The 286,713-nt window shown below is 45.2% G+C and overlaps 6 protein-coding genes and 2 long non-coding RNA genes across 23 annotated transcripts; 5 read left to right on the top strand and 3 right to left on the bottom strand.

Annotated features, from left to right (window-relative positions):
- Positions 1-762: 762 nt before the first annotated feature.
- On the bottom strand, positions 763-25,284 carry GTF2E2 (general transcription factor IIE subunit 2). Of its 5 annotated transcripts, none has more exons than XM_069855082.1 (8): positions 25,210-25,284; positions 24,164-24,330; positions 13,594-13,685; positions 12,949-13,056; positions 11,076-11,258; positions 10,503-10,596; positions 2,656-2,771; positions 763-1,712 (listed from the first exon to the last, which is right to left on the bottom strand). In XM_069855082.1, the coding sequence occupies exons 2-8, from the start codon at positions 24,324-24,326 to the stop codon at positions 1,593-1,595; spliced, it is 876 nt and encodes a 291-aa protein (XP_069711183.1). In that variant the 5' UTR covers positions 24,327-24,330; positions 25,210-25,284; the 3' UTR covers positions 763-1,592. The 5 variants fall into 5 exon arrangements, with proteins under 5 accessions (XP_069711183.1, XP_069711182.1, XP_069711186.1 ...); XM_069855081.1 differs by having other exon boundaries at positions 24,164-24,333; positions 25,210-25,243; XM_069855085.1 differs by having other exon boundaries at positions 1,577-1,712; positions 10,503-10,589; positions 24,164-24,333; positions 25,210-25,243.
- Positions 25,285-27,312: 2,028 nt separating this feature from the next.
- Positions 27,313-69,256, bottom strand: WRN (WRN RecQ like helicase). Of its 3 annotated transcripts, XM_069855075.1 has the most exons (37): positions 69,166-69,256; positions 67,422-67,652; positions 66,704-66,818; positions 64,702-64,817; positions 63,600-63,745; positions 60,665-60,813; positions 58,292-58,441; positions 56,295-56,367; positions 55,232-55,343; positions 54,248-54,656; positions 53,523-53,603; positions 52,190-52,334; positions 50,950-51,025; positions 49,884-49,951; positions 49,413-49,521; positions 47,675-47,743; positions 47,058-47,140; positions 45,934-46,040; positions 45,072-45,259; positions 43,763-43,940; positions 42,996-43,177; positions 41,636-41,737; positions 41,196-41,288; positions 39,725-39,866; positions 39,086-39,256; positions 38,912-39,006; positions 37,402-37,477; positions 37,166-37,239; positions 35,658-35,736; positions 35,302-35,414; positions 34,337-34,451; positions 33,328-33,453; positions 31,497-31,659; positions 30,349-30,563; positions 29,042-29,113; positions 28,318-28,446; positions 27,313-27,597 (listed from the first exon to the last, which is right to left on the bottom strand). In XM_069855075.1, the coding sequence occupies exons 3-37, from the start codon at positions 66,797-66,799 to the stop codon at positions 27,475-27,477; spliced, it is 4,425 nt and encodes a 1,474-aa protein (XP_069711176.1). In that variant the 5' UTR covers positions 66,800-66,818; positions 67,422-67,652; positions 69,166-69,256; the 3' UTR covers positions 27,313-27,474. The 3 variants fall into 3 exon arrangements, with proteins under 3 accessions (XP_069711176.1, XP_069711178.1, XP_069711179.1); XM_069855077.1 differs by lacking the exons at positions 60,665-60,813; positions 64,702-64,817; positions 66,704-66,818; positions 67,422-67,652; positions 69,166-69,256 and having other exon boundaries at positions 28,318-28,484; positions 29,044-29,113; positions 63,600-63,743; XM_069855078.1 differs by lacking the exons at positions 58,292-58,441; positions 60,665-60,813; positions 63,600-63,745; ... (2 more) ...; positions 67,422-67,652; positions 69,166-69,256 and adding an exon at positions 58,130-58,192 and having other exon boundaries at positions 28,318-28,484; positions 29,044-29,113.
- A 358-nt stretch (positions 69,257-69,614) lies between these two features.
- On the top strand, positions 69,615-97,028 carry PURG (purine rich element binding protein G). 4 transcript variants are annotated; one of them, XR_011337284.1, is made up of 4 exons: positions 69,615-69,685; positions 71,710-72,531; positions 96,155-96,260; positions 96,880-97,028. XR_011337284.1 is itself a non-coding variant. In XM_069855080.1 (3 exons), exons 2-3 carry the CDS (start codon positions 71,723-71,725, stop codon positions 96,183-96,185), a joined length of 840 nt encoding a protein of 279 aa, XP_069711181.1. In that variant the 5' UTR covers positions 69,615-69,685; positions 71,710-71,722; the 3' UTR covers positions 96,186-96,800. The 4 variants fall into 4 exon arrangements, 2 of the variants coding, with proteins under 2 accessions (XP_069711181.1, XP_069711180.1); XR_011337283.1 differs by lacking the exon at positions 96,880-97,028 and adding an exon at positions 96,388-96,800; XM_069855080.1 differs by lacking the exon at positions 96,880-97,028 and having other exon boundaries at positions 96,155-96,800.
- A 296-nt stretch (positions 97,029-97,324) lies between these two features.
- LOC138719533 (uncharacterized) lies at positions 97,325-99,632 on the top strand. Its single transcript, XR_011337225.1, has 3 exons — positions 97,325-97,387; positions 98,579-98,644; positions 99,538-99,632. It is a non-coding gene; the product is annotated as an uncharacterized lncRNA (long non-coding RNA).
- A 1,671-nt stretch (positions 99,633-101,303) lies between these two features.
- Positions 101,304-115,451, top strand: PPP2CB (protein phosphatase 2 catalytic subunit beta). The gene is made up of 7 exons (XM_069855074.1): positions 101,304-101,532; positions 110,273-110,482; positions 110,729-110,902; positions 111,440-111,529; positions 113,013-113,174; positions 114,011-114,129; positions 114,729-115,451. The coding sequence occupies exons 1-7, from the start codon at positions 101,431-101,433 to the stop codon at positions 114,799-114,801; spliced, it is 930 nt and encodes a 309-aa protein (XP_069711175.1). The 5' UTR covers positions 101,304-101,430; the 3' UTR covers positions 114,802-115,451.
- Positions 115,452-115,666: 215 nt separating this feature from the next.
- Positions 115,667-120,634, top strand: GSR (glutathione-disulfide reductase). 2 transcript variants are annotated; one of them, XM_069855072.1, is made up of 13 exons: positions 115,667-115,813; positions 116,328-116,354; positions 116,617-116,705; positions 117,092-117,161; positions 117,335-117,482; positions 117,598-117,652; positions 117,726-117,825; positions 118,321-118,407; positions 118,555-118,716; positions 119,499-119,610; positions 119,691-119,822; positions 120,011-120,144; positions 120,341-120,634. In XM_069855072.1, the coding sequence occupies exons 1-13, from the start codon at positions 115,688-115,690 to the stop codon at positions 120,488-120,490; spliced, it is 1,392 nt and encodes a 463-aa protein (XP_069711173.1). In that variant the 5' UTR covers positions 115,667-115,687; the 3' UTR covers positions 120,491-120,634. The 2 variants fall into 2 exon arrangements, with proteins under 2 accessions (XP_069711173.1, XP_069711174.1); XM_069855073.1 differs by lacking the exon at positions 119,691-119,822.
- Positions 120,635-121,495: 861 nt separating this feature from the next.
- On the top strand, positions 121,496-130,277 carry LOC138719730 (uncharacterized). 6 transcript variants are annotated; one of them, XR_011337282.1, is made up of 8 exons: positions 121,496-121,558; positions 122,056-122,556; positions 123,277-123,634; positions 124,044-124,301; positions 125,215-125,737; positions 125,864-126,026; positions 127,007-127,125; positions 130,123-130,277. It is a non-coding gene; the product is annotated as an uncharacterized lncRNA (long non-coding RNA). The 6 variants fall into 6 exon arrangements; XR_011337280.1 differs by lacking the exon at positions 130,123-130,277 and having other exon boundaries at positions 123,277-123,630; positions 127,007-128,319; XR_011337281.1 differs by lacking the exon at positions 130,123-130,277 and having other exon boundaries at positions 125,215-125,300; positions 127,007-128,319.
- FRAS1 (Fraser extracellular matrix complex subunit 1) lies at positions 123,199-273,816 on the bottom strand. Its single transcript, XM_069855071.1, has 73 exons — positions 273,729-273,816; positions 269,906-269,937; positions 226,009-226,116; positions 223,281-223,373; positions 221,379-221,538; positions 220,727-220,860; positions 218,013-218,096; positions 216,885-216,986; positions 216,595-216,786; positions 212,313-212,402; positions 210,427-210,574; positions 208,040-208,183; positions 207,217-207,351; positions 198,781-198,924; positions 196,851-196,991; positions 196,310-196,450; positions 195,197-195,370; positions 193,728-193,868; positions 192,198-192,341; positions 184,911-185,063; positions 182,391-182,537; positions 178,507-178,653; positions 176,896-177,036; positions 176,530-176,670; positions 175,771-175,914; positions 175,135-175,405; positions 173,875-173,959; positions 170,620-170,946; positions 167,464-167,617; positions 163,565-163,743; positions 160,912-161,028; positions 157,468-157,582; positions 156,850-156,987; positions 156,084-156,116; positions 155,554-155,685; positions 154,729-154,854; positions 153,684-153,931; positions 152,085-152,233; positions 151,494-151,656; positions 150,634-150,769; positions 149,746-149,942; positions 149,216-149,369; positions 148,502-148,765; positions 148,200-148,388; positions 147,703-147,822; positions 147,098-147,277; positions 144,960-145,084; positions 144,159-144,299; positions 143,056-143,283; positions 142,666-142,779; positions 141,323-141,473; positions 140,449-140,608; positions 139,842-140,004; positions 139,158-139,404; positions 137,932-138,276; positions 137,451-137,611; positions 136,913-137,060; positions 135,886-136,091; positions 135,175-135,331; positions 134,318-134,518; positions 133,019-133,206; positions 132,567-132,842; positions 131,516-131,748; positions 131,275-131,435; positions 130,271-130,485; positions 128,873-129,023; positions 128,626-128,733; positions 128,299-128,458; positions 127,327-127,443; positions 126,720-126,886; positions 126,202-126,407; positions 125,309-125,455; positions 123,199-124,394 (listed from the first exon to the last, which is right to left on the bottom strand). Exons 1-73 carry the CDS (start codon positions 273,781-273,783, stop codon positions 123,810-123,812), a joined length of 11,973 nt encoding a protein of 3,990 aa, XP_069711172.1. The 5' UTR covers positions 273,784-273,816; the 3' UTR covers positions 123,199-123,809.
- Positions 273,817-286,713: the final 12,897 nt, after the last annotated feature.

Genomic DNA, 286,713 nt, shown 5'->3' with positions numbered 1-286,713 from the left:
AAGCATGCCGCGGGTGCTTTAGAGTAAAGCTGTAATGAAAAACTAAAAAGCTCCAAGAGGAATTGCTTGTGCTGACCTTGATGATATAGGAAGGAAAAACAGCTTCAAAACCAGCTGGAGCAGCATGATTTTATGTGTGTGTATATATATAAAAACAAAATAAAATAATAGAATAAACCTCCTACCTGCATTAGCAACTCTTTAAAAAGGGCTGACATGCAATGCTCGAAGTGTTGCCTGTTTCTCAAAAGAGCAGCCTCTAAAATCAGGAGGATAAATGCTACACTTACAGAAGGATATTTCTCTTCCTGTGCTTCCTCAAGCAGATTTAACTTGTTCAGTGTGGCAGCAACAAAGCCTTATTCTTCATTTGTTCATGTGTCCAGATCCAACAGCCTCTGCTTCAACCCCGGATACATAAAGCAAGACAACAGCTCACATGCACACAGCAGCAATCTGCTGGGGGTGGGATACCACAGCCACCCTATATTATCTTTGATCTTAATCCTAGAAGAGCAGAGAACCAGCTCCTCTCCCGCAGTGCCATGAAAACAATATCAGCATCGATTTGCTCTGATTCAGTACATAAAAATAAGCTATCAAGAGGACATAATTTGGTAACAATCCACAGTAGTCTGCATTGCACGGAACATCAGGCATCTACAGGGAGCTTTCACTTAAAGTGATTCCTACCCCTCTCCCCAACCACGAGTGATAAAGAAAATGAGTGTTAGCCCAGAACAATAAGTCATTGAGAAGATAAAAATACACCGAAGATTCCTTTACCTCCTTGAAAAGGAAAATGCAACAAGCACAAAAGATATCGATTCTCTCGTTCTTGAAGGAAGCAACACTGGAAACCAGCATTGTAAGTTTATTACTTTTAAAAAAAGTTGCTTCACTATTACACTGTCATTTCATTTCCCTCCTGTCCATAGAGTAGAACTGTGCAACACACGTGCATCCGCTACAGTGAGGAGAAATCGCCAAGGGCAATTTCTGTCGAGCATTAGGAAGCTACAGCTGCATTGCCATCCTGCAGCCTGCTGGGAGTTCGGGAGAAAGTCTTTTCTGAGTTTGAGCCTCAGATATCACCAACATTCGGTAAAGCTCAGTCCCACAGCAAGGAAGGAGCATACAAACCGTGGGTGTGTTTGACTGTGAAAGAAACTTGCCTGCAGTGATTTTGGGTTCAGGAAAAGGTTTTCCTGAAACAGGCAAAACAAATGCTGTATTCATTTCTGCCAGAAAGCCCCTTGTAAGTAATTCCAGGTAAATATCCATTAAACAATGTAGAAGCAGAGTTATGTACCAAACGGGAACTCTTGCATTACATACTGAGCACCATTTATCACTCTATGCCAAGAGGCAACTGGTGAGAACTTCTTGCTTAAAGATGCATTTCCCATTAGCTAATTAAATTAAACTCTAAATATAGTAGTTCATACTTAACCTGTTTCATCTCAGCAGTTGCTGGGATGGGGGAAACACATCACATTCCTATATACAATCAGTCTTTCTGTGAGCAGACACTGAACCCAAGTGGCAAAAAGCCTTTATAAAAATGTGTGTTTGCTCCAGAACTCAACCAGTCACTGTTTGCCAGGAACGACATCAGAGTAATCTTTTAACACTCCAGCCAAGTGATCATTGTGAGTCTTAAACCGACGTTTCCTCTGAGAAGTGGGTTTCTTCCTCTTCTGAATAGGAACCTGCAAGAAGAAATGAAGAGCAGTCAACAGATCTGCTCTCACTTCTGCCATCACTTCTACAAGAGCCCTGCTTGAACCAGGAGTGGGCAGGCAGGGGAGGTGCTTGCTTGCTTGTTTTTGCAAGCAGCAACAGCATTCGATTTCAATCCAGGCAGGGAGAGGACCCTGCGGACAGAGCAGAGTCTCCATATCCCATGCACAGTAGTAAAGCTGGTGCTTGTAAGTGAAGTTTCTGAACACTTCCATGTAGCTAGAGAAGCAGGTACATGCCCCATAATTCTACACATTTAGCATACAAGGAATCCATGAGGAGTGCCTACACGGAGACAAGCATTAAAGCATCTAGAGCAGAAACCAGGAACAAGTCCTGAGTGGAAGGGCTCTCATGAAAGGATAGTCTGAAGCCAATGCCTAAGAGTAAAGACATGTTATATCACATACAAATAAATGTTAAGACAATTGTTTGAAGTCAGGAAGAAAGCATCTTTGGAGAGCTTGCAGCCATTCCAGCTTCCCAGTAAAACAGGAGCATATTGCACCCAGGCTGGAGAACTGTGTGTGCTCGGAGGCACGTTATATGGTTCCCATCAGGACTGGAAGCTATTTAGCAGGAAATAAAAAGCTTTAAAAGCCTCCACCTTTCTCCCAAAAAAGTAACTATTCTTTGACTCCTAATGCACAGCTTCGAGCAGAAGCTTACACATTAGAGCTCCCAGGGATTTCTGGCATTTGCCCTCTTCCTGACGCTGCTTGGCTCAAGCAAGAGATAAAAATACTGACTGCTGGCTATTGCATTGGTTTTTGCTGCTTCTTAACATTGGTCACACTTCCCCAAGCCACAGAAAAACAGCTATGCATAGGCTTACCACCTTGTTTTGGAATTAACCCTGCGGGGTCAGGAAGGGAGAATCTCCTAGAAAGATCTGTAATTTACATCACTTACTATTTTCTTTGGTCCAGTTTCTTGCATGGAAGAAATACCCTGTCGTTTCAGGTACTCTTCAATTTTCTCCTCATCCATGGAATCCACGGGAATGCTCCTCCACAGCTTCTGAAATTCTGAAACACAGAACAAACACTTGATTTATATCCCAATGAGCAAACCCCGGGCAAAGAAATGAAGGAAAAGAAATAGACTTGATTTCAAACGCTGAAGTATTTGGCATGTCAGTCTGTGACTGTACGGATGCAGCAGTGATCGCCAGCAGGCATCCAATTAGCACAGCCTTTACCCCACTCCAAATGCCGGATCCACTTCCAAAAAAACTGAACAAGTCCAAAAAAACCCACAAAACCCAAGCAACAAAACAACACCACCACAACACTTAATGGAAAAAGATAAGCCGATCCTCATATGTGCTAACCACACTCCAGCATCAGGAGCAGCCCCAGGCAACACGTGCTTTTAATGTTAATTTGCTACGAAATCTCTCTTTTCACCTAGCATCACTGTAGCTGCACAGAGGTGTTTTATAAGCCTCAGTTCTAAAGATTTCAGTGAAGAGTAATAACTAACCATAAATGGCAACTTCCTTTACACATCTTCAGCTGCCATTGTCTTGGGAAACTTGTCATCTTGTAGCCTAATTTACTTTAGATTCAAGACATTTACTTCAGCAGGTCGAAGCTCATTTATCACTGTAATCTAATACATACCGTGCTCTAGAGATAATAAATTACTAAAATTCCTCTGGTGTTAAAAAGAAGAGAGATACCTTAAAAGCCACAGCAGCAAGAAAAGAGACAGAGGCTGTAAGTCTTAATTAGAGCAGCTGCCATCTGCCTGCACACTTTCAGCCTCATGTAAAGTTTCACAGAGCCTCTGGAATGCCTTCTCCAGGCAGGGGCTGGTACAATCCTACCTCCCTTCATTCCCCAGGCAGCAAGTTAGATATAGCCTGTCAGCAGGTTTGGCTAACAAACTATAAATAAAACACGAGGCACACACAGCAACGCAAGACTACATTTTTCCCTTTATTTCCAGATAAATTTAGTATACAGTTGTCAAAACAACCACAACTTCTGCATGCTTAAGAAGCTGTCCTACGCAGCAGGCGAGGGAACGCTCCAGTGACGGTCTGCCACAGATATACCGGCTCTAGACAGGCTGCAACTAAACAGCACTGGACAAAAGGCGTACGTCACAGACTTGGTTCCTGCACTTGGACCAGTTCCCTTCCTAATGCATCCTGTTTTTCTATGAAAGTACATGCTTTAAGTCTCAGGTCTTTCATCTCTTCCCATTGCCAACTGTAAGAGACCGTTCAAGCTTTCCAGGAAACAAAAGCAAGGAATTTTGCTAGTGAAAAACAACAATGTTCATTTTTGGTAATGCAGTGAAGAGAACGAAATCCTGTCAAAACATCACTTTTGGTTACATGGAGATAGCGCTCAGCTTGTTTCTCATATGGACTACACAGCACAGTGGGATCACTGAGACTGCAGCTTTCAGATAACTTAATGCGAGGACTGACACCATAGTCAAGACATTCTCTATCTGCTCATGCATTTTGAGCACGATTCTGGGTTTTTGGCAGAGCTTGCTATCACAGATCGTCTCTCACCTAATCCTGTTGTGGCAGGTGGAGAAGGTTGTGCTCTGATCAAAGCTGAACGTGCCAGAGAGATTCCTCAATGATGAGCACTCAGATTAAGTCTTAACAGCAGAATTGCACACAAGGGTTCTATTGTGTCCTCGGACTGAGCAGAACGTGCTCTTTCAAGCTATTCTTTTTCTGTTCACGCTCCCTCCCTGTTCTGAATACCCAAGCTGGACTCAGCTGGACACCACAACCTAGTGATGCTTGGAAGGATGAATCGCAAGATAGGTGTGCAAACGCAGTATCACACTTTGCAAGTAACCGCATTTAAAATCATGTGTTTTTGCAGTTCACCCCAGAAGTGACAAGGCTGCACATAACTCTGAACGTGGATGTAACAGTGTCCTTTTAAAGTTCTGCTAGAAAGAGATGATGCGTGTCCTTGTTAGAGTTCATGATATATGAATAAATATGCCCCAGTGCAAAAAAGAAAAAAAGGCTGAGGATAGGCGCTCAAGGTTAAACTGGTCCACATTCTTCTAGGGAACAGAAGTGAAAAATTAAACACTAGAAAATAAATAGTCAGCTCTTCAACAATCAACATGCACAGAAGTGCAGATCATGGTTAATATCCAACCACAGCGTTTTGCATTTCTTGTAATGCAGCTGTTAGACCGTCATTACAGCTCCACGTTCACCTTTTAAACTTGGCCAAGAAATATGAATGTAGTAGTCATCAAGAATCAAAACCGCAAAGCTAAAATGGACTTTACACACAGATAATTTAATCCGCTAATTGGCCCCACCAGAGTCACTATACAGCATTTTGCAACTCCATTTAAAAATTCCTTCATAAATCAGGCTGCTTTCAGCGCTCTTGCTTTGATTGTAGCAACTGCAAAAGAACCTTCTTCTCATGCTGAATGCAGGGCATTAAAATACCTTATTGCCTAGGAAAGGGGGGAGCCACAACAACATGGCAATACTCTGTGTTGAAGGACTGGTTCAGAACTAAAAGCACAGGATAAAGGTGGAGGAGGATACAGAGATGTCACTCTCCAGAGTGCTGTGCACACTAGCTGTTTGCATTTAGGGTGCCATCTAAAGGGAAAAGGAGATACATCTATCATCTCATCACAAAACCAATTCAGTGCGATGCCAGACACTGAGCTAAATGCAAGAATCGAAGAAAGGGAGCAGCTGGTGGGCTGGCACTGAACCATGCCTGCATTACTTGTCAGATTTATTCAGAAGTCTCCAAGGACTATGCCCCTATCAGCTAGTGAAAGTCTAGACCTTGGGAATAACGCTATCTAAATTATTGTGACATCCTCTCTGAAATACGAGAACCTATGGGAAAAACTGGCAATAACTACAGCTCTCAAACAACCCCCCATGTTTGTAGCGGTGGTACTTCTGCACCTCAAAATTCACACCCTTGACACAAGCGAGAAAGAGATTTCTCCAACCTCTTTGAGGAGAATCTGAAATACTGTCACCCCAGCTTTTGCTGTGGCTCCAAGCAACAAAGGGGGTCACCACCTGTAAAAAGCAGCTCATGAGAGGGGCCGGGGAGTAGGAGATGGCATGTAGTGACCCGATTACTGTCCCCTGCCACCTCTGGAGCAGTGTCCACGCTTACGGTTGGCCAGGCAGAAGGACACAGCAGGCTGGCCCGTCTCTGGGGAGGGGAGAAGACAGAAAGAAACATGCTGTCATGAGCTGATGTGTCTGAAGAGCAGACAACAGTGACAGAAGGCAGCTCCTAAAGACGGTTTCAATATACTGGCTTTATTTTTTGCAATGCCTTTCTTTTCTCTGTGGGCAGGGCACAGGGAGCTCGGTCTTCATGCGAGGAGCCGGAAGGGGATTGTCAGAGCAGAAAGCTCACCACATGCTGGCCTGCTTCAACCAGGCATGGAGAACAGGTTCGGATGCACGCATTCCTGTGGCGCACGTAACCATGACGATTACAGAGCACATTCAATTTTCCTTCCACATGTCTTGTCAACCACAAGATGATCTTTACAACACCAGAGCACAGCGAAGGTGAGAGGCTCTTCTATCCGAGCAACTAAACTATTCGACAGATCATCCAGAACAAGCCTATAATAGCTACAGAAGGAAAAAATCTGTCCAGCAATGGAGACAGTAAGGCTTCACCTGGCTGCATGCAGACAAGCTGACAATTTCTCCTACTGCTTAGGCTGCTATGACAAGATAGAGCCCAGAAAAAGTCCCCTGGGGAGAAGTTTCCAGAGTTTCTGGCCAAAGTAATGCAGGTGCTGTGAACCCTCAGGAGACACATTTTTTTCAGCAGAGGTTTTAAGTCCTGCTGCCAAAGCAGCTCTTCCCCAGAAGAGGCAGAAAGTTACGATCCCGGTACCCGAGTCAGATGTCTGCCTTATATAAACTATGAACAAATTCTATATGCAATATCTTAACTCAGAAGCTTGACAGAATCAGTGCTACTCACAGGCTGCTCCTTTACTCCTCCAGACAGCCAATTTCTGGTCTTTCTAGTAATGAGAGGAGGGAACGAGTTCACAAGCCAGTTCAGATGTCTGCTAACACCTCTAGCATTGTCATGTCTGTATGCAGAGACTTAAAATAATCAATTTTGAGCAGTAGTAACCAATACACAGCAAAGCAGAGGACAGCGTAACAAAGATTTTGCAAATGTCACCTCTCTCTGAAATACCCAAGGGGCAAGGATACAGGGTAACCTCAACTTTACTGCATCACAGGGTGCCTCATATACGAATACAATTTGCACCAACATTCCCTGAGTGATTATACTCTAACATGCTCTTGTTGTATAAACGCTTACATTCAGGGAACAAAGTCATGGGTAAATGGCTGCACGGTGACTTCTGCACAGCTTATCCTGCACTTCTCACTGCCTCACCTGCTCTTGCAAAAAGGTTGAGATGGCTTCTGGAGATAAAATGCTACATCACGCTGGTAATAAAATCTGCCAGAGATTAAAAACAGCTTAAAAATCTTCACTGAGCCGAGCCAAAATCTGAGCGCAGGACAAGAACAGACAATAACAGGGCAGAAGGGAAGAAACAATTTAGTAGTGGAGAAGATGGAGTCCTGCTTCTAAACAGTCCCAGAGAGCGTAATACTAGATTTATACCTTGATATTAAGTCTGTGCTGCCCCTGGATCATCTTGTAATTCAAAGACAGACCTGCATGTCCTCACTGACAAGCAATTTTTATACTGTTAAATTTAAGAGGCTTTGGCCATCCTTTAAACTTCTTCAAAGGTGCTTAGGAAGAGTATTAAAACCAGGTATAATTAAATATCAAATTCTTAGGCATTAAAACACTTCCTATATTGTGTTCAGATATGAAAGATACCATCTGTAGCAGTTAAGCAGTCAGACTGGACTATCAGCATTCAGCCTGCACAGGGGTGAAAGCTTGGTTCACATGCAAAGTGCTTAGCCCCAGCAGAAAAAGGCAGTGCTTTACTTGGCTGAAGCACCTGAAAACTAGCCCAGCTTTTATAAACGCTTTCAGCTATTCGCTACTGACAGAAGATTAATTAGTCAGGAAGTCAAGAAGGAACACATGCAATTTGAACCTTCCTTGGCTAATCACATAAAAGGAAGAACAAAAGCCGTTCCTTACTTCTGCAGTACCCTTGAGATCATGATATATCGGTACCGCACCACTGCTGCAGTACATGGGGATTTATTTTCAAAAAGTGAGAAAGAAAAGCTTGTTCAGCCATCAAAACAGCTGTAGAAAGGGCAGAGGCAGGCACTGCGGGGAAGCGGTTCCTCCCCTACTTCAGGCAGTGATCTCCACATTGCCCCAGCAGCTCCTCTTTCTTGCTGCCTGGTGATGGAGCTCAGACTGTGATGGGAGAAGACGTCTAACTTTTAGAGGATATTAATCCCAGCCAACATGTGTTCGAAACCAGAGACTGTCATATGGCAGAATCATGCACTGAAGAGCACAGGGGCCTTATTGCTAAGGATAAACATTAAACTAGAAACATATTTTGAACTGTCATCAGCTGCTAGATCAAAGAGTCTGACAACACTCCAAGGCTTATTTCGCAGTCTTCCAAAAAGTTCATCTTAGTGTTGCTAGAGATAATGAGTTAAAATAGCACAGCTAATGTAGAAACGTGTCATAACTCATCCTGTACAGAGACAATCCTGCCTATGACTCCCTGTGAGATGCTTCTGGTGCTCTGGAAAGTATCTTAAAGCAAAACTGCTCAGGAAGGATGGATTTTCCTCATCACAGGATAACATGGATGGAAAAAGGACCTGTTATAGCTGCCATAAGTAAGTTAACCCACTCAGGGAGGTTTTAAGAGTTATGGCACATGCAAGCCGATCACAAAATTCACGAAAGAGCAAGTACTCTCGTCCTGTCTCAGAACAAAGCATCAGCATACCCACAAAAAAAAAAAAAAAAGAAAAACAAAAACAACAGATCTGATCAGATGGGAACACGCTGCCACCTGCGGATGAAAGAAAGCAAAGCCACCTTGAACTACGAACGCTGCACACTAGTAATCCCTTCATTAGAGACTCTGCGTTCTTAAAGGCCTGCCTTCATAAGGAGATTGAGCCCAACAGCTTCAACATTGCTTGTTCCTAAACAAAGATCAGTGCTGTGTGTGCTAAAATATAATGTACTGTATAGGCCCAGCCTGGGATTCGTACTGGCTCCCTGATGAAGAGCTTGCAAATGTCTCTTGCTGCATCTTAATAAGATGGGTTCTTTTATTAAAATTCAAAATTATCCTAGAGTTATTACAAGGAGGAACAAGGTAGCGATCTCCCTCTGCCAACTCTTTTAGTATGGTTGGGTGCCAGAAAAAAATGCACAAGAAAGAATTATCAGCAATTGTGACTGTGATATAACCAGTTGCTACTAAAATCTTAAAAGCTTTGTCTTAACAGTTACTGCAATAGCATTGATGTCTAAATGTTTTGGCCATGTTTGGATCCCTAAAAGCTGTGGGCCGACAGACTGAAGAGGCACTGTCTGAGCAGGATGACATTGTTAATGGTAAACTCACAGGCGTTGGAAGTTACAAATTCCTCAGTGAATGCAGGCTAAAAGCTTATAATTCTGTATCTAGTTCCGACCACCACTACCAAGAAGTGACAGAAATTACTGTTTAAAAAGAGATTCACTTCAATATTTTGAAACAATTTTTATATTTTTAAATGCTGTAGGTGTCACATCTGCTTAATTATCTTTGTGGAAGAAAGCTATTATTACTAAGAGTACAAGTGCAGTAATAACAAATAAGTTAATCATATGAGTTTCCAGCTGCTTAATTCTATTAAAAATAGTAATCTCCCTGAGCTACTCAAGAAAAAAAAAAAGAGGTCTATGCTTTGTTCTACGGTCCTGTAAGTAGCACAGTTCAAGTTTCTACTTTCCTTTTTTTTACCATACTGTGACATTAGAAGATAAGATGGCTTTATGTGCTACGTTACAAGAACAGAAAGTATTCAGTGTTGTTGAGTCATTTTGTAATCAGATCTTTTGACACAGAGTGCCTTCTGCTTTCTGTACTCGCTGGCAATAGATGCTGGCATAATGTCGTTATTGGAACATACCCTGATTGGTGCAATTAATTTCCCTGCTTAAACAGGCACACCGCATCAGAGGATTTTACCACATTTTGTTAGATAGGAAATACATGCTGAGCTTCTGAAGCCCCAAATCCACTCCAGCTCTAGGCAGCAGCACTATCCCAACATCTGTGCTATCCTCCCAGTTGTAATCTACTACTTCTCAGGTCTTTTGCTCACATCTCCCTGTTTGCTTCCTCCTCTTGTTTCATTTGTGGCTTCTCGCTGTGTTCACTAATAAAAGGCACAGGATTAATAAACTGGGAAAAAACCAACAGTCTTGAAACCAGAAGCCATTTTGTTGAGGTTTTTGGCTGCCCCTTACACAGCAAAATGTTAGATGCCATTTTAGTCAGTCAGGTGATTTTTAATCTCTTCTGTACTGCTACACTTGAAAAGAACTGTTGGATTCCTGGTACCACCTTCCAGTGTATCCATTATAAAGCAGAGGATGATACCCCCAAAACTCATTTGCTATTGTCACCCTCTTGTTAATATAAGCCATTCTCCTGACATCTGGATATACCTAGTACACTACCTAGTCATTGCCACCTTAAAAGATTGTTTATACATCTAGGTGCTTAAGATGAACTCAAACCAACTACCATGGAAACATATGTAAACAATCACCTACCTTCATCCACAGTAAACTGACAGCTCTTGTCATTGTAGAAAAGAATTTTCTTCTTATCGGGGCGATTAACAAAGATGATCTGGTCCCCTAAAGCCTCAAAAACAAATGCAAAAGAACAACTCAAAATCACTTTGTTTCCAAGAATAAGGATTCCAATTTGAACAACAGACCGAGACGTTGCGCTACAAAAAGCCCAACAAACCAAAGAGGCAGTAAAGAAACTGGCAAAGAAAAAAAGCATCCAAAGCAGATGCTGACAGTAAGTATGTTAATAAATCAAAGGTGAGATATGAAGGGACTGGGATAAAGGTATAAAAAGCAGAACTAAATGCCTGCATTTGGAATGTGGGAGATCAAAAGTCTTTTATGAAACAGAGCTTTGACAGCTGTGCTGAGAAATCAGGCCAAATCTTAAAATAAAGGATGAAATACAGAAAAAGCTAAAATATTGGGTCTAAAAGAGCATTTGAGTTACCAAAACAGAAGACACAATCCATAAGAAAATTGTCTCTTAGCTTCTGCTTCCCTTTTAAGAGGGTAACTGGAATGGATTTGCAGACACATGCTACTCACCTTTATAGCTTTCTGGGCATTGGGGAGCCCTTCCTCAATATCTTCCAAAAGGATTCCTCCCAGTCCTCGCTGGTCATGCTTGTCCAAGAGCCTGAGCAGAGCCTTTTTGTCTTTCAAGTTGTACTTGGGTTTGAAAGCGTACTTTCCGTCTACAACCTCTATTTTTGGATTGTTGACTAGAGCCTGTAACAGGGACATAAATTTAAACCTTGAAAAAGAGCACACCCTAGTACTTTTTTTTCAAGTGTGCTTTTGAACAGCTAGAGCGCATCAGCCACAGCTGCCAGCTCGGAGTCTGAAATGGATTTTAAATCTTTGGATCCTAGATCCATCAGCCAAGGCATAATTTGCCACAACATAAAGCACAAAGCACTAAAGGAGGCTTAACATCATTCACTTAAATCCTTTGGTCTCAAAGTTCCATGAAGCCACGCTTTCCTTTTTAAGAAGGGAATGAAAATAAAAAGAAAAGGGAATGCAAAAATGTGTGCTCCGGCTGAATATAAAGCGCCAACGCATACATCAAGCTTGGGTGAAGGGCATTAACCAGGGATGAACAAAATGGAAGTCAGTCTTTCCCAACTGCTGTCAGTTGGCACCAGCAGCTGTAGAAGGAACTGAGAAGAGGAGCCCTCCTGCACAGCAGGATTCTACTTATGACACCAGCTTCTGAGTTAAGCCGACCAGAAGTTCAAGAAAAACTTAAATTATTCAGGATATGCTTGAAATCAGTTTTGTTGTGTAGCCAGTACCACGATGGAAGTTCAACTGTAACAGAGGGCAACTCTGCTTAGTTTCTTCTGCAGATGCCAGCCTAACCCTGAAAGGAGAGAAGAGACACAGAAAGAAGAAAGGAGGAAGAAAACACCTGTAACAGAGAAGGTAACTAACTATGGCAATGCAAGGTATTTGTTCACCTTTTCTCATCCAGTAACAATCCAGTGATAAATTTATACACATTTCTTGGGAGGAGGTTTTTCATTCCATCTTCATATTCTGGTTCATTGTGGAAACAACCTGGAGCTGCCTTTTGAAAGACTTCAGCAAAGTCAACCTGCCATCACAGCCAACACTGCCAGACTGGAGGTTTCGTACCCCAGAATAGTAGCACTGGTAGCAAAAGAATGCTACAAGCTATGTTAGTTAAAACCCTCCTAGTTTTTTCTTCTTCGCATGTCTCAGCAGCCCTAACTACTCTGTTGTGAAGATTTTTCAGTATAATCTGAACAAAACCAGGCACATCAATCCAGCAGAAAAACTGAATACGATATTTTGCTGACTTACTAATCTTGAAATTCCATGAAGACATTCAGATCAATCAAGCAGGAGGAAGAACATGGTCTCAAGTTACAGTGAATCTCTAAGAATGAAACCTAGCATCAAGAGTGAGGTTAATAAACTCCAGCAGTGGAATTTGCAGACCTAGTACCCTACAGTTTCAGACGTAATTTCACACCAGAATTCTTCATTTCACTAAGTAACAAAGAAATGTAAGCCTATGTCTTTTGTGCCATACTCTCCTTTCGTTTAGTTAATTTAACATCCTCAATACTGGAAGAGCTCTCTGCTTGAAATTTTTTTTTAAAAAAAAATTTTAAGAATTGTTCATATAAATTACTAATGAATAAACTCACTTGACATAAAATATACTTTGTGTAACAATTCTAACAGGTCCTTAAAAATGTCAGAATAGCTTTCATTTCACTGTTACCTCAACAGTAGGAGCTACAAGACAGGCAGAGACATGAATCAATGCATTTTCGTAAAAGGGGGATTATATATTTACAGAGCTTGTAATTAAACAAACACGCATAATTCAGGTTTATCTTAAATCTTTACCTCTAATTAAAATCTAAACAAATGTTTTCTTTACCTCACTCATTAACCATTGTTTCTGTTTGAGTCCAATATCTAAATGTTGTGTTTCATCCAAAATCTCGTCTAAGGTCAACGGATGTGTGTCGCCACGCTGGTGTCGAGTCTGGAACAGTAAACAGGATCTATTAGACTTCTGTGCTTATTTTATTCAGTGACTCAGTTATGATAAAGTAACTAAAATTGGTGATGACAAAATAACTTTTGCAAAACCAGGAGAGAGACAGTACACATAGCACATGAGTTTTAATCTAGGGGTTTTGAGAATAAGGGAAAAAATTAGTACCAGCTGAGATTGATGACGAAGTCATCTGTCAAGCATCAAATTACACATTATTTGGATAAACAGCTCATGAATCCTAAAAGCTGACAGCATCTTGCAATTCCTATTTCTACTGCAAATAAAGCCCATTATCCTGGTTTTAAAGTGAGCTGGAATAATTACAATTTCAGTAATGGAACGATATGCTGACCGCTTTGTTTGCTGACAGCACTTTGAATTTAACAAGCAGTTTGTTAAAACTCTCACTATTGAAATAAAAGAAGTTTACAGTTTGAAATATTCAGCATCTTTCAGCTACTAGAGGAGAATTAATAACCAAAGTATTTCAAAACATTATAATTTTACATCAAAACACTGTACCTTCATATAATTCACTATTTTAGCAAGGACTCCAAACTTGTAGCCAGAGCCTCCTGAAAGGGCTTTCAAGTTAAATGATCCATTGCTGTGATCTACAAAAGGAGAAAACAATTAATTGATGCTTTCAACACCACTCTGTTGGCTCTGCACTCCATCTCTATCTCACTCTACTTCCAGAAGCTTTCAGAATCACAACTATAAACAGAAAAGTGTGTTGCAGGAGCGGACACCTTCAGAGAATTCCAGGCCCAGTTACCTGTCAACAGGCACGGCACTGGAATACCTCTGAGCAGAGCTCCATAAATATAAAAGTTATTTGGACCTGGCTTCGAGGAAAACAATGAGCAACTACAGCATAACTACCGTAGGAGCACACATTTAATTTTTAACATATCACAGTGATTTACGCTACATTAATTCATGCTGAAGTAATCTATTTGTACCCAATGACTAACTCTACAGATAGCTTTGTGCTGCTGAGATAGAAGCAGAAAGTTTTGCTTTATTCCTAAAAGGTATTCAGCATTGGTACACCGAGTCAAAGAAGGCTGTGCTTGTTTTCTTGCAAGGTTGTTAACAACTATTTTATTAACTGTAGCTATTAGCACAGCACATTAAACAGAAATACCCACAAACCGCTATCAAAAGTCACAGGCGTGCTGCCAGCATAACTCAGACTTAATGGTAACAGTTTTTCAGCACTTCAGCTACTCCAGGAAAAGAAAATTCCCTCTCCATTGGCACAGGCATTTTTAATTTTTTTAATTCACTGGAGATTTCTAATCAAAACTGACAAGACAGTAGGTATCTCGGAGATACTGAGCTCCTATTATTTCTGTGACAAAAACCAGTCAAGAAAAGAACAATGAAATTTAGTGCATTAACTGGCAGAGAGGTCTTGCTGCATCTCAACCTACCGCTAAGTTGATCTATAAGTCACTATAAAAGGCAACGACAAAGTGGGAACTTTGGATGTAGTCAAATTTCAAACAGATCCACTTTTGATAAACATTGGTAACGCTTCATGGAAACTGGTGCTAAAATAGTAAAATACAGAATGCCTAAGCAACAAATGCAAAAACGGCAACTGGTAACTGTGAAGCTATTAAATGACTTTGTATTAGAGGCTTTATGTAGCACAATTCCAAAATTAACGGAGAAGAATCAGTGTAACTCCAGCTACAGAAGAACATTTTACTCTGGTAACTAAATTAAGGTGGAAAAAGGGAGAGAAACAAAAGCAGTCTTCCCCTGAAAATACAACCCCACAGCATTCCCTTTTATCATTAACAATTAATGTCCCCGCAGGACATTTTATAAATAAAAAATCATACATGAAACGAGAGGTCTGAAGTGACAAAAATAAATTCAGAGGTAGAGTAAATAGCTAAGATGACTTAAGGTGTATTTGTTCTGTCAAGTGAATCAAGGAGATCATCTCGTTTAATCTGCCTGGCTACAGCCTGCTGCTGCTCACAACAAGTCAATCCAACCATACAGTTGGGAAGCTGGCAATCTGCAGATATTAACACTTCAAACGTCACGGTTTGTCCTGCTGCTTTGCAGCCAGCACAAAGGAAAGCGGGGTCACATCCACCACTGCACTTCCAGGGTGATTTTCCCCTCACAAGCTCATCACGCACAAAAAGCATCCCCAAAAATGAGCACGGAAGGGGTTTGTTGCTTACGCAAGACAGTAAAAATCAAATTCATGAATGATTTACTCCTGAGGTTTGGGGCTTGATGCAAATGAGCGTAAAGGAAGTTGTCAGCAGCATCACACTCTGGCCAATGGTAGAAAAGCTCCATCTTGGCTCTGCCATAGGCTGCATTAAAAAAAAAAAAAAAGGACCAGAACAGCGCTCTTTCAGCATCCTTTCAGAAAAGAGGTAGGTGCGCATCATTTTATAACATTGTCTTAGGTTTGTCTTGATTAGTGAAAGAAAATATGCCTGTAAGTTACAATCCTGTTAAAAGCTTCTTAGAATCAGAATGATTTTTCTCTAGGTTTAGTAGGATTTTATTCTGCTGAACGCAGAGAAGCTTGTTTTGCGCTGTCAGACAAGCACTTTCACCATCTGCGCGCTAATGGAAAATTGATGACCACTCCATCTTACAGGAAAGCTAATATAGCAAGCCAAGATCCAGTAAACAAAATGGACTTCATGTTTACAGGGGAGGCAGCTTGTTTCCTGCAGCCTCACGTTCATTCTAATTGATTCTGTATGTTTTTAGAGAAACGATAGTGAAGGGATTTTCCTTAAAACAAAGACAGCTAAACCTGAAATTTAAGAAATGCACCTCCCAGTGGGTATTCTATGAACCGTATCAATTACGATGCCTAAGAGACATCTATGTTTGTGGATGTGCTAAAAACCCGCTCTAGAAATCTGGTACGTTAGGGTAGGAAGAAAATCCTGTTCCATATTATTATTATTATTGTAAATATTGGAGCAGTGATCAGTACAGTACAAACGGGTCAGAATCCGAGACTTGTAAATGCTATTACACTAAGATGTCTCTTAAGTGGTTTCTTAAACAGAACTTCCTCTGTACTGCATTGAAATGATTTTTTGCCAGTCATTTCCCTCTGCTCCATGGATATGATTTCAAAAAAAGCTGCTCCTCTGCAGCATCTAAAGATTATGTTATTTTTAAATTGAAACCTAATACAGATATTACAGAAGGCAATTCATTAAATATTTCACACACTGCATTTTGGATACGTACAATAGCTGACTGTATTCAAAAGAAACTGTGAATTTAAATTGTGCCATTAGGAAATAAGTAAAACTGCATGAAATCTGATCATTTTTGACAGCTTTCCAAGGCGCTAACCTTATTAATGCTGTGTTAATTCTGAAGGCTCAGCAACAGCCACTTCAGCCTTGTATTTTAATAATTACAGCAATGAGTAGCTCATATTTATCTGCCCTGCCTCATTCAAATCTAAGCAGATCATTATCATCCTCGAGGGGTACAAACCACCTCTAGCACGGGCACGAAATTCCAATTCCTTGCATAAAGAGAAGCTTCTTTTTTCTGTGCCAGGCACTGCCCAAATGGTGACTGTGGCTGAAGGGGCCAGGAGCCAAGCAGCAAGGAAGTCTGCCCAGGGAGCCATGGTTTGCTAAGGATGCTTCCCTCCTCTTGGGAACAGAGCTACCACCTTGGCCAAAAGCTGTGCTGGCAAAGAGTTCCAGCTACCCAGTGGGAAAAGGCCCAGTGTCTCCAGCAGCCTTAGACCTTGATCATATTTATCACTGAAATACCAAATTTCACATCAGCAGAAAGAGATAATTTTTGTGCCTGGTGTTTACAGAGTGAGCAAACTTATGCATAACAGATTCCAACAAAATCCTCAGTCTTTGAAATCTGTTTAAAGAGTTCCAAACAAAACTCCTCTCCTTTCTTTCCCAAGGATATTCTCTTACCATTTAAAACACACGTTTAAATCCTCCTTGTTTTAATTACCCTCAAAGGGGACTTCAAATCCTTTTATCCAGCTCTCTTCCCCCCTCCCCCCCGATTTTCAAATAAGTCTTCAGATCACCCCTTCAAAACTCTCCTGTCTGTTCAGATGAGTTTCCTCCTTAGACCGTGACCAAACCAAGCCTCCTAACTCAGCCCAGGAGTATTTTTAGCTTGGATTTGCTCTGTAAATTTTTGTTTAAGGGAAGTAAAAAAATCCAAACCAGTTTAATTAATCCCATCCATCTCAGTCATGTTTCGTGTATTCAATTACAACCTCGTGTATTCAGTTATAGATTTAAGAGAGGAAAACAGTATTATTCCAACCACTCCAATAAATGCTTGTATCAAATACTAATGCCAGGTATCTGCCCAACAACAAAGATGTTCCATTTCTATTTAAAACCATTAAAAGCAGGAGAATAAAGAAAAATGTGTTTAATATTTGGAAAATAAGAATAAGACATGAATAGCAAGCTGGTTTGGCTGCATCATCCTGGTGTTCACAATATCCTTTTTTTCTAATAATGATACAAAAATGATGATGACACAGGTGCTTAGACTGCTTTAAGTAATCTGTTTCAGTAAACACCACTGCATTTTGCCTTCATCGCTTCCCATGTAATCAGGCATTTTGTATTTTTCACTGCCTAAACAGGTTGATTGCAGTATTATTTCTGGGATATGCAAGGTTCATTAAAGCATTACCTGTGAGCACAGTTTAACGAACAAAACATCAGCATCACCCCGTCATTCTGTAGTTTCAATTACTTAAATTCAACTAAAGGTAGGTAGCCAGGAGCATTTTGTAATGAACGTGGATAGATAGGTTTTCACTTTTAGCTTTACGTTCATAGCTGAAAACCTTTCACTGAGAGAAATAAGACCCCAGGTTTCTACAAAGTCTTGTCTCTGCCTACCCTCTTCTATAACCCCACGTTTTCTGGAGTACCCTAGCAGACAAAAGAGTGTTTTGTGAGTTGTTCTTTAGCTGGCACACACTCACTGATGGGCTTCCACAAAGGGCACAGGCTGGCCCCTCAACTGCTGCTCGTCACTGTGTTTATCCAAAGAATTCCTTGCTATTTCTCCAAGGGAATTTGACTCTGTGGTCCTACAATACACTATGACAGGCAACCAAAGTTGCTGTAGCTGTCTGGACATTTTTTTTATTATGTTAGACTTGATACGTAAAGTACCGTAAGTTCCCTCAGTCTTGGGAGGCAAAACACAGGAAAAAAAAGGAAAGAGAGGGACAGAGAGATGCTTAACTTAAGATGTTACTGCCAAATATCTCATCTGCTGACTTATCTCTAACTCACACAGAAACTGAGACAGTCAAACGTGCATTTTTGCTCTAGATACACCTCAGGAATTCCTGAGGCACAGCCTAATTTCACTCTTACAAGCAAGTGCCCTTCCAAAGCAGCACATCTCGACAGCAATACCCCTCATGCCAAGGGCAGATCTGCCAAAGCCAACTTGTTTTCCCTCTCCCACGCCACAAAGCAGTCTTTTCTTCTGCTGGGTACAAGACAGAATCAGACAGCAGGCAACATTCCTTTCCTAGCAGTTAAGCAGAGAATGCAGCTGAAAATAAGAAACCCGATCTCCTCAGAAAGGGTTGGGTTTCCCTTGTTATCTATCCCAGTGACCATGGCACCACAAACGGGCTGGGATGTCCAAATGCGCTTAGTGCCATTGGGACAGCTGAAGGATTTCTCAAGCACGAACTTCTAATCAACAGCAGGGAATGAACATGTGGGGAAACGTGGGCTTCTGAAGTCAAAAGAGTTTTGTAGGGTTAACAACTCTGCATCAATAGGCGATTCTAAAATAATGACTTTTAAGGAACCAGGATTGTTGTTTCATACTAGGAGAACAACCAAAAGTTCAGTTCCATTCTTTGGAAACATCCTCCATCATAGTTACAGGTTTTTTTAGAGCGTTTTTTTAGATACATTTTTTTAAAGAGTGTTTTCTTTCTTTGTCACAAATAGGAGGGAAAAAAAAAATCCCCAAACAAACTCTGACAACATTAACACGCAGAAAGTTCTAATCCCTCAGGTATAGGCGTGTGGTACATGGATCTCCTGTTTTTCTAAGGACACTGAGGACTTTCACTCCATGCAAGAACCAGCCTCAAGACTAACGGTGAAACCACTGCATTTCTCAAAAATTATCTTTGTAATCTTCTTGTTATTGCACGTACTTGAAATAAAGAAGCAAAGTGCTCTCATTCCATAATAACTTACGCTACATGATGCACACACAGAGCAGTCATTACTGAAATAAACATTTCAGATGTATCATGAAGCTGTTCTTTGGGAGTTTGAGACTTTTGTGAGCCAAAATAAGTGTGCAACAATCCATTTCTGTAGGAGGTGTGAGCACCTGGTCCGCAGCCTGAGATAAAAATCACAGCATGTTCTTGATCAATAGAATTCTTAACAGCTTTGTTTTTCTGTTTCAGCCCCCAGATCCCCAACAGTGAGCACACTCTTCAACCCTTCAAGAATGGCAACCCTCAACATCACTCACTGGAACGAGACTACGTCTGTTTCCCAGTATCTGGGCTTTCAAGTGCAAAAAATTTACCCTTTCCATGACAACTGGAACACTGCCTGCTTTGTTATTCTGATCATATTCATCTTTACCGTAGTTTCTCTGGTGGTGTTGGCTTTCCTCTACGAACTGCTAGACTGCTGCTGCTGTGTGAAAAATAAAACTGTGAAAGACTTGGAGAATGAACCCAATCCCGTGAGAGCAATGATCAACAGCTTCAGGAAACGTGAAACAGAGGTGGTGTAGTGAGCACCAGCACCTGAAGAATGTTTAACGCCTTGAACGAAGCCTGTTGTACCTTACCAACAAGCACGTCACATGCTTTTTTCTTGTGGACTTATAATATTATAACAACAGTGATCTCTATTTCTGGATGTGAACTTAAATAATTAGGAAAGGCTTTCTGAACACTTAGCAGAAGGATGATCTGTTGCAATGTTATGAAAGAAGACTTATGTTTTCAAACAAACTTTTGTTGTTTATATTGAGTTAATAGCATAGTTGTTTGTCTACCTAGAAGAACAAATGTTGCCTAACGTACATAAAACTATGTTGCTTAACTGGAGAAAATGTTTATAAAATGCTGAACAATCTGATCCTACATGGCACAAAGTCACAGCAGTGTCCTCCTGCTGAGGTCAGCCACACAGACAGCAAAGACATACAAGGGGTGAGAAAAAAAAGAGATAGAAGGGCTGAACAGTGAGAGATCCCCTGAGACAGGAGAGCCTTGTGTGAATCCTTGCCTTCGGCAGCTCTTTTGATTACAGACTTCTTGCTTTTAGAAGGATGGGTGCCAGAGGAAAAGTAAGCCAACAGGAAATGTATCCCTAAAATGGTCTTTTTCAACCTCCTGTGGTACAATCTGACTGTTGCTCCCTCCTCTTCTCTGGTTCCAGAGAAGCACTCTCCCCGTGCTTCACATTCAACCTGTTTATCAACTGCTGGGTGCCAAGATGTGACTAATGCCCTACCTTAAGAACATCCAACTATTTCCACAAACACGTACTGCTGTTGTATTTCAGTCTAGAAGAAAAAGAAACCTATTTCTGCCCCAAGGCTGTTGCCTCCGTGGTAACCACAACGTTGCAGGGAATCAAGACATTCTGGATGCATCACCCCTATCTTAACTTCTCAAAGCTGAACTGGGACTGACAGAGTTCTCACTGAGAAATACACACAGATGGGTCACAGACCCCCATACCAATGAGAGCAATTAAGCCCAGCCTGCAGGCAGCTTTTGGGTGTTGATGTGCTTCACAAAAGAGGCCATACCACGACAAGCCTTGCACTAGAGCCGGCAGGATGGATGCACAATGAGAAGTGACTTCATTTTTGCACAAGAGAATCTCCACTTGCTTCATCAGCCTGCCGATACTTCCCAGAGAGTTCACACTCGCACCCTTCTCACACATTGACCGTGGAAGGCTTGGACCTCTAGCTCACCGGATGATTTTTCTTCTGTAGTTGCAATGCATCTATAGTTTTTAAAACCATAAAAGTCTTGTAGATACAAATTAGAGCTAACAACAGCATCCAACAGCGTGCCCATTGGTAATGCCCAGTCAGTCTTTCACGCTCCTGAACCCATAGGGAAACAGGCCAGCAAGAAACATCCCAGACCACAGCTACATGTGGGACACAATATTTAGCTACATGAAACCCAAATAAGTTCCTGTCTTCAGGGAAACAAAGTCCACCTAATGGCCAAATAGACAAGCAAGCTACAATACGGATCTTGCAGTCTATCCACATCAGAAATACCTTTGTGCTATGGCCAGCACCTATAAATACCTTTCTTTTTAATATATAAATTCCCTCTATCAAGTTCAGCATATCTAAGCTCCAGAAGACCTGGACACACTGAGAGACTGCCTAATTTGACTCCTGCTCTTCCTGGTTGGTGAGACAGAGTAACAAGATACCCAAGGCCACTACTAACCAGCACAGCCAGTCCAGTGATCCACTTGGAGAAGCACCCTCTGTTCAGCAATCATTAAAGGACACAACCACTCATTTTGGATAGACTTGTTATGGTAAAGTTTCACCAGTATCAGCCCCACATGCAGGGAATGCTTGTAGCTAAAAATCAACCCATAAGCACAATTAACACCTCATTACCTTCAGCTGCGTTTGACAGCATCAACCCCAAAAGACCCGTGTCCTGCTCAAGAGAGACAAGAGTAGTCATTGGGATGTGCCAAAATAATGAATATGCCTCTTTCCTGAAAGCAAACGCTCCAAATGGACTGATTCCACTTGCAATTCCTACAAAATGCTCATCATGGCTGCACACAAGAAGGCAGTGTGCAAGAGGTAACAAAGCGAGCCCTTCCTACACTGGGTTCATGTTCTTATGCCTTCCTGAGAAGCACACACAAGGGAAAACCTTGGGACTCCTTCCAGATACTTATTCACAGAAGTACAAAGGGGGCTGGGTGTCTGCCCAAGGAACAAAAGACAAAGATCTCCCCTTGCACAGCCCTAGAACCTCAGGACGATTCTTTCCCACACAGAGACTACGTCATGAATCAGCTCCTGGAGACTTCAGCTCTCAGTTACTGTTGGCCAAGATCACTAAAAGTCTTAAGGTTGAGATCTTAGCCACAGGTTACTACTGATCAATAAAAAGAAATAAACCAATATAATCCATTTCCTTTACTTTCCAGTTATTATTCTGAACTGAGTACACAAGGCAGTTTTGATTTCTTTCAAATAGCTTGCTTGATCAATGATTTCAAATAACCATGTTTGCTGCGCTGGAAAGCTGACAATGAATCTTCCCATACAGGTGATACTTAGCTGCATGTTCATTTAAAGATGAGCATAATCTCAATGCCTCTTCTTCCCAGAAAACCGACCAGGGCAGGTTCTCCAAGTCATAGACAGATTGACAGAGAACTTGCAGGCACCACATACACCCAGGGACTATCAATGCAAACACGTAATCACAGTGACATTATCCATCATCTTTGTGGTCAATACACAACAAAACTTGGACTTAATTTTAATTTCTTAATTTTAATTTCACCTTAATTTTAATTTCTGCAGGGAGATGAGACAGTGATTCTTGAATGTCATTTTTTTATGCCACCCTCCCTAGACCCACTTCTGACACAGACACATTCTGACTTGCACTTAACAACCGGGTAATTCAAACCCAAAAAGTGGGTTTTAAGGCAAAGGGCTTTGACTCTGCAGCGTGTGCTGCTTGCAGCTGCTTAACCTGTTCAGTTGCTAGCCAGCCTGAACACTTGATATAAACCAGTTCCTAAGAGCAAGAGGGAGAAAGGTGGTCTGTTCACTCTCCATTCATTTCCTTCCACCTTTACTGCTTTTGCAGTAGTGAGTAAACACTCTCCAAAGGAAAACTAAAGGAGGCTGAACTTGTGCATTAAAAAAAAGTTACAGAAACCCTGAAACCTTTCTGATATCATCTGGAATGAAGCCAGCAGCATAAAAGATAAAGTGTATTTCCTGGCAGCCACACGTTCCGATTTGTGTAAGCTAATCATTTCACAGCTGCAAAAGCACTTAAAGAAATACCCAGACCAAAAAAATCAGAGGTAAGAAATTACTTTATCTGCTCTGCCCCTCAAATCCTCCAGATCAGACACCCATTTGAACTCTCCACCCTGTTGCTGCCTCCCCATCCCTCTTTCCCAGCAAAATGCTCTCACTCAGGATACGCGGTTCAGGATATTACACGTGTAATTTTATTTTATTTGGAGAAGAGAGTGCAGCAAAGAGATTGATGGAAACCTGGTATCCCATCAGAGAATGGTTGCTTTCAGAGAAATGAAAAGGCCCCAAAGTTATGAGCCTAGTACAGTGAAAGTGAACACAGAGCATGTTGCTGCGTGAACACACATCCTCTCTCTACTGTTCCAGGTATTGCGCTCTTCATTTGCTCACACGGCGCAGCTTTATCAACTGCTTATTTGATACCAAGAGATGCGTTATCAGTGCCAACAACCCAGGGAAATGACAAAATCCTGAGTAAGGCAGACAGAAACCTACAGAAGCCCAGGTGTTGCTGAACAAGGGTTAGCTCACAGGTAAAACAAGAGTGACAGCCAATCACATCACATTAGCCAGACAAGGTGAAAGTTACAAAATACATCTCACAGATGGATAGCTGATGACTTACAGTTAATAAAATTCAATTTCAGGCACTTTCTTGACAGAAAACCAGAGAAAATAAGAATAACACCGCTACTGCTGATTGTACTGTGGGTCCAGCAAGCACCGAAACCCACAAATCAAAGCGCAGCTTCATATGAAATAATGTTTTGGCAGTGGCAGTTCCTCTGAGCAACAGCAAACAACTCACAGGATGATTCCTGACACACATACATGGTACCAAAAGCGTTGTTCCCATTATACAAGTGAACTTCTGAACAAAAAGCCACGATAATTTACAAGAATGACAACAGCCACCAGTAACACTCACAGAAAGACCGATTCACGCCAACAAACAACAGCTCAGAGTGGACAATACCGAGCAGCTTTCGAGCAGGAGACTTTTACCAACCTGTACTCTGTTTTGAGCTTGAGGAGCCGCTTTGCTCTACCTTCACTTTCTTCTTTTTCGAAGCGGAAGAGTCAGAAGACGGCGCTGGGCGCTTTTCGACGGCCGGTGTGGAGAGGGCACGCTTTTTGAACAACTCGCGCTCCCTCAATAAGCTTGGATCCATGATTCTGTTCCGAGGAGCAGGAGAAGAAGGCCGAGGTTAGAATCATAGAATCACCAGGTTGGAAGAGACCCACCGGATCATCGAGTCCAACCATTCCTGTCAAACACTAAACCATGTCCCTTAGCACCTCGTCCACCCGTGCCTTAAACACCTCCAGGGAAGGTGACTCAACCCCCTCCCTGGGCAGCCTCTGCCAGTGCCCAATAACCCTTTCTGTGAAGAATTTTTTCCTAACGTCCAGCCTGAATCTCCCCTGGCGGAGCTTGAGGCCATTCCCTCTCGTCCTGTCCCCTGTCACTTGGGAGAAGAGGCCAGCACCCTCCTCTCCACAACGTCCTTTCAGGTAGTTGTAGAGAGCAATGAGGTCTCCCCTCAGCCTCCTCTTCTCCAGGCTAAACACCCCCAGCTCTCTCAGCCGCTCCTCATAAGGCCTGTTCTCCAGCCCCCTCACCAGCTTTGTTGCTCTTCTCTGGACTCGCTCCAGAGCCTTAGAGGTTAGAATCAGTTAAGATTTTCAAGTGCAGAGATGTCCCCGCGGCACGGGGGTTGGAGCTGGCGATCTCCGAGGTCCCTTCCAACCCAAACCATTCCACGACTCGCGCTTTAAACTACCAACCGGCACCACCAGGGGGTCCGAACGCCACCAAGGAAGGGCCAGCAGGGAGGGAAAACGGGGCAAGCGCCGGGAAGCCCCTCAGAACCCCGTTAACCGGGAACTCGGGGATGGGGAACTTTATCACCCAAGCGACGCCGCCGCCCGGGCTGCTGCTCCCAGAGGAGCCTCCCCAGGGCTGGAGGAGTGGGGGGAAGCCCCGCAAGGCTCCGTATCCCGGCGCGATCGCCCCCACGACCCGAGAGAAGCTCCCGGTGCCTCCGCGCTCACCGCAGGCCCCGCCGCCGCTCGGGCCCCGCCGCCTTCCCGGCAGCCCCCGCGGCGCCGCGCGCGCGCTCCGAGAAGGTGGGGGGGAAAGGGCGGGCTTTGAGGGGAGGCGTGAGGGGAGGGCGGGCGAGAGGGAGGGGTGAAGCGGCTTCTATCACAGAGAGGGGAATATTCTTGACTTAGAGGGGAATATTCTTGACTTAAGCTGAAGTAGAGCAGAGTTCTCTAAGGAACGGCGTTTTTTTTTAAAGTTAGACGGGACATCCCTCTTGGACTCGATGATCCGGTGGGTCTCTTCCAACCTGCTTATTCTATGAAAGCACGGATAACACTCTTCTGTTTCTCCGCTTTTTCATGACCCAAGTACTAACTGTTAGAGTGGAATAGTTTTGATTTAAGCTCGAGTTCTCATCTAAGGAACTGTATTTGCGTGGTTTAGTGTTTGATAGGAATGGTTGGACTCCATGATGGGTCTTTTCCAACCTGGTAATTTCTGTGTGTGATTTTTTTAAAGTTAGAATGTCCCTCTGACAGCATGGATGACACGTTTCTGCTTCTCTACTCCTTTCATAGAATCATAGAATCAGCAGATTGGAAGAGACCCACCGGATCATCGAGTCCAACCATTCCTATCAAACACTAACCCATGCCCCTTAGCACCTCATCCACCCGTGCCTTAAACCCCTCCAGGGAAGGGGACTCAACCCCCTCCCTGGGCAGCCTCTGCCAGTGACCAATGACCCTTTCCATGAAAAATTTTTTCCTACTGTTCAGCCTAAACCTCCCCTGGCGGAGCTTGAGGCCATTCCCTCTCATCCTGTCCCCTGTCACTTGGGAGAAGAGGCCAGCACCCAAATTGGAATATCTTTAAGCTGAAGTAGAGTTCTCACCTAAGGAAAGGTATTGTTTGAAGGTTAGAACATCCCTCTGACAGCGTTAGTAACCTCCTGCTTCTCCACTTTTCTGTGGTACAAGGAGTAGTTACTGTTACACGAAGTAGAATATTTTTGATGTGAACTAAAGTAGAGTTCTCATCCAAGGAACCGTATTTTTGAAAGTTAGGCAGAATGTCCCTCTGACAGCATGTTGTCTTTCAGGCAGTTTTTCCAGACACTTCATTCTTTGGGTGAGAACTCTAGCTTAAATAAACATTCCACTTTTTGTAACAGTACCTACTTCTGCTATTGCTGTGAGGGGGAAAAGGCAGGTGCTGTGAGGGGAAGGCAGGTGTGATACAAGAAGTAGCTACTACTGCAAAAACTGGAATACTGTGAATTAAGCTGAAGTAGAACTACGTTTCATCTAAGCAACTGTATTTTTGAAAGTGACAGAATGTCCCTCTGACAGCACAGTTTCTTCCAAGCCATGTTTTTCCAGACACTGCTCATTCTTTGGAGATGATAACGCTTGGTGTTCAGTGTCTCTTCTGTAATTACCTCTGTTCCTAATAACATTTAAAAATTGGAAAGTAATAGCATATATATAAGATTTCTGGGAAAGTTTATACACATGCACATAAGTGGGAAATCTGTCCTGCCCCAGCTCTTGCCTCACTGCACACAATCAATAGACCTCACTCCTTGTGTTGCTCAGCCCTGGTAAAGCGTGCTGGCTTTCTAAATCTCCAAAATGAGTCTTAGGGAGTTTATTTGCCAGCATTTTTGCTATCTGGTGCTGCAAGGGAAAAGGCAGGCAAAACTGACTCTGAACATTTTAATGTTATTATGAACAACAGTCAAATCTCTTGCTAATTTGAAGCCAGCTCTGTCTTACCTTGCATTTGAGAGGGGGAAAGACTCCAAGCAGAGGCGATTACAGAAGATGACATTTGTTCAGCACAGACCATACTGAACATGAGATGTTATCATCTCCAAAGAATATAAGTGTCTGGAAAAACGCTGCTTGAAAGACAACATGCTATCAGAGGGACGTTTTGTCTAACTTTCAAAACAATACAGTTACTAAGATGAAACTTATCTCAACTTTAGCTCAAATCAAAATTATTCCACTTTTTATAATAGTAACTACTCCTTGTATCACTGCAAGGGAAAGGCGGGTCCTGTGAAAGGAAAAAGGCAGGTGTTTCTCCAACCTGTACGCACCACAGAGCTGCCACAATGTCTTTATTATTTAGTAATAACATTTCACACAGTGAAAAGTATAAGCAGCATCCCTCTTGCCTCACCTGCAGGCACAGAGTAGTGCCCTGCAAAGAAGTGCTCCTGGTAGGGGGAGGGAAGGTAAAAAAATAAATGTTCATATCTATATTCAATTAAAAATGCCTTTTCTGGTCTCTGGTTTAGGTTTCTTGGTCTGGGCTGCAGGCAGAACTGGCACTGCTGAGGTTCCAAACCATGCCGGCACCTTCCTCTTACATGGTGGATGCAAGCTCTGGAAGAAGAAAACAAACATCTGGAGAAAGGCAAGTATGTGCAGTGTGACTAAACTATATAGTTCTATCCTCAAAAGTCATGCTCTAAACTGTCTACAGTTGTAGTGGAAGGTTTGTGTCTGCCCTAAATGAAGACCTTGTTCAAGTAATTGAGGGATAAAACAATCAAGCTATACCTACCTAACGCTGACCAGACCAGGAATCATTATTTGTCTGCACCATTTTTTGTACTTGCATCAATATCCAGCTTCAACCTGAAGCAGGCTGTACTGCAAGTAGTGCTGGTCAGAGTCACGTGAGTTCTCTTTAGAAAAAACACAGTTTGTATGCTCAAACAACTTGTGCTTATATAAACAAAAACAGTCTCACACAACCCTGTACATGAAAGAAGAAAGGGAGCCAAACATCCTCTCTTAAGGCACTGAAAGCTATTTGCCACTAGATGGCTTACAAGTTTACGGGGGAAAAATATTCGTAGCAGGTCAATGTTGTCAAAGTAGTATACTAGTGATATATTTGAGCATAGCATGAACAATAAAAGCAACACGCTGTCACTGCATCGAGGATATTAACAAGAGAAGCTGGCCAGCAATACAGGTCAAGGTTTGAGGCATAATAAAAAACACAGATAGAAGCTGGGATTTTGGTTTGTTAAAGATCAACACCCAAATCTTCAGCTCTGGGCTCTGTTTCCAGCACAGAGCTATAGACAGTCTCACCTTCGGTTGAGAGTCAGCAAACAGTTCCTCCTCATCGCGATTGAGGGCAGGCTGATTCCAGGAGGCCAGCGCACTGGGCTTCAGGCGGTCTGCTGCTCCTCTGCTACCTGTCTGTTTGTCTCCCACGTTCTGTACGGCAGTCCCATGTGACAGTAAGGAAGCAGACAGTTAGATACATCACAGCATTAAAGCTTAACTCTGCACAAACCAAACTCAATGCAAAGGCTGTGTATTGGAGGTTGTTTTGTTTTTGTTGTTTGTTTTTTTTTTTTAAATAAAACCAGACTTAAATTATAAGCAGAGTTCCAACACCTCTGCTTAACAGGATCACTAGCCATTTCTTACCCACTTCACCACATTAAAATCTGAGCAAGTGAAGCGCATCCATTTCAAACACAAGGAAACTGGAACTTGTACTAGGGTGTTTTGGTTTTGTAGTGGAGAAGAATACTTCCTCCATCCTAGTGGCTCCGAGTCCTTGAAATCCTTGCTTCTGACTCACATGTGCTGTGTTTTCAAATGTGTTTTTACAGCAGAGGCGTCAGTTAAAACGGCACAGTAGGCACTGGGGTACTAATTCCTAATTTCTATAAAATGCCCGTTGGTCACAGGTTGAAACAGCAGAGCTGAGATTTTTGGATCAACTACACAACTTGGTGTTACTGAGAGCATTGCTAATGGCAGGTCTACTGTGTGACTTATTACAGTAAGAACACCTGTTTACCGAAGCCGAAGGCACCACTTGCAGATGGCTTTTCTCTGCTCCTTCCTTCAGTGTCGGATTGATCAAATTACCCTGTAAAAGCAGCAGTAATACAAGGTTGTTACAATGCAAGAAGATTCATTAGCAGATTTAAAAGCTGTTTGCTACAGGGATTATTGGAACCAGGATATCTTCTGAAGGAGAAGTAAGTGAAGACCATTTGGATTAGCTTTTGGATTTGCAGCCTACTCACTTGTATAATATTAATTTGATTCCTAGTAGCGTATCATTCCTGTTGTTAGCTCCAGCAGCTAGCAGTAGCAGAAAAAAAGTGTAATTAGAGCTCACACAATCAGACAGCCAGATCAGGTTCAGGAAAAAAAGCTCAGACACATACTGTAGAAACAAAACAGCACTCAGGGATGCAAGCAGCAATTTGGCAAAACAGCAAGGCTTGAAACATTGCTTGAGCTAGAGTTCTAGAAACCAACACCAAACCTTGTAAGGAACAGACAAAAGCCTAGTGCGGGCAGCAGAGGGATGTAGAGTTCGGAGTTTCTTTTTACTATTCCCACCAGAAGCCACTCAGTGCAGTTCCTTTTGTACAAGGAACTGAACTGGGACTTGGGAGACATTGAGAGGCCAGCCGAGAGCTCAGACTGACCTTTCTCAAATAGCAACAAAGAGCTCCTTATTTCCGAAATTTCTCCCCAGTGAGTCAGACTTACAGCATGACACTTCTCTTATCACAGCTACACCCAGAAGTTTCAAGCAATAGAGGAATCCATGAAAGACTGAGACATTTCTGGCAGGCATTGCCTCCGGCTTTTTCAGGCTCTCAGCTTTTCTGCTGTCTTAGAGCTTTCTGCTCAGTATGAGAATCGTTTTTCCCACATCAGGTTGGTGATCAGGTACCAATGCACAGTAGCAAGGCAAGGACAGAATATGGACTTTGTGGCTGTGAATGATCCACCTGAACAGGGGTTTTCATACTGAAAAAGTCTGAATTTCAGTTCTGTGCGCCCAGAATGACAGAGGTGGGCTGACAGTCCCACATGGGAAGAGATCAACTCACGTGGGATATTTGCCAGCTGGGCTGCAGAGGGGCAGCCCTTTTCCTAGGTCAATATTTTCCAAGGGGAACCCACTGGTTCTGCTCAGAGCATCGTCTTTGGAGAGGGAGGCAGTCCTACTCAAATGTGGGGGGATTGGGAAGATGAGACACTAAGCACTACTGTAAACAGCAACAGCATAAAAGGGCTTTTAGTCTGCTCATACAAAGAGGAAACATTCTTTTCACAAAACCAGTTGTATGTCCTTTTACTAACCTTTGGTCTACTCCACAAGGCATTTTCCCTGCTTGCTTGATCTGTTCTTGTTCTTTCCTGCTGCCCATCTGACCACACCAACATCCTTTTGACACCTGAGCCATCCTGAGCCTTATTTCTATCCTCTTTCTCCAATAGTGCAATAGTCATCCTGATGAGATACAGTTCAATATTCGCAGGAACAAGTTTTCTAATTACTTGAATTTTGGTGGTGTCTTGAAAAAAATATAAATACAATATTAATTGTTTTTTCAATGCTCTTGCCCCTCTTTCAGTTTTGTTCCATGTTAAAACACATCAGTTGTCCCTCATTAGAGCATAGGATAAATTTCGTGAGAAAACAAATAATGAGCTCATGGGGTAAATCCCCATCTCATTTGTGCTCATACAAACTTATTGTCCTCAAATTTAATCCAAAAAGTCAGAATCTCCTCCCTTTAACTTGCGTGTCCTACCAACCATTTTCTCTTGAGAGGGATCAAGAGTCTGGTTGAGCCTGTAACTGCTGCTGGAGAGATGTGTTAATCAGCAACAAGACAAGGACAATGAAGCCAGCAAGGCAAACTCCACAAGCCTAAGAAATTAAACTACTAGGGCAGGGCTGGACTTCAAGTCACTCTGTCTCAGAACCACAAGTTGTCTTTAGCCTCTGAACTAGCCCACGGCACCAGACGAAAGAGTTAAGAGAAAGAACCACTTCTCCTACACTTCTCATCCTCCTCACTATAAAACAAATATCTTGCAGAGAAGTCACACTGTAGTTCTACAGCTACTAATCAGTGTATTTTCTTCGTGTAAGTACTGGCATCTACAGACTTTGTGAGGCTGACGTTTTTTCCAAACATGCTGGAGCAAACAGAGGTTTGAGAATGATGCCTGAATATTCTCAACAGCCATATAATCAGGTGAAGGGATTTGTAAAGGGCTGCCCTCTGCTGCTCTCTAATGAGCCACAATTGCCTTATTTTACAAGTTAACCTTGAAAGGAGAGCAGTGATGCTGGCATTGCCATGCTGTGCCTTGCCACAGCCCTTCCAGAAGTGATGGGTTCTACCCAAAGCATTAGTAGAGCTGTCAGTTCTTCACACCCTTCCTAGGTATGCCACCCACTGTCCCAAGAAGCTTCAGATAAAGGCTGTGATGCTCACCCGAGTCAACAGGAGGATTACGGATAACATCAGAAATGATCTGCCGAACTTCAGGAGTCAAACCTGCTCGCTCCAGGTTGACAGGGTAACCAGCTTTGATCGCCTGGATCAGGTGAGCACCAACTTCAGGAAGAGGGAGCGATCTACTCTCACTTATAGTCCTCTAGGGAAACAAAGGCAGAAGGAATTGAGATGGCGGAGTGTCTAAAATACAACTGAAAGCTCAAAAGCTGGCAGTCTCCCATTCCCAAAAAGCAACTCGGGGATACCAGCGCCTAGCAGTGCAACAAGGCTCCCCAAAACACAAATTACTTCTGCTACTTGTCTCATTTATTTTTCTGCTTGTAAAGAACTTCTTTTTCTTGAGGTTACTACTTCGCAGCTGGAGAGCAACATCTTAGCTTGAACTTAGCTCAGATGAAGAGAGGTTCTTCGCAGGAAGGGTGCTGTGTGGCCACCTCAAAGGCTCACCGCAGCCTGCTTATAACTCACACCCTTGTGTTGCAACACTTACTGCCATCCCCTTTCCACCATATGGCAGCTGAATCCCAGCAATTTCTGCCACAAAGGAAAGGGACATTCTCATCTCACGGTCACATCAGAGTATCCGCCCAGCTCCTACTTCATGAGATTTCTGTGTCAAGGCTTCAGTCTCCTGCTAGGTAGCTGTAATGCACCTGACCTTCCAGTGGCCCATTTGATTTGTAACATCTATGCAGAATATGGATAACAGCACCAAAACAAATTCCCCCTCATTTTCACATCTGTTAGATTAATTCTTCTAAGAAATTTGCCTTGAAGAACAGCATCTCAAACTTTATCTACCTAAACTTGTAAGTTTCAAGGAGAGACTTAAAACCAGTTACTTGTCTTCCTCCAGACAATACACACACTGTGCATTGTTACCCATTCATAACTGCACACTGTTTCTCATTAATTAGTCCTTAGGTACACTTCTAAGTCAGGGACTATCTGACAAAGTTTACCAGTACTCTTGGGAGGACAATGCAAAACTCGAAGCAACTTCAGTTTCCTACTGCAGAATTAAAAAGCAATAATTAAACTATACCAACGCGGCTCATTGGGCTCATCTTCAGAGAGCACTCGGCATAATGCCAGTTTATCCATATGCTCTGTAGCACTTCAACAATTTGGATGTGAAAGGTAACATGTTTTCAGTTTCTGTTTGTAACAGGAAACACAGCTTTCCAAAATTTGAACTATAAAGCCACGATAATACATGGCACCTTGATTTTAGTTTTGCGTTGAATCCTCATGAGCTTCGTTTCTTGACATTCAAGCCCTACACACGGACATGGCATAGGCAAAGGAATAGGGATTTGCAAACCAAACCAAGGACAGACTTAGTGATATTTATCCCAGTGGTTATAAACCTTAAGGATATGCCTATATACATCCCCATGCTCCGTGTCCTTTCCAGCAGGCTAAGTTTTTCCTATATGTCCTTACTGCTGTGAGAAGAGAAAAATACAGGGACAGGCAGAACTAACACCTGCAATATGCCAGTGAAGTAGAGCAACAGTTCTGCCCAATGCCCTGCCAGCCTATGTGCATGCTGTAACGAGCAGGGAGTTGTATCTATTCTCTATAGACTAGTAAAAGTATGAAAAACTGGGCTCAGTGTGAGGTAGGATACAGTGAGATAACTTAGATGAGCTACTATTTGCCAGGAAAGAAGCTGCCTCAGTGTTTTAAGTCAACTCTAACCAGGCAGAGGATTTAAGAGACCTTGCACATCCCCCTCCTCTAGACAAAGTACCCATGCCGTTAGTTTTCAAAAAGGAAGGGACTTCCATAGGGAACAGCTTACCACAGAGAGATTTTTCTCTTGGAACAGGACATATGTGACATGCTCTGAGGGAGAGAGGGCTCTAGCAGTCTTCCGGGGAGATGCTTCTTTCTGATCTTTAGATTCAGATGTGGGGAATGTGTCTGTCTAAGTGAGATAAAGAGGATTTAGAAGCGTTATATCCCCATGACAATCAGTGGATCACCCTCCCATTCTCTGAAGTTATCTGAAAGACTAACAGAAATGGAGTTGTTCATCTCTATGGAGATTGGCTTTGACCCCAAGTCCACATTCCATAAAAAAACTCACAAAGCAAAGAAGGGATCCAGATGGACACCCACATACACCCATCTTAATAAAAAAAGCATGGGATTGTCCAAGAGACTTGCGAAAAAAACAACCAAACAAACCACAAAACAACAAACCAGAAAAGTAGAGTCCAGATCAGCGCAACTTATTAGTCATTACTCATTACACATACAACTATTCCATCCAAACAAACTGTGGTATTCAGTGTGCTGCTTAGTACTGGAAACCCCTCAATTTTGCGTAACACTGACTTCTTGAGAAAAGAATAGGAATACTTTTGGTTTCCGTTCCCAGACTGTAACAGCTTTCTGGGAAGCAGAAACAAGACTCCACAGAGATTTCTCAAGTATTACAGAGCAGTAGTATTGCTGCTCTACCTGCTTTCTAGACTAGATAAACCCCTTAATTTCTATGTAATTCTACAGTTAAAAATCCCCAAAGCAAAACTGCTTCATAGTCTCTCTAATCCTCTGCTCCATGGCCCCTTCCTAGTAGTGTCTCTTGCCATAGTGACTGATGAGGAACCATTCTACAGGAGATCTGGAACAGAAGAAAATGAGCTGTGAAAAGAGACCTATTTGAACACAAGACAAAAAGTTTCACTAGCATGCTCAGATGGAAGAGCTGTGATGAGGAGAGACTCTGAAGGAGAAATCCGAGAGCTGCAGACCAAATTGTCTTTAAGGCTTTTCTAAGTAACAGACACTTGAGGAAGTCATACCTGCAAACCATTTGCTTCACAGAAGTCCTTAATTTCACCCAGGAGAGGGAACAACAGGGTAGATTTTGCTTCAGATACACCATCAATTCTCTTCACATTCTCAACAGTCGTAGGTCTGGTTCACAATGAAGAATAAAAGCCATGGAAATGTCATAAGCCAATGCTTTGAAGCACAGAGCCTGTGAGTGACAGGCACTTAGACTACAGATCTATCAGTTGTTACTTGGAAGTGTTACTGCAGAGGTGATGAAGGTACAATAACTAATTACATTCACCATTTGCACTTCTCTATGATGAAGCTTAGCCACAGCAAAAACTTTGACTTTGCTTCTTAATACTGTGGAGGATCACTTAAACACATCCATCTTTATTTGCTTCTACCTCCTAAGACATATTCTATGGAATAACAACATACACATTTCAACAGTCGTAATAGCTAATGCCTTGTAGTAGCTGGGGAAGGCACTTCAGGTGCATTACAAACTGAGCTGCCCCACAATACTCCCTCACACAACAAGAAAAAGAAAGGAAGAATTTTCTCCCCTCTTTTCAGTAGTTGAGAGCAACACTAAATTGTGCTTGTTCTTTTAGATTACAGAGACACCTACTGCAAAGTAAAGCACAGCTCCTGACCCATACTGACCCTTACCAGGATAAGGACATACTGAAATGATGAAAGCACATTGGAGAGAAGCAGTTAGAAAGGTAAGGATTTTAGAAAACACACACCTTCCCCTTCTGGCTGGTCAACCTGACAGGAGCTTTAGATACAAAGACAGTCAAAACTGGGGGAGTTTTAATAGTAACTAAAATGAAGAAGCAAGTCTGATGTCAATAAGTAATTTACAACAGCATTAGAGCAAACCAGGATGCTCTACCATACTCTCCCAACAAAAGCAGAATGGGGATTTGTGACTTGGCTTGCAAACACAGCAGTTTGTACAAAGTGTACATGCTGGCTTTACCTGATTCGGGCCATCTCCACCAGGATCTTGTTGGTTGCCAGGACAGCTGGAGGAATTACCTTCTCATTAGCCACCTTCTGTCTAGCCATCAGCAACTTGCCATATAGAGTAGTCTGTGAAGGAGAGAGCCAAATTCTCATGAAGCAGCTCTAGATCACTCACGTAGGTAAAATAAAATAACTTTCCTCATCTTTCCACTCACATACAAAACCTGCAATCCATTAATACATCTTAAGATACTTAAATCCCCTTCTAGGACTTCTATTCAAAACACATTTGTAATACTAAGAGCTGCCCAAGCCAGCAGCAGGTTGACTGCAGTCCACAGGTATCCTCCCCCTCTTCCACAAACTTACCTCTAGTTCTTTTTCTTGTGAAGAAACAACAGGTTCTGAGGGCTTCAGAGGAGATTTCAGCAGGGAGTGCTCTGCAACACTAACAAAATAAATAATAAAAAAAAAGTGTGAAACAAGCCCTGGGGTAGATCTATCTGCTCTTGTAACTTAAGAATAGCCTCTTAATGTACAAAGCTCAAGCAGATGAAATTGCAGGTTTGTGAAAAACCCAAACACCCCAATATCCTTGTTAACAGCTGGATTCCCATTTTGTTATCAAAACCATGTTCTTAGAAGCACTTGTCCACCCATGATGTTATGTTATTCTGACACCATCCCACAAGAAGCATCTTATATTTCCTCATCCCAGCTGGTAACATTAATCCTGGCCAAAAAAAGCTAATAAGTTCAACAGCATCAGTGACAAGGACACAGCTGCTGTGCTGTAAGCAGAATTGGCTGATGTCACCACCAGGCATGCCCGCCTGGAGAGCAGCAGTACAGCTACCCGTCCAAGGGCTCACGTAATTAGGGACATGAACCCCTAATTAGGCTGCTATGATTACACTGCAGTATCTGTTAGGAGGCCAGCTGGAGTAAGAGCGTTTTTTCCCAAGCAAAGTGTGAAATAATGCTTGTTTCTGATTGTAGCTGTCCCTGAAATTATTTTTCTTCACATGGCTATAGTGGTAATTATTCAACTTAAGGGACATATCCCATTTTCCTGCTGTCTGCCAGCATCAGGCTGCTTGCCTGAAGGAGAAATCAAACCACTCAGAAATGTAAGGCAGGTTTAATCTGAAGCACCATATAAGCCAGGTAAACAAATTACTTTGTCAGCTTTTTGCAAGCGCTTCTTTCATTACTTTTGACCTCAGGGAGCCTCAACTTCATCTCTGTCTTCTCTAGACTAGTGCAGAGTGGCAGAAACCTAGAGGCTTACTTACAGTCCTTGCCCAAGGCATATGTTCAATTCTGCCAGCTTTAAGAGCTTTGTCACTTATTTGCCTGCCTCATAATTGCAAACTGTTCAAAACCAGCTATTCTCCATTTCTTCTTCTAAATCATCACAAGTTAAAATCCATTACAGTTTCGACCTTCACACAGAAGACAGTGAAAAACATGGGCCTGGTAAAAGTTTCTGATAGAAATCTGCTGTTGCTTCACTTTGTCACTGTTTGCTATTTTTCTTGCTATTGAATGTGCAGCAATACCAATGAGAAAGTTTGCACTTCAGCAATTAATAAAACTTGCTTTGCCTGCAACACTCTACAAATATATTGAAATTCAACACAGCTTCCCAAATTCCAAAAATTCTGTTAAATGTTGCAATAATGCAATGTTTTGAGACATAATGCAGCATACAGCAACTTCAAAGTGCTTGTCTTTTTCTTCCTTAAATGCACCAATCAAACATTTGTATGGTCACCTCACAAAGCAGAATGCTGGTTTTAAGGATCATCCTACAAATAGTATCCCTGTTAACACATCAAAGTTTGTTAAGTCTGTTTTAATTTAGAACATTGTACCTGTTAAGTATGTTATTGCTTCTTGGAGGAGTTTTAGTTTTTCTCTCATGTGAAAACATTTCATACAGAGACATCTATAAAAAAGAACAAATAAATGCTTATTTACCCGTCTTCCCACTGAAGTTGCTATTAGCAGCAAAATACTTATTTGTGACACCATCATATGATCTCAAGATTTTTTTTAATACGAGCAAGGACAGACCACAGAGTGGAAGAGGGTTTGCACTGATACAGACCTGCTTGACTGGTGACCGCGTTGTTCCTTTTGTGTCTGGGGAGCGCTGTGCCGAGAGCACCGGTAAAGGTCTACTGCTGTAATAAAATGCATTACATCTTAACCAAAACAGACCAACTAGTTTGTATAGTGACACTGCCACTTAAAAAAAAATGAATATTTTGCTGAGCAAATTGATTTGAACTTGATACAGGGATACCTTTGGGAAGTCAAAATTTAATCACCATTCTTTGAAAAAAACCAAGGACCTCAAAGCCTGCTAACACTAAAACTAACAAGGAATGAGAATCTTTTCGTGTGGATGAAAAAGATTTTGGTTACAAAAATGGAATGTGTGACAATATTTTAAAATATTGAAGATCCCTTTAGTGGAAAAAACAAGTACCAACTTCTTGGTTTGCACTAAGGATACAGCTTTTGCTGTTGCTACTGTTCAATAATAAGCAATTATTTTTCTTCTAAGACCTGCAGACAGCAGCTGAAAGAGCCACAGCAGTAAAGCATTAGAAGGCAAAAGAAAATTGATGCTTTATCATTACCCAATTTATTTTTCAGCAACACTAAAACAAACCAGATACCAGAACAGGCTCCTAAGGCTGGCACTGAAGAGCTTTTTTCTAATATTCTTTCTTGTCACAGCAAAGCCCCTGCAACCTCTAATTCATTGTGTTTCACTCTTAAGAGGGCTGGTCTATATTAATATTTATTAACTATCAACACTATTTATTAACTATAACCAGAAGCAAAAGATTACAAGCAAAGCTTCACATCCTATTGGAGCTATACAATCTGATGGCAAATAGTTGACCACTCACTGAAAAAACAGCCCACATTCGCAGACATACTCAACAAGACATTAAATACTTAAAATCTCACAAAAAGTAATACACAACAACAAGCAATTACACATTGGTGACACTGGTGTTGAATCAATTCCTTTTAGAATAAAGGCTTTTGTGTTTCATTCTTGGCTTACATGTTATGAAAAAGTAGGTCAAGTGCATAATTGGGAAAACAAGTTGTGAGCTGCTCTATTTAAAATCTCATCTTAACTAATCATTAGAAAGAACGTAAATCTTGATAGATTTTCCTCTACCGCTTCCTGTCTTTAGCTGATTACTTTTCTTTGTGAGGATGAGTTCCCACAACATGCTTCCAGGCTGCCCATAATCACTGATGAGGACACATACTTACTGACTAGTTTTGGTAGCTTCTCTGGACCATGTTTCCCCACTAATAATCCCAGTTACACAACTATTTGGTTAGCTCAACTGAAGACCTCAGTGATGAGGCACTGTCAGATTGAAGCCGAGGGCCACATGCTCCCAGAAGGACCAGACCACACATGACCTTTCGTGCCAGCAGTCAAGAGGCGTCTATCCAGACACTCCCACAGCCTTTTTTTTATTACAATACTGCCTAAGGGAAAGCTTTGGCTAGAAAAGTGCAGATGTCTCCTACCTGATAAGAAAATTATAAAATGCCTCAAGAAGCTCACGTAGTATAATTACCTTTTAGGAGGTTTCTGCAGATTAAGGTCTTCGCTAGACTGTAACAGAAGACTTGGATTCGGGGTGGACCCAGCTTTTAAAAGCCAATTTCTACCCTGTAAGAAATAAACCATATGGCTTAGCTACAGAGTACTTGGAGAAGCCTTTGGTGGGTAGTTTCACACCAAGCATTACCTTCTGGGTAAGCATGCATGTGGTTGCAAACTTGTTATGTCCAGTGGCTTCTTTGAGGAATCCTTCCATTATCAACTGTTGGCAGAGTGATTTCCACCAGTTCTCTGGCCAGTCTTTTCCACTGCCAAAGAGATGGTGTCCTCGGTATCTCTCCGGCAAGCGTTGAGAACTCTGAAATGATTGGAAGAATTGGTCAGATTTCTCCAGTCCTTGCGAAGAAAAGTTTCAATATAACCTGTAAACCAAAACCCCAAGTTACGAGGAGTGTGTCATCAAGAACAACTCCGTGTAAGTTCTTCTGTGGAGAAAACTTTTATTTAAGTTTACATAACATCCGTTACAACAACCACACCTACAGCAACTTAATGATGAGAGCATAAACCACACCTACTGCCTCATTCATGAGCAGTTTCACTTCCACTGACCTAATCCATTCCTGCACTTTCTGCCAAAGCTGTTACGAGATCATGGTTTTCTTCTGTAGGATGACCCCAGAAAAACCTATGCTTAGATCTGTTACAACGTCTCCCTCCGTATATCAATTTATATCAATGTATTATTTGGTATATCAATAAAGAAGGACACTGTAACAGTCCATCCACTCTCAGAACATACACAAGGATTTTTAGCATCACTTACAGACCCTCGGAGAAACAGAATGGGAATTCTAGTTCCAAACTTCTCTTCCAGGGCGGTCACTGCAGCCAGCATCTGATATGCTTGCTTCCCAAAGTCCTGTAAGCCACCTTCAGAGTCACTGGAGACTGCAAAACAAGAGGCTCTGAAATGCACAAAGAAAACCACGTTCAGCACACAGGCAATATTTGAAAGAAGAAGGGACTTGATTTTGTCTATCGAGTGATAAGTAAATAAAGTTCAAACTTCCAGTTACTTTGACATAAGCAATCAAACATGTTTAAGCATAAAGAACTAGGACTGAAAATGTGAGAACAAGCAAAACATCAAATCACTTGTGATTACGACAGCTGCCCAACCCAACAACAGTTTTTCATGATACTTGCTGTGACAGAACAACATCGTCTCAGCAATCTTCAGCATTTAGTATTTGGCTATTTAGACTGTTTTAGGCATACAAGATATTTCTGTAACTGCACCCAGTAGCAAAGATGGTTTTATCCATTTTTAATTTTTTTTTTTAATAATACAAAGGGCTAAAAACCAGAAGGAAAGAGCAACACCATTTAAGGTTTTCTATTGTTTATTAATGTATTTATGACTGACTGGAAGAACTGATCAAAAAGTTATTGGGACAAATCACCTTTAAGGAAAAAAAGGACAATGATCTATTTCAAGTGATTTCAGTTCTGCAACACAAATTCACCATGCAGCTCTTTGGTGGCACAGCAACATGACTTCAAAAATCGAAATCATCATCTTTCACATTCTCCTCTTGGTTAATTTTAGCAGAGGCCAGACAAGGTTTACTTAATCCTTGAGCATACAAGAAATGTAGCCAAATTGATAACATTTTTTCCAGAAAGCAACACAGCAAAACACCTTATCTCTGATCAGGAAGCATCATGCTACCAGCAAGAACAAGGAATCCTGGAATCCTTTATTATAACTTCGGAAAAAGCATGCATATGCACACAGGAGAGACCAAGGAAGGAGTCTCTGCTCATACCTGTGTGACTACTGACCTCCTGGCTTCCCTTCAGTGCATCTGTGAGATTATTAGCAATGCTAGAAAGAACATATGTCAGCACATGCTGTAATAGGAGATCAGCTCCCTAAACGCTCAGGCAATTTAACCTTAGACATGATATCATGCTCACTTGCAAGTATTTTCTTTTGGGATTAATTACCTAACAGGACTTAGAAGTGTATTTCACAGCCTTATAGTGTTGCTCTAAAGCCTTTGAGGAACTGCAACTTTACTTTGTTTACAGGCTTTCCCGCAGCCTAAACTGCCTCACAGTTTGCTCAGCTATTTAGGAGAAGGTTAAAGACAGTTGTTCCAAAATAAACCTCAGGCTGAACATCTGCAAAAGCAGACGCATAAAAAGTAAATTCTTCTAGATAATTTGCCTTGTAAGTCAGCCCAAGAGAACACAACCTCTTGTATCAGTCTTCAGGGGAGAAAGCTTACCTGGACCTGCAATTATCACAGCATTCGTCTGTGCCCATGATGCCAGAGGAAACCTTTCGGAGTTGTTTGTCTTCAAAATGAGACAGGATGATTCTACCCAAGGGAATGAAGGGAATCAAATAAAAGATCAAGAATTTACACGTTAAATTTATTGCAGAAAACAAAGTTGAAATCAGCATCATTAATTAATTCACTGGGGAGCCAATTATTTGGCCTCGATTCCTCTAAAGAAAAGTTTATTTTTTCTGAAAAGTAAATAGGGAAACACTTGATGTATGTGTACAAATATGCTGAAGGCTGCATCTTTTGATACTGCTTTTTAATATATAAAACATCTGCAGAACACTGAGTATAAGATACCTGCAGTTGTGATCGAGTTGCTACAGCTCTTACCAAAGCTGGATAAAATAATGAAGCATTAAACAGATGCCAGTACTCACTTTCTCCTGCAGCTGTTGGACACAAGGTACTTCTCTATTTTTGCCAACATCTTCAGTTTGTAGAGCCGAAACTTTTCATTGCATATCTCACTTAGAAGATGTCTGCCAGTTGAAAGGAAAAATGAGAAGCCTTGAATACTGACCACTACTCCCCGTCCCACATCAAAAATGAAATATACCAGACTACTGCCTCAGTCAAATTCACCAGAAACAGCTAGAAAATGTATCCCATTAAAACCAGACCCAAATCCTGCCTTTTTCTCCACATTGCTTGCCTATTTCTCCACAATCTCGATCCTCATAGGACAGTGCGTACTCAGAAGAGGCCCTTATTCAGATTCTGCTAAATATGATGATTATTCTAAACAGATCAGAAGGAGAGAGTGAGCTTCGTCCAACTCCACAGACTATGAGGCTTCAGAAATCCATGCAAAACAGCACAGACAATGGAGGAAAGGGCAGAGGGCATTGAAAAAGGGTTATTTTTCTCACTGCTTTTCTACATGCTGGCAAGTTCTCATCAATGCCACTGCCAGGTTACAAAATACACCGGGATATAATCACTCTTCTTTCGAGACACTCAGAGGTGGCATGTGAGGACACATCTACCTTTTGCCTTACTTAATATCCTCTACAGTACTCACTGGAAGCATCCAGCTGAGATACTAACACAGGAGTACAGAACACTCATTCTGCCCATGCTCTGGGCTCTTGCATGAGTCAAACCTGAGCTACCATCTGCACCACATGGCACGGAAAACAAGCCAATACTGCAGGTGCTAGGCACAACCTTAACACAGCTGCATGATTCCAGCCTAAAGCTGAACAAAGCAAGTTTCCACCTGCCTGGAAAACAAAAGCAGGGAAGTACATGGTTTCACAGACTCTGGCAGTCTCAAGCGACTGAGTTCAGACATTTCTGTAGTCCAATACTAGCTATGGACAAAGCTAACAAGAGATCTCTACAACCAGGACTCAGAAGAAATCTGTATTTCTCCATTTAGACACCTAGAGAGCAGAGACAAAAAAGCAGCTCTATAACATCAGCACTTTTAAGAGTTCTAAACCCAGGTCAGACAGGTCTAAAAACAAGTCAGGTGATTTACAGGACAAGCAATCAGGTTTTATCACTGCCTGCCTTGCAAAGCCTCTTCAGAAAGCAGAACTGGAACAAGCACAAACTCCTAAAAATAGTGTAGTCAGGATTACCTTCTAGAAAATGTATAGCATACTGTGTGTATGCAGGAAAGGACTTGGAAGCATTCTGAAAAATAAATCACATTTCCAATCAAACCCATCCTGATCCTCTTTCTCTTGGAATGTTCAGGATATCCATGCCAAAGCAGTTGTCTTCATTTACCTGTTAAAAGTCAAGTCTGTCGCAGTCCACAGGACGTGACAAGAAGCAGGAAGCCCATCACGACCAGCCCTCCCGATTTCTTGATAATAGGATTCCATTTCCTTGGGGGCGCCGTAATGAATAACCATCCGGATATCTGCTTTATTGATGCCCATTCCAAATGCCACCGTAGCCACAACACACTACAAAACAGAGGCCATATGCTGAATGTTTCAAAACTAAGATCAAGAGTATCCCTGGATTAATGCTCGCACATTGGTGACAACTTTTTGCCTCAGACTGAGAATTCAGCCCAAATTACAATGGCTTCAAACTTGCACTCAGCTTCCACAGTGCTTTTGCTAAGCCTGGTTTTGGTCAGAGCATGAGCAAAGAATTATAAACATGAGTGGTGATGTGTTGTGGCAAATGCTAGACTGTTTTCAAGCAGTTATTCTCAGACAAAAGGCAGAAAATCTCTGGTGAAGGGGAACACAGGAAGTCCTTGGATAACTCTTTGCAGGCTTTGCTACCCAGGAAGAAAGCAGCTCACAGAACTTGTGATAATATTGTTCCAGCTACTGCTATTTTCTTCAGATGCTATGTGTTTAAGAGACTTACTAAATGAATTTGAAACATAAACCAGGCATCATGTTAGTGTCAGCGCAGACTAGCAACTTCTTTGCCCAGAATTTGAAAAGCAAGTAAGATGGGGATCACATGATATTCCCAAATTCTTTCCTCTGCAATTATAAACAGGCCAAAGTGGAGTTAAGTTTCCTACATACCTGAATTTCATCCCGCAAGAACTGGTGATGGGTCTCCCTCCTTTGTTTTATTCCCATACCAGCATGGTATGCACGACAGGCCACGTTGAGTTTATGCAGCTGGGACACAACCTGTTCAGTGGCCTTTTTTGAAGGGCAGTAGATGATAGTGGGGCCTTCAAACTCATACGCAGAACTGCTATAAATAATAGCAACATGTAAAGACACAGAACAGAAGAAATCACCCTTCTGCAACAAGTCTGACTGGACCTAGTTGAAAGGCAACATGTTTTTTCCAGCAGTTCACCTTCCCAGGGATGTAGAAAATGAAACACATTTTAACTAGTCCCCTCAAAAAGAAATTGTCTGTCCTTTGGAAAAATGGACTTGGAGGTTATTTTGTGCCCTTAAGTTTATTTTGCAAAACACAAGGTTTTGGTCACTGTAGAAGCAGCAGGACAAGGCCTCTCAACTTTCTTAAAGTCATAGAACCACAGAATCATTTGGTTGTAAAAGATCTTTCAGATCATCAAGTCCAACCACACCTGTTCACTACTAAACCAAATCCCTGAGCACCTCATCTACACATCTTTTAAAGATCTCCAAGCATGGTGACTCCATCAATGCCCTGGGCAGCCTCTTCCAGTGCCTGACAACCCTTTTGGTTAAGAAATCTTTCCTGATACCTAATCTGAACCTCCCTGGCACAACTTGAGGCCATTTCCTCTCATCCTATCGCTTATTTCTTGGGAGAAGAGACCAACGCTCATCAAGAAAGATGCTTTTACAGCTGTCAGTTTTGAAAGTTCTATACTTCCATAACAAGGTACAAATGAGCAATGAGAAATTAATTTAAAGGCTTGCAACAAGAGGAGAGGAACAGGGCCAGAATGGGTACATCACCGAGCCTGCTAACAGAAAGGGACTGCACTGTTTACACTCAGATCAGCAGATCTTGCCACAGACTTATAAAAAGACTCACACATTCTACAAAACTGTTCAGAGCGCTACCCACCAGCCAGTCCATCATAATCACTCCAATTGCTACAGTGTCAGCAGGCCCTCTGAGGATCAAATAATCCTGAAGATCCTTAAAGTTAGCAACACACAAACAGTGAGCCTGTTTTTAAATTGGGACTGGAGGTGGGCACAGAAGCAAGGGATACGACACAAGTGACTAGCATGATATCCAAGGCAAGCTATGGAAAAGGCCAGGCTCTTCCTCACCAAATCAGTTTAAGACTGCTACCAGGTCTTCATATGCATTACTAAAACTCCAAGACACTAAATTATATCTGAGGGATCAATGAAAACAGGATTAAATCCTTACCTTCCTTTCCTAGAAAGGAACTGCTTCAAATCCCTAAGGATATCTCCACTTCGTTTTCCAACTTCTAAGTACAGGTTAGGCCTGTCAAAACTGGTACATGTGACCTGGGGATTCTTCAGGTTCAGACATCTCACTATGTCATCTCTAATTGATGGACTTGCAGTTGCAGTTAAAGCAACAATGGGAACCTGCAAAGAGAAGAAAAAGTCCAAGACCTCTCATTGATTTTCCTTAAGCAAAAAAAATCACAAATAAAACTGAAACAGTATGCAAACAGGCACTTTAATCTGTTGATGATCACTGGATCAACTCAGCTATTTAAAAAATCTAGTTAATATTCAGCATCCCAGAGCTTTGGTCTACACTGTTTAGGAAAGAAAAGAGGGACAAAACACCATTGAAACACAGGGTTTTATTCTGAATGCGTGTTGTCTTTAGTTACATCTTCAAGTAGCCTACAGTAATTTTCTGATGTGATCAGCTAAATTCAGGGAACGTAGGACAAAACTTCCAAGAAGAGCATGTAAAGTTCAGGTCTACATTTTTGAGCTTGAGAAGTGTCTAGAATAATCACAGCTGTATGCTCTTACAAGCCACTCAGCCAGTTTAAAAAAATAAGTCCCTCGATATTAAACCAGAAGCTCAGGAACGTGATCTACCACAGCACAGGGATCCACAACAGTAATGTAATTTTCAGAAGCTTCTGGTAGTCCTGGTTCAGAATATCCTTCGTTTAAGCGTTTGGAATAGCACTGTAAGTACACCCATGGAGTAACAGCAGAAGCCTGATATTTCAAACTCTCATATAAAAAGAGATGGTATCCCTCTCTTATGATAGAAATCAAAGATATCAAAACCTCACCGATGGCAGAGCCTTCTTTATTGAACCTAAACTTCTAAAGGCATTTCTGAAGTCATGGCCCCACTCAGAAATGCAATGAGCTTCATCGACAGCTATGAGGGTGATACCTGGTGGGCACAGAACCACAGCACGGAGACATTAACAAGACAAACCAACCAACACGGGAAGTTACAAAACACTAACACCCCATTCTGCTAAGAGTTTTTACAGAGTCCCCTACCACCATGCCTGCTTCCCTCTCCATGCTGCTCCACATCTCCAACATCTCTCACAATGGATCAAAATCTTGAGCTATCTCTGACAGGACTTTTCCCACCCTCAGCTTCCTATACTTTCTTAATAACAGACCCAAATGCTGATTACAGATATAATTTGTTTTATTATCTGGATTGCAGAACAAAACCTGAGTGTTTCAGGTCTGCACTAAAGGGGTAAGTGAGAGTCCAGAAAAATACAAGGGGGCAGGGGTTAAAGATGTCCCTGGAAAATAACCTTACATTTTCTGAATTGGAAAATTCTCTCAGCTTGAGTTCATATATCCCATTTCAATCAACATGTTCAAAGCATGCTGGTGTCAGAGAAACCAAGCATAAAGCTTCTCAGGACTCCAGAAATTCAGATGTCTCATCTTCTCCCTAGGTAGTCCTCACTGCCTACAGCACTAGAAACTCAGTTCCTTAATAAAAAAAGTAAAATCTTGGGAGTTTATGTGGCTTGAGCTTACCCTACTATAACATATCCATTAGCTGCATCCTCTTGGATTAAAAGAGAATTTTTTAAGATGCACTATAATGTTTAAAAACACAATTTCATTGTTACGTAGTGGGAAAGATGAGAATGCTTAACAGCTTAAAATATTCAGTGATATGCACTTTACTTCTGGTGATTTAAAGATCAGTGTTTCAGCACCTCTGTTCCTAGTAACTTGTCTGACATTCCCATCCCAAGACCATCATTAATGGTGGAATTTTCTGACACCATTTACTGGCAGTCGCTACACTACCCTCTGAGCTCACAATCAGCATGAAACTGGGGAAAAAAATGTTCAAGCGTTAAAAAAAATTAAACATAATTATGAATTTAAGCTGCTTGCCAACTCATCCACAACCTTAACCAGAACTTACCAATGGTTTGGTTAAGATCCTGAAGTAACTCCAAGTTCCCCGAACAAAACTCTGGAGTCATATATATGACTCTGTATTGACCCCTGAAACATCAAGAGAATACACTGTTACAGACTGAAAAACCCAACACAACTCAATCAAATTAAAGAAAACCATGACTATGTTGAAGATAAATGAGAACAAGTACAGACTTATGGATAGGGAGCAAGAGGAAGGAAATGAAGACCACAGAAAGCGTTCCAGAACAGCAGGAAAGCAAGGCAGTACACAGCATCACAGGAAAAGAAAGAAGAGCAGAGAGACTCACTAGCCTTTAGGACAGGAAGGCATTGTTGTGACGGTGACAAATACAGGTCTAAGATCTCTGCAAAATCATGTATAAGCCACAAGATACAATTGAGTCAACAATTGAGTCTCCTCAGCCAGCAGGCACAAGCGGGCAGCTATCGCATCCCACGTGCTTAGCCTGGATAAACGCGAGCAGTATCACCAACTGCCAGGTTCCAGGTCTGAGCCAGAATCAAGAGTGTCAGCAGTGGTAGATCAGGGAGACACCCTACCTCTCAAATACACCTACGTCAGAACCTGCAGTCCCAGAAAGCTTATTCAAGACTTACGCTTTGATGTCGTCTTTGATATTTTTCGACTGAGCTGAACCAAGAAAGCAAGCTGGTATCTCTGACATTCTGCAGAAATAAAAAGCACAGTCACGAACAGATTTACTCACAGTGCTTGCTGCCTTAGCTTTCAGCCTATGCCAGCATTCTGTAAAGGAAGTTCAAGCTGTGAGGTCAGAGACTACTTTCTTCCAAGGATCTTTGTGAGAAAATCTTTTGAAAAAGAAAGAGTAGTCAGGTGCTATTCCTGCCACCCAAATGCTCTTCCACTTCCCCCAAACCACACACCCTGATGAGTGCAATAAGGACTTGGAGAAATAAAGACCATATTCCTCATGCAAGAGCCAAGTTTACTAATAAAACATCCAAAAGAAGAAAATAAGGTAAGTATATTTTCTTTAGCTATTATCTTATGAGGTTCATCATATTCAGATGTAAGCCTTATTAGCTTGCAACTTTTTGCCTCTGCTTTCAATCTTCTGTGACCTACTGGTGCTGCCACTGCTAATTTCCAATCAAGTGGCTACGTTTTAATAACAGATTAAAAAATTATGCTGACCAGCTCAGCCACCTCATATCTGACCTCTTTCAGGACCCCACAATACTTGTCCTCTTAGTTTAGTGATTTACTGCACGTGATTACACGCAGCTTTGTTTTGCGAGCTTCTCCCCCCAATTCTTCTGTGTTTCAGTCCTTGGCAGAGCTGCACCCAGACTGACAGACAAATTACTGAACTGCATTAGGTTACAGAAATTCAGTCTCCTCAGCCTTCACAATGAATGACCTACTGCGAAGGCAGTGAATAAACCCTTTCCACTGAGGAAAACTGTATAAAAGCCAAAAAAGAAGCTGAATATATATAGACACCCTGCTGATAAATACGCAGTCTAGAAGCTGGCTATAGATCCAGCTTAGGCTGTCCAGCCATTCACCTGCACACAGTCGTGATATCCAGCACAAAATACTACACACAATTGAAGTTCCTTACTTCAAAAAACTTTCACATCCCCTCTCTCACAAAAGTCCTGTTCTTTCCAAGTTGGACAAGGCAGGAATGAACTAGATAACTCAGCATGATTCCCACAGCCTGAATGAGAAAATGTCAGAAGTGAATAGCTTTTCTTATAGAAAGCAAGCTCACGTTGAGAAAAGCATTATTGGGTATTAAAATCAAAAAGGTTTATCTTGAGGACACCTGTAACTGCTCACATAAGAGTGATTCAGTGTCACCCAGTAGTCTATCCCCATCAGACCTTTTAAGAAGTGAAGGGGCTACATGTTAGGCGACCAACTACACTGTCCGCCTTCAAAGCCTGTGCTGTAACTTTGACCTGAATGGCCTACAGCTTCCAGCTGTACGCAGTTCAGAAGTTACTTCTCAGAAGCAAAGGAAGCCCTACCAAATTTTGACATAACTCTCACAGGCTGAAGCTCCTCCATCAGTTTGGTCTGTGAATCCTGAAATACTTGAGAATGATCCACCTTCAGGAGCCACCCACCAGCACAGATCCTTTGCAAAGTCAGCCTACAGTTCACGTCATTGGCAAACCCAGTGATCTTCGACTATTGACACAGTTTGCATGTGTTTCTTGAGAAACATACGCTTTACAGCCGACACACAAACAGCTTGCTCTACAAAGCTGCAACCTTAAACACCAAGGAATGACACAAGCAGAATCCGTGGGTTTCCAACAGGCAATAAATACGGCAGCAGCTTGCTACTACCGTGTTACTTACGTCAGCTGCAGCACCTGGTCCTCCATCAAGGAGATAAGAGGACAGATGACAATTCCGGTATATCCAGTGTAAACAGGAGGAAACTGGTAGCACAAGCTTTTCCCATAGCCTTAAAGAAAACGGGCATAAATGAAACATCATGCTTTCTATATAGCTATAACATATGGCTACATAAGACAATCCTAACACCTTTTGAGTCCTAAAAAAAGGATGATGTTTGTTCTCCTAAGCGGAACAAAGATGTGTGATAAATACGGTCAACATCCATGTGATACCCCTTTCTACACCAAGGTCAGTTACAAAGACTAGGACAGAGAAAAAAGAGGCCAGCATAGCTGGCTTAGACTTGCACAGACTCAATCAGAGCACCCTGCACATTTGAGCCACATGGACAGTCTCCAAGTTTGAGTCCTACTCTCCCCAAATAGGGAATGATTTTTTGCTGCTTCTTTGGATGTAAAGGTAACTTACCAGTTGCCATGACAACAAGATTATCTCTTCTGTCTTCTAAAACAGAATTGATCACTTTCCACTGGACCCTTTAAATTAAACAAAGGGGAATATTTTATTTCTGCTACCACACACAACACAAATTTTGTGAAGCTGCGTATTCAGTTGAATTTCAGGTTAAAGAAACACTGCTGGCTGCCTTAAAAAGAGTTGTCTTTACATGCTGCAACCACTGAAAACACTCCAGCTAATTCAGGCAGTCCCACCAGTATTACAGTGGGGATTTCTATCAGAATTAAGGCAAGCAACATTTGATGCAGTCATTCACGGACCACAAAACAAACCGTGTCTCCAGCACATTAATAACTGATCCACAAACACTGTGAAAACAACAGTTATCTTCAGTGCAAGAGATTCTAAATAGCACCTTGATTTTGCCAAAGAACTTTCATCCTTTTGTGGTCTCACAAGTGTACATAACTGTGGTCAATTAAAAAAATCCCCCAACCCCTGTTTCCAAAAGTTTACTAAGTATTAGCAAAACAGCTTCTCCCCCAGTGTCCCTCTTGGGCTGCGTCTTGCACAAAAAAAATTCCACTACTGCTCATCCAAGTAGATTTCATCCTGTTCCCATTGAGCTATTACAGTTCTTAAGTTCAAGTACATAAGCACCGACTGCATTATGATTACACTACAGTACAGAAAATTCTCCCTGCTTAGAGGCACATAAAGAATAACCACACTAAGGAAGTTTCTCATACAGAGAATAACAACCGTGCAGTTTGTTGCTTGCTGCCTAATAAAACACCTGAACTAGACCTGCTACAATAAAGCTTCAATCAGAGGAGGTATTCCATCAGAGGAGTGAAGAAACTCACCTGCTACTGTAAGAGCAGAGTATTATAATTAACACTCCTCAAGATCTATTTTGACACCTTGTTGTGGCAAAGGCTACTTTTCTTTTCCTAGGGATTGTGCATGTGTCCTAGCTTGTTAGTGGTTTTTAAAGTAAAAAAAAATCATCCAAGTTGAAAGAATGGAAAGGAAATGAACCTTGCGAGTTCATTTTAACAGAAAATGCACTTACGGTTTAAACGAAGAATGCCCAAAATAAGTCTTCAGACACATGATGTGGCTTTCACTAGGTACTGGCAGCGATGGATCTTTCATGGGAGAGAGGAGAAAAAACCTCACCTGTCATTCAGTTTTTAAAAGTCAGCACTGTTGGTGAACAGCAGTCTGCTCACTCTTAGTGATGCCCAGAGCCTAGGATTTGAGCAACTCCACCAAAACCAGACAAACTCTAAAGATATTTGCAGGCTAGAATAAAGGATTAAAAAAAGGAAACAGGATCCTCAGAGACCTCGCATGAGGAGGAGAACATATGGATTGATTAATGAGATAATAAAGCAATAGGCATTGTAATGCATAGTTGCATTATATGGGCTCTGTTCAGATGAGGTACTAGAGATATTTCACCAGGCATGACACTAAAGACCCTGCTGAAGTTACACCAATCAATACCAGACACTGCTAGCTCCTAACAAAGTCTTGGTCCAGAAGTGACATGCAAGGGGATCCTGAGCTTGCTATGAACACTGAAGAAACAATTTCAAGACATTGGTTTATAATTAACATTCAGCAGCAGAAAGCATGACATTTACACCTAGTTTTTGTATGCTGGGCAAGCACATACTCCCTGTAACAGCCTGTCTGGCTGTTGTTTAAAGAGAAGAACTGAATCTGTCCCCATTTAGCTTGGAAGCAGCAAGGAGCTTTTCTCCTGGCCAATGCTATTACTCTTCAGTGACAAGGCCCACAGCCTTGCTTACACAGCCAGGGAAGGAAGCTTTCATGCAGTGACCATCCAAAAAAGCCAAGGGACGTTGCACCTCACACTTCAGCCTCTTTTCCCCACTTGATTTGTCTGCATAGGGCCAGCTCCAAAGCATTAAGCCAAAATCACCCCCAAACCAGAACTTCCCAAGAATTCTACCACAAAGCGGCAGTGGTAGAATTGCTGCAGAACCTTCCCCTCTGCTGTGTTCTGAGTAAGTTCCCTCAATTCTGCTTCACCTTCACATCCCCAGGTCAGTTTTACTCCCATCAAGCATAAACTCTACCCATCATGATGGAAGTCAACTACGTTTTGCCAAGGACACTTTAAATTTTCACCTCGACACACAGACAGGTACTCCTTTTGAAATCCAGAGGAGCTTTAACTTTCTGCTCTAAGAAACCAAGCACAAAATGTCACTGTGCTTCCACATCTGCTTGGTAGACAGTGGATATTTTTATTTAATCATACACTACGATTTCAAACATACCAAAACATTCTTCCTCTTCTTCCTCAATGCCTTCATCTTCATCACCATCTGGTGCAACATTCAATTCTGCGTCAGGAGTCTTCCTGGCTTTATTGGACTCTCTTTCTGTTAAAATTCCTTTGGAAGCATCTACGTTTTCTAAAGACTGGAAATCAGGAGGAAAAATTATTTTGGAGAAGGAAAGGATAGATGCAATGCACGTCTGTGGCAATGTGCCATGGGGACACACGGGTTTTAATCTACCTGTTGCATAACTTAGATCTATTGGCACACAGCACAAAGAAAAGCTCAGTACTCGAACTACTTTGTTAGTAGCATTCAAATTCCAAGAGCCACTTCCTGGGTACCATTACAATGGCTTTTGTTTCTTCTTTGCAAAAAGGTCTTTGAAATTTTGCAGATATTAAAATCTGTTACCTTATAAAACCAAAGGTTGGATTGCAGGGTTTTTTTCTGAATTTCAACTAGACAAAGGCACAGGTTTCACAGAGAAGTGACTTAGGAAGTTGGTCCCAGAAAACAGAAAAGGAAAGGACGGATCATGTTACACTTGTTTCCAAAACACAGTAGTCTGAGGAACACTAAACTAAACCCCTTCCACTCAAGTTAGCTTTTTTAACCAAAATTGCATTTATAGAGGATGGACGTGCAGCACTGAGAACAACTCAGAAGAGACCTGGTCCTTCCCTAGAAGAAAACTCAACTTTTTTTAACCAGACTTTTAAGTGCTGCTACCTACTTAGCTGCAAGCAACACATTTAACCTTCTCACATGTACAAGAACACAAACCCTTGTAACTGCTCTGGTAGAAACATTCAGTTGCTTGACTGAAAATATATAGGGCACGCTGGGGAATCAGGAAAAAAGGGTAAAGAAAAATAGACTCAACATCTGAATCTTCTTTTCAGGAAAGAAAATTTGTACCAGTAGGAACACTTCACAAGAGGCCTGGAAATCACAGCTGCCAAGCAATTTGACCTACAGTCCAGGTTAACAGCACCTGCAGTGCACAAATCACCTTGGACAAAGAGTTGAATGCCAGATACTTGGAGCAGATTGGTTAACCAGCAAGTATCTACACAACTGCAGCAAGCAGAGGGATCAAGTCTGAGCTGGTAGGGTAACGATGCAGTAGGATGCAAGTGATATTGAAGCCTAACAGCAGTAAACTGAATTCTTTAGGTATACACACATTCATCTGTCTTCTACCCACCTTCCATAAGCAACAGCGTTTTGCTTCATCTTCCCTCCCTTCAGCTACGCTATGCTCCACTGTGACCCAAGAGCACTATTACCAAAAAAAACCTAAGAATAAAACCCCTGAGGTACTCACTTTAAGCATCTCCATTTCCAGTTCTTCATCACTTTCAATGACACTGGAAATATTTTGTTCATTGTCTGTGGAGCACACCTCCTAAGAAAGAATATATTTTCTTCTTATCAGCAGTTATTTCTATTTTATTCACAATCTTTTCATTTTCAGTACATATTATAAACTCTATACTTTTATTTTTTACCAAAAATAACTAAGCTCAACATGCAGCTTTGGTGCCTGCTCATTATAAAAAATATCAGAAAGAAATACAAGAACATAAGAAGGCCCTGTAGTAAGAGACCACCAGATGCGTGAAGCACTTGGGGCATAAGGAAATTATAATCTGATTTAAGAGGCATCAATCCACATTCAGCAGTCACTAGAAAGACTGTTATTTACAGATCCCTTAGAAAAAGATCTGGTTTTAATTCATGACTAAGTTGGAGATGCTTGGCTGCAAAATTTGTCTCCGTACTGCAAGAAATTTTGGTAACATATTAGCAACTGAAAGAAGAAAACAATCAGACTACCTACAGCTTCTGTATTCACCACTAATCCTTCCAACCACATGACCAAAGAGCGGCATGACTACCTCTACAAATATTTTCCAGACTCTGAGCCCTTTTTCCAGACTGCCTTAATGTTCTCTCAGGAACAGAACATTTTAAAATCATGGGGAAAATTAACGGTGAGACCGCTTCCTCTGTGGAGTGTCCATGATTAACAAGGGCTTTTCTCATTACCTCAGGTGCAGCTTCATCAAGCAATTCCATTGCAGCCTGATGTTCCAAGACCTGAAGTTCTTGCTCAGTGATGTCTAGTGACATGAAGTCATCTGCTTTGTCTTTAGAGCTGGCTGCTGCAGTCCCATCTTCTACAACATCGTCACCTCTCTTTGCCTCCTCTTCATTTCCGTCTCCCTCCCAGAGGCCAGCTAGCGTAGCATCAGAGCAGATGTTGAAGTCACCTTGAAGTTGTTTAGCAAATTCAGACATTTCAACAACTTCTGCTCCCACATTTGCTGACTCTGCTTCAAGATTTGTTGGAGTTGCACCACGGCTCCTCTCCAGTACAGGAGGGGAACCTGAACCAAAGAGCACATTTCTTAAGGCATTTACATTCTCTGATATATCAGCCAGTATTTCTGCAGCTCTAGAAGGTAAAACAAGAAAGTTACACCAAAAAGATAAAGTTACTACATATATCCTAGCCACAAGCAGATCGCAAGATTCTAAAGCAGTCTTTCTCCAGACAGAGTTTGTCCAAAACTTCACATATAAAGACTCATCAGTCCTATGCAACTGGCATTTCACTTCTGTGAGAAGAAAATTAAACTACTTTACACTGAAGAAAACCTATCAAGACTCCAAAAACACTGTTTGTGGTGTTGTCCCCACACTTGTATTAATATCAAGTCTCCAGACTTCTAGTAGTTACTCATGCAAGGGTCCTGAGTATTTATGAGAGAGGGTCTTGCTGTGCATTTCAGAAGAAATAGATTCAGCAAAGCTCAGTGCCAAACCCATTGCACTTAGACCAGTGAAAACCTATTTTGCTACATATAAAGACAATATTTTCCCACTGAGTGTACTGTGATTTCTTTTCCTGGAAAAGGATGCACAGATAACAGAGGTGCTATCAACACAAATGTATTTTGTTGCTTCAGAGATCAATTATAACATGCTGATCTTACAGGCAAAGCAGAGACAGGCTGACAAAAATCTAACCTCTCAATATTTTCAAGTTGTCCAGAAGAGTCAGGGATGCGAGATGCCAGGTCTGTTATCTCTTCAGCTAGTGAAGTCAAGCGCTCTTTCACACCCTCTGACAACACATCATCTGTAAAAAGCGAGAGTTATTTCACAAGAATTAAGACCTACCATCTAGATGCAAATAAATCCCATTCAAGTAACTGCATTTCTACAAGATCTACAGCTGCTCAGACAGACTTCTCCAGTGCTTAAAACTTAAGTACATCAAATAAGGCCAAGCTTCCATCTGCTTCAGCATTGCACCTCTTACAGTGGTCTGTTACGTGCGCTCAGGGAAAAAGGATACAGACCTGGACCATCACAAAGTGATCCTTCTCCAATATACCCTCTAGCTCTCAGGAAACAGCTGCTAACACGGATATGCTGACCAAATCAAAGCCAAAAGTTGCAGCTCATATTAAGAGGATAGCATTGCCATTTCTGTCTTTGATAGAAAAGTAAAATTCAGCCAGTGTAAACAGGAAGAGAACATCCCCCCACCTCTTTTTCAATCATAAGGTACAAAGAATACTTGATTTTCCTTATGAAGCATCAAACTGAACAAAAACTAAGATTTTAGAATCACTTTTCTAACCAAGTAAATATTGCTAACCTGTACTAAAAATGTTGGGTCCTATTTATATGCCTCAGGTAAAGCATTACTTCATAATGTGTATTTTTTGTGATCTTATTTCTTCCTCAACTAGATTTTTGTCCATGCATCAGCAGAGTTGAAATTAACTCACTGAAATGTTGCCATAACAAAATGGAATGACAGCAGGAATTCTTACCATCTCTGTACACAGCAGAAACAAACAACATACCAAGACTGCACTCTTACATCACTGTGGAAAACAGCTACACACTGTGGTAACCTAGGTCATCTAAGAACCTTTAGTATGCGCTCTCTGGAGGTGACCTCTAATCACCCAGAAGCCAGACAATCCTGACACAAAGATCCTATGGAAAAAAACTGTTGGGAAATAGAATATTCAATTATATATTGAATAAATTCCTTATGCTTGAATGTATAATTTACCTCTTCTTACAAAAAATAATCTTCGGTCACTGTTATTCATATTTTTCAGTTTTTGATAAATGATGAAGCCAGCCTGCAAAAGAAAGGAAACAAAATCAGTACTCGGCGCTCTGCAGAAAAGCAACATCTTGGAGACTAAATAAAAAACCCCAAGGATTAATTCAGCAAACCATGGCACGAATACATTGTGAACATCAAAACAAGTCTCTGGCCCACGCCCACAAGTGACCTAGTCAATGGTCTGCATTGCTCATCACAACCAGGTTACATTTTACAGGATGCTTTGCAAAAGGTAGACTCTTGACTTGGGGTTCACATTATAGTGGATATTCTTATCTAGATCCCATCATGGTTATCTTATAAAGCCATCTGCAAATGGGGAGCTACAAGCACTCTGCTCCCAGCCTCACCATCTGCTCCACTTCATTCAGATTTTATGTAGCGCTCCAAGAGAATAGCTGTGAACCTACCAAGATAGGCGCTGTGTGCTTAGTATTTCCCTTGATATGAATAATAAGTTCTAATAGGAAAACGTAGCCTAAAGCCAGGAATGTGCTAATTAGGCTACACATGTTAACCAAAGCACCTTAAAAAGGAAAGAGAAAGAAACAAGTCACTCCCTCATGGTCCTGTGAGGCTCAAAAAGGCAGAATAGAGCACACAGAGAAAGATGCATTGCCTGGAAAAAGCTGGCTACAGCAGCCACGCCAGGCAGCAAAACCAGAGCTCCTTTCCTTACTGGTTTGCGTCTTAACAGGTGCTAAACCCTCCACAGCTCAACATTTAACAAAAAACTAGAAAATACATAAAGTTTCCTGAGCCAGCAAAGGAAAACAAACCGCTGCCCCACTTCCCATCCTCCACTGAACCTAATCACAAAAATAAAAGCCTGGGAGGATTTTATTTGGTGCCATAAAGGACAATTTACTCCCAGGAAGCGTGCAGCACCCAGCAGCATATTGGTAAATCCCTTCATAGAGCAGCAGGAAAACTACACTCTTTTCAAAGTGGTGAAAAGCAGAGAGTTTACAGAGTGACTAAAATTCACATCCAACTTAACTACTCTTCCTGGTGCTCCATGCTGTGGTTCTGCTCTATCAGCCACTGGAGAAGGCTGTAGCTCTTCAAAGTTGCTTATTAATTTTATCGCATGTATTATATTTAGCAGGATTTTGGTTTGTAAACAGCTCAAGAATCATAAGCAAAATCCCCAACAGAAAATATATCCAAAAGTGCAAGCAAGCTATAGTGAATATCTGCAGACAAGGGAACCAAAAATAATTAAGCACTCTACACTTCTGTAAGCAATTATTGTATTTCAATACACATCAGCCATGTTACACCTAGGTGGGATAATCACACTGCACGAATTCAGGTTTACTCCATACAGACAGATATAAAGTTCACCTGATTGCTCCATCAAAACTCACTTCCCTGAGGAGACATCTTGGAGAGGGGAAAAGACACTCCTCAGGGATACTTTTTGGTGCCCATGTTACTTGGCACACCCTAGAGCGCAGCAGAACTTCCAGGAGCTCCGCTTCATGAATAGACCTCACTAAAATGACAAACTTGCAACATAAAGAAACATTAAAAAGGCAGGGACCTCACGGGAGGTTCAAGGCTGTTGTGGAATGGGGTTTTTTTCTTCTATCTACATTCAATTTTCTCCATGAAGTGTTCACCACAACATCATCTTCAAGTGTCTCAGCAACAAGACAGGTTACCGAGCCAGGACAAGCAGTATAATCTTCACAGAGAAGAACTTCGGAAGCTCCGGGTGAACACCGAAGTTTAAACACTTAAGACAGACAAAGAATTAGATGGCAACCTACTTGGTGGCATTTCCACCTCTAAGCATCCCACATCCACAGTGGACCTCAGTCTTCCTACGTTCATTACATTCTGTAGCAGAAAGGCATTAAAACCAGCAGCTAACAGCACATTAGAGAGAATTTATTGATTTGAATGGAACTGTGATCTCCTCTTGTACATACATAGGCATCTGTGGCTGCATACAATTTCTGCTCCTTGTTGAGTGGAAACTCTTCCCAGTTACTACAGCGGACAGATTTATCCTTCAAAAGCTGCTTGCCAAAAAGGTGCTTTACCAGACCATTTAGACTCCATATCTCCTTACATTTCAGCTGGGGAAAGAAAAAAGAACACAGAACTTTTTTAAAGGGGAAAGCTATTGGACCTGGTAGAATACATTCCTAGAAGCAGCAAAGTATACTTAAGCCCCATTAGATGCAAAGAGCTCTGGGTTAGTCAGAAGGGAATAATTTCTCAAAGCAGTGAGCCTTCTCCAAGCCTTATTCTGCCCTTATAAGAAGGCAGTTTGGCCATTTGAAAGCTTTGCTTCCCTGTCCTGAAACCATATTGTCAGAGGTCATACCTACACTGGAATGCTGGAAACTGGCATTGGGGCCAGATGAGTCCATGCAGTGCCAGGTGCTATTGTCACACTACCAAAAATAGGAAATACCTGTACAATGTAGGCTTCAGATCAATAAAATAAAAGCCACAGACTTAAAGAGCAACCCTCTCTCCTCTAGGATGTTTCTACTATTTGCCTTTCTAATTAGAGAAACTCAGCACCAAACACCAGGGACTTATTTAATATAAGCACAGGAATATTAAAATCTGCCAGTTTTGTTCTTTTTCAAGTCCAAACCCAAGAGCGAGCTAAAGAGTGCAGTTACAGACCACACTAACCACTATTCAGTGTGCTGGGAAGCAGTTATTTCATCAGAATTTTCTAGAAGTCATCCCACCAGGCTGCTGTTTTCAATTGCTTTTGAAATCCTACTTGTCAAATTTGCTACATGCTATTGTCTCAACAGCCAATTGGGGAACTTCCCTTCAGACCTCAAGGATCCAGGGCTCACAGGCACAGCCTTTGGCTATTCCAGCTTGCAAAACATGCAGACACATTGAATTTAGCAGCACTGCAGCATTATCAGCGCATCCCCATTGTAAAAAAAAAGCCGCCAACGGTTCATTTTAGGCTCCCCTAGCCCTCCCCTTGGCATTGTGCCCTTATACCTAATCCTATTCTTTTTTCTCACAGTCTTCGCTTTCAAGTTTATTTTTGGTTAGTTTTCTCTTTAGCAGAAGACCTTAAAGTTGCTATTGGAGATCACATCACTCATCTTCATTACAAATCATTCTGGAGTTGGATGCTGGCATTAAAAAAAAAAAGCAGGGGATGTGAACTGAGGAAAATCCAAGTCTGAAAAGAAACAGCCCCTTCTATTGTTTGAGCAAAACTGTTTAATTTGTACAACTTCCGACACATTAGGAAACAAAACTTCAAGATGGCTCATAAGGAAAGCACTGCCCCAACTGCTGATGATGCATTGTGCTCCCCTCTCCCCAGCTGTGAGCTAATTACACAGGGTACATAAGGCACAGAACAGAGAAAAGCATCAGTAGTGTTATTTTTGGGCATAAATCTCTGTTCTCCACCAGGAAGCTAGAATTGCTGCTATTATTCCACTAAACCAAAAAACAGGAGCACAGAAGGAAAGAGAAGTGCAGGTAAGGAGAAGCCCTGAATATACAAAAAGATAGAAAAGCTTTAAGGGACACGCTAGAAATAAGAATTGCAGGGTGATTTGCAAGGTATTAAACCTTTTGCTCTCTTCCCTAATAAGACAGCGCGGATCTCCTGACATTAATTGGTATCTAACCAAAATCCAACTGAACTGAAATTCAGGGTGCGCCAGATGCAACGCTGCTGCTGAACAATGGGTCACCCGGTGCTGGAAACTGCATCACACGGGAGCAGAGGCCACACCAGCTTCAGAGGGATGGAAACGCTATTTCTATGGCTTCAGACTGTGTGGCAAACACCTCTGTAGGGAGGATTTGAAGGAAGATCTTGACGCTTCCTTCCAGCACCAAGCAAGTCATGGCAGGAGGGCTGCCTCCCTTCAAACAGGCACCAGTCCTTCACTGCCTCCCACAGCATTTCTTGTATCTTGTTTTAGAGGTCCAGCTGTTGTTGGTATGAATACACCATCGCCAGCAGAACCCTGGTTTGACACAATCTGGCAATTTCTATCACTCAGGAGGACAGAAAACGCATCTGCAGCTGAATTAAAAAGCCATAGCTTGTGACTGCAAAAGGTGCACAGACTGAAAGGGGCAAATGTTCATTATTAACTTGCTCACTGAGACAGACTTACCTATTTCTAGAGTTGTTTTTAAACTTATTTTTTAAAATAAATTACAACACATCTCTGCTTTACGCTACAGAATACAATTGCTATCAGAACTGAACTCCCATGGAGATATGGAAGCCTCATTTTGCATAGCACAAAGAACAAGATTCCCTCCCAGAACAAAAAGGTTTTAAGTTTTACTTTCTCATTAGCCACGTCAGCCAGCTCCACAAAGCTCTTCAGTCTGATTTCAAAGTCACTCATCAGCTTCCATTGATCTCCCACAATTCCTACGCCAACCTTTTTAATTGTTTCATCTTCGAGCAGCCTTTTGAGTCCCTTGGGAAAACCTAAAATAGATTAAGCCCAAACATGAGAAACTAAATACTGGAAGATGCCAGAAAGTCTAATGGAAATGACAAAATCCTAGTACAAAGGCTATCACAAAACCCTGTGCTTTAAGAGAAAAGCCCCAGAACTGCTCTGTTTATGTGACTGGCTGCTCTCTGGAATGACTGGAAACATCAATTTATTGTAAAATAGCATCTGCAGATAAGCAGGAGTGAAATACCCAAAATACGCAATTTTTTTTCTGCACCTGAGAAATGAATCAAGTAAAATTAAAAAAGCTTATTTATTCTTACTGAACATTAAATCACATAAAAAGGCAACCACTAACTGGAAAAGATACTTTAATTCTCAGGACTGGAGGCTCATGATTATTATTATTATTATAGGCAATATTATATTACTATTTTCCACATCATTCCTTCCCTGATTTTACTATTTCACATTCCTGGGAAACAGTTTAAACCATAAGCATAGAGAATCACTAGGAAAATAGATTCTGTGGAGGCACACTCAGTGCTAACGCTGGGCTGGTTCAATGATAGCATTTGGGAAACAGAATTCACCAACCAGATCTTCCATCAAGCCCCGAAAAGTCAGACTTGTAAGAAAAAAATATTCAAGGATGCACAGAAATGCCAAGTATTATATTTTGATTTATCCCAAACTGATGGCACAGCAATCCTGGATCAAACGGTACTTTCAAGTTTACAGCACTGAATGAAAGTGTGCAGCTTTCCTATCTGGTTTTCTACGTGAGGGAACAGCCACAGACAGATAATACTTGAACGAACACAGCCTTTCTTCCCTCTATGCTTGCTTCCATTTAAAATTCAGAGCAGCTTTTTTAAATAAATGCCTTCAGCAACCCACAGCAAGATATCCTGAATTAGTCTCAGGTGTAACTCTAGTACCTACAAACATGCAGTATTGCATAAACACATAGGACTTTGTTTCTGACTTGGTTATGAGCTCAAATTTCACCTTTTCACTACTGTAATACGTATTTAAATACTTCAAAAGCAGTGATGTAGAGTGTTATTTTACACACCAAACTCAACACATTTACAGCTACCGCTGACACAGAGTACAGACACACTTGCAGCTGTAGCCAGTCAGCTGTGTGGTGGACTGTGAAGTTGCAGGTCCAATTCAGAGCATTAGAAAATTCACCTTAAATCCCACAAAACTGTAGTATTGTGGTACAATAAGATGCAGACAAAGTACAACATTGCCAAGGCACCTCAGCCATAATGCAATACAGGAAATTCTCTGTAGAGGAGATAAACACAGCTGAGCTTAATAAAAACCTACAACATACGCAGATGACTTACTGAACAAGGGATTTTCACCTATGAACATCATCACTAAAACCTTCAAGGATGGGAGCTTCCCAGTAGAGGACTCATGCTCCATTTTCCACTGCCTTATTTCTAGAAAACTAGCTATGAGCTAAAGAGGTCTAAGTTCAAGACTATAGAGAGGCTAAAATCTGAGAGAAGGGCCATGTTCTTAGACATATGCAGGGAGAGAAAAAAGATTAAGAAATTGAAAATTATTAAGAATCTTCCTAATAAATAAATGTCACTTTCATCCTTTACACACAGTGCAAGAACTCTCCGTTCTGTCCCTCATGCAGAAGGAAGCAGTATTTTTATTGCAACAAAAAAAAAAAAAGTCTTATCCATCCGGGTAATTCTGCCAACATCTACAGTTCTGTAGATCAAATGTCTTCTGCATAATAATCAGAAATTGGCTGTGGTTCCTGCAAAAAGGTTGACATCTCACTCTGTTCAAAGTGCAGCTCCTGTTGGTACAAACAGAAAATGACTGAGGAGGAAACCCCATCTTCTGTTGTGACACACAGCAGCGACATGGAATCGTGCTCAGCGCCAACACACAAACATCTTCACTTGTAGAATTGAAAGCATTTCAGCTCTTTTATGCTTAGCTTCTTCCCTTCACTTCCTTTCCTCAAATCTTTTTCTTTTGTGCATTTGTACCTTTCTGCCTCCCAGATTGAATAGCCTCCGGCAATTAAATTTTCCACCCCATTTGCTATAAATGACAAAGGCTTGAACACTGACATTAAAATTATCGCTATTATACCTCAGCATGCACACCCCAGGGAAATCAGAGACATCTCACAGGCACAGTTTCAATCTAACACTCCAACCAAAGGTTATGAAATTGCAGCCTCCTTCCCTCATTCCCATTTTCCCTATTTGGAAGCTTTTTTCACATCTGTAATGAATTCAGACTACTGCGCGCATGCCCTTCTCTCCCCACAGCTGCATCACGCCAGGTACCCAGCATTTTTTTCCTGAAAACCAGTGTTACAAAACGCAGGTATTGGGAACAAACAGCGTGACGGCCACCATTTTTGAGGGGCTTTGTTATTGAAGCCAACTAAAAAAGAAACACAGCCTACTAAATTTAGGTTCGCTGTTTATTTTGGCACTAAACAGAAAGCTCATTATGTGAGCAGGGAATTAAATTTTTAGAACCGAATTAGAATATTCTTTCCCAGAGAGAAAAATAATCCATAAGCTTGATTCTCTTGCCCTGTTCAGAACCTAAAAGTCTGTGTGCGAGCACACAGGCCAAGACTTGGGCTATGATCCCCTCGAGGCAAAACTTGAAAGTATGAATCCTTTTACTGTAGGCAGGAAAGGGTAGAAGGATGTGTGAAGAATCAGCTGTTGCTCAAGGCTTACGTTCAAACTTAATCACAAGAAACATAGGACAACGCATGCCCACACTAAAAAGAAGAAAGGAAGTACAGTACCTGACATTGAAGACACATGAAACAAATAACACTTCGCCTCCGTTACACATATCTGGATTACAGCTACTTTTGCCATTTTTCCTTTAGTATAGGATGGTGGCCATTCAATATCAAATCCAACAGCAGCCCCATCTGACAAACTCTGCCTGAAAAGAAATGGATTTTCTTCACATTTAGCTGTTCTCCTACCAATATTGAAAAGACCAGGCTTAAGCCATCTTACATCAAGATGATTATGAGAAATCACAGCCAGTACATCTTTCCTTTCACACAGAGAAGGCCCAGAAACCATTTTAAAATCAAAACCATAAGGAGGTGAAATTCCTGCTGTCCCCACGAGCTACAAGAAACCCTTCAAACTTTAGCAGACCCTAGTGCATGCAAACATCAGTATAGCAAGCTTCAGGAAATAGCCAGACACAAAAGCAGATGGAATAGTTTATATTCCCTTGACAGTTTGTTCTTTATCTATCCCACTGCACTCAAAGTTTTGTATAGTACCTTTTTTCCTCTGTAATACGAGTTGTGCTATGCAAAAAGGGGAGGAATTAATTATGATCTACTTGCACCATGAATTTACTACCTTTTCTTCAAACATACAGCCCCAGTTATGAATTAACACATAGGCTCCATTTCTTGTAGCTCATACTTCCCTGTGAAGTCTCTGAAGTTCATGGAATTATCCACACTGCAAAAGGCAAAGAACCTGCATTATAGCCTTTACTGCTTCTGCCTAAAGGGCCTGCAGGGTTCAGCAATGGCACCTCCCATAAAAAGACCAAATGGGAAACCATGACTGCATAGCATAACGGAGAGGTATTTATAAATCACCACATGCTGTACACAAACCAGGGATCTCTCTCGCAGAGATAATTCACCATCATGAGAAACACGTTTGGTTTGCACTTGCAAGCAGTAAGACAAGTTTGCTATGTGTAACAAGACAGTCGACAGGACTGGATATTTTCTCTGGCCAAACTGTTGAGCTCTGGTCACACCAAACACACAATCAGCCAGGAGACGGAGATCAAGAGAAGAGTCGAGTCCTTTTCAGGAAGATAAAAAGAACTTAAAGAAAACAAACAAATGTAAGAGCTATTACCTGATATCTTCTGAGAGAAGGGAGCAGTCACTGGCCTCATAGCTGTAAATGATGGAGCCACAGAACTCCAGGAATGGCAGCCCATCTTCCAAAACGCTCCTCTGAACAACAGGCTTCTGTCAGACAACATTTGGAAGAGGCTGGGTTACTGACCACACCAAACCGCGCCAAGGATGTATCAACACTGCCAGTGCCACACGTGGCTTTAATGCTGCATCCCAGCAAGGTTGTCACCCACAGCTATGGAGACCATGCAGCAGAACTATTGCTGTCAACTAACAACAGGGTGACACCTCCTCTTATGGAAAGATTTGGGTTCATGCCCCGATTTCTGTCCTTAACTCTGAGCACCCTGACTGGAAACGTGCAGGCTGAGGTTGGATTTTTCCCATCAAAGAGATTCTGTAGCTTTCCAAGAACAAGATTAGGGAAAATATCGATTTGGAACCCCTCAACACTACTTCACATGCACAACTCAAACTTGAGGAAACAGATACTAGAAAAGAATAATAATTTAAGTAATTTTCAAGTCACTCAAATTCAGTCAGGCCGAGATCCTTTACTGCACCTCTATTTCAGTAAAGCTGTGTGCACCAGCTCAGTTTCCCCACTTCCTCGCTCCCATATTTCAGCCAGCCCTCTTCACTCAACCCTGCCAGATACGTGTGAGGAACTTCACGAAGATATAAATACACTCCATGGACTTAAAACTACGTGCAATATTTAAAAGGACTGATGTCCCCATCAACTAATGAACACTGGTTTACAAACCGAAGCTTTAAACACACTAGGTGAGGTGAAAAAGAACATCCCAGCTGGCTTTTTTTTTTTCCCCCCTCTTTCAGCAGCGTATTTACTAGAAGTTACTGATTAATAAACTTATTTAAACTGCAAAACTTGTGATAACATTGACCTGCCTGAAAAGCCTTCAGGTTGGTTAAAACATGCAGGCAAACTATCATGCCAGTAACAGCAAATATGGTTAAGCATCACAGAACAACACTTGAAGAAGAAATCCTGTCAGCCGAAAGAGGCCACAAGACACAAACCAGCTTTTAATGCATTTTCAGAAACACTAAGTTGCCTGGAGATTCTGAAACAAGTAAAGAAGCTGCTGACTCTCTGCTTGCATAACAAAACCCTTCCTCCAGTTAATGAAGGGTGAAAGTTTAATCAAAACCCTTCATCAAAGAGCTTGCCACAGCACACAGCCTGCACCACAGCAAACAGAAGCCACATAGGCTTTGACCAACACCTTAATATCCAGGCTACTGATTTTTTACTCCTGCATTATAGAAGGGAAACTGATGAACTGAGCCTGCTGCTTTTGTTTCATTAAAGAATTGTCTAATTTTTAAAGTGGTTTCAGATGTTATGGAGGGGTCCTTTCTAGTGGGAAATGTTATACTGAAGACAGAAAAAAAAGAACATCCAAGGACACATGAACATTCTTGGAACACCAGAAATAGCATAATTAACTGATCATCAAGATGTCAGATACCTCTGAGCTGCAAAACCTTCTGAAATACCAAACGTATGCAAACACAGAAAGCTGGAGAGCCCTACCAGCCCTATAAACCCCCCCAACAGGCTCCAGCTTGAGGCAATTGTGCTTTGAGCTCTCAAATTAGACAGATGAAAAATCCCCACTCCTTGCTGCTGCACAGACCACAATACTGGGTTGAGCAATGCACCAAAAGCTGTTAGACCAGGTAAAATTCAAAAGTGCTAGAAGGAAATTTCTAGAGAGATAATAGCACAGTGGATGCAGAATATTTGTTGGATACAGAATATTTTAATTTTTTTAAAAATGGAGATTTTAACAAGCTAATTCAGTCCATAATAACCCAAGAGCACCTAAATTTAATCACAATTCACAGGACAAACCAGCTGTAAACATTCCCAGATCGCAGCGCCACAGGTCTAACTAAAAGCACATGGTCCAACGTTGTTTTATTATGCAGCCAGTAACCGATTACACTTTCACCCCACGATGACATACCTTTTTATCACCCAAAACTCCCTCTTGGTTCTGCGTAAGCATCCACTGTGGATATTTATTCAGCACACTAGTAGGTGGCAAATCCATTTTATTCATTTTTTCCTCATTTCTGTTACTTTTACAGAAAAAAAGAACAAAAAAAAACGGACAGTCAATAACTTGTAAAGAAATGAGCTGTTACCGTCATCAGGCAGAACAATGTTAGGGAACATCACTACCTTGAACTTAAAATGTTTTGTGCACAAGAATGGGCATTTACACAGATGTCTACATTAACAGGCAGAAGACCTTTAGGCATTATAGTCAGTAAGGGAAACAAGAAAAAAAAAACAGGAAAACTGCTTAAAATCCTTCTGGGAAGGAAAGTTCAGACTGGTTGTATGGAGAGGAGTGACTCAGGATAGAAGAGTATATCTACAGCCACTCTGGTAAACACAGCCCTCATTAATTAGACAAATTGAGTTGGTGTTTTAGATAACAGCATAGGAACCACCACCTGCCTTAAAAACAGTCCAAAAAAAGCCAACTTCAAACCAAGAACTATCACAAACATCGCCCCAAGGGCTGCGTTTCCTGCACAGGATCTCACTACCAGGATAAGGAAAACTGTGCAGAATGCCTGTGGCAAATGATGGTCAAATAAGGCAGGTGCAGCCTGGACAATAGCTGAGGTCACTTAGGAATTTCACAGCCCTGGATTCAAACCAAATGAGCTCACCAAGCAGAGGCAGCCAGGCATCAGGAAGCTGGGCTCATCCCCTGGGAGGGGAAGGCACTCCACAGAGGTGTCAGAAGAGATTTAATTGAAGACGACACACTGTCTGAAACAGCAGGAGATCTTTAGCCCTGAGGACTAGTGTTTTCTTCCTAGTTGTGAGCAAATTACGACTGGATCAGAGCTGTTCCAGCTTCTCCCCAGACTGCTTTGTAGTGTGGTTTAGGAATCCTCCTGGAAGTGGAGCAAAACGGGTCACAAAGAAGACATTTCTCAACCTGCTTCTTCCCACCAGTCCCCAGGTGCTCAATACAAGTTACCAACAAAACTGGACCAGTACTTTCCAGCCATGCTTCCTCACCAACAAGAAAGCACAAATCCGAGGTAAATTATGCTGTTCCAGCTCTCCAGTAGTCAAAAATTCCTGTTAATTTTGTAAGGGATTATCTAGGCTTGGCAAAACTTTCCCCATGGTTGCCTATCCACTTCTGCAGTAACAGAATCAACCACCACCTCCAAGACAACATCAGAAAATATTTTAATACTAAAACTGCCAGAAAAGAGCCACTAGCAAGATGCCTTAATCAGAGCCACTCTTTACCTGTGAGCTGCAGCTGCTGGAAAGGAGAGGAAGCAGCAGAGAGACAGGAAACAAGCAAAGGATGGACACCTTGCAGCACCCACATCTCCAGGACTCACCCCGTGTTCCCAGTGCCCACTGTGTGATACCCAGCACTCACCCCAGCGTCCTCCTCATGCCTCCAGCACCTACCCCACACTCACAACCAGCCCATGCTCCCTCCAGGGTTCCTCAGCAGCCACCCCACACCTACAGTGCCCTCCTCGTCTCCACCCCACAGTCCCTGGCACCCACTCCATGCCTCCACCTCAAACCCCCAGCACACACCCCACACTCCTAGCACCCTCCTCACATCCCCAGCATCCTCTCTGCACCCACCCCAAGGTCCAAGCACCTTCTCTGCATCTCCCAGCACCCTTCCCGTGCCCCCAGCACCTTCTTTGTGTTTCCTTGCACCCACTCCAAGGTCCAAGCACCTTCTCTGCACCTCCCTGCACCCTCCCCACACCCCCAGCACCTTCTCTGCATCCCCCAGCACCCTCCCCACCCCCTCAGCACCTTCTCTGTGTCTCCCAGCACCCTCCCCACGTCCCCAGCACCTTCTCTGCCTCTCCCAGCACCCTCCCCACGTCCCCAGCACCTTCTCTGCCTCTCCCAGCACCCTCCCCACGTCCCCAGCACCTTCTCTGCCTCTCCCAGCACCCTCCCCACGTCCCCAGCACCTTCTCTGCCTCTCCCAGCACCCTCCCCACGTCCCCAGCACCTTCTCTGCCTCTCCCAGCACCCTCCCCACGTCCCCAGCACCTTCTCTGCCTCTCCCAGCACCCTCCCCACGTCCCCAGCACCTTCTCTACACCTCCCTGCACCCACCCCACGCCCCCAGCACCTTCTCTACACCTCCCTGCACCCACCCCACGCCCCCAGCACCTTCTCTACACCTCCCTGCACCCACCCCACGCCCCCAGCACCTTCTCTGCATCTCCCAGCACCTTCCCCACACCCCCAGCACCTTCTCTGCGTTTCCTTGCACCCACCCCACACCCCCAGCACCTTCTCTGCATCTCCCAGCACCTTCTCTGCATCTCCCAGCACCTCCCCGCAGCCCCCACCTCGCGCTCCCAACACGCACCCCGTCCCATACCCCAAACCCAGCACAGGGGGAGGCACCTTCGCTCCCTGCTTGGGGCAGCACGAGGCCCTCGGGGCGGGGTGGGGGGGACCGGCAGCAGTCGGACTGGAACCCAAACGCTTTATTCCCGCACGGCGCAGGGAACCGCCCGGCGGCGGCGGCGCACGCGTTTTGGCGTCACGGCGCGTCGCGCGGCTGTGACGTCACGCCGGCAGACAGCTCCTCCCCCTCCCTTTCCCCGCGGGGCGAGGGGGGTTACCCGAGGTGACGCGCGTGCGCGGCGGCGCGGCGGCGCGCGGGGCACTGTGGGAGTTGTAGTCCCGAGGCGGAGAGACGGGGGTTGTGGTGGTCGAGGGTTTGGGGGGCGGGGGGAGCGAGCAACCTCGGTGGAGCCGCCGCCGCCGCCGCCGTCCTCGCCGCCCTCCGCCGGGCGGGGCCGGGCCGGCGGGGCGGGGCGGGGCGGGGCGGGGGCGAGGCTGCCCGTGGCTGCTGCGCGGCGGGGCCGCCGGCTGCGGGCGGCGGCGGCTGAAGGGCAGCGGCGGCGATGGGCGCTGAGGGGTGAGTGGCCCGGCGAGGGGGGGGGTGGGGGGGGCAGCGCTGAGGGTACCGGGGGGCCGTGCTGAGGCAGGGGGGGCAGCACTGAGGTGAGGGGGCAGTACTAAGGGTACGGGGCGCAGTACTGGGGTGGGGGGACAGTGCTGAAGGTACCGGGGGGCAGTGCTGAGGCGAGGGGGCAGTGCTGAGGGTACCGGGGGGCAGTACCGGGGCACAGGGGGATGGTACTGAAGGTACTGGGGGGCAGTGCTGAGGCAATATTGAGTTGGGGGGCAGTACTGAAGGTACCAGGGGCAGTACAGGGACAGAGGGGGCAATACTGAGGAAGGGGGGGCAATACTGAGGGTACTAGGGGGCAGTACTGGGGTAAGGGGGGCAGTACTGGGACAGAGAGGGCAATACTGAGGAAGGGGGGGGCAGTACTGAGGGTACTAGGGGGCAGTACCAGGGTAAGGGGGGCAGTACTGGGACAGAGGGGGCAATACTGAGGAAGGGGGGGCAGTACCAGGGCAGGGGGGGCAGTACTGGGACAGAGGGGGCAATACTGAGGAAGGGGGGGCAGTACTGAGGGTACTAGGGGGCAATACTGAGGAAAGGGGGGCAGTACTGAGGGTACTAGGGGGCAGTACCAGGGGAGCAGTACTGGGTCAGAGGAAGCAGTACTGGGTTGGGGAGGGTAGTGCTTGAGGTACTGATGGGGCAGTACTGGGGCAGGGGGGCAGTACTAGGGTAAGGGGATATGGGGAGGGGGCTATAAAGGGGCAGGGGGGCAGTACCAGGGCTGAGGGGGCAGTACTGAGGGTACTGGGGGGCAATACTGGGTCAGAGGGGGCAGTACTGAGGGAGCAGGGGGAGCAGTATCGGGGTAGCAGGCTACTGGGGAGACAGTACTGGGTCAGAGGGGGCAGTACTGGGTTGGGGGGGGGCAGTACTGGGGGTGCACGGGGTGGGACACAATACTGGGCAAGGGTGGCAGTACCAGGGGGAATACTGGGGCAGGGGAGGTACTGGAGGGGTATTACCAAGGCAGGGCTGCAATACTGGGGCACTGGGAGGGCAGGGGATAATACTGGCATGGAGGGGGGGGCAGTTGGGCATTGGGGGTACAATGCTGAGGCACTAGGGGTTCTGGGGGGGCAATACTGAGGCGCTGGGGCCACTCGAAGCAACACTGGGGCCTCTAGGGGACCACTAATGGGGACACTGGTGGGCAATACCAGGCATTGGAAGCACTGAGGGGCAGTACTGGGAGCACTGCGGGGGCAGGAGATAGAGTGCGGGGGGCACTGGGGTAGGGGATACCATGACGGTGGCACTGGAGGAACAATGCTGGGGTGCTGGGGAGTGTGCTGGGGGCACTGGAAGGGCAGTACTGGGGCGGCTGGGGGCAGGTGAATACTACAGGGGGGTGGAGGGGCGGTACAGAGGGCACTGGTGGGCAGGAGGTGAAGCTCTGAGGTCACTGGGTCAGGAGATACGGTGCTAGGGGGCACTGGGGACAGAGATTGTAGCTCTGGGAGGCAGTGAAGGAAGGAGGGGCAAAGCTTGGGAGAACCGTAGTGCCCCCCTAGTGCTGTAGGGTGGAAGGGCAGAGGTGGATGAGGACCCTACAGCAGGGAGTGGGAGCTCTGGGGAGGGTGGGCTGGGGGCTCCTGCTGCAGGGTGGCAAGCAGTGGGTCAGCTGGAAGGGTCAGTAATGCCAAGGGATGGGGATGGGGGACACGGGGAGGTCTGCAAGGGCAGGGAGGCTGCCGGGATAGGAGATGACACAGACCGTGAGGGCACTGGGGCCACTGGAAGGAGGGCTCCCTTGTCTGGGAGAAGATCAGCTGGCTGGCGGGAGGCAGAGCAGGGGAGGGGAAGAGCACCCGGGATCCTTTCGCTGCGATGCTGCGTGCCGTGGCAGCGGAGAGGGATGCAGGCGTCTTTGTAGGGAGAGCAGCGCCGAACAGAGACGCTGCCGAGAAGCTGAGCGGGGCCCCGATGCTGATGTTGTCATCTGTGTCTCTGTTATGTGTTATTTCCAGCTGATTGGTAAAGATGGAAAGAGGGAGAGGAGGAGGAGGAAGGAACCTGGGAGGCTCTGGCCTGCACAGGAGCATTTATTCCCAGTCCCAGCAGCCGTACCATTACCCAGCCTCCTCCCAGGAGGGCTGCATGGAGATCCAGGAGCTGGCCTCCAAGAGGGTGGACATCCAGAAAAAGCGGTTTTATCTGGATGTGAAACAGAGCTCCCGAGGCCGCTTCCTGAAGATCGCCGAGGTCTGGATAGGAAGAGGCAGGCAGGACAATATCAGGAAGAGCAAGCTGACCCTCTCCTTGTCGGTGGCCGCTGAGCTGAAGGACTGTTTGGGGGACTTCATCGAGCACTACGCCCACCTGGGCCTGAAAGGCGGCCACGGTCACCGGCACGAGCACAGCAATGACAAAGAGCATCATCCCCGGAGGCGACAGCAGCACCCGCCACCCTCGCCTCCGGTGTCTGTCGGCTCCGAAGAGCACCCTCACAGCGTCCTCAAAACGGAGTACATTGAGAGGGACAACAGGAAGTATTACCTGGACCTGAAGGAGAATCAGCGAGGGCGCTTCTTGCGGATTAGACAAACCATGAGTAGAGGACCTGGCATGATGGGTTATTTTGGCCACAGCTTGGGACAGGAGCAGACGATCGTCCTTCCAGCGCAAGGGATGATTGAGTTCAGGGATGCTTTGGTCCAGCTTATCGAAGAATATGGCGAGGGGGACATAGAGGATCGCCGGGGGGCAGGCGACGAGCCCCCAGAGCTCCCTGAGGGCACCTCCTTCCGAGTGGACAACAAGCGCTTCTATTTCGACGTGGGATCCAACAGGTATGGCATTTTCCTGAAGGTAAGTGAGGTGAGGCCGCCCTACCGTAACACCATCACAGTTCCCTACAAAGCGTGGACACGGTTTGGGGAAAATTTTATCAAGTACGAAGAAGAGATGAGGAGAATTTACAACAGCCATAAAGAAAAAAGAATGGATGCCAGAGGGGACAGTGGTGAAGAGCAAGAGGGTCTTGAATAGAGTGCATTGGACTGGCCGTGTGGCAAAATAAACAAAACAAGCAGAAATTGGTGAGAGGGACTGACCTATAGTAATTTCAAAACACCCCATTTTTTCGTAAAGTCCTGTTCCCGGTATTTCTCGCTAACTCCAGTCCGTAATGTTACAGAGTCTGGTTATCATCTTAAATTATCACAACAGCCCCAAATGTCTCCATATGTCTTACGAAAGTACCGACCTCCCAAGTCCATATGAGTCAGCTGCTTCGAGTGTTGAAGACTATGGAAGTACACGTATCAGCACAAAAAAAATCCAGCACTCTGACCTTTAAATAGTCTAGGTAAGGCTTGTATTGCACTTCAGTGTGATACAACAAGAAAACCAACCTAAACCTCATGCCAAAATGTATCGGTTTCTGCTTATGATGGGTTTTCCAGGACTGAATTCTGCCTGCGCTCGGTCAAAAGGCTGAGCAGCACAGCCGTAGGGCATTTCCAACAAAAATTGCCTTCATGTGAATTGCTGGTATGTGTATGAGGAGAGGTAGAGGTTTTAACATTGGCATCGGCTGGTTATTGAGTTTGAAACGATATTATGCGTGTGTAAAAGATCGACAACTGGTCAGACCTTTATATCGTGCTGGTGAAGAGTGGAAAATTTGTTATTCACTTTATATTTTTGTGCTGACCGAATAACCCGAGTGTCCCAGGATAGCGTAGCTCTACTCAGGCGCTAAGCCTTCTGAATGAATGGCAATGAGTAATAACCCACTCCTCATCTACATGTTCCGCCCATGCGAGGCTGGTGATTGTTTTTCATTTTTAATGCATTTATCCAAAATTTCGAAAGATATTTTTGTATTAGGGGTGTTATGGGTTCCAGCAGGCAGCTGTGGAGCAGGTATTGGGAGTGACCAAGGCTCCTGGTTTCTCTCCCAGTTGTGAGATTAATGCAGTTGTGATATTAACCATGTGAGGAAAACACACAGGTGTTTTTCTCCTCCCACTGCAAGGAAGACCTTTGCAGGGTTTGGTGCACCATTAGGTTTGTCTAAAAAAGCATCTGTCTCGTACTTGCCCATAGCGTGTTTCGGAAGCTGTGGTTAACGCTGCGTCGGGTTCTCTGTCATATGATTTTCCAGGTGGTGGTGTAGGAGATATCTGTGCTCTGCCATCACCCCCTTCCCACCTGCTCAAGCCGTTCGAGTCCTGATCTCCCACCACTGGCTTCAGTGTCGTCCTGCTGAAGTCTCTGTAACCTAAATTTTACATCTTGCAATAGAAACTCTCTGCCTGGAGAGAAAATGTGTGCAATTGCCTGGTTAGGAAGTTGGTGAAAGGCTTTGAAAAGTCTTTGTCGTTCCTAAGAACGTGAATACTTAGACCATAAGGGGGTTTGCCAGCCCTTGGGCAACCATCTCTTTCCCCTCTGAAACCAGCAGGAGTTTGATTGAACTCCAGGGACTTCCAATAATGCATTGCCCACCTTTGCAATTATTTTTAAGTAGGCATTACTGTGTCTAATCAGGTATTTATAATCAGTTGAATCGTTTTTTTTGCGGAGTGGCCTAGTGTGCACGTGGTCCTGCTGTTTTACCACTACATGTTTCTTTATTTAATCTTCTGAGAAACGTATCTATCTCCAACCAGACCATTCATCGTTCTTTGTCTGGACCCACCTGCACGGTCACACTCAAGCTGAATGCTGTCATTAACCAGGAGGATGAAAGTTGAGGAGGCAAGGGTGGGAACCAAGAGGATAATCTGGACTTGAGTTTGGGTTCTAAAAGTGCTCGATCTGTTTTAACTTTAAGAAAAAAAACAAAAAAGAAAAAAAGAAAAAAAAAAAAAAGCTTGCACCAAAGTCACCAAAGAACCTTTAGGAAAATGTCACAGTTGTGACAAGAAGTAAAAAAAGTTAATTTCACTGTTTTAGGTGATTTCCCCCTTTAAGTAAAACCACACACATAGAAGTTACAGCAACCAAGCCTTCGGCTTAGTGTCAAACACTCCTATCTGTTTCTGCTTAGAGCGCTCTTTCAGGTACTTTTTCAACTCTCGCAGAGATGTTTTCACTCCACCACTCCAACTGCTCGCGGACTGTGATGAATCAGCTGGAGGTTAGACGAGGTACTGGTTCATCGTTGCTCTTAGGGCTTCGGTCCCAATGGTTTTAACAAGTCAATTAAAAAAAACCAACCAAACCCAAACCAACATTAAAATGACGCTACATCCTATTATTGGTGTGAAACCAGAATTTAGTGAATGAGTCCTTGATGCATATGTTAGCGTATCGCTGACTGCTGCTGCTCGTCACAGTGCCTGGAGTCAAAAATTAACTTCTGTTCCAACAAACTGGAGCTATGAATGTAGAAACTTTTTACGCTCCCTTTCCCCTTCGCGTTTCTATGTGGCATTCCTCCCCCACGAGCCTGACATCTCCCCGTCCCAGCCTTCCTTTGCCTCAAGGGATTGTAAAAGCTCCTACGTTGGAATTATCCTGAGTGACCATGTGTGTTGTAAGTGATCATCCCTTCCCTGTGTTCCTGTAGAGTTGGTGAGGAAAATAGTTTCAAAGTGATTGGAAAGGGATATTTTCTTCACCATTTTGAAAGAACAAAGATGCAAAATGGCTTTCTTTATTGCTGCCCAATTTTTTAAACCCCTCTTTTATCTTTTGTTAATGAATTGGCCTTCCAGTGACGTTAGTTTATTGTAAATATCACCTAGGAATTCAGCATCTGCTGGCTGCTGGGTCAGGCTTGGTTCTGACACACAGGTATCCCATAGGATCCCCGAATGCATTTACTCCCCCAGCACGGGATGCACCTTAGTATCCAAAACTCGATGGGGATCTACACGTTCATAGCTGATCACCCCTGGGTAGACCGCCAGCCATGGGGTTTCCACCACAGTGGAAAGCACCGATGCTTGGAATCTTGTCATCGGAGGGTAGTGCAGACTCACGCGAAACGTAGCAACGCAAGACTTTAATGGTGAGATTGGCAAATGGGTTCCTTATTATTTTTGGCAGCGTGACATCAGCTTCTGAGAGCAGCGATAATGCAGGCTGCTCACGTGCAGAAGGGCCCATCAAGATGCTTGGGAACACTGACTCCCTAATGCGTTTTAAATGTTCGTTCCTGATGCCCTGAAACTGCCACGTCCCTTAAACTTGAGAAAACACAAGCTTATTTGCACTAGAAAGAACGGCCAAAAACAATCCTTAGGAGGACAGGGTGAAGAGCACCGGTCTGAACCTCTTTTTCTCATGAGAGAATTTCCTATTCAAGCCCTCACCTCTGTTTCAAAATTGTATGGTCCCGGCAGAAAGTCTGTGAGTTCAATAGTTAAATTGTAATGCACTTTATATTGTGTAAATAATGCTAGGAGCACATTTCTGCTCCCGCTCTTGCAAGGGGATGCTTCGGTAGTGAAGGATAATGCTGAAAGAAGCTGTCTTCTGCATGCATGTGTCTGTTAGAGACCTATCATCCTTGCTTGGTCTGGCTCCGCTCGTATGTTAGAGGAGGGTAGGCACTATATTGAGGATTCTCTCCAACCACCAAGAGTGGGATGATGATTTTTTTTTTTTTTTTTAAGTTGTGATTTGCAGAGTTTCTGGGCCTACTCAGCTCTGCTGTTGCTGCGGCTCCGAGCTCCTTCTGCAAATGAGGCCCCTGATGTTGCTGCCGAGGCTTAAGCCCAAGCTTTTCATGTATAGTCTCAGCAAAGCCGAGTCCAGCAGCTCCCTCCTACTTGGCTTTCCCCACTGTTCCCATGGGGGCAGTCCCTAAAAACCTTATCTCCGGAGGAAGGGGCTACAGGGACCTTGGAGCCGGTGGGGGTTGTGTTGAGTTCAGCCCGTGGAGTTGGCTTTCTCGGTGAAGTGCAGAGGCAGAGACATGCTAACGAAGGGTCAGGAAGCATTTTGCATGTGCTGTGCTGAGGGTGACCCACCAGGTGCTCCAGAGGGGCTGGCAGAAGTTGCCATCGCAGGTTTGTTGCATCAAGTCTGGATGATGGACTTCACCCAACAAGAAGCTGCAGTGGTTATTGGTAATCTTGTCGTTGTTAAGTGTTTCTTATCTGTATCCGATATATACAAATTCATATCCACATATAGGCATTACTATATTTATGTGAGTATATTGTAGCCTGTAGTAGCTCGTAACGAAATAATCTTATTTATCTGAAGTACACAGTCTTAAGAGGGGATGGTTTTCTCCTACTACTGGCCTGGATAAACGTGTTATTTCACCGAGAGCTGGTGGCGTGTGGTTTTTTGTGGCCCTTGTAAGGTTTCTTCTCTCATCCCTTAGGTTTTCAGCAAGGCTGCAAGGGAAAACGTATTCAAAAGAAGGCAAAACTCCTCCTTGGAGTTGTTGTTGAGGTGAGGTGAGAGCTGTAAGGAAAAGGCAGCTGTAGGTACTGCTGGCCACATCACGTTTCAATGCCATTTTACAAACCCTGGCTCTGCAAATCTGTACTACCACGCTCATAAAATCCCAAGCAGAAGTATTAAAATCCCATCCTTTATACAAAAGAAAAAAAAAAAGCAAGCAGTTACCAAAATCAATGTCAGCAGACTTATTTTCTACTAAAGATGTCGTGGTCTAATGATTGCATCATTTATTTTTCCCTGTGGCCCATTGAAGAGACTGGAACTCACAGGGAAGGGAGTTGGTGGTGGTTAGGAATCCTGCTGCTGGCTTGACTTGCAGCCCTTTTCTCCAAGCGTAGTAATTTTTATAGCAGAAAAAAGGTTTATTATTATGTATTTTTATTAGGCAGATTTTGCACCAGGTCGAAAATTAATTAATAAGCAGTTTTAGTTCTATGGCATTCCTACTTTTGCTATACGTACAGTATATATATACGCTTTATAAAGTAAATCTTATAGAAAATTATACTTTCCTTTAATTTTCTATGCCGCTTCCTCCAAAATTAAAACGCCCTTTATTTGTAATTACTTAATGTGTTGTGATGTCTAAAACTCACCTTTCCCCTCCCACCCCTCCACTCTTTTCAAGTAAAGGTTGTATTTGAAATAAAGAGTTTATCCAAGTAAGAATGGAAATAATGGCTACACTTAACGTATCATAAGCCACTTCCATAAACCCCAGCCAGGCTGAACATTTGCACTGGGGAGCAAAGCTTGTCTGGCATACTTGAGGTTTCCTGGGAGAGCATGATACATCCCCACAGACACCACATAGTACGGTGATGTCGTTTGTCCTTTCACTTTCATAGAATCACAGAATGGTTTGGATTGAAAGGGACCTCAAAGCCCATCCAGTTCCAACTCCCTGCCGTGGGCAGGGACACCTCCCACTGGATCGGCTTCTCAGAGCCCCATCCAACCTGGCTTTCACCACTTCCAGGGATGGGACATTCATTTGGACTCATTAAAATCTCATTGCGTAGACGCAGGGGAAAAAAGCAAATTTGAGCATCTGGAGAAACAGGATTCACCCATGACGCTTTTTTTTCTGGGTACACGTGAGACCCATGCAGGACTGTGGCTTTGTGAAAGGTCTTGGTTGCCCTCTGCATCCTACACACTGTGGTTCATTATCGCTTAGCCCATCAGTGCTGCAAAATCACAGGTGTGGACATTTGGAATGATCTGGTCTTGCCTAAAAATTCTGTCATGACCAAAGGAGAAAAGCCCCAGCGCAGGACTTGGTGCTTCTGGATTCGGGTGTTTCTTTGTCTGCCCTGATTCTCCAAAATCTACATTTTTATGGGCTGACACTGATCTTTCTTCCTAATATTTTGTCATGCCCATGTTCAGTTCCCCACCTGTACCTCAGGCAACAGTATTTTAAAGCATCGAGGTGAAATAAAATATGAAAAATGCCTGATAGATGACAGGGATTAAAAACTGATTTTCCAGAAATGTCAAAGCATAAATCGAAGTTTTAGAAGGCAGACGTTGTTTTGGCATTTCTGTGATGGATGTAATTAGATCGTTCCTTCCACATGCTGAGGCGTCATCCAAAACGTGAACCTTCAGCCTCGGGGCTCTCTTTTGTTCATCAGCTTCTCGAAAGGTGCATGCTGGGCGTACCCTCTGGCCTTCTCATGCTCGTCGGACGTGTTTTGTGTTTGTGCTGTTACCAGAGCTACTGGCCTAGCCTCGAGGTGCTGGGTTGCCACCCCAATAAAACCATCATTAACAATTTGTTAATTCATCTTCCTAATTGACAGGCTACCTCGAAACACTTGGAGTGGCACATGGAAATTGCTAGCTTTGTACAGAGTAGCTGCCCAGAATAAAAAGACATACTCTGTCTTTTAAGTGTTTCAGGCTCATCCTATGTTCACGGGAAGGAGAACGGCTCCTGTCTTGAAGTTGTTGGCTGAAAAAGCAGCCGATCAGAGGCATTTCTTAAATGCAATGGGGGAGATACATCCCACAGGCAGAAGTTTGCATCTGCCTGTTTCTTCATCTTGATCATTTGCCACGCAGAGGTTGATTTGGGGGAAAGGATTGCCCTTCGTGTCGGTTGCTGGAAGACAGCTAAAGGTCTCTGCCCAGCCCCACTAAGCACAGCGTTGATGTAACATCTGTGAATTTATGTAACACACAAATTAACATATAAAATTAACATAGAAGAGAGAGAAATATTATATATATATATATGCATATTAAAAGTAGTCTTTTTTTCCCATTTCCAATAGGTCCTTCCCTTTCGAGACATTAAAATGTTAGCTGTCGTCTTTCCTGTTTTCCACATCATAGATGTTCAATGTGCAATACGAGCAGGGAGATAGATTTCCCAAGCAATATCAATGTACTATACTATTAACATTGCATCTTTACACTACAAATTGAGTGCAATAGAATCTGCATTTCAAAACAGCAGAGAGTCTGTAGGATAAAAGACACGGGTTAACCTCAGGCTTTTACAAGTATTCCCATCTGGTCGTTGTTCCGAGCACATGTTGTTGGCACGATGCGGAGGGAGAGGGGGAGTAAGAGCAGAGATAAGCGCTTCCCACCAAGGCGGAGGAACGAAAAGGCAGGAGGGGGCGGAGGGAAACGAGGACAAGATTCGTGCTCCAGGGAATCGCAGTGCATGACGATGGTTTTATCTGTGGTAGGAAGAATGGGTGGCATGGTCAGTGCAGGAGTCCTGCAGAGCTGGGGAAGGAGGCAAAAAGCCTGGATCTATCACTTCCCTCGGGGATCAGGGTAGGTCTCTTTGGCTGGGTCTCCTTCCTTTTCAGGGCACATCTGTCTGGCAGTAACATTCTCTGCAAGTGTCGAGTCTTGCCGACAAACCCATCAGGTCCAACAGATTGAGTTGTTGCTTTTGCAGCTTACTTTTTCAGACTCAAGTGGCTTGGCTCTTACTGTGCTGGGAGGCTTCCCCAGGTATACGTGCAGAAGCTTAGGGGAGCATACAAGTGCTGGTGGCCTGTAGGGTTTGCTCATGCCATCCCAATTTATGGATGCTTGCAGGTGATTTTCACTGGAGCCTTACTTCTCGTGCTGCTCAGCCTGCCTCCTGCTCCAATAACTGTGTGACAGAGGGTTCTGTTATCGATGGGGAACTGCTCTTTTCTGTTGTTAAAAAGAAGTGTCATTGAAGGCTAGAGAGAATCAGAGGGAAAGAAATCAGCTTTCAAGAAACAAACTCTGTGCCTGTCCTTGTAAAGGGGTTTGGGTCATTTTTTTAACAAGACGCTTCGCAGATGAACACCACTTGTATCGCCTTTGTTTTCCTGAGCACTGACATTGGTGCTCTGGGGTCTGGTGTACACAAGCGGTCAGTGTTAACAGCTGTTGAAAGCTGTGCTTTGAGCGAGTGAAGAGCTGTAATAATTGCAAGAACTCTGGAAAAGCTGTCAGCACCTCAAGCTGGGCCTCCTGATAATGGTGACTGGATCAGTTGGGCTTTATTCTACCTGTGCCTATGTTCCCCACTGAAAAATGGGGTGACTGATACCTCCCTACCTCAAAGGGTTGTAATAAAGACGAGTTCATTCTAATGGCGTTAAGAGTTTTTGTGATAATCCGATACTGATGATCTCCAAAAGCAAAGCAAGAATAAATGCAGTGTAAAACGTGCTGAGTTTGATATGCCGTGTTTGGAAGGTATGTGTAGGTAAGGCTTGGATTGCCTACAGAACAAAGAATGGGCTAGAGGAGGAGGGAAAGTTGTAGGAGATTGCATAATTAAGCTCTCTATGCATGTGTCCAAAGCAGCTGGAATTAGGATTGCTCAGATGATCCTTAGTTCTGGCACCTCCTGACCTGTGATTGCACGGTTTTCCAACTTCTTTTCCCTCCTCTGTTTTGTATGAATCTTTCAGGTTAGAAAAGACTTTTAAGATCATCAAGTCTAACTGTAAACCTAGTACTGTCAACTCCAACACTAAACCGTGTCTCTCAGCACCACATCTCTACATCTTTTAAATCCTTCCAGGGATGGGGACTCCACCGCTTCCCTGAGCAGCCCATTCCAGTGCTTGACAACCCCTTCCATGAAGCTTTATTGGTGTACTGTTGAATAACAGCGGGTTGTTCAACAGACTTGGGTTTTCAACCCTGAATGGAGCAAATATGAATCCCTCCACCAAGGGTAATCTTTAGCGCTTGCTGTGTTCTTGTTGCTTTCTGATGAGTCTATCCTTTTCTTGAATCCAGAATTACAGAGTCTAAAATCAGGAACACCTCTAGGGATGGGGCAGCCACGACTTCTTTGGGCATCCTGTGCCACTACCTCCCCAGCCTTGTAGGAAAACATTTCTTCCTAAGATCTAACCTAAATCTCCCCTCTTTCAGTTTAAAACCATTACTCCTCATCCTATCCTACCATCTCCTACCACTTCCTCTCCTACCATCATAATTCATGCTTACGCTTCGTCTTTCGCATCTAACATTGATGGGCTTTCTGATTTCCTGCAGCATTAGTGGCTCTGTCTTCCCCAGGGATGTCTTTCCTTTCTCCAGATAAGTTTTAAGCCCCTTTATCGATTTTCTGGGTGGGTAGCCACGCATTATGCCACTCAGAAAGCCTTTCAGCTACCTTGTCTTAACGTGGTTGTGTTGCCATCTCCTTCCCAGCTGTGCTGCAAGCAGCACCCTCCCAGCCGTGCCAGATAACTGCCCGAAGAACCTGGGTTTTTGGGTTTTTTTCCAACTCCCAGAAGCTTCGGCTGCACTGAAAGTTAATTAGATTTTCCTTAGTAACATTTTTATTGTGAGGAGATGTGACAGTTTTGTGTAGGTATAACTATAGAGAAGTTCCTCCCATTCCATGCAGGTTCTCCCACTGCTCTCTAATCACTCGACATGTAGAGCCGAGCTCCTTCCAGAATCGCTGTGTATGACTAACATCTGTTGAGCAGCAGTTGCTCCTTCCTCCCTCCTCTTCCTAGGGAAAAAGCTGAATGTGCCAATGCAGTCCTGGTATTTTCAACATAAATTAATTATCCCTGCTGCTCTGCGTTAACGCTGTAAAGGCTGAGCAGAAGCACATTGTGTGCTGGCAGTAGCCAAGCCCGACAGCTTCGCAGTATGGGAGCAAACCTGAGGGCTCACAGGCATCCAAGTCTAGTGTTTGCGTTGCTCTCACTGCTTCCCTGGAAATCTGGTGTTGAATAGGAGCTGGTTTGTCTCTGGAAGTTCCGCTTTGACCATTGCTGCTTTGCAAAGTGTTGTTTTTGCTCTGAGCGTAGCGTGGAGGACTCTTCTCTGCTCCTGTGTGATTGGGAACTACCTGATGTAAAAAGAGCATCTCTCCTCTGGGAATTAAATCCTTTGGATTAAACAAAACTCAGCATGCAGTCAACAGATGTGTTTCTGTTTGGGAGGCACTCATGATACCTGCTTTTTCTTTTCTTCCAGTTTTTTGAACACTCCCAGGGTCTTTATAGCACTGATCAGAACAGATGTTTGCAAGAGAACAGAGTTTTTCCCAGCTAGGCATGGCTTTGATTCAGCTCTTTGCAGTAGTATTTATCCTAGACCTTGTAACTCAGTTCATGCATGCCGAATGCTTTCCTTCTCCCTTCGCCTTTTGCCATGGATGCGGGATTATACTCATGTGCCTGTGTCTAGGAGTTAGTCCTCCAATCTGGGAGGGATTTTGGGGCAGACTGCTATGTTTCTCTAAGCTCCGATGCTTTTGCAAATTCCCAACAGGAAATACCAGGGGGAAGAACTAAACCCAGGGGCCAGCCCTAAAACTTTGTTTGACTAAACTATATATGTGTTTCTAGCTTCTAAATGATCCCTGGCAACGGGTTTTGCTCAAATGGTGTTAATTTAACACATCCTTCGCCTGTTCCACCCCAGTCATGAAAAATCATTTTAGTTTAAAATCCTTTAAAGCTGTAGTGTTGATGTGATCACTTCCCTTTCTCTCTAAGATAGAAAAGGGTTTGTTGGACCCTTCCTGAAGGTTGTGTGCACATCTCTGTACTTAGTGGTGATTTGTTTTTAATTTAAGCATTTTTAATAATCTCTCCCCCCCCCCCCCCCCCATTCTGGTGAAATTAGGGAAGAAGTGTTTTGGCTCAGACACTTACTTATAAAGCTGAGAATGGGCATTGTGTTTCACGAGGTGAACCAGACCTCGTGCTTCTTATCTCAGAGTGTATCCTTTAAACTGGCATTTTATTTCGTGCTCCGTCTGGCTGCAAAACATCAAGGTCACTAAAGCAGCATGGGTAGCAACCGCTGCAGATGCTTGTACGGCTCAACGCTTAGGGACATTTTCATCTTGCTTTGCTCACAGGGCCTGGTCCTGATTGTGCTGTTCCTTTTCCCAGTTTGACCACTAGAAGTATTTATCAGTCTGGTTCATGTCTCGTGGGCAGCCTGGCTCAAGAGCGCTAAATCAGATTTTTCCTCAGAAGTTCATAACCTTTTTTTAAGCCCTTGCATATGAACCTCTCTGGGAATGTTGTGCAAAGCTGAAACCTGCCTCAGTTCCCACCATCTGCGTGTGTTTGCTAACTGCTGCAGCTGATGTAGGACAAAAAGATGCATAGTTGGTTATGTTTTTCCCAGGTGGTCGTTTTCCTCTGTGTCTGTTTTGGTATGCTTTGGCCTTAACCATCCTAGGGACCAAAGGCGTCCTACTCTCATCTGCTTCTGCAGCCATTGCATGGACAGTGGGACTTTGGGAGATGTTAACTCTAGGTTGAAGCAGGTTCTTGTGGGGCTTGGGGAGATGCTGCAGCAAAGGAGCAGGTATTAAACCATCCAGCCATTCATGCTTTCTGTGATCATTCTCTTGTTGAGCAGGGCTGCACAAACCAGTTACCTGGGGCAGATTTGATCATGCTGCTTTGTCTGAACAGTGAGTGTACAACGTCTCTCTTGTAGTCACCATACGACAGCTTCCCCAGGGACGAGCTTTACTGCGTTTGCTTAAGTATTGCTCTGAGCTTAGACTCCTGCTTCTTGCCACAATTTGATGCTGTGACTGGATCCTTTGTTTTGTGTAACCTTAATTGTGTTTCGTAGAACACAGGCTGCAGTCTGAAAGTATGCATCTTGAGCTAAACGTTGCCAGGATTTCATCCTCCTCAGGACATTTAAATTGGTTGCCGAACAATTAAAGTCACTTTCCTCTTTGTGTAACAGCAAAGCACTTCCACATCAGTTTGGGAAGCGATCCAAGGGTTTGATGTGGGTTAGTCAGTTCAGGTACGTGGGATGAACATGCCCACGGCGAAGCAGGCACGACGATGTTAGGATAAGAGCTGTGCCCCTGCCAAGTCTCCCATCTACTCTCTTAAAGACCTGCGCTGGCTCCGGTTGCTGCAGTGGGTGACGATGCAGGGAGTCACCAGGACCATAACAGCCTGCACATAGGACCTGGGTCAAAGTGGCATCAGAGACCTGAGCTAGGCAAGGGACCACCACCTACATGTGTTTTTTATCCAAGTATAACTACAAAGGGAAGTCGTAAACAGCTTTATTCCAGCCCAACTACTTCAGCCTCCTTCTTCTGCCTTCTCTTCCTTCTCCTGCCTTCTTTTAACCCTTGCCTGATGCTCAAGGCAGCTGCTCTGGGGAGCGTATGGACATTTCTGTCCTGGAATTGCCATGTGCCAGCGTGCAGTCTGTGCATAAGCTTCCTGCAGCCCAGCCCCTGCGCTTAATAACAGAATTTTTTGCTTACGCCAGCCTCGGCACTGTCAGGGGTGACTCTTTGAGCTACAAGTGATAAGTTCCTGCTAGCTATCTTATTAAAAAACGAAAGAAAGGAAGAAAAGGAGAGGAGGGAGGTGCTGGAGTCACCTAATGAACGCTCTCATAGATGCTGTCAGCTTTTAGCTGTGACTTATCTTGTTGAAGGCACATTACAGAAGCTTTTCTTTAAATACAGCTTGAAAATCTTAGTTTATTTGGCAGTGCAGTTTTATGCTGGATGTCAGCGTCCCCAAGAAAAGCACAAACCTGAGTGTAAAGCAGAGGTGGTTCCCACTTACTCCTCCCCACAGCAGCAAACCGCAGTGTAACCTGTGGCTTTTCTTACCTCTTTTCTGCTCCTAGGGGACACCCTCTAAAGTAGAGATAACCTCCCTTAATGTGCTTACCCCTTTTTAGACAGCCCACAGTTTCTGAAAGCTTCTAGCCATTTCTGAGATGATCCAAGAATGGGAAGAGACTGCAGCCTGGCAAAAGATGCAGTCGCTTTTGCTACCTAACCCATGAAGTAGAAGATATCATCCCCAAAGTATTACTGCAAGCGCTCCTAAAAGAGGAACAGAACGTTAGAGGCACAAGCTCTTGAGACATGAGCTAAGAGGTACGAGTGAAGCCTGAGCCATGGCTTGGCCTTTGGAGAGAACAGCATCTCTCTGAGGTGGACTGGTCCACCACCCATGTTGTCTGTCTCGAGACCTCCTCCTGAGATAGGCTCTGGAGTAACCTCCTGCAGAAAGATGCAGCCTTCTCAGGCCTCTTTGCCACAGGATGAGAAAGCGATCCGCTTAACTTCCTCCCCTCAGGCTCTCCACAAAGGGAAGTTCATCCTCCTCCTCCATACTGCAGCCCTTGAGGTGTTACAATAAGCCCTAGAGCTGCTCTCTCTGGTTGTTCAGAGTCTATGCTGATATCTTCCTCTCGGTGAGGCTGAAGATAATGTGCAGGAGAACAAACAAGAGGCTAATACATGAGGATTTTTCACTCACCTCAGCCTAATCACCAGCCTCCTCCAGGCTTCCAGTCTTCCAAGAGCTTCCCACCTTTCTAGCCAAGCAGTGTATTTTCTAGAAGGAGAAAAATTGGTAGCTCTGTTCTAGCAATAGCTGGGATCCTAGTGAGGGAATTTTCTGCCTCTCCATTGAATTTTGCATGAATGCAGAAACAAACGTGAAATAAGAGTTGTAATATCAGAAAATGAGGGGGAACAGAACATTCCTCTGGACAGGGCTTGATGCAATTTGAAGCTGCTTGTAGAAGATTGGCTGGAAGGTAAACTGATTTGGGCTAAAAAAAGCTCGTGCTGTTAAACTGTTAGTGATTTTTCAGTAGATGGTCCAAAATAGCTTGTTTGGTGACCTCTTACCTCTAGGGAAGATAAACGTATTTTTGGTCTTAGATTGTAGGTGCAATTTGTGCTGGAAGAAACGTATGTTCTTTAGAAACCATCTCAGGATGGCATTTACTGTCAAAAACATTACATAGAAATGAAAACAAACCAAAAATCACGCTTCTAAATCAACACCAGGAGAGCGTTTGCGGAGTGTTCTCACTGAGCTAGCCAACCACGCTGAATTCATGTTATCTACGGTTTATAATCCACCTGTCTGCCTTCATGGCAACACAAAATATCCCATAAAGCCCTGTGTGCCCCAAGAATGGGCTGTGATTACATGAGCTATGAGCTCCGGTATTTGCAGCATCCTGCTTTGCATGTGGGCTCGATCCATTGACTGTAGAGGTGTCATCCCCTTCCAGTCTTCCCTGTGTTGTGTCAGTGCTGCGGCACCCGTACAAGGAGGTAGAGGCTGAGGTGGGTGTTGAGCAGAAGGGCTGCATTTCAGGAGCAGTACTTGGTCACCAGCTGTTGTCTAGGAAGCTGTGGGTTTTCTGTACAGCACCAAAAAAAAAAAAAAAAGTGATTTCTGGATGAATTTCAAGTCAGGGGACTGCTTCCTGCCAAGCTTACCTCCCCACCGTCTCAGCTGTACATTATTCTCTTTTTCTTTCCACTGGCCCTGTTACGCACCACTCAACAGCTGCTGCATTTAATCCCAGAAGCTGTAGTTGGTAGAGAGCAAAGTGATCTCCACATAACCTCTATCTTACTCCTAAGTGTGCATTATGAAGCTTAACCGATGGTAATAAAATCTTTTGCTTTCAACACGTGGTCCCTGCGGTCCAATGTTCCCATCTTCAGGCAGTGTCATTACAGCAGGGAGATGGGTTGGAGTTATTCTGCCTTCCCCCTGGAACGTGTCTCTTAATGCTGGATGCAGGCATCATCAATGTCTAGTAAAGCATGTGGATACCTGGCGAGGAGAGGTGGCAAACACCAAGCGAAGCCCTTTCCGTGGTAGCGATTTGGTGGTGGCAGCATCCCCAGGTAGAAGCAGCAGCTGTGGTTGTGAGGTCCCTGTGATTACATTTGTCACACATTGTTCCTTCGGACGTATTTACTCTTTGATGAGGACTATCTTGATGGTCAAGGAAAAGCTGTTGCAACCTGCCGAGGTGCTTGGTGCTTGGTCTCATACTTGGCTGTGACCCAAAGGTGCACGTCCCCATGAGGTAATTTCACTGTGCAACCTTGTTTAGAGCCTCTTCAGGGACCACGGTGCTGTGTGTGGAACAGAAACAGATTGCATGCCTGCTACTTGTAGGTTTGTTGGTTTTTTTTTTTTGTGCAGAAAGTCTGCATTTGGAATTTCATTGATGCTTTTATTGAAAGTGTCTTTTCACATACAAATAATTTGAAGGTCGTGTGATTTTCCTTCTCCAAACCAAAAGCATGAGTTTTAAAATGACACTCCCAAGTCTTATTTTTGGGGTATGGTGGGTTGCGTTACCCCTACAGATGGTGTTTGTTGAACCGGATGCAAATTCCCGTACTTGAAGTTCATAGAATCACAGAATGATTTGGGTTAGAAGGAACCTCATGAGCCCTTCCAGTTCCCACCCCCTGCCATGGGCAGGGACACCTCCCACTGGATCAGGGGCTCCAAGCCCCATCCACCTTGAACACCTCCAGGGATGGGGCAGCCACTGCTTCTCTGGGCAACCTGGGCCAGGGCCGCCCCAGCCTCACAGGAAAACATTTCTACCTAAGATCTAATTTAAGTCTCCCCTCTTTCAGCTTAAAACCCTTCCCCATCATCCTGTCCCTGCCCTCCCTGATCCAGAGCCCCTCCCCAGCTTTTCTGGAGCCCCTTTCAGCACTGGAAGCTGCTCTAAGGTCTCAGCAGAGCCTTCTCTTCTCCAGGCTGAACAACCCCAGCTCTCTCAGCCTGTCCTTGTATGGGAGGTGCTCCAGTTCTTGGATCATCTCCTTGGCCTCCTCTGGACTTACTTCAACAAATCTATGTCTTTACTGTGCTGAGGGCTCCAGAACTGAATGCAGGGCTCCAGGTAGGGTCTCACAGAGCAGAGCAGGGTGAGGAACACAATCCCCTCCCTCACCCTGCTGGTCCCACTGCTTTGGATGCAGCCCAGGATGTGGTTGGCTTCCTGCACTGCAAGCGCACATTGCCAGCTCAGGTTGAGCTTTTCATCCACCAGCACCCCAGTTGATAGTGTTTAGTTTCAAAGCAAAATTTCCCAAGCAGAGTCCCCGCAGAACAGCAGCAATCCATACCGCAACAGAGAGCTTTTTCAGGCAACGCTAACACAGCTTTTTTCTGGAGATTGCCATTTTGTAAACAAGCTGCTTCTTGAGCAGCACGGCTACGACTACAAAAGATGGATGATTATTGCTTCCTGGAATCAGTCTTCCGCTGCGGGATCTGGTTTTTGTTGCAATAATTAGCATAGAATTAAAAATGGCCCCGTGTCTTCGCTTCACATTACGCCTTTGATACTGAGTGAGCTGGGATTGCATTTTACTCGGTGCTAGGCTGTGTCTGGGAATCGCGCTATCCACCACTGAAAATCAGCATTTAGTTGTGGCACGTAGATATCTGCAAAAGCCTCCACCTCCAAAAATAAAACATTGCATGTAATAAACTTCCAAACGAGTTGGGTTTTGGAGGCTGGAAAAGTTGCCAAGGATATTTAGATGAAAATCTAGTGCGGCAGCTGAAGCAGGGTTTTATCAGTGCCTTTAAAACCCAGAGCTGAGGCTGAAGGGGAGGTCCTGGGGTTGTTGTCTTTGGGAGAAAATGCCCTGTTTTCACTACGGCTGAGCTCCCAATGTGAGAGCATGGAAGGGCATTGCTGGAGCACGTTCCAGCTTGCAAGGAGCTGCTTCCAGCCCAGGGTGAAGAATCCGCACACACCTTAGCAGGGAGATTTGCTGCACCCTGTTTCCAGCAAGCAGGGTCCTCACTTTCCCAGAACAAGCATAAAGGGAGGGTTGGGCTTGCAGCTCGATGCAAGGGACCAAAAAGGCAGATGTTGACAGCTGAACTGGGCGATGGGGCAGTCAGTGGGAAACACATGTTTAAAGAGAGAAAGGAGAAGTGCCTGATGTCCATTGGGCTGAATCCTTATTTTCCAGCCTCTTTCCAGGAGCGTGCTGATCCAAAGTCCTTCTTCAAAGTGTTTTCCTTCATGAAAGTGAAGGCAGGACGTTAGGAATGTTAGGGCTAGCACACAGCCTTCTCTCTGAGAAAACCCGTAATAGCTTTTCTATTTAATAATTTAACAGGGTTGCCAGTCCAGGTGGAGGCAAAATTGCCAGGAGTCTCAGCTGTGGCCAACGGTGTGTCCTTAGGACAAACTAGAGCAGCAAAAATGCAGCGTGATGTGAAAAATTCCTTGTGAGAGCAGTGCCGGAAATTACTGTGCAATTTTACGCTGTGTCCTAGCAGTAGATTTATTATCCTCTTTCAAATCATCTGCCAAAACCCCCTTACAGTCAGAAGACAGGAAAGAATGTTTTATAAAAAGACCTGGAAAATGAGCAATTTTTGATATGGGAGTTTTCAGGCCAGTAAATGTTCTGTATGTACAATGTTTGGGTTTCATCTCAACGTTGAGGTCAACGGTGCTTAAGGCAAACATGATCCCAGCACCTACATATAGCAAATGGTGATATATGCCAAGATCAGGCTTGAATACGGTCCTCCAAGCTGCTTCTCTGTCCAGCATAACGCTCAGCAATCACTTTTAATCCCACCAGACTCCATCATCATTTACAATAAAGCCACGGTGTGGAAGCTGGCACAATTCTGCCCCGTCGCTCTCGCTGATGGACTTGTTCCTGGCTGGCAGGTAGGTCATGGCCACCTATACGTCCTTCTCTGCTTTCCCCAGACCTTGCTGGGTTTTGGATATATCCTTTCAGCAGCGTTCTTACTTGGATGGTGGTTTGAGGTAGTTTGGTTTCCCCACCAAACACCTGCAGACACCACAAGCCCTGCTGTCTGCGGGACACTGACAGTCTCGCACTGTCCTTCTGCAGCTCCCACATATTCTCCAGGCTCCTTTCTTTCCAGTTTTGTGTCTGCAAAGGTGGATCTACATCCATTGCCCCTGGACGTGCAACCTTGCTTTTTGCTAGTTTGAATACAGGTCTTTACAGCAGTAGTGGAAATAAGCGACCTGGGTTTGTAATTCTTTTCCCCTGGGGTGTTAGTGTTACCTGCTTCTGAAAACCTATTTACAAGGAGCTTTATCCACTATAAAAGGCTTTATACCCAGCTCAGCCACAGCAGATGCTGGACAGCCAGATGTTACCTTGTACAACACTTGGAAGTGTTGACAGCAATATTTGTGGGGCCTGGGGAACCACTTATGCTATTCAGTGACCTTTTTTTAGGGTGCCTGCTGAAACCTAGTGAGAATTGGATGTCTGGTTTCCATTTGCCGCTTTTGTTTTGGGAGAAAACACCCTGTTTTCACAAGTGCTGAGCTCCCGAGGTGAGGGGATGGAAGGGCATTGCTGGAGCACGTTCCAGCTTCCAAGGAGCTGCTTCCAGCCCAGGGTGAGGACCAGGACCAACGCAGACTTTAGCAGGGAGATTTGCTGCACCCTGTTTCCAGCAAGCAGGGTCCTCGCTTTTCCAGCATGAGTATAAAGGTAGGGTTAGGCTTGCAGCTCGATGCAAGGGACCAAAAAGGCAGATGTTGGCAGCTGGACTAGGTGATGGCGCTGTCAGTGGGAAGGGCTTGTTTAAAGAGAGAAAGAAGTGCCTGATGTCCATTGGGCTGAATCCTTATTTTCCAGCCTCTTTCCAGGAGCGTGCTGATCCAAAGTCCTTCTTCAGAGTATTTTCCTTCATGGAAGTGAAGGTGGGATGTTAGGAATGTCAGCGTTTACTAGACCGCCTTCATTGTCTTGTTCTTGCGTTGATTGTCCTTTGACTGGTAGGGTGGTTAAGAGAAAAAAGCCAGCTTAACGCATAGTCAGAAAGACGAAATAACAAAAAAGCAAACCACAAATAAATAGATAAATAGGCTAACTGTAAGATAGCGTGTAAAAGGAGGCAGTCTGCAGCGCGACTCCTCTGTAAAGTGCATGATAAGCGTCGGCGAAGCTTGTTGCAGACACTGTGCAGGCTTTCCAGGCTTGCTTTTGCTAGACTTTGAGTATCATAGTTGCAAAGACTCGTAAATGTTCCGAGAGGCTCTTGGTTTTGGGGTGGTTTTTATTTTCTTCGTAAGCTGTGACCACGTGCTTTCTGAATGGGTTTGTAGTGATGGAGTTAATGGAGCTGTTCTTTATCGTAACCTAAAAGGTGTCAAGTCTTTTGCTCGTATGTGTTCCACAAGCTGAGCCGTAGCGTTATGCATCTCTCCGCGATGGTGTGATTTGAAGCACTTTTGGTGTGGCATGTGCCGTTGCAGTGCTGTCTGGTTTTAGTTTCACCCCTGGCTATCCCCTGTGTTCTACCCGTGTTTTGGACACTGAACCAAACCGACATGGAAACTAGCACTTTAAGTACTAGTAGTCACTTTGCTTCTGACTATATCGAGCACTGCACTTTTGTAAGTACTTTTAGCACTGAGTTTTGAACTGTTAATTTTCCCCCATCTATTTAGCCTTTTAGGCGCGGTGTTAATTACTTAGGGGCCATCAAAAGATAATTTTGAGGTGTACATGACCACTGTCTGGTGCCTGACTTCCATTACATATCCGTTAGCTATTTTATAAATTAGGGAACTAAACCCATCCAAGCTCATTTTTACACAACAGAACAAACATCTACATCACTGACGTCCAGGCAAACATGGTTGCTGTAAACTTTGAGGTCATCCAGAGACCCAAGCGCATGGCTTTTAGAAACACCAAAGATACAGGAGAAGTCTCAAAAGGGATCGGGATGGTGCAAGGTTGGAATTGAGCAGACCACAGGACACGAAGGAGACCCGGAGAGAGAAGTGTAGGGCAAACGCTCTTGTGTTCAGTGCGAGACTCGGGTCTGCGCTAGCAGGTTGTGTCCATGGGACAGTGAAGTTAAAACCAGTCTGAGATGCTGGTATCAATAAAGACTGTGCTCAAGCCATTGCAATAAAAGCCATCATTGTGCCTGTACTGAAAGTGCTGTTGAGATTGGTTGTGGGTTTAAACTACAAAAGGTATTTTTTTAAATAAAAAGACTTAGAGCTGATTTGGAAGAAGGGGCAAAGTAACCATGGGGTTTGCTGTTGCATTTGAAAAGCGGTGTTAGGAGTTGTTCAGATCTGGTGTTAGGAGGCAATTCTGATGTGCATTGCTGTTCTCGTTAAATTCCTGTGGTATTTCAGAACGGCTGGTCGGGGACCAGAGCTCCCTTCACAGCAAGAAATCAGTAGGGTAGAGTTTGTAGTAAACATAATCATAAATCTCTAGGATTTGAAATGGGATGGTGATCCCTGAGATGCAGAATAATCTGGGTTTTGATGTCCCAAACCACTCTCAACCAACTGATGGTGGTTCACTTCTTTAAATGCCCTCGTGCGTTTTCCGTAGCAGGAGATAAATCACAGTGGTCATAAGGGTGCTGCATTTCCTTCATGCTGGAGTATCCACACTTGGGACTCGTGCTCATCCTTGTGGATGAGCCAATAGTCAATCCAAGTCGTCCTCTGGCAATACTCCTTGATGGGATTTTCTCCCCAGTGACACTTGATGGATAAATCCTGCTGTTACAGCATGATCAGTCTGAATGGAGAGAAGCAAATTAGATCTTCTCCTTCACTGCTAGCAAGCAGACCTGGTGGAAATAACCTTCGGCAACAAATAAATAGGTGTCTGGGGTTTGCTTGTTGCAGCAGATAGAGTATGTTTCCCAATCAGCTCCAGTTTTGGTGGCTGGTTTTGCTCGGGTTCAGTTCCAGCTTCCTCCTTCAACAGATCTTCATGGATTTGGGTGTTTAGTGGGACTTGAAGGTGGTTAAAAAACACAAACCTTGAGCAACCCAAAGTATTATGCTCTTATATCCTCTGTTGTTGGGTTTAAAGTGGAAATAGAATCCAGATCTTTTTTTTTGTTTTGCCTTTCTCCCCCAGCCAAATTAACTCTACAAATCTAGCTTTAAAGGAATAGCACCTGGCGATGTTGCTGCTATATCTGAGCCCTCAAAATGATAGTGAGAGGACAGCCTCTTCAGAGAGGACCTCGGTGACTCAGAGCCCTACATCTCACTCGCTGTCACGAGGATATAGGCAAGCCCTACGGAAATTTCACCCCCCTCGCGAGCTCACTGGTCCTTGATTCCTTAGAAATTAAGCTCGTGAGAAAGGGGGATGTGGAACAGGTCTTTTTTTTTCTTATTTTCCCCCACAGGTGTAGTTTTTTGCCTGTTGGAGTTCGCATCTCGTCCTTCGGGAAGGTAGAAGTAAGTGTTTTCTCCTGCACAGCACGTGAGGCATGAATGCAAAGCCTAGCACAGCACCTCTCGCTTTGGAAGGACCTTTTAGGTGGAAAAAAAAAAGCTCTTGTAGGGATTTTTAGTCATTTGGGTTTTAAGATAGCTCATGGGAAGTGCATTGTAATGGCATGCAGGCAATGTTTTACCGACCTTTTCTTTTTCTCCAAGAGAGACTTTTAAAATTGCTTCGATAATTTAGATTTCTTTTCCTTGGACGTCTTCTTGGACCCATGCCCTTGAAATGAGTCAAGTTTATCAAAACAAGTTGTGCATTGCAGGAAGCAGTCTCAAAACACGCACAAACCCATGCACCTACCTGCGTGTACGTGCGTGCGTGTGTGTGTGTGTGTATACATATGGATAATTATATTATCTCCCCAACTGTTCCTTTTGGGGCGGGGGTTGGGTTATTTTTTTAGGTTTGTTTCCCGCAATCCCCAGAGAATATTAACCAAAAGGTGTTTGAAAGTCATGGCATGAAAACTCCTAAATGTAAACCTGAGTACCTTGTGATGCTAATTAACAGGTTTTTTTCTGGAACTTTATGTGATGCTTAATATTTTCCTTAGGAAGTTTTGTTTCATGTTAGCTCATTGTTCTGGAGGATGTTGGTCCTACTGGCATTAAACTAATGGAAATAAAATGCATGTGTTACAAGTGTAGAAACGGTGAAGAATTAAGTGTGAACTTAACTGTATGATGCTGATTCTGTTTTCAAACAATCTGTTTTGCTGTTCAATAGTTGACATATGGAAATGCCAATGTACTGTAATTCAGCACTTTTCCAATGGACCCTGTTCTCACTATGCCCAAGGGAAGAAGTGGGTTTGGCTTTGGGGCCGTCTGTACTTAACCTCTGGACCTTTTCTGCATGTTTTGATGCTGGAATTGGCCAGGGGAAAACTCAGTTTTGAGGTTTTGTTATCGGTTCGGCGGCTGGTACGGGGCAGAGGGGTGGTGGCTCTCTGTTTCCCAGGACAATTTGGGTGAAAATCTTGCTATGGGTGGATGGACCGGTGGTATCCCGGTCCCCTGGCGCATCCACCTGGATGGGGGCAGGCTCTGTGAGCTGGGGTGGGATGGAGTAGTGCCTGAAAAGCAGATGAGACATTCTACAGGCCCTGAAATGAAAAGGCAGAAGGGTTAAACTACCAGCCACCCCCCTCTGGCTCAAAGCCTCCTTTGCTAGTGTTAACAGGGTGCAAAGTGTTACTTGTCATGTACTGTACTGAAAGGGTTAATTGATCAGTGGCTGTATTGTACTGTATGAAAACTCATTAATTGCCTTGTATTGTTTCTAATGGACTGTACCATGTCCCCCCTTCCGCTGGTTCCCAGCCTGTCCCCAGGTTTTCCAATGACGCATGTCATCAGTTAGGTCCTCCAAACTCTCTGGTGCTAACTCTTCCGTATCCGATGGTGCTTCTGCGGACGCTAACTGACGACATGCCGACCCAGAGCTTGAAGTTCACAACATCTTTCTTGTCTGTTTGTATGAAGTCGAGACACACACCCCCCCTTCACAAAAAATAAAAATGATAAACTTGAATTTGTTTCAAAGCATCATTGACAATCTAATGTTTTCTATGTCTGCTTTTATTTGGGATGGCTTTTCTAGAAAGCAGCGCGCCAGCACCTTCACACCAGGAGGGGATTTCATCCTGTTCACGCTGCGGTAGCTCCTCTGGCATCCGAGCTGAGCTGCTCCCTTGCTGGCTTTTCAGACTTAGCCGCGGGAGGTCGATCCATCAGGAGCCAGCAAGGAAGAGGAGGTGGAGGTGCTTTCAAAGATATCTGATCCTAAAGAGCAGTCTGCATCCCTGTGACTGCCCCACTCGTACGCAGGTGGTAGGTGGGCACGAAGGGTCTTGGAGAGGGTGAACCTGCCCCTTCTTTTGGGGCGTGAATTGGCTTTTTATGAGAACAAAGGCAGAAAATTGGAATCAAGGGGAGTTGGAGCTCCCCAAGGCACCTCCATCTACTCCCGGCATCGCTCATCTCTGCTGGCAGAAAAGCTGCCTCCCGAGCCTGAGGTTTTACAGGTGACACACACTTCGGATGGTGTGAACAGGCCCATCCCCTACCAATCCCCCCTCAATGCGAGCTGCTTTTTGGACAAAATAAAATCTGACTATATTTTATATAGATTTGAAAACAAAGTCTGATATTTACCCCTGTTCTCAACTGAATTTGCATATTGTTGTTTGCCACGATATTTGTTCTGTCTTAAAATAAATTTGCTTACTTGTGTAGTCTTAACTGTCTGCTTGGATTCTTATCATCGGATTTATTGCCGCTCCGAGACGCCTACACGGCGGCTCTCCTTTGGGTGCCTTCTATGAAGGCGAGAAGGAAATCTTTCTGCCCAGGAGGGGAAATAATTTCAGCCATGATTCAGTCTATAAATGTGTCTCTCTTGGTTATCTTGCATTCATCTCCCCAGGGCTTTTCAATTTGACGTCCTTTTTTTTTCCCCAGTCTTTCATCACCAGACCCTTCTATCCAGTAAGGATGCGACAGAGGAACAGCCGTGCTTCAGCCGCTTAATTTAAGAGATTAAATTGTTCCTAAGCATTTCTTGAGGGTAAGTCGTTTCCGATGGTGGTATTTTGCATTTGAAAATGAAGGGATTTATGGCAAGGAGCTCACTGAGAGCAACGAGCAGCCGAAAGCAGTGGGCATCGGCATCGAACGCCGGTTCGCTCTTACAGCACATTGCATTAGCGGGAAGTTGGCATCAGTCACTGGAGACATCACGGCGGAAGGCAGTGCCCTCAAAAGGCTGGAAAACTGATTTGCACATGCGTTTCCAGGGACATAATCAAATCAGCCAGCGGGTTCAATAAAGGGAGTAAGCAAATATTCCAGATTTGTGTGCGTCTGGAAACAAAACCTGTTGCAATACTCTAAGGTCTTGAGGGCTTTTTCCCCCCAAAAATGCTATTTTTGGAATAAAAATGTTGCAGGCTGCTGCAGTAGGGCATTTTATATTCCTTCAAAGACATATCTCTGTCCAAAGGGAACGTTTCAGGGGAGCTTGTGCAAGGGCTTGGGCTGCCACCCTTCTTTCCCATCAGAAACTGTCCCTCTGCATCTTTTACAGCCAGAATCCATTTTCAGTGATTTATCCTCCTCTCCAGGCACCGCCCCCCTCTCTTTGCCTCTGTCCTGCCCTCTAACCTCTCTCCGGCTTTTTTTCCCAGTTTATCAAGATTTTGTAGATATTTCCAGCTGCTCTCACAGTAGAAGCAGGGCTGCCTATAGTGATGGATGCTGGCATGTGAAGGAGGGAGCAGAGATGAATCCTGTGGGGAGAAACTGTGAACAAGAAGCCCAGCTTTGTGTAGGGTGCTTTCAGGTACGTTTGCTTTCCACTCTCACCAAAAATGTGGTGTTTGCACCCCAAAATGCTCTTTTATCACCTTTTAGCCTCAAATCAGGTGGCTGCGGGGCTCTGCTCAGTCCCCAGGAGCACTGAGTGCACCACCCCAAATTTTGTGGATCAGCTTCCCCGGCTGATTTTATTCCCCCAAGTGAGGAGAGCTGGGCAGTTACTCTAATCCAAGGATATGTCACAGATTGACACAAAAAAAGGATTCACTGATTTATTTACTTTTTCGCTGTGTGTTCTTTTCCCTCCCTAAAATGCAGGTGTACTCTTTGGGAAGCAGTGGATAAGCCCAGGCAATGCGTCCATAGGTGGTGGTGGCAGTAAGTAATTATTTCTGATTTGCATTCCTTTGTGTTTTGTATTGCACGCTGAAAGACCAAGTTTCAGTGGAAAAATCACAAAGATAAGAAAGCAAAGTTACCCAAAGAGCAGTTTAATGTTGCAGACCCAGCGTTTATTTATTTGTCCATGGCCTTTTAGGCTGCTTTCACCAGCATCACCTTTTCAGAAGGTTTTAGCACAGAAATTATTAGATTTTAGAGAAGCTGGTGGAAAATCTGCTTGCTAAGGAAGCTGCTGCCTCTAGAAAGTGCCAGGGGCTGTCTTGGGGGGTAGATCTCCAGGAAAATGAGCCCCAGGAAAAAAAAAGAGAAAAGCAACCCAGCACACCAAGCAAATCCCCTGGTTTTGGATGGGGAGGTGGGAGTCCAACGCCCCCAAAAAATCAGAGGCCAGAACCACCGGCTGCCCTGGCTCCTAATGAAGATGCTCTCTGCATCTGCAGCCCTGAGGGCATCATTCTTTGGCCCTGAGCATGTGTTTTTGGAGGTGGCTAAAAGCCTTGTTGGGAAAGATAGAAGGATGTCTTTGGAAAAGAAGCAGAAGAGCTGGCTTGTCTTTGAACATGACCAGAAAGCCCTGTCCAAACCCAGTGAGGTTTGTCAGCTTCGAACTGGAAAACCTCAAAACAGGATGGATGAGAAATGCCAAGCTCTGGTATCGAGTTGTTACGGAATTCATGCCCAAGAAAATCCTGATATTTCCTGCCTGGGAGAAATGCTGGACAAAGTCCACCCTGTGGATCTCAGGAAGCTGCAGATGCTCATGTTGAGATGTAGGGAGCATTCTGAGACCCTGAACAAGCATTTTAGATTTTGCAGGAGGAAGGTAGGCGGGATGAGCAAAACAGTTTGCTTTCTAAAGAATCCAATAGCAAAAAAAAAAGTAGGGGCAGAAAGATTTCATGGCTCATTGTCGTTTGATTTATCACTTCTTCTTGAGTTACATCACTGCCAAGCTACTGTGGTAGCTGATCTGCCCAGTAGCCAAGGAGGGATTGCTGAGTTTCATATCTCAGCCTGTGGCCTCCTCTCTCGCCCACTGTGGAGCAGAGATGCACGCCACCTTCTGCACAGATAAAGCTTGACACACTTCAGCCATCATCGCAAGGCCATGTCCAGGGCAAGCTCTGCATCTTGACTCCCGTTTCTTAACCACGTCCTTCCCCTCAGTCACTCAGGGACCTTGGAGGACACGGCCAGCAGTGATGACGGGGTGATCCGGAGGGGATCCCACAGGTACGCTTCACATTTACAAGACCCTCCCATTTTTTGCACAGTGGAGGATGTGCTGTGGATTTTCTGTCCTCCGGGCTCGCAGCCAACATCCAGATCGCAGCATAGCGCCGCAGGCTCCTGCCTTCATTAATTTTCTCTTAACGAGACTGTTCAGTTTTCTCTGCTGGAGGAGTCTGCTGAACATCCCCCGTTGCTGCCTGGCGAGCAACTCCCCGAGCTCTGTCCCTGCCAATCCTTTGCAGGGAAATCTGTGCCTCTTCCTGAGAGCTCGCTCTTCCAATAAACCACGGCGGGTTGATCCGAGGACAGTCCTGGTTCAGGCTGCAACAGCAGTAGGTGGGAGGTGTTGCTAGTCCTTTGGTGACACTGGAGAGAGAACCCACCGTCTCGGATCGATACCCAAGACACCTCTTTAGTTCCTGATAAGGAGCCAAGAGAAATATATCTATTCAAGCTTTCTGTTTAGGCTTTTCCTATCAAATATCTTAATGGCGCTAAGGAATAGAAATTCCTTACCAAAGTGTATGCATCCATATCTATCTGGATATATAAATGTATGTTTCCATACAGAGGGATAGAAGGGTTCATATTTACCAGATAGTTCCAATCTAAAACTTAGGATAGTAATCAACTTATTAGTTAGCAAGTAACTAACTAGCTTAACTAGCTTGCTGACAGGTCTTTAATGCTGTTCTCTGATTTTGTTGCAAGCCTGGGGGTACGTGTTAACACATAGACTTCTTCCCCATTTTGTCTTCTCATAATAATGAGGAAGCCTCAAACATTTGAAAGACATAAATAAAAGCCACTCAGCATTTGTTTTAATGCTGTCTCATAACCTCCTGAGACCCAGGATGCACTTTTTTTGATCATTTTCGGGATATTTTTTACAGGGGTTGTCAGTCTGCCGTGTTCTCTATAGGCACACGGTGTGTGCTGTCCTTGGGAAGCTCTCGGGGTGGAAAGATTTATTGTCCGCTGCCACCTTATCCCACGGCTATTCAGTTCTCTGTTGCAGTGCCACAAATCCAAGCAATTCAGTTAAAAATAACCTGCTGGAGACAAATAAAACATTGAGGTGTATGCAAACGGTTCCTGGCAGACATCTTTTCTGGGTACTGAAATGGCAAAATATGGGTAATCTTTAAGGGTAGCTAGAAAATTGGTTGGTTTTATGTATTTATATTTCTGCATATTGGTCCCTTTTACTTTGCTAAATGTATTTTTAGTTGTCAAGGTCACTTCAGGGATATGATGTTTTGAACCCTTCAATTTCCTCCTGCACATCAGGGTCAACTGCATGAGTCCAGCTGGTTTACCCTGCTGGGATTAAGGAAACTATGGTGTTCCTGGTAGAACCCCTGCATAGCTTGAATAGGTCCTCAGCCATCCTTGGCTGTTCCATCTGACATGAAAAAATCCACTGTTGGGACTTCACTTGTCTTATTCTGCTAAAAACCCCAGGGAAATTTCCCACTGGTGGTCTCTTAAAGTCCTGGTCCTCACTGCCTGAGCCAGGTAGAGAGGAGGGTGCTGGCCTCTTCTCCCAAGTGACAGGGGACAGGACAAGAGGGAATGGCCTCAAGCTCCACCAGGGGAGGTTTAGGCTGGACATTAGGAAAAAATTCTTCACAGCAAGGGTCGTTGGGCACTGGCAGAGGCTGCCCAGGGAGGGGGTTGAGTCCCCTTCCCTGGAGGGGTTTAAGGCACGGGTGGACGAGGTGCTGAGGGGCATGGGTTAGTGTTTGATAGGAATGGTTGGACTCGATGATCCGGTGGGTCTCTTCCAACCTGGTTATTCTGTGATTCTATGATTCTATGATTCAGCCATACCCAGCACTCCAGACCTTAGCAATGCAGTCACCATAGTTATTACAGCATTATCACCGTACATTTCACATTCTGGTTTAATGGGAACAGTACAGCAAGTCGGAACTTGCAGAAGACCAGATGAAGAGCTGGGTGTGCTTCTGTAGATAAAAACGCTTGCAGGCGAGTTGCAATTTAGGGCTGACTGTGAGGTGAATCAGGATCCAGACTCCAAGCAATGAGGACAGGCTGGGGGAGCTAGGGTTGTTCACCCTGGAGAAAAGAAGGCTGTGGGGACACCTTAGAGCAGCTTCCAGTGCTGAAAGGGGCTCCAGGAAAGCTGGGGAGGAGCTCTGTATCAGGGAGGGCAGGGACAGGATGAGGGGGAAGGGTTTGGAGCTGAAAGAGGGGAGATTGAGATGACATATTAGGAAGAAATGTTCTCCTGTGAGGGTGAGGAGGCCCTGGCCCAGGCTGCCCAGAGAAGCCGTGGCTGCCTCATCCCTGGAGGGGTTCAAGGCCAGGCGGGATGGGGCTTGGAGCCCCTGATCCAGTGGGAGCTTTTGCCCTGACACAGGCGCAGGCCTTTGCTGCTGGTCTGTCCCCGTCAGGGCCCCCTGGCTGCCGGGCCCCGGGCTCTCCCGCAAGCAAGGCTCAGGCCGTCCCCACCCCGCCACCCCCGCGGCCGCCATGGTGACGGGCGGGACCCGGAAGTGACGGGACGGGACCACGTGACAGGAAAAGAGGGCGTGACCATAAATGCGCTACGGGCGGGTGGGCGGGGGAACCGGAAGTTGCTGTCGGAGGGGCCGGTGTCACGCGGGGTGGGCGTGCCCGGAAGTGCGCAGCGCGGGAGCCGGGGTAGAAGGGGGGGGGGGCCGCCATTACGCGCTAGCGGGCCTGGGCTCCCGGCTGAGGCGGCGGCGGCGTTAACGCTGGGCCCGGGCCTCGCGGGCCCCGACCCGGCGCCACCGGCCATGGAGGAGAAAGGTTTCGCTAAGGAGCTGGACCAGTGGATCGAGCAGCTGAACGAGTGCCGGCAGCTGAGCGAGAGCCAGGTCCGCAGCCTCTGCGAGAAGGTGAGAGCGCGCCCGGCGTCACCCGCGGCCCGCGGGGGGGATGAGGCGGGGGGCGGCGCTGTGACACCAGATCCACTCCCTGAGCTTCGCTGCGGCGTTCTAGGCAGCCGGCACCCTTTCCCGGGGCACGAGAAGCGAGCTCCATCGACCGTGTGCAGCCAGGCAGCACAGATTGCCCACTTAACTGCATACCTATAATTTTTCCCACAAATCTTATGTATATGCTATTCCTTTCTATTTTTTTTAATGTTTTTATGAAGTATACAAACCTCTTGTTAATTTGGAGCTGTCTCCAGCCCTGCCTGACCTTGCGTTTGAGATGGGGAAAGGCTGCAAGCAGAGGGGATCACAGGAGGCACCTCTGCTCAGCACAGACCACGCTGAACACCAGGTATCATCCGCAAAGAATAAGCAGTGTCTGGAAAAACACAGCCTGGAGGAAACTGTGCTGCCAGAGGGACGTTCTGTCTGACTTTCAAAAAACACAGTTCCTTGGGTGAACTTAATTTTACCTTAGCTTAAGTAAAAAATACTCCACTTTTTGTAACAGTAACTTGCTTCTCCTCACTTCGCTCACCTTGAGGCCATCCTGCTGCCTGTGCTATATGCCTGAGGAGTATTCTTCCTCTGGATACAGTGACAGGGGGTTTCTAGCACCAAAAATGCTATGGTTAGAAGGCTTTTTCACACATACATCCCCTCAATAGTGCATTTATTTTACGTTTTGGCTTTGCATTTGCCTAATTTGATGGGGTGGTGTGTGCAGGGAGAAACCGTGTTCTGTCTTTCAGGGGCCTCACGTTGCTCTTCTCCCTCATCCAGCCTCTCTTTTCTTTCCCACTTTCCCTTTTCTTATCCCATGTTGGGGCTGTCTGTTTGCTTTGTGGCTCTTTCCAGACCTCCACCAGTTCCAAGGGAGTGTGGTGAGAAGGGCTAGTGCTGCAGCAAAGACAGCAGATGTGCTTTGAAGAGTGGGTTAGAGTGTAGTAGCCACATGCTGAAAAGTCAGCCCTGTATCAACAAGGGAACCTTCTGACAGCTGGTGTGTAATCTAGGAAAGCAGGATAAGAGCTGAGCCGTAGCACCGACCCAAACAGAGGCTTACAAGCTGCTGATGGAGACCAAAATAGAAAGAGAAATGGTTGGAGAGAGGGCACTGTTGCTGTTTCAGACTGTGGTTTGGACAGTCCTTTGGCAGATTCCTGCTTGGAATTGTTTAGTGTAGACTGTTAAGAGCCTTTAATTTTTTTCCATCAGGAGAGCGCTCTTTTAACTTGTGCTGGATTTAATCTGGGAAGTTAAACAGCGTTGTGTGAACGCTCCCTCAGTGCTGCAATCTGTGACTGAATTAGGGTTTTCTTGACAAGATGTGGCAGTTAAAGAATTCAAGTGGTGGCAAAGGTAAAAACAAAGTGTACTCTTTCTGTTTACTTCATAGCAGAGACAATTGGTGCACATCAGGTGGTTCTCAGAAGCTCTCGCTTCCTTTCCTGTACGGATTGATAATTATCAGGTGCAGAGGGTAGAGCAGTTAGTTTAGCGCTCTGTTAGCATCATATTGCTGATGGTGAGCATGGCATTGTCACCTGTATGTCTTGCTCAGATCTCTCAGAAGTGGATAATCTCAGAAGTGGAACGTGGTAGAGAGGGTCTGCGCTGGAACCTTGTGATGTGCCAGAGTGCTCAACAGAATCGTAGGAGCCATTTGTTTGAATGCCACAGGCAGAGGCTGCACAGCTGCATCTCAAATCCTGGGTTCAGGTTTGGGCCCCTGACTGCAAGAAGGGCATTGACGAACTGGAGATTTGTCTGGAGAAGGGCAATGGAGCTGTTGTAGGGTCTGGAGCCACAGGGGTTATGAGGAGCAGCTGAGGGACCTGGGACTGTTTAGTCTGGAGAAAAGGAGGCTGAGGGGAGACCTCATCACTCTCCACAGCTCCCTGCAAGGAGGTTGTAGCATCCTGGGCTTTGGTCTCTTCTCCCAAGTAACAAGTCATAGGACAAGAGGAAATGGCCTCATGTAGTGCCAGGGCAGGTTTAGATTGGTTATTATGGAAAATTTCTATACTGAAAAGAGTGATGAAGCACTGGAATAGGCTGCCTGGGGCAGTGGTGGAGTCTCCATCTGTGGAGGGGTTCAGAAAACATGTAGAGGTGGTGCTTTGGGACATGGTTTAGCAGGCACGGTGTGATTGGGCTTGCTGGTTGGATTGGATGACCTTAGAGGTCTTTTCCAAGCTTAATGATTTTATGATTCTGTGACTCCAGGCTCTGCTTTCACCAGTAGTTCTGACATCTAGCTAGCCCCCACCTAGCCTCTGTTTTCTTTCCATTTTCCCGTTTTTATCCCATGATGGACCTGCCTATTTGTGTTGTGACTTTCTCTGGAGCTCCATGGCTTGAAGAGCGGATATGTTTTGAAGAGTGAGTAAGAGCTCTTTGTGGCTGTGCTGTCTCCTGCGTGAGGCTCAGCTAATAAGCCTGAAAGAATTTATTAGCATGATCTGTGCCTTGCTCCACGTGTTTCTGGTTGGGAGCTGCTGTTCTAACCAGCAAGCTGTTACAGAAAACCATCTCTGTTCTTCTCTGGCTGTGTTGTTAATTAAGGAGCTGCTGTGTTTGGAGAAGCTAGAGGACAACGCCAGCAGATTGTGACTGTACCTCAGGACTCACGCAGTAAATAGGGAGAGTGCGTTGCAGCTGGAGGCAGAGAGGGTGTTTGTCCTCCAGGTGACAGGTAGGAACCCTGAATCTGTGGTGCACGGCGTGAAACAAATGTCATCTATCACAGCCCCTCATCCTCGAGGAGTTCTGGTAACTGATGGGAATGACTTGGGATGAAGTGAGTTCTCTGCGATGCTCTTACTTGGCTTTATTCTTAAGTTTGTGGGGAGTGGTGTTATCACACAGCTGGTAGTGGAAAGGATGTGGATGCTTTTGGTGTGAAGCAGCCCTGCCAGAAAGCTGGTTTAGTTTGCTTCCTTGAGATAATATTTGGAGAAACCATTTCCAACCGTGTCTCCTTTTTTAGCACTCCTTTTGTGTGACTAATTTTTAAGCACAACAGTACCTCTTGCCTCAGGTTTAAATGTGTGGTTGTAAAACAAAAAAAAAAAAAAAAAAGAGAGATCTTAAAATCCAAATAAAGGGGGAAAAAACTCCACAAAGAATCAAATCCCAGGTTGGCCTGTGTGGGTAATTCCTGCTTTTAGTTGCTGGCGTAATGCACAGTAATGAGGGAAAGATTGGACATAGATTGGGTTGATGAAAGCACGCCAACTTATTCTGTGCTCTGAAAGCTGTTGAAATGTGCACCTGTAAAAGTCAGCATTCTGTCTTCACCTGCCCAGTTACAACAGCACTTTGGCAGTTAATCAGTCTCGTATTCTTCATGCAGTTAATCAAGATGTCATCTCAAGACAACTTGAGAACACTTGTTTCCCGTTCTGCTGGTCTTTAAAATGAAATCTAGCTAAAATCATGCAGACATTTAAAGCATAATAGAAGGACAAACAATTGTGATCACTGCTGGAGCTTGTAGACGTGAGAAATGTTCCAGCATGCTGGAGAAGTGTGCGTTGGATGTCTTGCATCTCAAACTACTTCTCTTAACGTCATGATCTTGGACTCCCTTTGTGGCGGGAGGTTGTTAAAACCTTTATCCGCTCTCATTAAAAAGGTAGTGAAAATATATAGCATTCTGCCTTGAATTATGTCTGCACCTTGTTGGAGGAGCCGTGGCAGCTTTCTGTGATGGCAGTAGCTTTGAAATTGTTAACTTGGGTACTGACAGCAGGGTAGCACTGGCTGTATCAACTGCTTTTGAACTTCCTCAGGTTGTAACTTGTGTTTTGGACAGTTACAGTCAGGCTAGCAGGCCAAGAAGTTGGATTCATTTAATAGGAAGCGCTCCCAAGTTTGGACATGGAAATCTCAGAATGTTTTAAAGTTCCAGTCTGGTCAGCAAATCAATTCTGGTGCAGGTGAGGGAGTGAAGAGCCATCCTGTTTATCCCAAGGAAAAGAGTTTTTCTCTGAGGAAACAAAATGGGATATGAACGTGGGCAAATAAAAAAGGTTGTCTCTTAAATTAAACACAGACAAGCAACCATCCATGTCCATCTCTCTTTGCAGCTTCTCTTTTCTCCTGTTGTTCTTTGAATGTACAAGAAGGGTTACAGTCTGGTTGCTGTGAGCAGCTTGAGAGCTGTGTGTTGTGAAGTGGTGGGAGGAGAAAGATTCTAATCGCAGATGAAGATGTGCATTTCTTGTACGGGTATTGAATGGTAATTGTAAACTGATTCTTCAAACTGAGCGGCAGGAGCCAGTTGATGCTGTAGGGAGTTTTGCAGGTACTGGCACGTACTTGACCTGTGATGCTTCTGCCCTCCGAGATCATTTCACCTAAGAATAATTGTAGCAGAATGATGTAGCAAGCTCTTCTGTACTAATTGGTGAAATTAGTACAAGTGATGGAGCCAAGTAGCATCCTGGACGCTGTTCAAACCATGAAATTCCAAGTGTTGTGTTATGGCCAGGAACATTTCATCTCCCCAGCGATGACGCTCTTGCTGGGGTGTGCTGGCCCAGGAACCTCTAGGAGCACTGTGCAAGGAGACCTTGACAGTTTCTCTTGCTGTTGATGCTCCACGGTGTCCTCTGCAGCCTCTAAGGGGCAAGAGGGCTCCATCCCTCTAGCTTCCATCTCATTTGGGGAGAAACTAGCTTTTTCTTGTTCAGACTAAGCTCTTTGAGCTTTTAATATCCTCAGCACACTTGTTGATGTAGGAGTTTGGTCTGCTGCAGCTGGTGGAATGATGGTTCAGTTGAATTTTGATCAGAAACTCCATGGCTGGATTCTCCAATTTATGAAGTAACAGCCTCTTCGGGTCATACTGAGCTTATGATACAGTAACTGGATCTTGCAGGAGGAGCTGAGTTTCTGTGCTTTCAAAGCATGTTGTGTGCAAAGCTGCTGCCAGACGTCTTTGGTTTTCTCTAGAGAAAGCACAGTGCTTGAAATCTGCCTCCTGATGGAATCATAATCCCCTCACCCATGGAATCGGCCTACACAATTATCGCAGACAAATCTGAATGGCATGGTAGTTGATGTGGATTTGATTGTTAAGCCTCTCCCAGAGGGATTAGCCTCCTGGTGGTCTTGATGGTAGTCTCAAAGCCATCTCAAGTTTCAGAGCAGCTCATTAACAGGTTACTTCAAAGCCCGCAGACCGCTCATTTTCCTCTTGTGAAGACAACATGGTAAATTATTGGGATGTGCATTCTCCAGCATCCCTCCACATGGGCTGAGGACTGAACAGCAGATGAGCTTGTGTTCCGGTGTACAGAGTTGATCTACAGAGTCTAAAGCTGGGAAGGAGAAGGCAGTTGAAATGATGGGCAAGCTCCCTGCCGACAAACAGTCTACGCTTCAAAGTAATTTTGAGCACAGGCATGGTAACAACTACACGTAATGGAGGTTTATTTAATAAAAATACCTAAAAGGTGCTGCTTTTTAGTCTGACCTGGATATAATTTTCAGCCAAAAGAATTGGGACACAGGCTTTGGAAAGTTGATAACGTTAGTTGCCATTTTCTGAAACTATGGTATCTTAAATATGACTTTAAGTCATAGTTATTTAACAGCCTTCTCAAGTAAGTAGCTGATGATAACAACTTCCTTGCATGAGAGTATTTTACCCCTGTTTTGTGATGGTGGTTTTTTTATCTTTAAGTCATTTAACTTGAGCACTAGCTCTGCATAGCACGACATGCAGGCAGATTGCACTGGTCTGTTGCCACTTTTCTGGGATGTTTCTTATGATGCTTAAGGTCTTGTTCTGCATGGAGGGAGTCATGTGAGGGTAAACTTCTGTGGCCACCCCAGCGCGGCTCCCAAGGCTGATCTGAACCAGCTCTGCAGCGTTAAATCAACAGACTTAATCTATTAATGTGCATATAGGTTTGTCTGCATAGTAAGGTAAAATAGGCTGCACAGGTACAGCTGATAGACAGCTTAGGGAGCTGCTACTTTTCAGCTGCTAGCTCCTTCTCTCTCCTGAGAGGGGCATCTAGATTCTCCTAGTATTGAAATTTTGGGATTCAGGCTGGCCTGCCTCCTGGGGTGCATTTAACCTGAGTATTTTCACCCTAGTACTGTGCAAAAGGAACATTTCACTGTTGCCTGTGCTGCTTTCCCTGTACACGTTCTCAAGATGGGTGCATGGGTTTTCTGGGCACATCAGAGAGGAGGAGAGCGGTTGAGACACTCTTGAGTATGTGTGATACCCAGTGTCCTGCCTCCCCAGGGGCCTGAAGGAAGCACGTTTCTTTTTATGCGTCTAGGAGGGGAGCGGTATGTGTGATACGAAAAGGCAGAAAACACCTTGCACCTTTTGTGGCCAGGTTAGCTCCAGCTTACAACAAAACCCCATCTGTTGCTGTTTGGAACAGTCAGAACGCACTGAGCTGCTGTTTTGTAGCTCTGCGTTACAGTTTTCTCTCACAGAAGGCAGAAGCTGTCAGAAGGCACTATAGATGCCTTTAAAGATAGGTGAACAGAGCTGAGCAGTACTATTGAGCTCAAAGATACAATGCGATGAGCAGTTTCCAGTCATTTTAGAACTGCAAGGTGAACCCCACATCATCAAGCCTACACGCAGGCTGTGTCTTTGAGGATCAGGGTCACATCCCTCAGGTTACATGCCGTGCAAGGGGCACACTGTATGATTGCCAAGCTCTTCACTGCTCAGGTTTTGATTATTCTTTCCAAATATGTGCTTATCCCTAAGAGGGGCAATACAGCTAACATTGGAAGGTGAACACAGGCATCCTCGCTGAGGATGTCCTTGGTAAGCAGCTTCTCCCTGGTAGCAGCAGGTGGGAACTCTGTCATCCTGAGCTAAGTGACTCGGCAATGAATAGCCAGATCATCACCTGCTGGTGGCTGTTCAGCACCTGTGATCTTTCATCCCTTTTGTCCAGATCGGACCAAACCTATCTGTGGGTGTTCTCCATGCCTCCGATGTGCCTGGAGTGCTGATCTGCATCAGCTGACGAGCTGGAGGCAGCAAAACAGACATGGTATTTGATAGAGATAATAAGGTAATGCAGATAGGCTATGTTACGTGGCTGTAATTAGCAGAGAAACTGCTGGGTGTAGAGGAAAAGATGACTAAATCTGGGGATGCCATCCCTCCATCTGTGGTCATTTTGTTGCCAGCTGGGTATGGCCAGGGAAGCTGGTTGTTGCACTGTACGTATAAATTGCCTTTGACTTTGCTTTTCCAGTTGTATGTGATCTGCCTTTAGAAGTTGTTAAACTGTCGTGCTTGGAAGATGCTGGAAATCTGACAGTCAAAAAGTGCTCTGGGCAAGAGAAGTGCCTCTTGCCTTTGCAGTGGTGTTCTGGCCTGGGTTAGTGAAGTGAAGCCTGGGAATACTTGTTTTCATTGGTAGCTCAAGCAGAAAAAAGGAATAGCCACCTGTGCAAGGGAAATGGATTTGTAAGTTCCCAGATGTTCTGGGAACGTGCAGAGAAGATTTCCTTCCGTGACATACAGCTCCAGTCATCTTGAACTCACTGCAGTGCAATCTGAAAGCACAGCACCTCCAGGGAGCAGGGGCAGCCCCATCAACCACCAGCACTGGTGCTCGCCTTGGTTATTGTTTGGCAGCAAACACAGCTCAGCTCATCCGGGGCCATAAGCAATTGCCCAGCATTTCTGCCAGACAAGCTGCTTTGCCACGAGCAGCCTTTCTTCATCTCCATTCTGCCATCACAGGGTGAACTGGCTTTTTTGACATGGAACAAACACGGTGTTGCGTGGCATGGACCTGCTGCTACGAAACCCTGGTCTTGGGAGAGTGCCTAAGGTTTATGGGTGTGCAGCAATGAGAGGAAGCCTGAAGGGTCCCAGGGGAGAAAGGCAGCGAGGAGCAGCTGTTGGTGTTGGCAGAAGGGTTGTTCCAGCTTGCTGCTGTGTTGCCAGCAAAGGTGGCAATGTGAATGGTTCCACATGGCTGTGTGGGATTGAGAACAATCCGCTGAGCAGCTGGGATGGTAGTCAGACTGAAATGTGGCAGGAGGGAGTCTGTCTGTAAGTGCATCATTGCAAGTCAGATGACTTCTGTTGCAACTCTAGGAGGTCATAGTTCTCTTACTAGTGTAAGTATCAAACAATATACCGAGTTTTATGCCTGCTTTTGCAAATCAGGTTGTTCGGAAAGCCCTTGTAGTTGCCTGGGTGGTGTGTCAAAATCAGTATGTTAAAAAAAAAAAAAAAAATCAGTCGTGCTTAAGAAGATAACGTCTGCCCATGATGCTAATGAAACTTACTGGTGCAGTGCATGGTCTTGTCCGCACTTGGGAAGTGTTTGGAAGCAGCACAGGATTCATGAGTGAACCCCAGCAGTGATAGAAGTGCAGGTCTTCACACTGCTTCATTGTAGGGGAGGCTGGGAATTAACTTGCTTGCCTACATCTTTGAATTTGTCAGTTCTTGTGGTACAATAAGATCTTAATGACCTGACTTCAGAGTAGCAAACTTGCTTTTGTTTTTGCTGCAGGGATTTGTAAGATGCACTTTGCCTTTTCTTACCCAACAAGCTGTTTTTCCTGAGGTCAGCTTGAGCCACCGGAGTGAAATTGTGTTTCCAATGAGAAAGCAATGGAATAACATCTGTGTCTGTTTAGAGGGGAGATTCCTACCTTTTTGTTCTAAATGTGTTTTTCTTGCTAGGCTAAAGAAATTCTTACAAAGGAATCAAATGTGCAGGAGGTACGTTGCCCCGTCACCGTCTGTGGGGATGTCCACGGTCAATTCCACGATCTTATGGAACTCTTTAGAATCGGTGGAAAGTCTCCAGACACAAATTACCTGTTCATGGGAGACTACGTGGACAGAGGCTATTACTCCGTGGAAACGGTCACTCTTCTAGTAGCGTTAAAGGTATGGTCTGACATATTTTCTAGAGCAGCTTTTGGCAAAACCGCATTTTTGTGGAGTTTTGAAAGAATTCCCCTTCCCATTGTCATCGCTCTTGGCGTGAGCAACACAGATGTAAACTGAAATGCATTGAATGTACTATTCTATAAGAGCCGCACACTTGACTGCTGTTTGAAATGTTCTGTTACTGTTTCTTTTCATGCTGATGGTACAAGTCTTGTGTTAAAGAACAGTTTTCTTTGTCGATAGGTGCGTTACCCAGAGCGCATCACAATACTGAGGGGCAATCACGAAAGCAGACAAATTACACAAGTATATGGCTTTTATGACGAATGTCTGCGAAAGTACGGCAACGCCAACGTCTGGAAGTATTTCACAGATCTGTTTGATTATCTTCCACTTACAGCTCTAGTAGATGGCCAGGTAAGCCTTGAAAAAAGGAAAACACTCTGTTTCGTAGAATTATGCCGACTGTTTTGAACAGACTCATGAACAGACTCAAACAAGCTCCCTTGACTTGTAATCTTAATTTGTTTGAAGCTTTGCTACTTACTCTGTGGGTTGAGGAAGAATTTATTGAGGTGTTAATATAAATTGATGGTGCAGGAAGGCTTTTGATTCTGCTGCTGAAGGAATGGCAGGGTGTTACAGGTATGGTTTATTATAAATGACTGCTCAACAAGTGGGGATCCCTTCATTAGTTGAATTGTAGCTGTGAGGCAAGATATGCTTGAAACAGAAGGCATGGCATCTTTGCTGTCGCTCAGACCTCTCTATGCAAGGTGCAGCCTTTTAGCTTTGTTTCCTTCTGCGGGAATTAAATTTGGTTTCTGTGCTGCAAGTGCAAGACAACTAAAATTGAAAAAGAATCATAACGGAATTAAAAATGGCTGTTTCTGAGATCAGTCTTCCTGTAACAATATGCACTGAATGGATTGCTCTTTGTCTTTACCGGAACAGATATTCTGTCTCCATGGTGGCCTCTCTCCATCCATAGATACACTGGATCATATCAGGGCTCTGGACCGCCTGCAGGAAGTTCCACATGAGGTAACCTGAAAGGGAATGCATCATAAATTTAAATATCTGTTAGAGGATATGTAGCCTCATATCAAAATGCATTTAAATGGTGAGACACGTGGTCACACAGCAAATTACTGCCTTTCTGAGAGCTAGAGCAGATGAACGTACACTTGGGCAAAACACACACAAGTCAATGTTCTTTGGTTACAGCAATCCACAAAAGGAGAGCTCTGGGGGTTTCACAGCTGTTTTTCACAGAGTTACTGGATTGTTTTGCCTGGCACGCTGACTCAAAGGATGGTATTTGGCAGGAGAAGGTGTTTACTACCTTCAGCCTCATTACAGTCTTGCTTGTGAACAGGCAGCACCACGTGAGTGTGTGTTGTGTCACCATCCCTTTTCCCCAGCCATTCCTTTCTTCTGTTGTGCTTTCAAGGGGGGCTGAGATCAGGACTGAAAAAGCCTCTTTCTGAGCTCCTAGGGTGGTAAATGGCTCCTCTGTGTTGAGTGGCTGGGTCTTACCAATGGGCTTAAACCATCCCTCATTAAAATGACCTGCTTGTCCTTGAACATCTTCGGTGCAACAACAGGAACAATGAAGCAAGGTTTACCTGAGACTTCCAAAAACCTGAAATAAGCTGTGTAATTCACTCCCAGAGTCAGGGGGCTGCCTGGTGGAACATCCACCTGCAGTTAAGTGTAAGGATTCTCTTGTTGCTCTGGAGTTTTCCCAGTTCTGTGCTGCATATTTGCATGCTAAAATCCAGCTGTCCTGAGGAGTCCCACATGTAGTGGGGGTGATCCCTCCCGCAGAGCTCCCACGGGTGGGTGGGAATCAGCAGCAGGCTTGCATAGATACTAGAGTGTCTTTGCTGCCCCATAAGAGCTCAGTGAGAAGAGCTACTGAGCTGCTTCTGTGGCTGTTAGAAGGTGTTCACTAGGATATTTTTGAGTAAGTCCAACAATAGACTGTTTAGGAGAGGAAGTGAAATTAATACCCTGCTAGAAGGGCTGCTGGAAGTTTTGACATCAGTATCTGGAACAGTTCATTCGTAGCCTCCTATGGGTCATTTCCCTGTCCTTCCTTCATTGTAGCTTGGCTGCACCAATGAACCCATTGTGTATCCTTGGATGTGCACACCTTCTCACATCCTTTTATTATTAGACTGAGAGTCGGGAGTGAGAACAGTGATCTACTCCCCGTGTCTTTGCATCTCTGACTAGCTGAGGTGAAATGGTAAGTGGTGTGTGTGGAAGAGGAGCTGGGAACAGCTTTCTGGTTGTGTGGACTCCTCTCAGTCAGCTGTGTGTTCCATTTCTTTGAGAAGGATGCCAGCCGATCAAGTGAGCAACTAGCCATTATTATGTGTGTTAAATAAACTCAAGTGCCTTGTGCAGAGAAGGACGCGCCTTCGGTCTTTTTACTGTAAATAAAATATATTTTAAAAGTGGTTTTTAATTTTTTTGGTTTTGCTAGTGATCTAATGCAGAGCACTTAATCTCTTTCAAGGGTCCTATGTGTGATCTGTTATGGTCGGATCCGGATGATCGTGGCGGCTGGGGTATATCTCCACGTGGTGCTGGCTACACCTTTGGACAAGACATTTCTGAAACATTTAACCACGCCAATGGTCTCACACTGGTCTCCCGTGCTCACCAACTGGTCATGGAGGTAGGGCAAATGCTCTGCTAGCTGGGGCTAACAAAACATGGTGTGATTCTCATCTCCTCTGTGACAGCTTCTGCTGATGGGTGCCCATGAGCTGACACCAAAATATTGTGCAGGAAAACATCAAGGAGAGACTTGAGTCATGTGAAAACAACAAGGAACAGAAAATTATGTGCTTTGACGTGCGATCTGAGCAAGGGGATGTTCTGCCCTTTCACCCTGACACGGAAAAATCGCCGAAGGGACCTGGTCACTCTGCATTTGTGGGAGTAATAATCTCCTTACAGGCTGACTGCTCTACTTAGACTGCTGCCATGTTAAGCAGGCTGTCCTATAATACTTGGCAGTCAGATGTGACGGAGATTAAGCCATGATTTTGGCTGTTGATAGGCTATTCTTGGATGTCTTGCTGGAAAAACGCCAGGTGGGTCAATGGAGCAGATATATTTTTAAAGTCTAATTCAAGGAGATCCCACCAGAAGTACTGCGTGTCAGAAGTCGCTTGCATCCAGCAGGCAAATCCTCGTTTGTGGTGGATGAAAGCTGAAGGCATGCGTAAAAATCTCTAGGTTTCTTTGCAGTGCAATCCGTAATTTGTGTATAAAAAAGATAAACGCAGGAGTGAAGAGTGGCTAATGAGGGGTCAAAGCTGGTTTTGTTGTGTCACGACTGCATGTTCTTGCAGCAGAGCATGTCTTTTAAAGTAAAATAAAGTCAGTTGGAAGTACTTACGAGAAGTCTCCGGTTTCGCAAATGCCTTGGATCATTTCAGGCCACAAGAGGAACTTGGGACGGGCTGAGGTTTGAGGTTTAACAGAGACCTTCTCTTTTTCTGGCAGGGTTATAACTGGTGCCATGACCGAAATGTGGTTACCATTTTCAGTGCGCCCAATTACTGCTATCGTTGTGGGAACCAGGCTGCTATCATGGAACTAGATGACACTTTAAAATATTCCTTGTGAGTAACTGGCTCGGGCTGTTCTCTCTTCCTAACTGTTCTTATTGTTGGGAATGTCTGATCCTTTCTCTTTTGTGAAAAGCCAGCTCAAACCACTCTGGAATTAACGTTGTGTGCTCTACCTGCAAGGAATATCTAAAAATAAGCAGTGAGTTTAAGCTCTTAAAAGCTTCTCTTGGGTACTGCATTATCTCCAACTCAGCAGAGAGCCAGGAAGAGAAGCTTCTGTGTTTTCTTAATCCCTCTGTTGCCCAGGCTCAATAGATAGAGCAAAGACAGATTGATTTTGGTATTTATTTTTATTTTTGATAGCACCAGGCTTTGTAAAGGGACGTGAGAGAGTCTGAACTTTGTGTTCAGCTGAGCCTGTGCCAAAGTAGCGATGGGTTGCTAGGTGGTGTTCACTCTGCAAGCTGCATTTCGACCAACTGATGAATTTTATCTCCCATGGATGCTCTGTTTGGGACCCGGGACGTTTTACGTGGAAGCAGCTGGGCTGAGTAAAACAATAACAGCAGGAGGGCAAGTCTAGTATTTATTGTGGCAACAGAAAATACCTTGTGGAGGAGGGAAAAATGATCTTTTGTTCTTCCCTGCAGCCTCCAGTTTGACCCAGCACCTCGCCGTGGAGAGCCCCACGTTACCCGCCGTACCCCAGACTACTTCCTATAAACCTTTCCTAACCTTTGTAGAAGGAAATACACCTGGCATTTTAAGAGTGACAACATTTACACGTTTCTGTAAGAAATCGGGGTTCGTCTCAACTCGGAAATCCCCACCATGGACCAAAATGTGCCATATAGAGGGCGAAGAGCGCTTAGCACAACTTGAGACTGAATACCTTACAACACTATGTCTATCCTATCCCCATCGGTCTGACGGTCGGTTTGCCTGCTGTGTTTGTAGTCATTGTTTTTCTCCTGGACTGCTCAGAGCGGGAACGGTAACGCTAATAACACTTCTGTCTCCTTTGCCGCTTCTCGGTCGGTTTTTAGTTCTAGTGTTTAACTGGCATGAGTTACGATTTTCTGAGGGAAATGCACACTAACTTCTTCCCCCCCCCCTTTTATTTCATTGAGAGACCGATCCACTTAACTGGAGAAAGGAAGGAATTCCTGCTTGGGAGTACGTTGTCATAACACAGATAAAAGCGTTCCCTTTTTCGCCCGGTTCCCATTCTGTGTCGCTCCTGCCTTTTATTTTTATTATGTTTGTTTTTACCCCCCCTCCTCCTTTCTCCCCTTTGTATATTTTTCCCCGGAAGTGCTTGCGATCCTCCTGGCTGTACCTGAAACAATAAACTTGCCCTTTGTCAGCCCCAAGATGTGGTGCAAGTGGCTGGGGGCGTGGCCTGTGATGATAGGGGGCGTGACCTATGGGATGGGGGCGTGGTTTATCGCATCGGAGGCGTGGCCTATCGCTTTGGGGGCGTGGTCTATTGTGTTAAGAGGCGTGGTCTGTTCGTAGGGGGCGTGGTTTCATGGTTAAGCGTCAATGGGCGTGCTCTGAAGGGGACGTGGCCTCCGGTGGGAGGCGTGGCCTCCCCGGTGCTGGTACGATGGCGGCGGCTTACGAGCTGCTGGTGCTTGGCGGAGGGTCCGGTGGGCTGGCCGGGGCCCGGCGGGCGGCCGAGCTGGGGGCCCGGGTTGCCCTGGTGGAGCCTCTTCGCTTCGGCGGCACCTGCGTGAGTCGCGCGGCTGATTTTCTTGCTCTCCTCAGTGCTTCTCCCCAGGGCTCGCAGCACGGCCGCTGTGACCTGGCTGCGGGCAGGGCGAGCTCCTAAAAGGCAGAAAAAACTTTGCGTCTTCCTCGCAGGAGCCGGGGCGCGCCGTAATTCCGTGCTTCACCTGCATTCCCACTGAAAAAGTTGCCATACGTGGGCCAGAAGCGCAGGAAAGGGCTAGCAAACTCCGTTCGCTGAGTAAATCTCTTTTAAGATGGGAAAGAAAACAACCTTGTGTTTGAAACCACGAACCTTCCATGTTCGCCTTTAAGGAAGTGAGGGATAACAGGCAAACCACGGGACCTCAAACACCCAAGGCTGTTGCAGCTCTCTTTTGGCAGAAACCCAAATCCTATTTTTATTTTCCCAGGCAAAAAGCTGGGATTCGGTACCAGCCTGACGCGGGGCGCTCCCCAGAGCATTGCTTTTTAAAAACTAAGCCTTAACACTGAGACTTGCTCTTGTTTCCTTCTAGGTCAATGTTGGGTGTGTGCCAAAGAAGGTAAGGGTGCTTTTGCCACCAGCTCCAGCAGCACCTCGGCCGTGGGTGTGGGTGCCAGCCAGATTCCAGGGAGGTGATGGCAGGGGGGTGTGGGAGGAGGGAGCAGGGGCTTAGAGTGTATTGAGCCATCGAGATGCCATAAAGCACTCAGGCTTTTGTCTCGTTGGCCGCTCCAGGCAGCGATGAGGCATTAGGAAACATGGCAGGAGTTTTACCAAGTCAAACCAGTCTTCCTGAGCTGACTTGTGGTTTGTGTGTGCAGGTGATGTGGAATGCAGCGGTCCACGCAGAGTTCATCCACGACCACGCTGACTATGGCTTTGAAACACCCAGCATCAAGTTCAACTGGAGGTAAGTATGGGAAGAGCTGGTTGGAAACGAGCATCTCCTGCTGCGTGTCCCACCAGGAGCAGCCACAGGTCAGCGCCCATGGATTGTTGTCCATCCTGAAGACATCCCTTTCCGCTTTGAGGCTACTCTTAGGTTCATGCTGAGATAGTCGTGCAAATGGGGTTCTGGCTGTATTTTGGAAAGGAGTGGTAGCAAACCAGCTGTGGGAAGAGATTCTGGAAAAGAGAGGTTCAGGGAAGGCAGGCACAAAACCCTCACTTCGGTGGGGAAGGCTGCTGTCAGCTGGGTAACTCAGAGCCCTACATTTGAAAGGGATTGAGTTGTTTTTTGCTGAGCTCTGTGGGTTCATTTGCTCATGGTGACTATAAACACTTGCTCTGTTCCAGAACCATTAAAGAGAAGCGTGATGCTTATGTGAGGCGCCTGAATGAGATCTATGAGAATAACCTGAAAAAGGTAAGTATGTGTTTATCCCACAAGCTCAGGGGGGGAGCGGGCTCTGCTGGATTTTTAGCCACTTTTTCTAGCCTTAATGAGCATCCTGTTCTTTAACTCTGCGAATCCTAGCTCTGTTAGCTGGTTCCCACACTTTCTCCAGCTGTTAATCCCATGACTGTTGCTCCCGTAAGGCTCATGTCGACATCATTCGGGGCTATGGAAGGTTTACTGTCGATCCCAAACCTACTGTCGAAGTGAATGGGAAAAAGTACACGGCTCCTCACATCCTTATAGCCACGGGTGGACACCCATCCGTCCCTCCCGACAGCAAAATTCCTGGTGAGCCTGACAAAATTCCCCAGGGTGCCTAGAGAGAGGTCTGCCAAAGCAAAGCATGTCTGGGGAAGCGGGAACCAGGGATGGCGAGGGATGCGAAAGGGGCTCTGCTTTGCAGGTGCCAGCCTGGGGATCACCAGCGACGGCTTCTTCGAACTGGAGGAGCTGCCCAGGTAAGGCAGGGCTCACCCCATCAGGTGCCGTTGGCTCTGCTCGCCTGCCCACGGTCTCATCTCTCCTTTGCAGGCGCAGTGTTATTGTTGGCGCCGGCTACATTGCAGTGGAAATTGCAGGGATCCTTTCCACACTGGGCTCAAAGTCCTCTCTGCTGATCCGCCAAGACAAGGTAGTGACACCGGCCGGTCCCTGCATCTCAGCCTGCTGGGGCCGCTGCTGTTGGAGCAGAATGGACGCGGGGAGGTTGTTTTTTTGCAAGCCCCCTCGAGCTTGTAAAGGAGGGTCTGAGTCAGCACAAGATCAGGAGGTGGAAATGGCATTAGGCTGGTGTAAAGGGATGGGTTGGCGCGGATGGAGTGTGAGAGAAAGAGCGTTGATACGCTGCCAGCTGCGTTTCAACAGCACCAGCCCACTCACCCAGCATTACTGGAGCTGTGCCTGCCACTGTACCCATTCCTTGAGATTTATTTCAAGTCATGACTTGAAAGAATTAAAAAAAACACTGTTAAAGGGAAAACAAACTGAAGAGAACTTTATCATTAACCAGAAGCTCCTCAAAGCTCCCTGGGCCTGGGTGGGGCATGAACACAGGGTGGATGGGGCTGCCAGGCAGTGTCTTCGCCTCCAGCCCCTCATCTGACGGGGCTGGTGGCTCCCTGCCCAGGTCCTGAGGACCTTTGACTGCATGATCAGCTCAAACTGCACCCAGGAGCTGGAGAACACCGGGGTGGATGTCTGGAAGCACACGCAGGTAGGAGTGTGCTGAGCAGCCCAGTGGCTTTTCCCATCCCTCTTGGTGTGTGGGGCTGGTTGTTTGGACACCGCTGGCCCTGTGGTGCGGTCGCAAGGCAAAAACCATCGGCACCTTCTGCCCCCTGGCTTCTGTTTTTCCCCACAGGTCAAGACGGTCACCAAGTCTCCACAGGGGCTGCTGGATGTGACAGTGACCTCCTCGGTGCCCGGCCACAAGCCAGTGGAGGGAGTGATCCGGGATGTGGACTGCCTGCTGTGGGCTATCGGACGGGAGCCCAACACCGAGCAGCTTTGCCTGGACCAAGTGGTGAGCTGGCAGCATGTGTGCTGGCAGGTCTTTGGGGTTCCCTGGGTCTCTGGAACTGGCCACGGGATGGTGTTCCCACTGCTTGCTACCAGCTGGGAACACAGCGACCACAAGCAGAGGTTGCCCATGGGCATCATGTATCAGAAACGGTGTGACCAGCAGGTCCAGGGAGGTTCTTCTCCCTCTGTACTCGGCACTGGTGAGACCGCTCCTCGAATCCTGTGTTCAGTTCTGGGCCCCTCACCACAAGAAGGATGTTGAGGCTCTGGAGCGAGTCCAGAGAAGAGCAACAAAGCTGGTGAGGGGGCTGGAGAACAGGCCTTATGAGGAGCGGCTGAGAGAGCTGGGGGTGTTTAGCCTGGAGAAGAGGAGACTGAGGGGAGACCTCATTGCTCTCTACAGCTACCTGAAAGGAGGTTGTGGAGAGGAGGGTGCTGGCCTCTTCTCCCAAGTGACAGGGGACAGGACGAGAGGGAATGGCCTCAAGCTCCGCCAGGGGAGGTTTAGGCTGGACATTAGGAAAAAATTCTTCACAGAAGGGGTCACTGGGCACTGGAACAGGCTGCCCAGGGAGGGGGTTGAGTCACCTTTCCTGGAGGGGTTTAAGGCACGGGTGGACGAGGTGCTAAGGGGCATGGGTTAGTGTTTGATAGGAATGGTTGGACTCGAAGATCCGGTGGGTCTGTTCCAACCTGGTTGTTCTATGATTCTGTGATTCTGTGATCAGTGGCAGCGTGTCTCATCTGGGATACGTGCCAAAGCAGCCACCATTTCCCTGGCAGGGCGTGCAGGTAGACGCCAAGGGCCACGTGGTGGTGGACGAGTACCAGAACACCACTAGGAAAGGGATCTATGCTGTCGGGGACGTCTGTGGGAGAGCCCTCCTCACCCCAGGTATCGCTGCCAGGCCCCCTCTCTGCAGCCCCTCACCCCTGCACTGCGCCGTGGCTCAGGCTCCGCGTCCCTCTCCGCAGTGGCCATTGCGGCTGGCAGGAAGCTGGCGCACAGGCTCTTTGAGCCCAAGGAGGACTCCAGGCTGGACTACCGTGACATCCCCACCGTCGTCTTCAGCCATCCCCCCATCGGCACCGTGGGCCTCACCGAAGGTGGGGACTGACAGGGCGCGGGTGGGCAAAGAGGGGGGACGTTGTGGCTCAGAGCTGTTGGTTTGATGCTCAAGGATTTAACCTCCAGCAAGCAGTCTGAGCCTTGAAAAATGTGCTTTGACTCCCTCTTTATAAACGCCTTGTGTGTATGGTTTATCCGCCTGACCTATGTGCCTTGTCTTCTGCAGATGAAGCTGTGGCCACATATGGAAGGGAGAATGTGAAGATCTACAGCACGTCTTTCACCCCCATGTACTACGCCGTCACCAAGAGGAAGGTGAAGTGTGTGATGAAGCTGGTGTGCGCTGGCAAGGAAGAGAAGGTGCGTGGTGGGGGAGCAGGGGGGACAACTGGATGCTGCAGAGCGTTGGGGACCACAGCTGGCTGTCCTCTTATCCCTGTGTGGTTGGTTCTGACCTGCCCAGACCAGGTTTTGAGCTGTAATCTAGTTCCTGCAGCACTAGGCCTGAATTACACTGGTTGTGGGTCCCATCTGGCTTCTTGCTTCTTCCCCAAAGGTGGTGGGATTGCACATGCAAGGGCTGGGCTGTGATGAAATGCTGCAGGGCTTTGCCGTGGCCATCAAAATGGGGGCCACCAAGGCTGACCTGGACAACACCGTCGCCATTCACCCCACTTCTGCTGAGGAGCTGGTGACACTGCGCTGAGGCAGGGGGCACAGGCAGCCTCAGGGGTGGCAGCCACAGCTTTTGTATCTCTTAAAAAATGGCTTAATATCCAGTGGTTGCTCTGCAGCGTGCCTGTAAAGGCAGCGTGGCTTGCTTTGGAATGGAAAATAAATACAGTGATGCTGGCAAGCCCCTGTCTTGCCGTGTGTGGTGCCCAGCGAAGAGGGTGGTGCTCCCTCAGCACAATTCAGAGGAATTCTGCTAGTGTCCAGGCTCCTCCTCTGCTGCGCTTGCGGGGCTGAATCCCCCACAGAGAGTGTGGGTTGGGGGCTGAGCTCTCCACAGAGGGGAGCCCACCAGTCTCATTCGGCCGCTTTGGGGAGGGGCTCACAGCAGAGCCTTGCTGTTTGTGCGGCCTCAGACAGGGCTCATTTATGCAATTTAGAGTTTTGGAAATGGAGACTTAGATCCTGCAGTGCTCAGTATGAAGCCGGGGTCAGTTTAGGGCTGGGAAACAGAGACCAAGACCTGCGTTTGGGGCTGAAGAACACACATCTGCACACCTGGGCTTAAAGCCCGGGTCACCGGGGTAGCATTAGGGCTCGGAAACACAAGCCCGGGGTTCGGTGTTTGGAACAATGAGCCCGAGCCGTGGCTGCCAAGGCTGGGCCCGGGGCCAGCCGCAGCTCGCCGGGAGGGAGCCGGGGCTCGGAGACAGACCCGGTCCCCGGGCGCGGGCCCGACCCGCAACCCTCCTCGGGGCCCCGGCCTTCACGCGGGGCACGCGGCACCGGGCCCAGCTCCTCCCGCGACCGGAGGCGGCTCCGCCGGGAACCGGAACTTCCGCCGCCGCCGGAAGTGGGGTGGGGCCGCGGAGCGCATGCGCAGAGGTGACGGGCCGGATAGTGGCTCAATGCGCATGCGCGGCATCTCACACATGCGCAGTAGGCGGGGGTGGTGGGGGGCGCGCGAGGCGGGGCGGAGGCCATTTTAGGCGCGCCGGCCGCCGTCCTCCCCTCCTTTTCCGGTTCCTTCTCGCTTCCGGTTCCGGCGTCATGGCGGCGGCTGCAGAGGAGCGACGCTCCCCGGCCGAGCCCGGGGACTGGGGTGAGTGTCGGCGCTTCCCCGCGGCTCCCGGCGCCCCCTGCCCAGCCCGCGAGGCAGGGAGCCGCTCGGCAGTGCGGCCTGGGCCGGAGCTCGAGGCCGCCGAGCAGGGACCGCGCCGGGGCTCACGTGCGGGGCCTGGGGGCCGCTTCGGAGCCTGCACCCAGCGCTGGGGTCCCGCCCGGGCTCCGGGGCTGCTCCTGGGGGTGGGATCAGAGCTGGGTTTGAGCTCCAGGCACTGTGGTTAGAGGTGGGTCCGGGAGGTGGGGTCCCACCCGGGCTCTGGGGCTGTTCCCGGGGCGGGGCCGCGCAGGCCCCCCCCCCAGAGTGGGAATCGGATCTAAAAAGCCATCAATGCTGGTACAAAACATCGCAGGAGCTGACAGGCTCTGGGGCGAAAAGCGCTTTTCCCCACTTTTTTATTCATTGTGTGAATCGAGAACTGTTTAAGTGATTGTAAAAAAAACAATTAGTCATTATGTGTGTTCATATTTATATAGGAACTGGCCAAAGCCAAGGTCACAGGAACCAGCACCAGCTGTGAGGGGCAGGACACAGAGTTATCAATGAACTGGAATGAGCCAGAGCCGCAAACTGGAACTGGGAATCTGCTGTCAGCAACTGGAAGCAGCAAAGCTGAGCTGGGACCTCATAAACAGGAGCAGAAACAGAACAGGAGCAATAGCAATGAGCTGAAGCAGAGATGAAGTGAAGCTGCAAACAAACTGCACCATCTATGAGCCAGAGCAGAAACAAACAGGACTGGTAAATGAGCTGGACCAGAAACAAAATGGGGGCAGAAACAACCAACCTGAAGCTGCAAAGGAGCTGGAGCCGCAGCGATCCATGAGCTGCAGCAAAATGGAGCCTCTGTGAGCTGGACCTGAAGCCAGAGCAGAAGCAAATGAACTGGAGCCATGTAGGAGCTGGACTTGGAAGAACCTAGAGCTCAAACCAAGGAGACTCACACATGGAGCTGGACACAAGAGAGGCCCAAACAAGTGAGTAGTAGTGATGCAGTGTCTCGAGGTTGTTGTGGGCAGGGTGGGCCCCAGCCAGTCTCTTTACTCTGCATCTCATGCAGGTTCTGGCATGGCTGGATCTCCTCTCTCTGTCCCTGCACAGGGAGAAAGGAGAGGTGATCAGCTCCTGGCGGTGCAGCCTGGCCCCTGCTTTGGGCAGCAGCTCCCTTGAGCCATGCACCCATGACGTGAGGGAAGGGAGAAATGGGAATAGGACACTAGAAACACCCTGTTTCTCCCAGGGAGAGCAGGCCAGCGGCAGGATCTGGCTAAAAGCCCCCCCGCCAGCCCAAAGGGCCACACTCTAGCACCCACAGAGCGCTGCCCCACTGCTGCCAGCACCCTTCCTTCTCCCAGGTGCCCTGTGGGGAGCCCCATCGGGCTTCAGCACCCGCTTTCTTGGTCCTTCAGTGCCCTGCTGGCAGGAGCGGGGCACAGACCCACCCTAGAGGCCGCTGCACCCTGGGGCACAGCAGCCCCATGGGCCCCTGGCGGCCCCAGATGGGAACTGCAGGCTCTGCCCCCCATCCCCGTGTTGCCCCCTACCCTCTCCCAGGGGCTCCCCCCGCACCTGGGGGCTGAAGGAGGGAAAAAGACACCCCGGACAGGCTTGTGTCAGGTTTACACTCAGACTTTACTCTGTGGGACGGTTCACACCCACATGACAACACGTGTCCCCGCCACCCCTCCCCGTGCCAGCGTCCCCCCCAGCGCTGAGTCTGGAGGCAGCTGGCTTTGCTGCAGGTTTTTCTTCACTGGAAGCAGCAAAGCCCGGGGACTGACCCTGGCGACGCCGCTTCAAGGGGAGGGTCCCTGCGTGCTGCCCCGGCGGGAGCAGAGCCGGCCCTGGGTGCTGGGGTGGGGACGATAGCTCCGCGTGGCCCCAGCCCTGCTCTCTGCGCTGTGGAGCTGCCGGGCTCCTCCGGGAGCGGCAGAGCCAGAGGAGGATGGATCTCGGATGGAGAAAGGGGCACGCCCTGCCCGGCCGGAGGAGGATGGAGGTGCAGATGAAGAAGGCTGCAGTGCCTGCCCAGCCAGATCCTGCAGGGACGTGTGAGTAAGTAGCTCAGGCAGGAGAGCTGGGCTGGAGCCACTCCTCCTCCTCTTCGGAGTATAAAAATAGCTGCATGACTTCTTTTAGCTTTTCCTTTTTGGCTTTTTAGCCTTTTTTTTTTTTAAACTTTTTTTTTCGATTTATAAAAAGCTGTTACCAAACCAAAGCACGTGCTCCATTAAACTTCTGTTCCGTCGTGCAAATTGCTGTGGACTTTGACTTCCAAGTTCACCTGCTTCACTTTCCTGCCCTTCCCCTCGCAGACACCCCCTGTCTCCCTCAATATATTAATGTTCCTCACGGTACAATACTGCCTGTCCAGCACCTTCCCAGTGCCCCGGGGCAGCTCCACCTTGGTGTTGAGGGGATGCTCCTCGGGGGCGGCTCTGGCAGCCTCCTGCTTTCTCCGCAGCTTCAGGCACTTCCGAGTGAGGAGACAGACGCCAACCAGCACCAGCAGGAGCAGGGTGATGGCAGCGAAGGCGCTCCCCACAGAAGCTCCTGTTTGAGATAAGGAGGCTGCGACGGCGGCTTCCTCCCTCTCCAAGATCAGTGACTTCATGTTGGTGCCGTTCTTGACCTGGTCGCCCTCGTTGTCGTAGATCAAGGAGTCATCCAGCATCAGCCTCCCCCTGCTGTCAACCAAGTCCCGGCGGCTGCGTCTCCAGCGGTGAGTGAGGGATCTCTGGACGCGAGGCCCTGCCATGCTCTCGGGGCCGATCACGTAGATAACCTGAAGGTACCACTGGTGTCCAGCTTCCACCTTTGGGAAAGGGGAGACAGGCACACAGAAAATTTTACCCACAGCTTTCAAACTAAGCGATTTTGTTATGTGAAGAGAGAGCTGGCTGCATTTTTTGGCCTTTCTTAACTCATGCAAACATCAACAGAAAAGCTCAGTGTGTTTTTAGGAGCTCCTGCAAGAATATTTATCACTCAGTGAGGTGCTTGGTCTTACTGCCTGTCTTTGGCAACTGCAATAACTAATTCAGGAACATTAATAATATGTTTTTAAAGAGCTGCTTTCCTGCATGCTTTGGAAAAAAAAAATCACAAGAATTAATCCCTCATCCCCATTTTCTGTGCTGAAATTTGCTTCTGAACTGGCTCCACTGTTAATTCATGGAACCATCCTAGCAATGCCCAGAAGCCCCCTCAGCAGACAGAGGTCACTGAGTAACAAGAGGGCCTCTCTGCGAGGGACAAAAAGGCCTAGAAATCAGGATATAGAATTCTACCCTCAAGTGAGAGCTTCCTCTGTGCCCCTCCTGTTTCTGCTCTGATCTGCTTGACTCCTCCGAGTCTCACAGAGAGGAACTGCAACCAGAGGTTGCCTGCCCCTGGACTTGGGAAGGGGCGTGGGGAGCTTTGAGCTGTTGCTGCCTTGCTCCAGTGCTGAACAGAGACTGATTTCTCACTTTACATTTACACCTGGGAAAATCAAGATTTTGCTACAGTATGATCTCCAGATGTTGACAATCAGGTTTATGTGAGGCCACCTCGCTCCACAGAGAACACCGCACATCAGAGAAGTTGGTTGTTAAACTGAAAGACTGACCCTAGCGTGAATTTTGCTTCTCTAGGCACTGCTGGGCCCAGAGCCAACGATTCACAAAGTATCTGGGACATCCCGCATGGTGAAGTTAGTTCTGAGCTACCGCTATCCTTGGTATGTACCTTGTAGAGAGCATCCACCTTGAGAGTAAATCCATCAACTCCAGGCATGCTGCTCACAGAATGAAACTCGGACAGTTCGGAAGCAAAGTGGGCATCAAAAGGCACATCGTGGAAATACTTATCCGTCACTTCCGGTTGGTTTCGGTCCTAGAAATCAGAGAAGTGTTATGAAGAGGAGTGCACGCTGTCATCTTTCCACAGGGAGCCAGGTCGCTAAGTAATCCCTGCGTCCTGCTACAGAAACTGCATCCAAATGCCCCTCTCACATCTACGTGTGGCCATGGATGTTTCTTTAGACACACAGGTTACAGCACAGAACGTATTTATGACCTGGATGCTGGCAGATGTTAACTACAGAGCACGTAAGGAGGGCTGACTGCATCTTGAACTAATAATAGATTCCATACTAGGACTGTTTCTGTGTAACTGGTAAATGCATCTCCCAGTCCCGTCAATCCCAAGCTGTAGTATAAGCAAAAATTGAGGGAAATGTTAAAAGCTTGGTTCATCACTTCTTTTTCTTCCTAATTTGCGGTTTGTGGGGTTTTTTTTCAGACTAAGAAATACCTGTGGATAAAGACTGATGGAAGACTGATTTGGTCTTCGAGGTTAGACCTGTCTGCCCTATATGGCAAAAAATCCACCCTGTCTTGCTTCTCATCCCTTTGCGCTCGGGGAAGAAAAAAAAATAAACAGAAAGCAGAGGACGGTTTTGCAGGTCAGTACTTCAAACCCTCACAGACAAAGGAAGTGCTCAGTAGAGGTGCCCCCCTTCATTCCAGTTCCACTTTTCTGCAGCAGCACAAAGGCAGAGGTGGCTGGGAGGGTGGCAGGGTTTGCTTGAAGACAGGGTTCGCTGGACAGGGTGGTTTTGTCCATAGCAGAAAACTTACCAGGAGGAGAAATCGGTGTTTGAGGTGCTTGTTGGGTTGGATACAGCCGTACTGGGGCCCCTCGTTATAGACAGTGCCCGTTGGGTCAAAGAAAGGCACGTAGCCATCCTTGCCCGTACACAGATAGACTTTTTCCAGCTGCAGTTTGTAAGCAGCGTTCAGGTTTTGTTCGGGGTTCCAGAGCACACGGCCGTACAGGATCTGCCCTGAGGAGATGGGGAGAGAAACAGCCGGGTTAAATTCTGCAACGAGAGAACCGCCCTCAGGACCAAACGCACCCAACTACCCACGGCTCCGTGGTTTGAAGGGTTTTGATTTGTGGGTCCAGATCACAAAATCCCAAGCCAGAGCACATTCTCATTGTGCTGTTACAGGGCTGCCACATCCCCAAAATGCCACTTGTTGCTGTAAGAAGCAAAGCCAAGTCTGGGCTTACCCTTCCCTTTCAGAGGAACACGAGTTGCGAAGACAAAACGAGGTACAAGCAGAAAGGGAAAGATAAAGAAAAGGAATCGTACCCTTAGAAAAAGCCCCTTTGTAATCCATTTCTGCCAGAGACATTTCAGATTTGGTGGGGTCCATCAGAAACACCTTCTCGTTGTTACAGAGCTGAAACTCTGTGTTTAGGGAGTAGACGACAGGGACCGGGCGGTTTGTCTGCTGGAAGGCAATCGGGATCAGAAATCTAAAATTGGGACAGGAAAGGAAAAAGGAAAGGCTTTGTTTGGATGTGTCTGAAGTTACACAGAGCAGTGACCTACACTGTATGCTCCATCTCTCCTCCCTTCTGCTTTCCTCTTTACAGGCCACCCACCCGTGTTATGGTGGCACCAGCCCGAGATGGCTCATTGCTCCTCACCCTGCCCCAGTTTTCCTCTAATGGTGCAGGGCTCTGCACAACCAGCTCAAGCCTCCTCCCAGCAGGTTTGGATTTCTTTCTGTCGAGGGAGGCTTCACAGGCTTCTGCAGCCCCAAAACTGAAAACCTGAGCCAAGGGGGTTTCCTCCCCTCCTCTTTTCCCTTCCTGCTGCTGTTCTAGCACGTCCCACGGCCACTTGAGCACACAACCAACCTGATTCAGTGGGCTGAAACTGTCCTGCTGCTGTGATGCTGGGGACTCCTTACCTCTCAGGAGCGTGAGCCGTGCAGGGCAGGGGCTTGTCTCCAGGCTCTACCCACGGCTGCGTGGGCTGCACGGTACAGGGGATCAAGAAGATGGTGTACTCTCCGGAGTAATCCTTCCTGGGAACAGACAGGAGACACTGTGCTCACCAAACCAGACTCCGAGCTGTTCACCCAGCTGATGTGTTTGGCAATCATCCACCATTTTCTAATTAATATAAGCAGGCAAAACAAAGTTCATAGCTGGACCTAACCCTTGCCCCACAATGTCATAGAATCACAGAAAGGGCTGGGTTAGAAGGACCCCAAAGCCCATCCAGTTCCACCCCTGCCCTGGGCAGGGACACCTCCCACTGGACTGGGGCGCTCAAAGCCCCATCCAGCCTGGCCTTGAACACCATGTCTGTCTGCTCCAGCAGTCACAGGAGGGGCAAATGTGACCTGCAGTGTTTAATTTGACCCTCTGTGCAAGGAGCGCTGACTGTAAGAAAAAAGTCACACACAGAACTAATAATAAAAAGGAGTTTTAAAAAAGTGGACCAAATATTTCTAGCTCTTAATATACCCCCACCATGCACATCACTGATTAAGGCAATTGTGGACAGGAAATCCTCCTTTTAACTTGCAGACTGCAAAACAACCTTGCATATATCATCACCTCCAATATTTACCTACCTGTTGGTTAGTTTCTAGACAAATGCATTTACAAGGAGATGAACTGATTCTCCCCTCTACTTCCACCACCAGTAGAGGACTGTTTTCAGCCCTGACAGCGGCTCCACGCGTGCTCTAGCTCTGAGCCCTTGAACAGGGGTGGCCCCTGACTGCTCCACTGGAAGGGCAACAGGGATTGCTCTCTCAGGCTTGGATTTGAAACTGCTCCACTGCTGCTGCTAAATACATGCACATTCTCTCCTTAAGATGAATATTGTGCTGTGGGACGCTGGTGAAGGTGGCTGAACCCACAGTTCTCACCTGTTATAGGAGCTGGTTGCTCTCCAGAGTTGGTAGGGAGAGTCAAAAGTCTGAGCGCTCCACAGCAGCTGGAGGTCAAATTCGATCCCTCCCAAGTGGTCTGGAGTCATTAGAAAAGACTTGACATCCGGCAGGCTGTGGTGCTCCATCACAAAAAGCCCTGGGGTGAGGACAAGGGAATAAGGCAGAGTACGGGGTGACCGCCCGCTTCACACCTCAGCACAGAGAAATTCCTCATGGGAGGAGGGACTGGTTCTGCTACTTGTGATTTCAGACCAGATCTGTATTTGTGCATTGATTCTCTCCTGTCAGGACTAACTCACTCACCTCTGAACTTGGCCTGTGTCTTGAACTCAATAACCAGCCGGCCGTCCTCACGGATGTAGATCCTGATTATCTGCAGCCGGGCTGAGAGAACGCTGTCCGTCTGAATCCCTGCAGCAATAACAAATTCACTAGGGAGGCCACACAGCACGGCTGGGCCTTAGATGGGCTCTGGCAGCCCCATGCAGAAATAAGGGAAAGCCAAGAGGGAACCAATCCTCCCGTACCCCTTTGAACGCCTCGGACCTACCCGTCCTCCAGAGAACGGTATCATAGAAAAAGGAGAACTCCATCTCCGTGTGATGCTCGAGGGAAGCCCAGCCTCGCGGTGCCGTCACGTAAATATAGGACACGTAGAGTGGGACGTGGACTGTTAAGAAGGACTGAGCAGAATCCCGCACCTGTCAATAAAACCCAAAAAAGGGGGTCAGGCACCTTCCCAAGGAAAAACAGCAGCCCGAACTCACAGCTCCCGCTGCATTCACATTCTGCTCTGCAAACAGAGGAAAAAAGCCAGAGCACGTGCAATGTAAGACTGCCTTTTAGTTCTGGACTGTGGATGTCCTGACCACAGAGAGGACAGTGTGGGGACAGAGTATTCCTAAAGCAATATGATGTCATTGCTCCATAAAGACTGAGCAGCACTAGTAAACAATTCACTGATTCAGAAATAAGTTCATGCTGGGCTGCTCTTGGAAAACTAACAAGCTAAAGCAGTGGGTACATTACATAAGGAGCTGTGGACACAACTTCACCTCAATCCCCCCCTAGTTTCCTATTCCTTGAGCTTAAAATAAGCAATTCTGCTTGCTAAGAGTATCTGAAATACCACAGCTCTCCGGCTATATATTATATTTATTATCTGCAGAGCACAGGTTGTATTCAGTGAGCCCCTGAGAGAGCTCAGAGAGACGTTCCAGGCTGGTCGGTGCTAGTCTTCACGTACTGAATTATGCAGTTGTTCAGTCCAAGTGGCTTCTCCAGATTTCTGCATATAACTTGAGCTATAAACGGAAAGTTAATAAAGTATTCCTGACTGGCAGGAATCAAAAGAGATGCTGTTGGCCGTAACATTCTGAATTTAACACAAGAATGTAATGTAGATGAGATGAATATTCACATGAGTGAGATCCATCCATGAGAGGGCAGCAAGACACATCCAGTAGTGAAAGACACTATTTTAAAGAATAATATTCTTGGCTTTTGGTCTGCCAGCTGGTTAATTAAGAAATTAATTAAAAACTGCCATGACCTCACTCCACTGAGGAGTATAAACTAATACGTTCTTTGCTCTCTTCTTCGCTCATTCATTTTGGCTAAGAATACGGTCAAATTGTAAAAGAACAGAGCACAGGTGAGAATGTTTTGTATTTCCAGTACATCCTTATATGTAAAAAAAATACTTTACAGGTGCTCTCAAGATTAAGAGAATAAAACCTATGTTGCCCCAAGCAAAATAAATGCATTAAACGCATTTCACAATGCACTGGTCTCTTCTAGGTAACAGAGGGACTAAACCCAGCCTCTGGTTGTACAGAGCAGAGCAGTAACCATACCCAGCAAATATTCATGAACACGAAGTGGAGCTTTGCCTAAGAACGGAGAAAGATCTTGATCGTGTGTCAGACTTTTGGATACGGGATCTCACCTGGAAGTCAGCAGTGACAGAGCCTCCGCAGACATCAATTAATTCAGTCATGTCGTAGTAAGCATCGAAAGTCCAAATGCAGCTCTTCAGGTTGAGGTGCTTATAGAGCTGGATCGTCTTTGGCTCTCGCACTGTGGGGTCAAACTGGTAAGGGCGGTCGTAGCCAGGGCCGAGAACAATGCTGTCGTAGGTCACTTCATCCAGAAACCCTGCTTCTGGGATTAAGAGACATCAGGACATGGGTCACTCCAGGTTTTAAAGAGCTTGAGGCCAAGTACTGAGGTCCCATTTCACTCTCAGATGATGTCAGTGACTTTTATAATATTAGGGACATACGGGCTCCTCTCCCGTCGTTATCCGAAAGGTTAAACTGAAAATACACAGGTCTTCATAGGGGAAGGTGTCATAGGAATAGGGCAAGAATCCTAAAAGCAAACTTATGAACATATTAATTAAAGGTTCTAGTTAAACTTTAAGAAACGCAGAGTGGCTTGTGTATGGAATGAACAGAATGAAGCTCAACAGCCCCCTGCTCACCACGGAACAAGCACAAACCACTTTACCCTGGGTATCAGAGACACAAACTGCCTTTTAAATTCAGCTCTTGCATTTACTTCAGCCATGAATTTGCTTTTGCTGGTTCTTGTTGCCACATGGGAGACCTCAGTGACACAGACAGAGCGATCCACTTCCCGTAGATCCCTCTTTAACCTCATGAATATCGCAAGACAGATTGGAAAAGCAAAAAATCACCAGCATGGTGTGAACATAAAACCTCCTCAAACAGAGTGATGCTGCTTAACCCCTTTATCTTTTAAATGTTCCCATGCATCGCATCCCATCTTCAACAGAGCAACTCTGCTCACTGCTGTTAGTATAGGAAGATTAATTATTATTTACATGATGTCAAGAGAGCTCAAAGGAAGACAGAGCTTCCTCTGCATTTATTTACTGGTTTCTCCCTGCTGCCATTTCAGAAAACACAAGTTGGCTTTGAAAATTACCTGAGATGCCTCGGAGGTCTCTGATGGTGACCAGGTTTGAGCAGACGTGCTGGTGCCTGTAGATTGACTCGGAGAGAAGGAAATGGAGATTGTGCAGCGGCAGGGTGGAGATGAGGGGCAGCATACCGTCCTGATGGGGGATCTGCACCGAGATGTGGATTCTGGAACAAAGAGTGGATAAGACAGCACTAAAAAGCACCCCTGGCAGGTACGGGAGCTCTCCCCATCTCCAGGCTCATACCTGTTGGGATGTTCCTTATGCTTGACATCCAAGTACTTCAGAGTGGCAATGAACGACTGGGCTTGGAAACCTCGGGCTGTCCCTGCCACCACCGGCGTGTGACAAATGGCACTGTCTGTGCCGATGGTGACAACGTTGCTTCTCAGGGGGGTGCCCACGTGGCCAGCCTTGTCCACGGCCTTGGCCACACAGCGCACGTGGAACCGCCGGCTGAAGTAAATGCTGTCCAGCACCTGCAGGGAGCGAGGAGGGAGAAACACGCACGTGGGTCAATACACCAGCACTGCAACACCTGACTGAGTAGCAAAATCACAGAATCATAGAACGGGAGGTGCCCTTTTTCCTGGTGTTTTGCTTCCTAAATCTACCCACACACTGGAAGGGAAGAGGGAGCCCAAGCTGTTACAATCTACCAGCCTCCGTATGTCTTCCTGCCACCCAGGATTTACTGAAGGTCTGAGTGCTCACGTGCTCACAGCTACTTCCTACGTCAACAGTGCTTTAGCAGGCTCAGTGAAGAGCAGTGCCAAGCACCCACACGTCTCATGCCAATTCTCAAATCCAAGGAGATTTTAGGTTTAATCCCTATGTAACTGAAGTGCGCACTACCCACTAAAAATGTCTCAGACCCCCGCTCGAGTAGGCATGGTCTAGAAACACACCTGGATGTCTGAGAAGAGCTGAGACATCACAGCTGGGAGCATCTGGGAAGGGCCCTCGCATGAAAACAGTAATTCTATTTATAGGGCAGGACGTGAGCAGCCCAGGGACAGAGACTCTCAGGCCACGCAGAGCAATGCAGCCAGATGAGTGCCTGAAGGAACTGCAGCTCTGACTTGAGCTCTGCCCTTCCTGCCGCTTGAGCAGGATGGAAGGAAAGGGGTCAACCCCACAGCCAGACCCTGGGAACACAGCTCATGTCATTCAGGCACAGCCACGTTTTCACCAAATTTCACGTGAGTGATCACACAGACTGAGAGCTGCCCCAAGCCCTCGCTGACTCACGCCACGTGCTCTTCCAGCTTCGCCATGCTGGTTCCTAGCCTCGTACCTTATGGTTGACGCTAGTGAACGGCGTGTTGTCAGTGATGGTTTCAAAAGGTGACCTGGCTCCGTTTCCATCTGTTGGGGTTGCTACTTCCCAGCTGAACTGTATTGAAGACTGGTTGATCCCAGCCTCGCTGCAGCGTTCCTTCGTGACCACGTACTTGGGGAAGTGAGGGTCGCAAGGAGTGACGCAGATAAGCGGATAGCCTGGCGAAGGAGATTTCTTAGCACCATCCTTGGTCACTTCTTCCACCCGGTCGTAATCAGCCAGCGTGACGACCTGTATGGATGCAAGACAGCAGGATTTGCTTGGGGCTGATAAGAGGGGCAGAAAAGGCAATCCTTCCCACATAGTCCAAGGCTGCTATATAATTTCAGCTCTGGGGTTTTCAATCTGAGGTTTTCAGTCTGTACTTAAAGGGCATTCAATCACATCCATTGCAATGGGCAACTTACCACGGGCGGTGCTGGTAGAATCAGGCTACCTGACGCCTCCTGATCCAGAATAGTCACTATAGCAGTGCTGGTATCTCCCAGAACAGCTTCCACTGGGTCATCTGGACCCAGCACCAGAGAAAAGGACTCATGCCACTCCCGGTCCTCGTTGGACATGATCTCCACCTTAAACATGATGTGGTTAACACCTGTGAAAGAAAATGCAGGAGAAACAAGAGAGAACTTGATTTGTCATCAGAAATTGCTCTTGGGTTCTCATAAAAACCCTGCACAGCTGGTCTAGGCTGTGACTACTGAAACATTATGATGAAATACGCATTATAAATTTTATTTCTGCTCGTTCCTACTAATAACTTAGTTCCTTCCACACAGTAGTCTACTCTATACATAAAACTCCAGCTACGACAACTGATCCAATTGATGAGGTGAGAGATTTACTAGCAGATGCCATCTGAGGATTAATAACGCCTGTCCTATATCAGCCGCCTGAGGTAAAAATCTATGATCCAAAGTACATCCCACCCCTGCTGTTAGCATCTCTGCTTGCTCTCACGCCAGTACGCAGAACTGTTCAGTGAGGGCTTCTTGGTCCAGCAACATCATCTGAGCTGCTGTGTTGGATTCTGAAAGATCTCTGCTGAGACTTACATCCCCTGAGAACCACTTTACTCCTGCCTGCTGGGTGCCAGTGCTTCTTTCTTTGTTCTGATCATCCTTTATTTAACAGTTCAGCCTTTTACAGCCATAGCAGAGTGCAAGGCTGCAGCCCAGAAGAGTCACACTTTAAAAAAGACCACATAGTAAGTGGCCTACGTAAAGTAAAAGACATTATTAAAGAAAGAGAAAAAAATACCTCAAACCAACCAAACCCCAGATCCTTCTTATCCAGCAGGGAACTGTGAAGGGATGAAATGTTGCACACAAGAGAAAACACAGCACTATTTGGCATGGCCTTCCCCCTTTTTGAAAATTCTATTGGGCAGAAGGTCTCAACCTTCTCTCTATCTCCTTAGACACTTACAGTCTCCTCAGTAAAGAGTTCATCACCTCCAGGCTTTCACTCCCCACTCCTTCTGTGATGAGCCCAAGATCAAGCCCCAAATCAAATCTAACCCCCAAAATCTAAAGGTTTATTATGCACTTTAGGAGCAGTTGCATCTGCATTGTGTTGGAAACTTCACGCAAAATTTGTCTTTTTCCAAATCTCCTCAACGTTTCCCTTCAACGCTCCTTTCTTACATGCAAAGAACATCACTGGTCAGGCCACCACCTCCGACCTTCCCTCCAAGGACTCTTTACCTGGGCTGAACTTGAGCATTCGACTCTTGGGATAGTAATCCACTCCAGCCTGAGCCGAGCCATCGCGGGTGCTACAGCGAACTTTCGAGGTCCTGTTCTGGTCCCCTCTCCGGACCACCTTGATATTTAATACAGCAACACCCTCTGGGCCAGGTGGCTCCCGTACTTGGTATGCAGCTTCCTCAAACTCAATGGTGGGTGCTAAAGAAAGACGGGAATTAGGGCAAGAAGGGAGGCAAATCCCCACACACATACTGGGCTACAAATGCACCTCCCAGCCCTGCCTCCCACTGAACTCTGTCCTCAAATCCACGCCACATGATGGTACTAGAGCCCATACTGGCAGTCACGCCAGAGGAACCTGGCATTCCCCTTCTCCCTGACAGATCTCTCCAGGCTGGGACACTGGAGGGAAGGCAACATCTCCCACGGGAAGCACAGCAACTCCCTGTGCAACTACAGGGGAATGGGAAGTGGGGCAAATGGAGGGTTCAAGCCACTGTTATTCAATCTCTTCCTTAAGACCAACCCAATCCACAAAGCCATCACATCAGTGACCTGCACACTGAGCTGTGACCATAGAATCTTAGATGGAAAATTCCTTTAAGCTCATCCAGTCCAACTGTGAGCCCGACCCCACCGTGCCTACTAAATCACATCCCGAGGTGCCTCATCTACAAGTTTTTTGAACATCTCCAGGGAGGGAGACTCCACCACTACCCTGGGCAGCCTTTTCCAATGTGACTGAAGGCATTCACGTGCACTAAATTAAACCACAAACTGTATGAGGCTGTGCTGACTGCCTTGGAACTGCATCCTACACTACAACTACAGCCTCGTTGAGCGCCCTTGCTTACCATCTTCGTCGTTGGTGACAGTTACGGTTGCCATGTCCATCTTCCCAATCCTAGCTCCACTCCAATGGTTTCCAAGCGGGCTACCAAGATAGACCTGGAACTGCTCTTCTGGTTCAAATGCAGAGTCATCACTGATATGAACACTGCAGTTCTTCACCTAACGGCAAGAAAGCAGAAGAAAAGAGCAAATATGCATAAATTTGAGGGGCACGGTTTAGTATTTGATAGGTATGGTTGGACTCAATGATCCAATGGGTCTTTGCCAACCTAGTGATTCTATGATTCTAAATCAAATGAAGCTCTCTCAAGGGCACACTGTACTTCATCAAGAGTTTAATGTTCAAGTACCGGTCAATCCTGGAAGAAATACTGTTATTTTTAAGATTGCTACTTCAGCATGGACAACCACATGGTTACATGACGAGACATAGCAGTGAAGACATCTACATCCACGAATGGACAGCTCTGTGCTACAACAATCCTGAGTCCTACTGACACAGAGGATTTGCATTCTATTTTTGACCAGTTTATCATGACACAAACAACCCCTTCTTACTCATATTTCCAGGACCAGAAGGATTTGTGACTTTAAGCATCTACGAAACTTGTTTGGACAGCCTCTGTCAGCTCCCTCTGACAATGCAGAGTCGAGCAGATCCAAACCTCTCCCATCAAGGCTTTTTTATTCTCCTCCTCCCCTTTCCTTCTCACCTTCTCTCCTTTCAAGAAAGTGATGCGAGACTCCTCTGCATCTCTCCTCTCTGCAAAGTCCTCCATCACCTCTGCTGTCTGGCTCCGGGTATAGCACCTGACAGAGGACTCATAGCTCAGGTCCCCGCTGCGGATGATGGGGATGTGCAGAGTGCCCTCCTTCTCCTTCACTATGTACATGTCCTTGGAGAATTGCATGCTTGGCACTGCAGGAAGGCATAAAGAGAGTCAAGTAGCATTGAAACTCTACAGAGATGAGAGCTATTTGAGGTATATATACCCTGGGAGAACTGCTGCGCAGAGTCCGACAGCTGGAAAATAGAACAGCAGCTTCCCTGTGCCTCAGAAAAGCATCTGCTTGCAAACAAACAGCTGATGAAACTGGTTCCTCCCATATAATTTTGGAGTTGTTGCAATGCACTGGAGAAGAAGACAGGGCTTGTGATGCAGAGATGGTGTCAGTACAGGGATGGTGTGATTGTGAGGCACGTCAGGAAGGGATTATATCAGGACTCAGTACTGAAATGGATGCTGTGTCTTAAAGCACCATCCTTCTGTCTGTGGACAAATAGTTTGCAGAAGAGGGCAGACCTCAACAAGAGACACAAAGGCAGAGATGATTACAGACTGCTACAAAGTTAGATTATACACTGTGTGCTTTCCTTAGGCAAGCAAACACGAGAGATGTAAAACACAAAAAAAGTAAACCTATAATGGGACTTTCTCACATTGCAAGGGGGAATTTAGCTCACAGAAAGCATGAAATGAGGACTGAGCTTGAAAAAGAAGAGGAAAAGCACATCTGAAAGTGAGGGAACACTAAAGGAAAATAATTTCTAAAGACTCCAAGCTCTTGTGGACAGTGAAAAATGGAAAGAAACAAGGCAGCCAAACAGAATTGGAAGATCCCAGGAAAACGGGCTAAATCCAGCCTAGAAATAGCACAACTTGGACCAGGCTCCTGCTGCGAGGAAGTGCTAAGGAGGAGGCTAGGAAGGACCAGGTAGAGCTGCCACGGATAACCTACCATCTTGGAAGATGTCATTAATGGCCACAATCGCTTGGAACGGCTTTGTCAGCTCAGCTCCGTGGGGTGAGCTGAGATAAACAACAAATGTCTCCAGCCCTTCTATTACTGGGTACTGCGCATCGTCCAGGATTGTCAGAGTGCAGAACTAGAAAGAAAGCAAAAGTCCTGCTTTTAGAGATGTAAAGCCGTCGTCCTTCCCAGCACTCACATTTGTGCGTCTGACGTAAAGGTATTATTCTGAATTCATTAATCAATGGCAACAATGTTCTAGATAAAGCCAGCCTATCATTTCCGAGAATAGGCAGACACCTTTATCCTGAGAGGGGTGGCCTGACATTGAATCTTCTCTGGTTGGAGTGCTGATTAGATGCGAGATGTGAGCCTAGCAGAGTCAGTAACAATCCTCAGTGGCCCCGAGAGGATTTTTAGAACAGACAAATAGAAAATATAGAGCATGCACATAAAAAAGAGAGAAGGGTCATCTGACAGAGCAGAATCATCAGGAGTCAAAGCGGGAGTCAAAGCGGCTCCTCACCTCTTCTGTCTTGCCTGGCCTGAACTCTATTTTTCTGGAGCTGGGGACATAATCAATTCCTGGGCTGGCAGACGGAGGGTCTGACGTCCGAGTGGCACACCACACCGAGACGGGGCTTGAGAGATCAGGTCCCTGCCGGAGGACTGGAATCTCAATGTTTCCTGCATCACCAGTTGCACACCAGAGAGAACCAAGATGAGAAAGCAGCCACGCACCACAAACCCTCCTCTTTCCCTTCGGCGTGCCTTTCTGCCCTCCCCACCGCTCCTGCACCCCGCACAGGCTATTGCAGAGAACAACCCCTCGCCTTCCCACAGGGCCAGAGGGAAGAACAAAAACTCCCTGCAGATTTTTTTTACTATTCTGCTGCCATGCCTTAAATCGCTCCTTTTAATACCTCTTCCAAGTGAAATCATGGCTTTACAGTAAGCACCCCAATATATGTGGAGCAGCCCTGGGGAAGCTCCCTGCTTCTCCTCACCTGCAGCCTCGCTGACGGTAAAAGTCGCGTTCCCCAGGAAGACGGTCGAGGCGTCGTTGGGACCACTGATGAAGATGTTGGCTGAAGCCCGGCTACCAATGCGTGCGTTGTCTGAGGCATCGGCCAATACGATCTCAAACTCCTCTTCATCTTCATATTCGCTGTCATCGATCAGCGTGACGTCACACGTCATCCTGGTGACACCCGGACCGAAAACAATGCGGCTGTCATCGGCCATCCCCCGCGACTTGAAATCGGAGCCAGATTCCAGCATATAAAGGCTGCTTCCCTTGGCTGATTTGGGGACAGTGTAGCAGATGGCAGACACAGTGCTGCTGGTATCACCTAAGACGCAACAGAAAAAGACCATAACTCTATGGAAATACTTCTACTTAACACCATTCACTTAGATAATAAAGCAGCATTAAGAAAAGAGGGTGAGGAGTAACGAAGAACACCATCCCTGCTCCTAAACCTGCATAACAGCTGGCTTAGCTCTGACTTCCAGGCATACTCCAAATCTGCACTCCGGGTTACTGTGATCAGGAAATGAGAGGCACTTGCATATTAAAGAACATACAGAACAGTGATAGGGTCCACATTAAACACAGCATCTCCATCACAGAGAAGCACCAAATAAATACAAGAGTTTGCTGCTGCTGAGGAGAAATAAATTCAAACATAAAGAGTTTTAACTGCATTAGTGAATCTTGCAGCAGAGCTAGGAAAGATTAAAAATGCCCTGTTTTGTTGTTTGTTGTTTCAGTTGCGCCACAAAACTACTTCCAGAAAAAGAATCACCCCAAAAGCATATCCAAACAAACCCCAAGGAACATCACTTGTTTTGGGGTTCACTGTTATTTGCCTGCTAACATGGAGCAGTTGTTTGCCAGAGCCTGACAAAAGAATTTACTGCAAAGACTCCTCAGCAGCCTTGCAGTAATCCTAGTCATGGGATAAAAAGGCTGCATGATACAGGCACTAAACCACTTCTGTTATCTATATGGAATTAAAATCCAAGCTCTAGGCAGCCAGGCAGTCTCTCCACAGGTGCTTCGCTTCTCCCAGTCCCCAGTTTACCGCTGGCTGCAGTCTCCAGGGTTCCCCATCTCACCTGCTATGCAGGTCGTCTCTGCACCCACAGCAGAGCTTGCAGAGCCTCTTTCCATCCCGTGCTGCAGAGTCCTACTGGAGCACAGAATGTTGTTCTGTCCAGCTTGACTCACCCTTCCTTTCCACAGCAGCAGAGACAAACCCAGCACTCTCGCTGACGTGGTACGTCTTCCTGTCGAACTGCAGGGTGGGCTCATCCTCTGCGTCAGTGATAGTGACTGTGGCCCGGGTGACGTTCCCCAGCAGAGCGTAGGCCGGCATGCTGAGCTCCACAGCAAAGCTCTCTGTGCTCTCAAAGATGTTGTCATCGTTAATGACGATGGTGCAGGCCTTGGTGTCCTCCTGCTCCTCAAACTGCACCTGGAAGGCAGCAAGTGGCCTGCTCTCTTTGGACTGGTGCCTGAAATTTTCTGTTCTTCCTGCCTTACCCTTGCCTGAGACACATACAGTGTGTGTGGGTGGCACCAGAACCCGACCCAAACCAAGGATAAATGGCTAGTGGAGGTCAAAGGCAGCAGCAAAGGCCCCCACCCCTTCTCACCTCAGCCATGGTTTTAGCCCTTTCCATGATCAGGAGTGACACCCCTACTCAGGCAAGCCTAAGTAACATTTGTGGTCTGCTGCAAAGCATGTCTGCCAACATAAAAACTGATGAAAAAAAGAGATGTTCTTTTGAAAGCAAATAAACCACACATTTTTAGAATGGAAATATACTCTCCTCTGTTTTTATCAGTCCTTTCATCCAGGCTTGAGGCATGCATGGTCAGACCTTCCCTTTCCTGGTGTCCCCAACCTACCTGTCCTGCGTACTCCACGTAGTCCTGATCTCCTGGCTGTGAACCAGAGCTGGAGGTGGCCGTTCCCTGCTCTGTGCGGCACAAGACGATCGCGTACTGGTTGAGGTTACCGACCCGCCTCACAGTGACGCTCACAGAGCCTGCGCTCTCTCTGGTGTTGTAGCTAGAAACATATCAAGCAGAGACAAATAATAAGCTGGGGTGTCAGCCCTATATGTTTACACTGATACTGAGCACCACAGGCAGAAGGACACGAATATCAGGGTTCTGGGATAATGGCAGCTATTCAGCAACCCTGCTCCATGGTTTAACCTGGCAGAAGCTTCTCACTGACTTGTTCCAACTTCCATATTGGCTGCTGTTGCCACCAATTTCACTAGAAATCAACAGCGTCAATTCAACAGGAATGCAACATGTGAGGCTAAAGGGCACAGCAGTGAGACTGCAGTCCTGACAGGGCACCAGTGAAACACAGGCAAGAGTGGTGGTAACTGTCACAGCATTTCATTTCCATGCTGTAGGTCCAACCACATATTAGAGCCCAACCTGCCTTGCTCCGGATAAGATCCGTCAGCAAGAAGAGTACTGTAAACCCCGTGCCATTTACCTCGTGTACGTAAAGCTGAGGAGAGACCACTGGACGTGGAAGACGTTGCCACTGACCACATTGGGTTTGCTGTCCTTCACTAGGAACTGAAAGCTGTCCATGGTCTCCTGAATCTTCTCCTCATGCATCACGTACCGAATGAGGCCCTGGTTCACATCCTCTGCCGGGAGGAGACAGCCAATGAGCCAACCCCGAAATTCAGCAGCAGATTTATAGACGAGCAGTGAGCAGAAATGCATCTACGTGGCTGCAGGGAGTGGGATCTCCAGGCACTCTTTACACATTTCTGATTTTCTTGGTCTTACTTGTGGTAGAAGCCAGCCTACAAGCTGCGACAATACAACCTTGTGCCTAGTCTTCATCCATAATGGCTCATACTTAAGGTAAATCAAAAGCAGTTTTGATGAAACGCAGAAAATATGAACTTGCCTGGGCAGCACATATTTTAGCTGTGTTCTATGTCCTAGAGGACTCCTCAGTGCTGAGGTGGTTTGGGCTCTCTGACTTTCTGCAGTACACATACATTTCCCAAGCTTCAGCCTTAACATAACCTAGGTCTTTTCCATCTTTTTTTGGGGGGCTGATTAGATCCACATGCAATATTTGCAGCTCTTTAATGTCCCAAGTCAAACCTCCAGCTCTAACAAGCCTGGAGAACCTGGGTGTGCTACAGGACACAGGCTGGCATCTATAAGAAGAAATTACAGGATTTCTGCAGTTGAGAGTAAAGTTCAATTCTGATTTTTGACACATCCTTGAGATCTGCCCCTTATCTTCTCCCCTCCCACCATTTTCTCCCTTCTACACAAGCTATCTTGACAAACAGGAGCAGCTGAAGGAAGAAAAATAACAGTAAAGAGCCCAATTTCCATACCCTGTGTAAAGGTGGTCACAGTTGTTCCTGGTTTCAGCTTATTCTCCACATAACCATTTCTGGGACTGGTTGTTATCTCATAAATCAGCTGCTTGTCATCAGTGTCAGGATCTGTCGTCAGTAATTCCTTCTTGGTGATTAAATTGGTTGCCTGGATTAAAGCCAAATCAAGGGAGTAAAACTCTGGAGATCCAGCAGCACAAGCCTGATTTGACTGTTCATCCACAACGCCCAACCACCCCTCTGTCAAACCGTTCTCCGTGAGGGATGTGAAGGCACAGAGCACACCGAGCTGCCTCCAACAGACAGATGCCCCACAAAGTATTTGACAGCAGGAAGGATTCAAATTCTGCCTCACATCTGGTTTGTTTAATACAAAAGGGCTGTGGCTCGAGGAAAAACAAGTTCAGAACAAGCTGCCCTGCCCTCCCTAGCTGGGGCTCAAAGCTACACCAAATCTTTCAGTTTCATCTGGAAACCACTGCTCCGTGAACCGTGCTGATGCTGAGGGGAGTCCAGGCTTGGAAAAAGTCATTTGCAAACAGCCTCAGGTTGAAGGATTCACTCAGGACAGCTCATGCTGCTTTACTGAGCCTGTACTCATCCTCTTTCAAATGACCTCACACAGATGCCCTTCAGTTCCACCATGTTTTGCTTTCTCTTTAAAAAGAAAACACATTTAACAGCAGGAGAAAAAGAGAATTAAGCTGCAGGAGTGCTTTTTTTGAACTCAGGAATTTGAGCTGAGATAGCCACTTCTTAATACAATTTCTTACTATAGTTCATTCCAAGCCTTTTTTTCTGGGAAAAACTGAAGTATTTCTTTGCAGTTAATGCTGGGTCCTCAAAAACAAGCACAAGAGAGAGTTTCCTGGAGTTTTGGTTGGACTTCACCAAAACAAAGTCATGTCACAGCAAGAAATCCCTATACCACGGTTCTTTCAAATCCATTTATCTCGACCGTGGCTTCTGCAGCACATAATCAAGACTTCTCTGCCATCAGCGAAGCTGAAAATATATTGCCCTGGCGGGGTGCGGGGAAGGAGAAGAGGCAGGAGCTGAACTGCACTGCAAAGCTCGTGCAAAAGCCAAGAAGAGCCCGTCTTGCTGGCCCTGCTGATGGAAGGAGATAGTCCAGGAAGCAATTTAGTGCCCTGGGGCCACGTGGCCTGGTTTAGGTAACAAAGCTGCAGTGCCTGCCTTTCCCAGGACACTTCACGGACACAGAGGGACACCTGTTCCCTATCACAAAAACGCTGAAGGATCAGGATGTCATCCTGTTAAGCTGCTTCTCCTGGAACAGCCCAAGAAACAATCTAAGCTGAACCCAGGCAGGCAGTTACCTTGCCATCCATGTACTCCAGCCACTGCAAACCCAGGTTGGTGACGACCCTGGGTGTCCCATCATCCACAGAGAGAACGTCCACCTTGAAGCGCTGCGGTGCTGCTGTTACAACCTGACAGGAGTTCAGAGAGATGGCTGTTACTCTGGAAGTCAGAGCCTCATCCCCCATGTTACTTTGCTCCCTTCAGCGCTGTTGCGATCAAGGTATGGGAGTGAGTTTTCACACACAAAGACTGGCACATCAGGGAAGAAGCATATGGCAGCACATAACCAAGAATATTTGGCTTTATATTCAGTGGAGCAACAGCAGCTAAGTCTCTCCTCTGAGAGAAGGTAGTTTTTTACTAGCCATAAAAAGTCTCCCTCGCATCCCTTCTCCTCCCCTTACCTTCTTCCCCCCATCTTCCACAATGAAGAAGGGATTGATCCCATCTGACACGGTGAAAGTGAAGCGATCCTTCAGGGAGTTGCTACCGTCGTGGCTGTAGGTGATGCGGTTCTGGTAGATGTCATCCATGGTGAAGGTGGTGGCTTGGTGGTAGCGCTGCCCGTTGCTGGTGCGTTCAATCAGGCCGTGCCGAGGGGGCTGCACGACCCGGAACGTAATTGACTCAGCCTGCATCGAGGTGACAGAGCGGCAAAGCTGATGAAGTGGCCTCAGGACCCGGATGGGCAGGTCCTGTGCCCAGACAGCTTTCCCAGCACAGCGTTTCCAACCAGGGGCTGAAATGCAGCACCACACACGGAACTGAGCCCTGCCCTGTCTTTATCCCTCCCTCAAGGTGGCTGTCTACAAACCCACCCCAATCAGGCGGAGCTGGGCTACAAAAATCACACCAAACTATCGGTTTGGCTGGTCCAGGATGTCTCCTGGCTTTGTGAAAACCCCTCATACACAAGAGCAGTCCCTGATCTGCAGCCATTCCAAGCAACGTGCCCCTTGTCATTTCTGTCAGGGTGGAAGCAGTGACAACCTTTGGAGCAAGATCTTTGGCTCAGGACACTAAGAGACAGCCAGGAACATTCTCGCTGCAGGGAAACTGCAGTGTGGTGAGGTAGAGCCAACATGACACCACTCAGCCTGCAGTCAGACCCAGGAGGAGGAAGAGGGAATGTAATTTTAATCTATGCTAGGCGTGAACTCAGCATTGAGGCTAGGCATAAGCTCAGTTCAGATTCAGTGTTCAGACAGAAGACGAGACAGGGCAAGGATTAACTGTGATCACAACCTCTGAATGTTTTCCATACAGGTTTGTTGCCCATGTGTCTGAGACACCCTAGATGAAGCCATTTCTCGAGCCAAGGCTTTTCTTTGCTTGCTCATCTACCTATTTATACATATAAGCTGTTTGTTTGATGTTGTGATCAGACAGGGTACGATCACAAGGAGAGATGACACTATAATCTCATCTGAACACAGGCCCATTTTTTTGGCAGCCCAGACGTGTGGCAGAAAGGGGATGGAGGAGGCAAGGGGGAGCCCTGCCTTACCTCTGTGTCAGCGTCTGTTGCTTTAAGTTCAAACTCTGTGATGGTTTTTCTCACACCTTCCTGAACTGTCATCCCGAGGCTTTGCACTACAGGTAAGGAGTCATCCACAGGGTTTATGGTGATGTCAAACGTCTGGGTCACCTGGAACAGGAGGAAAAGGCTCTCTTGATGAATTAATTCCACAAAGAGCGCAACTCCATTGAGACAGCAATGCTTTAAGGAGACTGCAGTGACCCACTGTGTTTGGGTCACTGCATTTTAGCCTTGTTAGTGAGGAAATAAGAGCTTCTAAACTCAGATATTGTGTACATGACCTCTATCTCTTCCCACTAATATACTCTTCCTCTTTCTGTGATATTTATCAACACACACTTTTCTCTCCCTCCCTCTCACTGTATTCGCAGTGATGATTTTTCCCTCTCAGGAAGAAGGAAGGAGACACTTCTCAAGGATCTAACTGTGCTTCTGGGTGTTTTCAGTGCACTGGAGCAAAGCTGAGCTCTAGGAGCAATTGGTAAGCAGATGAAAACCAGATATCGATATCTTAGTAAACTGGTCTCAAGAGGCTACATCTCCAGTGGCTCCCCCTTACCTTCACAGCCCTTGCTCCCTTCCCTGTGGTACATAAGATGTCTCACAACAGGGCAAGAAAGAGCCCCTACCATTGCCAAATGACTAGCCCATGTGTGGCTTATTTCATTTCTTCTGCTACGTGCAACTGTAAGAGGAAAACTGACCCATCACATCCTAAGGAAGCAACAGCCTACTCTTACTTAGGCCAAAAAACACCCTGGAACATACCTCATTTGTCCCATCAGAAACAGAAAAGGTGAATGCATCCGTATGCTTCTCAATGTCACTGGTGTGGACATAGCGGATGCTGCGAGAGGCCAAGTCTGCCTGGCTGAAGGAACTAATTCTTGTCCCTAGAAAAAGAACAACAGGGAAACCATCAGGAGCTAGCTGGACATACCCAGCCATAAGCACTCAGTCTTGGCTTGTTCGGCTCCCTGCACCATGAACCTCAGCTGAGCCAGGCATTTAGCTGCCACAGAGCCTCCTAAAACCTCTGAACAACTTTTAAACTGCTGTAGAATGATCCTTTCTGCAAAAAGACAGACTTACAGTTCTTACTTACTTCTCCCCAGACTTACAGTTACACACTGTGGCACCTCATACTGCCAGGACACCCTGCAGGGTATGTGAGGAAAAAAGAAGCTGTGAAGAAAACTGAAGATGTAACACTTTGATTTTCACTGCAGTGCAGGACTGATCTAACCAGGGCCTCACTGAAGGGCAAAAGGCTTCCTGGCCTGACAGCAGTTTTCAAAAATGCCTTCCAAGTCCCTGCTTCCTTTTCTCCAACTTGTATTCCCCAACAGATTAAGCCTCATTTTCACCACTGCCTTGCATTATCACCTTTACAGGTCATTACCGTGGGATGCAGACACAGAAAGGTACCCGACAAGCATCTTACAAAGCACTCGAGCCTTTAGCCCTGACAGTTTGACAGGTTTGACAGCTTTAGTGCTCTTAACAACAACAAAAACCCTGACAAAAAGTTTTCCAGCAGTTTATGGTGTTAAATGGCTTCTGACAAGTATTGGCCACACTACAAACGAAACCAGGATTTGATAGAAATAAATGAGCCGCAAGTGGATGGTTGGCCAAGGCTTCCTCAGAACTCATTAGCTTTAAAGGCTTGCGTTCTCTTTTGAACACACCAGTACTCTCCTTAGGTTTAGGTCATTGAAATCATAAGACCGACACTTTCACAGTGTGTAACTCTGTGTCTTTCTCAGTCCATTACAGACATGAAAACCGCAGAAATCAGAGTCATCACATTTTAAATAACAGGAGGAATAAAATCCTTAATCCAGCTCTTCCAGGTCTCCAAAGTGCAAAATTCACTGTTTAATTTGGAATCAAGACAAAAAACATTGCAAGTTTTTAATTTTCTCTCAGCAGGTGGTTCGCTTATTATAAGTTTCCTTCATTATTCCTACCCTTTCAATGTGTCTGCCAAATTTCTTACATTGTGAGAAGATAAGGTGAACCCCACACTAAAACTGGGCTGGTGCACTGGGACCATCTGCATCTCGAAAACACACAGCAGACATTTCCACTTCAATCTCATATTAAAGAGAAATCTAATGCTAAGAAGCAATATAATTTCAGATGAGTGTAATCTGCATTGGAAGAGCACATCATATGGCAGCACAGACTTACAGTAATTCAATCAGAGAGGGGGAGGACGTTTATACTATCAGTGGGTATGGAAGGCAATTCCAAAATTCTGATCACATTTGCAGGTAATTATCTTCTGCATTTGACAGAACTGACCAGCTTCCCCTCTCCAAATTACCAGAATTCATTATCCATCACATCACAGCGTACTTTCCTTTTCTTCTAACTTGGTGGTTCAATCCCCTCCTCTCTCTGAAGCACAGCTGGGAGAGAGGCTGGAGTTTGGAGATCAAGGGACGTACTGGCCGAGAGGGGGACTGCAACCAAGTTGTGTGTTCACCAAGGTGGGTTCTATCACCATGGACATTAGGGGATGGATTCTTTTAGGTGTTGTTCTATATGCAGTCGACAGAAAAGGCTGAAGGTTTGCCTGTTAAGCAGAGGCAGCAATAGGTCCTGAAAGAGGAGATGTGCACAGCAAGCTGGGCTGATCTCTGAAGTCCACCAGGCAAGGTTACCACGGCCATAAACTCACCCAGAGGCTGATTAAATCAATTACCGGGCTGCCTTGCCTCTGCTCACCCTATACTCCAACTCTCTGGGCTAATAACCATTTGATTTCTAACAGGAAAGATAATTCTGTGCTGCCGCCTCCAAACACATTTGCCCTGTAGTGAATCCTTAGGGCTTAAAAGCCCCTCAGAGCTTTGCCGCTAGGAACACCCAATGGAGTACAAGACTGTCCTGCTAACCTGGGGAGGCCGCGTGCTCCAGATGCCCCAGCTGGGGCTGTTTGATGAGTTTGTACTGGAGCCACGTCGGCTCACTGTCCTGGTCAGTGGCAGAGAGCTGGAGGGTTGTGATTGTCTTCGCCGAGTTCTCATCCAAGACCAGCCCTTCGTTAGCAATGATGGAGGGGGGAAATCTGTCCTCTGAAAGGGTTGAATACAAAGCTGAATTAAGAGACAGTCACCTTTTTTGCTTGGTGTTGTTATTCACAGCCTGTACTTGGGCTCAAGCAAAAGACAACACACACACAAACATCTCTCTGACAGGTAATTCCAAAACAAGTACCCTGGGATTAATTGAGGGGACAGTGACATTACAATGTCTTAATGACAATCTAGGTGGTATGAACATATTAAGGGGAATTTTTCTACCTTTGTCAGTGACTTTGTCAGAAGCCAATGAACAAATTTCTACATCCATAAACTCCCCCCACACCCCAGACTTCAAAGGCCTTTAATTAACAGCAAAGAAATGCATCTCAAGAACTACATATTAACATATGGGATGGGAATCTACAAAGGCCTAAGCTTTGCAGCAAAGAAAACATAACTTCAGCACTATCTTTTACCTAATACATTAATATAAAAAATCTGGTCCATCCGTTTATTGCCATCTGCATCGATCACATCGAAGGTGAAGGCGAAATTTCCACCAGGATCGCCTCTCTTGTGACTGTACACCACTTGCCCTGGAGAGAGGGACAGCAGAAAAGAGGTGGTTTATTACAACCTGCATCATTTTCAGTTTCAAGCCAGGCTGGCACCATAACCTGAGGGACCTGGGGCTCGACAGAGCTCCTGGACTTGTGTTTTATGACTTTTTCTCTTTATACTTTTTCTCCCGCTGAGAGAGACTTTTTAACACTTGCTTAACAATATGTTTTTCTACTCTAATCTAACAAACTTATCGTACTTCTTTGCCTCTCCTTTCCCTGATTCAGACAGCAGAATCTTAAGTTGGAAGGAACCCATAAGGATTATTGTGTCCAACTCCCTGCCCCTTGCAGGGCTACCTAAAAAGGCCAAACGTTACTTGCCATGACTATCTAAAATCAAGCACTCTCACCTTTATTTATATCAGCCTGGGTGAAACTTTTGACAGGTCCTTCAGCAGAGATCTGGACTGGATTATCAGTTTTGATCAACTGCAGACGGCCCACGCTGGGATCCCTCTTCACGACAAATCTGATCGTTGCGTCATCTGAATAAATAGCTGCTGCTTTCAAGTGCTGAGCTGTGAGCTGTGCTGCAGAGCCTGGACCAGAGAAAGAAAGTCCACAAGGCTTCAGCCAATCCAGGTAAGCAACTGGTTTAGACTGGACCACATAGCAATCCCAAGTAATACCATTCTCCTCCCTCTCCTCATACCAGCTGGGAGCTGCAGGTCCCTGTTGACAGCTAATGTGGGTGGCTGCTTCTTCGGCAGCTCCATTGAGAACTCCAGCTTCCCCGTCTGCGTGTAGAGACCATCCGTGATGGAGAAGCCAAACTCATCTGTTTGTGCTGCTGCACCACTCTGAGTATAAACAATCAGCTCATCCAAAATGTCCTGGTAAGTGAAGGATGAGCCCGTGGATAGCACACGTCCACGGTCTGGGTGCTCCGCAGCAGTCTGTCTCCTGCGGAGATGACCTGATAAACAACAGAGGGATGAAAATTATGGGGAGAAGACAGCTTGCTGGGGATTCCTTCCATGCACAGCCCTTGCTAGTTTAACATGACTTGCTCTATCACTGCAGATAGGTGCTAGTTGCTCAGCACTTTGGAACTGAACCTTGCAAGAGGAAACAGGGTAACACAAAAGAGAGCTTCCCAGGGAAACGCATGCAGTCCTTCCTTCCCCTCTCCCACAAATGATGAGAGACAGTTCCTGAAGTACAGGTTTGTTGTGAAGTACAATCCCTCTGTGCTGCTGGCCCAAACACAGATCTTTAAGGTCCTCTCCAACCCAAACTCTATGATCCTACCCGCTTCATACAAACATGCCAGGCTCCCCTCTCACCTCACGGGCAATTAGAGAAATACAAAGACAAACACACAAAGACATTCTCTATCCTACCCCCCTAGCTTGTCAGGACTTACCGTGTGCAGGACTTTTGGTAACCACGATGATGAGCTCACTGTTCTGGGTGTCCAAGTCCTGCAGGTTGAGGGAGGTGTTGGTAACAACCACCCCTGAGCCCTTGCGCACTCGGACAGGCTCCAGCACCATCTTCGGGGGCTCATCGTTCTGCCGCTGCACGGGTCCCAAAGGCACACAGTCAAAAAAGGGAAACGGCCAAGGAGAAAAGGCTGCTGCCCACCTGAACGACATACAAGCTCCCAAATTACTGTATCGATGCCGATATTCCTTAATGGGCTACACCAGTCTCTCCAAATCTACCAAGCATCATGATACTTCATGAGGAGAAACCAGAGACATAAGCCCTGGGAAAGAGGCTGCAATGCACGACTGGCATCACAAGGGAATTACGTTCCTATCTCAGGGGAAGGAAGCAGATAGGAGGAAGGAAACTCTTTTCAATGTCCTTCCCACAGGGAAGCTTGCGTTTTAGAAGTCATGTGTCTGTGTGAAAGGAGAGGGCTCTGGCAGCCAGAGCGCACAGGCATACCTGAATCGTGATGTTAATGCTCTGCACCTCAGACTGGCTGAAGCCATCGCTCACGTAAAAGCTGAAAACATCACTCGTTGGCTCAATGCTTTCATGAACGCTCTGGAAGTAATAAATGCGGTTTTCTAGAACATCTTGAAGAGAAAAGGATGCATCAGTGGTCACAGCAGACTCACTCTGTGGGCCAAAGCTCTCACCTGCAAACCAGAATACCACTAGTGAAAGGATGTTCAGCTCACTGATGAACTAAAAATGAAAGCAGCATGATTAGAAGAACAGCATGTTTTGAAGGGTGCAGAAGGACGTTCTTTCCTATAACACGGCTTGTCATCTTTGTAGAAAGCAATCTGCTGTATTAGAGTAGGCATTAGGAAAGTTGCAGTCATCTGCAAAGTATTATGGTTTAAGTAAACTACTGTACACCACTCCTGTTAGGAATACACACAGGATCAAGCAGACAAGTCTTCTGGATGAATGTCTTTGGACAATATGGTATAAACCCTATCTTTTCTTGATAATACAAGGAGATAAGAGAATGTTACCACCATGCTCTGCCACAGCTCTCTCAGCCTTAAAGCTCGCTGGGACATTTAAAAGCTTTTAGCAAAGTTTGTTCTGTGTAACGAAAAAAGCCAAAATGAAGCCATGATGAAAATACAACATCTGGGCTTGAAAAGGCTCTTAATATCCCAGTCTCACAACACAGAGCAGACTCCAACAAACAAGAATTAGAGGGAAATGCTCCCCAGAGATAGTTTATCTCGTAGCACTGACCTTAGGAGCTCATTATGACCAACTGATGCCAACCAGCACTGCAGTGAGATTAGAACGAGCTCCAGCATGGCAATTCCTACATTCCCTCTCATCAGCCAGAGCCAAGCAGTTTACCTGTCTTTGTGTTTTCAATGTAGCCATACATAGGCAGAGTGATAACTGTGACTCTCAGGTCCTCCTTGGTGGCAGAATCATAATCAGCAGCTAAGTGGTGATGAGCCAGCAGAGGGACCCTGCCCCCCTCATCCACCTGGAAAGGAAAAGCATATAGCAAAACTACCACCAACTGCACACAAAACACAGGAACACAAGAACTGTTACTGAACAGATCTGCCCTTATGGAAGAGGTTTCCCTGGTCCTCATGGTGTTCTCACTTCTCTGAAGTCCTGTTCTATCCGCCCCCTGATCTGTTAAGCATGAAATCAGCTGGGATGGGCAGAACAAAGCCCGCTCAGCTCCCACGAGGAGCCTGTGAGGGCTTTATCCAGGCAAGAAGAGAGCTGGCAGAGTCATGCTGACCTCTTGGAAGGCAAAAGCTGCCTTTGTTGCTGAGAGAAGCCTTTTGAAGGCAAGGGGGAATGCAAAGCTGGAAAGGAGGAGGGTGACTTCAAAAGGCTTTGATAAGGAGCCTGTGTATCAGTCCAAAGCAGCAGATGTTTTCAGACCTGTCTTCTGCTCATCTTTTACATACAAGCTGGTGAAATAAGGGACGAAATATTAAACAGGCATAAGGACACCCTAGGGAGTATCCAGCTCCTGATGAGAACAGATGCAAGCAGTGAGGTTTAGGGATGCAGCAGTACTGTCAGCCTCCTCTGGCCTCCAAGGAACCTGTTAACCCTTTGCACTCACAGGATTGCATGTACAACACCGTGTTTCTCCAGTGATCTCCCCTCGGTCCAGGAAAACTGTTCAGTTGTTCATGTCTAAGACATTCTCATCACTGTTCCCAGTATCCTGGGTAACCACTTACGGTGATGTGGTCAGCAAAAGCAATGAGTGCTGGCACTGTGCGGGCAGGCATGATAGTGATGGTGAACATCTGCCTGTCGAGCCGGTTGTTATCAGCATCAAAAACAGCGAAGTGGAAGATGTCTGTCACTGGCTGATTGCTGGTCTCAAACACGGTGGAGTAACTGCAGAGGTCAGAACACAGTTCAGGTCAGGGAGTCTCACTGACAGCCATGTAAATACATCTCACCCCTGCATTTAGAGGTCAAAGGCAACTCTTGGAGGAGAGGTGGTATTTCTGTTCCCGAGCCTCCTTCCTCAAGTTCTTTTAAATCATCATTTTGGTGTTGCCTACGTAAAGTTCACCACGACATTGCAGACAGAAAAAAGGCCATAATTTGAAGATACACCTGGCAGTTGAGACATGCATAAAACCCTCACTCCGCACACACGCAATGCTCTCATTTATAATCTCATAGGATAAAAGAGCCAAGAAAGGGAAAAAAAATATCTTTGATGCACAGCGCTAACATAACACAGCCCAGAGATCCCTGCGGAAAGCCCACTGAGGTTTGAACTGGCATGGCTTGAAGGAGAATAGCTCTTTTGATACCTGATTCTCTGGTTGTTGATGTCTTCCATGGTGAAATTATAAACCTTGGAAAGCTCTTCATCACGAGAGTCAGACTTTCGTAACAGGGTGCCATATGCAGGCAGAGATATTAACTGGATTCTTATCTCCGAGTCAGAAGAATTGTTGTCCTAAACATGAAGAAACAAATCAAGATTAGCTTTGTTTCCCTCCACTAAAAATGGAAGAAGGGGTAAAATGTTTTATAGGGAAACATATCAAGCTGGCTGGCTTGGACCCACAGCTGATGAATTACACATGAAGTTCTCTTGGAGAAGAAAGTCAACTGCGTTGACATTCTCAGAATCTACCAACAAATGTATTTTCACTTTCTCTCAGCTCAGAGAGGTTTTCTTTGTGTCCTTGTATCACATCAGCACAATCCCCCAGACATAAACCTGATATTTTTGCTTTCAAATGACTTTCAGCTCCTAACAGACTGGAGTGTTTATGTAATACACCTTTCCTGACTACAGAATAAGTGAGCCAAAATTTAGCTAAGGCCAGAGGGAGCAACTGCTGCCCACCAGTGACAGAGCTAAGTTCAATTCTTAGCAAAACAACGGATAGTGTGGAACAATGCTGTAAAAGACTAATTCACATTAAACTCAAAGCTGATTAGCGCTCCTTTTAACTACAGTAAGTACAACCAGCTCTATAATAACACAACTCGGAGATCATCTTTCTCCTAAAAGGTTTTGTTGGTTGCTCAGAAGATAAGACCCAAAGCAGAAATCTTCATATCCTCAGCATATGGGTTAGGAATGAAAACCTCTTTTCCTTGTTCTCTTCCTCAGATTAAACCTGAACAGCTCCCTTGTCAGCCTTCCTCCTTAAGAGGAGAACAGGACAGACCACGACTCATATCCAGGCCTGATTCCCTGTAAATAATCATTTATCTGCCTCCTTATCACCTTCTTACCTCCTGCCTTATATCCTGCAGTTCCCTAAGCAACTCTCTGACAGCCACTGCCTTAGGTCTCTCCAGCCTCACACGTGAGCTGCAATCGCTCCTCCCTAAGGGGATCATATCTGCACACCTGAAATCCACTGCTAATGCATTTACTGCTAAATGTCTACAAGGAGTGAAGCACCTTTCTCCTGAATTTCATGGCAGGATAGCTCTTGTACAACACACAACCCTGGGACCAACTCCGAGCTACCAAGCTGTGCGGCATCTTTGGTTGCTTACACCACCCCTCTTCAAATATGCCCAGAAAGGAACCAGGTGATTTTGGAAGAGGGGTGAAGGGACTGAAATTTTCAAGGGATTATCACTTAACAAATCAAGGTGCTTTATTAGCAGGTCTGTTTGACACAAAAATCTGGGATTAGCTCAGTTCTCATGTTTAGCATGGCTGTTCATCTCTGTTCCAGTCAAACGGGGATAGCCTTAAAACCCCGTTGGATGAAAGAGTCTATTATCCCCTTTTTGGCAGCAGCAGGTAGGAGGCAGTCAAAACTCCAGCTCTCTGCCAAGAATCCACACTGAGAGCAGAGAGGTGTGTGCAGCGAATGTGGGGGGATGAGGAAGGGGAGGCTGGTAGCATTTGTTTGCTTTACAAATAGAAGAAAGCTTACAACATAAGCGAGGTGCAATCGAGAGAGAGTCACAGAGCTTTTACTAGCCACGGTGGCTGCCAAAAAGCAGCCCAGGGCCAGCTGAGGACCGTTGTTATCCAGCAGGGACACTTCCACCCTCAGCACTGTGGTCACTGTGGTGACACCATCGGTGACAGAGATTTCCATGCTGTCCTCTGCTGCCAATGAACTGTCGTGCACGTACTGCAGAGCATTTCGAGTGACGTCCTCGTAGGTGAAGGTGTCACCTTCCCAGAAAGAAAATGCACAAGTCAGACTTTGTTCAGTGCACCAACCCAATTCAAACGACCTAAGTTCCCAATTTAGCGAAAGACTTAATCACGTTCTAAACTGGCATTTAATACCATCCTTACAGGGATGTGAGTTATGAAGACATTTATGAAGGAGCTAGTTTATATGCAGGGCAGAGGAAAAGCTGTAACCTTCACAGTTTCACAGACACAGTGACTCTTCATGATTCTCTGGGAGTGCACAGATCCTTCTTTCTTCCCAGCTGCTTTGTAAGCTCACGTCTGTCATAGCTAGATAAGGCTCCACATCTTCTGCTGGCACTATTCTCCTACAGATAATATTTGTTCATCTGATCACACACTAGAAACTGCTGCCAACAAAATCAACAGTGAAACTCCACAGGAGCTTTCGACTGCTGCATCACGAGAGGTTTGCATGGGCTTCAGGAGAAACGTTCACTACGTTACTTCACTAAATTACTTCAGCTATAACTTAGCATGTAAAACAAAACACCCCTTTTGATCAGTAGCTGGTCACGGTTATCAGAGCCAGCCCACACATATGTGGTGCAGGAAACACACTGACTCAGACAGGAACTAAATAACAAATAGGGAAACGTCTTTCACGCTCTCCTGCCAGCAGTCAAACACCTCCAGGCAGAAAATTCACATGCCTGTGGATGCAGGCATATCTGCCAGAGGCACCTGTCTCCTCCTGGTCAACTAAACCAACTGTGTGGACAAGCACACGGTGATCCCCCTCCTGCCCTGAGGAAGACTTCGGCTCAGCTCACCTGCTCTCATGCGCTCCTGCACGCCTGCGCTGTACTTGAGCACAATGCCATGACGGGGAGGTTTCACCAGCTCAAAGAACAGACCCTCAGGAGCTGTATCCGTGTCACTCACAGCTAACTGGATCCCTGTGTAGGAAAAGAAATCTCAGCTTCAGTATCCTCAGACACTACACGCGGAATATCCCTTAGGTTTCGAGATGGGCTCTTGGGAATGGAGTCAAAAAACTGTAATGCAGTCAGCATGCAAAAAGTGAAATAATTCTGGAGCTTCCCTTGGCCAAGAGCTTGCTGGTTTCATGGAAACAATTAGTCCCCTGATGATGCTCAGATCAGAGGTTGTATCAGAGAAGTTATTGCTAGTATAGCTCATAAATGACAGGTACGCAAGCCCTAAGCTTATGAGCTTATGCACGTGTTCATACGGCAGGGAGTTTCTACAAAAACCCCAGAGAACTTCCTGACACAAGCAGAAAGCGGCTTACCCTGAAAAACCCAGCATACATGATCACACCACTAACAAACAGTTCAGCAACTGCAGAGCAGCCTTAGAAGGAACAAGTAGAGAAACAGCAGGTCCCTGATCCTGCTCTCCCCTCCCTCAGCCAGCGAATGGACCTGCCGTATGCTGGAGGAGGACTGTCATCTCCCCAGGGATTTTTCTGAGGCATCACTGCACCGTTTTCTCAGTGATTGCTGTTACGCCTGCACAAGCACAGATCCTTAGCTACATGGAGAGAGGTGAGTGAGAGTCAGACTCCCCCCTGCTTCATCCATGCGGCACTCAATAGCTGGCAATAAACACCCCACCTCTTCCACGCTACTCACCAATGGTGGCTTTGCCACCCTGGCTGACCTCCAGAAATGGAGCTGCGATCTGGAAGACTGGAGGCTGCTGCTCCGCAGAGACCAGATGAATGACAAACACCATCTCCGGGGTTGTGTGTTCTCCATCAGACACTAGACGGGGACAAAAACCACACCTAAGCGTAGGGATGTGTTTTCAGGGACTTACTGGGGAAATTCACCTTTCTGTACAAAATCACCACCCCACATCATTGACTTCTTTTCCACCTTGCTGACCTACATCTTTGTCCATGGACACACACAAGCAATTCATGCCTGTCAAGACTATTTAGGACCGATTCCAGGCCAACTATTGAAAACAGATGTGTCTACTGATCTGCAGCTTAGCTTCTACAAAGCACTGTTGGGACAGAGATGAATTAATATTCCTCAGGCACGTACATTTGCATGAATTCCTACTAAATGCCCATAGGTGTGCTGCCAGCAAAGAAAAGGCTAAGGAATAACAGGCAACTTGAAAGGCACAAGGGAAGAGCAAATTGTTCACATACCTGTGAATCGGAAGTTCACTGACTCCGGGAGACCTGAGGGACAAACACAAGCACAGAGTAGCTGTTGTCAGGACAGGAAAGCACATACTGATAGGGATTTGAACAACTATTGGAGAAAGAAAGTACTTGACAATCAACCAGACTGAAGTCTTTCCTCACCAAGGAAAGCATTCTTCCCTTGCCTTTGTTCCAGGTAATGATACAGAATGTGCTACTCCCTCCTCCAAACTGTGAAACTCCTCGTGATGTCAGTGGAAGGCATGGTGATGCCTAGAATCGCATCTACCGTGTCCCATCACTTCACCACACAATCCTGAGCATCAACTGGTTGAACAAGCTTGAATTTAGCCCTGGTTTTGCCCCTCTGCCTCCTGTTCCAGTTTCTCCTCCGATGGCAGAAATCTTCAAAAACTGATTCATTTCATCAATTCTAGTCCCAGTCTCAAGGACTAAAGCCCAGACACAGCAAAGATCTCAAGCTTGGGGGGGACAACAGTTCATTACCACACAGAAGTTTGCTTAGCACAGCAGCCAGTACTAGCACTGGCAATGCTAAACGCTGCAGCAAACACTGTTGTATCCCCATAATTCCCTGGATGTTGCTGCACCAAACCACAGGGGTAAGGCTTGCTGAACTTGCAAGAAAGGGGTGAACTCTTGGTACACTCCTCCAAGGCAGATTCCTACTAAAGTCATTCCAGTACTGGAAGAAAAGCAGCAGTCCAGCTGTTTGACAGGGCACTACAAAGATCACTCAGTTTCTTACCCGCAAAAGAGAAGGCAATGATCTCTCTCAAGTGAGGAGCTGCAGTTGGCGGACGATAAGCAATCTTGCCATGGTTTATATCTGCTTGGGTGAAATACCTGACTGGGGAGAGAGGCCTGTCCCTATGCTCCACAATACCTACAGAGACAGAGAGCTCAGTATTACCAGGAGAAACCCATTTTATTTTTGAAACAAGGTACCAAAGGAAACAGCTTCTTTTTCTGTCCCCAAATACTTGTTTTTGCATCCGGATTCAGTCTGATGGCTGTAACTGCATCAAGGATGGATTCTGGGGATGTGAGAAATTAAACAGACTCCTCGCTCAGATATTTCTTCCAATACCTCTCACTAGAGAGGTGGAAAGCAGAAAGCCCTGAGGAACATCATTCAATATATTGCAGACAATAGTGAGAAAACTGTCCCAGCTCTGCAGCTTACTTCTAAACACGCCAGAGAAAGCAGGTTAAGAAACAAGGTGTTTGAAAGGTAATGAAAGAGGCTGAACGGATTAACAGATGCCTCCACAGAACGATACTCTGAAGGAAAAATTAGATGTGCTGAGCAAGCACGGCAATTAATTCATGAGGAAGCTGCCGTGTTCTGAACAGGTGCACTTGCCTTGGCCGGGAAGGAGAGGGACAGTCACGTTGAACAGGATTTCCTCACTGGGAATCTCCGGGTCTACAAAGGAGAGGTGATGGGGCTCAATCACTGTCACACGGTCCTCCAGCACCTCAACAAACACATTAGACCATGAGCATCAAGGCCAGAGACATGGGAAGAGTCACCCAAAAATGCATTGAAAGAGAATATGCTTTGCTAAAGTTAAACGTAAAAGAGTCTTTGAATTTAAAGGCCTAGTTCTTAGACCTAAAATCGACACAGGATGGACAGGCTGAACCTTTACCTAAAGTTTCTCAAACTTGTACAGAATAGAAACTATTTGGGAGGAGATTACAGAGGAGAGTAAAGCTTGATAAACTCCCTGGATGAAGATACAATTAATTGCCGACATAGTTTCCTGGTGTATCTCATGTGGCTGGACTGGATTTGCTTTCAAAAGAAATCCTGAGAACGACTCAGGTGTTTCCACAGGAACATCGAGGAACCAAAGTTTTCCCTTCTTTTGTTTTAGATCTGTTTAAAAATGTCCTGATCCTTCAATTACAAGATTATCCTTAGCCAAAGGTGGGCAGTGTGTTACAGGAATTATGGTGCTGCGTGAACAGGCTTAAGTGCACAAAGGCAGTTAACTTGCATGTGTTCTTGAACCTTAATCCTGTAGAATTAACAGCTACGAGAAGTCCCTGAACTACACAGCTCAGCTGGGTATGAAAAGCACCCAGCTCATTTCATAATAATGAACAAAATATGGAGAAAACAAGTTAAATTAAGGATACAGACAATTAACTCATCTGCTTTGGAACATGAAACGGTTATGTTCGGGAACAAATTCCAGATTTCCACTGGCCACATCAAGCACAGCCCACTGAACCATGCTGGTTACACATCAGAAAGGCCACCCTGTTAAACCTGTGTCCCAACCTGCTGGACTGGATGCTGGCCTGGACCTCAGCAGGGTGAGGTTTCCCGACAACAGCTCAGCACACCATACACACCATCGAACTCGCAGTTCATTTCTCTCTAGTGTTTTTCACCCAAATACATCAGAGGAGAAACCACAGCCTACGAATGACTGCTGTGAAGCAGTAAATAAAATCTTGACAGTCCTTCTTCAACGTGAAAGATGGGGAACAGATAACATCACTGGAGAAAAACCAGTATACACCCATGCCCAATTTAACCACCAAAGGGTCACCAAACTTCCTCTGACCTTTCTCAGCAGGACACTCAGAGGAAAGGCTGGAGGTATGGGAAGAATTAACATTTTCTGCCTGCTTTTCAGCCCAGAGGCCAGTTTAATTCAGAAGGAGTTTAAAGATGGATGAACAGAACTCAATCACGTTGATGCAAGGCAGTACAATTTTACGATGAAAAGATTTAAGGTTATGGTTGCTTCATAGTTGCCTCCAAGGCCTATTTGTCTCTCCCAAAGGTAGGGCCTGCAGGTTGCGAGGCGCCCCTCAGTAAAACGTATTTTATGGCACTATTGAATTTTGTGGTGTGTAATTAGCTATAAAATCCAGTGCTGCCTGGCTCAGACAGACATCTCTCCCATCAATTTTGTCAATAATGACAACAACAAAATGTCAAGAGCAGGAAGATACATCGCTGGCTATTGCTCCAAGTAGCAGTCTGAGCACGTTTTATTATTGCTTGTGAAAGGTCACCACTATTTTAAACCCTGACAAGGCCGTTGTGCTGTGGATGTTCCACTAATCCCTCTTCTGGCCTTTCCTGGTCCCGTGCCTGCTAGCCTGTGCTGGATTAGATGTCCTTTGCCTGCCCTGAGGAGGCTCCTCCGGGGGACCCCATATGCCTCTCGGTGTGCTTTTGTGTGTCAGGGAGCGCCCGAGGGCACAGGATTTCTGTTTGATAACGCTGAGCATACTGCTGGCTCCTCTCAAGCTCTAAATAAATCATCAGGAATGAATACTGTCAAAGATGACTGCAAGCGATATTCAAGTTTGCAGACCCAGCTCTCCCTCTCCCTGCAGGCTGCTCCTGTCGATGGGTTGGCCTCAGCTCTGTTCATGTTCATGTTTCTTGCAAGCGTTCATCTCTGCTTCCTCATCACAGCCTGCCCTGTCTCACACAGCTCAGGACTGCTGCTCAGTGGATTATGTTCCTGGTGTCCCTCTGAAAGCCCCAGAAAGCTGTGAAGCTAAGTTGATGGATCTGTTTGAGTGAGTTCAGAGGAGGACCACGAAGATGATTCAAGGGCTGGAGCACCTCCTGTATGAGGATGGGCTGAGAGAGTTGGGGTTGACCAGCCTGGAGAAGAGAAGGCTCCAGGGAGACCTTAGTGCAGCCTCCAGTACTGAAAGGGGCTGCAGGAAAGCTGGGGAGGGGCTCTGGATCAGGGAGGGTAGGGACAGGAAGAGGGGAACTGTTTTAAGCTGATAAATGGGAGATTTAGATGAGACCTTAGGCAGAAATGTTTTCCTGTGAGGGTGGTGAGGCAGTGGCCCAGGTTGCCCCTAGAAGTTGTGGCTGCCCCATCCCTGGAGGGGTTCAAGGCCAGGCTGGATGGGGCTTGGAGCCCCTGATCCAGTGGGAGGTGTCCCTGCCCATGGCAGGGGGTGGCACTGGATGGGCTTTGAGGTCCCTTCCAGCCCAAACCATCCCATGATTCTATGTCTACATCACACTCCTTCCTTTAAGGGTCCCGTGCATCCCAAGAGGTGATGTGTGACCATGTGTGATGGGGACACATGGAAAAGGCATACATCAAAATGGGAGAGCTCACAAAACCAACCTTTAACTCAGAGGTCATCTTTTCAATTAACACAGTCAGGGAAATAGCTAAATTTGAGAGCCCACTGATATCAAAATCATCATTCCCAGAGCTGCAAGAAAAGGTAATTCAGTTACACAGATGCAAATATAATGGGGTTATCTGAATGTTTTCCACACACATTACAGTCTGAGTTCCTGATGTCAGAATGATGAATGGAAACCCTCTAGTGTGGGTGGGCTCCAGTTCTGATGAAGTTTACGGCAGAATTACTGGCAGGATTAATTCATTACAGTTTCTCTAACCTGCACTTTCTCACTCTTGCCACTCCTAATGGCTTCTCAGGAAAGGGTAAGAATTCCATAAAAAGATATTAAACATATTTTTTCACCTCTCTCTCCCTCTCTTTTCCAGCCTATACATTCATCACTTTTAATACTGAGTTTTTCAACTTTTCATGGGCATTTTCTCCCCTCACACACATCATTTACTCTTCTAACCTGTCTCCATTTCTACTCCAGCTATCCTTCTGGTGCATATAACCCATTCCGTAGACTTAGTTCTATCTTTTAATCAAGCACAACAGCAAGTACAGGAATTGACACCCAGTGGGTACCGCTTTGTGCAAGGCTCTGGTCGCTGTGCAGCTGCAAGGAGAGCGGGACTACAGGAACCACCAGTCAGCGGGGTTGGTTCACACTTACAGCCATGTGCAAAGAGGAGCCGAGGGAAAGCTGAGGCGCTCTGGGTGTCTGTGGGAGAACAGCAACGTTGAACACGTGGCTTTCCAAGCTGGTTTGTGGACTGGCAGAGCTGGAGAGCTGGGAAGGAAAGATCACATGAATGGATGGATACCTGACAGAGGACACCACTGCATTTCTAGACCGGTTTCATACTTTCCCTCTCCATTCTTTCTGGTCTGGAAAGGCAAAGACAGACCCTTTCAGCAGACACAAACCCAAAGCATACATGATGGTGGGACTGGATGATCTTACAGGTCTTTTTCAACCTTAATGATTCTATGATTCTATGGATGGTAGTTGATGAAAATCAGTTTCTCCATTATTGCCTGTACAATCTAGAATTATTCACCTCTTTATTAACATTTAGAAAGTGATCTGTTTGTCACTTCCTTATCTGCTATTCATTCCTGCTTCCCCCAGTCACTGCCACGGCTTTGCTGAATTTTACTCCAACTGTCTGTACAGCTTAGTGGAACTTTTCATCACAGGAAGAGAAAAAGTCATGGTATTTTAAACCTCCCTCCCATCCTCAACAGGACCATCAGTTGTGCTGACAAGGTGAAAATAACTGGTCTTTTAATAATGGCACTGCCTCAGCAGTGACTCCCTGTGTTCTCAACATCTTCCAAGACAGCCTGCGCTCCTGTTTCACAGAGGCCCATAAATATTTTCCATACACCAAAGTTAAATCAATAGCATCTAACTTATAATAGCAAGGCTGCAGTAATGATATATAAAGCAAACAATATTAAATCTGTGAAAATTCAAAGGACCAAACCCATCCCCTAGAGTTAAGCCTGTAAATGTTCAGGCAAGCAACCAAACAAACACAGCCCTCTTCTTTGCTAGATCCAGTTACGGCTTTATCTGTCTGCAGGGATGGAAGCCTGAACTTGAATTCAACAGAGCACTTTGTGAGCAAGAGCAGACTTCAGCTAAGCTTTATTTCAAGCAAGAGTGCATAACAATGCAAGCTCTGATGAAATGAAATTATTTTAGCCTTTTGCTGGACCTGTTCTGAGTTGCCATCATTGACAAAAAATACTGATGAAAACTAAGTGTTGGTCCTTCCCGTGATGCCCCTCTCCGCAGCTTAAGCCCCAGACAGATGGGTTATGGTCTCCCAACATGACCCAGGCCTTCGCGGCTGCCTTTCTCAGCAGGGCTCTCCATACAATCATTGCTACCACTTCAAGATACTAAAACCAAACATTCAACTCATATGAAATGCATACTCTATAAGAGAAATGCAGCAATTAAGCCAAAGATTAGCTTGTTCAACATTGACACTCACAAATTCCTCATTATCACTTATGTTAATTACTTTAGAAATTACCTTAATTGCCTCTCCGGTGCTACAGTAATCGCTTCTGACTTGTAAACCAGATGTAACAAATACTGCATGCGAGTGTTCACGTAGGCTTAGCATTATGGGAGGTTGTTAAACCTTCCAAGCAAACAGCAAGGACCTGTCTGAGGAATTTTATGGCTGTTAAACCTGTGGGGAGGTGGGATTTATTGGAGTATTACATCTGCAGGGAAGCATTTGTACCCTTTTGTCTGTTTGCAAGAAGTACGCTATAGCAAAAATTAAATGACTAGCTCAGGGACTGCAGAAAGCAGGGGAGTTGCTTGGTTTGGGGGCCTCCAAAGCAAACAATTTTTAAAAAGGCACTTGGAACACTTCACACTTGGAGTAAATATTCCAGGTTTTACGACAGGGCATTGCCAGGCAGTACTAAGGGGTTAAACCCTCTGTCTGAACTGTAAGTGGGGCATCAACACTGCAGGGATATGAGCTGTAAAAAGACTCTTTGCACAGGGAAGTCCAGGACTGCCAGGCAAAAAACCACTTCTTGTTCCTATTTCATCCCCAAAGCAACCCCAAGCACATCAGTAAGGTGTGGGAAAGGACAATCCCACCCTACAAGCAAAAGGCTAGTGGAGAAGGGATCACTCTCACAGCAAGAATCACTCTCTGGACACACTGTGTCACGGGATGTTACAAACCTGCTAGTTTCATCCTGCAGAAGTTTGAAGTGTTTGCCCATTCACTCTGGGGACTTGACCTCAAAGAGCTCTCCTGCTTCGACAAGGTAGCAGGCACTAGGATAACGTCATTACTTTTCTAGAAAACCCTTTCCTCCCTGAGATGGAATTGTTCTTCAGAAAATCACTCCAGCTATTAGTTTAATAGCTTAAATGTAGGATGCTGCTTGAAAGTCAATTTTCTCTAGTTTTGCCTGTGATTTGACATCCCGACGGTTAATGCCACTGTGTGCAGATCAACACTGTGGGGAGCTGGCTGACTGACTCCACTGCCACATATTAAAACCTTGGAGCCCCTGATCCAGTGGGAGGTGTCCCTGCCCATGGCAGAGGGGTGGGACTGGATGGGCTGTGAGGTCCCTTCCAATCCAAACCATTCTAGGATTCTACAATAACTGTATATAAATGGAAATACATATTTACATACATATTTGCATATCCATGCATGTATTCATGTATGTGTATCTATTAAAATTTTCCCTCACAAGATACAGGGAATGGCAGACTCAAAGAAAAACGCCAGCAGAATTGCTCCATGACCCCCCAAGGATATGAGAAGGAGTACCTGGAATTGGAAGGAGTCACTCTCTACTTCGGATCCAGAGTGCCTATACCACACAATGCCCTCATTGATGTCCTGCTGGGTAAAAGAGGTTGTAGATGAGGCTGCTCTTCCATCAGGCAAAAGCTGCCATGAGTCTGCTGGACCATCTGCTGGCATTGGGACCAAAAGCACCACCTCACCTGGGAAAAACAAAGGCAAACAGCCAGGGCGCAACTTGTGAGAAAACAAGGAGGAACAGATACCTTTTTAACAGCTAATAAGCATCAAAGACAAATGTCTTCACAGTCCTAATCTTTTTCCATCTAGTATGACTAACAGAAATAGGAGCAGAACTCCTGAAAACCACTAATGGACCTGGAAACATCTCACCAACGCAGGGAAATTTCACCTAGATCAAGTCATTTGTGCAAGTACATAGGAGAAATGCACAGTCAAGCGAAGAACTGGAACTGCAACTTTAAACTCCCAAAATGTCATTCTGCCCACTGACCACTCATTTCAACCTTGAAATGTACCCGTCTGATAAATGGAACAGAAAAGCAGATGCAAAGGACTTGTCTCACTTTTTGGGACTCCTGTAAAGGGGTAGAAGTGTGACATAATCAGGGTTAAAAAGCATTGCAGCAGGCTATCCATCTTCCCCTCAAGGGTACAGCTTCAGAATCAGAACACAGCATACTGATTTTTTCAAGGTCAGCTCTTTTCTAGCTCTTTTGGGGACTTATTATGCGAAAAAGTCTACTCAACTGCCTTCTCTGAACAGAAATCTTCAACTAAAAAGAGCTTTTCAACAGCTGTAGTGAAGGGCCTCTGTATCACAGGCTGTACTGAATGCCTGTGTGCCCTAGTTTGTAGCATTTAGATCTCCAACATCCAGATTATTTCTGATCTTTGTAATAGAAATTGATTCTCAGCTGGACTGAAACATCCCCGGCTTCACTGTGGATGTGACAGAGGAGCAGGACTGGTGCATGTCCCACTGGTTATCACCCTTCCTCACAGACGCCTGCAAGGGCTGGATTTTGATGTCACTACTGATATTCAACAGCCTTTAATACAAACCCATCATTCTAATAAAATTACTCAAGGAGCCAAGTGCTTCCCACATGGAGAAGGGGGATCAAAACCTCAGCCATCAGTTTCACCAATGCACACAGTTTACCTAACGACACACATAAATGAAATTAAAACCTGACAAAGAACTACAGTATCAAAATAAAAGGCATATTTGTGTATTTTACAATGTTTTGGAGTTAACATAGAATCTGTGAAACAACGATACGTTTCCCCTTTCTTTACTATTCCTGACTATATGTAATTTAGTTACCTTTAAATAACTTGTTAGCTGTATGTTGTGCTTTTCTACTGGTCTTTGAACGCACCCCTTGTGACTACCAGTTCCAAAGCCACATGTATTATAAATCACTTCAACTCTCCTTCTCGCATTAAACACTGTTATGCAAAATACCCATCATAAGCTCTCCAAGTTCATTTCCCAAATCACCCTCAAACGGTTGGAGTGATAAAATAACTTAGCAAGCTGAAACATCATACTTCCATTTTATCATGAAACTACACTATTATCCCCTTATCAGTGCCCTAACTACAGTCCCAATCTTATGCTCATGGGAGTTGGCCACCTTAATCTTTTGTGTGATTTCTAAAGATGCTAATCACGTACCCAAGCAAGTTAGGGCTTGTGAGTTGTTTATCCCTCCCAAAGTAAGAGAAGAAACAACCAGAACACACAATTGCTTGAAGTAAGATGCACGTCAATGTGTCTTCTTATAAAATAACACTTAACATGATCAGAAGGAACTACTCTGTGATGTTTACTTACAGAGTTTATGAATACTGTTCCATTTCAAACACGTTTTTTCCTACCTGTTGATAGGTTACACCCATAAATGTACAAGTTGTGCACACTTAGGCAACTTTCTGCAATATGTGGAGCCACACAGCTGCGATTTCCAGAACTGTCTTGAGGATTCGGGCACTGCAGCCTCATTTATTTTAAGAGGAGTGAGTGCTTGTATTGCTTTTCATTGGCTTTAGAAATTTCATCCCCTATGAATGGATGTCACATGGAGCAGCTTAGGGTACAACAATACCTACTCAGATAGAAGTGAGCAATTTTGCCTCATAACAGAGCTGTGTTGAGGCATCCTGTGTGTTTGGAACAGAGGCAAGGAAGACACTGGTTTTGTTTCTTGTGACAGAACTAGAGGTCCAGCACAATGAAATCCTTCAAAACATCAACTGCTCTCCAGTGCACAATTACACCAAAGCAAATCAAGCCCTACAGAAGAAGGGATCTGGAGAGATCCTCTTTCCCCAGTTATACCCCTTTGATTTGGTTTCAGTCTTGAAAGAAAAGGCAAGAAGCCTTCTGGGTCCAGGCGTTTGCTACAGAAATGTAGTGGATAATTCCAAAGCGGTTTTCTTTCCAATCTAAAATTTAAATTATATATTTTCTACAGGTAAGAAAATCTTTTCCATGACTCAGACAATAGGACAGGCAGATAAACCCTCCTTGATTAAGGACACATTTCTCTACCTTATTTTTTCCTCCCTTTCTTTGAAATAGCAGTTTAGACAAAAATTTGAAGTTCATTGATCCATACTGCTTACTCCTCACCTGCAGCTACAAACCCATTTGTGTTATTGCAATTAATTACAGTACAGATAAATATAGTGATACAAATACAGGATTATAAATTTTGGTTAGGGTTAGGCAGGAGGAGACAAGCTCCTCTGGGAAAAAAAATCTTGTTTTCAAGTAAATGCTTATTAAAAATGAGAAGACAGCCCTTCATCTGCATAAGACTAAAGGGAGAATACAAATTAACTACTTCTCTTTTAAATTGCAAAAATAACAATCTATGTTTCAATCAGGTACTGGCAGCTGTTATGGAAACCAGTCTGTCCTTAAGGCAAAAGGCAAAAATCAGCATCGATGTTGCTAAAAGGATCCTCTTATTTTCTCTGGCTCCACAAATTAAAAGCAAAGATCTCATTTCACAGAAGTGTGAAATTTATTATTTAAAGGCATAGTTCTAGTGAAGAAAATGGTGATTCTTAGTGAGAAAAGAACATTTTTCTTTTCTGTCCTTACTTCCTTTCCCATCAGATCTAATGCTTTCTCTTTTTCATCCAGTTTCTCTCAGTTTGTGTCTTAGCCACAGATCCCAGTGCCTTCCACACTCCTCCCTGGCCTGAGTCCAGAAGTTATTTCATAAGCTGTACTCCTAGGCACAGGGCTGCTTGTGAAAGCCATTATTCTGACAGACAGGATCAGAGCCTCCCTAAAGGAATTTTGAGACAAAAATTATATATGGATGAAAAATGTATCCAGTTTCTGTTTGTCAGTAACCCCTTCCACTAGCAGAAATTAAATCAAACGTCATGGAATTTAGGGAGTTCTCCAATCCTTCATGGTAAACTTGTGCTCAGCAGTTTTTAGAGGTAGATAGCACTTTTTGCTGCTTTTAAAACGGATCTTCATTGTGGAATGTTATCTTTTGGCAGTAACATTCTGCTCTCACAATTCTGTAAATCCACCAAAATTTAACTACCACTCAAGAAACATGGTTACAGAAGTTCAGACGACCAGGCAGGACCGGAGTACTTCATTACTTTGCGTGCCCATTTGACTGGGAAAAGATGAGGCTAGCAGCACTTATTCAGCGTAGCTTTGTAAGGAAATATTCCCTCAAATGCTATTTGTTGTGGGCAAAATACAATGGAAGAATCCCATTCCATAGGTAAAGCACATCCTTTCCTCCAGAAGTAACCAGAACCTTGCACTTCGATTTAGCGGATGGGCACCTCGGAGCACATGGGGTGAAAAGCAACACTCAAAAGCTGGTTTTTGACACCAAAACTCCAAAGATATTTACCGTGTCTTGGCTGGTCCTTGATGATGGTGTAGGTTATCTCGGAGTCACGGGCACCAGGCAGCTTGGCATGCAGAATTGTCTTGGAGAGCTGTAGCATGCCTCCCTGGGGCACCCAGACCAGGGAATTTGTCACCAGCTGAGGGCTTCTGTCATCCTGCAGGCAGAGGGACAGCAGGAAAAGGCTTAACTGAATGTCAGCAATTTCAAGTCAAAAGGAGCAAGCAGAGTATTTTGGAATTCCTTATGCATTCAATCTGGGTTGCCTGCTTCAAGAACTGGTTGTGCATCCTTCAGAACTGACCTTGTCAATAGGCAGATCACAACAGGCCTTGCTAAGAAGTCCCTTCCCAGCTTTCCTGCAGCCCCTTTCAGCACTGGAGGCTGCTCTAAGGTCTCCCTGGGAGTCTTCTCTTCTCCAGGCTGAATGACCCCAGCTCTCTCAGCTTGTTCTGGTATGGGAGGTGCTCCAGCCCTTGGATCACCTCTGTGGCCTCCTCTGGACTTGTAATATGTCCAAGTCCTTCCTGTGCTGAGGGCTCCAGAACTGAACTCGGGGCTTCAGATCAGGTCTCATGAGAGCAGAGTAGAGGGGCAGAATCCCCTCCCTTGTCCTGCTGGTCACTCTTCTTGTGATACAGTCAGGGATACTGTTGGCTCTCTGTGCTGCAAGCTCACATTTAATTTGTAATATGCTTACTTTGCACAGTGTTAATTTTTAAATGCCGTATGATCTTTGACTGTGTCAGGTCAAGAGCTTCCCTCCACAACGCTTGCTTTATTCTTCTAAAGGACAGTGAAGAATAAAACCAGATGCTGTGTCAGCCAAGAGCACCCTGCCACTATAGACGACAACTTTCCTCCGACCTCATTGATTCGATCCCAACATGACACATTCAGGCCAAGCAAAGCATAACATTGGAACAGGAAACAAACTAAAAACATATTAAAGGTTCCTAGTTTTATGCACTAACCACACTTCAGAGAACTTCTTCCTGCATTCCCCCCAGCCTCTCAGACAAGAAAGACTTTTGTATCCCATCCCCAACGGGCAGATTACGAGTAGGTCTGACCCCCGCTGACTTACAGTACGCAGCCTGCAATCATATTTTCTAGGGCACGGGGTCCTTATTCCCCAGTGAAGCACCAGTGGTGCTCTGCCAAAACCAAAGCACCAGCAGGTTTCAAGTTAACTTTGCAGAAGCTGTAATTGTTAGAGAATGCCAACAAAAATAGACAGCAGTGCAAATCGTTATTAAGAGCTCTCAAAACAGAGGCCAGCTGCTCAGACTACAGGAGACCAAAGAAAGAGTTTGGAGGGGCACACAGGGAAAAGCAGGCTTTCAGGAACCAAAGCGACTAAAACAAGGAATACCCATTGTGAAGAAACAAACCACTACAATTCCTAATATTTGGAAGGTTGTGTTGCCCTTCACTTATGCTTTCACACTTCCACTGCAGTGCTCCTGGGATTAATGCCTGGGAATTGTACCATCTGAGCCCATGGAATAGGAATCCTAGAGATGCCCTTTCATAGCCAGACCGACGACGTAAAACCATCCAGCACCACTTTATAACAAGCTCTGTGTACTCAGATAAGGAACATGGTTTACAGACCACACCTCAAACTTCCACATCTCCAGCCAGGGTCCTACAGGGCTCTTTTTCTCCATAAATCTTGGAAAAAATCCCAAGAGCTTCTCTCTGTGTGTCATAACAGCACCTTCAGAGAAAAAAACCCTGCCTGTATTTCAGCTCCCTAGGCTACTGCACGAAGACAATAACTAGGATGAGGCAAGAGTTGGGTATCTGCCAGCTCTCCCCTTATACTAAAAGCTGCTCCGCTCTCACTTCTGTCACCATCTTCATTCTTCTCTGTAGCCAAAGGCTGCACAGAGACACTTGGAAAGACAATGAGAGACAAGGGAGCGCAAAATTGCTAATAAAAGAAACTGTATTCAGCAATTCACCCTTGCTGGCATTTATGAGAACCTGCTTAATCAACAGCAACAATAAAAATACGCTGCAAACGGCAGAGTGGTGTCCAAGCATTTTTACAGGTGTCCTGATCCTTAGGGCCACATAATTGATCTGGGTAAAGAAACCACAGGCAGAGTTGCTCTTATTCCAGGAGGCTGACAACTCAGCACCAGCCTTGAAAGCAACCCCTTTTAATTTCCAGCCTGAAGTGTGAGTCGTGTCACTAATTACCACTCATTACTACCACGGCTTCAGGAGCACCCCCAGGGTCTGAATGGGATCAGACCCACTTTGTGCTAACTAGACAGACGTACATCGCACTTCTAAAACCTTCCTTAACGTTTTCATGTCCAAGCTACTGTGAAAGACGCCTAATACAGCCGAGGCGTATCTCCTCCAAACTCCTTTTCACAGTGTGGAAGCACTCAGATGTTGTGTAACTCCCAGATCCATTTATAAAGACTGCAAACACCGAATGGGTTCTCTGACAGCTCTATTTTTCATTACCCTTTCACATTAACTAAAGGATAAGGCAACTTCCAGCTTTTTTCCTTCTATTTTATTACAATACTACATTACCAGAACTGAAATGCTTGCATGCACTTCAGCAAGTTTATTTTTTCCAGGCTCCTCCACACATATTGTACCTATTTCACGCCTTGTTTGGCTGGGGTTTGTTCCATAAACAAATGGTAAAACACCACTGTTTCTAATTTTACAGCTGTAATCTCTATAGAGTTGAATACAAAACACCACTTCGTGTCCAAATACAGGGGAGTCAAACAATTGTTATTTGATAAATAAAAGTGAGAAATAAAAATAGTAATTATAATTTCTGAATTTAGGTATCTGTGCCCTGTCCTTGGTGAATTTATCAAACAGAAAGCCCTTTCTCTGCCCCATCCACTCGTTCTCTCATTCATTGCCTTTACTGGTGCAAAAGTCTCACCTGCAGCTCCAGCAGATCTTTTTATCAAATAACTACAAGCTTTGAATTGTCAAAGCTGCACAACGTGAGCTGAACAGCTCCTGCTGCAAACCAGAACTTCAGGTGACCTCCAAAGCTCGATCCATCCCCTACTTTCTCCTGTTTCTGACCACAGCCTGTCAGTAATGCAGTATTAATGACACCTCAGGGACCTAGGGATACTTCTAGAGGGCTCACGTCACAGCACATACCTTGGGAGCAATCCTAATGCGGAACAGGATATTCTGGAAGTGGTACCCATCGCTCACTTGTAAAAGCACCACATCATCCCGGGTGTCAGAGCCATCATGAGCGTAATGGAGTAGCCCGCTGGCAAGGTCATCAAGGTGGAACAGGTGGGCTGCGGATGCCGAGACCCCAGGAGATTTCATCAGCTGCCCGTGACGTGGAGGCTCCAAAACCATCAGCACAACATCCTGAGAATTGTCACCGTCTCTCACACCAAGCAACAGGTCCGATATAGTTCCAATTTCTCCTCTGCGGATAAGGAGGGCCTCATTTCTGAACACATATGGGGCCTGAAACAAAAGAAGTTCTTAGAGGTTTGCTAAACCTTAGCAATTTGATTATGATCAAAGTTTGGGAGGAGACATGGGGGTTAAGGAAATTAGTTCATTTCATCCCTGGAAATCCACTTTTAAGCGGCAAAAAATATCTCTCCACACTTGCCCCTGAAGCAGGCAGATCTAAGATTATTTAGCAATTTAGACTGATTTAGTTACATTAAAAGAAGATTCTCATGCCAGGGAAAGGGAAAAAACTTAGGACATTTATACAGAAAACCATTTAGTTATCAGCCAGAGCCTGTATTTCCTTTGCTGTCTGCACAGGTAGGAGGCAAGGGACACCGCTTTGCCTTATTGCCATCCATGGAAATTCAAATGGACACGTAGACCCCAACTATTTTGGGGGGTCTACATGTTACACACATGACCGCAGGCCCACCTGGAACACCTACACCTCAGATAGTGAAGACTGCTCTCTGAATAATCAGTTCTGGGTGGGCTGAGACACATCACATTTTCCCTGTGTAATGGGAAATGTAATCCCACAGCTCTGGGAAATTCAGACATCTTTCAGAGCACTGATGTTTGGAAGTAAGAGCCCATGCAACCCACGTGTCCAGGTCATCTGTTTAAAATGAGTTGCGGAGAGGGGAAAAAAGGAAGCAGGAGGAATGCTGGGGGGTAGAATAACCTACGCAGGATACTGATATCAGTGAGGTAAACAGAGAGGCAGAAGATTCAGTTAATGCTTCTAAGTAGAAATGAGTCAATCAATAGGCACTGAGTTTTTGCTTGCCTCGAACTGACTAAGTCCATCTCAAAGACAGCAAAGCTGGGTGTCATCAGCATCATTATTCTTTTATTTTCAAAGCCTCCATGCAGCCTTATTCATCCCAAAAGGAAGATCAGCTACACATCACGTTTCTGCTGGTTTAAGTTAGTTCCCTAGTTCTTTGCCATCAAGAAAGTTTGAATCTGCAGTCTCTATCGATCCCAATAAACATCGTTTACCATCAGTAATTTCTTGCCTCAGGAGGGGGCTGATGCCACAGAGACAAAGTCAGAGCCCTGGGGACATCCATCAGCAGGCCAACTGCTGCTACCTCACCTGTGTACAACTTATCCGGGTTATTAAGGATCAGCAGGCAAAACTCCTATTATTAAATCTCACTTATGTATTCCAGGGCAGTGACTGCAGCTCTTACTTAGGTGAACGTCCTACTGAGGTAAACAAGAGATTAGACTGAGCAAGGATTTCAGCACCAGCCAGAATCAATACACACACAACAGGATCAAAATCCACAGTTTCTCTTATACTAAAGGTCAAACTAGAACATTTCTAATTTCCAGAAGTGATGGAGTGACTAATATGGACTATAATGATTAAAAGCAACAAAATGCAATTTAAAAAACTAATAAATCCTAACCCTGAAGCTACAACCTCTCTAGGACCCCAGTGCAGTAAAATGCAGTGCAAAGCCTCAAGATTGTCAGAGAATCACATGGACTGTGCAGCTTAGAAAGAGCAGTTTCCTATAAGGAACAATAAATCTGGTAAATTGGAGCCCTCCGCAGCTCCCTGGCATGGTATGTAGTGACCCAGACAGCAGCTCACAACGGTTTTGAGCTGCTAGCTATGTTCCTGCTACATTCAGCATGAAATAAAGAACAGCACCAGCACCTTTGGATACAAACCCACTGCAAAGATTAAAAGAAATTAATTTCTTAAATTACATGTTGTAAGAATGGATGCTGAGTCAGGTTTGCAGGCAGGAAGGAGTCAGCACTAAAAGAGAAACGGTGATAGCCAGATTTCCAGTTACAGTTTTATCAAGCCATTTAAAGCTCCTCTGAGGATGTAAATGGGCCTTAAGTGTAGCTGACTCACATTTGCACTTTAAAATCTGTTTACACCACTGGAATATGCCAAGTAGCCACAACAACTTCGGTTCAATCACAGCTATCTGATTGTGCTCTCAACTATGGAAAAGGTTTGACTATGGAAAAGGCTCAGCGCAGGCTGCAAAGCCTCCTTGGAAACCTGGATTCCTTTCAAGTGAGCCCAGGGTGAACCCACTGCCAGCACGACCAGCAGCAAGCGGGAAGCCAGGCCGACTAGCTCTAGCACATCCACTGGAGCAGCACTAGAGGAACATCTGTAGCTTGAGTGGGAATCACAGCCTACCCAGAGGGATATGATGGTGTGACGTGCTGACAGGCTGAGCTGGGCACACGCAGCTTGGCTGGGCTTCAACAACTCCTCCTTTCTGCAGTGCTGTCCCTCTCCCTTGACATGTATCATGCATGTCTCTTCACACATTGCTTTGCGGATAGCCAGCCCTTAGAAAAGGAGTCAGGAATGTACTGCCTGTGTTCCATCTCTTGGGTGAAGGCCCTCCACGATACTGTGCTACAGACTTTAAATAATAGCACGAGAGGCATGGACACTTGACAGTACCATCGACTCACCTAAAGTGGCGAGCAGTTCAAGAGACACACTTTAAATAGCTCAAGCTGATTTAATTCCCAGCTGTCCTAGAACAGAGCATTTAAGTAAATGCTCTTGACTGTCAAAGTATCCCTACCATAGGGATCAATCATCGTTCAATTGCCCTGCAGTAAGAGACTGAACTAGACTATCCACAGATCCAAAGAATAATTTAAGCAGCAGGGACTCCTTTGCCCTCACTGATAATTGCTCTGTGATTGCACGGCTGTAATTCCCTGCACAAGCCAAATCACATGGGCCAGCTTCTTCAGTCACTTACCCCAAGCCCATTTCTCCCACATGACTCCCACTGCCTTTCAACTGAGCGAGGGATGACCCACCTGCCCTGAACGCCAGCTCAAGCTCTGCCCAGCTCCTTTGTTATCACTGCAATAAACCAGGGCTCCAAAGAGTAGAAAATCTGAGGTTGTTTCAAAGCTTTGTTACATTACCTGTGTCGAAAATGCTTGAACGTTGACCACCTCAGGATGAGAGAAGAACTGGTGATCGCTGACCTTCAAGGAAAACTGTCCTTTCCTAAACAAGTCCCCAACAAACCAACATACAGGATAATATAAATTAACAAAGCACTCTTACATAGTGAATGATAAAAATATTAAATATTCAGTAAAAATGATGAGCTTAGCAACAGAAGCTTTAGCTCACTTTTTTTCAATTATGTTTTTATAGTATTTTTGTCTAAAGATTCACAATAGTCACAACATGTAATAAAATACCTTTAACTATGCAATAATACACCCTTATTTCCCTTTAACTGATGCTACCCACGTAGGATGGCACCTCCAAGATAAAGCACCAATTCTAAATGTCACTGCTAAAGAAAAACATCACTTATCTGGCTTCGGAACTGAAGCTCCCACCTTTTTGGCATTTTTGCTTCCTATTTATTTTTCAATAATGCCACCTTTAACCTTGAACACCAAGCAGCTACTGTTCTTGTGACTCAATCCTGATGTTTCATTGTGACTACCAGGCACAAAAAACATACCCTAAGTCCAGTGGACATGAGTTAATCCTTGGCATCAGGAAAACACTCTGAAAGTCTTAACCAAGAGCAACGGATCAAAGAACACCCTAATACATATGGGGAGAAATTTAGAACAATTTCACTGGTACCAGCCTAGTCCCAAGGCTTTATGGTGATGTAAATCAAGTGTGAAATTTGGCAGGATGACTGGCTTATTCCCTGGCAGCAGGAAAAATCGGCTTCCTACGCTTGCAGTGTGAGCGTTGCAGCTACTAATCACCACTAATTATCCCAAGATACTAACAGAGCTCATGTTGCAGGCAAGGAAGTAATGGCTGAATGTAGATTGTGCTGCAGAGCATAGTGGTGACATCATTTGAACGTGTTCCTGACAGTATCAAGGAACTGTTGCAATAACCAGACTAATCTGCTAGTTTTAAACCCACAGCGGAGGGTTTAAAATCTCATCCTAAAGATGAGACGGACTCCTGCACACCAAAGCGCAACAGATTTGGTAGCTGGACGTCTTAAACCATGAACAGAGATGTTTTGCAACATTATTCCTATTATGGTGCAGTCTAATACATTATTAATTTATTTAACAACAGTGAGAAGTGTGCTTCATTGCAACAATGTTTTCAAGGCACAAGGAAATATCTGTTCTCAAGATACGCCCACTTTTTTTTAAGAGCAAGAGCTCTGTAAAAAGGTTGAAGGCAGTCACCTGGCTTTCTCTCTACTGTGCACAAAGCGGACTCTCTTCTCCCTCACATCCTTGCAGCTGAAGTGGTCGCCTTCGCTGAGATGCACCTCCTGCCCACCCACTGCCACCAGGAGCCTGCCATTGGAGGGAGCACTGTCGATGTGGAACGAGAGCTGTCCTGTGTCACCATCCGGATCACACCAACCCAGCAAGGCCAGGTCTAGGGCTTTCACCCCGCCGATTCCTACTGTGAGGGTACTGTTCATGTGGAAGCTTGAGGGATGCTTTCTGGCTAAAAGAAAGAAGGGAGAAGTATTATGGAATGAATTACAGGCAAGGGCCACATTAGCATCTTGCCTGTCACTGCCATCTTTTGGATAACAGACTGGATATCTTTTGGATAACAGACTTACAATGTCCTGTTCGTTACTGACCTTGGTGGGCAACCACCACCTCAAGAATAACTGCAATACATCCCAACCCCCTCTATGATTTTGAGAGGCTTGGGAAAGCCACTTCCCATCTCAAGTTCCCTGCCACAAAACTCAAAGCCCTGCAGACACAATTACACAAATGCCACTGAATGAACACTGCTTCTGGCCTTAAAATCTGCTGGAAGCCTGCTAGCTATCTTGCTTTATCAGGAGAGACACTCACCTTCCTCACACTCTCTGGTCCACCTATTGCCATAGAAACCCTGGCCACAGGCAGGAACACAAATCTTATTCTTCAGGAACATGGTGCTGTCACACAGGTGGCACAGGCTGTCACTGTCACACTCCAGACACCCAGGAGGACAAGCTGAATTGGATGTAAAGCACAATCTCATTGAGACACTGTGAAAACAATGCAGACACTGGTGTGCAGAGCTGTCCCCAAATGTCAGAACGGAAACACCACTGCTATTTGTGTTTTACTTACCTGACAGAAAGAATCAAAAAGAAGGGGCCAGGAGATGAGATAAAAAAGTTGTTAAGAAGTTCCTTCCTCATTTGATCACTGTTTCCCATTGACTACAGAGAACCCGAGATGATCTTCCAAGTGGAAGAAACAAGTTTTTAAGGAATTGTTATACTAATTTGAAAAAAAAAACCTCTAAATACAGGTTCAAGCTGCACACAGCTTGTTAACCCACAAATACAACTGAAATCTTTCTAAAAGTGTGGGTTTAATACCTGTTTTTTACATACAGTGTGTACACACATACACACACACCAGCAGCCATCTACAGCGAATCTCATTCCTCCTGAATGAGGCATACAGCTACTGCCTGCTATCTAACCCTCAGCTGACTGCATCACCTCAACAGCAAGTTTAACACAGCATCGAAGCAATTCCTCTTCTCCTCAGCCTCGTAGAGAAAAAGAACACAGACTACAACCCTGGCCCGTCTCCAGGATGGCTCACTTTGCTTACCTGTGCACTTACGCTGCACATGATCTGCATAATACCGCTTCCCACATTCCTGAACACAATGAGTGTCCAAGAGGAAAAACGGGGCTTCACAAAGGCTGCACTCATCTGGCTGCTGACACTGAAGGCAGCGTTGATCACACCCTGAAAGTTGTATGGAAAGAGTTCAGGTCAAGACCACTTTTGACTGCTTCCTGCGCTGTGTAACGCATCACAGGAACCGTGGCTCTGGGGTGTGTGCGTGCTGGAGGGCAGCAAGAGATCGGAAGGCAGAGTGTGCCTTCTGAATGCAAGGTAGGCACAAATTGGCAACAAGCAGAGAAACATGTTGGCAGCAGCGATCAGAAATATTGCACAGGAAGAACTCACTCTGGCACGTGTCTGATTCCTTGTAGAAAGCTGCAGGGCACTGTTCCACACAGGCTCCTTCGTGGAGAACGTAGCCCTCCATACACTGCAGGCAGTCGGTCCTCTGGGGACCTTTGCAAGAATTACAGCTCCAGTCGCACTCTGGAAGGAAAAAAAGTCAGCAGCCCTTCCTGGAGAGCTCACCCTATGCAAGTGCTTAGTGCTTGGGGTCCACAAGCCTTGGGAATATAAACCCTAGGAGCAAAGAGCACAGCAAAAACTGTTAAAAGAGGCACTGAAAAAAAGAAAGCATGATTTGTACTGAGTGACTTATTACAAACCAAAATTTGTTGGGGTTTTTCCCCCCTCGTGGACTCAACATGTTGTAATGATGTCAATTTTGAGCAGGCTCGGCTCTTGTTGAGCATTCAGACCTGCTAACACCAGCACAGTTCTGTTTCCCGTAAAACCGGGCTTTATACCTTAAGTAGCAACATTCCTTTCCTGCCAACACTAAGCTCACTGCTCATTAGCAACTAACCACCCTGCTTTATCAATTTCATGCTTTCAAACAACTCTGATCAAAAGAAATCATTGCCCCTCACAGTGCAAACGTCCTTCTGGAAAGGCCAGAAACACACTGAATCCAGCTGGGATCACGTCTGTCTTCACGTGTGCTTGCACCATCTTCCCCCCAGCCTTCAGCAGTCCCACCCATGCACACGTGCCCAAGGACTGCTCAGGCTGCCAGCGCTCCTTGGTGGCACTTAGAGGGTCCATATCAGTAATTAAGGGCAGACACATTTGACTAATGAGACAGAAAAATGGGCAAGAACAAGAAGGAGGGAAACAAGGACTCGCTGAGGTAAGCTGAACTACTCCAGCCCATTGCAGCATGCCCAAAACAAGGCCAGGACAAGAGTCCTGCCTCATTCCAACACCCTCTCCAACAGACAATGTCACCTCGCTGAAGAACCACAACGTTAAGAGAACAGATGCCACTCAGTTAAGGTTCAGCTACAGAGAGAGACAGCTAGAAATGAACACTGAACAAGTCATTTGAATTATATCCCGGCCTTAGCGGTGTTAGCTACAATAAAGACATGTTATTCGCACTTATTGCCATTATAGCACACTCTCCCTGGGAGTTCTGGACATCTTTTAAGTCACGTGTCTTTTAAATCACTCCAAACTGTTGTTCCGCAGCCATCTAGTGATGCAGAATTTAATAAGACAGAGAGACACAGGTAAGTACACAAGGCCCTCTTAAGTGCTCTAACAAAGATTTAGCCTGGTAAGCTCTCGCGTTACTCAGCTGACCCATGACTAAATGAATTGCTGGACCTGACCCTTGAAAAGTTTGCTGGCTCACTTACAAAATCATTTACAAGAGAAGGATTTGCAATAATCTTGTTTCACTGAGATACTGAAGTATGTGACAGCTGACTGTTGAAAGAGAGAAAAAAACCCATAAAAACCTCGCAAGCAGCCTGTCCTGGAACAACTCCGCCCTCAAACACACTTTTTAACGCAGGCTGCCGCACAGATCATACAGCACTGCAATGGATTCCTTGCCAAGGCACTTGCCATGCTTTTTCCCCTTTTTTCTTTAAACAGCAATGTATTTTTCACCTTTGCAGGTCTTGCTGGAAAAATCCAGGTAATACTGCTGAGCACAGCTCTCGTACTGGCATTCTCCAAACAACAGGACTTTAGCTGGGTCTCTGCAAGCCATGCAGCTGGCGGCTGTTTCACAGCTCAGGCACTGGCTTTTGCAAGCTGTGGAAAGACAAAGAAAAGAACTGTAATTACTGAGGCGCTAGCCAACTTCACCTGTAAAAATGGAATTGTCTTGTAGCCTTGCTACTGCTCTGGTCCTGTTTGAGAGATGCATGTGGAGCCTTCCGAGTTTTTGCTTCTTGTGTTCCTTTTCACAGTCTCCAAAATGTAAAAAGGCTCTGACATATTGTTACATCTCCTCCTACTGTTTCTTACTGTCCTCTGGAACGGTCAGGGTAAAACACTGACCTTAAATTCAAATCTTAGAATCACAGAATGGGTTGGGTTGGAAGGGACCTCAAAGCCCATCCAGTGCCACCCCCTGACACAGGCAGGGACACCTCCCACTGGATCAGGGGCTCCAAGCCCCATCCAACCTGGCCTTGAACCCCTCCAGGGATGGGGCAGCCACGGCTGCTCTGGGCAACCTGGGCCAGGGCCCCCTCATCCTCACAGTAAAGAATTTCTTCCTAAGATCTAATGCAAATCTCCCCTCTTTGAGCTTAAAACCATTCCTGCAAATAAAAGCTTTCCCTGTCTCTGTTTTTCTTATTTTATTTAAGCAACCTGTGTTTGATACTATTCTAGACTTAACTCATAAATGCACAAATTTGGAGACCACAGAGACTGCTGCAATCCAGTTAGCGAAACTTGGTGGGACCAAAGGCCCATCGAATTTCACTTAATGTTTCCACCTTTTTATTTGCACACAGTATGAAATTTCAGAGCTGTAGGAAGGAAATAAAGATGCCAGGAAAAAAAATAATTCAGGGATTTACTGAATCAAAGGATCAAAGTCCAGAAGTTCAGAATATTCCAACTCCCCTCTTTGATGCCCAGGGTCTAAGCTTCTCAAGAAGCTGCACTAACAGCCAAGTGTCCTCAGTGCTGGCGACAGAGGTCTTTGCTAATTCACAGAAGACTTAGTAGCAACGTGCTGCAAAAGACTGAAAATTTTTTTCCTATCCCTTTGCCCGTGCACTGAAAAACTTGCTCTGGTCCTGGTAAGATGAAACTTTACGCAAATAATATGCAGAAAACTCATGGAGGTTCACATGTCCGCTTTACAAAACAACAGTAACTGCTCTCCTGGCAAGCACAGTGATGGTGTATGTAGAAGGGACCACTAAACTCCCAGCCAGCTACCCCTGAGTGTTGCTAAATCCACTTGGAGTCAGAATCTTTGCCCAAGTTCAATTCTGTACTTTTGATATATCAGAAAAAATATCTAAAAACACAGCCCCAAGTGTTTAAACTTGCACAAAAAAGCACAGCTGGCCAGTTTTAATGGAAAATCAAATCAAATCTCTCACAGGACTTAACTCAGTTACAGTTCAGGTGCTAATACTTGGGGAAATTAATTTCTATCAGTGATATGTAAATTGTGGAAATCCACTTCCCTTTGCTTTTAACTCAAGTCAGGATTTTATAACCACAAAACCTCAAAGTAAATGTGGAAATACCAACAGTGCTCTCAATGAAGTGAGAATGCGGCACCCTTCAAAATGGTTACTCGTTTTATCTCATCTAAAAATGTCACAGAAGGCTTGCATTTTGTTGCGGTACAAATGACTTTCTAAGAAAAGGTGTATCTAAGGAACCCAGTACCTGTTTTGAGGCACTTTGGTGCTGGCCTGGTTTCACCTAAATTAAGAACGCTACATGGAATAATCACTAGCTGTAAGTGCCATGAAAAGCCAACTGTTAAAAGTATGGTTAAACATTTCACCTGAGCTTTAAATCTATAGAAATCATGGAGCCATGCCAGAAGAGTAAGCAAAAACTATGTGAAAGCAATCCCATCTGCTTGTTTAATCAGCATGACTCCATACCTGCATTTCTAAACCCATGAAGAACTTGTTAAGCTTTGCACTGATCGTCAGCCAGAGAGTCATTGAACTTAAAAATATCCATGAGACTCCATACACACACCCGGCACCTCTCTGAACTTCATTCCAAACCTGAATTCCTCAAAAGCACAATGTGACTAAAATAAACGTTGAAGAGAGACCACATTTTCTCAGCCTAACAGCCAACCTCCACTTAAACAATTTCCATTCCGCCTAACTGGTAGTTTTCCAGCAGCCTGGGACAGTGCATATCTACACGGCTTATCAGCAGTATTTCACTTGAAAAGGCACAAGTGGCACTTGGAATGACAAAAATCCAATGCCCCAACACTCTATGCCTTGAGCCTCCTGCCGCAAGGATTACACACACTTCTTAAAAAGCCATTTGCAATAAGGAGATTAGAGTAGTTGGATTTGCTGGCAAAAATCTATTTGCATTTGAGCTACTGAACCAAATTCATGAAGGGTAGAGTCCTCAGGAACATTCCTCAATGTCCCAAGGCGGGAGCTATCGATAGGAATTTCATTAGAAAGGGCATTTTAATTAGGAAGGGAGGTATTCTGGTGTAATTGGCAATACAAGAATCCATACTGCAGGAGAGAACACTGAATATCTTGTAGAGCTTGTAGGAAACCAGCCAGGACAGCAAGAATCCCCTAATTCCCTTTTTAAAATTCATCTTTTTTATTACTTTCCTTTTTTTCTTTTTTTTTTCATTATTATTGAATAGCCTTTTTTTCCCCTGTCAATGGAAGAATAGTAAAACATCTCCCACCTATTTCCTTGAACTTCTGCAAGCTGCCTCCACTTCTGCTGATAGGATGGAAATAAGAGTTGCAGAAGAACCATATATTTCAACAAAAAGCAGGTAAAGCTGACAACCACAGCAGCTTCTTCCTACAGGACCTCATCAGTAAAGAAATTGGGTCCAGATAGACCTGTACTGAGACCTGTACTCAGTGCAGTGCAACAGAGTTATTGTATCATAAATCAGAGTAACTTAAATCAGAGTAATGCAGGACTTAACAAACTGGAGTGTTCAGGTTCACAGCAACCAAACCAGTTAAGCGCTCGCTCATTTTTTGGTGCATGTATTACAGTGGGTCAATTCGATCTGGGGTTTTTCATATTTTTTATCTCTCTGGGCCATATAATTTTGAATTTTGGAACATTAAGCTTAATAATTACGTGAGAAATAACCCAGCTGACACAAGGGCCAGAGCAAATATAGAATAATAAAGGAAAAGAGAGGCCCTGAGAGATTCACAAGGAATAGCAGGAGCAGGATAAAACGTTACTGGGCTTTACACCAGATCGATTGTATCAGATCATTAGGAGGTAAAAATATCACAGCTTGGGCCACTGGGGGTTGTCTCTTCCAAGCTGTACCTTGTTTCTAGGTAGGTTTCGTGTGTGGAAAAATGTAGCGTAAATGCTACAGTCTTAATGCAGCTTCCATGGCAGGTAGTGCAGTGGGGAGCATGTTTGCCTCAATAAGAATTGATTAAAACTAGTCTAAACTCATTAAGTTTTCACAAAGTTCAGGACTCACCAGTACTTTTGGCCACTTCTCTATGTACCACCTTGATAACTTCATGAGGAAGCCTACTGCCAATTTTTGCTAGGGGACCCAAAGCCTCTTGTTTTTGAAGTCGATAATAAAACTGCAACTGCGTTCAAATTTAAACCATGCTGTGCTCAAATTTAAACCATGCTGTAAGGTCTGTTTCTAAGGCAGTTCATCACCTCTGTCAACTCACACAGAATCTTTAGGCACCTGAAATCTTTCTTTTCCTGGCAAGAGGACAGTTAGTGAAGGAACAAGAAAGGACATCTTGGTGACATACACTGTGGAAAGAAGAGATGGCCTGGGGAGAGACACTCACGTTTGCAGGTCCGTCTCTCATCCTGGTAGTATCCAGAGGAACAGACTGGCACACACATGCTGGTGTGGGAGAGAACCAGGTTGGTGTTGCAGGAAGAGCAGGAAAAAGGACCCTCACCGGTGCAGGTTTTACAGGAGGGGTGGCACCCTGCAGGGACAGCAAGAACAAGTGCTTCTGTTCAAGGAAAAGTAGCATGGTGATACTGAGTACCGTAAGTTCCTAAGCCTAAACCCTCACTGGTGCACAGTGCTCAGGAGCAGAAATACGGCCAGCCCAGCTTGTGACAGATTGCATGGGTTTATTTGTGCTCTGTGTCCCACCACACTAGCTCTCTCCCCTCCTCTCCTTTCTCTTTTTACTCACTGCTCTTCTCTCCAACCTTCTAACTCCCCTTAGGAACAACCCTCCAGGATTCAGACACAGCCTGTGTATCAGACAAGTAAGAATGGAGCAAGCATGTACCAGTACCTTCTTCTCATGCTTTCTCTCAGCTATTATCAGGTCAGACCTTCATTACCCTGATGTGTTTTGTCTATGTACAATCGCCCCACCAGAACCACTAAGTGCTTTTCTGACAGCTCCACGCCTCCCTGAAGTTTTACACCCATCCCTTTGGCACAGCCGCCACTCTGAAAAAGCAACACCGAGAGAGAAAAGTCGATCTCTCAGTGCCCTCTCTCCATTTCACTCATTACTTTGAAGGCCTCCATCCTATTTCCCCCCTACTGGTTTTCAGGTTGAGGCACTCTGATCTCCTCACCGTACAGGAGCCACTCATTCCTCACATTCAGTCCTGCTGTTCTTCCCTTCTGAGATGGGGCACAACAGCTCACAGCACACAGCTCCTTTAGAGAGCAGCAGAACGAATCCTTCTATTCCTCTTTACTTTTGTACTAGCAGCTAACACCTGATTTGCCTTTTCAACACCGCTGAACAACGGGATGCTGTTTTCACAGGCTGATTGATCCTTATTTCAAGATCACGGCAAGGATGCCATCACTCTGTACGTGAGGATGGAACTAGGCATCCCTGTGTGCATCATTACACCTGCCTAAACCAAGCTCATACCTCTTGCTTTACTGCCCAACGTTCTGTCTGCTGCTTTTCAGAGCCAGCAATCCCACTGGCAGCCTTGAGTAAGGAAGTACATTACTGTCTTCTTTCCTTGCACTTTTGAAGAGATATTTTTATGCTACCCCTCTTGTTTTCCTTCCCCGTTTCCCCTTTCCTGTTTCCCTTCATCTCCCACTCCTTGTGCTTAGTCTGACTGAAGAGATTTAAAATCCCATAGTGGATGAGGACAATGTATCTTTTTAATCTCTCCAAAAAGGGTACATACTCATAAAATTATTAGTCTGTGTTACTTCTTGATAGGCCTTTGCCCAAAGGTTGATGTCATCATTACACCTATCAGGCCAAGTAATCATGAGGGAAAGCGAGCAAAGAAATTAGAGAAGCAACTGCATTACACTGCTAGAGATCTTCAAAGCTAGCACAAAATGTAACAGGAGCTTTGAGGCAGCCTGAATAATGTAAAACTTGCTTTAAATTAAACCTTTATACCAAAGGGAAGAAATGTTATCCCTAGGATTATATTTCCAGGAAGGCAAAATATCATCCTCAGAGGTCTTTTCAATTAAATGACACAGAGTATATTTCACACATCAAAAACAGGTAAATAAACACACAGCTCCTCAGCGCTTCAGAGGAGCTTTGAAACATGAACATCAGTTGTTAGACTGGATTAGGAAATGCCACTTCCTGCAAAAAGAGCATCTACATTTGAATTCTTATGTGTAGAATTCCTTGTCTTGATTTCTTTCTCTTAAACTGCAATATCCTCTGCTCAATGTAAGGTGTGGTGGGCTTCCACATGTCCCTGTTGGCTACCTAACAAGAAAAGCAACCTAATTCCTTCTAGCCCAAGAAACGTAAAGCAGCTCAGACAATGATCAGAATATGAAGCCACGTCAGCAACAAAATCTGGAGGAGAACCAGGGACAGGTGAAGGCACAGAAGGGTAGGGAACAAAAAGTGCTATCAGTGCAGCTTTGCCCACGCAGCTGGAGAGACGCATCTATCATGCCAGCCTAAAAGGCTGAATGAAATCAGCATTTGTTTTAGAAGCTGCTACAAACAATTGCCTCTTGGACTGCTCTGCAGCAAGACAAGTCTCAATGAGAGACCTTAGTTGGGATGATGTTCCATCTCAGGTTGCAAACTTCCCAAGAAGTTGCTACCACCTAGAGTTCTACCTTCTGAGAGCAAAAGTTGCACAGCCCTTTGAAGTGCACATCCAGAGAGTACTTTCAAGTGTCAGCATCCCAGAACTGCGCTGGTACCACACAAATTGGTACAGGGAGAGTGGTCCCAGCCAGGAAAGCCATCTCCATCTCCCACTGCACTGTCCTGTCAGGTGAACAAAGCTTCTCTACCAAATGAGAACCATTTCACAGAACATTTTGCAAGGGTCCAGGTGGTCCCTTGCAGCTACCTGAGGCATCTGTAGGGACTACTCACGTTTGCAGGCGCCATTCTCGGTGTAGTATCCCACCGGACAGTCAGGAATGCAGTGATCCCCCAGTAGCAAGTGACGGGTGTTCTGGCACTTCAGGCAGATGCTGCCAGTCTCCTGCAGGTTGGCCACACACTGCCGGCACAAAGGATGGCAGTCTAAAAGAAGCAGAAAATAACAGACACTGTGAGCACAGACGGACAAAACACAAGTGTTACAGGGAAACACACTGCCAAGAACTCAAGGAAGACATTAGGGATCTAACTTTCAGAGCCCCTTCCTTCTTTCTGGTGCACAAGGGCTGGAATTCGGAGCTGAACACTGCACATCCAGATGGCTGCAAGAGAGATGACCACAAATTTTTTTAGTGTTTGATAGGAATGGTTGGACTTGATGATCCGGTGGGTCTCTTCCAACCTGGTCATTCTATGATTCTATGAAATTACTATATTCAAGAAGTGTTCCTTTCCACTTGCCCTCATCCCCATCTTGTGCCCTTCCTGAGAACATAGTGTTCTCACCTTTCCTTGGCAACCACATTCTCTGCATCTCTCCTGTCCCATTCAAGCATCCTCTTTTCCATCCTTAAGTGAGCTTGAGGAAGCTCTGTACAAAGCCAATTTAAAGCTCTTTGTTTTCCCCACACCTTTCTCTGATTTTAGGTGCTTCTATTTACAGGTTTATCTACAGACATTCACCTGCCTCTGCTCCCATTGCTGAAAAACAAAGAGCACAACCTGTACAGCTGTGTGAGACCTTCTCCCAGAGTTCTCACTGTTCATATTTTCCCACACAAACAAGACATCCATACCCTGAAGAGGCCACTGCAGACCTCAAAGCCAAGCCAAGAACGGCATTTAGAGATGCAGCAGAGTGCCTGAAAACCTTTTCCCTTTTTCATTTTCCCCAGCAGCACGCAAGCTCATGTCTCCTGACCCCTGCCTGAACTTAGGTGCTTCAAAAGGTTTTACAACAAGCCTTTTGTATGCACAGCAGTGCAGTGTAAGGCAACCTAGAAGCCAAATTAATCCTCATTATGGTAATTCAGAAAATTATAAAGGAAATGACGACTGTCTTGAAAGAAATGTAATAATGAGGCCTGATTTGAGTACCTGGCCTCTTGTCAGGTTTCTACTGAAGGTTCAGCTTTCTGCCTTTTGTCTCTTGTGACAGCAGCACTACAGATTGTCAGGCAATCTAGTTTTACAAGCTGAAGACAGGTTCACATCGGAGTCCAGCGTAATTCTGCATCCATACCTGCAAGAATGTAACAGCAGCTAGAGTCCAACTCTAGCCTGACTTCTGTATGTTACACATAGATGATTCTTATCAAATACAGGTGGAAAAGCACAGATGCAGCTCAGAAATGAATGCAATTTCGACTGCATGCAGGAATTCCAGGTCCTTAAAGAAACTGCCTCTTTTTTTTTCTTTTGCTTTTCTTACAGGATACACATAACCTATTTGGTTTCTGCCACACATTTTCCTCCTTGCAGATGGGAAATTAACAGCCAGAGGCGAGGTAAGGTGTTTGAGAAGAAACACTATGCTTAAGACAGTGACCCTGGAGGCTCTCAATCCATCACTGCCAGACGCAGACACTGGTAAGAAAAGAAATGCAGCACTTGGGATCATGCTCTCAAACTCAGTGACAAACTTCACAGCCTCCTTAAAGGGGTTACAGCTTATAGGTTATCGTGCTGCAGCTTCTGACTGCACAGAAGAACTCAGTACCCAGGACACCATCCCATAAATCTTCACAGCCAAAGATCTCAAACCCCATACTGACATCGGAGTGGAAAGACCTGCCACCTATCTGTGGCCTCACTCAAGTCAGAAAGGATCACACACAGCTCACCACAGAAAACAAGGACTAAGATATCATTCAAAAGGCTCTGAGCACCACAGGCAATCTGCATGCAGAGGTCTGAAGGTGAGGTGAAGAGTTTTATGCACTTATAGTCCACAAAACTAACATAAATCCAGTTAGTTACTCATGCTTCCACATTTACCTGGCAATATGTCTACTCCTCTTCTTGCTAAAATAATACACCTCCAGCTTAATCTCTTGCCAAAGCCACTGGCCTACTGGAGAGCTTTGGACAGATATAATAAGTAACCACACTCGCTGTGTCTGGGTCAATAGGTTCCATAAAGAGAGCATAAAACAAGACAGAGAACACTCAGGGCGTCCAATCAACCAGTTTATACTGTAAATAACCAGCATCTCCAAACTAACATTTAAAAACCTAAGTATCTATAAAACTAGGAGCTGCTGCAATAGAGTTTTCTCTTTACAGCCTCTATGTTTGCTCCTTCTTTTTCTCAGCTACTCTTTTAGGATAAATCAGCCCCATTACTCTCTTGTTCCTTTGCAAGCCTGGAGATCAAAGAGCACACAATACCAAATAAAAAACCAGAGCTGACGCTCATGGTGAATTTAGGGACGTTGGGGAACTAGCAAGAGAGTAAAGGAAGAACTGAAGTGCTTTGTTTTGGAAAAGATTATTTAAATTTTTCACAGCAGGCTCCCTTTGAAATGAGGACTAAGAGAAGCGGAGTGTTCTCTATGCCTCTCAATAACATTACACAGCCGCATTTGTTTTCTGCTTCTGCCTTCTCCCTGTCAATCCTCACTCCAGCTCAGCTAGCAGGCAATTTACTGCCCACAGGCTTTGGGTTTTCCGAGGCTTCACATCCCACGTTTGCAGCAGATCAGTGCAATATAGCTACTTAACTCCCTCAGACTCCTTCCAGTATCCAAACTGGATTCTTCAGGGCAGCACAGCCTCACCTTGTTTGTAGCCCAATGTCTCCCTAATCAGCATTTTGTCCCCGGCCATAGCAGGGAGGTAGCAAATGGACCCTTTAAGGCCCTTTCCAACTGAAGTCATTCCATGATTCTATGATTTTGAGACCACTGACTCACCTCCTACTGTCCAAACAACTTTTTCCTGCTTCTCTTTCGGCTGGCTCTGATTTCCTCCTAATAAATTCACCTCTATGCAAAAAAAAACCCATTTTATCTACCACTGATCTTCCTATAAAGCAACTTCTATTGTGAAGTACAATATTACTTACAGAGAATTCCATTTCCAGAGTTGCTTTACTTCCACACCTTCTTTAGCTTCCTCTTAGCAAGCAAACAAAGAAAATAGTGCCTTTCTTATATGGAAATCCATTGTTCCCTTGCCTGTCAAGATGAGGAAGGCTGTTTGAGGAGATAAAATCATCTCTAAAGTGTTTGCAAACGCTCATAAAGGAAACCAGAGGCAGTTCTAGCTCTTAGTTCCACCATTTGCTAAGCCATCAAGCACACATATTGTTTAAATACATCTCCCCTCTCAAGGGCTCTTTAGGAAAATATTTCCTGATGCAAGTTTCAGACTCTATGTAAGGCAAGGTATGAGGTTTGCAATACAGCGCTACTTTAAATCAGTACTTAAACCACCATGCAATTTAGAGGTGTGTCAGCATGCAAACGTTCTCCAGCACCTTAATGTAAATCTGGAAAGAAAATTAGTATGGTAGGTTCCAAAGGATTCCTAGCATTGACCAGGATTTTTGGTTTGATTTGGTGGTTGGAGGGGGTCTTTTGCCTCTTTCTTAGAAGACCTGGAAGGGAATTTGTCACCCAAACAACTGAGGTGAACTCCTGGTGAACTGCAATCATGTCTGCAAGGATCTGCCTGCATCTTCTGGAAAAGGTGGGAGCTTCTCTCAGCAGTCAGGTGGGAAATCCACCAGCACAAATGAGCCCAGAGCAAAGAAGCTAAATGACCTTTCCCCTTCCTCCTCTGCAGCTCTGCCGTTCACTTCTGTAGGAGGCTGCAAGGCAGTGACTGAGCAGAGCTAAGCCCCCAGTCTCCTTCTTCCTCCCCTCGGAGGAACTCCAGCTCTTTGTGATGATATCCATGTTTCTCTAGGAGTACGGCAACAGCTCATTAATTTTACAAGGAGCTGAATGTATTTCTTGTTGTCAGAGCGTCCCTTCTGGAATTTTAAGAGCAAAGCAGAAAGCCTTGTAACAGACATCCTCTTGAGTGAGCTCTTCTGGTTTATCTTTGAACATTTCCATAACTGCACACAGCCTAAGGAAGCAAGGCCCGAACATGAGGATTGGGAGCTTCCTTGCAAGGAAGATGCAGCTGGAACTTAAGATAAGACCTTGGGGGATGCTATTTCAGGTTTAATTTTCATTTCATGTCAGCTGCCCTTGCTACTAATTCTTGTAGGCAGATCTTTGTATCATTTTATACTTTAGCTGAGCACCCAGTAGAGCTCAGTCCGGGAGCTCCTTCCTTCAGTCACTGCACAGTCCCACAGCCAGGAAAAGATCAGTGAGAAAGCCTTGAGATCAACAAGGAAACCTCAAAACAGGCATATGATTTATTCAAATCAGAAATGCAAGGGCAGGGTTTTATGAGCAGGAGAACAGTTCCAGCTATTTTTCAGACCACTGACTGTGACGTTTCCTGAACCTGAATTTATCCTGGATAGGAGGGAGAGAAACCAAGCAGAGTTTTCAGACTGGGAAAACAAAAAAATCACAAAAGCCCTGACACTCAACAGGGGGCTGCTAAAGCCACAAACACATTCCTGTATACACACTTTAGCTATAAAACTCAAACTGAGCACTCCCAAAGACCACTGGCACAAATTCAGTGTGCTCAAATCAGAGCCTGGAAACTTATTGATCCTTTGAAACTTGAGGCCATCCTGCCTTTCTTCTGCCTACATTTGAAATGCTTATTTGATAAACTGCTGAAAACAATATATTTTGTTCTATTAACAAGGCAAATGTTGCAGTCCTCATTCAGGTAACGTATACAATAACAACATTAATTCACAGGCAACAGTTTCAAGTGACAGTTGGTTTTCTCCATTCTGGATGAAGGATTTTCCCCTGTGGGTCCATAAGGGGTGACAGGTAGCTATAATGCACAGCAGTTGCTCTAAGTCCTAACACAGCTCTGCATGGAGGGTCAGGAATTAGAGATAAATGGGAAAATAGCTGTAAAAAAATACTGCTTTGGGAAGCAAAGGAAAAAGCTCTGTTGGATTCTGATGCAAATCATGTATTATGCAGTTGTCAGGGGTTTTAATGTACTCTTTTATGGGACAGCTGCTCTTCACCTGGTAATTAATAACTTGCAAGGGCAAATTTAGCATTTCGATCCATGCTGAATGAGGAGAATGTGTGAAATTTAACAACCTGGATGTGGAGCTCTCTATCTCCAGTAGAACAGGCAAGGCACATCATTTGCTTAAACATCAGACATATATTTGGCACGAAGAGCCACACGCTTCAGACTGCAAAGCCAAGGCCAAACACTACTGATGCTCAACCAAGCCTTGAAAACATGTTCCTACTTGGAGGAGACAACTCTCAAAGCAGTGGACCATATTGGTGGCCTGCAGGGCTTCACAATAAAGCTTGTTAGTCTGCAAGGAAAGGATGCACCATTGGATGCAATTGCTTTGGAGCCCAGAATGCCAGGCAAGGTTCTTTGCAAATGATTCATCACTGTCAGTGTAGAAAGTCCAGAGGTAAAACCATGCCCTCCACACTGCCTGAGCCAGCCCACGGTTTGCAATTTCTGCTTCTCATTACTACCAAGCACCGTGACATCTACCTAAGCACCTGGGATGCAGGGAGCACACTTCTTGCTCCATGACACCTTGCCAAACTTAATGGTATCAGCAGCCTAAGAGGGATAATTACAACACATAGCATGCAGCTACCAGAAGAGTAAACCCTCCTCAGAAAGATAAATGACACTAAGTTTTTCCAATAAAACTTGCAGCTGGAAGACCACATTTCCACAGACCTTTTTCACAGGAAGCTGAATGCAAAGTGATGGGAAAATAAGGTGGAAGAAACAAAGTGCATACAGCTCTGATGTTACAGAACATTAATCAGTGTCATTGTAGAGCCTGAGATTTTACAGGGCAGAGACAGCTCCTTAGAGTGAATCACTGAATTATTCCCAAACTGTAATTACTTGACTGTATGAAACACTGATTGCCCAAACTGGATTTGTTGTACACCTAAGGAGCTGTACAATACTTTTAGGATATTTTCCTACTCCTCAGATACTTTGTCTCCCCCCTGTCTTTGTCTGCAGATAAATCAGTGCCTGTTGCTTGAAAGGAAGATGAAGAAACATTTCATAAAACTAACCTGTGGAGAAGAAGGAAACAAGTCTTTCATTAAAAACCCAACACATGTATGTAAAGAAAAAGAAGTGTCTGTGAAGGAGAATCATCTGTATTAAATAAAACACAATAGCCTCTCAATTGATATATTTATAATGTCTAATACATTTCTCCTCTTCTCTCAAGATTCGTTCTCTTATTTGGAACTGTTCAGCCTAGACCAAGTCTCACAAAACATATCCTTTTCTGATAATGAAAAAAAAAAGGCTTGATAAAGCTCAGAAATTGCTGGAGCAGTTCCCAGCATAAGTTTATACATGTCTGCATGATGGATTAAAAGCTATTTTTCTTTTTAAACAGGTAACTGCAATCAGTGGCTTCTGAAGATAGGCTTAAGTACAGGTATTGAGCGCCCACAAAGTATAAGCCCTGTGTACAAATCCTCTTAGCTCCCAAAAATCCACACAGCAAGGCTAGCTGTGCCAGTTTTTCTTTAGGGCCCCATCAACTGCTTAAAATCATAGAATCACTAGGTTGGAAGAGACCCACCGGATCATCGAGTCCAACCATTCCTATTAAACACTAAACCATGCCCCTCAGCGCCTCATCCACCCGTGCCTTAAACACTTACTGCTTACTGTTTCCCTATCTCCCTTTCCTGAAGCTCAGTGCGGGACCTAAGGAACTTCCCTGGTCCTGGTTCCCCTCAGCTTGGCAGGGAGGATGCTGTAAAGCCCAGATTGAAGCAAGACACAGAGAAGCACCTGGCCTGGCAAAGTTAAACACATCGCCACTGAAGAGAGCAGAGCCACGGCCTGTTAAAAGCATGTCCATTACGGTATTATTAACCATACAAATGGTTAATGATAAATCTGATGATTCCCAGACATGCTGGTCCATACACATGATGCCAAGTCTTCACGCCAAACCGTGCAGCTGTAAGGCTGCCAAAAGAAAGTGAAGAGCTGTACAGCAGAAGTGGCTTTGGAGACTTCCCTAATGGTATTTTCATTTGGGTGACATTTTACCTATAGCAGGCACTTTGATTTCTTCCTGGTGTGTGCTCGAGTAGCTGGTTAATGCCACAGAAAGATCACTGCTCTGTAGGACCCACGCCGCCTCTTCTTACTTACCCACACAATATCCCACTAGGTTGAGATACTGCTCTTCCTTGCACCTCGTCCTGCACTTCCCACCGGCTGGAGTCACATGGGGATGGCAGGTTAAGCACTGCAAATCCGAAGGGCCATGGCATGTCTTGCAGGACGGATGACAAGCTGGATAAGAAAATCAATGCTTGTTGGTACAGACCACCTTGCACTCTCCCCTCTCCAGAAAGCCAGCCCCTAAAATCATCATTTACTCCTACAAAACATGATGATCTAATAGCAACAGTGACTGCAGAGCTGTGGTTTGGAAGGCTCTCACATCCTCATTTGGAATAAACAAGATGAGAAATTAGCTGTCAATTTGAAAACATGCTTGTTCTCGGCATTAATCAAGGTACAGATCTATACAAAATACAAAATATAAAGAGATTAGCTCTTTTATTACTCCCTCCAGAAGATGCTTGTGCACATAAGAGAGTGGGATGCACAGGGTAGATAAATTAAACATCTTGGGACTGTATGAACATCACCGTGGTGTGAGTTTGATATTCATGAGTGGAAAATCCAGGAACGATTTCTGCACAGCTCTGAAACATATAAAACCTGAATGTCACACCAGCTCATTAGCTATTCTGTCTCCTAAAAGCGCAACAAAAAGATTGCAAAGAAAGTGGTTAAGATTGCTCAAAAACATTTCACTCAGGCTGCTTTTGTACCCTTCCACCTTTAAAGACTGATGCTGTATTTCTGTGATTTCCATGCTACAGATCTGAGGGAGACAGAAATACTGCAGCTAACGATCTGCAAAAAAATTCTTAAAAAAAAAAGACTTTTAAAGCTCTTTTGTGAATAAAAGCACACAACTTCAAAAATCTCCCAACTCAGGACTACCCCAGGCTCCGTACAATTGCTTGCTCCCCAGACGGAAGCTGGGCATTCTGCAGCTGCCACAGCATAAAGCTCCAGAGTTTAAGACCTAACGCATCACGACCCTTCTTCATCACATTCTGAGCTTCTTAGAAGAGATTGAGATGACATATTAGGAAGAAATGTTTTCCTTTGAGGGTGGGAAGGCCCGGGCCCAGGTTGCCCAGAGCAACCGTGGCTGCCCCATCACACATGTAATGGCTTTTCTCCTGTATCTGCAGAACTCCTTCCTTCTAAACCCAGCCCTATAGCCAGCAGTGGATTAAAAATGCAGCTTATCTAGCCTAATAAAAGCAGCCTGTGTTTCAGTATTGTCCAGTAAAGACCTCTTCTGCCACAGCATGCTGGCTCAGAGTATGATCCAAGCCTACTGAAATGAAATGCAAAATATTTTTCGGGAAACAGTCCAGAGCACCAAAACTGATTATAAATTATGACTCAATATGTACACATCTCTCCCATTACAAGACTCCATTTCCTAAAATTGGACCATTCTATTCTGAAAATACTTAAATAGCCCCTTATAAATCTGACAGCATCTCTAATTACATTGAGAGATGCATCACAAAGCGTGCGTGCAATGAAATTCAGCAGTATAAACTGCAGGTGCCTGCACTACGCACTCACCATAGCAGCGATCCTTGTGGCTGAACAGCCCCTCCGGGCACTCCAAGAGGCATCTCCCGTTAAGCAGGACGTGGGAAGACAGACAAGCTGTACAGTCCTGAGCCGTGTTCCCTACACAGCTTGCACAGGAGGAGTGGCACTCTGCACGGAAGGGAAAAGCAGGAAGACAAGAGTGAGCCAAATGAAGTCCAGCTTCTCTTGACTGCTACCATCCTATAGCACAGCCGTATTGTTTTCTCCACCATGACAATAGGAAGCTATTTCCTTTACAGGAGTCTCTGCTTGTGGAAGGTTGAAAATGCAGGAGTACAAAAGCTGGATGGCACACTTCTTGAAGATAACGAGGAATCACAGAGAGTTGCATATTTAATCTTTCTTTGCACCCACACAATTTCTTGCTGAAACGGAAAGATGAGATACACAACACCATGTGATATAGTTCTCCTCCCTGTTAGAGCTCCAAGGCTCTGCAAAACTCTGCAAAACGAAATTATCTTTCACTATCGTCCTACGGTTACTCCAAGAAGGATTTTCTACCCAGCATCACTGCATGCTGATCATCAGCCATCCTGGAGCAGTAACAGACAATACACATAGAGGCGGTCAACAGGTATGGCTGGACTTCATGATCTCAAAGGTCTTTTCCAACGTAGGGATTCTATGATCTTAAACTAAATCTTAGTTAATTAGTTAAATAATTATATAAACTCGTTAGTTAAAAACTTAGTGACTTGAGGCCACAGGCTGCACTGTGTGAGCCTCTGCTGAACACAAAGAGAGACTCCCTGCTCTCCGGGGAGACAGGACAGACACGGGGCTGGAAAAGAGAAATGAAATGAACTGATTTATACAAGTACACTTGTCAGAAAGCTGGAGAGAGAAGTCAGGGATCCTCCCCACAAATGCAATGTCTCCAGGACTGTCTTTGGCTCAAGCAACTCAAATCACTTTGGAAGGAAACTTCTCAGGGAAATCTCAAGCATCAGAAAAATACAGATGGAGAGATTTCCATGGCATGGTGAGAAATTCATAACCACAGAGGTGAAACACAAAGGGCTGTGCCGGCATTCTTGCCCAATGACATAACTCAGCACTGTCACCAAGCTCGACTCAGGCCTGTTTGTACAGGTCTGTTCACCAGTCTAAGGCCAGTGGTATACAGATTTCTTCACTGTTTCTATACCATAAGTGGGACTTGGCCAAAAAAACCCATTACTAGCCAAGGAATGGCCACTGTGTGGATTGTGGGCTCTAAGCTAATGCCTTCAGGAGCCAGTCTGAAGCACACAAGTACCAGAATATGCCATTCTGGATGTTACTAAGTTTAAACATTAATGACTGTCACAAGGCAAACACAGGAGCTCAAAGCATGTAAGAATCAAACAATGTAGAAGACCACCCTGAGCTCCTAAAATCCAGCGCAGCCCCAGGCTGAAGGCTTTGAACAGTTGTTCCCACCCTCTACTTACCTTTGCAGACTCCTGTACTGTCTTCGTAGAACCGGGCTGGACACCGCGAGAGGCACATGCCGTGCACGGCTCCTTCTGCTGGCTGGAGAGGTTGCAGTACGTTCTCTGGCACCCTGCACCGCAGGCAATGAGAGGGACCCGGGCCAACACAGGAGCGGCAGGTTGGGTGGCAACCTGTGCACAGGTCGAGAGAGCAGTGAGAGCCACAGCAATCAGGACAGCCTTCTCAAAGAGATGGACAAGCCCCAACAATCGTGTAAACCTGGGCATCCGGTCACGAACGTGAAACAGAAAGGGGAGAAAACAACTGGTTTGGGTCCCATTGTCCACCCCTCTTTCCAGTTTGTATTGCTGCAGAGAGGGTGACGCTCAGAACTAGCAAAGAGGAAATTTTGCAGCAACCCACAAGGTAAGAAATCTGCTCCATAAACAGATAAGATGCTGCACTTTCAATAATGGAACAGGGATTTTACTATACTTTTTCTATATCATTATAATATATATTATCACACTTTGACATCTTCCCCCCGCTGGCCCCTGCCAAATAACAGCTCTTTTTTTGCATAAAGCTGGTGAACAAATAATGTGGGGGAAAAACCTGCAGTACTGTGCCACAGGCAGGCAATTTTCCTTTAATTTCTGGAACCGCAACAGTGAACACAACCTCACGAGGAGAGATTGCAAGAAATGACAGTCTGAAGGGCTCACAGGAAACATAAATTCATCTTCCCAGCTTTCAGGTCCTCCACTGCTGCAAAAATGACCGTAGTCTTTGCAAATCTACCAGGTGTGTGTAGAATTTCATCCACCTCTTAACTCGTGTCAAGAAAAATTTGGAAGCAACGTAGATTTATTTCAACAACACAGAGAAAAAAAAAAGACTCCAAGATCACTACATCCCAAGTGTGTAAACACAGAAAATATTTGAGAAAATTTGCTTTTTCTCAAAGTAGAAAACAATAAGTGGGCAAAGACAGGAATTGCTCATTAATCAGTTGAGGATGGGACAAAAATCAGCATCATAGCTGGGCACTCTGAGCACAGCCCAACAAAGACCAGTATCTCTACACTGGTAGAAGGAAGGAGCTGGGAAATTCCAAGGACACTACTCACCCTTGCAGACATTATGATCCTGGTAAAAACCCTCTCCACAGCCCTGTAAGCACTGGCTCTGGTGCAAGGCCAGAGGATGGGAACAGGAGGTGCAATGAGTAGCCAGAGGTCCTTCACATGCAGAGCAGGAATCATGACAAGCTGATAAAGAAACAAAAGAACATGGAACTGAAATATCCTGTGTTTTCTCTTCTTGCAAGTGGTGTGGCTGTCTTAGCCTCCTCCGGCCAACTATGAAAACTTCCATAATGAGCAGAAGAGCACATGTATTAACACCTACTAACTGTAATAACTCCCACTCACATAATGTTTGAAATATGTATCTCAGCATGTCTTAACATGCCTTGCAAAGCAAAGAGGTTATTTAAAATAATCTATTGCAATTGAACAAAAAAAACCCCAAAATAAAATTCCTTGTCCCTGCTCTCACCTCTGTGCTCTTAATACTCCATCCCCATGGCTAAATATGTGTGGAAAATAAGACAACGTGTGGAGGATGCCTTGAGAGCCTTAAAGAAGGTCATGCAAATATGCCTCTTACCTCTGCATCTTCCACTGCTACTTGGGAAATATCCATCTGGGCACTCTGAAATGCACTTCCCATCATGTAACACCTTGTCGGAAGCACAGGTCAAACACCAGGGCTGGTCTGAAGAGCATGTTGCACAGGACTGGTCACAAGCTGCCAAAGAGCAAAGCTCCTTAAGGAAACACACTCAGTAAGAGTAGAACAATGGAGCCATCAGCCTGGCCACATGCATAAAACAAAGCAACACAAACAATACCTTGTCCTTTCTTCATCAGAAAGGCATCTTTAAATGTTCCTCTCCAGCACAAGGAACCCTTCCTGGAGTAAGCACTGATATTCATGCAGGTAGATGAGTATTTGCTGATCTATATCCTGCCTAGGACTCCAAGGAAGTTTAAATACCTGGGACAGATCTCCACCAACACTCCCACTCCTGACACAACCCCTCCAGCTAATGAAGGACTTTCTCCTGCTCACCAACAGTCTGTGAACAGGTAGCACCATTCTGAACAATTCCATGTACGAAAACCAGCTTAAACATCTTTATGTACCTTTGTACAACAAGCATCAGGTTTGAGACTGGTCAGGAGGTACAAGATGGAAGAAAAGTTCATAAAAAAAAAAAAAGTAATTTTCACCTCCTTCTTCTTTTATGGAATCACAGAATCATTAAGGTTGGAAAAGACCTCTCAGCTCATCCAGTCCAATCGTCAGCCAAACCCCACTGTGCCTGCTAAATCATGTGACCAAGCGAGATAGCTACACACTTTTTGAACCCCTCCAGGTGTGGTGATTCCACCAATGCCCCGGGCAGCCTCTGCCAGAGCTTCAGCACTCGGTCAGGAAATAAATTCTTCCTAATATCCAGTCTAAACCTGCCCTGTTGCGACTTAAGGCCATTTCCTCTTGTCCTGTCACTTGTTACTTGGGAGGAGAGACCAGCACCCACCTCTCTACAACCTCCTTTCAGGGAGCTGTAGAAAGTGCTAGGTTTCTTCAAATCAAAGTTTTAAGTGTGAAAATGCATCTAAAATTCAAGCATTGTAACATTTCTTACCAATTCCTGTGGTCTAACTCCCAGGCAGTCAGTTCTGAAGTTAACAGACCTGTTGCCTAAAAGCAGTATGAAACTTTCAGCTATAGATGTAAGGTTTCAAGTCTACACACTTCAAAACACAGGTAAGTAGAATTTACTGACAAAGCCGTCAATCAAACTGAAGGGGAACTTGGTCAAAGTGAAATCCATTCAGAAATGGCCTGAATAGCAATAATTTTGTCAACGTGCTCCAGGCTTTATGCCCTCTCTGGCTAGCTGGATCTGAGACAGACCTCAAAGACAGAGAACCCCTGTGTCATTTCTACTGACAATGCTGGACAGTCCTTCGAAGCAGCAGGAGGCAGCTGCTAGCAGAAACCCAGACTTGACCTGAACAGTTGTGGGAAATTTTAGATTCTTCATTTATTTGAGATTTTTCTCCCACGCAAGATCTGTTTGACTTAGGTCTTTAACTTCTTCCAGCCTTCTTTTTGTTGCCCCCTCAGCAAACCTTGCCAGCTCCCAGGTTCCATCCGTTCTGCAGGTATTAGTTACCGTGATGTTGAATTATAATCAAATTTACAGAAACCTGCTGGCAAGGGCCATTTTTCTTTCCGCAGACAAATGGATTTGTCAAGCCCTCAGAAACACCTCAGTTAGGCTTTCAAGCTGTTCAGTGAGGGGAAAAAAACCTTAAACCTTTCAGCATCTGATTAGCTTAAATGAATTAATAATCTTACAAGCAAACAGCAGCTTTCCTCATCTGATATTTATGCACAAGGTGCATCTGGCTCCTTAGACATGAATAAAATCACAGCTGCTGCACAGCTAAATGAAATATTGATTCCCTTTTTGCAGAGCATTTCTCAAGCTCCTTGCAACTGGAGGAAGAAAAAAGGCATTTACCGCTGCAGATTCCATTCTTCACATAAAATCCCTGTCCACAGCTGGCCACGCATAGTCCCATTTTGAGCACGTGCAATGTGTCTTTGCAGGACAAACAGTTGTTCTCAGCAGCCCCCCAGCATGAGGAACAGGATTCATGACAAGCTGCAGGGAAGAAAGGTGAAGGTTTAACACTCAATCAACTTCCAACCATCTCCTGAAATGGAAGAATTTGCAGCAATTCATGTTTTTAAAGTTTTGTTCCTTAAATTCACAGGCATTCGCTGCTTCGGAAAAGGAAAAGAAAAAACTCTCGCTGCTCTTGTTCTGTTGGTTCTTCTGGGGAAAGGAGGCCGAGGGGCAACCTCATTGCTTTCTGCACCTTTTTGAGAAGGGGATGTGGAAAGGGAGGTGCTGAGCCTTTCTCCCTGGGACGGACAAACAAGATGTGTGGAAATGGCTGCAGCAGGAGAGGTTCAGATAGGACATTAGAAAGGCCATTCCCTCACTGAGTGCAGATCCCAGCTACCTTTGCTCTGCGTGAGCCAGGTATCATGGTTGTGACACAGGCATATTTCAGCTATTCCCAAAGTATTTCACATTCCTGCAACGTGGGCAGTGTAACTGCCCTCTCTGTGGCATCTGTGTACAGGACCACAGAGGCAGGAGAGAGTGATCTCGAGCATGCTGATATCCTACAATTAAACTGATAACTGTATGGGGATCAGTTCTGCCTCTCAACACCACCGCTGCTTGACCTGCCTTCTTCAGAACTTTCAGGTTCAGCTAAGAGGGAAATTCAGCCCACGTGGTTACTGTTTATGGAACCCCTGCAGCAGACGCACGTTAAATCCTGTGTTACCAGTGCTTGCAGAGACTGTTCAAATTACAGTTCTTTTACATCTTAGATTTTTGTCTCGATTACACCCAAATACGTTCCAAAGACGTTCTTAAACGTTTTCTTTCACAATACGGCAGGTACCTGCTTGTGCTCCCACAACACGGCAGGTGGAAGGAAAGAGAACTTTATGATGTTCATCTCATATCCACAAACATGTCTAAAGTTGCATCCACCCAAGAAAAATGCACCTGCGAGCAGTGCTGGTGTAAGGCAGGAACCAGCAGATGTAGCAGCAGCTCAGCAACACAAGAGCACACACTGACATACGGTTACAAAAGCAAACATCTCCCTGTCAAATCAAACCCCCTAAGTGAGAAACAATTCATCCTCTCCCTAATATCAGCTTTGAGTGAAAATGTTTGCAACCCAGGCAACTGTAAGGAAGTTTACAGCAAACCAGCCCTCATCACTACTCCCATCTCGCTCCTGTTTTGCATGTTATGCTGCTTCTATCTGCCCACAGTTGCTCTTGGCTTTGTTAATTAATGAGATGGAGCACTTATGTTTGTGCTTACACATGAGTAACACTGTGATATGTGAGTCACACTGCACAGCGTAAGATAAACACCCCGTCTTCGAGGATCTCACCGCTCCTCAAGGCAGGGAATTGTTATCACCTCTATCCCATAGGCAGGGAACTGAAACACAGAGACGTGGTGTATATGTGCATGGGGTTAAAAAAGGGAGTGCTTAGGGGGCCAAGACATGGCACATTTGAGTTCATGCCCAGCACTTGGTGCCTTGAATGTTCCCTCTGCATGTTCCTTCTCCACATCTCCACCTTTGTTTATTTTCCCTTTTCTCATCTTCTTCTGTTGCTTTGTAATGAGCTGTTTGCTCTCCTTCTTCCCACATCTTTCACCCTTTTCCACTCATTCCTCATCTCTCCTGAATGCTGTGACTCTTGTAGTTCCTGAACACATAAGGACACTGGGCATCCCGAACCCAAAGCGATCTTCCCCTCGACTCCTACATCAAGTTCCGTCACTGCTATCAAGCGCATCTAATTGTGGCTGAATCATAACACAATGAATACCAAACAACCCATCTGAGGTCAAATCTGTGCACACTTTTCTGCTCCAGCCAATAATTTCCCTTGCTGATAAAAAGCTGCATCTCATTCCAGCTTGGACGGTTCTCAGGGCACGTCTACACTCGAAAGTGAACTGCAGAGTATGAATTCATGCCATAAATTCCTAAGCACGGAAATGTCCTCACTTCACCTTCCAGTCGTGAGTGGTTTGCTCCTCTCTGAGCTCACTCCATTTTCAGCATCCTTTAGAAAGGCTGGACACCAAGACTCAGATCCTCTCATCACAGACTTCCCAGAGCCCTTGCTGTTAACCTGCCTAAACACGTTGACACATCTGAACATACTCAGTCATTTACAAACATTCTCGAGTCCTTTCCAGAGATCCTGCTCCTTTCCAAGAGACACTTTCCCCTCCTGGCAGCCTGGACTCCAGATTGTTTTTAAACAGGAAGCGTTGCACACAGTTGTATTAAAAAATGCACTTTCAATGAAAGCCAGCTCAGTCGGGCAATCGTGCTTTGGCTCCCACTGCACACAGTTTGCTGCCTGCATTAAGACCAAGTGCTCCCAAGCACATCCTCACCTCAACTCTCTTCTCTCAAGCAGCTGTCCTGCTGGCTAAGTCAAAATAACGCCTCCACCTCCTACCAGCACCACACATTTTGCTGTATTTGGGGCCTAGAGGAAAGCTGGGGAGGGGCTTTTGTTCAGGGAGTGCAGGGATAGGATGAGGGGGAATGGCTTGAAGTTGAAAGAGCAAGAGATGTAAATGAGATCTCAAAAGGAAATGTTTTCCTGTGAGGGTGAGGAGGCCTTGGCGCAGGTTGCCCAGAGCAGCTGTGGCTGCCCCATCCCTGGAGGGGTTCAAGGCCAGGCTGGATGGGGCTTGGAGCTCCTGATCCAGTGGGAGGTGTCCCTGCCCATGGCAGGGGTGGCACTGGATGACCTTTTTGAGCTCTCTTCCAACCCAAACCATTCCACGATTCTATGATTTAAGTCTACCATAAACAATATCCACACTAGAAAGATCTTGGCATAGCTGGTCCCACATCCCAAGCTTTTCTCTGGAGATGGTACCCAGCAGTACCGCCTCTCTGCCACAGTCTGTGCACAGTCATTCTACTGGTCTTTTCTCACACCACTACTGTCCTTGCCTGCAATGCAAACAACCCTCATCTCCAGCTCATCTTCCCTTCTGGCTCTGGCTCTCCTAAGCCATTCTATGGACATATGACCGCAGGGCTAACAGAGCAGTGGACAGGCCAGACCAACTCCCTTCCCTGCTCTCTGTTGCCAAAAGAAACTTGCCACAAACGTTACCCTAAACACCAAGAAAGGGAGTGAGACAAGAAGGAAGGGTGTTCTAGACCAAGTGGGCTAAATGCCATGCTTCCAGTGGGAACCCCGCAATGTCGAGGCTCAAGACCAGTAACAACACAAACTAGCACAGCCTGCAGGCTGGAGGGGTTTAAGATCTAACTCCAGCTCCCAGTTGGCTTCCACTGGCCCTTGGCAAAGATCCTGAAAATCCACTCTGGGGCAGTACATAGCTTTTAAGTCCCTCCGTGAGGCAGCTGTTGTGTGTTAAAACTGCACGCCTGCCTAGATGGGGGATGACTTCTGCAGTATCTCAGCTATGAAACAGCTAAGGTGAGGGGAAATAAAGTACAACCTAAAAGAGGACATCAGACTTTCTGATAAGCTTCAGTGAGCTTGCCAAACTGCTATGAAACAGGTCCTCTGGACACCAAGCCACTAGGCAGAGAGCAGGTCTAAACGGCTTCTTTGAGACAGAAAGGGAGCCAATCTAAATAGCAAAGTTTGGAAGAAAGGAGGGAAAGAGGAAAGAACACAACTTGAGGCAGCCACATTCAGCATTTGGAAGCAGAGCAAGCGACTGCAAGTGCAGGATCAGTGACAATTTCCTCAGGTGGGCCAACAAAAAAAAAGTTTCCCACAAGAGATCTAGCTCTGACGCGCTGCTCCAATTACTGTAATGGCTCTGCTTTGCAAGCCCTCCCTGGGAATGTGCTCTACGGACTCCTCTGACGCAGCCGTTTCCCTCTGCAAGGTGGCAAGCACCTTCAAGTTATCATCTGCCAGCCTCTGGGTGACAAAGAGGCAGAGCCTGATTCATGTGCCTACAGATGCCATCCTTCACTTCTTGTGCTCGCAGCGACAGGCACCAGGCAGTTTATTTTCACACGTCTTGAGGACTGCTTCATCGCAAGTCCAGCAGCGACTAAATCCCAGCTGGTATCTCCTCTGTGTCTGCATCACATGGCACAACTGCAGCTGGAGTTGTAAACGATGGACCCTCCAAACCGTGGGGCTTGGGTTCATGCAGCTGGGAGAGCAGCACCAATCTGTATTTATACACACACCCATACACCCTGCCTGCAGAAGCACTGGCTCTTTCAGCACTGGATCACTGCCAGACCCCACAGCTGTTCCTCAAACAGCCATGCACCAACTCCACCAAAAAAGGGGGGGAAAAATGGAAGTATTCAATAAGCCACTGTCAGCTAAAACATCTTCGCCTGGGGCAACTGAGTGGCTGTGTGAAAATAAATCACCAGAAGAGACTGCACTGCCAGGAAACTGCTTCAACCCTTCCTTGCTGTTTTCAGTTAGGGTTTCCAAGGGCTGTTCTGGATTGCCTCCTCCCTTCAGCACTGAAGTGGGACACGCATTAAGACCTGCAGCTTAATCAGACACTGCCGCCAAAGGAAAGATGTTGCAGTGCTGGCATGCAGGAATCATACAGAAGTGACACAAGCTGAGGCTTTGAGGAGATGAGAGGTCCTGCAAAGCATGTTGCTCTTTTCTTCACGACAGATCAGAAATCAGAGAATCAATTCAAGTTCCACTCACCAAACCGTCTCTTATCAGCAGCCCCACCTTGAGCACTGGGTGCAGTTTTGGGCGCCGCAGTATAAAAAGGATATGAAGCTACTGGAGAGTGTCCAGAGGAGGCCACAAAGTTGGTGAAGAGTTTGGAAGGGAAGCCATGTGAGAAGCAGCTGAAGTCACTTCATCTGTTCAGCCTGAAGAAGAGGACACTGAGGGGAGACCTCACCACAGTTTACTGCTTCCTCACAAGGGGAGGAAGGAGGAGCAGGCACTGAGCTCTGCTCTCTGGCAACCATTGATAAGACTGAGGGAAAGGCAGGAAGATGTGTCAGGGGAGGGGTAGGTTGAATATTAGAAGGTCCTTCCCCAGGAGGATGGTGGAGCACTGGAACAGCTCCCCAGGGAAGCAGTCACGGCACCAAGTCTGACAATACTCCAGAAGCGTTTGGACAATGTCTTCAGACACATGGAATGAATGGTGGGGCTGTACTATGCAGGGACAGGAGTTGGACTCCATGATCCTTGTGGGTCCCTTCCAACTCAGGACGTTCTATGATTCTATAGCATTCCCAGGCTAGGAGGCAACAGGAGAGCTAACACTAGCAAGAACACAGCGAGAAGTCACTGCATGGCATTGGGAAAGCACAGATGGGGTCCAACCACTCTGTGCCACGTGGTACCACTGCACACCTCTAAGCTGCCCTCCACACCATGAGCTGGACAAGCTTAGCTCAGTCACGCTCAGTCATTTATTCTTGATGTGAGCCTCCACAGCCAGGACACGGCAGAGAAAAACAAGAGGTTATGACTAAAAATCCAAATGCTTTGCTACAGAGTGAGCCGGGTGTGTTTCTGTCAAGTTACACATTTCGATGTTCACATTTTGGGAGATCAAAGAAGAAAGACTCGAGTTCTGCCTTGGCCTTTGAATAATCTTGAAAACATAAATAATTAAGTTAGAAAAATGCAGTGAGAGCACTGAACACTGCAAGCCCTCCAAGCTCTTCTGTTCCACCAGGCAGGCATCTTTTATTATGCTTCCCTTCGCTTTGCCTTTAGTGGGGGGTTCTTAACTGTTTCCACAACAAGGAGGACTTTATCTACCGCTCTGCCCTAAGCCTGACACAAACTGATAAAAACACTGCCACAAAACTGAACCTGTCACCTTCTCTTCTCTAATTTATTCTCTTTTACTAGTTTTAAAGCTTTACAGAAGCAGGTGGAGGCAGGAGGGCAGGAAATAACTCTGGAAACAGCAGAGAAGAGATCAAACAACTGCACTCCAAAATTCAAAATAGATTCAGTTAGACCAGATGTTATACAACACGAAGAAAAGGACAGATCAATTCATTGGGATTTGTTACAACGCAGACAACAGTGTCTCAACAACAAGATGGGATAAGAAACCTATTCTTTTAAGTCTTTCATCTCCAGAGTGGATTCCTCAAGAGGGAGTTTACTGTAACTACAGCAATTAACACAGTCTAGTTCCTCTGCTTTGTGATTTGGGAATGTGCTTATTGCAGACATTAAAACCATTAGAAGATAAATATTTCTAAGCAGTCGAAGGCTCACCTGGACAATCAGACTACAGATTTGTGAAAATGAAGAACATGCAAAGAAGGATTGAATAGCAATGAATTATGGACCCTACCTGAAATTTAAGACTTTCTCTACTAGTTCAACTTTATGCAGAAAATGCAGCCAGGCAGAACTAAAGCAAATTGGTTTAATTCTCTTGAGGAAACAAGAACAAATTTTCCCAGCAACTTTCAGCTACAAGCACGCGTGACTGCAGATTTGGATTGAATGTACAATCAGTAATCTACAAACCAGTAATAAAATGAAACATTAGCCTTTCCCTACTGCTCCAGCAGTACACAGGCACTGCCAATTCAAACACCAGGAGCAGGTGGAAGGGAAACGGTGAAATAAAACCAAATGAAGTAGAACATTATTTGATTCTTATGTCTATAAATTCTTTTGGACTGGGTCTCTCCTCTCTTTAGGAGGGAGGTGGTTCCGCTCCTTTACTCCGCTCTTGTGAGACCTCACCTGGAGCCCTGTGCTCAGTTTTGGAGCCCTCAGCACAGAAAGGACAAGGTTCTGTTGGAATAAGTCCAGAGGAGGGCACAAAGATAATTTGAGGGCTGAAGCACCTCCATATGAGAACAGGCTGAGAGAGTTGGGGTTGTTCAGCCTGGAGAAGAGAAGGCTCCAGGAAGACCTTAGAGCAACTTCCAATACTGAAAGGGGCTCCAGGATAGCAGGGGAGGGGCTCTGGATCAGGGAGGGCAGAGACAGGATGAGGGGGAATGTTTTGGAGCGGAAAGAGGGGAGACTGAGATATCAGTAAGAAATGTTTCCGTGTGAGGGTAGGGAGTCCCCGGCCCAGGTTGCCCAGAGAAGCCGTGGCTGCCCCATCCCTGGAGGTGTTCAAGGCCAGGTTGGATGGGGCTTGGAGCCCCTGATCCAGTGGGAGGTGTCCCCACCCATGGCACAAGGTGGAACTGGATGAACTGCAGAAGGACAGAGGGTTTTCAGACTTTCAAACCCTGAAACAATCAATCAGCTCTTCAAGGCAAACCCCCTGAGAAAAGAAAGCTGGACTTAGAATCTAAAGTGCTTTCCCCTGAAATGTGCCCAAAGCCCTTAGGCCTGTTTTTAATTTTAAGGGTAGGGCTAGTTCCAAAGAAATTAAAGTGATGACACAAGTACTAAGCAAGTGCTCCTTCACTGCTTTTCAGCCATAGAAATAATTAGAAGGCTTCTAAAAAGGTCATCATCAAGAGGAGAAAAGTGTTAAATTTAGAGAAGACAATTCAACTGTCACAATGAGAAAGCAGCTGCCTTACAGCGTGGGAAAAGTACAACTGTTTCAAAGGAGCAGGGGAGCTCATAAAAGCCCTATCAGAGTTGCATCAAAGAGAATACTGTAGCTTCCCAATCTTAGTCTTTCCCATTGCTAAGATATAGGATTTAGAGACATCTCAGTGTTTTACGATATTACTAATTTTCTTTGTATATGTTCTTCCTGGAAACAGTAATTCCAATCAGCTCTCTGTAAGAGCACACCGCATGAAACAAATGGCAAAACAGAGCAAAAAACTTTTCCAAAAAGTATCTTCTGTGAGCTCTTCTGAGTCCTACCAGTAACAAATCCCTCCAAGCAATGTTCTATGCACCCCGAAGTCTCATCTCCTGAAAGGTCTGGCACCAACAGCTGCAGTTAAGTCTGCACTGCACTGAACTAAAAGCAAAACCCCACAGATCAGATTGCCAGGCATGGCTCAGGGTGTTACATCTTCAGTAAAATTAGCACACACATTCTGCTTTGCACCAACACCACAAAACCCACAGTGACATTTCCAAAAGGGAGTTCTGAATTGAATGTGGCCAGTGGCGAAAAACCACAGTGTTCAAAAGCAGAGTTTTAGACCAACAGCATAGACCCACTGAGGAATTTTAATGGCTATTTCTCCAACCAGTAATCAGTTCTAGACTGCATGACTCAGTTCCCCTGCTCATTCCTTGCTCTACTCAGGGGTGAACATTAACATCTATGTCAACAGCAGATCCCTCAACAGAGAGCACATCTAACAGCTCAGGTACAGCCTTTGATGCTGGTTTGATGTCACAAAGTATTGCAGTCTTTTTTGCTTTGAGTTACCTGTGCAGAGGAGCTGATCCTGAAAATATCCATTCCCACACGAAGTCACACACTGCCCATTCTTCATTAGCAGGGATGCCTGGCATGAGGAGCACTCAAATCCATTGGTACAGGCTGAGCATGTTTCATTGCAGGCTTCCAAGAGAAATCGAGAGAGAAGACACATTAATCTCAAATGTCTTGATGCAGCAAGACTCCCAAGCTCTGACAAATGGAGACGATTCTGCCTTACTTTGGCAAAAGAGCTGGAAAGCTAACATTTTTCATGGACTTCTACCTGAAACATCCTGAAGTCTTAAACCCACGGTTGCTACTCGGCCTGTGCCCTGATGCTTTTCCAAACAAAGCCTGGAAATCTGTTTAAAATCACAGATTCATAGAATCATGGAATGGTTTGGGCTGGAAGGGACCTCACAGCCCACCCAGTTCCAACCCTGCCATGGGCAGGGACACCTCCCACTGGATTAGGGGCTCCAAGCCCCATCCAACCTGGCCTTGAACACCTCCAGGGATGAGACAGCCAGGATTTCCCTGGGCAACCTGAGCCACCCTCACAGGAGAGCATTTCCTCCTAATATCTCATCTCAATCTCCCTTCTTGCAGCTTAACACTTTTCCCCCTCATCTTAATCCTGCCCTCCCTGATCCAGAGCCCCTCCCCAGCTTTCCTGGAGCTCCTTTCCATACTGGAAGCTACTCTAAGGTCTCCCTGGAGCCTTCCCTTCTCCAGGCTGAACAACCCCAAGTCTCTTAGACAGTCAAAAGCACAGCTAGCCACAGAGGAAATAGGCATCTGACAGGGTATAACCCCTTGCACAAGTTACCTAAGCAAGTTCCCCCATCCTCATAGTAGCCCGATTCACATGTCTCCACACAGCGTCCGTTCTGCAGCTGCTTCCTCACATCACGGCAGGTGTCACAGTGATCGAAGGTCTGAGAGCAGGTCAAACAGTCTGGGTGGCACTTAACTGGCACAAGGAAAAGACACAAAGGCAAACACCATCAGCAGTGTTCGCAATCAGGAAAGCACAAAACAACGCACGCTCCAAAATCAAAGTGAATTTCAAGTCTAGGTCCTGTTGGTAGTTCACGGTGCATTAGTTTTAGGGTGGTTTTCTTCCAAAATGGCATGAAATGGGCCAAATATTCTATTGCTGTATTGTAGTACCACTATGTCTCAAAAAGATTTTTCAAGCTATTGATAAAAAGGATTTTCACTGTCCACATTGTTTCTCAGCAGTAAAAATCATAAGTCATCAGGAATTAACGGCCCAAAACAACCTGAAATTGAGCTTTCTTCAGCCAAGCCCTGCAATACGTCAAGACTATGCCCACGCACTGAATACTAGTGGCAGACTTAATCCATCCAGGCAAAAGCTTTATGTCAACAATGCCGTAGCACAGGTATCTTGTCAAACGGCAGGGCTGTTGTCTCTGCAGAGGCCAAGAGAAGGAGTATGTTTTATTTACTACTGAGCTACTTCTGCTTGCTGGAAGAAGAGTTGTCTGTCCCTTCCTGACAAGTCAGCAAAAAGCTGAAAACTCCGTTGCACTTACACTAAATAACCTGCAAGTTTCCAGGGACTGTACCTAAGGGAAAAAACAGGAATCAGGAGGTACAGACCAGGAACAGCTGAAGGAAACAATGAATCCAAAGTGATAAGCAGCAGGAATGAAGCAGAAGCTCTGTCCCTCTCCGTTTCTTTCCAATAACTTTCCAGAGGAACACACAGTCCCCTTCTTCCAGTCTGGGAATGAAGTGACTGCTTGGAGAGGTAAAGAATGGACAATTCTTCTCTAGGTACAAAAGAATTCCCTCCGCTCCAAGCCAAGCATTCTGAGCGGGAGGATTTATTTGCTGGTTTTCATTTAACTACTGCTATGCTAGAGGCCAGATGCTCCACACTGGCTGTGAATAGATGAGTTCCCTCTGCCTGCTTCCCCTCCACATCTGTGAGAAGCAGCAATACATTTCTACTGGCTTTAATGAAGGAGATGCGTTAGGGACTGGTGCTCTGGGCTCACATGTTGAATTGCTACAGGCTGGATTTTGCCTTTCTTTCTCATCTCTTCCAATGCAAACCAGAAAAAGACAGAGGGAAACCAGCAGGCTTTGGTAAAGGAAACCTCCGTTTACCTTTTAAGACACAAGAACGCGAGTGTGGCTCTGTAAGTTCCATACCCTGACTTCAAAGTGCTTTAGTGACTTCACTAAAGTTTAATGAAGAGGCCAAATTTGCAATGGTAACCACTACACATGGTACCTCTTAATAAGAAAGAGAATAGGTAGGTGCTGAGAGCACTTTAGAACATGTCCTCTCCTTAGAAGACTATGCAGACGCTGTTCCCTTTCAAACAGCCAGGACAATTTTATCTGAACTGTTCAAATCCCATTTTCCTCACTTATCACCTGGTAGTGCTTTGCATTTTTATTAGCATGCAGTAAATAACCAGCTTTAAAACACTAATATGGCAAACATTCCACAGCACTCCTGTAAATGACAGCATAATTAAACTGAAAAGCTATTTTCTTTTCACCGAGATAAAACATTAACTGGAGCACTCTGATAAAACCAAAGTTATGTGAATGCAACAAGAAGAGCTACCAACATGAAAAATTAGCAAAGCACAGGTAAAGCTCACCAACTATGGAATGTAAATCAAAGAGCATGACAACATCCTGGAGAAAAATGAATTTATATGCAAAATTAACATATAATCTAAGGTTATCATAATCTTTCCAGTTACTAACTTAGCCGCAAGTGAGCTTGTGGCAGAACAGTGTAAGCAAGTTCGTTGTTCTTTCCACTCCCAAGAAATAACCAGAAGCGCACAAACACCAAACCCCTTATTAAGATTAACAAAGGAGCAGTCTTCTGCCTAAAAAGAAACAAGAAAAAACCACTTCAAAACACCCACTCCAAGGAGAAACTCTTTTCCTAATGGAGAGCTAGGATATAAACCACGGGAAGTCAGTGGGATCTTCTGGCTGGAGCCTCAAACCTCTCTAGAAACCCTAATTAAATTATATGGAAAGCAGCTCATTAGCAATTGTAAACCAAAGTTGAAATTCAATGCAGATGTCAGACTGGCACTGGCAAAGCGAGGGCCGCTGGGATGCCAGAGAACCCCTGCACCAGCAGCATACGCACCACACATGCTCCCACCCAACACGAGCCAGGGTAAGAACCGATGTCCCCTGGGTCTGTACCTGGCTCGCAGCGCGGGCAGCAGTCACCCTTCACCTCAACAGCCAGGCTGCCCAGTGGGCAGGGTGGGCAGGAGCGCTGGAAGCACGTCACCTCCGCATCCCGGCATTCACATTCTCCACATGGCCCTTCTTCCCATTTCTCTCCATTCTGGACAAGACAACACGGAACGGGCAGCGTTAGTATCGAAGGAGAGCCTTTGCACTCATGAAGTGGTTCTGCCACGCATGGAAATCCCTGGGTAAATGGCCAGGCTACGTCCACGCTAGCACTAAACAAAACATTTCTGGAGCTGATTCGGCTGACATGGACCACACGCCTCGGCACCATTAACCCCTCTGCCCTTCCAGAATAAGGCAGCCCACAAAGCACCTGCTGGGAAGACGCCTGGCCTGTGAATGCCTGAAAACACTCCCTTTTGGCACTCCCTCCAAAGCAGGGCAGTTTCCAGTCACCAGTCAGTCCTTTCTTCTTCTCCACTGACCTTCGTTTTCTCTGACTCAGAGCATTTTCTCATCTTGCCAAATTTTGCTGCCTCACTTCTCCACTTCTCTTTCACAGCTTGGTAACAAGTACTTGAATCACAGAATCATGCAGGCATGGAATGGTTTGGGTCGGAAGGGACCCATAGGATCATAGAATAGTTAGGGTTGGAAGGAACCTTAAAGATCATCTAGTTCCAAGCCCCCTGCCATGGGCAGGGACATCTGACTAGATCAGGTTACCCAAGGCCCATCCAACCTGGCCTTGAACACCTCCAGGGATGGGGCAGCCACAACTTGGAGGTGTTCAGGACCAGACTGTATAAATCCACTCAATATTTGAACAAAGACCTGCAATCTGTCCTCTACCTGAATCTATGTCTTTGCTAATCACCTTTCTGTCACACTTTAAATCTCTTTCTAACCTTGACAGCACTTCACCTCCTCTCTTCTTGCTTTCCATCACTGAGGACTGGTCAAAATGCCACAGGGGTGGAAGAGGCATCACTTGCTTTCTCCCAAAGCACTTGATACCTGCCAACTTCTCCTGTACCAACTGTCACCCTCCCGCAATCCGCATCCCTGGTTCTGCTCAGGAGGTCCCCAAATCCACCCTCAACACCTGAGGTTGTGCTGGTACCACATCAGGAAGTGAAAAGGCAGTAAGGAAACAGCAAGCATTTTAAACACCGGTGAAGCTTTTGCGCCTGTTCCTCTCTTAAAAGGGATAAAGCACAAACTAGAATAAACCTGACACCTTCATACGTTTTACCTCACTTGGGTCAAAGAGAGAGATTTGAGGAAGAGAAGTATTAGCATTGAAAAAAAAGAACAGCATTAAACTCCCCTCTTCTCACATTTGTTGGCAAAGAGCAGCGATTAGCTCCAGTCCTCATCTGTCAGAGCAATGAAAAGTCCATTACTGGTATATTTAAAGTGAGATTCTTCAAATTTCTTTTCTATTTAACTTCAGAAGGAAAGTTCCTTGAACATATTCATAAAATAATGGACTCCTGTTGCCACTAAAATTATAAGCAGTGGGAAACATAGGCAGAAAACTTATACACTGCCCCATCTTTGTAACCTCTGCTTTATAGGATTAGAGTCAGGCATCTTTAACTCCCTGAGATGTGGAGGAAACCTGTGAGCATGGATATGAAATATTAAAGGGAAATGATTGATTATACTGCACAAAGGAGCGCAAGGCAAACTTAACGCCTGCAGTAGAGGCACATACTATAAACGTTCTGTAAATTGTAAAAGCAATCCGTACACAATAGTAACGGGTAACTTTTCGGCTACGCTTACAAATAATATTCTGCTCAGAACTGGAAAGAGAGCCAATTCCTCCAAACCTTTCTGAGCAGAACTCACTATTACATGCTTCAAAGTTCTAGGATACTCACAGCTTTGGTACGTTCGTTGTAAACACAGTCGCTGTGACTCGAAATGCATTCAGGACAGCACTTCCCTTCGAAGTGAACTAATTCTTCACTCTGTGAAGAGAAAGGTTGCAGCAATTCAAATGGAGTCAGCTCTGCCAAAAATACAGTGGAATGCAGAGGCAGAACAGTTCTTGCCCTGGAATGCTACCTTCAATATATAATTTCATCTTATCTTCTCTCTATCCCACTTCATCTCTGTCGCTGCAGCCTGAAAAACGTGCCCAGTGGGTATGGCGGCTGCAGAACAAACCTTGGAAAAGGCCAGGGAACACAGCAAGAGGGCCATTGCTTCATCCCCCAGTCCCGCAGAGAAAGAACTCCCCAGTATAATTCGCTGCAAGTACAGGGAATAGGAGTATTTTTACTGTGAATCCCTAGGATTTTACAGCACCGGTGTCAAGACTTCATTGCATAGAAGCTTACCTTCATTTTTAATGTGCTACTTCTTTCCCCAAGAGAATTTCAAAGCACATGCTCTACTTATCCCTGATGGAAAAAGCCTGTTCTTTGTTACAACTCCACAGAGTCCACTTTAATAACTTTGGTTTGAAGATAAGAATTTAGCAGCAGGAGAAGGGACTAAAGTGCTCTAACTGGTCACAACTCTTTGTGACCAAGTGGAAGCTGAATATTTAGAAAAGAGGGAGACTGTCCTAGGGAACTGGGACACAGCTCAAAAGAAACAGCTCCAACTTCCTGACCTGAGTAGCTTTTCTGGACCAGATTCTCACACGCTGTAAACATAGGCAAGGTGACAGTAGTCATAAAACGTATGTGTGTATATATATCATACAAGCCCACTACAACAAAAAGGTACAAATGAATGACTAAAGGAGATCTGGTGCTGATGTGCACTGAGCACTTGTTTAATCCGTGCCCATAAAATGTCAGTCTCCATGGGTGTGATCTTCCTAACTTTGCAATTAGGCTGATTACCTACCCACGACAAACGGAGAAGTCATGATCATTCCCTAAATGTCTGTGTTGGGCCCTGATACCCAGTGAAATCCCATAGCTTACATTGGTTTCCATTTCAACACAGTGGCACTTTTTTCCGATGGCTCAGAAAAGCAAGCTGAGCACCAAGTTTAATAGCTTTGCTGATTTACACCAACTGGGCACTTGTTCCAGCAGTCGCTTCAGGATATTTCTCACTGTGCCGCACTGGCACGCTCAGACATTTGTGTTTGGAAGGTACTTTATGCATGGACAGAGCAATAACAGCATCAGGCACTGTTAACCTCACCCAGGTAGAACAACTAAGCCAAGCTGAACTGGCAACTCTCATGCACTTCTGAGAATGGCAAGAGAGAAAACATCACAATGTCACTGAGGACCACACACAGCCTGAATCTCTCTCTGCTGGTTCTATACATTTTTCCTGCTTAAATCATTACTTCGAAATGCCGTTGGCGGTGGTGGGATCTCGTGTCACTGCTATGTACTGTAAACTCTCCCATCCCCACCCCTGCCTGCATCCCCACCCACACACATAAACACATGCTATAGGAAACCTGAGAGCAATCAGGTACGGAACACGGCTCGCCTAGCCAAAAAAATGCAACTACGCTGCTCTGGGGCATGGTTTAGTGTTTGACAGGAACGGTTGGACTCGATGATCCGGTGGGTCTCTTCCAACCTGGTGATTCTATGATTCTGCCAAGACTCAGAAAAGGGAGAGGCTCTGTGAGATAACCAGGCCACTTATGGCTTTGCTGAAGAAAGATTATTCATCATATTTCAGGTTGAGAACACTGAGAGGCAGTGATGGGCTGGGATGCAGAAAAAGGAAAAAATAGTTTCATGCAGTCCCTCCCAAACACGCAAACATCTACATCCATGTGCCCTATCCACAACTCCCCCATCCCCTAGCTCCCCTTCTTCTAAACATTGGAAAGACTCCTGTGGGTTGCTGGCTGTATGGCAGTCACACAGCACCTGCCAGTTCTATTTTACTGATCCCATAGTTCCTAGCAGAAATATTTCACCATTGGCCCACTTAGGTAGGCTGTGATGTCCCCTGTGAGCACCTGAGACCTCCTCTTCCTGAATATCATCACAAGCCTGCTTACTTAGCTGGGGTGCTGACAAGTGCTCTAGTAGGATTACTTGATGTCCTGACAGTTTGAGTGGTTTTGGTTGAGAGCATCCACTTCAGCATCCATAGTTATCCCAGCTAGCCATGTAACTCGGCTTCCGAGTTCATCAGGAAGCTGCTGAAAAGGGCTTTTTGAAGATTAGGTCAGAGTGATCACAGACACTTTCACATGGCAGTTGCTGAACAGGTTGGTTTGAAGTGGTTAAAAGCTAAACCCCTCTCCTGCCCTCACATAAATATATGCTGCTATACTATGTCAAGCTGTCGAGGATTTGCAGTTCATATCTGCGGCCTCATTACACTTTAAAAAGGATGATGTGACCAGAAAATGAATAGTACCTTAATGAAGAGATGAATCCAAACACTCCCAGCTTGACATCAGCTCTGATTTATCAATGCAGGTGCCTAAAAACCAGACCTGCATCCCATAAAGGAAGGAGGAGAAGAAAATATTTTATTTGCGTTTTCATTAAATATTTTATTGCCATTAATTAAGGCACACCCTGTACTGCTGAGGTAAACTCTTAACTGAAGATGCTCGAGGAATAATAGACCCTTGGGCAACTATCTGTTATTAAGGGGGATCGTAACTTGTCTATAACAAAGGACACTGCCTTTCTCCTTCCCTTCTTCTAGCAATCATGTTTCATCCAATTCAAAACTGTTCACAGTCTGACAAATAATATCATTTCTCTAGATTTTCAGGGTTGTAGCTACCTCTGAGAGCCTGAGTTTGAAAAATTGCTGCACTAGTTACAATGCTGCCCTCCTTTGAAACCCCCTATTTGGAATCCGACTCCAGCTATCATTCTGTAAAATATCCCTGGCTTTACTGAATAATAGATTCTCTATCGTTATCCAAGATATGAGCATGAATATTAAGTAATTCTCCCTACTGAGCCATGACAGCATGCCATCATCATTAGTGAAAACGATCCAATTTACAGCCATAAGCATGCAGGAAGCCGACTGAAACAGATGCGAGCGTACAAGATTTTATAGCAACCATGACTTTCCACCCAGCAAAGACTTTCCATGCAGTTTAAGGTCAGATGATATCAGCAGTACGACACCAGTGACAAAAGCCTGGGTCCCACACTCTTTGCTATTTAAAAGGCACAATCTCAGACGAACAAGCACACGTTTTTATTCCTAGACGCATCCTCTCTGCATGATCAGCATTTGGGACCCCATGTGTGGGTTCTTACTTTTTGGAACGCTCTAACAACCTAATCCAGTGAATCCATTATGCTGAGATTCTGGCTGGACTTCAGACATGAGGGTGCTGCTACTCAAGATTTTGTATGTTGCATGGCCAGAAAAGAATTGCCCTTGAAAGAGAACATTCAGAAGGCCACACTTCCTTCCCTTCTCTTCACTACCACTGTGAGTAGGTAGTGTAAGGCAGGTGTTACCCCACTGCCTAAAAAAGACACGGTAACAAGCGGCAAAAAAAATCTTAACCCACTGCAAAAGACAATTCCAAACACATTTGAGTGTGCGCGTCTGTGTGCAAAGCACTCAACCCTATCTAATGAATCTTGTACATTCACTACAGAGCAATACAATATAACCTGGGAAGGATTTAGATTTGGAGTAATGAATACTGGTACTAAGATACCTTCTAAAATACCTCTGTACCGCTTCTAAGCCAAGAATGGCATGGAAAAAAATGGAGGGAAGTGGAATAGAAACTTCCATATCCAACTACCTTGGTGGAGCCCACTGTAGCTCACAGAATGAAGACAAAAAGGAACATTTCTTAAGCATTTAACTTTCTCTGACCTGTAAATCTCCCCCCACATTTAGCTCCTGCTAAACCCAGCGGTCACTGAAACCTCTGAGTGTCTGACTACCCATTACAGCAGGCAGACAACAGCATGGGAGGGAATCCAAGATAAACTCATCATTGATTCACACAAGCTTGCTTCACAGTGCAAGCCCACTAAGCAGCCGACCTTGCACAGAAAATGCAAAGTTTACCCTCCTTTCCTCTGAAGTGTTTTCAAGGTAATTGCACAAAATAAGCCCTGAGAGAAAGGCAGGTTCTTTGAGTGTCTCAAGACATCACTGGAGCGAAAAGAAAAAGGGGAGGAGAATAAATCACAAGATAGATACATCTTGAAAGAAGAAAACCTTTCTTACCTTGGCACACTCCACTTTGGCACACTCTGCTTCCCGGCAAGAGACTCTCCCTTCCTCACACATGCAGAAGTCACAGCGAGAACTGTTCCACATCTCACCGTGGTACCTGATGGTGCCATCATACAAGCAACTTCCCTTGGAGGACACACACTCCTCACAGCATTTCCCAGAACGCCGCACTTTGTTCTCCCCCTACAAAACATCAGTGACCATTGAGCACGACTGTCTGGACTCTTTGGCACAGGCAGCGATAGGTGCAGCAGGGTGTGAGACGAATGATCTTTCACTACCTCAGCACATGTAAGAGAGCCACAGGTCTCTCTCAGACACGTCACTTCACCTCCATGACATGCACATGCAGTGCAGGCATCTTTTTTCCACTGTTCGCCATGCTGTTCAAAAAAAAAATGTATACAATTGTTAAACACTCTTCATAAACACCAAAATTATTTCCAGAATATGTCTGTTGAATATGATGGCTCCTTATGCACGTCTGCATCCAATAACAAATGCTTAGAATCATAGAATGCTTTGGGTTGGAAAGAACCTTAAAGCCCATCCAGTTCCAACCCCCTGCCACGGGCAGGGACACCTCCCACTGGATCAGGGGCTCCAAGTCCCATCCAACCTGGCCTTGAACCCCTCCAGGGATGGGGCAGCCATCACCTCTCTGGACAACCTGGGCCAGGGCCTCCCCACCATCACATGGAAACATTCCTTCCCAAGACCTTACCTAAATCTCCCCTCCCGCAGCTTAAAATCATTCCCCCTCATCCTGTCCCTGCACTCCCTCATCAAGAGCCCCTCCTCAGCTTTCCTGCAGCCCCTTTCAGCACTGGAAGCTGCACTAAGTTCTCCCTGGAGCCTTCTCTTCTCCAGGCTGAACAACCCCAGCTCTCTCAGCCTGCCCTCATAGGGGAAGTGCTCCAGCCCTTGCATCATCTCCACGGCCTTCTCTGGACTGTCTTTATATGATCAACAAAAGAAATACATGTATGAGGTCTAGATGCCTGTGTTGTGTATTTCTCATTAATTGCAAGCCAGGGACATTGGTAAGGCCTTGAACTACTACCATTAGCAAAAAATATTCATTAACAGAAAATCACATATAGATACATTCATTAGACAATGCAATAAACTAACGTGTGATTAAATGCTTTGACCTTCATCAGAGCTTTCAGCTCTCCTCCTTCAAAAGAAGTGTGAAAAGAAAGCGCCTAATCTGCTTCACCCTGCAAACTTCCTTTCTGCTTGCCAGCAAATTCTTATCTGGTCCTAATCTCTTTCAACTTTTCTGGCTTTCCAGGAAGAAAAAAATCAATGGTTGTATTAAGCTGCCAGTGCTGGCACACAGTCAGCTGTCAGAGGGAAGGGAAAGAAAGATGTGCCAGAAGTTGTGAATAGCTGCTTTTGGTTACCTGGTAGACTCTTCCCAACACCGAGCAGGGCTTCGGAACACATTCTGGGCAGCATTTTCCAGGAGACATCACCATAACTTCATCCTATATAGAATGCAGGAAAGAAAAGTAAAATAAGAGCAGGAAGAGTTAACGTGGGTCTCAGCATCATGGCCTGGAATTCCAGGCGCTCAGTATCCGTGTGATAACACACAGCCGCTCAGTGCTTGTATCTGGCACAGTATCTGCAGGCCGTTTGCACAGAGTGAGATCAGTGTGCAAGGCTAGAAAGGAAGATGTTTCCTTCAACTTGTTTTCTGGGCTTCTTTGCATGGCAATTGATGTCCAAAGACATAGATGGGTACACAGATGCAGGTAAACACACACACTCCAAAAAGCAGAGACACGTATACTTGAGTATACAGACATATAGAGAAAAAAAGTATACGTAAAGCTATGCAGAGAAGCACATTAAAGCATGAAACGGAGGAAAGCAGAGATTTTCTTCCTGCCACATTTTGAGGCTTTGAATGTGTGATCTACACTTGCCATCTCCCAGGCACATGCACTGTTTCACTTAAGTCCATGCAGCATAACTGTCTGTACAGGTGTTAAATTACGCTTAAAGCTCGATTATCCGAATTTAAACGTTTCATGACCGATTTAAACCACATTAGAATAGGTTGGCACTTCACATCAATGTCACAGTTGCTGTGTGCCTCGACTCCATCCATCAAAATGTGTCCTAATTCCCCTGCTACACCCATGTACAACTGAGGATTTGGAACAGTATTGCTCACCAGCGCCTCCCTCCACCATATCAGAGGGACTCGTGGACTAAAAGTAGTGTGGAAATGCCAAGCACTTTTATCTGCTTTGTTAGTCAAATCAGCAGCTTTCAAAGCAAGATGGGAAGATTTTGCATAAAAGTTATTGATCGACTTCCTGATATAGTTCAAAGAGCTCTTCCCTAGGTTTTGGGGGGGATATGTGGTGGGACATGTTCAGGTGCCCTCCTGCAGTTTTGGAAATTACTCTCCCTCAGCACCCAGGGAAGGATACAGTTATGTGAAAATTGAGAGTTTAATACGGGGAGAATTTATTGATTGGTTTTTAACAGAATGTGGAGAATAAAGAGACAGAGGCAAAGGCACATGCATGAAAACATTAGGTGTGCCTGGGAGCAGAGCAGGATCCTGGAACATCCTGCCAATGTCCCTTACACTGGGCACCTTGGTAGGAAATATCTGGAACACCATCAGAATTGGCTTTCTGCTGCATTAACTTGGATGCTCTCAGCTGATGATTCTTAGATACATCACAGCAACAACACTGTTGTTTCTCTTTCCACAAATTAAATCCTAATGATTAGCTGATTAAACATTAATGCAATCAGTCAGCAGGTAACATCAGCCCATTTGGAGAGGGAAAAGAGGAATCTAAAGCCAGCATAAATTTGTTTTAATGCACAGTGCTTAGTCAACGAATACTGATTTAGTATCTCAAGACAAAGCAAAACACCTTTAGCATGCACAGAAACAGGTGGGCTTTTCTTCTACCAAAAAAAAGCAGTGTTAATTGCAGAAACATCTGGTCCAGCAATAGAAAGCTGGGTAAACGTCAACAGAAAAAATGTTTATGACTCCTGCTTTTGTTTTTCTCAGTGCTGCAGGCATCAGTGTGCTCAGCCAGAGCTCACATTTCAAGGGAGCTTCTGGATTCATCATCGGAGCATGTCAATGGGTTAAAAAATATTCGGAAAATGGCAGCCCCTATAAAACATGAAGTCAAAACCAGAACGAGGGATTTCCAGGGAGCCAGCTCCTGCATTCCTTAGCACACCACGCTGTTGTAGAGGAGCACACCACGGTGCCCAAGAAAACTGGTACAACAGGCATAAAGAAAATAAATCCAAAGAGCACAGTCACACCCTCAAGCCATGACAATATAATAAAAAGAATTCAAAACACCAAGTCACCTGTGTAGAGCGTAGAACACTGTGTATAGTTTGCTGCCTTTACTAACAACTGTTTTAACACTGTATGTGATCTTACAATCATAGAATATCCTGAGTTGGAAGTGACCCACAGGGATAATTGAGTCCAACTCCTGTCCCTGCTCAGGTCAACCCTCAAATCTTGCAGTATTTTGGTTGGGTTTATCACCACACAAGCGCCAAGAAGTCACTGTTTGTCCACAGCAAAGACTTTAAATGCAGAGATGTCCCAGTTCTCCCAAGTGGACTAAACCAGTGAGTCATTACTTGAGCACATCTAACTTATCTTACTGGGTTTGCTGAGTTCTAAACACAAACGTGTAAAGAACAGTGCCCTGAGACTTTTCTTTCAGCTGAAATTGTTTTGTATTTCTAAAGACTATAAGTCAAAAGGGGAAATTTGATCTGCGTTTGACTACTTCCAACTGAATTTCTAGAATTCTTGTTAAAATAAGGTAAACAAGACCTGCAAACCACACTTTTCAGCTGCAAACTGAACACTGAAGTTTGTGAAGATAAACTTTCATTCTTATGCTTACTGGGGAGAGACAGACAGCATGGAAATACCAACAGACTTATCCATCCCTCCAGATTTCCAGACATCAAAACCCCCTTCTCCACATCGCCCGCTTGCCACGCAGATTTGCCTGCTCTGTTGTACATCTGCATGAGAAATAGATCTTGCCAGAGGAAAGAGGACAGTTGAGAGTAACCTCCCCAGAGGCCAAAGGCTCCTGACCTGGCTGCAGAGCAGAGGCTGGCAGGAAGCTGTGAAGCACTGAGCTGCACCGTCCCTGCAGACGCATTTGGAGCACGGACCGAGGCGCCACTCCTCACCATCCCGGAACAAGCGGCCATCAAAGGAGCAGGGCTCTAGGAGATATGAAAAATGTCCTTTAATCCCCTTCTGTCATCCAGAATTAAACCACAGATTTTGTGCATCTCAGAATTCAAAATTCTGGTTTGTCAAAGCAGGCAACAACAGTCCAACAGTTTTCAAGGGCTTTAGACTCATGAACGTTCTGGATGCATTTCTCCCACAGGATTTTTATAAGAAGAGGTATCCTATAGCTCAGGCATTTTGGGGATTCACAGTCAGAGTCTGCGAGCGCCAAAGGCCCCCTCACTGCATGGGAAATACCTGCATTGGTTTTCTCCAGGTTGTAAACTTCAAAATAAGCATGGACGTACTCCAAAAGGAGTGAAGCCATTTACAATGCAAATATGGTAGCAGGAAAGAAAGAGGATTAAGAAACATAGTTGATCCCACTGTCTGCCCAGCAGAACTGAACAAGAGAAGCTTTCCAGATTTGGGACTAAAAAGAGATTGCCAGTGCCCTCCCGCTCAGACCATGAAGCCGGACGGTGTCCCATTCCCATGCGATACTCACCGCCGAGGCCCACACACTTGGGGCAGCAGGATCCCTGGGCAGTGTACTGCAGCTCTCCCCTTCCACACGTGAGGGCTGGACAGACCACAGGTGTGCAGGTCACCTTCCCATGGGAACAGGAGCACAGGACACAGCCAGAGCTGGCCCACTGTGTGCCATGCTGCAGTGCACAACACAACCAGAGGCATAGGAAACAAAAGCATCAATCCAGTTGCCAGCAAGATCTGTAAAAATATCTTCTCCCCTTTAAGTTTCCCTATAATCAGGGGGAAGAGAGGCATCCAACAGTGACTTGTTGCCAAAGAGCTAGGCTATTGGATCCATCCTCTCTCCACTACAGTTTCCAGAGGGCAAACTCTAAATTTTAAGTCTTTTTTTTTTTTTTATAGAAATATTCAATATGGGACCCAACACACACCTGACCACAGCACTGAACACTGCCTGCCCCACACTCTTACGCCACTGCACAAGGAGTCAAATCTCATTAGGTTTGCTTATTTCTTAATGCAGAAAGAAATTTCTCTACCGTAAGGCAGGGTGTGGAAAAATTGGCCCCAAGAAGAGACATGTTGGTGTATTGCAACACTCTCCATCAAACAGAGAATGTTAATTGTTACAAAACCTGCAAGATTAAACTAGGCAGGGAGTAAAAAACCCTTACCAGGTAGAGTGCACAGATTTTCTTCGGTAGAGTCACCATGAGGGCCAATTATAGAATGAAGATCAAGTCATGAAGCATTACGGTGCCTTACTGACAAAAAGGGAAACTTCTTTCTTTGGCAAATCCACGCCAACCATCAGGATAAGACTTTACACTGACATAAAAATGGTTTAATGACCACCTCACTCTGGAATTGGGGTGTGACACATGACTAGAGGTACAAATATGCCCACAATCCCTGTGGGCATGCCTACAACTTGCATTCCAAAGAACTGGGTTACGAAGAGCCAAAAGGCAAAAGCCACAGCAAGAGCAGAATGCAGCAAAATGCAGCGACAGCAACAAGAAGAAGAAAACTAATGCGATACAGGAGGAAAAAATCTAATGCAATACTATATAATATAGTACCACTCAAATCACCGGCACAAAAGGAATAAGAGAAGAGAATACAATCCCTCCTATTCCAGTCTCCTAACAGATTAATGCTGGTCATGCCTGACACTGAAAGAGAGGGTTACAACATCCACCTCAGGTGTAGCATGTAAGGTCCAGATATTTAAATGTATCTAGGCATTCTAGCATATTTCTTAAGATTTGGATCCAATCTGCCTACTGTCAAACAGGGAAGTCTTTAGAGAGACCAGACACAGGACTTAGGGTCACCGTTAAGCCATTTTTCTCTGTTTGCCCATTGTTTGACATGATTCATTAACTACTACCCATGAATCTTTATTTATTTCTTATCTGTGGACACTTATTCTTATTGCTTTGGCCTTTTTGTCCCCCTCAGTGAAACCACATCCTGGAAGTTGCTTCCTGAATAATTCAGGATTACAAAATACATAACCTCGGTCATACGACAGCAATCAATCTCCACCAGTGCAGATGGCTGCTTAGAGAAAAGCCACCTTTCAGATAGCTAATGTGTCAAGCTTGATGTGTTTTGCTCCCCTCCTAAATCTACTATATTGTCTCAATCTAGAAATAGCAAAATGGATGAACTAGTGGGAAACCTTCTTCCCTTAAGCCAAGCAGGACACGCTATTGCTCAGTGACACACTCCCATTTTGTAAACCCCATTGACCATCCTGTTACATTCTCTGATAGCAACAGAATAGATCCCAACAAATGATCCTTCTCGTGCATGGCAGCTAAGCATCCTTTGTTGATGCGAATGAAGGAGTCAGTGAGCTAAAACTGGGAAGCATTTCCCTTGCTGAGGAACATGATGGAGCACTTACGCTGTGGATCTGTCCTTCATGCTGGCAAAACCCGTCAGCTCGGGAGGCACACTCGGGGCAGCACTTGTTGGGGGCTATTTGGAGCACTTCTCCCTGAAAAGAGACAGGAATCCAATAGGCAGTGCAGATGAAATAGGGAGTTTAACATGCAGGGGAAGACGTGGGGTCTGTCTCGACCCTGTGTTCTCAGTTCAGAGAGAAAACATGTTAATTGAAATACATGACTGCTACACCAGATCCCTTTGTCGAGAGCCAGCACGTTTGCTGTATTTGACATTTTACCATCAAATAACAGTGGGAGAATTCACATCCTACCAGTGCCATTAGGAAGTCCCCAGCTGGACCAGTTTTCAAATCAGAACAATGAATAAGCAGAAGGCTCAACGAACCCCAGGATTACTCATTGAAGGATCTCTCAAGAAACATGGTATAGACACGCATTTTTCAATGGGTGTGCTTTCTGCATGGACAGGATGGATCTCACTCTAACATTTCACCTGTCACTGACAGCAATTGCACATGAGGACCCTCCATACCTCCTGAGGTACTACACATCTCAGTATTTTCCTCTCACAGCTAATAACAAAAAAGGACCAGACAATTCTACTGATGTGAGCACAGCAGCTGGAGAGGGATACAGCAAGAGAAAACTCAAACCAGAGGAGAACGTGCCAGGCTCCAGTGCTGAAAAGCAGGAAAAAATCATTCATGAGGTCCCCATCTTCAAAACATCACAGAGGTGTTTCCCAGGAGATGTGCTCCAACCTCTCTCTCCCCTTTGGAAGGGCATGGCCAGCATCTATGAGTGCCTGCTCAGAGACGTTACTTCCTTTGTTAGAATAAAAAAAGATGACCGTGCAATGCCAAAATATCATCTTACCTTCCACCTCTTTATCTGTATGCTAAAAGGGCTCAGAATAATTTGAGATGTCATGCATTTTCTTTCTTTGTTTTCTAAAAGGAACATTTTCATTTTACAAACTGAAAATCATTTCTCTCTACAAGGTTTCCTTCAATGTCATGTTTTTTAGGAGGTGGGAAACAAAAGTCCATATTTCATTTAGATTAAACCATTAAACCTTTTCATTCTGCTGAAGAGAAAGTGATCTCGGTTGTTGGTTTGTTTTGGTTCACACAACAGAAACAACATTTGCTGATTTTCCACCTGCTCAATACGTTCAGTAGCTTTTCCTTACCATGTTTAGAACAGACTAGGGACAGACTTTGCAGAGGCTGCCTGCTTTTGTTTATGCCTTGTTGCTGCAAACAACTTCAGCAATTTTAGCATAAATCCCATAATTAGCAGATAAGAAATAAACCCTAGAGAGGGGACGGTGATTTATGACCTTGTTGATCAGTGGTTGGCTTATGCTTTAAAGATGATTGGATTTTTTTCATCCGAGATCCCTAATGATCCTTTTCAAACCTGAAACGGCCGGACCTTTACGGAATACTTAAACTCTTAGTCTTGAAGATTATGTATACCAGAGTCACAGAGATTCATTTCACACTGTAAATTTCTTTCTCTTTATGAGCTTTAAAGCTGTCACCTTCTCATTTATCCCATTTTTTAAAAGGAACCACATCTTATCCAGCGCACTTGTCATTAGGTGTGCCATGACAGCACTCTTTTTTTCATTTCTATCCACCTTAGCACAATAATTCCTAATATTTCAGCCTTGCTTTAATCAATACACACTGACAATAATGGGAAAAAACAGTAAGTATCACAATTATTTCCTCCTTAATGCTGTCATATTGGAAAACATTTTAACCTGCTTCATAAAGCCATGTAATTATATTGGCAGTGCCACTTTAAAACACTGGTTTTCACTGTCATTGATGTGTGCCACCCCTGTAATCCAGATGCTAATGCAAGACTAATTCTATGACCAATTAGCTGTAACCATTAATGAAGGCTCAGACAGAGAAAGACAAACAGGAGACAACAAATGCTCAACAACCATCACAAGGCAGAAGCAGCTGAAAGACAGACAATCTCAGCTCTGTTGTTGTTCATCAGAGTGGAAAGCGTCCATCTGTCTGTCAGAGAAAGACCCAACACCACGTTCAAGTGAAGGGTGACTGAAAGCTGGACTCTCTTCGAGAATCTGATCACCCCTGGAGCACCAGCAGCCTGCAAGCTGTTCCCACACCAGGCCTCTAGCTGTAGCATGGCAAAGGAGACAAAGGCTTCACAACCTGGGTTTTGCCTCTGTTTCTTGCCCAGGGCTGCATCAATGAGAAGGAAAAGGGCACAGAGACCGTGCCTGACCCTGAGCAGTCACACACACCCTGGGAGAAGAAACAGGGTTTCATTGCTCCCTCTTGCTTCCCCCAAATCCTGCTGCAAATCAGACCCTTGTGTTCCCAGGGAGTTGCAGGGAGGCAGCTGAGCACAAAAGGGTGACGGGGTGGCTGTCGCTGCAGTGTGCAGGATAAGCGACCAGCTCACCTGTGCCAGTTCCTCCTGGAACGTCAGACTGTGTCCTCTTTTCGTGTCCCTCTTAATACAAGAGGAGTTTTGCTTTCACAGGGACTGCAGGATCAATCCTCCCAGTCGCTCCCACCATTCCTCTGCGAGTAATACACTGTGTCGTGGACCCAGGAAAGCATTTCAACATCTAATTATTCCAGGGATCTAAGGCAGGAGAATTCCAGCATGACCTGACATTCCTCCCACCACACAGAATGGGTTGGCTGGTGTTGGACAGTCGTGGCCCCTTACCTTCTGAAAGTTGCACTGAGGGTGTTCACAAACAGTAGGTTCACAGGTGAAAATATTGTTATGGCAATGGCACTCTTGGCAAGAATCTGGCTTCCAAACTGTGTTATTCTGCAAACAAACACAAGTTTTACATTAGACCCATACAGCACAAGACATGTGGTATTTTACACAACAGCAAATGGCTCAAACTGCTCAGTAGAGACACTCTGGGAGAGAACATCCCTCCCTCTCGCAAGCTGCTCGGGCACAACAATTTTAAGACAAGGACGCACACAGAAAATAATCAATTCCAATGGCAAGACAATTGATAAGGCTTGATCTCCAATAACCTCAAGGTGATTATATTATGGGAAATTTCCCTATGATCAAGTTTAGATCGTCCAAAGTGCAGCTACTGCTAAGATCACAGCTTATGCAGAGGCAGCTGAGATGGCTTCTAGGCTAACCCACTGCTGGACAGCATACAGCACCCCGTGAGCTGATAGGGAATTCCAGGACGCCATGGTGGGATCTCTGACAAAGCAGACAGTCCAGTAGGTTTGGAAATAGCTGTCACCACTGCTCCATCAGTGCAGCCAACTGGAACACTCACAGCTGATTCGCAAGGGTTTTCACCACCCCTGCTTGACCCCTTTTCCATTGCCTCCAAGATGAGGTCATGATCCCACGCCGCCACCATGCTTGCATAAGGCAGTTTAGGCTCTCATCCAGTTGCCTGGATGCTTGCCAGACTTCTCCTTCCCTCCCTCCCTCCAGCTTCTCCAAGGTCTGAGCAGCCACTTGGGACAAATTACTTACAGTAGGATGCTCAGAAAACAAACTTTTCCTTCTCTTTACTCCTAAATGCTCACTTCCAGCTGTCCTGACATCAAACAGCACCAGCAGCATCCCAGAGAAGCAGCCAGTTCTGCCTGTCACACTTCTTCCTCCATCTGCCACACCCTTCCTATGAAGATGTCTTGCCTGCGCTCCACTCGGGGCAGTTGTCACTTCACTCATGCCAAGTATCCTTTCTCTGGCAGGTTAAAAAAACCAACCAGTAACTCCAAAGTGAGGTTATCTGAATGATACAATCACTACATTCATATTTAATTATCTGTTTCTAAAAGCTTTCAGATAAATCCACCAAAAGAAAATGGAAAGGGGAAGATCTGTTTCTCATCTGAATAACTCATTTCCATTAGGCAACCACCGTGTGTGCACTCGGCTAAATTTATGCCATGCAGGAAATTCTCCCATGTAGCACAGACAGTGCTATCCAAGCCATTAAACCTCATTTTTAATTGATTTCAAAACAGACCAGACTTTGCTACTCGTTTACACGATGCAGTGATTTAGTCCGGTGAGTCAATTCACTCATACTGTAAAGGATGACTTAGGCAAATTAAGATATGAAAAGATGATGAACAGTTTACTACTAAGAACACATTTAAGACTAACTACTAAAACGGTTAAGTATAATGATAAAACATTGGAATGTGCCTTAAAGGCCCATTAGACTGCTTAATGAGAGAAAAAACTTGAAAATATCTCTCCACTTTCTCAGGCTCTTCTGGGTGCTGGGCGCTCCTGAAATTTGATGGAATGTATAACAACTCAGCCTGTGCAAACCACGTGGAGAGGCAATTCTGAGTTGTCTTAGAAGGTTGCACCACATCTGCAAGCGGGAACTGGTAGAGGTTCTCTCTTAGAATCATTAAGGTTAGAAAAGTTCTCTCAGCTCATCCAGTCCAACTTTCAGCCCAACCCCACTATGCCTGCTAAAACCATGTCCCAAAGCACCACAGCCAGATGTTTTTGAATCCCTCCGGGCATGGTGACTCCACCACTGCCCTGGGCAGCCTCTGCCAGGGCTTCACCACTTTTTCAGTAAAGAAATTTTTTCTAATATCCAATCTAAACCTCCCCCGGCATAATTTGAGGCCATTTTCTCTCATCCCATCACTTGTTACTTGGGAGGAGAGACGAGCACCCATCTCACCACAACCTCCTTTCAGGGAGCTGCAGAGAGAGAGATGAGGCCTCCTCTTCTCCAGGCTGAACAACCCCAGTTCCCTCAGTCGCTCTTCTTTGATCCATCTTGCATCCAGTGAGGCAAGGTAGAAACAAAGCAAGACGGTAATTTCTGCTGGTTCCCCTCTCATGGCTGTTGAACAGAACCCTAGACTCCATCTCTGCCAGTTGGTAGTTCTAGAGATCACACACAGATGTCTTGCACGTTGTAAGGCTTTGTCAGTATTCACCTGGCACTCACAAAGACACTTTAAAGCTCCCAGGTATTGTCTAAAACACAAAACAAGGCTTTTCCATAGACTCTGCTGTAAATCCACCCTTACACCTTCTTCAAGGCGCTGTGCCTCAGTGGACAAATTATCTGCTATGCTTTAAGCTCTGAATGCCTATTCTGTCAGGAGTGTACTTTTATCAACGACAATTTAAGCAGCTTTTTCCTTACAAGTACTAATATAATTAACAGTATAAATAATGAAGCACTGAGCATAGAGCACTTTGAAGATGGAAAGCACTCCTTAAGCGCCAACTAGTGCCATTATAATTTATTAATTCTCTGGATTTCCCTACATCAAAAGAAGAAATGATACCTAATTCAATTGCATTTTAAAATGTCATGCTGCAAGAAGAGATATCCACATTATTTGATTGGTTTCCAGAAAAGGGACCACAAAAGCAAGATCTACTCACACTCACAAACCTTTTGAGCTTGCAGGCACCCAGACACAAGATGAAATAAAATAAAACCCAAGACACAGTAGCACAGTGCAAACATGTGCTGGGTTTTGAGAATACTGATGAGGAGTTAGGAAAAGGCAGGAGAAAGGGAAAGAGCTGCACATTAGGAAAAGGCTCTGACTAGAAGGCAGCAAGAAAGCAACCAGCAGTAAATGCAAAGGAAGAACCTAAAGAGACCAAGAGCAGCCACAGTGCAGAGGCTGAGCCCTGAGCTGCCAGAGGCACTCATGGTTTGCTGTCGCCACACTGTCCTATTAACTGGAGCTCAGAAAGACCTAAATCCCTTTGACAGTGGCTTTTTCGACTGGCTACCATAACTTCATACAGCTGCACCTGCTCCTCCTCAGTAAAAAAAAAACCACCCAACAAATCAAAAATAATCTGAGTCTGTTATTAATCTGTAAAAAGCCTCAGTGACTGGATCAGATACCACTTAACATGGGATACCATCACCCTGGATACCAATCCATGCTCTATTCTGGTGCAGTGACTGTAGAAATAAGCAGCACACAACAGCTGGTTCGTGTCCCAGCCACCCTTTCCATTTCTTACAGCTTTATGAAAACATTCAGCCCATCCATAGCATGTCACTGGATGCTGGCCTGTCCCCTGTTGCATGCAGGACTTGTACAGCTGGTCACCTGACTGGTAGCATCACTGCAGTTATTAAGCAGGACAAACCCAGCAGCCTACAGCTGAAGCCTTAATCTTAGCCAGGAACCAAGCTTGAAATGCTTACCGGCACGCTGAAAACAAGGTGGTCGTAATTGCTTGTCATGTCCCCTACTAATTAACTTTCCTGCTTTAATGCGAAACCAGTAAAACTCAATGCATTGAACTTTCAAAGGGACTGCTCTGTCTCCAGGCTACCATCTCCCACTTCAGTTTTATTTCTTTGCTGGGGGGAAAAAAGGAATCATAGAGTCATAAAGTAGTTTGGGTTGGAAAGGATCTTAAAGCCCATCTAGTTCCAACCCCCTGCCATGGGCAGGGACACATCCCATGGGCTCCAAGCCCCATCCAACGTGGCCTTGAACACAGGGATGGGGCAGCCACCACTGCTCTGGGCAACCTGGGCCACCCTCACAGGAAACCATTTATTCCTAATATCTCATTTCAACCTCCCCTCTTTCAGCTTTAAACTCTTCCCCCTCATCCTGTCCCTGCCCTCCCCGAACAAGAGCCCCTCCCCAGCTTTCCTGCAGCCCCTTTCAGTACTGAGAGGCTGCTCTAAGGTCTCTCCCCACAGCCATCCCTTCTCCAGGCTGATTCCAACTTTGCATTGGATTGACTTCACAAGTCCTCCTTCAGCCAGAGACAACCGAGGAAAGCCAGGTATCGGATGTCTCACAGGAGGAATACCGGGCTGCTTTGTTGAAATTGTAGGCAGAGCCCAGAGCAATTACACTTTTGGTAACAATTACCAGCATCACCCACCAGCTGCCAAGTGAGGAGACTTGGCAGCTTGATAACTCCGCTTTCATTTATCATTTCCACTCCAATTAGTTGACAATGCCAGGCAATTGGCAGAATGAATCCAAACGTAAGGGGAGCTGAGAGTGCACTACGTGCTCTGTGGGGATATCCATTAATGGAGCAATGAAGAGATGAAAGTAATTCGGAAGCACATAAAAGATTCCTAGTGTCCACTCGGGTTTAGTCTTGATGCTTTATCTTTTGCAACAGGGAGCTGTTGCTGCCGCCGAGTATGTTTTCAAATATGATATATGCTTGCATATAACAAAAAATCTCTGAAAATGGGCTTTTAATGGGCTTATTCCAGGAGACTCACAGGCACAACAACATAGGAAGGGCTCAGTTTCCAAAAACCAAACAGAAACTCAGCTAAGCAGAACGAGTTTCAGCCCTACACTTCTAGGAGAGAACAGAGCTGTTAAGGCAGAGTGTATGGCTTGATTAACAACACACTAAGAAGAACACACTGTTTCAGGAATTGGGAACTATTTTTCCTGTAATTCCGACTGGGGAATTCAAGTTACACACACTAAAACAAGGTACTACTCTCATGGTTCATTAGTCTGATACTTTTACACATTTTTTAACTGTGAAGTCTTCCACCAGTTAAACCAGCCTTGTAAAAATCAAGTCTACAAATAAAATTTCCCAGTGGTCCTAAGCTATTTCAGGGATGGTAAGACTGTGATATTCTAAGTTATTCTTAAATTACTTTGGTGCTGCTGTAAACTTTCTCCTGTCTCTCATACAGACAAACACAGTCCCTGGGAGAAGGGAATGCAGGGAGCAAACAAGGTCAATGGATTAAAGCGATGTTTTAAAACCATTGATTCTAACCATGGTTTCAATTAGCAAACAGAAACCTTTATTTAGACCTAAAACCTAACTATCAACAACTCCCCTTGCTCCTCAAACTGCTTTATGGGGGCCAAGAAATGAAAGGTGTGAATGCGTACACTGAGTCATTTTTGCACAGTTCCATTTTTCCTCAACATTTTAAAATGATTTTCGCAAGCAAAGCTTAAAGCCATTCCCCCTCGTCCTATCACTCCATGCCCTTGTAAAAAGTCCCTCCTCAGCTCTTTGTAGGACCCTTTCAGGTACTGGAAGGCTGTTATAAGGTGTCCCCAGAGACTTCTCTTCTCCAAGCTGAACAGCCCCAACTCCCTCAGCCTGTCCTCATAGCAGAGGTGCTCCAGCCCTCAGATCACCTCTGTGGCCTCCTCTGGACCTGTTCCAACAGCTCCATATCCCTCTTATGTTGAGGATTCCAGAAAGGGACACAATACTCCAGGTGGGGTCTCACAAAAGTTGAGTGGAGGGGCAGAATCTCCTCCCTCGCCCTGCTGCCCACGCTTCTTTTGATGCAGCCTAGGACACAGTTGGCTTTTTGGGCTGTGAGCACACACTGCCAGCTCATGTTGAGCTTCTCATCAACCAGCACCCCAAGTCCTTCTACACAGCGCTGCTCTCAATCATGTCATTCCCCATCCTGTATCAAAACTGCAGACTGCCCCGACCCCGGTGTAGGACCTTGCACTTGGCCTTGTTGAACCTTATACACTGAGGCTCATCTATGCTGAACCTTCATACATTCGAGCCCATCTATTGAAGGATGCAGTCAACAACTAATAGTAAAAACAATTACCCAAGGGAAGGGGTTGCAATTTTAACATCCCTGCATGCAGCGAGAGCCAAAATCCATCCAGCCCAGGAGCTTGGCTTTGAGAACAACCAGACTCGGGCAGCTGAGAAAACAAATCCAGAAAGTGATACTTCTTCCAAAAATATCCTCCATGCAGTTTACAGTTCAGTGACTTCCTAAGTCAGAAGTCGTGTTTCTGCATTTAATAATTCTCATGGCTTTCTCCTCTATGAATCTGTCCAGTCTCCCCTTGAACTCACACAAACTTTAAGCATCAGCACCTTACAGCACAGTTTTTGTGCTTAAACACACAGGGAGCAAAAAAAAAAGCACCTTCCTTGTGGAGAACAAAAGCTTGCACCATGCTGCTATGAAAAAGGGACAAAAACAGGGGTCACACAAATAAATGGTATGAAAACACACTGTATCTTTGCAGAGAACAGGGATTTTCTTTCCCCAGCGGCAGTTTAGGGCAGGAAGGGAATGCAAAAAGAAAAAAATAGAAAAGCCTACAAGACCTACACTCAATTCCTGTTTCTGCAGATGAGTGGATATCTCAAGCACGATGCCTCTGTGCTCGCACTGCCCTTCCCATGCTGTGTCTGTCCAGACTGCAAACTTCTTGGCATTGGCACCAGCATTTCTTATCTACTTCTCTAGCATTTGGCACTGTGTGCTCTGGCCTTAAGGCCTGAAAAGGAGACGATGCCACAGCAGTTCAACTGCACCAGCCAAGAAATGGCTGAGCTGCTGATCCATGGCTGATCCTGCTGATGCCATCAGGCCACAGATAAACCCCTCATCACACATAGGCCCTTCCTGCAAAGAGCTTGCAAAGAGTACATAGAGGAGATGATCTCCAAACAAGAAACGGGTTTTTTCCTTCCGTTTTCTTCTGCTGCAAGTTTTTTCCACGTCGGATGGTGTGTAAGGTTGATGAACCGCACACACCAGCAGTTCTCAGCAGCCTGAAAAACATTTGGGATTCTCCTGCTGATTCTTTACCACTCTTTACACAAACAGCTCCTCACCTGCCAAGTGGCAAATTTCAAACATCCTCCCCAAAAATGAATTCGGAATGGATATCAAACCCAGTATGTTTGATTAAACAGCTGCTGAACAGAAGGGAGATAAGGGATTAATTTAACCTAAGCTTGATCACAGCTTTAATTATATCATTTATTACCATATAATGGCTATCTCTGGAGCAGCAGGAGTCACCATCTCCATCGGTGGACGTGCAAAGCATGCAGGTGCACTTAAGCTGTGCTTTACCTGCCCATGAATACCGAGGGGGTGATGATCTACCTCCTCAAAACAATGCTGCTGGTTTGAGAACTGAACCTGTGAAAGCTGCCAGGACCTCAGCAGTCAACATCAAACGCGGAAGGCTGCAGAACTGCAGGAAACTACTGTCAACCAGCGTGTACAGAGCCACAGCCTAACAAAAAAAAAATAGTAGTGGATTTGAAACCGGCCATTAAACTGACTTAATCAGTGCATATATTACAAGGGATTCCCTGCAGAGCAAAGCCTGACCGTACCCTTTAGCGAACACCGCTGGCCTTTGAGCTTTTTGTTACCTTTTCAAAAGGAGGATGGAACATCCTCTGTAGTCCCAGCACAGATACGTCAAATGATGCAGCCGTATTGCTAGCAGGATGCATCATTTCAAATTCATCCTGTTGTGCTGCTGAAGCACAGGCTACGTTGGGCCAAATGCTTCACTGTTAACTCTACCTAGCCAGGGCAGAATGAACAAGCCAAGCTTTTTATCCCATTTCTAACAAGAAAAAACCACCAGGGCATGAAAATCACTGCAGCTCAGCCAGCTGATTCAGCAAAGAAAGAAAATATCTTTCAGTAAAAGGCATTTGCAATGGGCCCTCAAAGTACCATACCAGGTGAAACGTAACTCTGCTTCTGCTTCTTGAAGGTGACAATACACTCCAGAGCAATTCTGCAAGCCACTTCAGCAAATATATAGGTGTCTCCAATTCCAAGCTGGATATTTAGGAGGTATTCTGACAGAGTGCAAAGCAAGGAATTACGCGCCTCGAATCCTACTTTTGTTACTGTGGATCTGAGCCCAGCAATCTCTCATGCAGCTCTCAGAAAATACTACCCTTTATGTCCTTATCTTCCATCTCGGCTCCCTGTGCGGTAGATTAATAACCTGTTTTTCTCTTTCCTTCAAAGGGGGAAGGGGACTCCTGCAAAAGTTCTGCAGGGTCATTAATCTTGGTGAACAAAGGCTCTGTTACTGAACAAAAATGCCTAGGAAAGGCCAGCAGAAAAAAGGGATTTTGCAGGCTGTCTTCGTGTCCTCTAGTACTGCTCCGAGAGCCTCTGGTTCACCGGTAGCTGTCAAGACTTAACAAGGTGGTAATTTCATGATCAAACAAATTGAATTTAATGGCAGCAAAAGGTATGTAACAGCTCACTATTTCACTTTAATACACAGGCACTGTGTTACCTTCTGTTACAAATGATTAAATTAATTGACTTTGGCACACAGAAACTACAGGCTTGAAAACAAAATTAGGCTTCAAACACCCTGAAAGGGGCAAAGATGATCTACGTATTTGTGTGCTTCTTTTAAGGAAAGAGGTTTCCATGATTGTTTTTGATAGATTAGATGTAATAAGAGACTATTTTTAAGGGCTTCTTACAGTCCATCTTTTGCCATATTTCCTCTCTGCTTCATAACCACCTTTCTGTAGTGCAGTGTTCAGCATTTCCCCTCCCCATGTGTTCATCAGGTGACACAAAGAGGCTTTTCTGCCTGTCTGCCCCACAGAGGGAGGGACCATCTTGAGGAACTTCCCTCTGGTGAACCAAACTACAGCAATAAGTGGATTCACAATAGCAACACAGAGTGTGTGTAAAGACAATACTCATCCATCTATCAAATACAGCTGCCCAGCTCATGAAGGACGGGTGAAGAAGGTTCATTTGCAGAAGTGATTGGCACAAATGCTCGAACACAATCAGCAAGAAAAGGGGAGTTTCAATCAAACCATCAGTTCAATAACAATATTTGCACTTCAGAGTGGTATTGGGAGAAGGCTGCAGCAGGTACAGCAGCAGAAGGCCCGGGCAAACTGAGAAAAAGTTTTCCCAAATGGTCAGTTTAAGCATCCAACAATGAAAGAAGTTTCTATTAAATGCTTAGAAGGAAAGGGAAGGAAATACCAGGGTGGATAGGGGTACTACCTTGTGTCAGGTCGGTATCACACCTGAGCAACAGCAGCTCCTCCAGCAGCGCATTTTTTTCTTATTACTGTTTGATTTAGGGATTACATCTGCCCAGCCATCATCTGTGTTATCAGCACATTTGACTGCAGAAAAACATCACACACAACTATTTTACTCTGCAATATGACAGAACTGGCTTTCTTTCCATGCTGTCTTAAAGCAACAACAAACGCAGGTAGTGACAAATATTTTCAACGCTGAAAAACTCTCACTGTAATTTCTGGTTGTGACTCCCGGCAAGATTACTACTAGACAAGTGGGGAGGGCACGGAGAAAGGCTTTCATGGGCTCATCGTTCTTTCTGTGTACACAATGAAAGCAGTAATCTCCTCTAACACACTCACTAACTAAAGGAAAAACTACATGTGCCTGTAATTGTGGTTTAAACTGCTTCCAAGATACAACTGATTACCAGGACAGATCAAGAGTGACAGCATGGGAGGAAGGAGAGAAGAAGTAATTGAGTTAAGCAATGTGGTCCTTACTATTCAATCGCACACGCTCTAGCAATGATGACTCTTTTACAGTAACAAGGAAGCGTAGCCCACATAAAACGAGCTGAGTAGAATTTACAGCTAACTCTCTTTTGCTCTAGGAAAGAAGGAATTCCATGGGTATAAGGCTATCCTGTCTGTTTGGTTGTCTTCACAAGATCGGCCAAGTCTGCTCTACACCCTCAGGTGCAGGTTTGCACCAGGTCAATGGCATCAGAAAACACAACAAATATTCAAGAGGTGTGAGCAGAAGCGAAAACTGCCAATGGAGGGGCTCTCTTTGCCAGCGGGTGCAGCAGAGGCAAGAATCAACTACAGAGCTGGAAAGAGTGGTCAGATGAATCCTGAGCCACAGCTTTTTGGGAAGACAGGGATAAGAAACAGTTGCGTAAGGCACTGAAATTCCCTCTTGTGAGACAGAGAGGAGAAAAGCAAAGAAGAGGGCACAGTGGGTCTCAGCAGGAGAAGTGTCATCGTGTTAATTAGCATGGCTGGCAGTCAGCCAGAAATAAATCACATTGCCCATTGATAAGTGGCAGCAGTCAGCAGGAAATAAACTGCAGACATCTTTGCGCTTGGGCTGCAACAGTTAATTTTGTTTTCCTTATTCAGAAGTGCTGCATGGTCATGGCAAAAAAACAACCAAATTATTTAAAAGCAAAGCCCTATAATCCTATCTAAAGTATATTTACTTTTTCGATGTGTAAGAAGATGCAACACCGTGATTCTATGATCTCCTCTGCCCATATAATGCCAGGGAGGTGTCAGGGGCTGCTCTGAAAATAAATACACTCTATACCTTGTACATATTCTATTTGCTCCCTTTACTATGGTTTTTCTCTACAGAAAAAACAATTTTACAAAACTTGACTGTCCAGAATAGAAACAAGCTAAGGGAGAGAGATTACCATAACCTCTACAGCTCATGCACATGAATTTTCCTCTCTCAGTACTTAACATCCTGCTCAGAATAAATCTGTGGTAAGAGCTTGGGAACAATCTATATGGCAAGCCCGTAACGGTGACTGGAGCGGTAAGGGTAAGAAAGAGCACCCGCATAAGCACTTATTTAGACTCCTGAAAACAGACCCAGTGGTCCTTAAATCTCCCCAGTGCTCAGGGTTTAAAAAAGCAGCAGTTTTATATTGAAGTACTTTATTCCTTCACTGTAGTGGTATCTTAATCTACAAGAGCTGGTCTAGAAGATATTTAGGAGAGGCAGAACACATGCATCCTTTAAGTTCAGGCTGAAGAATAAAATGAAAATCCATCTCCCCCTCAGTCGTCGAGTGTCCAAGAACAGGCTGAATATTACTGAAAACAACACTTGAGAAATTGCATTTGTTAACCATTTTAATACTGTTTCCTTAATAAGCTTATATGACTGCTTGTTAATGTGTCTGTCACAGCACATCTCTTGGGTGTATAAGGCCTGTGGTATCGACGTCCGCACGCGTTCAGAGACAAGAGACTACCCGGGAGCTTTCATTGCACCACTCGGTGCTGCCATGGATATTTGCCAGAGCAGATTGCTCACTGACATGGTGTGAGCTAATTCTTGTCGTGCGACTTCACGCTTGGCTAGAAAGAATTGCTGCCTCATTACAAATTTAATAATGACACTGTGATATAGTATAACTCTTCTTGGCAATTTTCTTCTCTTCCATGCCTTCTATTTTTTAAGATATGAAACAGATTATCTGTTACACAGCCCAGGGATTTTTAATTAATTTTTTCCCTCAAAGAAGGAAATCCCATTTTTCACGATTTTGCAGGGCTTAGGAGGTACTTCCACAGTGCTTTTAAGTCCACATTCCGGCAGGATCCTGATAAGATTTTTAGTTTTTCTTCATCTACTTTGAGAAAGTCTGGGAAGTTGTGGGTGTCGTGAAGCCCTGGCCCAGGTTGCTCAGAGAAGCTGTGGCTGCCCTATCCCTGGAGGGGTTCAAGGCCAGGTTGGATAAGGCTTGGAGCCCCTGATCCAGTGGGAGGTGTCCCTGCCCATAGCCGGGGGCGGAACCGGATGATCTTTAGGGTCCCTTCCAACCGAAACCATCCTGCGATTCTCTGATTCTATAATCCCAGGTGTGATTGCTGCTGACACCCTGAATGACTCACAGCTTCTCTAATGAATGAAGAGATTTAGGGAAACTGACAGAAGAAACTCTCTTCAGGGAACGTTCTCTTTTGCTGAATGGGTTAGGAATGAAAAGCCCAGCACAGACAGTACATTTCCCGTTCCTCTCTCACCCATCCAGCTGCTCACACAAGCAGGAATACAGTTCAGAGTTGCAAGGAAGACAGCTATAGGGAGAGCGGGACTCTCAGCTCTACTATAACCAACCATCACCTGTGAGAGGGTCACAAAGCAGAACAGCTATCACACATCCTCTTCTTGGTATGGGGAAGGGAATAATCCTGCAGGTAAATGCACAGAGACAACAATGTACTGAGAAAGGTTACAGCGGACGGATGCTTCACGGTCACCTTTTCTAAGTGCACAAATGAAAAACACAATTTCAAGAGTCACGACAAAACTGGGCTCATCCGCTTGTTGCGGAGATGACTGCTCTGCCCTGTTCACCTTGCCATTACTCAGATACTCAGGATAAGAAGTCTGGAAATACCCCAAGAACCTGGAAATCACCCCAATTCATATTAAAAAAAAAATAATCTATTTGTAGGTTTTTTGTCTCTCTCTTTCAAGTTTAGGCCAATTTCTCCCTGATCCAAGTTTCTGCTAACTCTGGTCAGCGTGGAGCCATTAACACTACCACGGGGCATGAAGCACCTACTCCTAGGCACACTGTCACAAGACAAAAACTACTGTCCTCATCACACAGGACAAACAGCTTGGCTGGCTGATGGCTGCAAGGTAGTCTTAGAAAACAGTTTTTAAAAAGGCTTCGTTGTCCAACATCATCAGCTGCAAAGGAAATACGGAGAACCAACCCAAAGCAGAGGTCAGCTTGACTCAGAGACCACGAACAGCACAAGATGGTCCAAAGGCAACCCTGTAGCATGTACACACTACCTCTCACAAAAGCCCACCTGGGTTTCTAGTAGCCCAAGATGCCATTAAACCCACAGGTACGAAGACTGAACAGCACCAGCTGCAATAGCTCATGAGCCACAGAAAATATCCGACCCCTTTCTGGAATCCCAGTAGACTGCCAACTTCAAAGACTTCCTACAGCAATGACTTCTATCCAGTGGTGAGTGATACCTGCATCTGAACAAGTGGTGAGCGATACTTGCGTCCTTTGTAATCTGAGTACACATTATTTTCTGGAGGCTCTGAAGTTCTAATTGAATAAAGCGTACCTTGAAAAATTCTCTGGGTTTAACTGTTGTCCTGGCCAGTCCGAGCTGCAGTGGGAGAGAGAAGTTCCCCAGTCACACAGCTGTTGAGTCTTGAGAGACTATTTCACCCTCTCATTTCCCCACCTTCATCTTGCCCGATTCCCACAGCACCATAAACGCAGCTGACGTAATCGGCAGCCTGGAGATTTCCTAGAGCTAAAAGAATCCTACGAAAGGCATGAATGTGACCTGTCTGACTGCATGGAGGAAGAAGCCCTCCAAAGGAAAAGTAGGTTAATCCTTTGGTGCACAAGACCTATTTCTAAGAACACAAAGCACAAAGGACCATTCCCAGAACCACAAGGCCTGACAGTACTTTCAGCAGCTTGAAGCACAAGCCTTGTTACAGTGCAGCCATCTTCACTACTCCTGAAGACCTCAGTGATGGGAGTTCCCACTGCTAAGGACCTTCGTGCTTCTAATCCTTTCTCATGTCTGTCTACACGTTACTTCTCATGCTCTTCAAATTGGCAGCATCTAAATAAAGCGCACACTGACAATAACAAGGAGAGGGGATTTAGAAAAATATTCTATTTTCCCTTCCTCTTTGTCTCCATCTCTTCTCCCAGTGAAGAGATAAAATTGAACTGGGAGATGCAAGACTACCGAATTCGCCTGCTCTTCTGTAGGATATTTACCTGTGGCCACCTGATAACCTAGAAGGGGAGAAATAAAACCTCAACACACAAATAAATGTTGATTTGAACCCAAAGGTACTGCAGATTCACAAGCCTGTCAGACTGAATGATGTTGAAACAAACCATACTACAAGTTTCACTAAGCTACAATGTAAAGACAGTGTAACAAATTACAGTTAGGAATGCAAGGAATTTGAGATGGAAAGAAACTTATAATCAACTGCCTCTGTTGTCATGAGACACCTGGAAGCTTCTACCATGGATTGTATTTAACAGGTGAAACGCTGCAGAGATGATGCAGGACGCGTGCCAACACAACGTGTAGTACTGTCAAGGAAATGGATGAGAGAATCCACACTGTATTAATGACAGCAGGGTTAGCTCAAGAGAAATAACCCTGTTTTTCCGCCAACACCAGAGACAAGCAAGCAGGCAAACTACCCTCCTCAGTGCTGCTCTCTCACTCCTCTGCACCGCGATTCTTTCAAGAGGTCTGTGCACAATGGCATGATGGATTTTCCAAACACCTGCATTCGTCATTTGAGCTTGACCTCCAGAGGCCACATTCTTCCCTGCAACTTTAGTTAGTTTCGTCTTAAAAAGAAAAAAGGAAAGGAATGTGGATCATCATAGCAGAGCGTGCAGCCAGGCTTCCTCCTTTCCTGCCTGCAGGGAAACAACCGTAACTTCCCAGTTCAGTACTGCTTGGATGTGGCACAGCCCTCAGACTGCACCAACACAAGTCAGATGCCTCCCACGTTACCTCCGCACCACAGCCGGTTCAGCTGGAGAAGGAGACAGCAATGGCGTGCTGGCCGTCCTCATAGTCAGTGGCCATTCTCATCTCCAAATGGCACTCTCCCGACAGCCATTTTTTTGCCTGAATCCAAGAAATTTTGCTTCTCATGAGCTGCCCAGAGAAAATGATGTAACAGTAGAGAGCGCATCCCAAAGCAGGGCCTTGAACTTGTGCCTAATGCTTCCCACTCAGCACCATGAGAAATGTTGTTTACAGCTCTGGAAAGAAACTGCTGTAATGAACAGTCATGGTGGGACAGCCTGGTTTTCAGGGGCATAGGAAAATTAAGTATTTCAGTGCTGTCTTCTATACCGCAGTAAATATTGCACATTAAATCTACCTGATAGGTGTTTAAGTCCTGCTATTAATCTTACTTTCAGGTTCTGGGACCTGACATACAGGTTTATGGGTTTGTTCTGCAAGCTGAGAAAGTCTGAAAGAAGCTATCGTAAACGTAGCCCTCACCAATTACTGGGCAGCAGCCTAAACAAGAATATTTTCTTGCAGGGCAGTGTCCCTGCCATCATTCCTCTGCCGAAGAATTTAAGCCATATCCACTGCCTAGACAAAAACCCTGAAGATCACCAAGTAACATCCTAGAGATGGATTCACATTAAGTTTCTGTGCCTCTGTGCAACACAAGCTTAGAATCAGCTGTGATGACACAGCTCAGTTTGGCACCAGCGGCACAAAAGGCTGTAGCACACAGGGTTGACTCACCAGTTTCATTCTATGATTGTCTCGTACCTGTATTCAACCATCCTTGCACAAACACTGAAATGCTGAATGGAGGTAGCACAGTGGCAGACAAGTGGGAAGTGGTTGCATTATCACCTTCCAGGAAAAACGTGTTAAAATAGCGGCCAGATCAAGTGGGAATTGCACCTTGTGAAGCCCGAACGCAACCATCCAGCATCCTCCCCTTCAAAACACACACCAGGCAGCTTCAAAGTGAGAAGAGACTCCTAAAACCAGTGTGTTACCGAAAGCAAACCTGAAAGTCTTCTCAACACAGCACACTAAAAAGTCTTCAGATTCCCCCCACTTTCAAAGGGACAAGGGTTTTTTTGAAGCCTACAAAGCACAGCATGTACCTGAGGGAGGAAGCCTACATACAACATCACTTCTTTTGCCTGATGAAAGACGCTTGATGAAAGCCTCAAGAAAGCCAGGGCTCACCCTGCAAAAGCAGATTGCTCAAGGGAAATCCCAAATTCTCCATCCCATCCCAACCCCCAACTGGCTGAGTCATTAAGGTGGCCAAGACACACTGCACTTGGAAACAGGGATGTACCAAAGGGTAAAAAAATATCCCATTATCAATCTGCAGAGCTTTGGGAGAGATACAGAATTCCAGAGCCAAGCTCAGAGCATACTTGGCTTGAAGGCAAAACAACACCCAGTTTTTTTTACTACTCTTGCCTGTATGATTACTCTGGGTACCACTCCCAGGTCTGCAGACACCATATACCAAAATTCAAGTGCCCAAGAGCTAGGTGCGCAAGTAGTATCATGTCCACCCCACCCCACAATTTGCACTGTGAAACAAAGTTTTGTAAAATACAAGAGTCTCCTCTCTAGGAAAAGGACTGGATACCTCAGTATAACTTGTGTAGCAGAGTCATCTGTAAGTTACTACAGCTGCAGCTACACATTGGGGCTGCAGGCACAATGAAAATCTGTCACCCAGGATGGCAGGAAAGGATGGGGTTTTATTCATCTTGCCATGCTAAAGTGAACATACCAGGCTCCAAGAGCAAAAACAAAGAAAACCCGAGGCAGAAGGACAGCAGACGGGCCCCCAGGCTCCCTGCTGGCTCTCTGAGCCACAGCCAAGGTAAAAGGGACCGGCACTTCCGATAATCTCCTCCAGCTACATCACCTGCTCAGAATCAGCAGCACATGGTGCCCACCACACAGCGGGGATAAGGAAAGATCACAGAGACTCTCCAAAGAGGAGAGCCTGTTAAGAATGTTAATCCAGCCTTACGCCCTGACCCCAGTAAGCCCTGCTACGTGCACTTAAGGAACCGAACTGAAAGCGAGATGCTTGGCAAGGTGCTGGTTTGGAAAAAGGCAAAGTATCCTCATGCTTTAAACTCTTAATATTCGGGCCATTTTACTTCATCCACGCTTTCCTACTTGCTCCTGCCATCCTTTTGGTTAGTTTTGTTGGTCGGCTCTGCTACTTCTGTAACTTCTCAAAACTTTACCAGCTTTAGAAATTCACACTGTGACAAAAGGAAAATCCAATCCAAATTTTGCCATCTTGGTACCACCCCATTATTCAAATGTCTTCAAAATTTTCAGGTTACGAAGTCTCTGAATCTTTTTATGTTCAAGTTTTTAAACTTCTCCAGAATGTAAAAACATTCTGAAGGGAGATAACATTTCAGCGCCGACCTGAAATACACACACAGGTTTGGTGCGGCCAATTATTCATTCAAATAGCAAAAAAAAACCTCCATGCCAGCAGCGTGAAAGTAATCATCACCACCACCACGCTGTCTACCAGAGCTGGCAGTGAGGGACTCTTCCTTAATGGACCAAAATGTACAGCAGACCTACGCCTGACAGTTTTGCTAACCCCAAACCAGAGGGCTTTAAGCAGTCATTGCTCTCAATGAAGAGTCACAGCAGCCAGGGTTACACTAGAAGAAAATCTAAAGCTCAGACACACTTAGGGTAAAAAATAATATTACCTATTCTCTCCACAAGGTCTCCCGTGGATGTTGTGCCCTAATTTTTAGCCGGTCACACATTCCATCCCAAGAGCCAAGATTTTGATTTGAGCAATACCAGTGTAATGTAAAACAACTTAAATATTTCAGATGGATGGGTCTGGCAAGTCCCTGCCTTCCAGATGTCATTTAAATTTTATAGAGAGGCATAAGAGAAGTGATTTACACAAGGTGGAAGTCCTAGGAGGAGCAGCCTGTCACATACAATACTCCTATGTTGTCCAGTGCTCCAACATAACAGCAAACTGCACAAATTCAAAGGAAGGAGACTGCAGGCAACAATACCTCTTAGGAAACTAGCAGAAAAGTAGGGCCTTCCATTTTGGTTTCACAAGCTGGTAATGAATGATGATCATTGCTGTTTGGTGGCCTTCATAAAATGAGGTGGTTGTGTCAGCTTTACTCCTACACGGCACATGGCTAAATCACATCTGGAAATAAGCGTCCCCTTAAGTGACAATTTCAGCAAAATAGACAAAACCAAATGCAATCTTAAGAGGATGAACTGATCTTTGATCCCCACAAAGCACTTACAGAATCAGAGAATAACTGAGGTTGGAAAAGATCTCTAAGATCATCAAGTCCAACTGTCAGACCAACATCACCATGCCTCCTTTGGAAGTTTTGGCTGCAATACGCTCTTCATTAGCATTTTTTTAAAGAAAAGCGTTAGGTGTTGATGATTTACGAGTGCACTGTTACACAGCCTGCTTGATCTCCTCAAATTCTCCAAAGTCTGCCTCTAGGAGCCAGGAACATTTAGCGGCAGCTCAAGGAGAGCGCTGGCTGTTCAGCACATCTAAGCACAAACAGGGTGCCGCTCTGAAACACACTGAAGTGCTCACAGAGAGACAGCAATTTATACTAGAAAGCAAATCGCCTCTTCCACTATCTCAGCTCAGCAAAAACCGTTGAGGAAGACTGAAGAAGAGCAAGAGAAGGTGCTCCATGGTACATTCCTTAAAAGAAACCAAGTAGCAGCAGACAGCTGCACTTTGAAAGGCCACTTTGGCATCTGTCACTGAGCAATTCAGAAATAAAGTATTCACCCCTCATTTCTTAAACACTGGAGTCCAAAGTCAGCAGAAACACACCCTTACTCCACTATGAAATTTTCTTCTTTTCCCGGCAAAACAATCTTCTTGTTGGAGTTCATTCGGGTGAGCTCTCCTCCCTCTACTTCCAGATAATGAATCCAAACCAAAAGCTACACTTAACAAAACCCATGGTTGACCCTGCATCAAAGCTGTACCTTGCCCTGCTTTGATTCTCCTGCAGATAAACAAATGAAAACAAGTCTCTGGTCTACAATCATCTCATTTCATCCTGTCCTCCAGGCAAACTGAACTTCAGTCCTGCAAAGGAGGGGGCACTAGAAATGCCCTTGTATAAACATTTGGCTTGTCTCAATTACTCGATCTTTGTGTGTTCAGCATTTTACAGACACATGAGCAAGTACAGGCTTCCTCTCTTCTCTCTCTCTCATTCCCTCCTCATATCTGGTTAAATTCAGGACAACTAATCCCTCAATTACAAGTGAAGTTAAAGTACAGTTGCAGGGAAAATGGTGTGTGAAGTGTCCATTTACATCTCCAGTGACCGCAAAAACCATTACCATCCATTCAGTTGTCACAGCGCTTTGTATCATATGGTCAAGCCATTAGGATTTAATTATTTTACATGATATCTGAAAGTCATTTACTCACAGGAACTTGCAATTAAATGTCTCCCATCAACCACAGCTGTATGAGTTGTAACATTCATTACCAGACTTGTTTGTCACTGCTGAAATGGGCACCCATAATTTCATTTGAGAAAGTGCTCAGCGATTTATTCTAAAGAAATAAATCCACCTTCTAAAGAAGTAATCCTGGGTCACTTGATTCTAGGCTGGCAAAACAGTGCGGATAGGATCAATAAGACTCTTTGCAACACCATCTCCTACTGATTGAAGACTAGGGACCACCCAGCCTCTCCCCAAAATGGCTTTCTATGCTGTCAGCAAGTCCCTCAAATAACCCTGCTGCCCTTCTCCTGACAAATCCCATGGTTATGGGGGAGAAGTTATCTAAAGCGAGACTCCAGTCAAGTAACTTGCTCTACTACTGGCAGAAAAGGACCTGGGGGTGCTGGCTGACAGATGGCTCAACATGAGCCAGCAGTGGCCCAGGTGGCTAAGAAGGCCAACAGCATCCTGGCTTGGATCAGAAATGGCACCGCCAGCAGGAGCAGGGAAGGGATCATCCCTCTGTGCTCAGCACTGGTGATGCCACAACTTGAATCCTGGGTTCCGTTTTGGGCTGCTTGCCACAAGCACGCTGAGGGGCTGGAGCATGTCCAGAGAAGGGAATGGAGCTGGGGAGGGATCCAGAGAACAAGTCTTATGAGGAGCGGTGAGGGAGCTGGAGAACAGGAGGCTGAAGGGAGACCTCATCGCTCTCTGCACTACTTGCAAGGAGATTGTAATGAGGTGGGTGCTCTCTCTTCTCCTAAGTAACAAAGATGAGAGGAAACGGCTTCAAGTTGCTCCAGGGGAGAGTTAGATTGGATATTAGTAAAAATTTCTTTACCGAAAGAATGGTGAAGCCCTGGCAGAAGCTGCCCAGGGCAGTGGTGGAGTCCCCATACCAGGATGAGTTCAAAAAGCGCGTAGATGTAGCACTTTGGGACATGGTTTAGAAGGAATGGTGGGGTTGGACTGATGGTTGGACTGTATGAGCTTAAAGTTCTTTCCCAACCTTAACAATTCTAGGGTTCTATGATTCTTTATCCTAAGCCAAGCAGCAATTCCCAGGACTTGGAGGCTGCTTTTCACTCTATTTGTGTGCAGCAGATGTGGTTTGTTACCTCCCACCAAGCAGAGCTGTGAGAAAACAAGACAGAGCCAACATTAATTCCACCGTTGCCCAAAGCAGCAAGATGTATTCTAGTGGCGAACCAGATCCATCAGACCCCTCCAGTTATTCAGCTCCATGAAGCACACATACAGCATCCTCCTCCTTCGAGTCTGCGCTCCCAGCGGAACACTGGTGTCAACACCTCATCAGAAGCAACTCTTCTTTTTAATTGCTTTTCATTTAAACATTTCCCCTAATTAGAGACATTTTGAAGCTTGCCATAGGCAAAAGGAGGTAGGAAGAATGCAATTAAGACAAGGTTTACCCAGAAGAACAGAAAACCTAGTTTAGACTTAAAGCAAGAAAAAAAAAACCCTGACTCTAAAGTATCACACTGCCAAGAGACTTCTTGGAAACCTTCCCAAAGAATCCCATGTTTTGCAGTTTTCCAGGGAGGGTAAGGTGGGGATCTCCGTGTCAGGTGGGAGTTTTCCCAGCACCTGCCTCCCTACCAATATATAAAAGTCAGCCCAGTTGCACTCTACCCTTCTCCATGTCAATGAAACAATGATCTACAGTCAGTTGGAGTGAGTCCAGAGGAGGCCACAAAGATGATTCAAGGGCTGGAGTGCCTCCCATATGAGGACAGGCTGAGAGAGCTGGGGTTGTTCAGCCTGAAAAAGAGAAGGCTCTGAAGAGACTTTAGAGCAGCTTCCAGTGCTGAAAGGGGCTCCAGGAAAGCTCTGCAGGAGCTCTGGATCAGGGAGGGCAGGAACAGCATGAGGGAGAATGGATGTCCATGGCAGGGGGGGTAGAACTGGATGGGCTTTGAGGTCCCTTTCAACCCAAACCATTCCGTGATTCACTGCTGTCACCTCACCTTTCAAACTTCAGCAGGATTTTTCAGACAGGTAGGATAACAAAGACCTGTGCTCACAAATAACACAACTGCATTTCCTGTATATTCTCTACAACCAAAATAAAAGGGAACCTTAAAATCTTATAAGACTTTAAGTCTGACAGCGGGCTTCCCTCTGGCAATGACTCCCAGGATGTTTTTAACAGACAGAACTGCTGAACTTTGCTGAAGGCAGAGGCATGGCATTTACAGACCTGTTTCTGGTATAGGATTATAGGTTTGAAGGTTCTTTGGCACTCATCCATTCGAAAAAAAGGAATCTGATTCTTTTACCATTAGGAGATTTTGGTACTGTGCAGTATCTGCTTGTGCATGGTACCAACAGCTGTTCTGTGGAAGAAACTGCCCCAAAACAAGAATACGTGCAGGAAAATAAAAAATTGAAACACCAGATATAGATGCAGAGACATACACCTCACAGCTGGATGTCCAGCAAAACCTCTGCTAACAACTATCTCTAGCTACAGAAGCCTCTCCTCCCACACAAATCCATTCTCCAGATAAAGATGAGCCAAAATTAAGTAAAGGGGGAATCTCTTCTCCTGCTGAAATCCAACCATGCACATTCCAGCTTGCAATAGCTCCCATCCCACTCCCAACAGCCTGTTCTCCTCTCATACTGCCACTTCAGCAGCACGGCTTCTCACATAAACCAGCCTCTGCCTCTGATGCTTATTGGAGTCAAGTACTAGCTTCTAGGGAAGAGACAACAGTTCAAACCGTTATAATCTCCTGCACTTGCAAACAAGGATTTTATTGTTTCTTAACCTCAGAAACCTTTTATTTTATGTCAGCTTTAGAAGCAGCAATGATTACAAAGGGACAAGCTCTGCCAGCCTCATTTAAGAGCAATCTGTCCTACGGCTGCACCTAGAGACCAGGCGCTAATGTTGCAAAATAGCAGCACCATACACTATACAAAATAAATAGAAGGCTTTGTCACAGAACAGCAGGAGAGCCAGAAGAAAGGTAAAATCCCTCTTCCCTTTGGGAAAAGTGCCACAAAGCAGTTTATCATTTCATGCACGCGTGCACAGAAATGACACAGCCATAAAAAGTCAGGGTGGAAAAGTTCAAGGAAACAGGCATGAAGATGGCAGAATGGACCCGAATTTCAACAAGACAGGTTTTCAGCTCTTTCACGGACTGCAAAGTGGCTTTCATGGTTTAGCATCTCAGCACAGCACCTGTAAAACAGGATGAATGCCACCTTTCTACCATGACGGCAAACTGAGGGCAGACCACAAGGGTACGTGACTTTATAGGAAAGACAAATGTGCATTACCTTTCCACCTGCAAAAATGTGTTACATGTCTGTCTATTCCTACAGGAAATTCTTACTGTAACGCATGAATAAATAAAATCTGTCCCAAAACAGGGTCTGTAGATAATAATATGTACCACAGCGATAGGCCATGAGGAAAAAATGTGATAAGAACCTGAAAAAAATATCCCTTTACTTTGGCTGAAGCTCAGGACCATACAAAAGTTATCTGCAAGACGGCTGGGTTTGGACCTGCCTGATTTTATTATTTTTGGTACTCAAGTTGATTGGCTGCTTGCCGAATTCGGAGCCATAGGAAAGCCACGTCCCTCCCTGCTGAAAAACGAGCTAACAGAGATCCCATTGATACTCCACTCATCAACTCTGTAAAACGATTCAAGTTTAATCATACACAGGGGAAAAAAAACCACACACGGTCTTCCTGGGCCACAGACGAGGAGACAAGAGTGAGGGAGGGCAGGAACATGCAACGTTTCGTTGTTCTAAAGCATGAGGCACTGCACAAACACGGCTGTTTCCTACTGAAAGGAGCAAGTGTACCCCATCACAAAGCACTGGTAGAGCAGGACTGAAGATTTCCTCTAGTGGAATAGCTCTGAGAGGTAAATGGAAAGGAATTCTGCCACATCTTATGACTCATTATAAAAATTCCAACACTTCCCCTAAAAACATGGGTTTGATCTAGTCAACACAGAGATTGTATCACATTATCTGATGAGACCCAAAGGATAAAATATCTCCTCAGCTGTGTCTAAACCGTGAGGAAATAGAAGCAATTCTTATCAGCATTTACCTACAGGCTAGTGCTGGGTCAGCCCCCAAGCCCTGTGTTCCTTAAAGAAGATTTTAAAGAAAATTTCATTTAAAAAGAAAAACTCTGATTTAACACTAGTATTAAAGCAGAAATAACTTCACTGCTTGAAATCTACCTTTATTTAAATGGTGTAACTTTTTAACTTTCTTCCTAGGTTGGAAAGAAATATTAGGCAAGACTGGTTTGTCTTTTAAGCCCTCCCTAATAAAGTTTTTTAAAGTCAACATTTCCCAAAACGGTTGAGTTCCCAAGCCTAGATTTACGCATCAAAACGTTCAGTGCTGTTCTCCACAAGTACCAGATTCAGCTGACCCTTCGCAAGTCAAGGGGAGCCATGATGCAGCTGAAATAGCAGAGAAAGAATCAATATGCAATCAGAATCCCTAAATCCACAGCCTGGCTTTAGCCTCCCGATGTTCCAAGAGCTCCACAATTCATCATTAAAGCAGTTGCCCGTAGACAGGGATTTAGGAGAGAAGGAAGAGACAGTAGTGCTATTTTGAGGCAATATTAAAAATATGTATCTTCCCTGGGTATTAAATCTACAGTAGTTTCTTTAAGGGCAAGCCACAATAAGGATGTTATTCTTCAACAAGGCAAAGTGTATACAGTCAGAAGTGTCTAATACAATGTCAGCTTCCCAATTCCAAACAAGTAACTGAACTAAGCACACCGTTTGTGCTGACAACAAAGACGGCATAGCAAAAGCTTGGCTTCCTCTCCTTGGTTAATTCTCCCTATCTGTAAATTAAAAGCTATCTGTAAATTAAAATTAATTAACTGGCCTTTCACTTCCTCATTCCTACAAGAACCAAGTTGCTAAGGGTGAAATCCAGTTACAGACACCCTGATCCCACTGCAGCCTCTATTGTGAACTCTCTCTTCCCAGCCCTGCTTCCCAGCACCAGGGCTGCCATTCACGGGATCACCTCCTGAGCTTCCTAAATCAGCAGAGAATGATTCACTTCACCCTGATTCGGGCTTCTGCCTCCAAGAGAGGCAGGGGAAAATACGTGTCCCCCCCGCTTTCTGCAGTGGCACTCAGCTCCTACAACCCCATGCAATATCAAATGAGACCTTCAGCCAGTACGGGCTGGACTTGTGTTTGTTGGACTTCTCTTTAAATTAGAAAATATCGCTTAGGATATCAACACAGGGTAATGCTGAACTTCCGTATTAAGACATTAATTCACAGCCCAAGTCAGAATCAAAGCCTCCCAGAAGCCCTCCCATTGACCCCGTCAGCAACAATGAAGTTGGGCTTCCGTGCTTCCCCCCACCCCCCCCAGATTTCCACAAGCAAGCAAGAAAGAATCGATCAAATCTATGCAGTTTTAGAATATCAGGAAGGATTTAGCATATCAGGTAGAAAAGGACATGCTGACTAAGAGGAACTCAGCAGACATTAGCGGAAAGTTATTCTTAATTCAGGCTACCAAAGCTTTATCAGATAAGAAGTTTAAAAGCTTGTGGTCTAAAATTCCACCGTTAAAGCCTACGAGGTAGAAGAAATTGCTTCAGCGGATTTAGACACTGAAGATTTTTTTCCAACTTCCTACAGAGTATTTTCCTTTTCTTCCCTCGTCATCCTATCCCATCCCTCATAGATTACAGCACTGCCACCGAGATTGCTTAATGAGGTTTACACAACATTATAGGTACTTGATTTAGCTGTCACAGCTTCCATCTGTAATTAATCCTCCCAGGAGCTAGAACGCTGCACAGCTTGTTACTGCAAGCTGTGTTTCTAATGCGGTACAAGCTTATCACCTCCATAATTCTGATCTTGCATCACTTTTATGCCACCGTAGCTTCTCTCCTCATTCATTTGGCTGGTCACACTGGCCAGCGGAGAACAAGACCCACACGGAAAGGCTGTAAAGAAGCTGGACATTAGCAGGGAGACAGGAGGGAATCCTTTCCCTATTTCCTTTCCTTTGTATGTTTGAAGAAGCACAGAGATGATTTGACCATCCGTGTTTACAGACCGCTTCTGTAGAGGATTTTGCAGATGGCTTCCTCAGCAAGACTTATGTGCAATCACAGCACAGCTTTTAATTTTGAAACAGAAACTAGTGTGAGTTTTGCCATTCTACCAACTCTTGGAAAGGAGTGCTACTGAAGCAAGAAGACAAAATTACTGCACTCCGCTGTGACATGAAAAGTAGGTGAGATGAATACACTTTTTCAAGGCACTGTCTGCTTTCACAGTTTTCATACCAGAATGGAGCTTTCCTGGATTTTAACGCAAGGAGATCTGTGCTAGTTGACTTCGCCAAACAAATGAACTCCCGATTCTGGGCCAAAAGCTGCAATTTAGGTATATTATAACTTTAAGAGAGAAAGGTCAGCCACGATTAAAGACTTCTAGTGATACCGAATAATTCATAACACACCTCAGGAAATTGTTCCAAAGATTCCTTGTCTTCACAGTAAAGGCTCACCTAATTTCTAAGCTGAATTTATCTAGCTTTCAGTTTCTGGCTACTCCGTTTTCTTACGGAAGAGTTTGATTTATAAGAATCACCGCTCTCTCTAGAACCTTCTACAAACAACCTCTTAACCTTCCCTTTGAGAAATTACTCAGATCGAGCTCAAGGCTTTTGTTACGAGGAATCACGCCTCTCCTCCAGATCCACTCCTCCCTTGTCTCTGCCAAACACACCCCCCAAACCGGTGTCATGGAACAGGGACAAATCAGATTAGTATTCCTACAGCTGTCACAGCAATGCCAAATAGGCTGTTAATATATAACACCACCAATCCTCCTGACTGTAAGCCTTTAATATTCACAGAGGAATTATAACAAACCTTACAATGCAGGTGTTAAGGCATCAGGAATGCACAAGTGTTTTCCAGAGGCAAAACATGGTTTAGCAGGCATGGTGGTGTTGGGGATGATCTTAGAGGTTCTTTCCAACCTTAATGATTCTAGGGAAGTGTCCCTGAAGTGTGTTACCTTCTTTCACTGGGGAGCAAATTAGAGTAAAAAAGCTAGTGGACTTTGTTCTTTGAGAAAAGGGAAGTGTGACCAGGTAGGAAACAGGTCAGACGCTGAATGCCTGAAGACCCTGAAGGTCTCTCCTCTAATTCATCTCTGCCTGCAGCCAGTTCTTTCACAACAGAAACACAAATGTGCAACTGGCTCTGGCCTCTGCTGCAAGATAAGAAGAAATGAATGGTTTTGTAGTAGGCTCCCAAGAGAAACTATTATGTGTGCCCAAGGGAGTCATGTGCAAGCATGTTTACTGACTCCACACAATAAATCACTGCTCGCCAAAGCAAACCCAGCTTTGCCTTCTTAGTTCACAAACTTGGTTGAGATGAACACCAAGGAGCAACCCCTAAGCTTCTGAACCTCTCCATTCACTTGAACAAATGAGTGTTTCTCTCCTTGAGGCTGGGAAATGATTCCACACTGCATAAATTCTTAATGGCAAGGACACAAGAAGGCTCAGAGAAAAGCTGCTTGCATTTACACAGTCATTTCATAGAATCATAGAATCTTTACGCACAACCTCTCTTATTTGGACCAGTAAATTCTGGGAGGGTTGTTGCTTCATGTTTTTTAACGTTATTCCAAGGAACTACCCAAAATACTGCATTTACTAACAATCACAATTCCACATTATCTGTGCACAAAATGAACTTGGCAAAACATCTGGCAGGAAACAAATTTCCTGTAAACCTAAGGGCACAAAAATACAATCAACCACCTTTCTGATCAGCTTCCAAGTTCTTTTTTTAAAGGGTATGCATACCTTTCTCCAAAACCTGGCACATGATGCACATACCTGCTTTCAACATTTAAAAGGTTGGAGGTGTGTGCTTTCCCCTACGCAAGCCAGTTGTTGTGGAGATCCCCGAGCCCTGGCTTTTGTTCATAGCAGATCCACACAGTCGGGAACCTGAAGGATGAGAAAACTGCCATCCCCTTTGCATCTGCAGAATGGGGCTCAGGTCTTAAGTGACAGTTTAGGTCCACCTTCTGTGCAAGAAGGCAGTTTCATCAATGAGGTGCCACAGGAGAGCTTTATGCAGTCAAAGTACTCCCCAGAACCCCCAGAATAGAGCTGGATCAGATCCAGCACCTGCACGTTTCCTTTTTTGTCTACAGGAAAGCTTGGCAGGGGCTCTTGATCAGAAAGTGCAGGAGTAGGATTAGGGGGAAATGTTTTTAAGCCGAGGGAGGGAAGATTTAGATGAGATGAGATATTAATAAGAAATGTTTTACTGTGAAGGTGGTGAGGCCCTGGCCCAGGTTGCCCAGAGAAGTGGTGGCTGTCCTATCCCTGGAGCTGTTAAGGGCAGGTTGGATGGAGCTTTGAACAGCCTGATCCAGTGGGAGGTGTCCCTGCCCATGGCAGGGGGTGGAACTGGATGGGCTTTAAGGTCCCTTCCAACCCAAACCATTCCATGATTCGGTCCTCAGGATGTTCAGACTCCTTTGCTAACCCTGTGATGGATTCCGGACACAGCAGTAGTTTTCGCAAAAGATATCTAATCAAAAAAATTTACCCAAAGCTGAGTATCCCATCTCCTTCTGACAAGGCTTATCTTGAAATTACTGCTGCACTGCAAAGAAGGGCTCCGGGAAAAGAAATCAGCTTTCATGCTTTTCAATTCCCAGGTGTGCTAGCGCTGTCTGACAACAGCAATGCTGCACAGTTCTGGTCAGTGGGCAATTCAGCAGTGTGTTCTGTCAATCATGACACGGATGTTTGAAAGATAACTGCAGATCAGTTCACCAAGATGGCATTTCAGCACCCATGCACAGAAAATACTCATGACTCTGCAAGTGAACTCCTCCTAACACAGGTAACCTTTCTGGAGGAATTCAGAACAAATACTACTACAATGCCCTTTTGTTGATCTGTCTTCTCCTACAGAGCTTCCACTGAGTGTGTAAACCCCACATCTGACTGCGGAAAGGCTTTTTCTTTCCCTAAGTCTGTAACAAAAATCTGATAAGATTGCAGACAGGATCCTGTTAAGCGTAGCTCTTTAACAGTACTGTGCAAAAAAGCACAGTGCCTGCAGGAACTGTTATTTATTCATAGACATGCTCATATTAAAAATCCAGGAACCACCCTACAATAAAATCTTGTCACTGATCAATTTTTATTTTCTCTTCCATGTTAAGGATAGCAAGAGACTCCAGCACACCAGTTATGCGGCCCTGCTTTCATTTGAAGGCCACCAAATGGACAACACAGTCAATAAACTTGTAATTGGAACAGAAAAGCTCATCAGAAAATCCTCTGGAAGTCTCTATAAAATGATAATTAAGAGAAAGAGGAAATGAAGGAGAGAAGAGACAGGAATGCAGTGTTCCTTGTATTCCTAAAATGCTGTCGTCTAATTCCTTCAGACACATGGGGGTCATCACCTTCCTGGTGACCAAACTGACTGCACCAAAAGAAAAATAAACCAGACTACAAGACATCAATTCACTTTGCAGCAGTCACAGCAGCTGCCGTGCCAGGAAACAGACACACCAACACAAAGCAGAGCCAGGAGCTGTCCCAGGGAAGCTCGAGGCAAAGCACAGATGGATTTCCAGCGCTCCAGGTGCCTAGGAAGGCAAGAATAATCACGTTTGATTCGAGTAAAAGCAACCCCACTGAAACTGCTGCAGAAAGATGCACGGAGCACAGAACATAGCCCTTTCTGTCCAACTCACGTAGCCGCAGGAAACCCAGCAGGACACGCACAGCACCCATGCAGAGCACACCCTGAACACTGTGCAACACCCACAACAGCCCAGAGGGTGTGAGCTTTACGCTCTGCTCATTAGTCTATTAAAACACACACAACAATCAGTTTTATATTCGGAAGGTGGCCCAATGAGGCGTCACCCCAAGAGATGAACTCCTGCACGATGTGCAGAAGAATCACAGCATCGGCAGGTTTAAGAAAAAAACAAGTTAGCCAAACCTACCAATCAAGCTTTAGAGATGGTATCTTCATACGGGCTGGAACAGCAAACAGCACAGAGAGGGAAGGGACACATTAATGAGTAACTTCTCTCTTCCCTCCTGCCAGCTACACGCTAGGGCAGAGCTCAGACTGGTTGATTTAGCAGCCTCTAAGCAAGATCATATCCTGCAGGCACACTTGCGATTCATTTGGGGAAAAATCCCACCCACCACCCTCTCAAGAATCCTAAACAGTTATCAGCACCCCTCACTCCAAACTGGCCCCCAAAAAAGGCTTAATCAGCACAAAAGCGGCACAGGGAACTGCCATTCCAACAGGGACAGCTGGGGTTAAGGGCATCGGAAGATCTCCAAGTGAAGGGAATCTCAATTCCACAATCAGCATACCTGTTTTAATATGTCCCCAAAGCCCGGCTTTTGGGGTTACTGCAAATCTCTTGCAAGTAAGGTTAAAAGGTAAACCCATGTTCTCTCTGGAAAACATCAACTGGTAAATCAGCTCCCATTCTGCAGCTTTACTTCAAGCACTAAATAAGCTCAGTGGCTTGAAGGCTGACAGCCAGCACTGGGGACAAATACTCAGCTGGTTGAACACCCAGCTCTTCTGACATCAAAGCCACTAAAGCCATTCACAGGAGCTGAGGACCCAGCCCTCTAAAGCTGAAGAGTACAGGAATTTGGGGTCCCGAATTAGAAACATACTGATCACATTTCCATAAGCGACTCTGGCCTCACCTCCAGTTTCGCTGCAACACTGCAAACTGGCAAGTCTACAATCGCCATCTAATTCGCTCCAGCATCTCTTTCCAGAGACTGAAAGATTAGGAGAGAGATCAACTCCATGCCAGCACGGGGCAGGTATTTCTCAGCTCTCTGACCTGCCCAACCATCCCCACGCGACCCCACTCAGTCTCTCCAAACAGATGCCGCTGTCAACACCATTTCAGAGAGGTTTCCAAAAATAGATGTCAACAAATCCTAGCTCCCTTTCTTCCACATCAGCTAGCAGCCGAGGGTCCCAGGTACTTCCAGACTGCTGGGAGAGCGAATATAAGAAAGCATCTCCTGCACACAACATTACAAATCCATCTGGCACCAAAACCTACACCTTACAGGGATTAAACAATCATGATCCTTATTAACTACACCCTTACAAGGTAGGAGAATACTGCCACAGGCTTCCTGTCACAGGTACAGCAACTTCAGGGAAAGGCTGTGATCCCTCAGATGTCCTCCTCTCTCTCTCAGGTCTGTGATGCAGTCCCAGCATTGGTCACTCCAACGGCTATAAGAAACATTTGACTGACAACATGAGTATTTGGGACCTCCTGATCAGAAGTAATGGGAAAGGCTGCATTCCCAGTGAACCAGCCACCACTCAATGACCGGGATTTCCCTGGGAGAAAGCAAGTTCTCCAGTGTGAAGTCAGCATCTGCATCAACCCACTGGTAGCTGTGGCAGGAGAGGGAAGGGAACAAAATCCTTACCCAACTCCCAGCTTAGTACAGGGCCCTTGTGTGGCTTTAACCACAACCCAGGTAAGTCTCTGTGTTCCTACAGAAACCTGGCATCCTTTCCTGTAATCCTGTCATGCATTTGGACTGAGTTGCTGAACACAGTCCACTGGTAGATTCACTTGCACAGGCTGCTCTGGAAATGGAAACCACCACAGAACATACACAACTCCAGAACAGAAAGAAAACTTCCTTTAGAAAAACTAAAGCTCCCAGATGCATTCCTTATTCTGTCACAGTGAAACAACAAGCAGAACTCCCTGGAACTGAGCATAAGCTGAAACGTGTCTCTGTTTCCACAGCTCTCACAGCTCACTTAGGCAGTTTCCATCACTGAAAAGCACAACGGTGACACTTATGGCACTCTAATTATATTAAATATCTAAAGCCTTTAAAATATTGGTGTAACCATCTAAAGGGGGAAAGGCTCAATTACCAAGGTTATTTTTTTCCTATTTCATCTAGCCAAGAACAACCGTTAAGAGGTTGTTGTACAAGACGTGATGGATTTAACCAGATGCTCTCATCGTTTCTACTGCAGTGCTGGAAAAAACAGCTTCTATAAATACACTAAAAAGCCAATGAATTACAGAAGCATGAAATTACTTCAGTAAGGTTAAAAACAAGCTAGCATCGTATGGAAAGCATTGAAAATATTAAGTATAGAGACCTCATTGCAGCTCCCACACAGACAGCACTACTGCTGGTTTTAACAGGGAGTTTACTTATTGAAGCTGCCATATGAGGAATTATCATCTCCTCGGGCTGAACATGTGGATTTATCAGCTATTTGTAGAGGCTAAAGAAAGCATCTGTTTAAACAGGGTGCTGAGCAAGAGATATGACCTTGAAGAGCAGCTCAGTCCCCTTGCTGGTACCTGCAAACCAAAAAATATATTCACATGTAAGACTAAAAAGAGGGAAAGGCCACATATTGACAAACTGCTGTGGTCAAGCTTTAACATTAGTGAAGGGTTTAATAACTCACATTCCACCTATCAATGAATTAAGCTTCGAAATTGAAACAAGCCTATAAACAGAGGCTGAATTCATTTTCGGAATCAGAGCTGCCTGCATCTTGCATATTCTTGCAAAGCCACAGGCTCAAAAGCATTCAGCACTGCTTGCTGATAAGCAGTGGCAGCCAGGGAAAGATACTTTGCTTAGAAAGCATCACTTCCAATTTATTTTTTATATTAATACTTCCTATTTTTATTAGGGAAATCAATTATCACAATAATAATTAAAAAATGCTGATGAGAGGGCTTCGTATTACTACTCAATGCTTCTGCCAGCCTGGACAAGCATCCACATCCATCTCCCACCAGACAGGAACGTCATGCCAAGTGGCTAACTGAACAACACATCGGATGCTAATCATAGTAGGAAAAGCAGCTTAACTGCACAGCCCACTCCTAGGATGCAAAATATCATGGAAGACACCTTTTCCTAGGAAATTCAAGAGGCTTGCCTCTGATCTCACAGGTATTTCTCTGTCTGCAGCAAGAAGAACTGACACGCTTACATCTTGTGAGTTTAAGCTTACATCTTCCTCCACAAAAAGATATTGATGGATTGCAACACGGGCAGGGGAGGGGAGATGAAGTGTCTGTGGTAACTCCAGCACACTCCTACCAAAACATCAGGCAATTCAGAGGTCTTGCCACTCTTCTACAGCCACCAAACCCTTCTACAACACACCAGAGAGGATCCCATGACTTTCTGGGGCTGGGCTGTTACTAAAATGCCTATGAGAAACCCTCTGTGGCACAATACCAAGGCAGGACAGGCAGAGGGCTGTTAAACCATATCATCTTCCAGAAGCAACAGTGAGATCAGCATTGTCTTAATTCTGCTCAGAAGAATCAAAGTATTAATGGACCAGACAGAAAACCACCTAGGATTATAGAGGGAAATGATTTTAAACTCAGTACTTTTTAGCACGCCAATGTGTCTCAGCTGTCAAGAATCACCTTCCCATTTAAAAACCTGTCACGGCAAGACACAGCTCCTTGTGCTACAGCAGGATTTAACCCTAGATTTAACAGTCTGGAATGTAGGATTCCTCACAAAGTCAGATGGTTAGCACTGAGTTTCCCTGCGTTTGTGATGATGGATGAGGTACACACTGAGCACACACACGAAGCACTTATGGGCAGAGCGAGCACCCACGGGGTTATTTAAGCCTCTTTTGCTGCATCTCAGTTTTCCTCTGGTCTGTTACCAAGCCTTGTCTGTAAAAAAAGGAAAGATTTCACTTTATTTGCCAAGGTTATGTAAAATTAAATTCTGGGACAAATTCTGCTCAATTTAGATCTGACCGTATCTCTGTTAGTTCCATTTTATGACCTCTCCAGATGTCTTTGGAAGTAGCCTGTTAGACACAGTTTTGTCCGAAGGATTTAATTAAATTTTAAAGAGATTTTCATTAAGTTTATAGTTTCATCCCGGGAATCACTGTTTTAAATAAAATATGAAGAGAGAGTTAAGGATTACTTTGTAGGTCACTTTTCTTTTGGAAGCTTTCCCCACAACAGTAGATTGAGGCACTTTTAGGCTCTCTTGAGACACTTTAGGTTCTCTTTCCACAAGCATGACTGTTTCACTGAGAAACTGAGAAAGAGAGGAGTAGATGTTACTTTTAAGTGCCTCCAATTTAAAATCAAACTCAAGTTTTCAAAATGGAACACTTCTAAATTCTGATTCTTTAAAACACAACAAACAAATCAACTGGAATCAAAATGTAGCAGTTACCTTTACTCTCTAATATTGAGAACTGAACTGTAAATTAACTCCTTAAATATTCAAGACAATCAGACTTTTTACATCTATAGAAGAATCTACAATAAACCGCAAAAAATGTGGGAAAGAAACTGCTAACAAGTTTGCTCACGTTTTCACCTGAAACCATGAAATCCATAACACGATTTACTGCATCCACTACCTCAGGAACTGGCTGTTAGTGTGTCAGCAATGACAACTCTCTTGAAAGCAGTGTAGGTTTTCAAGTTCATAACTAAACAACCGACTCTCTATTTCCTCTGTAAGTAGAATATTCATGAACCCCAAAAGAATGCTTGACTTACAGCACATTGGCCTCATGCTGGCCAAGCACCCAAAAGGAATTATTCCCACATGATTACGACCAAATCTATTCATGAAGGACAACAGATGAATTCCCAGGAAGTGAAAAGGTTACCATTCTCAGGGACCCTACGTTCCCATTAGAAACAGGATTTCTAGTTCGATCACTGAGATACGTAAAAGGGTATGTGTACAGGTGCAGGTCTAAAGTTTCTCACCTTTGTCACATTGCTGCAAGACCTCAACTTTCCACTCCCGTTGATGTCACTGAAAACTTGTGCTCAATAACAACATAAACCAAAACATCCCAATTTTGAACCTGCGAGAAGTTCAATTTTGATCTCCATAAAACACACAGCAAACAGTTTATGAAACTTCCTATTTTTTTCTTTTAGTAATGAAACATCTGGCTTAAAAATCTTCAATTAATACAAGAAGAAATTATGTTCAGGATATAAAATTTGGAGGAAGAGGGAAAGCTTTTTTCCCCCTGACTGATCCTCAAAAAAACCAGTTAAGGGTGTCTGAAAACGCCCAGGACTCTCCTTAGCTGTAGTATTCTAGCTGCTAATGTAAAGATACTTCTGATGCTGAGCTTATGGGGTTCATTAGAGGATTCATCACTGAGTGATTCTAAAGTAGCCACAATGATTACAAAACTGAGTGAGCACCAAGTATTTTACCCTAACAGGTCTATCTTAAGCTACCGCTCACCGATAAAATGACAGCAGTCAAAAAATTACAGTGGTCTTCCAATGGAATTCTTTAAGGTATTCCCACAAGGAGCTATTTAATATGCCTGGCAGAAATATAGACATCCAAACATCATAAACTTCAGAGCACCACAGCATCACAGGGCTCTCTTTACAGCCGCTTTCAAAGCTGATGGATCTGAGCCGTGATAGGAAATCAGTGCACTCATCTGGAAGAGCTTCATATTTGGGATTATTTCCATCTATTCTATGACTTCCTGAAAGCACCAAGGAATATCTTAGGTTCCTCGTGAAATTCAGCAGTTCCAACAACAACAATAGGAGCACTAATGTTTACTAAAAAGGCTCAGAGAATGATTTATCCTGGACAGCTTTGCATCAATTAATTTAACAAGCCTGTACAATAACTACCACGGTGAGGTGGTTCCATATTGGCATTTCTCATGGGGACATGAGTTATTCAAGAGGAAAAATTGGGAAGAAAACACATGAACCAACCTGGGAGAGAAGAAATTCCACATGGGACCGCTGTCCAGACACAGCAGTCCAATTTTGTCTTTTATTTCTAAGCTTTGACAGTCCAAATAGTTCTGCTTTGACCCGTGAACCAGAGAGTGCCAAGTTGTGCTTTTCAATGCTAAAGGCCCTTTTTGGTGCCTACACAACAACTCAGTTACCCAGAAACAAAGTTCAATGTTAACACACAGGCCTGGTACTTTGAGAGCCAGCTGAAAGGATTACATCAATTTTGGTGCCATTTTGCGTTATACAAATGCATCTAAACCAGCCTCTTTCGTTTGTCCTGATCATTTTCACATGAATTGATACTCTACCATGATGACAAAGAAAGCTGTTTATACAGGAAGGGCAGAAGAAATTCCAACTGCGCTAACAACCAGTTGCTTTTGTTTCTAATCAAAACCAGCTTGTTTAAATTTATTTTTCTCTATAGACGGAGAAAGTTTCTTGTTGATACACACTAGTAGCTTCAACACTTCTAACAATTACAATTAGAATTAGGATTTCCCTGCACCCTTATGAGAGGGTCTCAGCCTGTCCTTGGACAGCAGGTGCTCCAGCCCTCTCAATGTACAGACTCTGTTTCTGGCACCCCACCACCCCAGGAGAAAACCAACATTAGAAGAAAACAGCCCAGGTTCCCAGATCACAATACCTTCAATGTGACCTACCCACACCTGTACAGCAAAACAGAGAGAATCTGTGTGCATTTAGGGAGCTGAAAGAACATCTCAGACACACACATTAGGGCAATTGCTTGCTCCAGTGAGCCACAGCAAATAAAGCAAACATCTCAAGCTCTTTTACTAAAGCGATGTGTTCTCAAAGCACAGAAGCTGCCAGACAAAACTCCTGTCTCCCTTCAGGGAGCAGGAAACCTCTCCTGACCATCTGCTGGGTGCCGGATGGACCTATGTGTCATCGCAGTGTATGCTGCAGTCACCATAACGCAACAACCACGTGCCAAGGAGAAATGCATATGCAGAGAAACTCGCAAGTGTGCCTCATGAGACTGAAAATAGCCTTGTTCTCCTACCTGTTGAGGAGGTTACTTCCCTCTCCCTCTTTCATCAGCTACAAGCAAGTGAGCTCCTCTTGTTACTGCATGCTTTCAAATGGCTTTCCGATACAACACCTTTCTGTTTCTTTTCTAACACAAAGTAAGAACAACAAATCCTCCTGACTTTTTTGGCTCCAGCCTGCTGTCTTCATTTTCTCTTTCCTGATGTACAGGCATATTCAGAGTTTAAACACCGCTTCTGTAAAACATTGTCTGGGGATAATTAAAATTATATTGATGTTCCTGATTCAACAAGGGCTGATTCTCCAAAATTAAAATAATTTCTGACACAGAAAATTTCAATTAAATCCCTTCTGGAAAGGCAGGCTGTGAATTCCAACCCAAACACCCTCTTCCACTTGTAGCATGCAGATCTGCCGCTGCCTGGCACAACCCAGAGATAAAGGGACCACGTCTCCTATACACCTTTATGCTCGTAAATCTACCCCTTCTGAACAAACCCCCCACCCTAAAGACAAAAGGCAAACAGTAACCTGGTCAATGTTGTGATAGTGCTGAAGGGAGGGAAAGAATGAGGAAGCACAACTGGAATTAGTTACCTAGCAAAGGAAAGAAAGGAATTTTTCTTCCTGGGAATTTAAAAAGGAAAAGTAAATGACAAATTACAAGACATTATTTCCCAAGCAAGGCTCTTCAAATGCATCCAGAAAGATGACTTAAGAAATTTATAAACACTAGATAATTTAAATTGTTGTCCTGATGAATGAATCCAGGAGAAATCTAGACGTCCTGCCAAGGCTCTGGCATATAGCTCCTGTAACTGTGTCATTAAACGTTAATCATCTGCTTCATTCAGTGTTTGTGGATGAACAGATACCATCCAGGAAGATCACTGAAACGGAAAACGTGGAACAGGGCAGCGCTTGTAAAGACCCTGATCTCCAAATAAGGCTGCTGCCAGATCACCTCCCACAACATAGTGAAGAGGGAAGCACGAGTCTTCCACCAGCCAGGACAGAGGATGAAGAAGAACCCCAAAGCAGAATCCCAACAGTCAGTACTCACACCTTCATGGAAAAAATCCACAGGCTACAGTCATTATGGACAGCCTGGAGCCTCCGTTTACAGCTTAGAAGCACCACAATCCACAGAATCACCTCTTTTAGTTTATTAACATGTCCCATATCCCTTCTGTGCTATCTAAAGCAGAGTTGTTTCAAAAATCTTTTTTTGCCACAAACACCACGTGTGCCTGAATGTTTAGGAAGAGTATCCTTCAGGTTTGAACCTGGGGCTGAAGGCTGCTCCTAAACATATCCAACAACTGCAGAGGACCACAAATTCACTGCTGGACTGCTAGAATACAAGATCCCATTTATACAGAGAGAAAAGAAGCATTTCTGACCAGCAAGCATATCAGAAAAGCACACAGGTACACACAGAGACACCGAAGAATTGAAGAGGAGGGAAATGGATGATAAATTGAGTGCATTTGCAGCCCATTGCGGAGGGAGCTGTGAAATGCCTCTCTCAGGTAAGTATAGCAGATAAATCCTTGCAGGTAAGCAAGGTCATCAGCTTCTTGCTTCAGCTGCGTCAGGTTTAATGTTGAGGCACAGTGATTGATGCAGAGAAGCCAGCCTCACCACTGCCTAGGTGTTTCATAAAAAGAGACAAGCAAACAGTGCCCGGAGAAACCAAGAGGGTGCCCTGCAGATGCAATTCCTGGCTCCCAGCACAAGGGAGACTGAACAACGCTGCTTCACCAAGACCAACGGGACCAAGACATAGGAGAGAAGTGCCTGGGACTGGAGACAGGACCAGCCCAGCCACCCTCTGTCTTTTTCCCAATTCCTGTGTTTCTCCCCTTTTGCATCCATTACAGGATGATATAAGGCAGCTGTTGAATGAAGGTGGTGGTATATGACTTCGTTTGTCCTGTTACGAACAACTTTCTCTTCATTGGCACAAGGTGTAGCAAGTGAGAGCAGCAGCACTGAGCCCATGGCAGGCAATGCTGCCATTCAGTTCCAACGTGTGAATACCCTCACAGCACTCCTGAGATGTGAAAACCTCTGGAAACTACCAGCCTACAGCGCTGCCAAAGCGCTCTGGCTCAAGGCCACAGGTTCCTGACTAAAGCAGAATTCACCTCTGCTTACAGCAGGGCCGGGGCAGACCCTTCTGGGGTTTTAAAGACATTAACACCCACCTCTCAGCAGTTCTGCATTTAGTGTTTTATTTAAGGACATGAGAGCTCCACAAGACTTATATTCAGAGGTAAAAGTGAAAAAGGAACCAAAAATCCCACTGATGTGCAAACTGTACTGCCTGTCTGTATGCACTATGCCAAAGCCCTTATACTGAGATATACAACTAACACAAGCAAGATTTTACCATGTGTTATTTGGTATTCAGAACAAGTTTCAAGCTGCTACAAAACAAAATAAATGGGATCATTCTACTCTCAGCTATGCTAACAGAGCAGTGTTTCCATATAATATGAGAGTTTGTTTTCTCAGACCAAAAAACGACATTTAGCAACCTTCTGTATGAGAACCACTGACAGCTAAAAGAAGAATCATTATATATTAAAATGCGTGCCTCGGTCCACAAAAAAGCCTCATCCCTTTACTAATTAAGAGACAAGAATTCCCTACATCCACAGCAGGATAATCTTCATCTTGTATCTACGCTGCTTTCACCTAGTACCATGGAATAAAAAGGTACACCCATTCCTCTGTATTATACTATTATTTTCAAGAAACGCCAAGACAGAACACACATGCAGCATATGCTTTATTCAAACCACACTTTTGTCTTTATTTCTGATCTTCAGTTGATCTCAGCCTTCCAAAACCCACAAGTGGAAGGTAGTTCCTACAGAATGAACCTTAACCCCATACCATTCAGATGAATTGAGAGTTCTACTCTCCACTACCGTGCACTTTCATTCACCACCACACAAGGCAAGGATAAGTCAGATACCAAGCCCTACACATCACACAAAAACATTATTCAGTGTTAGGCACTTGCTCTAAACAGGGTTAAAAGACTGCACAGCAACACTGCAGAGTCAGGCTCCGCTGCACCAAGCCCTTCCATCACTACTCTCTGAAGTCCTGGGAGAGTCACAGCATCTAATTGTATCTGTTCAATAAATAAAAATCATCACAAATAGGATATTAGTCAGCTCGCATCTGCAAGAATACATCCAGCCTGCAACGGCAGCAAAAAGCAACCCCAAGCTTGCCAGCCTCCAACAGGAATAACTCTTTACATCCTTGCTACTCATGGCAGTGTGGGAGACCATGGAAGAGCATGGATTGCAGGCTGCTCAAAGAAGAACCCCCACAGCAAGTTGGATAATACTCCAGTGTTCGGTAAAACATTCATTTGAACATCATACAGGAGATGATTCCTGCTGCTGTAAACCAGAGTTTAGAGCTACACAGTGTTACAAGTATATTATAAACAGAAATTTATGCGTTTGCTCCCTTTGGAGCTAAGGATGTACCCCCAGGCTAAGTACTGGCATTATTTAAATCACATTATTTAAAAAACAAAAGCTAATCCCTTTTGACCTTTGTAAAAGTTAGCAAGTAAAACCGTCGACTGAACTCTTCAGTTCTGGTCTCATTTTTCAGTAGTAAGTTGTTACCCTTCCTTTGCTAATTCAAAACATTCCCTAACCAGAAGTGCTCTGCACCTGCTAACATTTATTGCAAATAGCTTCTATTCTGAACAAATGCAGTGACTATCTGGAGTGGGAGACACACAATTTTGAAAAAAAAAAAAGCATTTTCTATTTATTCTATTCCCTTTTCATTTCTGACTCAGCACAAACTACAGATGGAAACTCAAATCTGATTTTAAAAGCATGAAATCAAGCTTTCTTTAACCAACAAAATGTACACCTATAACTGCAAGATGTTATCAAATTTACGTGAAGATTTAAAGGGATATTTTTTTATTGAATAGGAAAAATGTTCCATGCCCTCAGCCCTGCCAGATAGTTCCAACTGTTTTATTGTCACAAACTCCAAACTTCTAGCTTCAACATTTTCATGCACTTTGTTCTTCAGACACAGCACCTGAAACTTGTAGTTTTGCTTCTGCCCTCTTGCCACTGAAATGAGCTAAACAAGCCAAATATAATTCCATAAGAAACATTTCCAAAGCAGAGCAAGCAGCCACCTCCAGCACAACACAGCTCCATGCCTCCACCATTTCATTCCCTTGCCTCTTGCCAGTGTTCGCTCAGTCAGCCCAGCTCCTTCCAAGGGTTTATAAAAAAAAAATCACAGTGAATGCACACACTAAGGTGATGAGCTGATTTATAACAGAGCCAATGGAAGCTGTATTTAAACAATAAGCATCTGTCAACAGGGGATTTTTTAATTATTATTATTATTATTTTGTGGCCTCTGCCATGGCTGACTGCAGAGCAGAATTAAAACCACTTTAAAAACCCTGAACTGTCTGAAAAACCACAATTATTTTAATTATTTTTTTCCCTTTTCTGGAAAAAGCATGCTGCTCTTTTGACTGATTGCTAAACCCAAAGTCTCTTCTTTAAAGATGTTCAAGTCAGCCAATCACTTCAGTTAACTTGAATCCTTTTCCAGGCAGTCCAGGAAAAAGAGAAGCAAATGATTCTGTACTTCTACCAAAAATTTTACTGTAGATTACATTAGGGCTTTTTATTCTGTTCATAACTTTAATTCAGACTCCAAGATTAAAAACCTATTTCCTTTCAAGAAAAGTTGCGTGGATTGATTGGTGCTTTACAGTGTTAAGAAAGCTCCATGTGTCTCCTGAAACTTCCAAAGGAATCGGTCAATCCAGAAATTCATCCTTACATGCACCACCAGCAGCTGTTGCAACAGACAATGTTTTAACATGTTTTTACATAGATGAAACAAAAATCTACTGGAGAACGCTCAGCTGGACTTGTCCTTCCTTACTGCAATGTCCACAGACAATGTCATTTATCAAGTTACACCTTCCATTTAAACGAACTCCCACCTCAACTGACAGCCCTATGTGCTTCCCCTCTCCTCCTCCCAGGGCTGAAATCTCCTCTTGGGACAAGCCAGATGGCAGAAAGACGCAGTTGTGGACTTGATCAATACCACACACACATTTACTTTCATTGTGACACGAATGTCTCCTCATTTCACCTGCACTTCCCTCCAGCTACAGAACAGTCATATATTTTCTTCATTGCAAAGTAAAGGAAGCAGCTGCACTCATGTGGATCTGAAAATTCCCTTTAAGGTGAAGGCAGAGGGAGGAACGCAAACCTCAGCACAGCAGGGAATCACACACAGAGATGTGGTTTTCCTTGGAGGAAACATATGCACAGAAGCTGACCCTTGGTATGCAAGCAGCCAAATCAGTTAAGCAAGACACAGAACTTTGGTGGCGTTCACGATTCAAGCAGCTCTGAAGTGCCTGCATTCACCACGCTTCAGTGTTTGATTTATGCACCAAGGATTTTCCAAGTGACTTCAGAGTTTGGGTCTGCAGCAGAAGCAAAATAGACAAAGGCCATAAAGCAAGACTTGGGGCAAACAGCATTCCCACAGTAACCCAAGAATAGCTCACCTACAACTGCCTGCATATGAAACTCTGAGGAAAAAGCTATGAATAGCAGGAGACTGCAAGGAAATGGTGTTTCTAACCATAGTTTAAAACACAAAACAGTTTCTAGGGTTTTCTCTTGTAAGTTGTCAGCAGCTCCATCAGCATCACAAGTGGACTATGGTGCTGCCACTCCAGGTGGGAGCTGTCAGAAGAGGGTGTAGAGTTTGGCCCGATGCCTTTCTTGTCATTCAGAAAGGCTTTCTTTCCAGTGAGTAAATGGTTTGTAAGCAAACACACCCAGAAGTCTCAACCCTCCTCTGGAACAGATTCTATAAAGATTGCATCCTTAGCTTGCACGTTTGTCCTGTCACTGGGATTTCTTCATGTACATGCAGCTTTCCAAAGTCATATACAAATGCTAAAACCACAAAACCATCCCCCAGGCTGCTTCTCCGCTCCCCTCTGCACATCGCAGCACCGCTAGTGAGGAACTTCCAGTCCAATTCTGCTGTCACATCCATCCCTGCTCTCTCATGTCAGGGCCCCAGACTTCAAAACACACCTTTCCGAGATAGCGGCCTTCTGTATGGACAGTGCAAGCTCTGCAGCTCTATCACAGCTACATCCCAACAGCCCACAAGTACCAACTGCTTGGAAATTGTCATACAATTCATACTCATCCACTGCCTCTAGTGTCTGACTTCCACCACACTTCACCACGCCAACTTCAATGCTGCTGTCAGGAGCAGCACAAATCAGACAATGAAACAAGTCCTATTACAGGTTCTTCTCCATCTGTGATTTCCACAGTTGCCTGTGCGGTCTCTGCTTTCTGAGGGAAAACCAGTCACCCAAAGAAACCTGTGAAGCAGCATCACAGAGGAGGATGCGTGCAGCCCACAGGTCTTGTGTACTGCATGTGACATTTTCCCCATCTGGGTCAGAAATGTTGTGGATTTAGCACCTGTTCTGAGATTGCCAGCAGAAGCCACAGGGCCTGTCCTTTGATCTATATTCAATTCCAAAGAGTAATCAAAAGCTGCTACATAAGTGCATACCAAATGGAAGAAATGCTGAAACAGCTCACGGAAAAGCAAGCAAAGGCCATTCCCACACCAAGCATCACTCAGGAAAGCAGGTACATCTTCAGACGTGGCAATGACAAGAGACAGGATAGGTCCTTGTTCAAGAATGACAAGCTGGAGTTGTTCAAGTTTCACTTGCTAATGAATATCAGCTGTACACCTGCATCAGTTTTGTGTCTGCTCTAAGTTTTGCTGCAGAGCAATCCTCCGTACAGCCGATCAGAACACTAAGAAAATACGAAAGGGAAGAAAGGAAAACCCCAAATCTGTGACTGAGATGCCAGCAATCACCAGAGACAGCTGAATCCCCTTCCTTGCTAGCCCTTCAGCTCAGACACTGCCCTTGCTGAGCTGCAATGCTCCGCAGAAAGAGACCAGCCATACAGGCCACCACCTGAGCTGGAATCCAGACAAACTTTCCAACAACTCTTACGACACCAGTGCTCCACAGCGCATTATGAAGAGGAGCTTCAGCTTCCTCGCAAGCCACCCATTGAAAACATTCACCTCCAGCAATTCCCCCTAGTTCCCTCCTTGAAGCAGAAAAACTTGCCAGACCCTGCATCCATGTTGAAGCACCTGCCACCAGTTATTTCCAGGATACCCAGTGGTGACGTGTCACGTACACAGAGCACATATCAAGCTTTGTGGAGAGCTCAGAGGGAAATAAAACCCCAGGCTTTCCCTGACAGCTGCCGCATGCTGCCGCCCAGCCTGCGGTAACAAATCCCTGAGAACATCTGCTGGGGGTTGGAGGCAGGTACAGAAGCACTCCAGAAATCTACAGTTGCTCAGTCATTTCCTTTTAGCCCAGAGAGCAAAAGCAAAGCAGACAAGTGTTACAAAGCAAAACACTGTTTATGAATTGTTAAAAACTGTGATTCTTGTACCAAGCTATTCATGGATTATGTACACACAAAGAGGAAGACTACAAATGCTTTGGGTTTACAAAGAAGAGTCAAGCACGCAGTACTTACCATAAACAGCTGAGAGGAAAAGGTGTTAAATTCTTGTCATTTATATCTTATTAATTCAGGAAAAAAATGCAGCACCTACCCTAGTATTGCAGTGACATTTTACAAAGCATAACCTCTGTCCTGCCCAGGACTGTACATTTGTGATTCATGTGGATTCTCAGAACCCTGAAATCCCTCATCTTTTCAGAAACTGGGCAAAGGAGCTGCAGTTAGAAGCAGTGAGAGCTGTGCTGAGGAGGACATTCGGGTTCAAAGATCAAAGGAGAATTTCCAGTCTCTCTGAGGGTAATATTTATTTTGCTGCCATTTTCCAGCAGGCTGAAGGCTCACAGCTGCAACATCAGCCATCCCAGTCGTGACAAAACCCAGGAACTAGAGACAAGTTCAACAGCACCTTCTCAAACACTTCCCCAGCAGAACACACTTGAGCTTACCTACCTCAAACAAGAAGCCTTGGTAGACACAAGAACCTGCGGGATAAAAAACATAAAAGAGATTAGAAACAAGTAATAACAGCTCATGCCTCAGCAAACCAGTGCCTCACAACCTGCTGTGTAGCAGAATCTGCAGCACTGAGCAGCCACCTCTGGCCATGCACAAGCCCAAACACAGTTTTGGGGCAGCAGGGCAACCCCTGGGTAAGCTTCAAACTGCAGTGTCAGAGACTGCAGCCCAGATGGATTCACTTGGGAAGTGGCACGAGCAAGGCAGAGAGAAAAGGGGAGAGCTGCCAACACAAGGCAGCTGATCTTGAAGCACTAGTTAGCACATGCCTAGGCAGCACCTCACAGGACCACTGAGGAAGCATCACAGCATCGTAATGGCAAGTTCCCCATCACCAATAACCACCCACTTTTCACGAGGGCTAATATAACCCACCCCCACCATCACCTCAAGCTCTCAGACAGGTGACAAATTCAGACACAGGTGCCACCCATGCAAGGAGCACGAGTTCTCTCCTTCCACTGTCACAAAGGCTACCCTGATAAGATAGGAATTCTCACCATACACACTCAAGACAAAGCTCAGAATTCTCTTTGAACTCTGAGTAACTGCCCAAGCTCTCACTGAAATAAAGGAAGCCACAGCTATTCAAGGGCAAAATATGGGCCTTGAAAATGCAAGGTTACACAGCATTTAAATTGCGTGCTGAAGAGCGCTGTCTCCTCCGTGCTCCTATAAATCCTTTCATCATTTAGAGGAGAAACAAATAAGCACATGAATATATGCATAAAAATGCAATCATGGCGAGAAGAGCTGGCGTAAATTCCTGCTCCTAAATCACTCCTTCATGGGCAACAGGTCACATCTCTCCTAACGACAGCTTCACAGGACTCCTCCTGCTTCAGCCTTCCTAGTCCTCACCACTGACACTGCTGGCTGGGAGAAGGGTTCTCCAGGCAAGTGAGAGAGATATCACCCAGCCAAGCATACTTTATATATTTGACTTCAATAAATCAGATAAGAATTTAGAAAATAAAACCATGAATAAGTTGAATGACAGTTTTTTCATTGATTTTCAGGGAAACAGCTGCTTGCAAATATCTACACCTATCTGTCTTCTGAAAACGTGACAAAAATGCGAAATCAAAGCAACCCACGAAATTCAAAGATGAAAAGAAAAGGGAACGCAGGAAAAGCTGCCTCAAGAGACCACCCAGAGAACTAAGAACTCCCTTGTGGAAAAGTGGTGTTTCCCACAAAATGCAGATTAGACAAATTTGTACAGAAAACCTTGGAGCGACACTGCTTTGAATCAAAAGCTCCTCCTTTGAGCTGGTCTTCAGTTCAGCTACAAGAGCCTGCAGAGGCACCATGAGGAATTGCTGTCGCTTGCAAAGATGAGCCACGAGAAGCCCGTGTTTCTCTAAAACTCAGCAGACACCTTTCTGCTTATACTGACCATAAACAAACCAAGCTCTTCCCATCACATGCACAGGCTGAGCGCCAAAAAGGATAATGAGTTGAAATGCTGGGTTTTACTCTCACAGCCCCCCATATGCCACCCCACAAATTTGTACGGTCAACAAGTTTGACAAGCGAGCTCTCCGTGTTTGCGATGGTGCCAAGTTACTTGGATGCAACTATGACTCTCAGCAATCACCTGTTCATCTATTTAATTGACTTTCATAGCAATTTGTGTTTACAGAAAAATACTCCAAACACATGACTACACTTTATTTAACTAATTGATTTTCAAATACCAATTACCTTCCTGCTCCCCATATCTGTCTTCTCCCACAGTCTTTTGGCAAGAGAGGATAATTCCAAGCTTCATCATGCAGTTGCACCACCTCAAAGCTCAGTGCAAAACACAAGGTCAGAAACTGTTGGAAGGCACGTGTGAAAAAACCCAAACCTTAATATCAGTTAGTTAAGACTAGCAAAATTCAACGGTTTTCTTCCTCAGAAGGGGATGGCTGTCCTTTCTTTTTTGCTAACAGCTCCAATTCCCTAAAAGTACCAATGTAACAACGATTTGATGCCTTACAATGTGAAAATACGGCATCAGAGCCCTCACTGTGTGGAAAGCCTTCAAGAGAGGGGAAAACTATCAACAAGAAAAAATCAGCACTTCCTATTTTGGCTTCAAGAGGCTGTAATTACATCTAGGGCCGTTTGTGCCAGGCACTATAAACAGTTGTGAAAGAGCAGTTGTGTGCCAAAGAGCTCATCACCTACAGGGCCAGTTCGGAGCGAGGCCCAAGGCAACAGGATGAAGCCAGCTGCCTCAAATAACCCAGGCAGGCAACAGCAAGGATGAGACAGACCTTCACAGATTTCGCTCTCAAAGTCTGCCTCCGCTGCGCTTTATACAGACAGGGTCACCCCAGCCCACGTGGGACCAGAATGCAAACACAGAAAGCCTGGTTCTTCCTCTCTGTGAAAGCAAAGGCACATTTCACTCCCTCACAAGTTACTAAGGTAGATGCTAGGATGTAATGCAACTTTACAGGACTTGGAAAATCCTTAGTTATGAATACTTTCTAGCTATTTCTTATTCCAAATAGTGAGCCCAAGACATCGCATGATGCGCATTAAGCAACACCGCTCTTTGTTACAGTGCCCTGGCTTTGCATGCAGCTCCAAGTCACCAGGGTGATTAACCAGCCTTTGCAAAGCTCACCTGAAAGCGTTTCCTCAAATGATCACACTGCCTTTCACGTCCAGCAGAACCTGTGGAAGAAACCTGCAAACTCCTTGCCTTGGTACTTTTGTGTTGGGTATCTTGGCTGCAGGAGGCTTTGAGGTTTGTTTTTAGAAGTTAAGCCTCTTGGAATACTTCCTAACAAGTCAACATACCAAACACACATCTAACAATTCCTCAACTCACACACAGCGAGCTATTTTTAACTGCTGTTATTCAGTAAGACAACTGTATTGAAAGAGAATCACAGTGTTACAGCGGGAGCCGTGTTTGGGGCCAGCTTGGAAAGCAACAACCAACCTCACGGTCAAAGGAAAAGCTGGAAAACAGCGTAAAGTGCACAAGTGCAGCCACACATGTTAATACCCCAAATTCACATCTAACAATTCATACACAGAGAGGTATTTTTAACTACTGGTATTCACTAGGACCACCTGTACTGAAAGGGAATCGCAGTGTCTTGGTGTTTGGGCAACCTGCTGCTGTGAGGTCGAAGGAAGCACGGAAAACAGCCTAAGCACACAACCCAAACCCCCAATTTCTTATCTAACAGTTCCTCAACTCAGAGACGCTGTTTTTAGCTGCTCATTAGTTATTCAGGAAGAGAACTGTACCGAAGGGGAGTCGCAGCGTTACACTGGGAGCCGTGTTTGGGGGCTCTGCCGGCTTGGAAACCGCCGCGTGGTCAATGGAAGAGCTAGAAAACACAACCCAAGCTCCCCAGTGTAAAACACCAGGGAGTTTAGGGTCCGACAGCGCTGGAAGCCCCACGACCCCGCACCGCAGCCTGCCCAGAGCGGTTTTTCGGGGTCGGGGCTGCGGTGCGGGCGCTGCCGGAGCGCTCCCCCGGCTCCCAGCCGGGCTCAGCCCCGTCCTCCCGACACGGGGGGGCGGTGGGGTGGTCGCCAGCGATCCCCTCTGCCTTCCCAGCGCCCCCAGAAGCCGCCCCGGGGTCGGCGCTCCCCCCTCCCGGGACGCCCCGCAGCGCTCCAGCCGGGATGGGGCGCTCCGAGCAGCCTCCAGAGGAGCCGGGCACGGCCAGGAGGGCGAGGGGGCACCCCCGGCAGGGGGAAGGTGGCCCCGAATCCCACGGGAGAGCGGAGCTCGACTCACCCGAGGCGGCGGCCAGCGCCGCGCTGAGCAGGCACAGCGTCGCCCAGGCGCCCATGGCCCCCGCCGGCCGAGAGGGACGGAGGGAAAGGAGGGGAAGGGGCGAGCCCGCCGCCCCTCGCCTCCCGCCCCGCAGACAAACTTTCCCCGCAAGACAAAGCGGCCGCGGCCCCGCAAGAAAAAGCGCCGAGATGGCCCCGCCCGGCCCCGCCTCGGGCAGCGCCTTCCCCGCCTCCCGCCGCACCCCAAACACCCTCCGCGCTTCTCCCCCTCTTCCCCGTCCTTCCCTCTCCTTCTTCCCTTTTTTTTTCCCCCCTTCCTTCCCCCTCTCCCCCTTCCTTCCCCCTCATCTCCTCTCTCTCTCCCTCACCTCCTCCTTCTCTCCCTCACCTCCTCTTTCTCCCTCACCTCCTCCCTCTCCCCTCACCTCCTTCCTTCTCCCTCACCTCCTTCCTTCCCCCTCACCTCCTCTCTCTCCCCCTCACCTCCTCTTTCTCCCTCACCTCCTTCCTCCTCCCTCTCGCCCTCACCTCCTCTTTCTCCCTCACCTCCTCCCTCACCTCTTTCCTACTCTCTCCCTCACCTCCTCCCTCTCCCCTCACCTCCTCCCTTCTCCCTCGCCTCCTCCCTTCTCCCTCGCCTCCTTCCTCTCTCCCTCACCTCCTCCTTCTCTCCCTCACCTTCTCCCTCTCCCCCTCAACTCCTTCCTTCTCCCTCACCTTCCTCCTCCCTCTCTCTCACCCCCTTCCTCCCCTTTCTCCCACCTCCTTCCTTCTTCTTCACCTCCTTCCTCCTCCCTCTCTCCCTCACCTCCTCCCTCTCTCCCTCACCTCCATCCTCGTCCCTCTCCCTCACCTCTTTCCTACCCTCTCACCTCCTCCCTCTCCCCTCACCTCCTTCCTTCTCCCTCACCTCCTTCCTCCTCTCTCTCCCTCACCTCCGCTCTCTCTCCCCTCACCTCCTCTCTCTCCCCTCACTTCCTTCCTCCTCCCTCACCTCCTTCCTCCTCCCTCACCTCCTTCCTCCTCCCTCTCTCCCTCGCCTCCTCCCTCTCTCCCTCACCTTCTCTCTCTCTCCCTCACCTCCTTCCTCCCCTTTCTCCCACCTCCTTCCTTCTTCTTCACCTCCTTCCTCCTCCCTCTCTCCCTCACCTCCTCCCTCTCTCCCTCACCTCCATCCTCGTCCCTCTCCCTCACCTCTTTCCTACCCTCTCACCTCCTCCCTCTCCCCTCACCTCCTTCCTTCTCCCTCACCTCCTTCCTCCTCTCTCTCCCTCACCTCCGCTCTCTCTCCCCTCACCTCCTCTCTCTCCCCTCACTTCCTTCCTCCTCCCTCACCTCCTTCCTCCTCCCTCACCTCCTTCCTCCTCCCTCTCTCCCTCGCCTCCTCCCTCTCTCCCTCACCTTCTCTCTCTCTCCCTCACCTCCTTCCTTCTCTCTCTCCCTCATCTCCTTCCTCCTCCCTTTCTCCCTCTCCTCCTTCCTCCTCCCTCCCCCTCACCTCCGTCCTCGTCCCTCTCCCTCGTTCCTCTCTCCCTCTCCCCTTCTCCTTGTCCCAGTTGAAGCAGCAACCCCTGGTAATCCCACAAACTGCCCCAAGTGCAGCAGCAGCCATTTGTTCTATGATTAGGAAAAGCAAACATGCTTGTGCTGGGAAGCACTGGACCTGAGGAGGGTTTCACAGCACAGGGGAATTTATCCTGGTCACGGAGTGATGGGCTAGAAGCGAGAAGCCCTTGGCCCCAGGGGGTGTGACGCTTTCCATTAATTATGTTTGGATCTCACTTTTGTTTGCAGGATTAAAAAATAAATACCCAGGGGCTAGATCTGTTTACTAAAAGCAGTGTTTTCTTCTCCCATGCGCCCACAGAATCTTTCCATTTCTTCCTTCAATTCCAATCTCTTTGCTCTTCACCCACTCTATTTCCCCTGCGAAGGAGGACTCTGACATTAGCAATCGCAAACCAAGCACTCAGAGTCAAAAGCCTGAGTTCAACTCTTCCGTTCCAAAATTTTCTTTCTTTAGGCAGTTCCCACAAAACCTCTCAGCTCCCGGCCAGCCATTAAACCCTTCCTTCTTCACGCTCCATGGATGTTGGAGCCAACCCTTCCAAGTGCCTCCACAGCGGGAAAGTTGGGTTCCTTTAACTCAAAGGATGAAGAAAACCAGCCACAAGGTTTGAAGTCAGGGCCATTCATCTGCTACAAACAAAACCCTCAGACTGAAATGAACGAGAGGAGGGGTCCTGGTTTTACCAGTTTATGAACAAAATCATGTTTTTCAGCGGATGCCAATGTCCCTGCCTGATAGCACCACTCCGGTTACCATGCAGCAGTCAGGTGTACGAGGCTGGAGCGCTGCAGCCGCCTTCTCCCGCATGCTTTAAACAAAGCCTGCCTGATTAAATGCAACTAAATACAACCATATTGCATAGAATCATAGAATGACCAGGTTGGAAGAGACCCACCGGATCATCGAGTCCAACCATTCATTTCCTCCTAGTAATTCCACCTGTTCCATTAACTTTCTAACAAACACCATCATCTTGAACTCCAAGTTGGAGGTCAATTTTTTTTTTTTTTGAGGCTTGTATGCTGTTAATCACTGCACTGTAATTCCAGCAACTAATGTGAGAGATGAAATGTGCAGTGCCGCACCAACCTAAGAGCCAAACAGCAATTTACATGAGTTTCTCAGTGCTTCGTGGAATTATTGCTCATTAGCTATTAGCAGGAGGGACTTTTAAGAAAAATAGGAGCAGAGCCATAACAACCACTGCCCACGCAGACAAGAACCCAACATATATTTCATGTTCTTGTCAAATACAGCAGGAATGATGAAAGGAATAAATAAATGGGCCTTAATTCCCTTCTAATTACTCTAGTGGAATTTAGGACAACTTGACCAAATTCAAAGGAGTGCTAGCACAGCAAAAGCAGTAGAGAAGATAAGAAGAGTCAGACACATCCAGGGTTCTTTAATAGATGTGTGGAGGCCAAGAGAGGCCCACCATGTAGAGACACTCTTACACCAGGTGGATGTTCAGCAAAGCAGCAACTCCATAGAACATCTCTGGCTGCTTCCTGTCAACTCCTGGTATAAACAAGGCAACCATCGACACAGACCTTGTTCAGCTGCAGCTTCCCCTTCATATTTTCCCCACCTTCCTTTCTGCTGTTCCGAGTTTGATTTCCCTTCCCTCTTTCTTTTCTCCCCACCCCCGGAGTACTGATCTGCTCATCATCTCATGCCCCCCTCTTGCTTTTGTTGTTTCTCCAGCTCTCTTCTGACAGGTCCTGCTGCACAGTTCACAATTGCCAACACCCCATGCAGCCATAAAGCAACAGGAGTTTGTGTTCTGGGAGAGCAAACATACTGCCAGCATCCAGGTCTTTTTCCATGCTCAAACTGTCTTAAATTAAATTAGCTTCAGGGAGATTTCCAATGGTTCCACACACTCCAGGTGCTTTGTTTAGAAGTCATCTCTACATTCATATCCATTCTGCAGTGTCTCTGCTACCAGAAGTCAACCCCCTTTCTCATATTGGGTGTTCCAGCTCTTGCCTATGCCAGCAGCTCCAGCTCTCCTGCCATAATGCATTTCCCTCCATGCCATGTCCTGCTAGGATTTGATAGGATTGGTTGGACTCGATGATCCGGTGGGTCTCTTCCAACCTGGTTATTCTATGATTCTATGATTTAAGAAGTAGTTCAGGAGACCTCAAAGCCAGCTAAGGCAGCTCCTTAAGGCATCTGTTCATAGCCAGCAGGCAAGAAAAGGAAGATCCACGCTGAGCATAGATGTGATCCCTGAGGGAATCCATTCCTACAAAAAGCTATTTCAGATCGTAGCACAAGTCCTGGTGCAACACGGGAGAATGGCAAAGGTTGAAGTCAATTCCTTCCCACCTCACCAAGGGACCCAAACAGAGAAGCAAAACACTTCTTTGCTGGAATTCACACCATTCCAGTCTCCCCAGACCTGGGAAAGGCTATTTACAAGTTAACACTAAATGAAGCCGCAGAACAAGCTGCAGACTGTCTAAAGAAACGTGACACTATTCTGCGACTGGAAGTTTGAAGGGTCCATCTTGCAAAGCAGTGACCCAGCTGTCAACTGAAGCTGCATGTCTCAATTAGCGGGACAAAGTCACCGAGACTGTAGGAATAAACGACTTTTAAGCATCCTTTTACCAAATCTCTAAGCAAAGGTCTGCACAGTGGTGTTAAGACACTGCTCCTTAGTTTGGCATCTAAGTCGCTGGTTTGAGTGATTCTAGACAGAGATAAGTTATGTCTGTTGAAAGCTGGGCATGTGCTGGCACAGACTTAAACAGAATACCTAAAGAAGCACGTTTCTGAAAAGGATCCATTTCATTCCAGCTCTGCTGGCTTAGGTGTCCTCTCAGGATCTTTCAAATTTCTTGGAATTTAGCCCACGTGGTCCATAGCTGGAAGTCTGTGGATTCGGCCTTCCAAAGAAGATTGCCACTTCCATATGGGAACCTGTCAGACAGAAGCAGACTTGGATGTAGTCCTACACTTGTATCAAACCAGCTGCTTTCTGAGACAATTACAAACTGACAGGCAGACAATGAAATGGATATTGAAATGGATTTTTCTGTGAATTCCCCACTTCCAGAATCCTTCACACTTCAGTTCTTACGGTTCAAAACTCCTCCCAACTGTACCTGGTATAAATATCCACTCCTTCCTTTAATGCTGCTGGATTTTTATATGCATTAGTTACATTCAATCACTTTGAACTTCTAACTTCTGGTCAAACCAATAATTGATGTAAACAGCAGGCCAGGAGCTACCCTCTGCACAGCTTCTTTCTTCTTATTATTTCCAGCCTGTCCCATGAGCACAATTTTGCTGTAATTAAATATTTTTTTTGCCTCCGGTGGGTCTCTTCCAACCTGGTTATTCTATGATTCTATGATTTCTGCTCCATTGTCTTTGAGGATAAGTTGATCGTTTGGAGGCCAGAGACTGGTAAAACAAACTGACCTCCTTCCATGAGTAACAGCATCAGTGCTGCACTTGCAATGAGCAGAGCCTTTAGCACCTCCAGGAAGAAGGAAAAGTATTAATAGATGGTTTCCTTCATAGAGAAAAATAAGGGGAAAGCTACAGGTACAAACAATCCACAAACAACACAATTACACTGTACCTTCTTCCCTTCCCTGCAGTGAAAGTGCACAGCAGATGCAAGTGTCCTAATCAATATCAAACAGCAAAAAAATCATCATCTTTGGTAACAGTTATTTGCTGAATTCCAAGCAGCAAACCTCGTCAGAGCTGAGTGAAAATCTCTACCGGTGGATGTTTTGCTTGGCACAGAACAATAATGTGCCAGAGGCTGCAACTGTGCCATAAGTAATTCACAATTCTCATATGAAAAGTAAACAAACGCTGAAGTATAAAGTGGCACGAGCTTTTGGGAGAGGACTTCACACTCATTCCCTAACATGTCAAGACAGCGCCACTGACTCCAAGCTTGGCTTGACTTTAACCTGTTCACGGTTGTTTACAGACAGTATTTTATTACCCAGAAGAATGAAGTATTTATTTAATTTAAGAAAGAAAGAAAGGATTTTTTTTCTAATTTAAGTGTGAGGTCGAGCACTGAATGGGTTTTATCTGACCAAAGAGAAAACAACTTCCTGTCATAATATTCTGATGCTGTGATAAGGGGAAGAGATTAAGTTCTCTTGTGCAGTGTGAAGCCTGATACACCCAGGCCATGTTTGACTCCTGCCTACTGTATTTCAGCCAGTCTTTTGCCAGAGGGAAGCAGGACTGCTTTATTCACCAACACATGGATTTGGAGAGGACAGGTGTGCTTTTAAGACAATGCCTTTAAGTTAATCTTCAAGACTCTTCAAGATTACTAATTTGCCGTTCTCCCCATTTGGCCGATCCCCCTCAGACACTTTAAAATGTATTTTTAAAATACCTAAGTGTCTATAGCTTGACACACAGAGACACAATGTCTGTCCTTGACTTCAGTTTCCTATTCTCCAGCTTGCTAGGCAGCCTTCAAAACATCTTTTCTACAAAGGCTTTGGAAAGGAAACGACAATTTGAAGGCCACTTTGACACACTTTGAGAAGAGCCTGCATTTCAGATTCTGGACATCTAATGGACACTTCAGCCCTTCACATAAAAGCAAGACCACAAACCACGACTGAAATACAGTAAATTCAATCTTTTCCCAAGGTCTTTGCCCACAGGCAAGGAATAAGGCACCACCTCTATGCACTACAGATGGTACTATGTTAATAGTCATTTTTAAAACACAATGAGATTAGGTCATTAAAAAAATGCATCTCTTTGAAGTCATTATCCATCAAGAAGGATGCTCGAAAGGGAATGGCCTCAAGCTCTGCGAGGGGAGGTTTAGGCTGAACATTAGGAAAGAATTTTTCACAAAAAGGGTCATTGGGCACTGGCAGAGGCTGCCCAGGGAGGGGGTTGAGTCCCCTTCCCTGGAGGGGTTTAAGGCACGGGTGGACGAGGTGTTAAGGGGCATGGGTTAGTGTTTGATAGGAATGGTTGGACTCGATGATCGGGTGGGTCTTTTCCAACCTGGTGATTCTATGATTCCTTGTTTCAGGCTGGTTTTTATGGTTTAACTGCAGTTCAAGTACGCAGGCCTCCAGGCAGCACACGAGCAGTAAATCCAGCAGGCATTTCCAGAAATGTCAGAAACAGCACGTGCCTTTCTACTACAGGGCACACGCGTATGTTTAGCTTCATCTAGGATGATATTCTTCTTGCTCACTGTCTCCACCCCCAAAATCCAGCCACCGTCCTCAACAAACCTTGGGAGCTAGAAGCCGGTGTGCTTTGGAAAGTCCTGTCACAGGAAGCATGCTTACAGCACTTCAAAGCCCCTGAAATAACGCTTTATTTGTGACGGGGCCTCTCTAGAGCAAGTCTACCTTGTTAACATGTCAGCTTTTCCAAGAGCTTTGAATAGCAGATGGCCTGTGTACAGGCCACTTCCAAATTTGCATTCTCATAGCCAATTTTACTAATACTGGGAAATTAAACTTGCCTGATTTTGTACCAAAGCCATCTTAAAGAGTAATGTTTTGCCTTCTCTGAGTCCTTGCTGCCAGCAATGCAGTCGCAGGACTCCTCCTGCCGGCAGGATGAAGCTTTCAGGAAAGAACAAGAGTATTTTTAATCACTACACTTCTTACAGAGAACACACTTTACAGTTTCTTTTCTTAAGCCTTCTTTGAGCTGAGAGAACAGTCCTCCAAGGGTTCCTCCATTTTAACATTACAAAAACCTTAACAACTCTACTTAGAAATAAACACTATGAGCACAGGCTTCTAGTATAAAGATGCACACTAGAATAATTCACGGGCTCACACAAAGACCTGCTGTCCATGTCGAGGATCACACAAACACTTCCAAGCGCCAACCACAGCCCCTGACACACCTGGCCTGGCCAGTGACCAAAACAATACAGCAGTGCAGAGATACTACAATAACTTATCTTAACCCAGCATTTCCCAGTAATTTGGAAATACTAAGTCTTTCCTTTGTATTCCAAGTACTCTTGGAGCTAAGGAACTTCAGTTTTAACTTAACAGGATTTCACGAAGAAACTCAATACCGTTCCTGTTACTTTCACTTTTTTCCCAGGCAGTTTTAGGAGAAGTCTGATCTTTGTTCTTAAAAATCTTCACAGCTGAGCACTTGACTTTGCTAAACAGCAGAACGCTGCCCACTAGGGGTAAAGGTAACCCTAAAACCAGACAAGTTATATTGAAGGCCATGGAAGAAATACAGTACTAAAAAAAAAATTTAAAAAATCAATGCATGAACCCAAATAAAGTCTTCCATGAAGCCGCCTCCTCTCAGCTGGATGCTAATAGAAACCCATGATGGATGGATTCCCATGCTGCTTATCCTCATGGTGTAAAACTCCTGCTTTCTAAGAACAGCAACAGGGAGTAAGGACACTCCTCTCCTTCCTCAGTACTAAAACTACTTGCACATGCACCAAATGCCAGCCCTGCAAGGTACAACCATCCAGAATTCACTCCATCCCAGAGCTGTGGGATGAAGCCTCTGGTCACCTGCAAGCTGAGGTACTGACAGAAATGACTACTTGTAAAATAACCATGTTTATCCCTAACAGTATTTTTAGTCAGTCTTAACGGTTTTTTTTTCCTCTGTCCTATTTAAGTCAGTGCAGATTTTACAGACAGAATTTAGGCTACAGTATTGGCTTTACCCAAAGCCGGGAGGCTGACAATCCCAAAGGTACTGCAGAACACAAATGTAATCATATTAAATGTTACTACATAAATGCCTTGGCATTTAGAAATTTTAGATTTTTTTTAAACAGACCTCCTCAGTGACATTGCTTGGATGGGCTTTGTGCTTAGCCCAGACCTCTCCAGTTATGTATGCTTCAAATGAAGCGTGCAGCCCAACATCTCAGACCACCCTACCTTCCAGAGCTTAGGCAAATCACAGCAGAAATGGGCAGCTATGTCCCTGGGAAACTTAAAATTGGTTCATATACCCAAGAAGTTAAAATCAGGTGTACATGGCTAATTTTACTTGACATTCCCAAGATGTGCTCAGCTACAGTACAGCAGAACAGCAACAGTGGGACTAGTGCTATTTCTAACTGCTAGCAACCCAGAAATTCCCCAGTGGATTTGGAGAAGCTGCCCTTCTTGCATCAGCAATATGACATTTGTAACATCCCTGTCCTGCCCTTCTAAATTTACCTCCATCCCCAATTTACAGCAAAAGCTCTGTGAACTCAGTTTGACCTATAAGGATTCAAAGTTTTTTGGAGTGCAAGTAACTCCGGTAAGAGTCCAGGTTGAGGCTGAGTGTTAGCCTAAACCCTTCATTCCCCACAAGCGCGCGTGTGCCTCTACAGCAATTTCTTCCTTGTTTGGGCAAATATTTCTGTATGCACTAACTGTGAATCCAAGTTCATTGCCTGCTGTTCCTGACTTAAACTAACAGCAGGTTGATACAAGGCAATTTTAAAAGCAATTTTACATCATCTGCATTACTAAATGATTTGCTGCACTCCTCGTTTTCCACAAGGGACACCACTGAACTTTTTCAATACTCATAAATAGCAGGGATTCCAAATGCCCTACATCAACTCCTGCTTTCTTACCATCACTTTTAGAGATAAAGAGGCTGTGACCTCAAACATTGTAACCCGATAACTTCCCCAAGAAATATTTTTGGTTGAAGTGAAGCTGCCAACCATATTCAGCATAGTTTGGACGGTGCTGCTAAAAATTAGGAGAGAATGAAGAGTGGATGCACTGAAACCCACCAAGCCCTCTGGGAGGGAGCCAGCGCAACCTGAGCAACCTTCTTCAATTCTGTGGTATACGGGAAGGTGGTTTTGTCCTTCCAACCGCCCTTACAGACATCTCCCCCATTTCTGCTGAGGGCCAAGCACGCACAGCAAGGTACCCCGTTTCCACACACCCCTAACCCCTGCAACATTACAACCCCATGCTCTGCAATGAGTATAGCACTATTAAATTCTAGAAGCCAGCCATGCCATTTTAGTTATGCTGACTGTAACAATTAAATTGGTTTCTAAGGCATATTGGCACAAAACCCCCATGTATAACAATTCCCACTCTGCATGTTTTGGGACTAAGCTAATTAAAGGGGAATAATCTCATGTTGTCTTCCTCCCTTTCATCTCTGCTCAATGGCAGTCAAGCATTTCAGGATAAAAACCACAATATACTCAACAGCTTGTATAATGCTATTTCAGAATTACATAGACCAGGGACACTATTACTGTATCAATTAGTAGTGCAGAAATATCTACTCAGAACAGCAGGATTGCACTTGAACAAATGAAGCTGAAAATCTGCTAAGTTCATGAGCTACTTTTTTTGCTCACCTGATTTCTGGAGGTTCAGATTTACCATATTCTCATAGTCTTCCAATTTTCAAAGTACAGATATCTGCAGGAACATTTATTATTCCACGCTTTCATTCTTTGAAAGGACACTCAGCAGTCCAAGAAGCTCATGATTTTAGTTCAGTTGTATATCTGTGCTTAAGCACCACTTTTGTTAAAAGCCATTCATTTTCCAAAGGGCAGGCCTACCTTCTTCCATAATGGATAGTCAAGTCTTTGAAATAAGCCAAGAAAAAAATAGAGGAGGGACCAAGAAACCTATGCAAATGATATCACAAGCCTTGTTTTTCTACACCAGCAGGCAACTTACCTTCACATTGTTCCTTTCAGGTTGCAAATAGCACATAATTATAATAATATCTCATAATATTCCTTTTTATGTAATTCATTAATAATAAGACCACTCTTTGTTTACACACAGTCACAAAACATAATTTTCAAGGTGAAACAACATTGCTCTAAAACAGTATCCTACCTTTTCCTGCAATTCAGGCTGTTAATCAACTGCTTGGGATCCATTTGAGGCGCACGTAATTCAAGAGCCAAGTCCTCAAAAGCAACGCACACCCCAGGCTCAGTCTTTTCCCTTGGTGCAAGCCTGTCTCATCAGCACGAGCTCCGAGCAGAAAAACGTTACCGCAGAAGTGCTGCACTCAGAGGATGCTGTACTTCAGCTAATGAAGCTGGACATATTGCAGATGAGGAGCTCCCACAACGCAATTAATTTCTTGTCATTAGGAAAAAAAAACCACCTGAGTAAAGCTTGTCAGAAATAATCTAGCGCTTTGCTGCAGACTGATGAAGTTGCTACCCCATTCTATATTGGCACGTGTACACAACCATCCGCGGTCAGGACAACCAATTACTTCAGGCACAGGGTGAAGGGGAAAAACACAAATTTGAAACACTTAAAAAAATTGTTTCCTTTCTATTACCTGCCCTCACCTATTTTCTGAAACTTGCCCAGTGTTCCAGATGAGAAATTAATAGACATCAGTATTAGGGAGCTAAAAAAGGGGTTTCCCTCTACAACCACAACTTCTACAGAACAGGAGGGAGAAAAAAGCCAATATCTATTCTAAAGAAGCATACAAACGACTGCCACTACCAGCCGCCTCCTCACCAGTTCCTGAGGCAAGACTTGAAACAAAAGGGATGTTTAGGGCAGTTAACATCACTGACATAGGTGACAATATTTTTGTTTTACTTGAAAAGCAAGATTTTTTTTCTATTAGGCATATGAGCACAGCCCACAGTAAAAAAAGATGTGTTTCGATGCCTATTTGAGTGCACTGGCATTGCTTTTTCCTCACACAATACCTAGTAAGTTTAATAAAGTCAGCATGTACCATACTCCCAAGAGCATTTTCTGATCAAACTGTGAGCAGAACTCCCCACAGAATCAAAAATAGAGCAGTGTGGCCTTACAGTCATCTGTCAGGCACCCCAATGGGCAGCAGCCAAATACCTCAGATAGGAGTAACAGGAATTTCTGTGCAGACTGGCAATCTCTTTGAAAAATGAGCCCTACCTCCAGTAATAGAAATTATTTAGAGCTGCAAGCATAAACCATGTTTCCAGATTTGAGTAAACTCATCCCTTTCGTAAACAACCAGTCTTTTTTTCTAAGCAGCTTATATTTCAGTGTACAGTTTTACCAACATGTTTGGGAACAAAGTCCAAAAAAATCCCTACCGAGGAACCCTTTTCCTAACACCTTGCAGAAAGGAACGAGAATGCCACCTGTTGGAAACAACGTGGAAACCACTGGGAAAGAAAATCCACAGCAAAGTAAAAACCACCTATTTTTAAGCAGTCAGTTAAAAGAAGCATGGCTATGTATGCTGGTTTCCAGTTTATATTTAAGAACTATGCTGGAAACACGGTAAGCAAAATAAGAAGCCACAGGAATTGCCACTGCCTGAATTAAAGCAGGCAGGACAGTAAGATTACATAACAGGCACACTCAAGACTGGTTGTTTCAACAAAGGGCTGGTGTTAAAGGGTTTTAATCTGTTTGCCTACCCCAGCCAATCTCCAAGTACTAAAAGTAAACTGTGCAAAACATGTAACTGTTGCACAGTTGAGGCTTCTGATGTGTTTAAGAGCTCAAACCCATCAAGCGTTCAGCTCTTTATTGGAAATCCACCACTTGTGTCAAACTCCACTGTAGCTACGAGGCACCCACATTTCAATTAAAGAGTCTTCATTTCCACCAACTCTAAGTGGCATGCATAGCTACAAAGAGTCAGAGGAACAAAGTTAAGCAGGTAGATAACCCCAGGGGTGACCTCCACAGCCTTTTCCCACCTCCTACAGCAGGGAGCCTCTATCCAGCCATTGGAAACTCAGTATCTTCTGTCCAGGTCTGCAGAGCCTCCTGCACCTCTGACTAGCAGACTGACTTAGCAGAGAACCACAGTCCTAAAGCTCCTAGCTACTCACTGCTCCTGTCATGATGTGTTCTTCATCTGCAGACAGTAACACATGAAATCCACAGAATGCATCAGTCAGCACTTTTAGGCAAAACCATAATATCTCATCGGGAAGCGTTGCATCAGGATCTTCCTCTGAGAGTTAACCTGTATGGAAGAGAGATCTGCTGCTGCTTGTCGTGAAGCTGCTCTCACTCCCTCAAGCCCATTCCCTTATCCCAAGTGGTTATTCACAAGAACCACCTCTATGACAGAAAACAGACAAGGAAGCAAGACTTAAACTTTGCAGCTTCACTCAAGTTTCATCCCAAAACACTTTAAGCATAATTCTCTCCAGGATAATGCAAACAAAGCCCTGACCGGATTCTCTGAGGCTCATCACATCAGTTATAAAATGGCATTACTTGAAAGAAAAGGGGTCATCATTACCTCTCCTACAGAACACATCCAATTTTTCCCCTGGGAAAACCTTACCTGTTACAGTCTGTCACAAAGACCAACCCATATTCAGAGCCTCCACATTGCAGACCAGTACTCCTCTGTATGTCCCTCTACTATCTACATATGTAGGTTAAACAAACAAACAAAACAAAAAAAACAAAAAAAG

This window comes from Phaenicophaeus curvirostris, chromosome 4, assembly GCF_032191515.1.
Source record: "Phaenicophaeus curvirostris isolate KB17595 chromosome 4, BPBGC_Pcur_1.0, whole genome shotgun sequence".
Classification (NCBI taxonomy): Eukaryota; Metazoa; Chordata; class Aves; order Cuculiformes; family Cuculidae; genus Phaenicophaeus; species Phaenicophaeus curvirostris.
This window is presented reverse-complemented; position numbering and strand designations above follow the sequence as displayed.

Excerpts from the sequence above, each read along its gene's own strand:
- WRN (XM_069855075.1), bottom strand. The coding sequence starts at position 66,799 with ATGAATAAAATGGATTTGCCACCTACTAGTGTGCTGAATAAATATCCA. Across the intron at positions 52,335-53,522 it reads TGGAAATGGAGATGCTTAAA|TCTTTAGAAAACGTAGATGC; the intron begins GTGAGTACCTCA and ends CCTGATTTCCAG. Across the intron at positions 30,564-31,496 it reads TAATCCTCCTGTTGACTCGG|ACACCACCAAAATTCAAGTA; the intron begins GTGAGCATCACA and ends ATTTTTTTCAAG.
- PPP2CB (XM_069855074.1), top strand. The coding sequence starts at position 101,431 with ATGGAGGAGAAAGGTTTCGCTAAGGAGCTGGACCAGTGGATCGAGCAG. Across the intron at positions 110,483-110,728 it reads CTCTTCTAGTAGCGTTAAAG|GTGCGTTACCCAGAGCGCAT; the intron begins GTATGGTCTGAC and ends CTTTGTCGATAG. Across the intron at positions 113,175-114,010 it reads CTCACCAACTGGTCATGGAG|GGTTATAACTGGTGCCATGA; the intron begins GTAGGGCAAATG and ends TTTTTCTGGCAG.
- PURG (XM_069855079.1), top strand. The coding sequence starts at position 71,723 with ATGGAAAGAGGGAGAGGAGGAGGAGGAAGGAACCTGGGAGGCTCTGGC.
- FRAS1 (XM_069855071.1), bottom strand. The coding sequence starts at position 273,783 with ATGGGCGCCTGGGCGACGCTGTGCCTGCTCAGCGCGGCGCTGGCCGCC. Across the intron at positions 216,787-216,884 it reads GCTCTCTTACATGTGCTGAG|GGGGAGAACAAAGTGCGGCG; the intron begins GTAGTGAAAGAT and ends GATGTTTTGTAG. Across the intron at positions 210,575-212,312 it reads ACAACGAACGTACCAAAGCT|AATGGAGAGAAATGGGAAGA; the intron begins GTGAGTATCCTA and ends TGTCTTGTCCAG.
- GSR (XM_069855072.1), top strand. The coding sequence starts at position 115,688 with ATGGCGGCGGCTTACGAGCTGCTGGTGCTTGGCGGAGGGTCCGGTGGG. Across the intron at positions 117,653-117,725 it reads GAACTGGAGGAGCTGCCCAG|GCGCAGTGTTATTGTTGGCG; the intron begins GTAAGGCAGGGC and ends TCTCCTTTGCAG. Across the intron at positions 118,717-119,498 it reads AGCTTTGCCTGGACCAAGTG|GGCGTGCAGGTAGACGCCAA; the intron begins GTGAGCTGGCAG and ends TTTCCCTGGCAG.
- GTF2E2 (XM_069855082.1), bottom strand. The coding sequence starts at position 24,326 with ATGGATCCAAGCTTATTGAGGGAGCGCGAGTTGTTCAAAAAGCGTGCC. Across the intron at positions 10,597-11,075 it reads ATGCCCAGAAAGCTATAAAG|GCTTTAGGGGACCAGATCAT; the intron begins GTGAGTAGCATG and ends TTTGTTTTTGAG. Across the intron at positions 2,772-10,502 it reads TCAGTTTACTGTGGATGAAG|AATTTCAGAAGCTGTGGAGG; the intron begins GTAGGTGATTGT and ends TCTGTGTTTCAG.